This window comes from Mauremys mutica, chromosome 8 (genome assembly GCF_020497125.1).
Source record: "Mauremys mutica isolate MM-2020 ecotype Southern chromosome 8, ASM2049712v1, whole genome shotgun sequence".
Classification (NCBI taxonomy): Eukaryota; Metazoa; Chordata; order Testudines; family Geoemydidae; genus Mauremys; species Mauremys mutica.
This window is the reverse complement of record NC_059079.1, coordinates 68,132,650-68,373,693: the sequence shown is the minus strand read 5'-3', so window position 1 is coordinate 68,373,693 and position 241,044 is coordinate 68,132,650. Positions and strand designations below refer to the sequence as shown.

Below are 241,044 nucleotides of genomic sequence, written 5' to 3'. Positions count from 1 at the left end.
TGGGGCCGGTTAGAAACGCATGCAGTGCTGAGCCTAAAGTGATAATTGGGTGCATTTGCTATACTGTGACATACATACTAAAAGCCAAGCAGACAGTCTAGCAATCAAGTAAGGCACAAGTTTGCAGGCCCTGGAGGGATACTCAGTATTAGCCGAGGGCTGGAGGCAATGATGGATGGGGAAGCATTATAGTCATTGAATATGTGTAGCTCAGCTGAGCTACAGCTAAGGCGGCAACAATGCTAAGTAGGCACAGGCCTTCCCTGAGTGTGTGGGCTGCACGCCAGCATACCCAGGCTGCCCTATGCACAGGTGCAAGATGGAGCAGGACCACAGACCGATGGCACCCCGGGGTCACTTCCCTGTGCTCCAGGATTGGGTACTGGCTCCAGCCAATAACAGGTCTAAGAGGCAGAGCCCTGCTGATACACTGTGAAGACAGGAATTGTCCTTCCTGCCTAATAAATATCCCTAATAGAGCTGCTTGGAAGCCTTTGACTGAACCATTTTCCACTGGAGAATGTGGTTCTGTCGGAATGGAAATGCTTCGCGAAATTGTGTCAGTTTCCCTAAAATCTTGTTTTGGAGAAAAAATGGAAAAAAGTTCCCATTTTGACATTTTGGGAAGGAAACATTTTGATTTTTTATGTTGAAATGACTTTGCCCTATAGACTATTTTTATTTTGTGTAATATAATATAATCATAGAATCATAGAATCTCAGGGTTGGAAGGGACCTCAGGAGGTCATCTAGTCCAACCCCCTGCTCAAAGCAGGACCAAACCCAACTAAATCATCCCAGCCAGGGCTTTGTCAAGCCTGACCTTAAAAACCTCTAAGGAAGGAGATTCCACTACCTCCCTAGGTAACCCATTCCAGTTCTTCACCACCCTACTAGTGAAAAAGTTTTTCCTAATATCCAACCTAAACCTCCCCCTCTGCAACTTGAGACCATTACTCCTTGTTCTGTCATCTTCTACCACTGAGAACAGTCTAGATCCATCCCCTTTGGAACCCCCTTTCAGGTAGTTGAAAGCAGCTATCAAATCCCCCCTCATTCTTCTCTTCTGCAGACTAAATAATAATGTGATATAATTTACAAATTCAAAACTGAAATGGAACATTTTGATGTCATCAGAACAAACTGCTTTGAGCAACCCACAAATTTTTTTCAGAATTTTCTTCCACAGAGGATTTAGAAATTTTTGGGTTTCATTCTCATTCATAATGAAGTCAAATCTCTAAAACTCGAAATCCTTCACAAACCAGAAAGTCCATACTCTGCACAGATCTCATCCCTAGTATCCAGCCTTTGCCTCCAGCTTGTCCCACAAGCCTAGCAAGACGTAAGCAGGAATACACCACCCTATCTAGATTGGTGCTTTTGGATTTCAGACTCAACCTTGTTTGAACATCTCACTCAACAACAGAAATTCAAAATGCATCACAATCTCATTATTTCCAGTTACTCCCTTCCTTCCACATCAACCCAGACTGGGCAGGGTATCAGAGCCAACATCATGGGTTGGAAACAAAACACTGACTCAAAAAAGAAGACAGACCTAAAAGACAAACGGCTGCTCTTTATGTAGGTGTGAACAGCAATGCAAGGAAAGTCCCCACACATAAAAGACTATGATTCCTTGACAAAGTGTGAGTCACCACTGCTAATCTCATGGAGAGAATTCCAACACACAGTAATCTGAACACTTGGATGGGCACTTTTATATAGAAACCTACACAAACAATATGCCCAAGAAGTCATCAATACAATTAACCAGCCCCAGTCCTCTGCTGAAGATCATGTGGGCAAGAAAATCTAAGATAGTATGGGATTCAGGAATCAGAAACGTCAGTCACATCTACACAAATTCATACAGAAAGTCTCCCAACTTCATTTAGATTAAAATCCAGCCCATTGGAAGATATTTGTTTAGGATATTAACAATATCAGCAAGTATCAGAGAGGTAGCCGTGTTAGTCTGGTTCTGTAAAAGCAGCAAAGAATCCTGTGGCACCTTATAGACTAACAGACGTTTTGCAGCATGAGCTTTCGTGGGTGAATACCCACTTGGTCGGATGCAAGAGTGGAAATTTCCAGGGGCATGTAAATATAAGCAAGCAAGAAGCAAGCTAGAGATAACGAGGTTAGATCAATCAGGGAGGATGAGGCCCTGTTCTAGCAGCAAGGGATTTCATCATTGCTAGAGCTGAGTGAACTATTTACAGCACACAATAACTTTGGTTTGTGAATTATTCAGGAACAGGTCATGATGATTTTTAAGAATTAGTTTGTTTGTTTCAATTGTTCACCGTATGGTTGGAGGAAGACCTTTTAGCCATGTGATTAGTGAACTAAGTAACATGGTTTGGACTCATTTCCTTCTTTGTTCGATTTCAGCATTACAAACAGGAAGTGTCTCCCTTCCATTTTGCAAAATAATCTACGAACATTCATGATGTTATCTGACACTTGAAATATTTGGTGTTTTTCTTAAAGCCTCAGCTTCTGGAGTCATGTTACTGTATGAGAATATTAGCTTTCATTTTTTTAAAGTAAGTTTCTAGCCTTCATGGTTGCAGAGAAACTTGAAAATGTGACCTGAGTTGGACCCTAAAGGTTCAACCACCCAAAGGCAAATAAAAAGAACCTAAAATGTACAGGCAGACCTTGACATTATGACATTCGACTTACAATGAATGGCATTTATGACATTTCTGAATTGACACCCTGATTCGACTTACGACAATTGGTTTTCACTTTACGATGCTCGATCCTGCAATGGAGTGTATTGAGGTTCCGAGTTATGACGTTTCAACTTACAATGCAATTTAAGTCCAAGGACTGCCTCTATCATTTTAAAAAAAATCTCATGATTTTTAAGCCAGTCTCTTTTATTTTGGGGGTCTGACTCCAGATTTTTGAATGATTCCGGTTGACAGTACTGCAGTCATAATTTCCTGACAAATCTGCTATGTAAGTAATAAAAAGAGCATCTCAGAATGGCCACAAGAGATCATCTGGGACAAATATTTATTCACACGAGTAGTTATCAAACTTTTGCTTCCCATAAGAATTTTTGCAAATAAAACCCAGCTCACCTGACTGCTCCTAAATAATGAAATTAGAAGGTCAGAGGTAAAAAAAAATCAACAGTTTTGTACTGGGAACCATGAACCTGTGATTGGCTAACACAAGCCTTCTGGGAATGCTGTTGCAAGGGCTTATGTACAGAGGCAGTGTTGAGATTCCCTCAGAAGCCTTGGCACAGAACAGGTATTTCTGTGATACCTAAACCTCTGTAAATATGGGACTAGCCAAGTATAGAGTTCAATCAATATGTTAGATAATAAGTTTCTCTACTGCTAATAACTTATGCAAATAGCAGAACAATTACATTGGCACACTCAAGTGCATTCCACAACCTTCCTAATCAATAACGGTTTTAACTCAGCTCACCAAGTGTGTCTGAAAATTCAGTTCCCTAAGTACACATTGTGATAATGACAAAGGGATTCAATGCAATCAGCAAGGGAGCTGAGGTGTGGAGGGGAAAACAGCAATCCCAATCAGAGTATCCAGCCTCTTCACTGAGGGGCCAGAGGAGGGAATGGCACACCCTGCAGTGGAGAGTAGCCTGCTTGCTCAATGCCCATGGCCATTTGAGTAGAACAGAATCACACACTGCAGAGCCTCAGCCTGCTAATTATGCTGCGTGATTGTTAACTGTGTTCCCCAAGATGCCAAGTCAAAGGGCAAGGAAATGTGCAAGGTGATGTGTAAGTCAATGGTGTGTGTTCCAAGTCCCCCTCCGTGCTGATTCACAGAGACTATGACTTATTATAGCCCCTAGCTACAGAGCCTTTTCTTGTTCACTCCCGCTGAACCAGCTCATGCTTTTAGCTCGGGAGGTACCCGTGTGCAGGGGTGAAAGTAACTTAAAGGACTTACCGGTATGCTGGAGTCCTGTGTGGGGGCATGGCCTCAACCAGAAGAGGCGGGGCCTTTCAAGATTTAAAGGCCCGGGGGCTCCGGCTGTGGCTGGGAGCCCTACGGCCTTTAAATCACTGTGGAGCTACCAGCTGCAGAGGAGGCTGGGATCCCTGGGGCTCCGTCGGTGATTTAAAGGGCCTGGGGCTCCCTGCAGTGGCCGGAGCCCTGGGCCCTTTAAATTCCCACCTGAGCCTGGCTGCAGGAGCCCCGGGGCTCCAGCAGTGATTTAAAGAGCCAGAGGCTCCAGCCACTGCGGGGAACCCTGGGCCCTTTAAAGCGCTGCCTGATCTCTGGTAGTGGGGCTCGGGTGGCGCTTTAAAGACCCCGGGGCTCCCCACAAGGGCCAGCGCTCCGGGCCCTTTAAATCCCTGCCAGAGCCCCGCTGCCGGAGCTCCAGCGGTGATTTAAAGGGCCCCCGCAGCAGCTGGAGCCCTGGGCCCTTTAAATCACCACCAGAGAAGCCGGTCCAGTCTGGCATGGCATACAGGCTCTTGCCGGTACACCGTACCAGACCATACCAGTTTACTTTCACCTCTGCCTGTGTGTCAGTCAGGATGGCAGCCATCACAAATGTATGCTGGAAGGCATGACTTCAGATACCCCTACAGGCTCTGGATGAGCTGCAATCAAAGGCTGGCTCTACACACTGATTTCATACCAGTATAAATCTAACAGTAAGGATGTGATGCAATTAACACAAGCCCTGGTGTGACTGCAGTTATACCAGTATAAAGGTGCTTTATCCCAGGCTAGCTATACTGCCTGTATGGGAGTAGATACAAGGTACCTTTATTCCAATATAACATTGTGCACATCAGGGGAATTGAACTATATGTATCTGACTTTTGAATGTCACCTAATTCCACTGGCTGCCTTTGAAAATCTCACCCTCAGCGCTCGACCCTGCTCCCAGTGAGTAAACAACAAAAGTCACATTGACTTTGAGGGACACAGGAGCCTCAAGGAGCAAGGCTGGCATGGGGCAGACTTTTTAGAAAATGAATTAGTGCTAGTAAATTGTCAGTGGCCATCTCTGAGCTGCAGTTCAGTTTCTCTGTCGCATGGCCAAACAGTTAATTCAGGAGACTGGGAGACAGATCTAGAAATGGCTACAAAATCAAAACTTTCCTTGTGAAAAATGTCATGGGAAACATGCCCTTTTGAAATTTGTCTGCTGAAAAACTCGTTTCCTGTAAGAAATTCCTCAACAAATTGAAAGCAATGTTTTCATTTTATTTAGTCTTGAGTCACTTCAAAATGATGTTTTTTAGTTTTGACTTGAAATATTTCCTTTCAACATTTGAAAAATAAGCATTTCAATTTTTCATTTTCAGTTTTTGGATTTGTAGGGTTTTTTTTCATTTTCTCTCTCTTTTTTTCCCACTAGAAAAAAAGCGTAGGAAGGTAAAAAAGAGGGAGAAAAGTGAGGGGAAAACAATGTTTGCATTTTTTTACTGTTTTTGAAAAGCAAGGGAGAAAGAAGGAGGGTGAGGGGAAAGGTCCAATTCCTCCAAATAAATCTTTTCCTGGACATTCGAATGACTCAATGAGTCAGACGACACTGGGCAGGAGCAGAGAAGTGAATGGCTAGAAAGAGCAAGGCAGTGCTTTTATTGACTGATCTGATTTTCGAGGCAAGGCCCCAGGCTAGCAGGGTAACTGTTTACAGGTGCACAGGAAACGGGCTGGTGCAAGATTCAGGCCGATGTAACTGTGGTTGTCCCAGTGTTGGGTTCGTTCCTCCCCGGGGATGTGATGCAGAGCAGCAAGGAGGGGCGTTGTTTGAAGAGTGAGATGGCAGCGGCATGGGCCCCATGACGGGGCTTTGGATACAACAGGAGCTTTCTTTCTGCCCCTTGATGTTTGAGCTCAATCAGTGCTTCAGATAGCAGAGCTAGCTCCGGCAGTAGGATGGCATGTGGCAGGACACGTTGCTGACAGGAGTCAGGGCTGTCAGGCTGAAAGCTTCATTCTCTTCTATGGATTTCCAGCTCTGTTCAGAAGCCTGCTCCATTCTGCAGGGGCCTGCAGTTATTCCTAGCCCTTGGAGAACAAGCACATCCCCACTAGTACACACGGATCCATCCCATGTACTGAGCATCAGTCCCGCAGTCTCACCGGTGGGGCATTTCATGAAGTATCAGCCCTCTGAGAATGATGATTTCCCACGAGCAATAGAACACGCAGTGTGTGCGACCCAGGCACTGCTCTACCTCATTGTGACGGGGGGCCTGTGCTTGTAGCCACATGTGTCAGGTAAGGCTTGTTGTGTGGGGATTTGCAGCTTGCTATCAAGCAAATAATTGAGTGTGGGGGGTGATTAGAAAAATCCCTGCTAGGACAGCACAGCTGGCTCTGCAGCGGGGTCTCGCAGGAACCATGATGAGCAAACAGCAGGAAATGTATTCCTCTTCACCAACAGCCTTGGATTCAGCTATGCTCCAAGCCCCTCTGTGTTGTGTTCCAGGGAATATTTGGGTGCTGGCGGTTTGCTAATGGCTCTAATGCAAATCCTCCGCATAAGCCCATTTTAAATGTGAATACTTCAATATCCCCTGGAAGAGAATTCCAAATCCCATGTTAGTCACGTTAGAAATTCATGTTGTGTTGCTTAGTGACCTAAATCACTAGTCAGGAACAGAACCAACACAGTGGAGATTTTGAAGGTAGCATGTTAAATATTTGCAGTGTGGCTCAGTGGTTGGGGTCCTGTCTCATCTCCTGCTCTCCCCTCCCCAACAGCTCCTTCCTTGCAGACATCACTAACTACCTCAGCTCCTTGACACACATGCGCCAAAGGCAGGGACTTCAAACCCGGGGGAACTAGGCAGCTCTGAATTTGCTTTGCTGACTTTTGTTCTGTAGAGTGAGAGGAGACCCCTGGCCAGACTGGCTCCCTAGCTCCATTAGGGTGATAACCAGGGCCTGGCAGAAAGGAGCTGACACATGTAACATGCGTGGGCAGCTGGGCAGACAGATCTACTTTCCAGCTGTGAATGTCTTAATATTTTTGGATTAAACCCAAAATTTTACAGATGGCCCTTTTGTCTCCTTCCTCTTGGGATTTGTCTACTTCTCCCAGCCTGTCTTTCACCTCAGCCTCACAGATGGTATCTATCTAATCCAGCAGCTCTCAAACTGTGGGTTAGGACCCCAAAGTGAGTCGCGACCCCATTAAATTAGGGTTGCCAGGGCCAGCATTAGATTTGCTGGGACTCAGGGCTGAAGCTGAAGCCCGAGCTCCATCCCCACCCAATGCTAATCTTCTATGATTCTATGATTTGCAGGGGTTGTACAGCGGAAACAGCGTTGCTGTCTGTCAGAGTAAAGTGCCACCTTGAGACACTGGATGTTGTGTCCTCCCCAACATCTGTGCTGGGTTTAAAAACCATCAGTCAGTTCAAATTGTTTCCAAGTTGATGGAATGCAGAATAATGCCCCTGTAACACCCAGTGCTTCCAGTACCAACCCTGCTTCCCAGGGTGAGGAGAGACTGGTTTCCATACCCACTAGTTCTGAATGTGTACATTACTGCTACCAGCGGTGGGTCCCATTCTTCCATCTGTTAAAGACAGTCATAGTCTCAGTGTTTGCCTAAATCAATCCTTCTTTTGCCTCTCCTGCTGACTTAGCTTCTCATTGAGGTGGATTCATTATGTTGACGGGAGAACGCACTCCCCTTGACATAGTGCGTCTTCACCAGATGTGCTAAATCGACGTCGCTGCATTCCGATTTTGCGCGCTAGTGAAGACAAGGCCTAAGTGAGGAAGGGAAGCTGAGTGCCCAGGTATTTATTGTTTGTATCACTTTTTTAAGGTGATCCTTCCCTCCTGCCATGGTCATAGACTCCTAGACTTTACAGCCAAAATGGACCATCATGATCATCTAGTCTGACCTGCACATCGCAGGCCACAGAACCTCACCCACCCACTTCTGTAATAGATGCATAACCTCTGGCTGAGTTACTGAAGTCCTCAAATCATGATTTAAACAATTCAAGTTACAGAGAATCTACCATTTACTCTAGTTCAAGCCAGCAAGTCACCCATGCCCCATGCTGCAGAGGAAGGAGAAAACCCCCCAGGGTCTCTGCCAATCTGACCTGCATGGAAATTCCTTCATGACCCCGGAGATGGTTATCAGTGGGTGAGACCACCAGCCAGACACCTAGGAAAGAATTCTTGGTAGTAACTCAGAACCCTCTCCATCTAGTGTCCCAACACCGGCCATTGGAGATATCTGCTAATAGAAGTTGCAGATGGGACATATGCTATTGTCAACCTTCTCAAGCTTGGTCTTGAAACAAGTTAGATTTTTTTTGCCCCCAGTACTCCTTCTGAAAGGCTGTTCCAGAACTTCACTTCTCTGATGGTTAGAAACCTTCATCTAATTTCTAGCCTAAACTTGTTGATGGCCAGTTTATAGCCATTTGCTCTTATGCCAACATTGGCTCTTAACTAAAACAACTCCTCTTCCTCCCTGGTGTTTACCCCTCTGATGTATTTATAGAGAGCAATCCTAGCTCCCCTCAGCCTTCGCTTTGATAGGCTAAACAAACTAAGCTCCTTAAGTCTCCTTTCATAAGGTAAATTTTCCATTCTTTGGATCATCCTAGTAGCCTTTCTCTGCACCTGTTCCAGTTTGAATTAATCTTTCTTCAACAGGAAAGGCCAGAACTGCACATAGTATTCCAGATGAGGTCTCACCAATGCCTTGTATAATGATATTAACACTTCCCTGTCTCTGCTGGAAATACCTCGCCAGATGCATCCTATTATTGCATTAGCTTTTTCATGACCACATCACACTGGTGGCTTATAGTCATCCAAGTCTTTCTCCTCCTCTGTCACTTCCAACTGATAAATCCCCAGTTTATAGCTAAAATTCTTGTTGTTAGTCCCTAAGTGCATGACCTTGCACTTCGCACTATTAAATTTCATCTCATTTCTACTACTTTGGTTTTCAGGGTCATCCAGATCATCTGATATTCCAGTCCTCTTCCATATCGACAATACCTTCCAACTTTGTGTCATCTGCAAATTTTATTACCACACTCCCACTTTTTGTGCCTAGGTCATGAATGAAAATGTTAGATAAGGTTGGTCCCAAGACAAATCCCTGAGGAACTCCGCTAGTAACCTCCCTCCTGCCTGACAGTTCACCTTTCAATATGACCCGTTTTAGTCTTGCCTTTAACTAGTTCCTTACCCACCTTTCAATTCTCTTATTAATTCCCATCTTCTCCAGTTCAACTAAGCTGGAAATATGCTGTGAAGGAGGGGGCCCTCTGGCTCACTTGTCCCTGTCCCCTGCATCCAGGCCTGGGTGGGGAATGGATGGGGTAAGCCACCCCCACATCCCCAGCTGGGTTCTCGCAGGTAACCACTGTGCTGCACAGAGCAGCAATCCGGAGCAGGAAAGGGGCCGAACGTGCCAGGGAGCAGGTGCAGAAGGAGAAGGACAAAGACACTCTACCTCCCTTGGGGGGTGTGGGGGGGCACATGACCTCCCATGCCCCTCCCATGCATTGCCAATGCCTGTACAAATACTGAACCAAAAGACAGTCTATGGTGAATGTGGGAATTGTGGCAATATTTGTATGAGTCCTGTGTTCACCTCCATTTCTCTGTGAGCTTTGCATTGCTATTCACTCAGTGTGACGAGTAGGGATGAGGTGTTTGATATGGGTAGTGGCCTGGTTGGAATCCAGAGTCATTAACAAACTGACTAGAGTTTACATCTATGAATGGAGGACCAGGAAGAGACAATGGGAACCCCAGTGGCTGGGGCTTTCACACCTAGTGACCACCAGCCAGGCGGAAAGAGTTTCCCCCACCTTTCTGCAGGGAAGCTGGAGAACAAAATGGAAAGGTGTCAGGGCTAAGTGCTGAGCTCACAGGGTCTGTCTACACAGCTAATAAAAACCCAGACTTGGGCTCCTGGGGCTCGGGCTGCAGGGACATTTCATTGCTGTGTAGACTTCTGGGCTCAGGCCGAAGCCTAGGCTCTAGGACCCTGTGGGGTGTGTGACAATGTCCCTGCCCCAAAGCGCTTACAATCTGAGTGCCACACAAGAGACAAGAGATGGATCCAGACAAACAGAGAAGTACAATGAGACAATCTGGTTACCAGGACAGGCAGTGGTATCAGCACACCAGCAGCTTCACTATGTAACATTTTCCGTAGGCACCATGGCAGAGTATTTTTGAGAAGGGATTTGAAGGTGGGGAGGGTGACATATACAGGGAGCATCCAAAGCGCAGGGGGCATCCTGGGAGAAAGTATGAAGGGACTGGTCTGAAAACATAATACATGGGTGATGGGAATAGATCAAAGCCCACGAGGGACATATTAGTGTACAATAGCAGGGTCCAGATGGCCAGATAGTGCACAGCAGGCTAGAGTGCTGCAGATTTACACCCAAGCATGCATCCAATCAGTCTCTGTATGGACAAGCCCGAAGACTTTGATTCGTTGTGATTTGATTTATTACAGCTAGATATTTCTAACGCACAATGCTATCGTCATCCATTTAAGCTTTATAAATACCCTCCTATAAACTGTCGTTCCTTTGCTCTCTGTCATAGCATCATAGAATGATGGAATATCAGGGTTGGAAGAGACCTCAGGAGGTCATCTAGTCCAACCCCCTGCTCAAAGCAGGACCAATCCCCAAATAAATCATCCCAGCCAGGGCTTTGTCAAGCAGGGCCTTAAAAACCTCTAAGGAAGGAGATTCTACAACCTCCCTAGGTAAGCAATTCCAGTGCTTCACCACTCTCCTAGTGAATTTTTTTCCCTAACATCTAACCTACACCTCCCCCACTGCAATGTGAGACCATTGCTCCTTGTTCTGTTATCTGCTATCACTGAGAACAATCTAGATCCATCCTCTTTGGAACACCCTTTCAGGTAGTTGAAAGCAGCTATCAAATTCCCCCTCATTATTCTCTTCTGCAGACTAAATAATCCCATTTCTCTCAGCCTTTCCTCATAAATCATGTGCTTCAGCCCCTTAATCATTTTTGTTGCCCTCTGCTGGACTCTTTCCAATTTTTCCACATCCTTCTTGTAGTGTGGGACCCAAAACTGGACACAGTACTCCAGATGAGACCTCACCAATGCCAAATAGAGGCGAATGATCATGCCCCTTGATCTGCTGGCAGTGCTCCTACTAATGCAGCCCAATATGCTGTTAGCCTTCTTGGCACCAAGGGCACACTGCTGACTCATATCCAGCTTCTCGTCCACTGTAACCTCAGGTCCTTTTCTGCAGAACTGCTGCTTAGCCAGTCGGTCCCTAGTCTGTAGCAGTGCATGGGATTCTTCTGCCCTACGTGCAGGACTCTGCACTGTCCTTGCTGTCACTGCTTATCTATCTTTAAATTCTGCTTTGATGAATAAAACCTATATATTTATAGCTAGGCTTGGAAGGATTTGATTTTTATTGGTAAATGTCAGTAAATGTCCATTTACTGTACACACAGAACCCAACAAAAATATTTCCAGAGATGATAATTGAAATGTACAGCTAGGCTAAGTAAGAAAAATGCTGCTTCAGAACTTACTAAATTTTTATTTATTTACTTTCTATATTTTGACATGTGATGCTGACAATTTGTGTTTTAATGGCTATAAAGATTTAAGTTTTTGAATTTTAACATCCACTGTCATTAAATAATTATTGTCCAACTATCCCTACTACCTGACCCCCTTAATTTCCTACAACTGTGAATGTTTAAATAGATAAACATTAAAAAAATGCTTAAAACCCCTCATTTTGTGCGGGTGTCACAATTTTTATTGATCCAAATAGAAAAAAATCTTGAAAAGAACCATTGATATTATCAGTCCGAATGAATTCCCCCAAGCCTGTTTCTAAGCATCTGAAGCCTGTTTTTTAGAAAAGAACCTCAGAATTCAACCACAACCGAAATGGGCAAGTGGTGTATTAAACTCCTGCAGCCAGTGTGCCTGCTTTATACCATATTCATCCTCATGCTTTGCCACCGGGCTGACGCCATGTCTCAATTCCTCTGCTAAAACCTCTTCGCTCTCGGTACATGGCTCATTTGCTCTCCTGCAGCTGGGAGGACTGAAATAAGCTTTCTTCAGTACCCCATGGATGCTGCTGCTGGTTGGACAGGTGGCATCGCTGGGCTCACCCTTCCAGGTGCTCAAAGTATGCCCGCTGCATTTCCCCCATCCACGTGTCAGTCTTGGGGGGAAGGGCTCAGCGCAGCATGTGATATGGGGGTCCTGGTGTTATGCCCACTGGGGTCACAATTCACCTAGATGTGTCCAAAACCACTGCTCACTCTTTGACTGAGGCCTCCCAAGACTTGTGGTGTCCTCAGCTGTGGTTGAAACATGGGGCAAATAATCCACAAGGCTGCAAGTCTGTTTCAGGGATCTAGGGGATTGAGTGGGAGGGGAGGTTCATCTCATAGACAAGGAACAATCCTGCTTCACCTTCCCCTTGAACCAGGAGCTGGACTGGAGGGGATCCACATCCAGCTGGTGTGGGCCCAATCCCTAAATTATCACCCTTTCTCTGGCCGGACTCCCATTGAATCCTGGATGGAGTGTGGGCCCTGCCATTCCAGGAACTGCTATGTGACTGAGAAGCTGTGTCTGGCCAGGGACTGGAAATGCATCTCCCGCTTCTCAAAGACAAGTGCTGCCAGGAACCAACAAAAAGCGAAAGTTGGGAAGAGCAAAGGTATAGCAACAGCTGAGCTGACTGCAAAATAGAGTCTCATTAGTGGAAACAGATGGCTCCTGAACCCAGCTCTACCTGGCAAATTAGATTTAATTATTTCAGTGATTTCAATTCTGCTATTAAAAATGAGAGAAGCAAAACTCTACAGAACATATGTCACCTGGTTAGTAAGGATGCGTAAAGAGTCATTTTCCCTTTAATTGCCTTGATTTATTCCAGCTTTACTGGATGTAAATCTGAGTCCCCCTTCATTTAGTCTTTCATTAGTGAAACAAACTGATTCTTGTAGGCCTCACACAATCCTCTCTGCTGGGTTTGTCTTCAGATTGAGTTTCTGCCGCAGCACTATGCTCTGAGCAGCCGTTCAGTGCCCAGGCAGAAAGAAGTGGCAGCCTCTTCTAGGTGAAAGGTCGAACAACCCCTGGAGAGGCAGGTGGCCTGTGGTCCTACCATGAGACCATATTTTACCAGGGACACACGTTAGCTTTATAATAATTGTCAGTATTCTCTTTTCCTCCTTGGAAACTGGTGCCATATTTGCTTTCCTCCAATCTCTGGGGCTTCCTGGTTTCTCCAGAACTTTTCAAAAAGATTTGCTAGCAGTGTCTAGAATCCTAGGGCTAGAAGGGACTTCAAGGGTCATCTAGTCTAACCCCCTGCCAAGATGCAGGATTTGTTCTGTCTAAAAGGTTCATCATTAGTTGATTCCAGCTTCACTCTAGGATGCATGTCTTCTAGACCATTTGATTTGTCTGGGCATTGGCCAAAGCCAGAGAAATGAATGGCTAGATTGCCACTGAGTTAAATGGGATTTGGAAAGTACACATGCTTTCCAGATTCAAAAGCTCAGTATGTCAGCCATTTTTCAGTCAACCTTAATTTAGAATCATATAATATTAGGGTTGGAAGAGACCTCAGGAGGTCATCTAGTCCAATCCCCTGCTTAAAGCAGGACCAACACCAACTAAATTTACTGCTCTGAACCCCTCACTTTCTTTTTAGTGCATCTTTTCCTACTGATACATGTATTAAGGCCTTTCTCATTCTCCTAGCACTATATCTCATTATGCTGTTTTGCCCCTCCACACCTGAGCTGACTCGGTGTGTCCTTGTATGACTATCTCCTTGCTTTTCCATTACCATTTCAATGGTCTCTTACCCTCAGAGTCTTTGGTGGCCCTACATGAAGTCACGTTGGCTGCTCCTTGTTCCTGATGTTCTTTAGCAGAACCATAGCTTGTTTCAACATAATTACGACATCTGTGGGATAGCCCAGACTCCTTCCTGCCCTTGGACCTTGCTCACAAGACACCACACTCTGGCTGGCCTCTGCATTTGTGCATACTGGGGTGGAGTGCACAAGATGCTACCAGCCATCACTTGTGCCTCTCATGTCGCTGTTGGCCACAAGCACACTATGCACTCTCCCCTTGGTGCTAGACACCCAGGTAGAGGCAGGGCAGGGCATTTTAGGAGCAATGCATTGGCTGTTCTCCTGGGGTGGAATCCGGGCCCCACTGACATCAGTAGGAGTTTTGCCATTGATGTTGGTGGGGCCAGGATTTCACCGCTAAAGCTTGCTCCGCACCGCAGCAATCCAGGTCAGTGGATCTGCACAGGAGCCCATCCCTGGCCTTTGGTCATTCCTCGAGCAAACCCCAGTCAAAGGCAAGTCAATGCCTGGGCAGTGGAGATTCTCTATGGATTTTGTTCTGTTCACAGCTTTATTCCCCTTTCACCTAGCGCTAACATGGCCTTATGTGTTCCAGTGGGATCAGGTTTTATCCCAGCATTGGGGGAAGAAGAACCTGGAACAAATATCGAATGGCTTTGGAGTCCTGCCTTTCCCCCAGGAGATGAGCAGTAAGGCTAAGAGGACCTTGCATCCTGAGTCTGTGGGATCCTGCAGCAGATACGTCCTTACTCCTTGCGGCATTTTCTTTCTGTATGATGCCATCTCCAAGTGACAGCAAAGACCCTGCAGTAACAGGAAGGATGGTGTTGTGACTAGGGCATGGGCCGTGGGCCGCAGGGTGTCCAGGTTCATTTCTTGACTTTCTGTGACCTTGGGCATGCCACTTTCCCATCTGTGAAATAGGCATAATGGCACTTCCCTACCACACCAGCATGCTGTGATGAGAAATTCTCAGCTACTTACTGCATGGAGGACTGGGCAGAGCTGGTAGCAAGGATTTCCACATTTGTTTTCACTCTGAATCAGGGCAGAACATTGAATTATCAGCATTCATCACAGACCGAAGCAAGCTTCTGTTGGGAAATGTTTCTTTGTCAGGCAGCGTTGAACTGTGCCTGCCTGAGCTGCCATAGTCACTGCTGACCCTCACTCCCATCCCAAGGTATACACTGTGTTCTGGTCTGTATGACCCCTCCCCTTGGATGAGCAGGTAAGCTTTTGATTTTGGCCATACTCAGGCCCAACCTCCCAGGCTGCCATTAGGCTGAGCTGCCACAGTGCCTCATGGGAACTGTAATCCAGTGCCACATGCCCCATCCTCTCTTATAGGAAGGGCTACATCTTCCACAATACACCATGGTGGCTCAGCGGGACATTTCGATGGCAAATTGCTGAACAGCCCAAGTGACAGGCACTATACAAACGCCTAGACAGACATGTTACAACAACAACACAAAACAGTTGATGGGTTGTTCTTCCAGCTGCTCTTTCTGTTCTGAACATGATTTCTTTGAATGGTTTTAATGAGCTCTGCCCTGCACAGAAGCTCTCCTTCACTGTACATAAAGTTCTGCCTTCCCCACTGCCCGGTACTGATGGCTAATAGTGTCTTGCTGCTTTGCACAGAGATTAAGCAAAGCTACAGCTCAGCCTTCCAGGTGACAGTATTACTCACAATTCAGCTGATTGCATTTCTGGGGAACAATCTATTGATGATAAAGCCACCTACTCTCCGCAGAGGTCAGAGCTGAACAGTGGCGATAATTGCTTCTACTTCCTGTGACTGATTGAATAATTTGTAGTCCTTGATCACTACAGTCCCCTGAAAGAAAAAACATAAATCCTGCTCCCCCAACGCCCACACAATCACTCACTTTCACTTACCCACTCTAGACACCATCATTAAACACCTGCTTTCATGCTAGTCAGTTTAGAAATTCATTGCACAAAACTGAAAAGAGCCACAGATTTGGGGACTCTTTGAAATTTCCCATTCAGCTCCATATGGTTTCTTCCAGAATTCACCATGACCTTCCCCAAATCCTCATCCTTTGCATGAACCATGGATGCGACTTTCACGGGTTTGAAACTACAATTTGCACCTTACGCCTCCTGGTCCCATTTTCACCAGAGACCTTTGCATTACTTTTTCATGCTAGTGTAAATGGAAGTGATGCACAGCTGACACCAGAAGGCAATTATTGTTGATGAATAAAAAAACAACTTTTTGTCTCTTTTGTGAGGAAACAGTGAAAAATCAGAGGTGGAGTGGGTTGCTTTTCAAAACACTGCAGCAGCTTTGCTAACAGCAAGCATGTTTTTAACAACACTAATTATACATTCTCCCTGTTAACACTCTTCATTGATAAAACCAAATTTTAAGATGCTAGTACTATTAACATAAAATGGACACCCTGGATCAGAACAACAGTCCATCTGGCTCAGTATCCTGTCTTCCGACAGTGGACAGTGCCAAAAGCTTCAGAGGGAATGAAGAGAACAGGAAACTTTATTGAGTTATCCATTCCCTGTCATCCAGTCCCAACATCTGGCAGTTGGAGGTTTAGGGACACCTGGAGCATGGGGTTGCATCCCTGATTATCTTGGCTAATAGCCATTGATGGACCAATCCTCCAGGAACTTATCTAATTCTTTTTTTAACCAAGTTCTATTTTCAGCCTTCACAACATCCCCTGGCAATGAGTTCCACAGGTTGACTGTGCATTCTTTGAAGAAGTACTTCCTTTTGCTTATTTTAAACCTGCTGACTGTTAATTTCATCTGGTGACCCTTGATTCTTGTATTACATGGAGTGGTAAATAACACTTCCTTATTCACTTTCTCCACACCACTCATGGTTTTATAGACCTATATCATATCCCCCCTTAGTCGTCTCTTTTCCAAGCTGAACAGTCCCAGTATTTTTAATCTCTCCTCATATGGAAGCGGTTCCATACTGCTAATCATTACTGTTGCCCTTCTCTGTCCCTTTTCCATTTCTAACATAGCTTTTTTGAGATGGGGTGAGCAGATGTGCCTGGGGTATTCAAGGTGCGAGTGTACCGGGGATTTATATAGTAGCATTGTGATATTTTCTGTTTTATTATCTATCCCTTTCCTAGTGGTTCCCACTGCTTCCTAATGATTCCTAATGGTAATCTGCTGCCCCATACATTCATGGACTTGTGGTTGCCCATCAGCTATCGACATGGCATCAGGGAATAGATCTCATGACCTCTAGCTCCAAAAGCCACAGGCCATGACCTCTACATCAGATAAGTGAAAGGAAGTCCCTCATGCCTCTCTGAAGTAATGGTTTAGAGCAGGGGTGGGCAAACATTTTGGCCTGAGGGCCACATTGGGGTTGTATGGAGGGCTGGGTAGGAAAGGCTGTGTCTCCCCAAACAGTCTGGCCCCCGTCCCCATCCACCTCCTCCCACTTTCTGCCCCCTGACTGCCCCCCTCAGAATCACAGAATCATAGACTATCAGGGTTGGAAGGGACCTCAGGAGGTCATCTAGTCAAACCCCCTGCTCAAAGCAGGACCAATTCCCAACTAAATCATCCCAGCCAGGGCTTTGTCAAGCCTGACTGTAAAAACCTCTAAGGGAGGAGATTCCACCACCTCCCTAGGTAACCCATTCCAGTGCTTCACCACTCTTCTAGTGAAAAAGTTTTTCCTAATATCCAACCTAAACCTCCCCCACTGCTACTTGAGACCATTACTCCTTGTTCCGTCATCTGGTACCACTGAGAACAGTCAAGATCCATCCAACCCCCAACCCATCCAACCCCCCCTGCTCCTTGTCCCCTGACCGCCCCCTCCTGGGACCCCTGCCCCATCCAACCCACCTCCTCCCTGTCCCCTGAGTGCCCTCCCAACTCCTATCCACAACCCCGCCCCCTGACAGGCCCCCTGGGACACCCAATCCCAACCCTCCCTGTTCCCCATCCCCTGACCGCCCCCCAAGAACCTCAGTCCCATCCAACCGCCCCTCCTCCCTGACTGCCCCACAGAACCCGCTGCTCCCTTACCCAACCTCCCCGGCTCCCTGCCCTTTTACCAGCAGCAGGAGCTCGCAGCTGCGACACCCGGCCAGAGCCAGCTGCACTCCCCACGCTGCCCAGTTGGAGTCGCGGGCCAAAGCACGGCCCGCACGATGGTGTGGCTGCGGGGAAGGGGGGACAGCGGGGAAGGAGCTGGGGACCAGGCTCCCTGGCCGGGAGCTCAGGGGCTGGGCAGGACAGTCCCACGGGCTGGTTGTGGCCCGCAGGCCGTAGTTTGCCCACATCTGGTTTAGAGTCGCTTTGAAGGGTACAGCCACCACAAACTCACATAATTGAGCAGATCTGCACCTGAGAGAGGGTGATAGCTCTCCCCTCCCTCTCTCTCTCTCTCTCTCTCTCTCTGTCTGTCTCTCACACACACACACTATATTGAAGCTATGAACAAGGACACAACATCCTTGTCCACACCATGCCCTGCTGCCTTTCTATGCCCATGAATTGCCATGTTGTGGTTCCCCACAGAGCTGAACTGCATGCCCCATACCTGGCAATGGGCAGGTGTTGGTCTATGGCAAGATGGCAGAGCTGCTGTGGGTTGTTGGCGGCAGAGGAGGAGAGGCTCAAGAGAGTGAACAATGGGAGACAAGACAGAGAAGGGGAAGGGGCCAGAAGAGCAGGTGGCCAAGTGAGAGGAGGCATGGGGAGGGAGACCTCAGACTTGGAGAATGGGCAAGGGAAGGCTGGTTGGGGACAGGGAGCAAACCGGGGTGGTGTGCGCTTTCTGGGGAAGGAAGCAGTTGGCAGGATGCTGGGGTGGGGAAGCTGTGAGGGAAAGGCACTCTAGCACTACAGCTTGCCCTCCCGACACAGGGGCCCAACTCCTCGGTGCAGCAGCAAATCCATTTCCCCATTGCTCTGCTCACAGCAGGCTGGAAGATCCATCTGGGGCCAATGCTGCTGCTGTGTGTAGCTTGGAGCCCTGCTGGTTGGAAATGTAGCGGACATGCTTCTCCTTGGGGCTGCTGTGCAGCACCAAACACAGGTAGAGGCCAGAGCCCTTCTCCCCTTGCAGGTCAGGCTCGGCATGCTCACCACCAGTCAGCCCACAGATCCCAGCATGGTCTGGAAAGGAAGAAGCTGTGCTAATGGAGGGAGCATGGCTGCAGAGTGCCTGTTTACTCATACAGTGTCACTTCACCTTACTGCTGTGCCACGCAACCTCTCGGTGCCCAGAGAGGCGCACACACACAGTGCCCAGGGCAGGTGCCAGACTGAAGCTCCTGCTCAGCTCCTTCGCCCTGGAGATGCTGGGACCCACTGATTTATATGCTCAGTGCTTCCTTTCCAGGGCTCCCTTTCCAGCACCTTTTCTGCCATTGCATTGATGCAGGCTCCTGCAGACAGTGAAGCCGGGAGGTCAGTAAGGAACACACAATCTCCCCAGGTCCTGACCCTGGCCTTGCTGAGCTGCTCAGCGAATGGGGTAGGGGAGCTGTGATGTTATTGACATAATCTGTAACTGTATAGATCATTGTTGTGACCACTGCTATAAATTTGCAGCAAACATTGTATAAAGGTTGTCGTGGAAGGGGTCTATGGAGAGGTTATGGTTTGCTGGTTATGATTAATTCTGAACCACTTAAAGGAGGGGAAAGTGATCAGGAACAGTCAGCATGGATTCACCAAGGGTAAGGCTTCACAGCAGAGGCTACAGGGCTGCAGTGGCACCTGACAGGCCATTCCAGCCCAGTGATTTGGGACTCCTGGGGACAGATGTTGTCAGTGCAGTGAGTGAGCATATGGGGGCAGCAAGCAGGAGGGTGCAGTGCCCCAAAGGGGCAGGGCGGCAGTTGGGCCATGGCACTGCAAGGAGGAGTTGTCTGTACATTGTCCTCTCAGGGAAGTGTGGCATGTCCCTAGACCTCAGTCCATAGCTACTCAGTGAGCCCCTCCCCCCCTTCAAAGAAAGAGCGTCAAAGCCAGCTGCGGCTTTCATGAGAACTGAGGTACTGCTGCCCACCCTCTGCCTCCTGCTCTCCCTGGGAGATCTGCGCAGCACTCCAGAGAGCAGGCCATGTAGGAAGTCTAGGCATCTGCATCTGAAAATATTGCCCCGCCCGCTGAAAGCTGATGGATATCTGCACTGCAGTGGGATGGCCGCTGCCTTGGTTGACCCCTACAGTTGAACCCAGGTCATCCAGCACTAAAAAGCACATGCTGCTGCAGCACGCGCTGAACAGCCAACCTCTGAAGGGGGTGGTGTGAGGCAACAACAGACTCACAGCCTTTGAGGGTCAGGAACATAGGATGACACATACCCATCATGGTAACAGTGCGTTACAGTAGCACTATAGCCAGTAAGGATCAGTTATTGCCTGATGGCAAATTGGATTCCATGGGCATCTGATCAGGGTAAATAAGAATCTATGTCATGCCAGCAGTGCCCTGTCATTGCCTTGGATTGTGCATTGTGTATGTTCCCCTGAGAAAAGCAGAATGCGAGACTGGTTCACAGGGTTTTGACGTAGGGCTTCCTGGGTCAGGGAGGACAGCAGAGTCAGCAGCAATGTGGTCTGGGGTTGGGAGGGAAGTGAGTGGCATGACCATGCTATTTTGGGGGTTAGCAGTACCAGCATGGGTGTATTATGGTGGGTAGGGGCAGCAGGAGAGAAATCAGAACATTTGGCCTGTGGGACATTCTGAAATTCTGAAATTTGTTTTCATCCAGTATTGGGATGTAAAGTTGAAATTTTCACAGAATGGAAATTCTGGGGAAAAAAAAATCTCATTTCTGAAACATTGAAATAACCTTACTGAAACTTTTAATTTTAATATATTTAAAAACCATATAATATTAGAATTAATATTTTATAATGTAATGTAAAAATCAAACTGAAACAAGAAAATCAGAATGGAACAAAATGGGAATCGCAAAATGAAATGAGAAAGCACAATACTCCAGTTTGATTGCCAATCATTTTGAAATTTTTCTATAGAAAACGTCATCAAAATCAACACATTCCCATGAAACATTTTGCAATCGATGAAACATCATTTTCTGATGGAAAACTGTTCCATCAATTTTTTTTCAGCTAGCTCTAGGCAGCAGAACGAGCAAGCTATGGCACCTGGGGGAGGCCGTGCGATGCATCATGAGTATGCTCTCCGGGGAGAAGAGAGCACAGCCATGTGCTCTGGAATCAGGATGGAGTAGCAAGAGAAGATGCTGTGGAGCTTGGAATGCTGGTGGCAGGAACTGCTGTGGGTTCAGGAGATCCCAAATGAGATGGGACACCAACAGTGTTGCAGTACTACAAGCCCTCCACATGCCGCCAAACACAGACACAAAACTACAGATCAGTTTGTTCTCATTGGGTTTTTATTTTTATTATTCATTTGCCCCACAGCTGCTTGTATGAGCCATTTGCCATGCCCAAAGGGGAGGAGATCTGTCCATGGTGCTGGTTCCCAGCCCTCCCATGGTCATGCAGCTCAAGCAGCACTTCTTTCCGTTTTATGGAAATATTTTATTTTTAAAAATATAGTAGCTGTGGAAAGCAGCCCTCTTTATAAACACTGATGCTGGAGTGAAATGCATCATCATCATCGTCATTATTATTACTAGCTCTCCTCGGCATCTGCTTCCACTCATGTTGGCCCTGGTTGGATTCACCAGGGCAGCTGCACTGCACCATCTGTTGTAGTCAGGAGTGTTCGCACTGCCAGAGCGAGCGAGCGAGAGAGATCCTTCTAAAAATAGAAATATTGTGCTGAGTCATTTGAAGTGAACAAGATACATAAAACACCAGCATTAGATTAACATTAGCTTGTCAAATACTGCTCCCCGCTGAATTGGCTTAGTGCACTAGCAGAAATGGATATCCCTGCTTCCCAACCAGCAGCCTGAGCCAAGTAGCAAGAGAATGAGAGGAGAGACATAGCTGTTTATTGTATCGGGTGCTACTTTTTGTGTTGTTCCTGCTGGGACAAATAGCAAAGGGAGCTGTTCCAGTGGATTACAAACCAAAAGAAACCAGACCCAACAATGGGGATTCCCAGAAAAGATCAAAAAAGAGACAGTTATAAATAGGGAACAGTAAACACAACTATTTGAAATAATACACATCTATAATCACAGGATTAACTGGTGCAAATGCCCCTCCCGCCCATTCCCATACCAAAGGACTCTGGTAACAATATCTTCATTCCAGGACTTGGAGCAAAGGTGAGAGTCTTAAGGAACAAAGAGAGAAATCTCAGCATCAGGGAACTTGGTTGGGCACGGGAGGAGTGAGTGGAAGGAAAACAGAGGGCGTAGCTGGTTCTGGTCCTTTGCAAGTTCATTTGGTTATTCTGGAGAATTCCTAGGGCTATACCTGAGATGAAGAGGTCTAGGAAACACTCCATAGTTTGATTAAAACATGGTAAGTGTTTTGTGCCTGGGAGAGCTCTCCTTGTTGGGACTCGTCCATCACGCACACCCCATACAATGGGAGAGCAGCTTCTCACCTCCCTACACCCCCCAATGCAATGCAAGCCAATGCTGATGTCTGGAGGTGATCCGTCATGTATCCAGAATTTCCCTGGTGGGTGACTGCTCATGAGAAATTCCCTGTGTACTGTGGATAGTCTGATTATGAGAGATTGAGTTCTGCTGGAGCTCCAGGGCAATAGCATTCTGGGGGAATTCTTTCACCTGTTTCTTATACTCTAAGAAAGTGCATGCCTTGGTGGCTATGGCAATGATGTTCTTGCCAATAAAGATAGTGGAGACCCTGCTGTCCTGGAACAAGACCATGTTAATGGCCCGGATGAATATGGTGACAATGTTGATGGTGACCAGGCTCAGCACAGGGTAAAGCATCATTTTCTGCGGAGCAATGTGCTCCCCTTGCATGCTAATCTCACTAAGAGAGACACAAGGCAGGATCAAGAGCAGTATGTAACAATAGAAGAACATGAGCCCTTCTGCCCAGATGGGAAGCCCAGTCTTGTGTGGCTCCCATAGATTGGCCTGAATATCTAATATATCCAGCAGGTCCAGGGCCACCCAGAAGAGGCGTCCCCGCAGATCCTCCTTCTTCCTGAAGGTTCGTATGTACTCCATGCTGTCCAAGGCCACCAGCACCAGGTAGAGCCCTGGCACACAGATGGACAGAAGTAAGGTCAAGGCCTTCCTGGCCACTGTCTCCAGATTCTTCTTGTCTGCTTTGTAATTCTGAAATATAAAATACAGCTTAATCTCCAGCACAAAGATGTAGAGAAACCACAGGATCATGGCGTAGCCCCGCTTGGCTGTTTTCACCTCAGCCCCCACCCATACCGCCACATAGCGCAGCACGATGAGGAAGCAGATGTCTCCCACCAGGACAATGATGCAGACACCAATCTTCCGTGGCCCTTGGTTCTGCTCCACCAGGTAGGCATCCATGAAGGCCATGCTGGTCATGATGACAATGGTGGTCAGACACACGTGGCGCTTGTCAGGCGGCGGCAGCACCATGGTGAGGTGAGCTGCCCTCCCTCTCTCTCTCTCTCAAGCCTCCTTGTTTCACTTCAAGGGAAGAGGCCCATGGGCTGAGTGAAGAGGATCATCAGTTATAGACAAAGCACCAAGGCCACCAGGAACAACCCCCCATAAAAAGTCCCTGAAAGGACAAAGCAATAGACAATCCCGGCTCTCAAGGGTCTCACATCAGGGTGCTGCAGCAAAGCAATGCACCTGGAATTCCAAGTGCATTGCTTAACAACAGCTGATCCCCAAGGCTTTAATCCAGTAGTGCTGCTCTTTAGGCAGAAAAGCTGGTCCCTCACTGAGCCTTCAGATAGATCCTCCAAGACATCACCTAACACTCTCCAGTGCTGTTCCCAAGGGCTCCGCAGAGGTTAAACACATGGAGTCCTCATTAAGAAATCCTCTGCCCCTTTGTTGGGTTTTCCATTGTTGTCAGTAAGAGGGGAGAGAATGTCCCTGCATGGTCTGTGGGCAGCAAGTCAATGTCTCTAATGCGCTTCCTGGCACCAAGCCAGAAATTCTCCTCCAGATCCTTGGAAATCAGATTAATAATCAGGCAAGTGAGTCAGATCTGTACTGCCAGGAGCCAGTCGGGGTGTAAGAAAGGTGAAGCAGCTCAGGAAATGGTGCTTTCCTCCTGGTGAAGGGCTCAAGAGTCAGAGATTAGGGGCTTTTTACTACCTCAGCCGGGATTCCCCTTTCCCTGTCCTCCGGCAGAAATCTCATTTGTATTATCCATGGTGAAACCTTGTTCATTCTTCCTGGCACTGGGTTTAAATCCTTCACCTCTGGCCCACCATTCACTGCAATCTGTAAGAGACCAAGGAGAACACTGGTTAAGGGCTTGCCAGTCACAGATACCGGGAGGGGGCGGGGGGAAGGATGCATTTGTGGAAGTCCTTCAGCTCCAGAGGTGATGTATAGACTGTGAGCTGGACTCCCTGCTTGTAACTGAGACTCCCGCACACTCAGGCTGCCTTAAACCTATGTTCACCAATGCTACTGGAGTGTGGGGGAGGCTAATGTCCGTCTTCCCTTCAAACACAGCTTAAATAAGTACTAATATTAGAATGCCTGCCTGTGACTCTGGAAGTGCAGAATATCTTTCTATTCAGGGAAATGCACAGCAGGGTGGTGCAGTTACATGGATTTGCATAGGAAATATGCATCAAATGGCAGAGGTATAGAAGCCTCTTCCTAAGAACCCCAGCCCTCAGGTGCAAGAGAATCCCTGCTGGTCTCTATCAGACAGCAACACAGTGTGATGACTGGCCTATCAATTTATTCTCATTCTGAACTTAGCTGTGAGAAGGGAGGAGTGGAAGGTCCTAAGGTGTCACAATAACCTAGACAGCTAATGCTGATGGGTAAAGGTGCAAAGGGGAGACAGAGTGACTGAGTCCAAATGAAAAGCCCATAACTTAAAGACTGTGTTAAACTCATGTCTGGTAAATAGGAACAAGGTGAGACTGAAAGTCAATGAGCTGGTATTGGTATGTCTGATATTAGGCCCAAGTGGTAAACAAAATAATGAGGGGATGGGTTGTTCCACCCACCACTGCCTTCAGCGTTTTTTACAGAAAAAGACTTTGGGAGAAAAGCTGGCTACTGGAGTGGCCTTCACTATCATGGCTACCAACCTCACCATCTCCTGGGCCTGGTCCTTCTTTGTGCTAATCCTAAGAGGTGTCCTGACCCGACCAGGTCAGAGAGAGGGATCTCAATGACATCACCACCTACACCAGCTGTGGCTGAATCCCACCATGTGGGATGTGGGACTTTGCCAGCTTTGTGTGTTCTTTTCCTTCCCCACTTTATTTCTTCTCTTTCCTATTCCTCTGCTTGTCCCTTCTGTCTTAATAAGAATTTGCCTTAGCTAGCCAAGACCATCCATTTTACGGCACTGCTATGAGCCTGTGGCCAGACAGGCTTGAGCTTGGTCAACACACAGGGGATTGAACCAGGGACCACTGGAGGTAAGAACGTGAGTGGCTACAGCTAAAGAGCCAAGCAGCCGTGGGTGGGGCTATAACAAGCTCACGTTCTCTGTGGATCAAGTACAGTGGAGAACCTGTAGCACACACTCACCAGTGGGTTACAGAGTCCTGGCCAAACTCAAAGCAAACAGGAAGTTTAGCTTTTATGTCATTTTTGTCCCTACAGTCCTAGTGCTGGATGTTACAACCTGACCCAGTCTCCTTCTGTACAGGCACCAGTCTCCTTCAGGTGGACTAATTGCTGGGTTCCATGCGCTTCCAAGCCATTTGGGTCTGGGTAGAATCCAGTCACTGTGTCTAGCTCTGTGATCCTATGGCACACTCCTGGGCTCATGCCCTTCCTTGGGACGTGGGGCACAGCTGCTCTAGACCCCAAAATCAGTGTCAGAGATCTCCCAACCACCCCCTCCCCCAGTCACTTACACACTGCCCACCTAGGCACTCTGGCCTTCTAGTGTAACTGCTTTGCGTACAAGGTGCCAGGAAGGCAAGCCCCCCAGGCTTGGCAAAGGAATTTCTTAGCCACAGAGACATTTAAAGCTCTCAAGACGTACAGCTCTTTGAACCAATGTCCTGTGTCCAGGGCCAGCTCCAGGCACCAGCATCCCAAGCAGGTGCTTGGGGCAGTAATCTACAAGGGGCGGCAGTCCCTGTGTTTTTGCCCCCAAGCAGTGTGCCGAATTGATGGTGGGGGCAGTCCATGTGCCGTTAGGGCAGCACATGCGTTTCCGAGGCAGCGGCAATTCGGAGGCAGCTTCTATGTTTAGCTGTCCGTGGCGGTGCAGCTTTTGTCTTCCAGCTGAAGACAGAAGCTGCCGCCAAATTGCCACCGCTGCGGAAATGCGCATGCTGCCGTAACGGCACACGGACTGCCCCCGCCGTCTGCGGCGGCAATTCGGCGCGCTGCTTGGGGGCAAAAACAGTAGAGCCGGTCCTGGTGGCCAGCAGTGTAGGCTGCAGAGCCCCTAGCACAATACCCCTACCATAGCCAGTTGCAAGCATCCAGCCAAGTGGGGTCTGGGGCCAGGTTCAGAGCCGGCTCTTCCTGAGCCGTCCCCAGCGGGCCGAGCAGGGCCCATGGAGATAGGAGCGTGGACACTCCACATGCACCAGCGCTGGGCCGCAGCTCAGTCGGGAGAGTGCCAGGGTCCCGTGTAACTCAGGCAGCGCCTGTGGGCGGCCAGCTGGGGCCAACCTACAGCAGCCTCGCAGAGTAATGGGCCAGCCTAGCCCGGGCGCGGCTGGAAGGAGAGGCATCCCCTTGGGAGGCCTGGGCCTGACGGGGGGAGGGGAGGGGTGGGGGACATGTGTTATCCCCGTGTAGCTCCCCCCGGGGGCCGGGTACCACTCCCTGCCCCATTCCAGGCTGGCCCTTCCTGAAGCCGGAACGTTCCTCCCACGGCTGGCCGCGCCGGTCGGACGAGTTGCAACAGCACCGAGCGGGTGGGGTGGGGGGTTTCCAAGAGTTTGTCGCGGGGAGCTCGAGCTCAGTCCTGGCAGGTCAGTGGCGTGCGCTGGGATCCACATGTCGCCCCGCTAAGTGCCCTGGCAGGCCTGAGAGAGCGGGGGTGCACGGGTGGCAGGAGCAGGTCGGGGCTGAGGGGAAAGTAGAGTGGCGCGCATGTTGCCCTAATGGCACACAGACTGCCCCCGCCATCCGCGGCGGCAATTCGGCGTGCTGCTTGGGGCGGCAAAAACAGTAGAACCGGCCCTGCCTGTGTCTGATCTTGCCCTTCCTTTGTGTCAGAGGTTCGTCAGTGTTTCCAGCTGGGCAGAGTCCCTCCAACAAGCCCTGCTTACCTATAGCAATGCACAGAGCAGAATTCTGCTCTTAAATAGGGGACCTGTTTCCTGGCCCACCAGTCATGCTTGCCCACTGTTCAGGGCTGGGACAGTAACTGAGAGCCAATCAAAATCATTGACCCAGCCTGCAGGCTTGATGGCTCATTGTGTTAGCCTTCCGTGAGCTGTTTGACGCCATTTCCGGTAAGGGCAGCAGTGTGGAATGCTGTACAACGAGGTCTCTTTGGGCATGCCCAGGCTTATGCAGTCACATAGTGCAACAGCGAGTTCATCATTTGGTATCAGTGTATCTCACTGGCATGCACTGAAAACCCATGATGAAAACATCTCCAAGAGACCAACACCACTCATCCACCTGAAGTGAAACCCATGCTGGGTCTATCTCCTCTGACAACTGGGACTTCTGGGGTTCGTGCTGACGCCCTGAGCTCCAGTTGTGTAGTCCCCTCAGATAGTGGTAACACAAAACGAGCTCTGGCACCGCCCTGCCATGCTACTGGAATCCAGGAGATTCAGGAAAAGAATTGACCTTGCGCAGTGCTTTTGGGGAAAGACTATCCAGGATCTTCTCAGGGAAACCTGGGCCAATTTCAGCCTGGCAGCAGGCTGGGTTCTCTGCAGCTTGTGGGAGGATTGCTAATGAAATGGGAAGTAATGTGCTGAGTGGGAATTCACTTCTACAAAGAGGGAGGGAGGGCTGAATTCAGAGGTGATGGGTGAGATGCTGCCAATCAGCTCCCTTGAGGCTCGGCTAGACCTCCTTTGACCTCTTCTTAGCCACTGTACCAATGTGTCACCTGCCTGCCAAGAGCGCCAGTAAAAGGCATATGTTAAAGTAGTCCTGATATACACTTCACAGAGAGTGCCAGGTGTAGCTCAGGCAGTTGCTGGGTGTGCTCTCCTCTACTCACCTCTGATTGGCCAGAACCCAGTAGCTCCTTCCATGCTGGAGCACATGAATGCCTTGGCACAGGCCTCAAGATGCTTCACAGATATGATACTCAATTAAGCTTCAGAATACCTCTGTGGGATATACTGGAATGCAACCACCTCTGTAGTGAAGCACAGCCACTGTTTAACAGCTCACAGCAACACTGCTCACCAGTTTAAGAATTGGAATTGGAGACCAATACCATATCCACTTGAAGCTGCAGGGGGTACTTAATTACCCATGCTAGAATGAGGGTGGGTCCTGACAGCATCCCATCTTCAACCTCCTTTTCCCCCAAGCTAGACCTGTTCTTATGTAGGGTTATCCTCTTTTGCTCTCAGAATAATAAATAAGGATCTTTGTAAACAGAGCAAAATAGGATCCTTATTGATCACAAGCATTTGTGTCTGAGAAGATATGTCCCACCCATATCTCAGTGCCCCATCCTGAGTCATTGGTTCAGTATCTCCTGGGAAGGGAGAGTTCTACCTACCAACTCAGCCTCACCTCTTCATTCAGCAGCTAGTTGGAGGTCACCCATTCACCACAGCTCTACTTAGTTTAGAAGAACAGTTCTGAGCACAGCACATGCGGATCAGATTATCCGCCATCTCTGGCAAACAATAGTAGCAGAAAGTTATAAAGGAAAAAGCTTGAGGGCCAGGTGTGTGCACCCTGTGCAATGTGCCACGCAGCAGATTGTAGAATAAAACCTGCCCTGATCCTTCCTCCTCGTCTTCTTTTTGTTTTTGTTCTTTTTTGCAGAGGACTTGTGTTGTAGGTGAAGCATGAGACCAAGCTATCAGACAATGTGTCTTTAACAGAACAGCTATCCCTCTCTTGGGAAAAACTCTTGTTTCTAGAGCGGTCTTTTAACCTGTCCCTAATGCATGCTGCTGTGAACCAGATGTTTCCGACACTCCCCTGGAGGACCCATGCTCACTGCAAGTCAGAACACACGAACGTTGAGGATGATGCTACAGATGCTCTGGTGAGGAACTGTTTTTGATCAAATTTCTTGCATTTAGCCTCTGCTTGAGCTAACAGCTTCATCATGTCATTCCAGCTGGGTGGCAGGGGTGTGATAGCCGCTAAACACACTTGACTGATGGTTTCAGTTGAGCTGGGTTTGGGGGCTATAGAGAGGCCTGACCCGTGCCCACAAATACACGTGTAACTCAGCATTTGACTTGGACAATTCATTGAGTGTCTAAGTGAATCTTCATTTGGGCAGGAGTCACCCAGGCTCAGTTTACAATATCGTGGCACCCTGGGCACACCCATACATGGGCTCTGCACTGCAGCACAGCCCACCTGGCCCAGCTGCTATCCATACAGTCCTGCACACCCTATACTACAGCCCCACACAGCCTCTGAAAGGCTTCTCCCCTGTTTGGAGTGGTAGTGGCAGGAGCCATCTGCTGGGGGGCCTGGAGCTGTTCTTCTCTGGATAGCTGGGCCTTCCTTCTCCTGAAACCATAACTCCCTCTGTTCAGGCTGGATGGCGCTGCCAAAGCTGGCTGACTGTCTCCAGCTTGCAAGTTAAAGTTCTGATTCCTTATCACTTCCATGATGAACTTCACCATGGGCTTACAGGGAACAATATGAAACAATTTAGCAGGCAGTGTCATGTGCAGGTGACAGATCCAGCAGAACAGCGCCAACTTTCTTGCCCACATCAAAGGCATCTTCAATGTCTTGTGTTAGGCAAATAACGTGATCTTGGGTACAGCTTCCTCGTCTGCAGCCAGCTTGAACAAAGGGCAGTTGTGGTTCAATAACCTCATGGCTACATGTCAGAATCAGGCTCTCCATAAGCTTGTATATGGCACAAAGGAGAGCGATGGGTCAGTAGCTCTGGGGATCTTCCAGCAGTTTTCCTGATTTCGGAATGGCGACAGCCTTTGACCTGCACCAGATTTGTGGGATGCAGTTGACCTGGAAAAACTGGTTGTGACACTGGAGCAGGCAACTTTTGGCTTTGGGGCCTAGGCGAAGAGGATTACAGTGGCTGAGAAGCTGGATATGAGTCAGCAGAGTGCCCTTGTTGCCAAGAAGGCTAGCGGCATATTGGACTGCATTAGCAGCATTGCCAGCAGATCGAGGGAAGTGATTATTCCACTCTATTCAGCACTGGTGAGGCCACATTTGGAGTATTGCATCTAGTTTTGGGCCCCCCACTACAGAAAGGATGTGGACAAATTGGAGAGAGTCCAGCAGAGGGCAACGAAAATGATCAGGGAGCTGGGGCACTTGACTTACAAGGAGAGGCTGAGGGAACAGGGCTTGTTTAGTCTGCAGTAGAGAAGAATGAGGGGGGATTTGATAGCAGCCTTCAATTAACTGAAAGGGGGTTCCAAAGAGGATGGAGCTCAGCTGTTCTCAGTGGTGGCAGATGACAGAACAAGGAACAATGGTCTCAAGTTGCAATGCAGGAGGTCTAGGTTGGATATTAGGAAAACCTATTTCACTAGGAGGGTGGTGAAGCACTGGAATGGGTTACCTCGGGAGATGGTGGAATCTCCATCCTTAGAGGTTTTTAAGGCCCGGCTTGACAAAGTCCTGGATGGGATGATTTAGTTGGTGTCAGTCCTGCTTTGAGCAGGGGGTTGGAATAGAGGACCTTCTGAGGTCTCTTCCAACCCTAATCTTCTATGATTCTATGAAGGTGCTCCATGTGGCTGTAATCCAGGTCTGACATCTTTGCTCTTTTAATAAACTTTATGGGCTGGTCCAGCTCTTTGGCTGAAAAAGGTGCCATCAGGACTGATTGATGGAGAGCCTGCAACCTTTCTGTAACCTCAGCAACCTTTGCTGCACTGCTGCAAGACTTACCCAAGTTCTGTGTACTGCCATTATCCACTAGCTGGGATGTGACAGCATTTGTGACGACTAGAAACTTATTTTTGCCGAGGCTTGAATCGCCATAAAGTCTTTTGATGGTTTGCTAGGCTTTCTGCCTAGAGTGAGTAAAGTCCATCTTTGTAACTCTCTCTCTTCACTGATTGTGTCTGGGCTTGATCCAGTAGTTGAATGATTTCCTTGCTCTCATTAATGGTCTCCTGCTTGTTACCAGCAGATTTGAATTTCTGGTAGAGTTTAATTGCCTCTGATGACTACCCAGGGATATACTCTCGGCGATAGTCTCTAAGGAACCTATTTCTTAGCCATTACCTGAACTAATTTACAGAAAGTTTGGTAGGAGTTGTACTAGAAAGAAAGTCTGTGCTTCATTAACAATAAACCTGGCTGGGTGCCTTCGCTACTAATCAGGTCTTGTGGTCTTTGTGCGCAGTTCGATCGAGGTGCACTGTGTCGGCTCTCTGGCTGAGGCAGCACACAGAAAGGATACAGACACAGCTGACGACTGACAACAGAAGTCATTTATATTGGCTGGCCCTGGTGCTGGTATTTGCACCAGTGAAATACTGTGCAGCAGTTTGGGGAAGAAGTTGGCATATGCATCACATGATTCAGAGCTGAACACGGCCACCTGTACCATTAGCGGTTGCCTGAGCTGCACATGAACATCTAATTTCTGTGCTGGCTCAGACAGCACCCCAAAAATTTCAAGACAAGATGTTGTCACCCTTATAACTGCATGGAGAGCTGTGCCAGATGAAAACAAGCTGCTGCACATAAGTCTGACACAGTTCCAATAGGTGCAAATAAGCACCACACACTTCCCGCAAGAGCTGCCTGCCTCTGGAAGAAAACAGCTACACTGGCAATTCCTGCTAATTGCCATGACTGGCTTTGCAACCTCCGTTTATAGTGGACATTTGTGCACTCATGTCCAATGCTGCTGGTCCAATGCCACAGATGCTGGCTAGTGAACCTACTATAGACTTAGCTAGTAGAACTGATTCTTCTAGCTAAGGCAATAAAGGCTTATGGTCATCCAGAAGTCCCAGGTTCCATACCCCTTGTTAACAACCTATCCAGAGGTGTTACAGTAGTAGCCACCCACTTTATTTTCTCCCTCTCCCCCTCAAACAACAGGAAGGATCCACCCTCCCCACCTCTGCAGCAGCAGGAGGCATGGTCATTAGTGCTAGTGAGTAGGGGGCCAGGTGGCTGCCACCTTGGTACTATTGGTTGCTTCCCCTGCTGTAGGATGTCTGCATTCTCAGACAGGCCTTAGTGCCTTGGTTACAGAAGGGGCAGTCCCTCCTTTCTGACTGATCTTCCCAGACTTAGGCAGATATCACTGCATGGGTTACACATGGGGCTGTTCCCTCTCTTAAAGCAATTGTATCAGACTCTCTGAAGACTCAGGCAGACACCACTGCATCAGTTACACTTGGGTCATGTTCTTAACCTTTTTGTCACAACCAAAAGGGCTGGAAACACATTTGTTTTAAAGAAAATCAAGCTGAGATTCTGATGTCATCACATGGATGGGAGTCAGGGTTCTAGGCACCTGCGTATTGTGCCTGGGTCAAATTCCAGCCCTGAGGAAATCACACACCACCATTTGGATAGAGCTGAATAGACGGATACTGACTCTAAACTTTGAGGGCACCATGTACCATGTATGAGTTGACCTGTTTGCCAAATGAACCATTTTATCAACCATTCTTTCTTGACAAGTCCTTATAGAATAACGTGTCGAAACACATTATAGCCTCTGGATTATTGGTTAATTGTTGGATGATAATTTGATTTCTGTATAAAGTCACTCTGACTGGTGACTTAAGGTTTATAAATAGCATACATGCCTGAACAAATTATTGAGATCTGTCAGAGAATGGGAAGTGGGGGGGGCGAGAAGCAGGGGGGGGGAGAGGGGGTGGCAAGGGGCAGATACCAGGCCTAGGGAGTTTTAGGACACTGACAATATTTTCCTGTCCTCCTTTACACAGGAAAGTGCATTAAACTTGGCTATGGGTATGGAGCCCAGATTTAATAAAATTGGGCTTCTTTCTTGCTTGAGGGAATGAGAAAGAGAGAAGCTAGATTTATTTGCTGTCTAGTGGACTTGACACAGACTTTTCTCTGTTCCCATTAATTCCAGGTAATTGCACATGCATATGTCAGGGTTCCCTCCCCACTCTGAACTCTGGGGTATAGGTGTGGAAACCCGCATGAAAGACTCCCTAAGCTTATTTTCCTCCAGCTTAGGTTAAAAACTTCCCCAAGGCACAAATTCTGTTCCTTGTCCTTGGACGGTATTGCTGCCATCACCAAGTGATTTAAACAAACATTCAGGGAGGGGCCACTTGGAGCCCTATCCCCCCCAAATATCCCCCTCAAGCCCCTTCACCCCCTTTCCTGGGGAGGCTTGAGAATAATATACCATCCAAATAGGTTAACAAGGTGTGTACAGACCAGACCCTTTGGTTTTTAGGACACTAAAAACCAATCAGGTTCTTAAAAGCAGAACTTTATTATAAAAAAAAGTAAAAGAAGCACCTCTGTAAAATCAGGATGGAAGGTAATTTTACAGGGTAAAAAAAGACTTAAAACACAGAGGATTCCCCTCTAGGCTTACCTTTAACATTACAAAACAAGAATAAACCTCCCTCTTAGCATAGGGAAAATTCACAAGCTAAAACAAAGATAATCTAATGCATTTCCTTGCTATTACTTACAATTTCTGTAATTTTAGATGTATCATTTCAGTAGGAGCTGGATTACCTGCTTGGTCTCTCTCTTTGTCTCCAGAGGGAACACACAGAGAGCACAAACAAAGCCTCCCCCCCGATTTGAAAGTATCTTCTTTCCCCATTGGTCCTTCTGGTCAGGTGCCAACTAGGTTATTTGAGCTTCTTAACCCCTTACAGGTAAAGGAGGGATTTTATGCTACCCTTATCTGTATGTTTATGATAGCATATATGTAGTTATGCACCCAAGGAGCCAAAATAGCGTATAGAATGGGAAACTGGGTATCAGACAGCAAATGACTTTGTCAAGGTAAATAAGTATGTCACTGGCCAAGACAGAGCCTGAATTCTGGTCTTTTGAGTCCCTGGACAATGCCTTAACCACAAACCATTCCTCCTGAATCATGTGTTTATGGGTGGTTTCCCTGCACAGACCTCAGAGAAGTCACTTCCCCAGCATCACACAGCAAACAAGGGGTAGAGGAGACAAAATCCAGTTCTTCTGGGTCTCAGTTTATTTCCTTAGCTTTCTTTGCTGATGCTGCCTCTTCTTCATTCACTACACACTATCACTGCACTGAAACGCCATCCTGTGTGACTACTGGCCAGGCAATTCAGCTGTATGTCTCCCAGACAGCAATTCCACCTGCAAAGGTGGCAGACTTGTTCTCAGGGGCAGCGTGACTAGGCTAAACAAAACTTGGCTCTGTGATATTACTGCTGTGTGTTCTACCCCCGGCTTGGCAAGTGTGATCTAGGCAACCTCTATTACTTTGTCTGGTGAATGGGGGACACAGGCCTTGGTCAGAGGAAAGAATGCCCACAAGTGGTAATGGCAGAACTGGTTGAAAATGAGAATTTCTGTGCTGCAGGAAAGACTGATGTTTCAAAATTTGTTTAATCTTGATGTGGGACGAAAAGTCAAAATATCAACTTTTGTAACAGAACAGAAAGTTCAGAAAAATTTCAGTTTGCCATTGTGGAAACATATTTTGAGGTGGTTCAGCATTAAGTTGTGCCTCCATAAGCTGTCACAAGGGTTCATGGAACTTGTAGTTTGGGTTTCCCCATTCTCCTCTATGGGCCAGGCTCCCTGGCTGGATTACATCTCTCATGATGTAGCATGTTTATGCAACTGCCATGCTGTATAACTGTGCTTCAAGTAGAGGAGAGACTGCAATGTATTGTGGGAGATGATGTCCAGCCAGGGACCCCAGCCCATAGAAGAGAATTGGTCTATGAGATATCTGAACAACCCCTCTGAGGCAGCTCTGGTGCACACAGATGAATGGTGAAATGCCCTGAAATGAAACATTTTGATTCAGTTGGACACACTGAAATATTTTGATTTAGGATGACCTGGCCCAAAACAAAGCCTTTCATTTTGATTTTCCTGACAAAATGTCAACAAAATTGAAATTTTCCCACAGAAAATTTAAATCTTGCAGTGACTGCATTTTCCATCAAATAATCATTTCCATGTAAAATGGCCAATCAACAATTAGAAGGGGAGACGTCAACACATGGCCTCCAGATACTCAGCTGACTGTGTTCCTATTAGGCTGGAGGGTAGTTGTTCCAGAGGGTCTCTTACATGCCTCACAGGGGCACATGTCACACTGCAAACACTTCACAGGTTGTCTGAAAATGAATGAAAGGGTCCAGGAGTAACAGCAAATGAAACTCCCCATTGTGACTGGTAAAAGTTTGCAAGCACTGTTCAGAATAACTCACATGCCATGTGAGCTGCAGGAAGCACTTAGCATTGCTCTCATCAGCATGAGCATCCTCCTCCCACTACTTGACTGTTCCTTGCTGCCATCAACACCGTGATTAGTTCTCTCTTGAGGTTTCAGATAAAAATATATAGCCATTTCTGTAACTGCTTTTTAAACTCCTGCCAGGGTTTACTGGGGATTTACAGCCGTGGATGGATAATTTCCTCCTGAGGTCTCTCAGGAGGAAATGGTGGTTTCTGCCTTCAAGTATTTCTTCTTTCAAAAGACACTGATTATTTTAAAGGCTGTGTATGCGTCGTAGAGAAGCTCACACCACCGTTTTATTTAGAAACAATGCTGCTTGTACATCCTCGGCTTTGCATTTCCCTTCCTCCATTCTGTTTTGCCAGGTGCTATCCAGCCACAGCTGCCTCAGTCTGGGGAATGGACAGCTAGGGGAACAGCGGAGGTTTTGAAGAAGCACAAAGTCTCCAGGGAACATTTCATGTTTTAAGGAAAATCACCCTTGGGCGCAGAAACAATCAGAAATACCCAAATTATAATTCACTGCAAAACTGTTCCCAGTGGAAGGGTTCTCCCAGGAGGAGTCAGCAGTGATGGAGAAGGTATAAGTCCTAAACACAGCACCTGTTCACAGCAGCGGGACACCCTTCAGTTCTTGTGTGGTTCCCCTAGCGCCTTTGTGGGCACACATGTGCCAAAGGTGGTGGGAGCTCTGGGGCCGGTTAGAAACGCATGCAGTGCTGAGCCTAAAGTGATAATTGGGTGCATTTGCTATACTGTGACATACATACTAAAAGCCAAGCAGACAGTCTAGCAATCAAGTAAGGCACAAGTTTGCAGGCCCTGGAGGGATACTCAGTATTAGCCGAGGGCTGGAGGCAATGATGGATGGGGAAGCATTATAGTCATTGAATATGTGTAGCTCAGCTGAGCTACAGCTAAGGCGGCAACAATGCTAAGTAGGCACAGGCCTTCCCTGAGTGTGTGGGCTGCACGCCAGCATACCCAGGCTGCCCTATGCACAGGTGCAAGATGGAGCAGGACCACAGACCGATGGCACCCCGGGGTCACTTCCCTGTGCTCCAGGATTGGGTACTGGCTCCAGCCAATAACAGGTCTAAGAGGCAGAGCCCTGCTGATACACTGTGAAGACAGGAATTGTCCTTCCTGCCTAATAAATATCCCTAATAGAGCTGCTTGGAAGCCTTTGACTGAACCATTTTCCACTGGAGAATGTGGTTCTGTCGGAATGGAAATGCTTCGCGAAATTGTGTCAGTTTCCCTAAAATCTTGTTTTGGAGAAAAAATGGAAAAAAGTTCCCATTTTGACATTTTGGGAAGGAAACATTTTGATTTTTTATGTTGAAATGACTTTGCCCTATAGACTATTTTTATTTTGTGTAATATAATATAATCATAGAATCATAGAATCTCAGGGTTGGAAGGGACCTCAGGAGGTCATCTAGTCCAACCCCCTGCTCAAAGCAGGACCAAACCCAACTAAATCATCCCAGCCAGGGCTTTGTCAAGCCTGACCTTAAAAACCTCTAAGGAAGGAGATTCCACTACCTCCCTAGGTAACCCATTCCAGTTCTTCACCACCCTACTAGTGAAAAAGTTTTTCCTAATATCCAACCTAAACCTCCCCCTCTGCAACTTGAGACCATTACTCCTTGTTCTGTCATCTTCTACCACTGAGAACAGTCTAGATCCATCCCCTTTGGAACCCCCTTTCAGGTAGTTGAAAGCAGCTATCAAATCCCCCCTCATTCTTCTCTTCTGCAGACTAAATAATAATGTGATATAATTTACAAATTCAAAACTGAAATGGAACATTTTGATGTCATCAGAACAAACTGCTTTGAGCAACCCACAAATTTTTTTCAGAATTTTCTTCCACAGAGGATTTAGAAATTTTTGGGTTTCATTCTCATTCATAATGAAGTCAAATCTCTAAAACTCGAAATCCTTCACAAACCAGAAAGTCCATACTCTGCACAGATCTCATCCCTAGTATCCAGCCTTTGCCTCCAGCTTGTCCCACAAGCCTAGCAAGACGTAAGCAGGAATACACCACCCTATCTAGATTGGTGCTTTTGGATTTCAGACTCAACCTTGTTTGAACATCTCACTCAACAACAGAAATTCAAAATGCATCACAATCTCATTATTTCCAGTTACTCCCTTCCTTCCACATCAACCCAGACTGGGCAGGGTATCAGAGCCAACATCATGGGTTGGAAACAAAACACTGACTCAAAAAAGAAGACAGACCTAAAAGACAAACGGCTGCTCTTTATGTAGGTGTGAACAGCAATGCAAGGAAAGTCCCCACACATAAAAGACTATGATTCCTTGACAAAGTGTGAGTCACCACTGCTAATCTCATGGAGAGAATTCCAACACACAGTAATCTGAACACTTGGATGGGCACTTTTATATAGAAACCTACACAAACAATATGCCCAAGAAGTCATCAATACAATTAACCAGCCCCAGTCCTCTGCTGAAGATCATGTGGGCAAGAAAATCTAAGATAGTATGGGATTCAGGAATCAGAAACGTCAGTCACATCTACACAAATTCATACAGAAAGTCTCCCAACTTCATTTAGATTAAAATCCAGCCCATTGGAAGATATTTGTTTAGGATATTAACAATATCAGCAAGTATCAGAGAGGTAGCCGTGTTAGTCTGGTTCTGTAAAAGCAGCAAAGAATCCTGTGGCACCTTATAGACTAACAGACGTTTTGCAGCATGAGCTTTCGTGGGTGAATACCCACTTGGTCGGATGCAAGAGTGGAAATTTCCAGGGGCATGTAAATATAAGCAAGCAAGAAGCAAGCTAGAGATAACGAGGTTAGATCAATCAGGGAGGATGAGGCCCTGTTCTAGCAGCAAGGGATTTCATCATTGCTAGAGCTGAGTGAACTATTTACAGCACACAATAACTTTGGTTTGTGAATTATTCAGGAACAGGTCATGATGATTTTTAAGAATTAGTTTGTTTGTTTCAATTGTTCACCGTATGGTTGGAGGAAGACCTTTTAGCCATGTGATTAGTGAACTAAGTAACATGGTTTGGACTCATTTCCTTCTTTGTTCGATTTCAGCATTACAAACAGGAAGTGTCTCCCTTCCATTTTGCAAAATAATCTACGAACATTCATGATGTTATCTGACACTTGAAATATTTGGTGTTTTTCTTAAAGCCTCAGCTTCTGGAGTCATGTTACTGTATGAGAATATTAGCTTTCATTTTTTTAAAGTAAGTTTCTAGCCTTCATGGTTGCAGAGAAAAGCTTGAAAATGTGACCTGAGTTGGACCCTAAAGGTTCAACCACCCAAAGGCAAATAAAAAGAACCTAAAATGTACAGGCAGACCTTGACATTATGACATTCGACTTACAATGAATGGCATTTATGACATTTCTGAATTGACACCCTGATTCGACTTACGACAATTGGTTTTCACTTTACGATGCTCGATCCTGCAATGGAGTGTATTGAGGTTCCGAGTTATGACGTTTCAACTTACAATGCAATTTAAGTCCAAGGACTGCCTCTATCATTTTAAAAAAAATCTCATGATTTTTAAGCCAGTCTCTTTTATTTTGGGGGTCTGACTCCAGATTTTTGAATGATTCCGGTTGACAGTACTGCAGTCATAATTTCCTGACAAATCTGCTATGTAAGTAATAAAAAGAGCATCTCAGAATGGCCACAAGAGATCATCTGGGACAAATATTTATTCACACGAGTAGTTATCAAACTTTTGCTTCCCATAAGAATTTTTGCAAATAAAACCCAGCTCACCTGACTGCTCCTAAATAATGAAATTAGAAGGTCAGAGGTAAAAAAAAATCAACAGTTTTGTACTGGGAACCATGAACCTGTGATTGGCTAACACAAGCCTTCTGGGAATGCTGTTGCAAGGGCTTATGTACAGAGGCAGTGTTGAGATTCCCTCAGAAGCCTTGGCACAGAACAGGTATTTCTGTGATACCTAAACCTCTGTAAATATGGGACTAGCCAAGTATAGAGTTCAATCAATATGTTAGATAATAAGTTTCTCTACTGCTAATAACTTATGCAAATAGTAGAACAATTACATTGGCACACTCAAGTGCATTCCACAACCTTCCTAATCAATAACGGTTTTAACTCAGCTCACCAAGTGTGTCTGAAAATTCAGTTCCCTAAGTACACATTGTGATAATGACAAAGGGATTCAATGCAATCAGCAAGGGAGCTGAGGTGTGGAGGGGAAAACAGCAATCCCAATCAGAGTATCCAGCCTCTTCACTGAGGGGCCAGAGGAGGGAATGGCACACCCTGCAGTGGAGAGTAGCCTGCTTGCTCAATGCCCACGGCCATTTGAGTAGAACAGAATCACACACTGCAGAGCCTCAGCCTGCTAATTATGCTGCGTGATTGTTAACTGTGTTCCCCAAGATGCCAAGTCAAAGGGCAAGGAAATGTGCAAGGTGATGTGTAAGTCAATGGTGTGTGTTCCAAGTCCCCCTCCGTGCTGATTCACAGAGACTATGACTTATTATAGCCCCTAGCTACAGAGCCTTTTCTTGTTCACTCCCGCTGAACCAGCTCATGCTTTTAGCTCGGGAGGTACCCGTGTGCAGGGGTGAAAGTAACTTAAAGGACTTACCGGTATGCTGGAGTCCTGTGTGGGGGCATGGCCTCAACCAGAAGAGGCGGGGCCTTTCAAGATTTAAAGGCCCGGGGGCTCCGGCTGTGGCTGGGAGCCCTACGGCCTTTAAATCACTGTGGAGCTACCAGCTGCAGAGGAGGCTGGGATCCCTGGGGCTCCGTCGGTGATTTAAAGGGCCTGGGGCTCCCTGCAGTGGCCGGAGCCCTGGGCCCTTTAAATTCCCACCTGAGCCTGGCTGCAGGAGCCCCGGGGCTCCAGCAGTGATTTAAAGAGCCAGAGGCTCCAGCCACTGCGGGGAACCCTGGGCCCTTTAAAGCGCTGCCTGATCTCTGGTAGTGGGGCTCGGGTGGCGCTTTAAAGACCCCGGGGCTCCCCACAAGGGCCAGCGCTCCGGGCCCTTTAAATCCCTGCCAGAGCCCGGCTGCCGGAGCTCCAGCGGTGATTTAAAGGGCCCCCGCAGCAGCTGGAGCCCTGGGCCCTTTAAATCACCACCAGAGAAGCCGGTCCAGTCTGGCATGGCATACAGGCTCTTGCCGGTACACCGTACCAGACCATACCAGTTTACTTTCACCTCTGCCTGTGTGTCAGTCAGGATGGCAGCCATCACAAATGTATGCTGGAAGGCATGACTTCAGATACCCCTACAGGCTCTGGATGAGCTGCAATCAAAGGCTGGCTCTACACACTGATTTCATACCAGTATAAATCTAACAGTAAGGATGTGATGCAATTAACACAAGCCCTGGTGTGACTGCAGTTATACCAGTATAAAGGTGCTTTATCCCAGGCTAGCTATACTGCCTGTATGGGAGTAGATACAAGGTACCTTTATTCCAATATCACATTGTGCACATCAGGGGAATTGAACTATATGTATCTGACTTTTGAATGTCACCTAATTCCACTGGCTGCCTTTGAAAATCTCACCCTCAGCGCTCGACCCTGCTCCCAGTGAGTAAACAACAAAAGTCACATTGACTTTGAGGGACACAGGAGCCTCAAGGAGCAAGGCTGGCATGGGGCAGACTTTTTAGAAAATGAATTAGTGCTAGTAAATTGTCAGTGGCCATCTCTGAGCTGCAGTTCAGTTTCTCTGTCGCATGGCCAAACAGTTAATTCAGGAGACTGGGAGACAGATCTAGAAATGGCTACAAAATCAAAACTTTCCTTGTGAAAAATGTCATGGGAAACATGCCCTTTTGAAATTTGTCTGCTGAAAAACTCGTTTCCTGTAAGAAATTCCTCAACAAATTGAAAGCAATGTTTTCATTTTATTTAGTCTTGAGTCACTTCAAAATGATGTTTTTTAGTTTTGACTTGAAATATTTCCTTTCAACATTTGAAAAATAAGCATTTCAATTTTTCATTTTCAGTTTTTGGATTTGTAGGGTTTTTTTTCATTTTCTCTCTCTTTTTTTCCCACTAGAAAAAAAGCGTAGGAAGGTAAAAAAGAGGGAGAAAAGTGAGGGGAAAACAATGTTTGCATTTTTTTACTGTTTTTGAAAAGCAAGGGAGAAAGAAGGAGGGTGAGGGGAAAGGTCCAATTCCTCCAAATAAATCTTTTCCTGGACATTCGAATGACTCAATGAGTCAGACGACACTGGGCAGGAGCAGAGAAGTGAATGGCTAGAAAGAGCAAGGCAGTGCTTTTATTGACTGATCTGATTTTCGAGGCAAGGCCCCAGGCTAGCAGGGTAACTGTTTACAGGTGCACAGGAAACGGGCTGGTGCAAGATTCAGGCCGATGTAACTGTGGTTGTCCCAGTGTTGGGTTCGTTCCTCCCCGGGGATGTGATGCAGAGCAGCAAGGAGGGGCGTTGTTTGAAGAGTGAGATGGCAGCGGCATGGGCCCCATGACGGGGCTTTGGATACAACAGGAGCTTTCTTTCTGCCCCTTGATGTTTGAGCTCAATCAGTGCTTCAGATAGCAGAGCTAGCTCCGGCAGTAGGATGGCATGTGGCAGGACACGTTGCTGACAGGAGTCAGGGCTGTCAGGCTGAAAGCTTCATTCTCTTCTATGGATTTCCAGCTCTGTTCAGAAGCCTGCTCCATTCTGCAGGGGCCTGCAGTTATTCCTAGCCCTTGGAGAACAAGCACATCCCCACTAGTACACACGGATCCATCCCATGTACTGAGCATCAGTCCCGCAGTCTCACCGGTGGGGCATTTCATGAAGTATCAGCCCTCTGAGAATGATGATTTCCCACGAGCAATAGAACACGCAGTGTGTGCGACCCAGGCACTGCTCTACCTCATTGTGACGGGGGGCCTGTGCTTGTAGCCACATGTGTCAGGTAAGGCTTGTTGTGTGGGGATTTGCAGCTTGCTATCAAGCAAATAATTGAGTGTGGGGGGTGATTAGAAAAATCCCTGCTAGGACAGCACAGCTGGCTCTGCAGCGGGGTCTCGCAGGAACCATGATGAGCAAACAGCAGGAAATGTATTCCTCTTCACCAACAGCCTTGGATTCAGCTATGCTCCAAGCCCCTCTGTGTTGTGTTCCAGGGAATATTTGGGTGCTGGCGGTTTGCTAATGGCTCTAATGCAAATCCTCCGCATAAGCCCATTTTAAATGTGAATACTTCAATATCCCCTGGAAGAGAATTCCAAATCCCATGTTAGTCACGTTAGAAATTCATGTTGTGTTGCTTAGTGACCTAAATCACTAGTCAGGAACAGAACCAACACAGTGGAGATTTTGAAGGTAGCATGTTAAATATTTGCAGTGTGGCTCAGTGGTTGGGGTCCTGTCTCATCTCCTGCTCTCCCCTCCCCAACAGCTCCTTCCTTGCAGACATCACTAACTACCTCAGCTCCTTGACACACATGCGCCAAAGGCAGGGACTTCAAACCCGGGGGAACTAGGCAGCTCTGAATTTGCTTTGCTGACTTTTGTTCTGTAGAGTGAGAGGAGACCCCTGGCCAGACTGGTACCTAGCTCCATTAGGGTGATAACCAGGGCCTGGCAGAAAGGAGCTGACACATGTAACATGCGTGGGCAGCTGGGCAGACAGATCTACTTTCCAGCTGTGAATGTCTTAATATTTTTGGATTAAACCCAAAATTTTACAGATGGCCCTTTTGTCTCCTTCCTCTTGGGATTTGTCTACTTCTCCCAGCCTGTCTTTCACCTCAGCCTCACAGATGGTATCTATCTAATCCAGCAGCTCTCAAACTGTGGGTTAGGACCCCAAAGTGAGTCGCGACCCCATTAAATTAGGGTTGCCAGGGCCAGCATTAGATTTGCTGGGACTCAGGGCTGAAGCTGAAGCCCGAGCTCCATCCCCACCCAATGCTAATCTTCTATGATTCTATGATTTGCAGGGGTTGTACAGCGGAAACAGCGTTGCTGTCTGTCAGAGTAAAGTGCCACCTTGAGACACTGGATGTTGTGTCCTCCCCAACATCTGTGCTGGGTTTAAAAACCATCAGTCAGTTCAAATTGTTTCCAAGTTGATGGAATGCAGAATAATGCCCCTGTAACACCCAGTGCTTCCAGTACCAACCCTGCTTCCCAGGGTGAGGAGAGACTGGTTTCCATACCCACTAGTTCTGAATGTGTACATTACTGCTACCAGCGGTGGGTCCCATTCTTCCATCTGTTAAAGACAGTCATAGTCTCAGTGTTTGCCTAAATCAATCCTTCTTTTGCCTCTCCTGCTGACTTAGCTTCTCATTGAGGTGGATTCATTATGTTGACGGGAGAACGCACTCCCCTTGACATAGTGTGTCTTCACCAGATGTGCTAAATCGACGTCGCTGCATTCCGATTTTGCGCGCTAGTGAAGACAAGGCCTAAGTGAGGAAGGGAAGCTGAGTGCCCAGGTATTTATTGTTTGTATCACTTTTTTAAGGTGATCCTTCCCTCCTGCCATGGTCATAGACTCCTAGACTTTACAGCCAAAATGGACCATCATGATCATCTAGTCTGACCTGCACATCGCAGGCCACAGAACCTCACCCACCCACTTCTGTAATAGATGCATAACCTCTGGCTGAGTTACTGAAGTCCTCAAATCATGATTTAAACAATTCAAGTTACAGAGAATCTACCATTTACTCTAGTTCAAGCCAGCAAGTCACCCATGCCCCATGCTGCAGAGGAAGGAGAAAACCCCCCAGGGTCTCTGCCAATCTGACCTGCATGGAAATTCCTTCATGACCCCGGAGATGGTTATCAGTGGGTGAGACCATCAGCCAGACACCTAGGAAAGAATTCTTGGTAGTAACTCAGAACCCTCTCCATCTAGTGTCCCAACACCGGCCATTGGAGATATCTGCTAATAGAAGTTGCAGATGGGACATATGCTATTGTCAACCTTCTCAAGCTTGGTCTTGAAACAAGTTAGATTTTTTTTGCCCCCAGTACTCCTTCTGAAAGGCTGTTCCAGAACTTCACTTCTCTGATGGTTAGAAACCTTCATCTAATTTCTAGCCTAAACTTGTTGATGGCCAGTTTATAGCCATTTGCTCTTATGCCAACATTGGCTCTTAACTAAAACAACTCCTCTTCCTCCCTGGTGTTTACCCCTCTGATGTATTTATAGAGAGCAATCCTAGCTCCCCTCAGCCTTCGCTTTGATAGGCTAAACAAACTAAGCTCCTTAAGTCTCCTTTCATAAGGTAAATTTTCCATTCTTTGGATCATCCTAGTAGCCTTTCTCTGCACCTGTTCCAGTTTGAATTAATCTTTCTTCAACAGGAAAGGCCAGAACTGCACATAGTATTCCAGATGAGGTCTCACCAATGCCTTGTATAATGATATTAACACTTCCCTGTCTCTGCTGGAAATACCTCGCCAGATGCATCCTATTATTGCATTAGCTTTTTCATGACCACATCACACTGGTGGCTTATAGTCATCCAAGTCTTTCTCCTCCTCTGTCACTTCCAACTGATAAATCCCCAGTTTATAGCTAAAATTCTTGTTGTTAGTCCCTAAGTGCATGACCTTGCACTTCGCACTATTAAATTTCATCTCATTTCTACTACTTTGGTTTTCAGGGTCATCCAGATCATCTGATATTCCAGTCCTCTTCCATATCGACAATACCTTCCAACTTTGTGTCATCTGCAAATTTTATTACCACACTCCCACTTTTTGTGCCTAGGTCATGAATGAAAATGTTAGATAAGGTTGGTCCCAAGACAAATCCCTGAGGAACTCCGCTAGTAACCTCCCTCCTGCCTGACAGTTCACCTTTCAATATGACCCGTTTTAGTCTTGCCTTTAACTAGTTCCTTACCCACCTTTCAATTCTCTTATTAATTCCCATCTTCTCCAGTTCAACTAAGCTGGAAATATGCTGTGAAGGAGGGGGCCCTCTGGCTCACTTGTCCCTGTCCCCTGCATCCAGGCCTGGGTGGGGAATGGATGGGGTAAGCCACCCCCACATCCCCAGCTGGGTTCTCGCAGGTAACCACTGTGCTGCACAGAGCAGCAATCCGGAGCAGGAAAGGGGCCGAACGTGCCAGGGAGCAGGTGCAGAAGGAGAAGGACAAAGACACTCTACCTCCCTTGGGGGGTGTGGGGGGGCACATGACCTCCCATGCCTCTCCCATGCATTGCCAATGCCTGTACAAACACTGAACCAAAAGACAGTCTATGGTGAATGTGGGAATTGTGGCAATATTTGTATGAGTCCTGTGTTCACCTCCATTTCTCTGTGAGCTTTGCATTGCTATTCACTCAGTGTGACGAGTAGGGATGAGGTGTTTGATATGGGTAGTGGCCTGGTTGGAATCCAGAGTCATTAACAAACTGACTAGAGTTTACATCTATGAATGGAGGACCAGGAAGAGACAATGGGAACCCCAGTGGCTGGAGCTTTCACACCTAGTGACCACCAGCCAGGCGGAAAGAGTTTCCCCCACCTTTCTGCAGGGAAGCTGGAGAACAAAATGGAAAGGTGTCAGGGCTAAGTGCTGAGCTCACAGGGTCTGTCTACACAGCTAATAAAAACCCAGACTTGGGCTCCTGGGGCTCGGGCTGCAGGGACATTTCATTGCTGTGTAGACTTCTGGGCTCAGGCCGAAGCCTAGGCTCTAGGACCCTGTGGGGTGTGTGACAATGTCCCTGCCCCAAAGCGCTTACAATCTGAGTGCCACACAAGAGACAAGAGATGGATCCAGACAAACAGAGAAGTACAATGAGACAATCTGGTTACCAGGACAGGCAGTGGTATCAGCACACCAGCAGCTTCACTATGTAACATTTTCCGTAGGCACCATGGCAGAGTATTTTTGAGAAGGGATTTGAAGGTGGGGAGGGTGACATATACAGGGAGCATCCAAAGCGCAGGGGGCATCCTGGGAGAAAGTATGAAGGGACTGGTCTGAAAACATAATACATGGGTGATGGGAATAGATCAAAGCCCACGAGGGACATATTAGTGTACAATAGCAGGGTCCAGATGGCCAGATAGTGCACAGCAGGCTAGAGTGCTGCAGATTTACACCCAAGCATGCATCCAATCAGTCTCTGTATGGACAAGCCCGAAGACTTTGATTCGTTGTGATTTGATTTATTACAGCTAGATACTTCTAACGCACAATGCTATCGTCATCCATTTAAGCTTTATAAATACCCTCCTATAAACTGTCGTTCCTTTGCTCTCTGTCATAGCATCATAGAATGATGGAATATCAGGGTTGGAAGAGACCTCAGGAGGTCATCTAGTCCAACCCCCTGCTCAAAGCAGGACCAATCCCCAAATAAATCATCCCAGCCAGGGCTTTGTCAAGCAGGGCCTTAAAAACCTCTAAGGAAGGAGATTCTACAACCTCCCTAGGTAAGCAATTCCAGTGCTTCACCACTCTCCTAGTGAATTTTTTTCCCTAACATCTAACCTACACCTCCCCCACTGCAATGTGAGACCATTGCTCCTTGTTCTGTTATCTGCTATCACTGAGAACAATCTAGATCCATCCTCTTTGGAACACCCTTTCAGGTAGTTGAAAGCAGCTATCAAATTCCCCCTCATTATTCTCTTCTGCAGACTAAATAATCCCATTTCTCTCAGCCTTTCCTCATAAATCATGTGCTTCAGCCCCTTAATCATTTTTGTTGCCCTCTGCTGGACTCTTTCCAATTTTTCCACATCCTTCTTGTAGTGTGGGACCCAAAACTGGACACAGTACTCCAGATGAGACCTCACCAATGCCAAATAGAGGCGAATGATCATGCCCCTTGATCTGCTGGCAGTGCTCCTACTAATGCAGCCCAATATGCTGTTAGCCTTCTTGGCACCAAGGGCACACTGCTGACTCATATCCAGCTTCTCGTCCACTGTAACCTCAGGTCCTTTTCTGCAGAACTGCTGCTTAGCCAGTCGGTCCCTAGTCTGTAGCAGTGCATGGGATTCTTCTGCCCTACGTGCAGGACTCTGCACTGTCCTTGCTGTCACTGCTTATCTATCTTTAAATTCTGCTTTGATGAATAAAACCTATATATTTATAGCTAGGCTTGGAAGGATTTGATTTTTATTGGTAAATGTCAGTAAATGTCCATTTACTGTACACACAGAACCCAACAAAAATATTTCCAGAGATGATAATTGAAATGTACAGCTAGGCTAAGTAAGAAAAATGCTGCTTCAGAACTTACTAAATTTTTATTTATTTACTTTCTATATTTTGACATGTGATGCTGACAATTTGTGTTTTAATGGCTATAAAGATTTAAGTTTTTGAATTTTAACATCCACTGTCATTAAATAATTATTGTCCAACTATCCCTACTACCTGACCCCCTTAATTTCCTACAACTGTGAATGTTTAAATAGATAAACATTAAAAAAATGCTTAAAACCCCTCATTTTGTGCGGGTGTCACAATTTTTATTGATCCAAATAGAAAAAAATCTTGAAAAGAACCATTGATATTATCAGTCCGAATGAATTCCCCCAAGCCTGTTTCTAAGCATCTGAAGCCTGTTTTTTAGAAAAGAACCTCAGAATTCAACCACAACCGAAATGGGCAAGTGGTGTATTAAACTCCTGCAGCCAGTGTGCCTGCTTTATACCATATTCATCCTCATGCTTTGCCACCGGGCTGACGCCATGTCTCAATTCCTCTGCTAAAACCTCTTCGCTCTCGGTACATGGCTCATTTGCTCTCCTGCAGCTGGGAGGACTGAAATAAGCTTTCTTCAGTACCCCATGGATGCTGCTGCTGGTTGGACAGGTGGCATCGCTGGGCTCACCCTTCCAGGTGCTCAAAGTATGCCCGCTGCATTTCCCCCATCCACGTGTCAGTCTTGGGGGGAAGGGCTCAGCGCAGCATGTGATATGGGGGTCCTGGTGTTATGCCCACTGGGGTCACAATTCACCTAGATGTGTCCAAAACCACTGCTCACTCTTTGACTGAGGCCTCCCAAGACTTGTGGTGTCCTCAGCTGTGGTTGAAACATGGGGCAAATAATCCACAAGGCTGCAAGTCTGTTTCAGGGATCTAGGGGATTGAGTGGGAGGGGAGGTTCATCTCATAGACAAGGAACAATCCTGCTTCACCTTCCCCTTGAACCAGGAGCTGGACTGGAGGGGATCCACATCCAGCTGGTGTGGGCCCAATCCCTAAATTATCACCCTTTCTCTGGCCGGACTCCCATTGAATCCTGGATGGAGTGTGGGCCCTGCCATTCCAGGAACTGCTATGTGACTGAGAAGCTGTGTCTGGCCAGGGACTGGAAATGCATCTCCCGCTTCTCAAAGACAAGTGCTGCCAGGAACCAACAAAAAGCGAAAGTTGGGAAGAGCAAAGGTATAGCAACAGCTGAGCTGACTGCAAAATAGAGTCTCATTAGTGGAAACAGATGGCTCCTGAACCCAGCTCTACCTGGCAAATTAGATTTAATTATTTCAGTGATTTCAATTCTGCTATTAAAAATGAGAGAAGCAAAACTCTACAGAACATATGTCACCTGGTTAGTCAGGATGCGTAAAGAGTCATTTTCCCTTTAATTGCCTTGATTTATTCCAGCTTTACTGGATGTAAATCTGAGTCCCCCTTCATTTAGTCTTTCATTAGTGAAACAAACTGATTCTTGTAGGCCTCACACAATCCTCTCTGCTGGGTTTGTCTTCAGATTGAGTTTCTGCCGCAGCACTATGCTCTGAGCAGCCGTTCAGTGCCCAGGCAGAAAGAAGTGGCAGCCTCTTCTAGGTGAAAGGTCGAACAACCCCTGGAGAGGCAGGTGGCCTGTGGTCCTACCATGAGACCATATTTTACCAGGGACACACGTTAGCTTTATAATAATTGTCAGTATTCTCTTTTCCTCCTTGGAAACTGGTGCCATATTTGCTTTCCTCCAATCTCTGGGGCTTCCTGGTTTCTCCAGAACTTTTCAAAAAGATTTGCTAGCAGTGTCTAGAATCCTAGGGCTAGAAGGGACTTCAAGGGTCATCTAGTCTAACCCCCTGCCAAGATGCAGGATTTGTTCTGTCTAAAAGGTTCATCATTAGTTGATTCCAGCTTCACTCTAGGATGCATGTCTTCTAGACCATTTGATTTGTCTGGGCATTGGCCAAAGCCAGAGAAATGAATGGCTAGATTGCCACTGAGTTAAATGGGATTTGGAAAGTACACATGCTTTCCAGATTCAAAAGCTCAGTATGTCAGCCATTTTTCAGTCAACCTTAATTTAGAATCATATAATATTAGGGTTGGAAGAGACCTCAGGAGGTCATCTAGTCCAATCCCCTGCTTAAAGCAGGACCAACACCAACTAAATTTACTGCTCTGAACCCCTCACTTTCTTTTTAGTGCATCTTTTCCTACTGATACATGTATTAAGGCCTTTCTCATTCTCCTAGCACTATATCTCATTATGCTGTTTTGCCCCTCCACACCTGAGCTGACTCGGTGTGTCCTTGTATGACTATCTCCTTGCTTTTCCATTACCATTTCAATGGTCTCTTACCCTCAGAGTCTTTGGTGGCCCTACATGAAGTCACGTTGGCTGCTCCTTGTTCCTGATGTTCTTTAGCAGAACCATAGCTTGTTTCAACATAATTACGACATCTGTGGGATAGCCCAGACTCCTTCCTGCCCTTGGACCTTGCTCACAAGACACCACACTCTGGCTGGCCTCTGCATTTGTGTATACTGGGGTGGAGTGCACAAGATGCTACCAGCCATCACTTGTGCCTCTCATGTCGCTGTTGGCCACAAGCACACTATGCACTCTCCCCTTGGTGCTAGACACCCAGGTAGAGGCAGGGCAGGGCATTTTAGGAGCAATGCATTGGCTGTTCTCCTGGGGTGGAATCCGGGCCCCACTGACATCAGTAGGAGTTTTGCCATTGATGTTGGTGGGGCCAGGATTTCACCGCTAAAGCTTGCTCCGCACCGCAGCAATCCAGGTCAGTGGATCTGCACAGGAGCCCATCCCTGGCCTTTGGTCATTCCTCGAGCAAACCCCAGTCAAAGGCAAGTCAATGCCTGGGCAGTGGAGATTCTCTATGGATTTTGTTCTGTTCACAGCTTTATTCCCCTTTCACCTAGCGCTAACATGGCCTTATGTGTTCCAGTGGGATCAGGTTTTATCCCAGCATTGGGGGAAGAAGAACCTGGAACAAATATCGAATGGCTTTGGAGTCCTGCCTTTCCCCCAGGAGATGAGCAGTAAGGCTAAGAGGACCTTGCATCCTGAGTCTGTGGGATCCTGCAGCAGATACGTCCTTACTCCTTGCGGCATTTTCTTTCTGTATGATGCCATCTCCAAGTGACAGCAAAGACCCTGCAGTAACAGGAAGGATGGTGTTGTGACTAGGGCATGGGCCGTGGGCCGCAGGGTGTCCAGGTTCATTTCTTGACTTTCTGTGACCTTGGGCATGCCACTTTCCCATCTGTGAAATAGGCATAATGGCACTTCCCTACCACACCAGCATGCTGTGATGAGAAATTCTCAGCTACTTACTGCATGGAGGACTGGGCAGAGCTGGTAGCAAGGATTTCCACATTTGTTTTCACTCTGAATCAGGGCAGAACATTGAATTATCAGCATTCATCACAGACCGAAGCAAGCTTCTGTTGGGAAATGTTTCTTTGTCAGGCAGCGTTGAACTGTGCCTGCCTGAGCTGCCATAGTCACTGCTGACCCTCACTCCCATCCCAAGGTATACACTGTGTTCTGGTCTGTATGACCCCTCCCCTTGGATGAGCAGGTAAGCTTTTGATTTTGGCCATACTCAGGCCCAACCTCCCAGGCTGCCATTAGGCTGAGCTGCCACAGTGCCTCATGGGAACTGTAATCCAGTGCCACATGCCCCATCCTCTCTTATAGGAAGGGCTACATCTTCCACAATACACCATGGTGGCTCAGCGGGACATTTCGATGGCAAATTGCTGAACAGCCCAAGTGACAGGCACTATACAAACGCCTAGACAGACATGTTACAACAACAACAACACAAAACAGTTGATGGGTTGTTCTTCCAGCTGCTCTTTCTGTTCTGAACATGATTTCTTTGAATGGTTTTAATGAGCTCTGCCCTGCACAGAAGCTCTCCTTCACTGTACATAAAGTTCTGCCTTCCCCACTGCCCGGTACTGATGGCTAATAGTGTCTTGCTGCTTTGCACAGAGATTAAGCAAAGCTACAGCTCAGCCTTCCAGGTGACAGTATTACTCACAATTCAGCTGATTGCATTTCTGGGGAACAATCTATTGATGATAAAGCCACCTACTCTCCGCAGAGGTCAGAGCTGAACAGTGGCGATAATTGCTTCTACTTCCTGTGACTGATTGAATAATTTGTAGTCCTTGATCACTACAGTCCCCTGAAAGAAAAAACATAAATCCTGCTCCCCCAACGCCCACACAATCACTCACTTTCACTTACCCACTCTAGACACCATCATTAAACACCTGCTTTCATGCTAGTCAGTTTAGAAATTCATTGCACAAAACTGAAAAGAGCCACAGATTTGGGGACTCTTTGAAATTTCCCATTCAGCTCCATATGGTTTCTTCCAGAATTCACCATGACCTTCCCCAAATCCTCATCCTTTGCATGAACCATGGATGCGACTTTCACGGGTTTGAAACTACAATTTGCACCTTACGCCTCCTGGTCCCATTTTCACCAGAGACCTTTGCATTACTTTTTCATGCTAGTGTAAATGGAAGTGATGCACAGCTGACACCAGAAGGCAATTATTGTTGATGAATAAAAAAACAACTTTTTGTCTCTTTTGTGAGGAAACAGTGAAAAATCAGAGGTGGAGTGGGTTGCTTTTCAAAACACTGCAGCAGCTTTGCTAACAGCAAGCATGTTTTTAACAACACTAATTATACATTCTCCCTGTTAACACTCTTCATTGATAAAACCAAATTTTAAGATGCTAGTACTATTAACATAAAATGGACACCCTGGATCAGAACAACAGTCCATCTGGCTCAGTATCCTGTCTTCCGACAGTGGACAGTGCCAAAAGCTTCAGAGGGAATGAAGAGAACAGGAAACTTTATTGAGTTATCCATTCCCTGTCATCCAGTCCCAACATCTGGCAGTTGGAGGTTTAGGGACACCTGGAGCATGGGGTTGCATCCCTGATTATCTTGGCTAATAGCCATTGATGGACCAATCCTCCAGGAACTTATCTAATTCTTTTTTTAACCAAGTTCTATTTTCAGCCTTCACAACATCCCCTGGCAATGAGTTCCACAGGTTGACTGTGCATTCTTTGAAGAAGTACTTCCTTTTGCTTATTTTAAACCTGCTGACTGTTAATTTCATCTGGTGACCCTTGATTCTTGTATTACATGGAGTGGTAAATAACACTTCCTTATTCACTTTCTCCACACCACTCATGGTTTTATAGACCTATATCATATCCCCCCTTAGTCGTCTCTTTTCCAAGCTGAACAGTCCCAGTATTTTTAATCTCTCCTCATATGGAAGCGGTTCCATACTGCTAATCATTACTGTTGCCCTTCTCTGTCCCTTTTCCATTTCTAACATAGCTTTTTTGAGATGGGGTGAGCAGATGTGCCTGGGGTATTCAAGGTGCGAGTGTACCGGGGATTTATATAGTAGCATTGTGATATTTTCTGTTTTATTATCTATCCCTTTCCTAGTGGTTCCCACTGCTTCCTAATGATTCCTAATGGTAATCTGCTGCCCCATACATTCATGGACTTGTGGTTGCCCATCAGCTATCGACATGGCATCAGGGAATAGATCTCATGACCTCTAGCTCCAAAAGCCACAGGCCATGACCTCTACATCAGATAAGTGAAAGGAAGTCCCTCATGCCTCTCTGAAGTAATGGTTTAGAGCAGGGGTGGGCAAACATTTTGGCCTGAGGGCCACATTGGGGTTGTATGGAGGGCTGGGTAGGAAAGGCTGTGTCTCCCCAAACAGTCTGGCCCCCGTCCCCATCCACCTCCTCCCACTTTCTGCCCCCTGACTGCCCCCCTCAGAATCACAGAATCATAGACTATCAGGGTTGGAAGGGACCTCAGGAGGTCATCTAGTCAAACCCCCTGCTCAAAGCAGGACCAATTCCCAACTAAATCATCCCAGCCAGGGCTTTGTCAAGCCTGACTGTAAAAACCTCTAAGGGAGGAGATTCCACCACCTCCCTAGGTAACCCATTCCAGTGCTTCACCACTCTTCTAGTGAAAAAGTTTTTCCTAATATCCAACCTAAACCTCCCCCACTGCTACTTGAGACCATTACTCCTTGTTCCGTCATCTGGTACCACTGAGAACAGTCAAGATCCATCCAACCCCCAACCCATCCAACCCCCCCTGCTCCTTGTCCCCTGACCGCCCCCTCCTGGGACCCCTGCCCCATCCAACCCACCTCCTCCCTGTCCCCTGAGTGCCCTCCCAACTCCTATCCACAACCCCGCCCCCTGACAGGCCCCCTGGGACACCCAATCCCAACCCTCCCTGTTCCCCATCCCCTGACCGCCCCCCAAGAACCTCAGTCCCATCCAACCGCCCCTCCTCCCTGACTGCCCCACAGAACCCGCTGCTCCCTTACCCAACCTCCCCAGCTCCCTGCCCTTTTACCAGCAGCAGGAGCTCGCAGCTGCGACACCCGGCCAGAGCCAGCTGCACTCCCCACGCTGCCCAGTTGGAGTCGCGGGCCAAAGCACGGCCCGCACGATGGTGTGGCTGCGGGGAAGGGGGGACAGCGGGGAAGGAGCTGGGGACCAGGCTCCCTGGCCGGGAGCTCAGGGGCTGGGCAGGACAGTCCCACGGGCTGGTTGTGGCCCGCAGGCTGTAGTTTGCCCACATCTGGTTTAGAGTCGCTTTGAAGGGTACAGCCACCACAAACTCACATAATTGAGCAGATCTGCACCTGAGAGAGGGTGATAGCTCTCCCCTCCCTCTCTCTCTCTCTCTCTCTCTCTCTCTGTCTGTCTCTCACACACACACACTATATTGAAGCTATGAACAAGGACACAACATCCTTGTCCACACCATGCCCTGCTGCCTTTCTATGCCCATGAATTGCCATGTTGTGGTTCCCCACAGAGCTGAACTGCATGCCCCATACCTGGCAATGGGCAGGTGTTGGTCTATGGCAAGATGGCAGAGCTGCTGTGGGTTGTTGGCGGCAGAGGAGGAGAGGCTCAAGAGAGTGAACAATGGGAGACAAGACAGAGAAGGGGAAGGGGCCAGAAGAGCAGGTGGCCAAGTGAGAGGAGGCATGGGGAGGGAGACCTCAGACTTGGAGAATGGGCAAGGGAAGGCTGGTTGGGGACAGGGAGCAAACCGGGGTGGTGTGCGCTTTCTGGGGAAGGAAGCAGTTGGCAGGATGCTGGGGTGGGGAAGCTGTGAGGGAAAGGCACTCTAGCACTACAGCTTGCCCTCCCGACACAGGGGCCCAACTCCTCGGTGCAGCAGCAAATCCATTTCCCCATTGCTCTGCTCACAGCAGGCTGGAAGATCCATCTGGGGCCAATGCTGCTGCTGTGTGTAGCTTGGAGCCCTGCTGGTTGGAAATGTAGCGGACATGCTTCTCCTTGGGGCTGCTGTGCAGCACCAAACACAGGTAGAGGCCAGAGCCCTTCTCCCCTTGCAGGTCAGGCTCGGCATGCTCACCACCAGTCAGCCCACAGATCCCAGCATGGTCTGGAAAGGAAGAAGCTGTGCTAATGGAGGGAGCATGGCTGCAGAGTGCCTGTTTACTCATACAGTGTCACTTCACCTTACTGCTGTGCCACGCAACCTCTCGGTGCCCAGAGAGGCGCACACACACAGTGCCCAGGGCAGGTGCCAGACTGAAGCTCCTGCTCAGCTCCTTCGCCCTGGAGATGCTGGGACCCACTGATTTATATGCTCAGTGCTTCCTTTCCAGGGCTCCCTTTCCAGCACCTTTTCTGCCATTGCATTGATGCAGGCTCCTGCAGACAGTGAAGCCGGGAGGTCAGTAAGGAACACACAATCTCCCCAGGTCCTGACCCTGGCCTTGCTGAGCTGCTCAGCGAATGGGGTAGGGGAGCTGTGATGTTATTGACATAATCTGTAACTGTATAGATCATTGTTGCGACCACTGCTATAAATTTGCAGCAAACATTGTATAAAGGTTGTCGTGGAAGGGGTCTATGGAGAGGTTATGGTTTGCTGGTTATGATTAATTCTGAACCACTTAAAGGAGGGGAAAGTGATCAGGAACAGTCAGCATGGATTCACCAAGGGTAAGTCATGCCTGACTAACCTAATTGCCTTCTATGATGAGATAACCGGTTCTGTGGATGAGGGGAAAGCAGTGGATGTGCTATTTCTGGACTTTAGCAAAGCTTTTGATACAGTCTCCCACAGTATTCTTGCCAGCAAGTTAAAGAAGTATGGGCTGGATGAATGGACAGTAAGATGGATAGAAAACTGGCTAGATGGTCGGGCTCAACGGGTAGTGATCAATGGTTCCATGTCTAGTTGGCAGCCGGTATCAGGTGGAGTGCCCCAAGGGTCTGTGCTGGGGCCGGTTTTGTTCAATATCTTCATTAACGATCTGGAGGATGGTGTGGACTGCACCCTTAGCAAGTTTGCAGATGACACTAAACTGGGAGGAGTGGTTGATACGCTGGAGGGTACGGATAGGATACAGAGGGACCTAGACAAATTAGAGGATTGGGCCAAAAGAAATATGATGAGGTTCAACAAGGACAAGTGCAGAGTCCTACACTTAGGACGGAAGAATCCCATGCACTGCTACAGACTAGGGACCGAATGGCTGGGCAGCAGTTCTGCAGAAAAGGACCTAGGGGTTACGGTGGATGAAAAGCTGAATATGAGTCAACAGTGTGCCCTTGTTGCCAAGAAGGCTAATGGCATTTTGGGTTGTATAAGTAGGGGCATTTCCAGCAGATCGAGGGATGTGATCATTCCCCTCTATTCAGCACTGGTGAGGCCTCATTTGGAGTACTGTGTCCAGTTTTGGGCCCCACACTACAAGAAGGATGTGGATAAATTGGAGAGAGTCCAGCGGAGGGCAACAAAAATGATTAGGGGGCTGGAGCACATGACTTATGAGGAGAGGCTGAGGGAACTGGGATTGTTTAGCCTGTAGAAGAGAAGAATGAGGGGGGATTTGATAGCTGCTTTCAACTACCTGAAAGGGGGTTCCAAAGAGGATGGATCTAGACTGTTCTCAGTGGTAGAAGATGACAGAACAAGGAGTAATGGTCTCAAGTTGCAGAGGGGGAGGTTTAGGTTGGACATTAGGAAAAACTTTTTTACTAATAGGGTGGTGAAGAACTGGAATGGATTACCTAGCGAGGTGGTGGAATCTCCTTCCTTAGAGGTTTTTAAGGTCAGGCTTGACAAAGCCCTGGCTGGGATGATTTAGTTGGGTTTGATCCTGCTTTGAGCAGGGGGTTGGACTAGATGACCTCCTGAGGTCCCTTCCAACCCTGAGATTCTATGATTCTATGATTATGCTGTCTATATGTGTGTATCATTTTTGTAGCTGAAGTTATGAATATTGGCTCTATACTGTCTGTATTTCAAACTTATGCTATGCTTCTGGGTGACACCCCAGACAAGCTGGTGTCAGTTCTGCCTAGCCTGCTTGATGGCCCATTAAGGACCATCAGCCCATTGAGAGAAGGCAGATACACCTTGTGACTCAGCAAAGTATGCAGGGACTTGCCCATCTGACTCCAGACTCCATTTTGCTGTAATTTTCCATAGTAAGAACAAAGAAGTGTTCTTACACCTGGAAAAGACTATAAAAGGCTGATGCCTCATCTCCATGTTCTCTTCAATCCTGCTTCATACCTCTGGAGGGACTTTGCTGCAAACGGAAGCTCTACACAAAGGACTGACTGACCCATCCCAGCGGAGGATGTACTCCAGAGACTTGATTCGAACCTGCAGTTTATTCCATCACTGCTACAAGCCTGAACCAAGGACTTTGCCATTACTGTATGTAATTGATTCCATTTAACCAATTTCAGTTCTCATCTATATCTTTTTCTTTTATGAGTAAACCTTTAGATTTTAGATTCTAAAGAATTGTCAATAGCGTGATTTATGGGTAAGATCTGATTTGTATATTGACCTGGGTCTGGGGCTTGGTCCTTTGGGATCAAGAGAACCTTTTTTCTTTTACTGGGGCATTGGTTTTCATAACAATTTATCCCCATAACGAGTGGCACTGGTGATGATACTGGGAAATTGGAGTGTCTAAGGGAATTGCTTGTGTGACTTGTGGTTAGCCAGTGGGGTGAGACCAAAGTCCTCTCTGGCTGGCTGGTTTGGTTTGCCTTAGAGGTGGAGAAGCCCCAGCCTTGGGCTGTTACTGCATTGTTTTAAGCAATTTGTCCTGAATTGGCACTCTCAGTTGGGTCCCGCCAGAACCAGCATTGTTACAGGAGCTCCCTGCCTGTTGCACACCTTAACCTGCTACCACAGCTTCGGACCGGCTTCCTGCTCCCTCTCCCCTGGAAGGGGTTGCTGGAGTGACTGCACCACCTGGCCTGGAGGCAGTTCCCCATGACTCCACAGCTGAGTGGGCAAGGTGTTACAGGGGTGTGTATGTGGGGCGGGGAGAGGCTCAGCCTGCCCTGGCTGCTGTTTGAGGGGATGGGATGCTCCTGCCCAGTGGGCCCTTTTCCTGCAACCTGTGTCACAGCCCACATGATGGGCCCTGTCGCACATTCTGCATGGCTGTGCAGCCCCAGTGCTTCACTGCGGGACAGAGATTCCTTGCACTGGGAAAGCAAGCGTTGCTCCACTGGCATCAATGGCATCGCCCTGACGCGGCAGGGAGGACAGTCAGGCCTGAGTGGGTGAACGCAGCCCTCCAGTTGCAGGGCTAATCTGGCCTGGGGGCACCTGCCAGTGTTCAACCCCCTGACAGATTTTAAAAGACCCTTCACCATGTATCTCCGGCTCTGTGTGCTGCTCAGCCCACTCATGTTCCTAATGGGCCTGTCTCCTTTCTCATGTTTCCCTGTGCCCTCTTATTGGCCCAGCAGGCCTGGGAGCACCCACTCTGGGGAGGCACACATCAGGAGTCTCATTAGAATGCCCTGTTTCAGATACACGCTCCTTTCTGAAAAACCGGGCCCACCCCCTAGACAGACGAGACTCGTGCACAGGGTGAGCAGAATGTGTCCAGCCATTCTGGAGGAGGAGGAGGTTTATACAACCCACATTCTTCCCCTCTGAGGTGGGCTTCTGGCTCACACATCATACCCCACATCCTAGGCTTTAGGCCCTGGCCATGACGTGGATGGGACTGATGCCCTCTGGACCCAGCCTGCTCATTCTTTGCAGCAAGTCAGCAGAAGACCTGCAGAGCTACAGAGCTGGTCAGGACCAAAGGGTGTGGGATGGACTCTGACACAGAAGCCTCGCAAGCAGAGGGCAGGAAGCAAATGACAGGTGTAACTGGGTGAGAAGAAGCAGCTCAAAGTGATGGGAATAAGCCCTAAGGAAGAGAAGACTTTGGAAGACAGAGCCTCAGGTAAGAGGAACTGGACCCAGTGGGGATCAGGGTGGAAGAGCCTTTTTGTACTTGAACTTTGAATGGAACTTTAAAGAGAGGTCAGGCCCTTGGGGAGTTTGAGGCTGGGATGAAGAATCTGGAAGCTTGTTTGTCTTTTGGGGACAGGGGTGCTCCAGAAGGGATGATCTTTTTGTTAAACAACTTAGAAGGAGCAGCCAAACCATGCTGGGTTGTTTTTTTGAGAAGCCCTGAGAAGGGGAAACTGAGGCAGCAGAGCCGCCTCCGTTCACAAGAGGGCACTCAGGAGGCAGCAGACTGGCCACAGAAGAGTTTATTTGGGATGGGATCAGCTAAACAGAGAGCCAAAGGATCGAAGAGGGGCCATAGGAAGCAGAGGGTGATGGGGACAGGACAAGGGTGACCAGGTGTCCAGTTTTCAACTGGAACACCAGGTCAGAAAGGGATCCTGATGGCTCTGGTCAGCACTGCTGACTGGGCCGTTGACTGTCCGGTTAGTGGCGCCACATGGCGGGGCTGGCAGGCTCCCTGCTAGCCTCCACGCCGTGCGGCTCCCGGGAAGCAGCTGGTGCATCCTCCTCTGGCTCCACAGAGTCCCCATCACAAGTGTCACCCCCTCAGCTCCCATTGGCTGGGAATCAAGGCCAATGGGAGCTGTGGGGGCAGCGCTTGTGGATGGGGCAGCGTGTAGAGCCACCTGGCCGCACCTCTGCTTAGGAGCCAGAGAGGAGAATACCACTGCTATCGGGAGCTGCTTGAGGTAATTGATGCCCAGAGCCTGCACCCCTGACCCCCTACTGGACCCCAACTCGCTGCCCCAGCCCTGATCCCCCTCCCACCTGCTGAACCCCTTGATCCCAGCCTCTCCTTAGAGCCTGCACACCCAGACGGAGCCCTCACTCTCCCCCTTGTGCCCCAAACCCCTGCCCCAGCCCTGATCCCCCTCCCGCCCTCCAAACCCCTCAGTTCCAGCCTGGAGCACCCTCCTGCACTCCAAGCCCCTCATCCCCAGCCCCACCCCAGAGCCCGCACCTCCAGCCAGAGCCCTCACCCCACCCACATGCCCCAACTCCCTGCCCCAGCCCAGAGCCCCCTCTCACACTCTCAGCCCCTCATCCCCAGCTCAAAGCCCCCTCCTGCACACCAGGGCTGGGTACGGGGCAAGGGTTCAAGTAGAAAGTTGGTAACCCTAGACAGGATTCGGGGGAGGTGGAGGGAGGGGAGCATGTGAGGCAGGTGGAGTGGGGCTGAGGTGAGGGAGGGGCCTGGAGGGGATTGGAGCAAACCAGCTAACCAGCACAGTTAACCAGCACAGGGCAGAGAAAGTCCAGAGTCACAGGCATGCCTGGTACCCTCCCCTTTACTCAGGGTTCAACCTAACATTTACACTCGGTTTCAGGCACACACAGCTGGGACATTGGCTAACATCGAGAGATATCACCCTGACTGAAGTGCTGCACTTGCACTGCAGTGCATATTTGTGGGTAAAGCATTCCACAGACAAACTTTCCATGTTGTAGTAGAAAGAGAGAGCCTGAAGCATGGACCTGGTGCAAGGCCTGAGGCCTGAACCAAAGTCAGCATGTTATGAGCAATGATCAGGCCCTGTCAAAAGCAAATGCTTGCCAGCAAGTCAGTGTCCAGTACACAAACTCAGCACCGGTATTGCTAGCATGGCTAAAACACACTGAATATGTAACCACATTCCAGCAGGCCAGCACAAGACCTCCCCAAGCTAGCACACAATAAAATGGTTTGACAAAAGTGATGAATAGTGATATTTTGTCTGAAACATCAGAAGGAAAGTACAAGGGGAGATAACAAACATGTCATGATATAGGTAAGATGATACATAAGCTGATTATCCCAGCTTGTTTGTCTCAGTCTATAAATGTTGGGAAACCCTTCGGCTGGCCTAGGGGGCAGTGGAAAGTCCTGGCACTCACTGAGCTGGTCCATTGTCACAGCATACATGTCTTAGTATCCCCATAGAGTCTGCTGGGTGCTATTGCTGTGCTTTGTCAACAATAAACCCAGCAAGGCACCTTTGAGACTAATGGATCTGTGGTTATTGGGCAGTTCGATTGGAGCCTGCTGTATGGGCTATCTGGCCAGAGCCAGTGCAGCATGCAAAAAGAACACGCACACAACCCAACATCTGACAACAAATGTCTTCAGCTTTCAGCAGAGAAGTGGGTAGCTCTGTGCCCAGTGCTGCTCCAATGAAATCCCCTGTGATTTCAGTGGGGTTGGGATCAGGCCTGCCATGCTGCACACTCTGCAGGAGGGCCCTGCAGCAGGACCCCAGCCAATCACTTTGGGGCTTTTAAAACATTTTTTCTTTCTTGAAAAAGAGAAAATAATCCAGGAAGTTAAAATACAAGCACACACATCATTGAAAATGTGCGAATGCACCATGATAGCTGCTAAATTAAACAGTCAGAAGTCAGGAAATGTGAACATTTAGACTGAACATGAAACTATCTCTGCCTCTTAGTGCTCATGCATTAGGGTTGTCTTTAATCACTTGATTAAAAGCTGTACAATTTCCTCTTCAAAGTCCACGGAAGTACCTTGGATTTACACTGGGCTCAGTGAGACCCGAGTTTGCTCCACCACTTTAGCACCCCACAGCTATGTACAAATGCATTGGTATCTATGTACACCTTGGCAGACTCCCATCCAAGTACTCACCAAGCTGAACCCTGCTTAATATCTGACAGCTGGGCATATAATAGCCACAGGAGTGAATGTCTAGAGAGCTGCAGCTCAGTAAAAAATGCAACAAGTAGGCTCAGGACTTGAGAGTCTTATCTCCCAAATGTTATTGCTTCCACTTAGAATCATAGAATATCAGGGTTGGAAGAGACCTCAGGAGGTCATCTAGTCCAACCCCCTGCTCAAAGCAGGACCAACACCAACTAAATCATCCCAGCCAGGGCTTTGTCAAGCCAGGCCTTAAAAACCTCTCAGAATGGAGATTCCACCACCTCCTGAGGTAACCCATCCCAGTGCTTCATCACCCTCCTAGTGAAATAGTGAAATAGTTTAACTAATATCCAACCTAGTCCTTCCCCACTGCAACTTGAGACCATTGCTCCTTGTTCTGTCATCTGCCACCACTGAGAACAGCCTAGTTCTATCCTCTTTGGAACCCCCCCTTCAGGTAGTTGAAGGCTGCTATCAAATTCCCCCTCACTCTTCTCTTCTGCAGACTAAATAAGCCAAGTTCCCTCAGCCTCTCCTCATAAGTCACGTGCCCCAGCCCCCTAATCATTTTTGTTGCCCTCCACTGGACTCTCTCCAATTTGTCCACATCCTTTCTGTAGTGGAGGGACCAAAACCGGATGCAATACTCCAGATGTGGCCTCACCAGTGCCAATAGAGGGGAATAACCACAACAATCTGCCGGCAATGCTCCTACTAATGCAGCCCAATATGCCGTTAGCCTTCTTGGCAACAAGGGCACACTGCTGACTCATATCCAGCTTCTTGTGCACTGTAATCCCCAGGTCCTTTTCTGCAGAACTGCTGCTTAGCCAGTCGGTCCCCAGCCTGTAGCAATGCATGGGATTCTTCCGTCCTAAGTGCAGGACTCTGCACTTGTCCTTGTTGAACCTCATCAGATTTCTTTTGGCCCAATCCTCCAATTTGTCTAGGTCACTCTGGACACTATCTCTACCCTCCGTCATATCTACCTCTCCCACCAGCTGCCAACTAGACATTGAGCTGTTGATCACTACCCATTGAGCCCAATGATCTAGCCAGCTTTCTATCCACCTTATAGTCCATTCATCCAATCCATACTTCTTTAACTTGCTGGCAAGAACACTGTGGGAGATGGTTTCAAAAGCTTTGGTAAAGTCAAGATATATCATGTCCACTGCTATCTCATAGGCAATCAGGTTGGTCAGGCATGACTTGCCCTTGGTGAATCCATGCTGACTGTTCCTGATCACCTTCCTCTCTTCCAAGTGCTTCAAAATTGATTCCTTGAGGACCTGCTCGATGACTAATACAGAACTGTCCAAATACTAGTAAGCTCCTTGGAACATGACCAGGAATTGAACTCAGATTGTCTCAGTCCCAGCCTGTGTCAAAATCATAAGAGTTTCCAATACATAGCACAGGGTCAAGGCTGGCTGGCATATTTCTTATACTTAGATTGTAAACTCTTCCGAGCAGGGACCCTCTCCATGTGTTGTGTTTGTATGGAACCTAGCACAATGGGTCCTGGTCCATGGCTGGGGCTCCTAGGCACTACCAGAACACAAAGAAATAATAATGCTAATCATTAATAGTTTGTGGTGTGTTAATAAAAAGTTCCCTTCAGCCACCCAACAGGAAACATTTCAGTCAACTAGTTTTTGCCAAACTTGTAAGGGGGTGCAAATTGGGAATGCGAATGAAAGCGGCTACATTGGCAGAAAGATGGGCCAGAGTTATGAATGCAAATTATGACTCTTTGCATCTGACAGCTCCAGTGTTTCACATGCACCGAGAATGGCCAGGGAGGCAATGGGACTCACAGTGGAATGAACGATCAAGGCCACAGTCACTGAATCTCCAGACTTGGCTCCGATATGATCGAACCCCACAGGCTCACAGCTAGTGTCATTCTGACAGATGCTCAACATCTTTCCAGTGCAAATCTCCCTCTCCCTTTTTGCTGATCCCTTTCCTTGCTGAAGCTTCTGCCAGAACATAAATGAGGTCCCGTCTCACCCACCTTCTCTGACGCACTCTCCCTGAGTACACTGTGCCACTGCTAGAAACAATGGAAGATGAGGTGTCTGTAGGCCAGCGTGGAGAGCCGTTCCATGTCAGAGCCCAGCCCCCTGACACAGCTGTGCACAACACACACCTGCCAATGGACCAAGTTAGCATTCACCATGCCGCTCCTGGCAGGCGAGCTGGTTGTTCTGAGTGCGTGTGTGGGGGGGCTGCTTGCTCATTTACATTCCATGGCTTTCCCCGGTGAATCCCTCACCACGCTTTTTGTGGCACCTTTGCTCTTTCCTCTCTGTTGGTCTTCTCACAGTCACTCCTTGGTTCTCAGCTACTAGCCCCTTTGTCTGGGCTGTAGGCAGAGAGCAGCCAGAGCAAACACACAGGGAGCACTGATGATGTTACAGTTTAGCTTTGAATCAGTCAGCATGTTCTATGCTGACAGAGATGGCGACCTGCAGCCCAGAACTAAGCCTAGGGACAGAGAAGATTCCTGCCTGGGCCATCAACACTCTCTTGCCATTCATCTCTAAGGAGAAAGAATTTGTCCTTCTAGAAAGCTTCCCTCAAAGCACTTGGCAAATATGGATTAGCTGAGCCCTGCATCCCCCCTTTGAGGAAGGCCCAGTAAATGTCCCTCTTACAGCAGAACAGAGTTCCTCAGAGTCACACAGGAAGTGTGGCAGAACTAGGAAGAGAACTCAGGAAACAGAACACCCACACCAGAAGCAATGACATGGGGGGAGGGTAGGTGCTTTTTCTCTACACCTGGCTAGGGCTGGCTACTAGGGCTTGGTTGCGCCCGGTCAGTTAAACGGATCTGAAGAGTTTAGGAGAGGGTTTTGTCCACAGAGACACAGACAGTCAAAATATTTGCAACACATAGTAAATTTGCTGAGAAATGCATTTTTGGGGCACTGAAACTATTCACGAATTTGGGGCAAATTCAGCAAACTGTTTTGGTCCTGATTTTTTGGGGGGAGGGGCAGATGTTGAAAGATTTTGTTTTGAAACTTTCAAAATGAACCAATTCAACATATGGTTCTGAATCAACATTTCATTTCAAAATGTCCCTTTGATTGACATTTTGTTTCGAAATGATTGATTCAAAATGATTCGTTCAGCCCAAAGAAATGTTTGCTTGTTTAGTCGATAAATTGAAAAAAAGTCCATTTTAATTTAAAATTAACCAAATTTGAGATTTTTCAGTTTGGTCACCAACCCGGGACTCAGTGCTTTGCTCAGCTCTGTTGGTAACAGCTCTGGCTGGAACATTTGACCATCTATCTGTTTTAACTGGTGCTCTGAAAGTGGGGTTACTCCGGTGCAAATGTAGCAGCTACTTTTGTTCATCCTTGTTGTTCAAGGTAATAATAGCATCTGTGTGCAGCACATGAAGGACAATAAACTAGGAGAGATTATCCTGAGCCTCCGAACGAGGACATAACCCACTCCCTAATTATTTTATTACATGTGATTTAATGTGTAATCATATGCCAAAATCAAGAGAAGTTGCATAATTTGCCAAGAATCTGCCCAAATTCCAATCTGCCAAAACACAATCCAGCCAGGCCAAATGCACTGAGTGTCAAGCAGGTATAATTTGGCCTTAAATATGCTGATTAAATTTGCAATTGGCACTTTACAGTCACTGTGCTGTTATTCTGCTCACCTTAGATTTATACTCCCCAACAGATCATGCAGTTACCTGCATCTCAGTGTTGATAGTGTTGTACCACCTGCTAGTATTGTGTTCACACTGTATGCACTTGGAATGGCCTACTTAATGTAAGAGTAACTCTTGAAATTATTACCTAGTGTTTACACAGTGAGTGCTGTGGAATTGCTCTCTTACTGTGGAGTGTAAATCCCCAAATAACACTGATTGAACTCCCTCGCTTTCCATCTGAACATTTCATGATTTAAGCTGACAGCCTGCATCTGCTACTGAACAAGGTGAGCATTTGCAGTGCAGTGTGCCCATGCTATGCATGCTCGTCTGGGTGTGGGTTTGCCTCACTACTTCTGCACAAAACCATTGCAGTCACACCGCCCACTGGATAGCTAGTTCACAGGTCCCAGACAAACCCTCAAAGAAGTGGCTCATGGGATATTTGGAAAAGCCTTCTGGGAGCCCAAAGGGGACTGTGAGGGAAGGGGTCAAACTTCCATAATTCCCAGGGAAAACTTGTATTTCTGGATCCTTTTTCTCAAAATGGAGGCCAGGATGAAGAGTCAGATCTTGCTCGCTGCTCAGCAAGAAAAAGTGCTGCTGCAACAGCATCTGAAAAGGACCTGGAATAAGGAGTACGTTTTTAACAGTGAGTGTAACATACTATTGGAACAATGTACCAAGGGTCGTGGTGGAGTTTCCATCACTGTGTGTCATACAGGAGGTCAGACTAGATGATCAATGGTCCCTGTTGGCCTTGGAAACTACAGGAGGGAAAAAAAAAACAGTGTCCCTCTGCATGTCCCAAAGCAGAGCCTGCCTGCTCTTCCATTCCTCTCCCTCTTGGGTGCATGACTAATTTGGCTATTTGTGATCTCAGATGCATGCCCCCTTGGCTGATCTGTAGGGTCTGGTCACAACATGGCTTGCGAGGAAAGCTGGTGAGACATTTTCGCTGGAATAGTTTTGTATCAGAAAATTCAATTTTGCCAAAATCAAAGCGTTTTGTGGAAACATGTTGATTTCAATGACTTTTTTTGATGAAAAAGTGTTGAAATGAATTGTTTTAGTAATGCTGAAATGTTTTGGTTCAGTAAGGTAAAAATGTTTCTTTTGTGCATCATTTCATTTCATTGCCCAAGTAATTACTTACAAGTTAAAGAAGTATGGGCTGGATGAATAGACTATAAGGTGGATAGAAAGCTGGCTAGATCATCGGGCTTACTGGGTAGTGATCAATGGCTCCATATCTAGTTGGCAGCTGGTACCAAGCAGAATGACCCAAGGGTCAGTCCTGGGGCTGGTTTTGTTCAATATCTTCATTAATGATCTGGAGAATGGCGTGGATTGCACCCTCATCAACTTTGCTGATGACACTAAACTGGGAGGAGTGGTAGATATGCTGGAGGGTAGGGATAGGATACAGAGGGACCTAGACAAATTAGAGGATTGGGCCAAAAGAAATCTGATGAGGTTCAACAAGGACAAGTGCAGAGTCCTGTACTTAGGACAGAAGAATTCCATGCACTGCTACAGACTAGAGACCGAGTCGCTAGGCAGCAGTTCTTGAGAAAAGGACCTAGGGGTTACAGTGGATGAGAAGCTGGATATAAGTCAACAGTGTGCCCTTGTTGCCAAGAAGGCTAACGACACTTTGGGCTGTATAAGTAGGAGCATTGCCAGTAGATCAAGGGACGTGATCATTCCCCTCTATTCGACATTGGTGAAGCCTCATCTGGAGTACTGCATCCAGTTTTGGGCTTCACACTACAAGAAGGATGTGGAAAAATTGGAAAGAGTCCAGTAGAGGGCAACAAAAATGATTAGGGGGCTGGAACACATGACTAATGAGGAGAGGTTGAGGGAACTGGGCGTATTTAGTCTGCAGAAGAGAAGAATGAGGGGGGATTTGATAGCTGCTTTCAACTACCTGAAAGGGGGTTCCAAAGAGGATGGATCTAGACTGTTCTCAGTGTTACCTGATGACAGAACAAGGAGTAATGGTCTCAAGTTGCAGTGGAGGAGGTTTAGGTTGGATATTAGGAAAAACTTTTTCACTAGGAGGGTGGTGAAGCACTGGAATGGGTTACCTAGGGAGGTGGTGGAATCTCCTTCCTTAGAGGTTTTTAAGGTCAGGCTTGGGAAAGCCCTGAGTGGGATGATTTATTTGGGGATGGATCCTGCTTTGAGCAGGGGGTTGGACTAGATGACCTCCTGAGGTCCCTTCCAACCCAGATATTCTATGTTTCTATGATAAAGGTGATGAGGGCATCAAGGTAGCCTTCATTTACACATGTAGTAAGACCAGGGGAGAGAAGAGGAATACTGTAGGAATTGGAGTCATGGGGTGGCATTCAGTTCAAAGGGACTGAGATATTTGCTTATCACAGGCAAACAGAATCTTTGACTACATCTGTGTGCAGAGGGGTCCCAGCCAGGGAATAAGCAGGTCTGTCTGAGAGTGCTACTCACGCTGCCTTCCCTCTTCCTGTGCTCTCCCCGCCCCCTCCAGTGCAGCTCTGCTCCCTCCACTCCTCTGAAGCCACCATCACCAAGTTCACTAATGAGTTCCCCAGCTGCATCTGTTTCCCTTTCTTGCCTTGGCTGTCTGTCTCCTCTTGGTTTCTGGGACTGCATTGTCTACACTACAGGTGCTGCAGCTGCACCTCCCTGAGAGGCGGTACCTAGGGCGATAGAAGAATTCTTCCCTTGATCTTGCCGCATCTACACTGCACAAGGCGTGAAATATTTCACAGCCCTGAGCAATGGCGGCTGGGTCAATCTAATATTTAACTGTAGACCAGGCTTTAGTCTCATTGCAAAGTGATGCTGGCTTACCTACGTCAGCTAGGAGTGTGAACCAAATCCCCATCTACCCCTTGCCTCTCCCACTGTGCGCAGTCTGACTTCTCTGCCAACCCCTTCGGAGCTCCCTTTGCCAGCTCAAACTCTCATGCTACAGGGAGTGTATGTTCCTAAAGTGCATTTACAGAACAGAGCCAGAACATGGTCCGGGCAGAACATTTACACCTAGTGTGAGACGTCACATTCAACCTGACATTACAGCAAGTGCTAACAACACCTCCAGGGCAGAGAGGAGAACAAGCTGATGGTTCAGATCCCAGGAGTCCCTGTTCATCCCCATATGGATAAAGACAAGGATGAGAGAGCAACCTTTGTAGCAACTGAGCCAGGGGAGGGAAATGTACAAAGGGAACAGTGGTTAGGAGGGGCAGCAGAGGCTGCATGAGCATCAGCACAGGGTACATCTACACTGTGATAAAAGATGCACGGCAGAGCCCTGGCCAACTGACTCGGGATAGTGGGCTATCACATTGCAGCAGGGAGCTTCTGCAGCAGAAGCAGTTGAAGTGAAGGTCCTATTGTCCTGCAGGGCCCTGCAGGGAGAAGCAGGGATGTGGCATATACCTGAGCTCATCAAAATTACCATGGGCAGGGCCAAACAGGGACATTTGGGACAGAGATGCGCTGCCTCATGGAAATCTCAAAGGGAATTGCACAGTGGAGACAGTCACTCCACTAGCACCCCAGCAGATGGGGATGAGGGGGCACGTTTGTACCTGCTAAAGGCTACTCAGAGTGTGACCCTCCTGGGCAATGTGGGCTGGGCAATGTGTTTTTGCTGGGCAATGTGTTTTTGACAAAACTTTTCTGCATCAGAAACAGCCATTCTGTCAAATGTTTTGTGGAAATGCTCCGGGCTCAATTAACATGGCCTCAGGAACAGGCCAGGCAGCGATTCTGGGGGGCTCTCCCTGGCTATGTGCTATTCCAGAGTAATTGTCTGACTCTCTTGTGTTTTCAAAAATTTCAAAAGGTTTCCTTTCTGTTCCACAGCAGAACAAAAATAAATTGCAAAACCATGATTTTTTGGCCAGACAGAATTACTGTTTTCCAGGCTGGCCTGGCAGTGCACACTGCCACATGACCACGTGCTGTACAGACAAATTAAACAACACACAGCACCTCTCACACAGGGTAGAAGGGTCAAGTAGAGACCTGACGAGACAGGCTGACACAACACGGAGGTGGCTGGCTTCCATTCCTGGCTCTGCTGCTGACCTCGCATGTGACCTTTGGCCAGTCACAACCCTCCTGCCCCTTGTCTGGTTAGGCCATCAGCTCTTTGGTGCAGGGGCAGGCTCGCAGTCTGGGCTGGCGCCTCTAGGTGGCACAAATTAATACAAGGAGGCAGGTGGAAGGAGTGACGAGGGCTCCAGCTCTAGAATGAGCCTGGTGGCAGAGCAAACTGGGGCTGGATGACAGGGGACGGGTCACTCAATGATTACCTGTTCTGTTCATTCCCTCTGGGGCACCTGGCATTGGCTGCTGTCAGCAGACAGGATACTGGGCTAGATGGATCTTTGGTCTGACCCAGTGCAGCCATTCTTATATGGAATGTAGCTGTGTTTGTGGTGTCATATTAATGCACAATGGGTGTGTGAGTGTGAGCACAATAATCAGGAGACAAGCGCCCCCTTTTCTTGCTCTACCCCATTGCCTTTCCCTGGTGCTCACTCTGTGACAGCACTAGTGTCTGGGGTTTGCAGCCGTGGCAGGATCTTTTCACCCCACTGTGCCATAGAAGTGTCAGTAGAAACTCATTCTTATTCCGCAGCATTGGAGGGAGCGGAACTGGTGATGCAGCAGCATTAGTGCCCTTCCCTTTGCACAGCTCCTTTGGAGACCTGGGCCTGTTTGTTTTACTCTGTCACAATTGCCAGGGCACAAGCTTTTCGGCACATGCTGTGAATCTAAACGGGGTGCTGCCTCCAGCTCTGTTTGATGGACAACAGTTCTGCAGGAACATTCTTCCTGCCAGCCCCATAAAAGCTAACACCTGAGTTGTGCTGCACTGGTAATTACTTCCTCTGCAGTGGCAGACAGCAGCATCTCTCTCTCTCTCTCTCTCTGTTGTTATAGCTGGGTGATGGGCAGCTGCAGGCGCTGGGAGGGGAAGGGTGGCCTGACCACTTAACAAGGACTTTTGCCAACTTTGATTCTTTGTAGTCAAACACAATGGTTGAAATGGCAGCACAGGTGCTTTCTGAAGACATGATGCAGGGCTGAGGGATCATCTCCTGGGACTGGGTGTTGAGAGATGCAACTGGAGCAACTTCCCTGATTCTCCCTGCTCAAGAGAAGCAGCTGGAGCTACATATTTATAAAATCTCCTAAACACTGGCCACTAGGGCTTCCTGATAGCAGGGGGGAGGAGGTTCTAGGAGGTCCTGTACAGAAGTTAAGGCAAAGAGTTGGAGTCATGATACCTAGGTTCTATTCCTGGTTGGGCTGCTAATCTTCTGACAGCAGTCCCTGCCCCTTTTTATGCCTCAGTTTCCCCATATATAAAATGGGGGGTAGTGATCCTGACCCTACATGGCAAAAGCCTTGGAGATGTGCTGTATAACAGCTGGGTAGTATTATAATGTGGTGAGGCCCTGATCCTGATTGGGGCCAATAACCACTATCACAATGCTAATAATAGTGCACTCCCAGCATACTTTTGTACTAGCTCTATCTGTGTTTGGAAAACATTTTATACTCCGCCTGAGTTACTCAGAAATATTTGTCATGTGGACAATATGAATAAAGCTCATTTACAGGCAACTAGACTGAGAAAAATATAGCCTGCTTCAAGCTTCCAGAAATATTCTTCTGCCCAAGATCACACAATTGGTTTCGTTTTGGGCAGAGGCAGAGGCAATGCGTGCAGGAGGAGGGAGGGGAGAAGGAACATGCTGGGTCACATCCCCACTCCCCCGATTTACTGCTTGGCTTGTATTGAGCATGCTCACACTGTGGAAGCTAGATGCCGTCACTCTGCCCCTCCCCCCAATATCAGCAGGCACAGGTCGTCTCGGGGTAGGGGGAATGGGCTTGGTTTAACTTGGTCTTATAACAGACAGCTAGATTCAGCCTTAAGTCTAGAGAGAGGCCCCAGGATCCATAGCTGTGCTGTAGGGAACAGGCCTGCATTGGCTGGATAGAGGGAAGGAGTAGACTAGATGTGCCAGACAAGGTCTCCTCCACCTCTGTCGGCTGTCAGTCAGATTCTAATCTGTGTTTGATTCCAGTGACACATGTATATTGGTGGCATCCTGGTGAGCAAAGCTGCCTTCTAAGGCCTGGTCCACACTAGAAAATTCAGCTACATTGGCCAAAGAATTCTTCTATCAACCCGGCACCCGCCTCTTGGGGAGGTGGATTTCTTGCACCAATGGGAGAACCCTCTGGCTGGTGCAGGGAGTGTCTCCACTGCAGCACTCCAGCAGTGCTGCTGCAGTGGCCCTGCCATAGTGTTTAAGTGCAGATAAGCCCTATGCCATTCACCTGTGTGTGATTGCCAGCATGATAGAGGGCTTACTGAGGAAATATTGCCGGCTGGCTAGGTGGTACCCTGCCTCACGGGGGGTGGGAGGGTAAATACATTGAAGACTGAAAGTGCTCAGATACTATCACAATGGGGCCAGATAGTGCCTTGGATAGGTTGGTGTAAGTCCCTGATTCACTTCACTGGTCTTACACAAAACCCACAGGCCGGAACTCAGAGGAGAAATAGGCCCTTGGCAAACCCCAGGAGAGGCACCAGAGATGTTTAATCTAATGCAGGCCCTGCCCAACCACCAGAACCAAGGGGCCCATATGCTGCAGCACAGAGGGCTGCGTTTTTACTCACTGGAAGGCTGAGAGCTGCAGCTAATTTGCATAAATTATTAAATAAAAAATAAACATGTATGTTCCTAGCTGTGGTTTGTGTAGCTCAATCAAAACTGAATGATGGTTAGCTTCACTAGCAAGAGATACCTGCAGTTGGGACTATCCATCTAACCCCAACTCCAAGCCAGCCCAAATGGAGCAGTTCAGAACAGGATCCAAATTCAGGGGCATGAAGCTGTACTAGCAGTATCACTTGATTCATGGCAAGTCAGGGTCAGGAAAGGAAGGCATCTTACTGGACGCAATGGATATTCTCCCTTGGCAGCTGTATATCCCTGCAAATGGAGCACTGAAAAACTACCAGCTCTTGGAGAGGCTCATCCTGATGCTCATAAGAGTTAGCAGGAAATCATGGATGCTCCCAGCAACTCCAGCATCTGCACTTGGAAACTAACAGTTTTGTGTTGGCAACTTATGTTTAATTCCCCAGTCTCATGGAGGAGGCACAATGGGATCCAGTTGCTGGAAGTGGAAGCTGGACAAATTCAGACTGGAAATAAGAGTGAGGGTAATTTTAATTTAAGTTGATTTAAGTTTTAATATAAGTAATGTAAGTGAGGGTAATTAGCCATTGGAACACACTTACCAGGTGGTGGAGTCTCCATCACCAGCAATGTTTAAATCAAGATGGGATGTTTTTCTAACAGACCTGCTCTGGTTCACACAGGAAGTACTTTGGAAAAGGCCTGCGTTATACAGGAGCTCAGACTAGATCAGGGATCGGCAACCTTTGGCACGTGGCCCGTCAGGGAAATCCGCTGGTGGGCCGAGATGGTTTGTTTACCTGCAGCATTCGCAGGTTCGGCCGATTGCAGCTCCCACTGGCCGTGGTTCGCTGTTCCAGGCCAATGAGGGCTGCAGGAAGCGTCACTGGCCAAAGGATGTGCTGGCTGCTGCTTTCCACAGCCCCGCACGTAAACAAACTGTCCCGGTCTGCCAGCAGATGTTCCTGACGGGCCCCGTGATAAAGGTTGCGGATCCCTGGCCTTATCACCTAGGAGTCTATGAAATTTGACCACAAATATCACTTTTTTGTGGGCGTCCGCGGCAGTTTTACGTGGAGAAGCCGGGTTAAAAGTTGTCTGGAAAGCAACACCAGGTTGGAGGGGAAACTGTAAAATGCTTTACCTGTTATGGAGAGGGTGAAAATTTGATTCCTTCTCATCTCAGCCATTCAGTAGGCAGGAGGCTTACGAGCCTTGAAGCTGGTTAAAATGGCATGAAAAAATGTCAAGATAAATGGCAATTTACCGCATTGTGAGGAGCTGCTTAGAGGGTCACCATAGGGACGGCATTAGGACTTTTCTTATTTAAAATCTTTGTTAGCAATTAAGAAGGATGATGTGAACAATGAGGACATTAACGACATTTGCAGATGATTCTAACTTAGGAAGAATTGCAAATGTCAGAGAGGACCGAGAAATGGTACACTGGGATCTAGTGCCGGGGTTAGAAGAATGCTAAGCCCAAACATGGAAAATGTCAGTTCCAAATGAATTATTTTGAGCAGGTTGTGAGTAGATGTAAAAGAAGGATTAGAATTGATGTCAGAACTTTACCTGACTGATACTGGCACCATATTTTTCCAACAGTGAGGTTATTAACCATTGGAACCACTTACCAACTTACTAACAAATATGCCCGAGCTTGACCAGAAGTTATGGGCTCAAAGCAGGATCACTGTGTGAAATTCTCTGGCCTGTGTTATGCAGGAGGTCAGACTGGATGATCATACTGGTCCCTTCTGGCCTTAGAACCTATGAGTCCGTGTCTTTCATTCCTCTTGCAGAAGACCACTGAGGAATAGCCTCAGATCTGGGACCTTCTACTTTTGTGTCTTGTTACTTTTTCCACTACTAACTGCTTATGCTTGGTATTTTAGACAAAGATAAGAGCTCCAGAAGAACCAGAAGGGGCAAGGGGTAACCACTGAACAGATAAAATAAATTAATCTCAGTTAAGGCTGTGTGTATTCTTGGGGATGAAAGTTTGGCTCAGTTTTTATTATATCTAAATTGGTTCAACCATCATTAGTGAAAGATTCCATATAGCTCCTTGCTGGTTCATTCTAATGACTAGGAGAACCTTTGTGCATTACCAGATGTTGTGACTTAGGCCTGGTCTACACTACAAAGTTAGGTCAACAAAACTATATCACACAGGGCTGTGAAAAATTTCACACCCTGTGTAACATCGTTAAGCCAGCCTAAATGCCCGAGTGGACACTGTTAGATTGATGGTAAAATTATTCCATCAACCTAGCTACCTCTTTTCAGAGAGACGGATTGAGTACAGCAATGGAAGAACACCCTTTGGTCTACATTACAGTGCTACAGCTGCAACTGCACCACTGCAGCTGTGCTGCTGTAGCATTTCTTGTGTAGACATAGACTTAGCATGAAAGGGAATAAGCATGATTTACAAAAGCAAGGATGCTTCATCCCTCAGCATGCTTAGTTCATTTATTTTGGCAAGTGTAATTGAGTTCTAATTATTGGTGGTAATATTTCATTGCCTACCAGTAAATGTGCTGCAGTATATTTTATAAAAGTCATCTATTCTTAGTGTTACGAGATCGCTCAGCAGCTCTGCCTCTGTTAGATGGATATTAAACCTGTTGCTATTAAATCTTGGTTGGGTCCTGGGTTGGATTTGATGCGGAGTCTCAGATTTGCAGAGTGGAGGCAATGTATTCTGCTGTATTTATTTGCATTAGTAGCTTGGGAAGAAGCACGCAGGCCAGTGCAGCACCTGCACCTCACAGACCCTTAGAGGTGAGAAATTTTCTGAAAGCTGTGGCTGTTAAGACAGCTGGGGCTGGGGCGATGCTGGGTTTCAGTTACCAAAGAAAGCAGGCAACAGTGAACCAGGTATCCAAATGGAAACAGAGGTTCTTGCTGGTGCCTTTCTCAGGGTCTTCGCCATTCTTTGATAGGGAGTATTGTGGGCTTTGGCTGCTGAATGACCTGGGGAGCAGTAACTATTCCCTTTACACATTACTCCATCTTCACCTAGGACAAGAAAAATCCTCCCGGCCCATAGGTTAATGAGGAGTCACTTCTTGTCTTCTATTTTCCAGCTTTCTTTCTTACCAGCCATCTAATAAATCTAGTAAAATTTGTCTTGCTGGTGTCTAATTCAATTCAGCTTCCTGAGAGCAGAGTTCCTATATCACTCACAGGTCTAACCAGCTGCATCAGTGGCATATGAGCCAAGCCAGCAGGCTGCTACATGCTGCTCAAGGAAAGCAATTACTTGGGAGGGGAACTTGCTCACCTGATTGACTGTAGGTTTAGGGGCTTCTCTGCCATTAGGTCTAATTGAATTACCAGGAGCTTTGAGCTCCAGGATCACAAACAGCTGACTGCTTCTAGCCTTATGCTTGGACAGTAAACAAGTTGCCACATAATTTGTGTGGAGATGAACATCACATACCACACTCTGTCTCAGTACTTACAGTGTCTGAGCACCTCACAATCTTCAATGTATTTCCTCACAACCCCCTTGTCAAGTAGGGCAGGGCTGTTATCTATGGTACTGAGGCACAAAAAGATTAAGTGACCTTCTCAAGCTCACACAGGAAGTTTGTGATAGAGAAGGGAACTGAGTCCCACCCTTGTAAGTCCTAGCCTAGTGACCTAACCACTATCCCATCCTTCTTTGCTATCACTAGTTAGTAGCTCCCCAACATCCAAACAAACTCCTCCATTGGGGAACAAACAGTTGCAGCTGCCATTCCACTGCACAAGATCAACTCTGTTCCAAAGCACGGGGGACCTGGGCAGGCATCAGCTGTGCTCTCTAATGTAAGCTAATGAAACTGAGAGCCTCCTTTAGAGGCTCTCAGTTTCATTAGCTTCAAAGGCAAAAATACCCACAGCTGGCATACAGCATTAACAAGCCTCAGCGCTCAAAGAATCGGCGTGATTTGTACATCTCCAACAATGTCCATCCAAGGGTCTCAAAGTGTTTCACAAACAAGTCAATAATGATGCTTCATAAGAACTCGGCACAGTGGAGAAGGGACATAGAGTCATTTCCAGCTTCCCTGAAATTCACTGGCTTCTTGGGGACAGCATGGGAGCTCTTCTACAAGGTACAGCAACACTGCACGAGAGTGAAGAGGAATACCATGCCTCATGAAAATTGCAGGGGTGATTTAAGGTTAGCTGAACATAATTAACTGAGCTGTACACTGGGATGAATATTCCTGCTCTTAGGGGAAAAATGTGCCAGGTGATTTAGATGACCAGAAATGGCAAGGGTGTGGATTTTATGCCTCATGCAAAGCCATCACTACATCATCCTTAACATCTTGTCTGGGAACATGTTCAGTGCTAGATCAAAAGAAAGGATGTGTCACAGACCAGGATGCAGGCAGTCAGAGCAGTAGTGGTCATGCTTAACTCTCAGAGCAGGAGTCAGGAACCAGAGCCAAGGGTTAGAGCCAGAAACTGTCAGGAATCAAACCAAGGGTCAGAGCCGGAGTCAGTTGCCAGCAGTGGAGCATAGAAGCAGGGATCTGGAACAAAGCAGGAGGGCAGGAATCAGGAACAAGACAGGTATCAGGAGTCAGGCAAGAAGGCAAGATCCAAGATTCCAGCCAGGAATTCACCTAATTGCTCAGACAACTTCCTGTGCCTTCTTCTGGCTTAAATAGTGAGTCTGAGCCAGTTGGAGAGACCAGATATCTTCTCCCATCAGAAGCTTCATGGGCGGTGCCTCTGGTGAGCTGAGGTCCACCCACTGACACTCCCTACTGGCATCAGCAAGCTGCCAGATGGTGGCTGTGGTCCAAGGACTGCCTGGGACCCAAGACCCCACACAGGATGCCATTAACAGTATCTCCAGCTAGTTAGGGGAGCATGTCGTTGTAATTTGGGGGACTTCATTTTGATAGCAGCCTTCAACTACCTGAAGGGGGTTCCAAAGAGGATGGAGCTAGGCTGTTCTCATTGGTGATAGATGACAGAACAAGAAGCAATGGTCTCAAGTTGCAGTGGGGGAGGTCTAGGTTGGATATTAGGAAAAACATTTTCACTAGGAGGGTGGTGAAGCACTGGAATGGGTTACCTAAGGAGGTGGTGGAATCTCCATCCTTAGAGGTTTTGAAGGACCAGCTTCACAAAGCCCTGGCTGAGATGATTTAGTTGGGGGTTGGTCCTGCTTTGAGCAGGGGATTGGACTAGATGACCTCCCAAGGTCTTTTCCAATCCTAGTATTCTATGATTCTACCCTCACCAGGTCTGCCTCTGCTTAGCTTAGAGTAACTAACAGGATTGTAGCTCCAAAGTCTGATTGCAGGGACAATGGCAGCCACCTGTTAACTCTATTCCCCAAAAGTGCATGGAAGTGTATTTAATGCAAATTTGCCCTCCAGCCTCTGATGTTGTCTCTGCCACTGAGTGATCAGGAAACAACTCCTCCTTCCAGTCCTAGACACAGGGAGGGGCTGACTCCCAGACCAGCAGGGAATTCCTCAAAGAGTGTGCTGCTGGCCTCACATTTCCTCCCTTGTTAGTTCCGAGAAGACACCAAGGGAGGGGGGGTGGCACTTACAACTGCATAAATTCTCTAAAGCAGGCTCCAAATGGGCAATTGGAAAATGCCTGACAATCCCCTGAGCCTAAATCACTCACCCACTTCCAGAGTATTATTTCCAGACTAGCAGAGAAGGTGTCAGGCACTATGTTAATCAAATCAGGAACCATCAGTGTACAGAATGTACATTGTGTTATCAACTGGAATAATACTGCATGGGGACTAACGGACACCCACAGCAAGTCAGTCTTGCTAGCAATTGTCTGCTGTACAACAGGGTCAGTGGATTCTTGTGCCATCACCACATGTCTCAGGGCTCCGTGGATCATGAAACCAAAGCAGCCTAAATGTTTTTGATCTCCTGAGGAGTGGCGCCCCTGTGGATTATTTCAACAGGTGAGTTTGTAATGTGAAGTGACCTGGTGCCATTCATATCTGCTGTGTGTTTTAGCTCTTAGGTCTTTGGAACACTGGAGTCAAGTGTATGTTTTCTAAAGCTGGTTAAAAAAATGCCATTTATTTTCCACAGGAAATTTTGATTTTTTTTAAAAATTCATGTGATCATGTTTGAAAACTAAAAATGTGCACCAAAAGAAAAAAGTTTTTCATTGAAAACAAAATGTTTTGACAAACATAAAAAGTTTTCAAATGTTTAAAAATGGTTCAGTGACAAAATGTCTAGTAGTTCCAGTGCTTTGAAGGTGTTCTTCTCGGAATGATTGATCCACCACATGTATGGAGCACCAATCACTGCAATAGCTAGGCGAATCATGGTCAAAGAGGGCTGGCTCTGGAGTGAATGCACCCTAGGCAATAAACTGTTGTTATCAACTGCAGGGAAGTGATGGATTCTCCATCTTTTGCAATCTTCAGATCCAGACTGGCTGCCTTTTTGCAAGATGTGTTAGTCAAACACAGATTATTGGGCTCAATACAGGAGTGCCTAGGGGAAATTCTTTAGCCTGTGATATACAGGAGGTCTATCTAGATCATCTAATGGTCCCTTGTGGCCTTAACATCTATGAAACTATGAACTCAGGTCAAGACTGGAGGATGAGGCACAGAACTTGTGTGTTCTGAGCTCACTCAGACCACACAGGAGCTGCCAACTGGAATGTTACTGCTCATGGAAGTACCAGAAATGGTGCTTCCTAGAAAGCCATAATGACTATTTTATTTTACAGTATTCCAAGTGTGCTAGCTTTCTGACAGTGCCAGTAAAGAAACAGGACCCTGCTTTGAAGCACTTACCCTCTTCACAGATACAGACGCATAGACTGTAGCTGCTGTATTGATTCAGTGAGAGGCATCCCCACTGCCCACTCTGCGCATCTAGTCACAGTATGACTGAGCAATTGTAGAAAGGTGCATGGTGGACTGGAATGAAACACACACTAAGGTAAGTGGGCACTGCCTAATGGCAAACCTGGATGCATTTCCCAAACCAGTGGATGTGGCACAATGGAGATCTGATTCCTACCTGTCTGACCGATGTGATGGTCCTAGTCTCAGGCCAACCTGAGAAGCAGCAGGGATCATTGGGAAAGTCACCCTGGAACAGCCACAGCATACAATAATCCCAAGACTACATCCCCATGCAACACCAGAAAGCGTCAGAGTCCCCTTGCCCTGGAGAGTGTAACATGGTGTGAAAATTAGCTGTACCAGAGCTCATTGTCTGGGAGATCAAATATTTATGGCTGCGTTCTCCTGCTTCCAATTTTAAGCTGTGCTGCCTTATTTGTTACAAATTTACACAAATGTTTAAAGACACGTTTACATTCTTTCTAAGTACAAAAGGCTTATTTCTCCATGTAGCATTTTGCTAGTTAGATTCAACCTCAACATTTCATCTCCGCCTGCATTCATCCTTGTCTTCAGTGCACTTCTTTTCCTCTTAGTAATGATTATCATTATGCTGAGAAAAATGGGTCATTTAGAGCTGTTTCTTTACTGCCTGAATAAAAGGCAATGGGATACAGGATATCATTAAAATTCTAAACCTGACATCCAACCTCAAAAACAACCTTCTTGGTATTCATATGTCTTCTCTGAGGCAGGCAGGAGGGGAGGTGGGAAGGCAGAGAAATAACTTTTCACAGTTTTCCAGTGAGACATGCTCTGTCTGCAGTGAGATGCATTTGCATGCAAGATCCAGCATGCTCATTAAGTGACATGTGTCAGGAGAAGAAAAAGAGCAGAGCCATGGGCATAGTCACTGGCAAACTGAGAGCAGAGCCATGGGCATAGTCACAACCTGGCACAATTCCAATGACTTCAATAGTGCTATGTGGACTTATGCCAGCTCAGAATCTGGCCCCAGGATATTAAGTAAGACTGACTTTATGGCCCTAATAGTGCTATTTATTACTCTCTACACACAGTCTCTAATCTACTCTCCATTCAGTTTTCTTTTGGACAACATTCATACCAGGAGAAGTCCAATTAATTTTCATGGTAGGATTTTGTGGGATACAGTATCAACTGATTTACAAAACTCTGGATATATTACATCTCCAATCCCAGTTCCAGGATAAAAAATGATCTCAGTTTGGTGGATCTCATCCTAGTTCCTAGTACCATGACACCACTGTTCATGACTGACAAATACGGGCGTGTATCTCAGCCTGCTGCTGCCCATGGTGATTTCTGTATAAATGTTTGTGACTGAGAGCTTCCTAATAAGGGACTGTCTGGGATGGCCCAGGTAGGAAGGAGGAGATGGCTCAAGATAGACATCTAGCACCTTACGTTTAATGGTAGTTAAGGGACAATGACAGAATTATTAGCTCTGCTGTCTCTAGAATCCCCCAGGTAGGCTGCGGAACTGATTTGATGGGAGGGACAGCCAAAGCCTGCCTACACTTAGAGATGCCTCATGGAGAACAAAAAACCCAGCATGGCTTAAAAATACACTCATGCACAGGAACTGGAGTGAAATGGGACATGTCAAGGAAGCAATGCCTGCTAAGATCACCCTGCTGTGATGGCAGGACCTTAGCTAAAACAGATGTGCACTGGCTTTTTGTTTCAAAAACCCTAATGCTTTTTTCCGACTGCTAAATAAAGGCAATTTTGTTTTAAGGAAGCTGTCGGTCACCATCTCACTGGTCAAAATTCCCAGTGGGAGGAAAAGTGGGCCTGAAATCCAGTTCCCCTCTGGGCAGTGGGGTTAATGGCATTGCCCTACCTCACAGGGGTGTTGTGAGGATACATGCACATGGGTGGCAAGTTTGTAAAAATTTTGGTGGGGCCCAGAACCCGCCCCCAACTCCGCCCCCCCCAACTCCGCCCCCACCTGCCTAAGGCTCTGGGAGGGGGCTCGGCGGGGGAGGTCTGGGATGCAGATCCTGGGCTGGGGATTAGGGTGCAGGAAGGGTGCTGGGTGCAGGCTCTGGGCTGGGGCAGGGGGTGGGTGTGCAGGAGGAGGTGAAGGGTGCAGGCTTTGGGATGGAGTTTGGGGTTGGGAAGGGGGAGGGAGTTTGGGGATAGGAGGGAGTGCAGGGTGAGGACTGTGGGGCTGAGGATGAGGGGTACATGATGCAGGAGGGGGCTCAGGGCTAGGGAAGAGGGTTGGGCTGTGGGGTGAGGGCTGTGGATGAGGGGTTCATGATGCGAGGGGGCTCAGGGCTAGGGAAGAGGGTTGGGCTGTGGGTGAGGGCTGTGGATGAGGGGTTCATGATGCAGGAGGGGGCTCAGGGCTAGGGCAGAGGTTTGGAGTGTGGGGTGAGGGCTGTGGATGAGGGGTTCATGATGTGGGGGCGCTCAGGGCTGGGGCAGAGGATTAGGGTGCGGGGGGATGAGGGGTTCATGATGTGGGGGCGCTCAGGGCTGGGGCAGAGGATTAGGGTGCGGGGGATGAGGGCTCTGGCTGGGGCTGAGGATTAGGGTGCAGGGGGATGAGGGGTTCATGATGTGGGGGCACTCAGGGCTGGGGCAGAGGATTAGGGTGCGGGGGGATGAGGGGTTCATGATGTGGGGGCGCTCAGGGCTGGGGCAGAGGATTAGGGTGCGGGGGGATGAGGGCTCTGGCTGGGGCTGAGGATTAGGGTGCAGGGGGATGAGGGGTTCATGATGTGGGGGTGCTCAGGGCTGGGGCTGAGGATTAGGGTGCGGGGGGAATGAGGGCTCTGGCTGGGGCTGAGGGTTTGGGGTTGGAGAGGCTCAGGGTAAGGGCAGCCTGCCTTGCCAGTAATGGCGGAGGGCAGGCACTAGGACCCTGCGGCAGCAGACAGCAAATCTGCTGGGAGCCCTCCGGGCAGCAGGCAGGGGAGAGGCGCGCTGTGTTCTGTCAGGCAGAGACGCAACACAACGCGGCGGGGGGGGGGAACACGCGGAGGGGGGGTGGCAGGCGGGGGCTGGGACCTGCTCCAGGCAGGGTCGCGGCGGCGGGGGGAGACCTGCGGTGGCCGGGGCCGATCCAGGCAGGACGGGGGGGGGAGGGGGGGAAGAGACCCAGCTCCAACTATTGCTGGAGCAGGGCGCCCAGCCCTGAATATTGCTGGGGCCCGGGCCCCACACAAATATATAACCTGCCGCCCATGTACATGCAGTAAAGCCAAGGTAGCTTCTGGAGATGCAGTGAACCAGATTCTGAGCTCTCTAAACCACACCAGGGACTGAGCCAGCGTAGACCTGGCCTCTGGACTATGGAGCTGAGAACTGCACTCCCATTGCATATTGAGCACAGCTGGGAATCGAGGCCACTGCATCTCCAGCAGCTGCTTTGGATCGCTCAGTGAAACTAATCAGGAATGGTGGGTTTCCCCTGGGGTGGCTCACACTTCCCATAGAGAAGATCCACATCTCTTCACAGACAGCTGCCAGCACAAATGCATGTCAGCAGAGGAGCTGCTGGAGCAACAGCATCAGAGAGGGAAGTTGTTTATTCACAGAATAGCGACTAGTTTCCCCTGCATGCCATTTGCCAATGCATCTCAGCTGTGAGCAGTATGGACCATGAGGAGCTCACGTGCCATGGCACATTGAGTCCTTAATGCAAAGAAGGGGAAATGCTTCCTGTTTCTCGTCTACTCTGCTTGGTCAGTGAGCTGGAAGCTGGTGTATGATGCCTTCAGGATGGAGACAACGCTCTCACTTCTCCTCAGAAGGATCATGGGACAGATGACTAGGCTTGGAAGATGTCTCTGAGAGGGGCTGGTCAAAGGAGGATTAGTGGTATGGCAGAAAGGACTGTGTTAAGTGCCCACAGACCAACCTCCACTGGACAAAACATCTGGTGGCTCAGTCTCTTTAAAATAAAGGGCATACTTCCATGTCCAGCTTTGGTCTTACATTTGTCCCATCACATCGCCTTTGGCCTATCTGCTCCCTTCCTTTTCCCAGGCTTGCTCCCTGTTACCCACTGTCTGCTGAATACTCACAACTGCCTTGACACATCCTCACTGGGAATATGTCATAATCAGCCTCCCTCTGGGCCAGGGTATGGGATGCACCAGCTCCCCCAGGAGGTCTGTGTTCTCCATCAATCTCTTACTCTGTGATGCAGGAAGGGTGGTCCAGTGGGGAGGTTCTAGCTGGGGACCAGTTAGAGCTGAGTTCAATTCCCTGTTTGTCACAGACTTCCAGTGGCAAAGTCACTTGGGCTTAGTGTAACTTAGTTCCCCCTCTGTACAATGGGGCCAATAGCTCTTCCCTGATCATGTGGGTACTGTGAGGTTAAAGACTCTGAGATGCTCAGATACCATGGTAATGGGGCCATCTTGATACCGCGGATAGAGTCTGCTAAGTAAAGAATTGACAACGAGGTCTCCTTCCTCCAGGCAATACCGCTCTTCCTGGCTGCAGTAGACCTCAGGAGATTTTGGTGCACACAGTGTGACACCCTGATACCCCCTTATTCACCACTGTCATGTTTTGCACAAAGTATGCCTTGTGAGGTATCATTCTAAAAGTCTTGATCATTCTAAAAGTCTTGATCTGCTACACATTAATAACTTGTTGAATTGTATGTGCTATCATCAAATGAGAAGTTATGAAGTTTGGCTATGTATGTGTTACTGAAACATGTTGTGAGGTTGAAAACACCCACAAGCAGCCTTTCATGTACAACAGTAAAAAGGCTAAACAATGATAATGACTTATTGAGGAAATGCACACAAGTTCGCAGATTACCCCAGAAACTGCGTACAATAGAAACCTCTCAGAAATAGCACTATTCAGTGGGAACTATTTGACCCAGGTCATAGCAAAAGAGCTTTTCAGCAAGTGGGAAGAAGGTATAAAAGGGGGAAATGACATCATGATGGTACCTCACTCTCCCTACAACAACACACCTGGAAACACCAGAGGAACACAGACTGAACTGGGGGAAGTGATGGTCCCAGGCTAAAGGGATTTCTAGCCTGTGTATGAAAATCTAGGAAACCCAAGCTGCAAAGCAAAGGCAGCTTGTGCCTTAAGAATCTCCCAGACTGTTTATCACTCAGGGTGAGAATTTGTTTAAGCTGCTTTGAGCTGTTTCCAATCATTTATAATCATCTAAACTCTATCTTTTGGAGTTAATAAACTTGTTTTTGCTTTATCTAAACCAGTGAGTTGGAGTGAAGTGTATGGGAATCACAGCTCAATGGGCAAAGGCTGTTGCATATTCCTCTCCACATTGAGGGAGGGGGCGAACTTTATGAGCTTATGCTGTACAGTTCCCTGTGCAGTGCAAGACGGTATAATTGTGGGTTTATACTCCAGAGGGGTGAATGTTTGCATAGCTGGGAGTTGCCTTGGTTGTAGTCTTCCTATGCAAGGGCTGGTCAGTGAGCCTGTATATAACTGCAGCTGGGTGTGTCCCTGACTGTATATATGCTGGTGAAAGTGCAGGCTGGAGGGCTTTGCAGCTTGTCACAGCAGTACAGTGTGAGAGGGAGCTCAGGCTGGTGGGTGAGGGGGTTCAGTGGTACTCCAGTTCCAGGTGGCACCCTGGAGGGAACCCTGACTCACAGTGATCCTCTGCCCTACTACTAGTCTGAAACTCCTCCCTCAAAATCAGGGCATGGGATGAAGGAGAGGAAATGCACAAGTCTTTGTACAGTTATGGGGAGCTACCTGCCCCCAGCACAAGGAGAGGGAGAGCCCAGCAGATACAGCACAGCCATTCACTGAGATTTCTGAAATGTCCTCTGAGCTGCTTTGCTCCCTCCCTTCACACCCAGGGTTGTGATTCCCTGAGGCTTTCTCTCCTGTCCCCATCCAAATGAGAAAGGCTTCTCCTTCCACCCCCACCTCCAACAGCTGGGGAACCCCCTGGTTAAGGCTACCTGCACCTTTAGGAAAGCTGAAACCTCAAATTCCTGGCCTCCCTTAGGATTCTCACCACCATCTCCTGCTTCTGCTCATTCCTCACCTGAGCTCAGCCTCCTGTTGTGACATCACACCTGTCCCCACAACAACCAGTTCTCATGGCTAGAGATGGGCCAGGCTGCAAACTTCAGGCCCAGTTTTGGGTCCAGATTTCAAACCCCTCGAAGCACAAGACATCACAAAGCTGGGATCCAGGCTTGGACCAGTGGTTGGTTTGGTTCAAGTTTGGTATTCCAGTTTAGGCCCAAATTTTTTGTCATGTTATAGCTAGAGGAGTGTGGGAAATGAGCAGCATACAGTACCTCTGCCATGATCTTCCCTTCTAGGGATAAAGAGTCCTGTGGCACCTTATAGACTAACAGATGTCTATAGTCTATAAAGTGCCACAGGACTCTTTGTCACTTTTTACAGATCCAGACTAACATGGCTACCCCTCTGATACTTGCCTTCCAGGGATGCCACTCACATTAGCCCCAAAGTTACATAACATTTGCCATCCCTCCCTTCTACTGGTAAAAATTACTGATATCAACAATAAAGATATGCACCAGAGTTGATAGAAGAATGTACACAGAGGGCCAGACGCTGACTGATAACCTTACTTAGTCTGAGTAGCATTGTATGCTGGGCACAGTCCCATTGCTTTCAAAGGGCCAATTCAAGGGGCTGGGTGACATTTAGTGGGAGGAAGAACCTGATTACAAGGAATGATTTAGAACTAGAGCTGGTGGGGAATGTTGCAATGCAGTCGTTTTCCCATCAGAAAATGCTGATTTGTCTGCGGGAAAGTTAGTTCCAACAAATGTTTCAACTCAAAAAAATTTAAAAAAAGTTTTGACAGTGTTTTTTTGGCATTTTGAAATTGAAAAATTCTGGTTTTCCAGTTCAAAACAATTTTGTGTTTAGAAATTTTAGCTACTTACAGAAAAACATTTTTTGATGGTCAAAATTGAAACAAAATGTTTTGAAATGATCAAAACGGCTCCTTTTTTTTGACATGAACTGAAATTTCTTTTGTATTTTCAGTTCATTAAAAAAATTGAGATTTTGAGTTTTTATCAGAATTTGAGATCGGAAAAAATGTGCTATATCTTGACATTTTTCACAGGACATGAAAGCCACATCTTCCTCATCTTTATTTAGAACTACTTGAAAAATAGACAAAAAATGACCTTATTTCCCAAACTTTTGGAGTTCTTTCTGCAGGGTTCAAAACAGATTCATTTTTTAAATAAAAAATGTTGTGAATTTTAAATTTTTTTTATCAAAAGCATTCTTGAAATTAGTATAGGACATTTCCATTTTATCCTGTGTCAGGTTTTCAGTAAACAAAACAAAATGAAAATGTTGCCAAGTTGCAAACCATTTCAATATGAGCTTTTGGTAAAAATTTAGATGACAAATGTAATGAAAATTTGTGACTTGTCTCTCTCACCAACAGAAGTGGATCCAATAAAATAGATTATCTCATCCACCTTGTCCCTCAAATATCCTGGGACCAACATGACTACAACTACACTGCATACATCTCCTGATATTTGGTGTTTTTCTTAAAGCCTCAGCTCCTGTGGTCATGTAAATACAATGGAATCTCAGCTTTTGTGTAATTAATAAGTCAGTTCATGGTTGAACAGACCAGCTTAAAAACTTTGTACCTTGTATGTTGGGTGACCCAGGTACAGCTTAATAACTCAAACTCAAAAGGCAAATAAAAAGAACCCCAAATCTTTTATTTCTTTGGCCAATTTCATGAATTTGGGGGCCTAACTCAGGATGTCTAGCTGGCAGCCGGTATCAAGCGGAGTGCCCTAAGGGTCAGTCCTGGGGTTGGTTTTGTTCAGCATCTTCATTAATGATCTGGATGATAGGATGGATTGTACCCTCAGCAAGTTTGCGGATAACACTAAGCTGAGGGGAGAGGTAAATATGCTGGAGGGTAAGGATAGAGTCCAGAGTGACCTAGACAAATTGGAGGACTGGGCCAAAAGAAATCAGATAAGGTTCAGCATGGATTCACCAAGGCAAGTCATGACTGACTAACCTAATTGCCTTCTATGAGGAGATAACTGGGTCTGTGAATGTGTTATTCCTTGATTTTAGCAAAGCTTTTCATACTGTCTCCCACAGTATTCTTGCCGGCAAGTTAAAGAAGTATAGGCTGGATTAATGTACTATACGGTGGAGAGAAAGCTGGCTAGATCGTCGGGCTCAACGGGTAGTGATCAATGGCTCCATGTCTAGTTGGCAGCCGGTATCAAGCGGAATGCCCCAAGGGTCGATCCTGGGGCCGGTTTTGTTCAATATCTTCATTAATGATCTGGAGGATGGTGTGGACTGCACTCTCAGTGAGTTTGCAGATGACACCAAACTGGGAGGAATGGTTGATACGCTGGAGGATAGGGATAGGATACAGAGGGACCTAGACAAATTAGAGGATTGGGCCAAAAGAAACCTGATGAGGTTCAACAAGAACAAGTGCAGAGTCCTGCACTTAGGAAGGAAGAATTCCATGCACTGCTACAGGCTGGGGACCGACTGGTTAAGCGGCAGTTCTGCAGAAAAGGACCTGAGGATTACAGTGGATAAGAAGTTGCATATGAGTCAACAGTGTGCCCTTGTTGCCAAGAAGGCTAATGGCATATTGGGTGCCTTAGTAGGAGCATTGCCAGCAGATCTAGGAAAGTGATTATTCCCCTCTCTTTGACACTGGTGAGGCCACATCTAGAGTATTGCATCTGGTTTTGGGCCCCCCACTACAGAAAAGATGTGGACAAATTTGAGAGAGTCCAGTGGAGGGCAACGAAAAATATTAGGGTTCTGGGGCACATGATTTACGAGGAGAGACTGAGGGAACTGGGGTTATTTAGTCTGCAGAAGAGAAGAGTGAGGGGGGATTTGATAGCAGCCTTCAACTACCTGAAGGCAGTTTTCCAAAGAGGATGGAGCTAGGCTGTTCTCAGTGGCGGCAAATGACAGAACAAGGAGCAATGGTCTCAAGTTGCAGTGGGGGAGGTTTAGGTTGGATATTTGCAAACATTATTTCACTAGGAGGGTGGTGAAGCACTGGAACGGGTTACCTAGGGAGGTGCTGTAATCTCCATACTTTGAGGCTTTTAAGGCCCGGCTTGACAAAGCCCTGGCTGGGATGATTTAGTTGGGGTTGGCCCTGCTTTGAGCAGGGGGTTGGACTAAATGACCTCCTGAGGTCTCTTCCAACCCTAATCTTCTATGATTCTATAAGTGTGCAATACAATGCTGCACTGGATGGGGAGCACATATAACGGGTACCACTGGAATCTTGATGCCTCTTTTTGTCTGATACCAGTCCGAGTACTTATCCAGTTGTCAAGATTATTGCACCGTTTTTCTAGTTTACAATTCAGTACATGCTGTTCTCACTGTGTCTCTGTTAAACATCCACTACCGCTAGCTGGAGATCCTGACATGCCCATTGTAATGGAGTACTCTACTCCCAGCGGGCTCTGTGCCATCCTGGCTAGTGAGTAGCTCATCACTTCTGGAGAGTGGAGGCCAGGTTCTTTCAATGCATGCTAGAGATGACTCTAGTGCAAACAATGGAAAATCTGAGTCCAGGTTCTATTCCTGATTTAGATCACAAGTGAATATTATTGGGGCAAGTCTTCTCCTTTACTCCCTCATGGACTCTTGGTCTGTAGCCCCAAACTGACAGTAAATCCAGCTGAGTGGGGACAGTGGGCTGAGTTCGAGGGGCACTGGCAGAGCTGTAAGGGAACAGGGGGCTGGGAGAGCAGGGAAGTCAGAATTGAGAGGCATTGGCAGAGCTGGGGGTGAGGAGATCAGGCCTGGGATAGCAGAATCAGAAGAGGAGCAGAAGAGAGGGGCATCCACAGAGCTATGTGTGTGAGGAGCCTAAGACTGGACAAGCAGGGGGTGCTGGAGGTTAGAGGGATGGTGTCTTTATTGGCAGAGCTGGGTGAGGAGAGCAGAAGTGGAAAGTGTCCTGTACGTCAGGGTTGAGTGCTAGTGACAGAGCTGTGTTTGGAGCAGCCTTTCTGCAACCTTCTTCTGACGTTAGCAATTACTCTTGTATAGCACAAACCCTAAACTCACCCAACCAGTCCTTTTAAAAATCACCTAATTTCCTACTATCCTTGGACACTGTGAATCTACTGCTCTGCTCCTTTGTCTCTCCTGAGAGGAGGGCTGGAGGGCCCCACTCCAGAGGTCTGTTGCCAACTATTAACTAAAAATGTTTCTGCAAATTGCACTGATTAACTGTAGCAAGTAACCCCCGGCCCAGGTCAGGCCACATGACAGGCTCTCTGAGGGGAACGCCAGGCAGCCATGGGCAGGGGCTGCACAGAATGCCTCTCTCCTTGTGGCGCTGGAGGATCCAGGAAGCCAAAAGCATTATCCTCCAGTGTGCTTAATTCCTGGCCTTTCAGGGTGCTTGATTCATCACCAGAAGGAGAATGGGAATGACAAGAGGGGAGGAGTGTTGCATGCTGCAGTCCTGGCTTGTGGCAGAAGCTCCCAGGCTGGGCATCAAAGCCTGTGGGAGATAGTTTGTGGTGACACTGATCTGCCTGTCTCTATCCCCTCTCCACCCAAGCCACAGCTACTGGGGTGGCAGACACACAGTAATGGATAGGGGTCTCCAAGGCTGGGACAGCTGGGGTGTTCCATGAGGGCCCTGGTGGGAAACCAGTGAAAAAGTTAATGGGGCTGGATAAGCGCTCCAGACAGGGCCCACGTACACTAGTGAAAGGACAGTTTCAGGGGTTGTGGGAGAACATGGCTTACTCCTTTTACATAAACCCAGTCTGTTATAGCCATGTTGCCATGAGCCACATTACAGTGGACACAATCGCCTGGCATGGCAGAGACTACAGGGAAAGTGTCCGATCCCAAGGAGGGGATTGGCCCACAAGAGTTTGTTCCTATGATGTCTGGTTTTTGACTGGTGTTTCATTGGCTGAGTGCACTGTCAATGATATACTGTTGGGTGGAGTCTGTGGAAGCCCAGAAAAAGGGGTCTGAACACAGCTGATATTTTTCAAATTCCCTCTAGACTCTGACAATAATCACTAAGCCAACCGGCACAGAGAGATACAGCACACGGGGAAGGGGCTGTGGCTGGCACCAGCACTTGGCTCCCACAAGGCCCAGATCTCTCTTCTCAGAGGATTTTGTAGCCATCTAATTGGGGTGGGGATGGGAATTTCACCAAACAGCATTAGGTGCTGGGAGACCCAGCGGTTCTGTTCCTTATTAGCAGAGAGGGTGAGAAATGTCCTGACCATCTAGTATTCAACTTTGCAGCCATTAGAAAATGCAGAGCTAGAAATGTGCTCCCCCTGGGGCTGAGATTGTGTCTGGGACTCCACTGGGACAGTCTGGTTCTATCTTCAGCCACTAATTTGTCTGTCAAAAAAAGAGAAGCCAAACTTGCTCCACCCTATACAAAACCTGCCTTCATATTGCTCATGGGACCGTTCCCCTCCCAGAAACTGAATGTTTTTTTTCTTATTATCCTGAATATCTAATATTTTCCCTCAAAACTGTTTTTCAACAGATTTTTTTAACAAAATGAATTTTTTTGTTATGTGCATCTGCTTGCTGCAGAAAAATTCAACTTTTCATAAAAAAAAAACTACCACCACCCTGCTCCCCCACAAAACTGAAGAAATTCAATTAGGAAATTCTGCTGCAGTGCTTCTTAGGAATTGTAGTTCAGATGCCAACACTTATTTTCCTGTATGGGTCCAGTTATCCAACCAGACCATGTTTCCTGTAACGCACTCAGCAATGTGGTGCACCATGGGAGATGTAATCCAGCCCTGCAGCATAGCCCAAAGGGGAGAATGTGGTCATGAGGCACCCAAACCACAACTCTCACAAGGCCCCACAATGGCATTTCTGAATCAGTTTTCTCATTTGCAGCTGAAATGGTTGGGCTTTTGATTTTTGGCTGAAAAGTCATTTTTTCTGACCAGTCATATTTATTATGGGTTAATTATTTTACTAGGGATAAAATTTATGAAATGTTAACTGCCGGGATCATGCTTTTTTCCTTTCCTGAAGCTCAGTGCTACATTTGCTGTTCTCTACTCATCTGCTACTTCCTCCGGCATCCTCCAACTGTTTGCCCGATGCATCTTGTAGCTCCCTGCCTTGGTCGGTACTGCACTGGAAGCGGCAGCACAACTTTCTCACATGCCATTGCCCAGCAGTGGGCCTCCTGACCAGAGGGGGCACCCATAGAGAGAGGATCCCAGTTGCTATGTCCATTCAGTCCTTTGCTTCCCTGATGAGGCTGCCAACAAGAGCGATCTATTGGGAACAATGGAAAGTCGCATTCAAGCTATTGTCACCTATGTCATTCTATGACAAATTTGTGGCTCATTCACAGCACCCTTCGTGCATTTCTCTCTGTGTCTCACAACTGTTACCAAAGCACAGGCAGTGGATAAATGCTGCTGTATGGGTGGGGATGGAGGACAGATCTGGGAGAATTGAGACATCTGGAAATGTTGTGTTTTCGCAGCCTTTCCACTGCTCCTTCTTTAGCCAAGATTACTCTAGCTCTTTTCACTGTCAGCATGTCAAACCCACATCTTCCACCCTGCCCCTCATCACCCCCAAATACCTTCCACACAGTTCCAGCTGAGTAAGCCATTTCATATCCCATCTTCGGGTTCTACACAGGGACCATCACACAGATGTCTCTGATTAACATTCACAGGCATTCAGCTCTCCTAACAGGAGAGTAGAAGAGACCCTATAAGGTTGTAAATACACAATCCTGTATGCAAGGTCTGCTCTAACACCGCTTCCTTACCAAGCTACCTTCCTGTATTTAGCTTATTTACATGGTGCATACTGTATCGCTGTCTTGGTAGTTAATTAGTATGTAACTAGGCAGCTAACAGCTGTCATGTAAGTATCATGAAATTCATGCCTTGTAGCTTGATGAATTGTCAGAATGAATAAGCATGTACTAGCCTCTCAAAAAGGAGACATAAGTGCATTTCAGAGGGGATGAAAGGCACCAGAGTGACAGCACTTGGGAGCAAAGTCCCCTCTTTATACACAGAGCAGGCAGCAGCCGTACACGTGTTCTCCAGGCTGCCCTTTGGCCAACATGCCTCTGCTCTGACTTGCAGGGATATTCCCACAACCCCTTCAGTCCTTAGCCTGTGTGCTGAGGCTGCCAGGAAGAGACCACTTTGGCTTTTCTGGTGGGTTTGTGATATTGGGTGCCTGCCCCCTGAGAATTGCACTGAGATCCTCAACTTGCACAGGCAGCCAAAGAGCTATGATATAGCAATGACCTGGATTTCAATTGGGCTTCATAAGCAACTTCTAATGCCCTGGGCCGTAGCATCCCCTCTGCAGTGCCCTGTAACCTTGATATGACAATATCCTGGACAAACCTTATGGAACTAAGTGTTTTTGGGGGTCCATTATAATAAAAATGCAATTGTTTATGTGATACTATGGAATTCTATGTAACTTCTCTAGGCGATGTCATTAATGACATTTCTAGGAAGTATTAAGAACTTCAAAGCACTTTTGGGGACAATACATGTGACATGAATTTCCTAGGAAATACTTGAGGTGAGGGGAATGCAATTAACCCACCCAACTTTCTAAGCTTGACCTTGAGCATAAAAACATTGTCTGGCTGATTACCTGTTCACAGTCTCCTCAAAGGCTCACACTGGCTAAATGAATGACTCACAGAGTCGTGAGGATTCTTGTTCTGGGCAAAAGGGTGTTATGAACTTGAAACTACAGGAACCCCCTGTGTGGGGTTGTAGGACTGCTCACCGGCCAGAGCCCATGTTGGAGTTTGAGTTTTATTGTTTTTAATGTTTTCTCTGTAACACTTACCTTAAGAATAAACTTGCATCCGACAAAGTGGGTATTCACCCACGAAAGCTCATGCTCTAAAACGTCTGTTAGTCTATAAGGTGCCACAGGATTCTTTGCTGCTCTTAAGAATAAAGTGTGCTTGCTTAGAAAGAGCTGGATGGTAACATATACCTATGGCAATGACACTGTGTACCACCTCTGAGGAGAAGCCAAAAGAAGCCAGTTTTGGCAGCCTGTCTAGCTGAGGATTTCACAGTATAATCAGGGAACTGTGCAGCCTGGAAATACTGTAGTAAGAAGTCAGAGAGATGCATGTCTCCATCCAAGAAGGGGAGTGGCCTGGGGAGTCAGAAACCTGAGGGTGGGTGCCCTTGCTGACCACTGAGGGGAAATACAGGTGCAGTTGCCATGAACCGTGAAAGCTTCATAAGCAGTTTCTATACCCATGGGACACACTGTCCCCTGTTCAATGACACTCAGTCTTTCTGGTATTCGTGGGAGAGTGGCCAGCCAGAGCAATGGCCTTTCTAAGCATCAGAGGGGTAGCCGTGTTAGTCTGGATCTGTTAAAAGCGACAAAGTGGGTATTCACCCACAAAAGCTCATGCTCCAATATGTCTGTTAGTCTATAAGGTGCCACAGGACTCTTTGTCACTTTCTAAGCATGTCACTAATGAGAACTTGCCAGAGGACTTGCCAGTAGGCAACCAATTAAACCATGTGTCATAAACAGATAGTTAAGGGTTAATGTCTCTTTTACCTGTAAAGGGTTAAGAAGTTCAGTAAACCTGGCTGACACCTGACCAGAGGACCAATAAGGGGACAAGATACTTTCAAATCTTGGTGGAGGGAAGTCTTTTGTTTGTGCTCTTTGTTTTGGGGGTTGTTCGTTCTCGGGACTGAGAGGGACCAGACATCAATCCAGGCTCTCCAAATCTTTCTGAATCAGTCTCTCATGTTTCAAACTTGTAAGTAGCACAGGCAAGGCGTGTTAGTCTTATGTTTGTTTTCTCAACCTGTAAATGTTCCTTTTTTGCTGAGAGGATTTTACCTCTGTTTGCTGTAACTTTGAACCTAAGGCTAGAGGGGTTTTCTCTGGGCTATATAAATCTAAGTACCCTGTAAAGTATTTTCCATCCTGATTTTACAGAGATGATTTTTACCTTTCTTTTTCTTTAATTAAAAGTTTTCTTTTTAAGAACCTGATTGATTTTTATCTTTCTTGTTTTAAGATCCCAGGGAATTGGGTCTGGACTCACCAGGAGTTGGTGGGGGAAAGGAGGGGGGAATGGTTAATTTCTCCTTGTGTTAAGATCCAAGGGGTTGGATCGGTATCACCAGGGACTTGGTGGAAAAGCCTCCAGGCTATCCAGGGAGGGGAAAGTTTCGGGGGGACAGGGAGTGTGCCAGACACTGGAATTCTGGCTGGTGGCAGTGTTACCGGATCTAACCTTGTAATTAAGCTTAGAAGTGTCCATGTAGGTCCCCACATCTGTACCCTAAAGTTCAGAGTGGGGGAAAAACCTTGACATGCATGGCATTCAAATAACTGGAACAGGCTGTAATTCAGAGTCCTGTCTCCCAGAATAAACATGGCCTTTCACCTCCGGGGCTCCATTCCTGAGGCAGTGGTTGTGCCAAGACAAAGAAGCAGTACAGTCTGGAAGCCTTTCCTGTGAAGAGAGAAAACGCTACTTGCCCTTTCCGGGCTCCGAGCCCTTCTAAGACTCTAGGGCCAGATTTTAATTACACTGTTGCAGGCTTCAATTAATGGAGTTAGTCCAGATTCCACAGTGCTACTGTGATAAGAATCTGGGCCCAGGTTTGCCCCCTCCTACACCAGACAAAGAATGTGCAAGAATCTTAGAGCTTGTCTACATTTAAAGCGCTTCAGTGAAGACACAACCCATGCCAACAGGTGCGGTTCTCCCATCGGCATAGGTACTCCATCTCCCCAAGAGGAGGTAGTTAGATTGATAGAAGAATTCTCCCATCGATGAAGTACTGTATACACTGGGAGTTAGTTCGGTTTAACTGTGTTGCTCAAGGAGGTAGATTTTTCATATCTGAGCGGCGGAATTATATAGACAATTTCCTAGTAGACCAGACCTTAGACATGAAAGCAAAACCAATCTCTATACATTTAGCACTGGTGATGGGAACGCAGCATCGCTTCCTAATTCTGTGCTGGCCCTCAGCTGTTTGTGCCCCCACACCAATCAGAGGCTGCCACTCTTGTTTCCCTTTAGCCCAGCGGTAGGCAACCTATGGCACGCATGCCAAAGGCGGCACGTGAGCTGATTTTCAGTGGCTCTCACACTTCCCGGATCCTGGCCACCCGTCCAAGGGGCTCTGCATTTTAATTTAATTTTAAATGAAACTTCTTAAACATTTTTAAAACCTTATTTACTTTACATACAACAATAGTTTAGTTATATATTATAGACTTAGAGAAAGAGACCTTCTAAAAATGTTAAAATGTATTACTGGCATGTGAAAACTTAAATTTCAGTGAATAAATGAAAACTCGGCACACCACTTCTGAAAGGTTGCCAACCCCTGCTTTAGCCCAACACAGATGGCTGGAGCCTGATTGGGTACAGCATCTCTTTTCATAGAATCACAGAATCGTAGAATATTAGGGTTGTATAAGACCTCAGGAGGTCATCTAGTCCAATCCCCTGCTCAAAGCAGGACCAACACCAACTAAATCATCCCAGCCAGGGCTTTGTCAAGCCGGGCCTTAAAAACCTCTAAGAATGGAGATTACACCACCTCTCTAGGTAACCCATTCCAGTGCTTCACCACCCTCCTAGTGAAATGATTTTTCCTAATATCCAACCTAGATCTCCCCCACTGCAACTAGAGACCATTGTTTCTTGTTCTGTCATCTGCCACCACTGAGAACAGCCTAGCTCCATCCTCTTTGGAACCCCTGAAGGCTGCTATCAAATCCCCCCTCACTCTTCTCTTCTGCAGACCAAATAACCCCAGTTCCCTCAGTCTGTCCTCGTAAGTCATGTGTCCCAGTACCCTAATCTTTTTTGTTGCCCTCCGCTGGCCTCTCTCCAACTTATCCACATCCCCTCTGTAGTGGGGGGACCAAAACTGGCCACAGTACTCCAGGTGTGGCCTCACCAGTGTCGAATAGAGGGGAATAATCACTTCCCTCGATCTGCTGGCAATGCTCCTACTTATACAGCTCAATATATCATTGGCCTTCTTGGTAACAAGGGCACTGCTGACTCATATCCAGCTTCTCATCCACTGTAATCCCCAGGTCCTTTTCTGCAGAACTTCTGCTTAGCCAGTCTGTCCCCAGTCTGTAGCGGTGCATGGGATTCTTCCTTCCTAAGTGCAGGACTCTGCACTTGTCCTTGTTGAACCTCATCAGATTTCTTTTGGCCCAATCCTCAAATTTGTCTAGGTCACTCTGGACCCTACCTTCCAGCGTATCTACCTCTCCCCCCAGCTTAGTGTCATCTGTGAACTTGCTGAGGGTGCAATTCATCCCATCGTCCAGATCATTAATAAAGATGTTGAACAAAAATGGCCCCGGGACTGACCCCTGGGGCACTTCGCTTGATACCGGTTGCCAACTAGACATTGAGCTATTGATCACTATCAGTTCAGCCTGACAATCTAGCCAGCTTTCTATCCACTTTATAGTCCATTCATCCAACCCATACTTTCTTTAACTTGCTGGCAAGAATACTGTGGGAGATCATATCAAAAGATTTGCAAAAGTCAAGGTATATCACATCCACCACTTTCCCCTCATGCACGGAGCCAGTTATCTCATCATAGAAGGCAATCAAGTTGGTCAGGCATGACTTGCCCTTGGTGAATCCATGTTGACTGTTCCTGATTGCCTTCCTCTCCTACAAGTGCTTCAAAATGGATTCCTTGAGTACCTGCTTCATGATTTTGCCTGTAGTTCCCCGGTCTCTCTTTCATCCCTTTTTAAAATATGGGCACTATATTTGCCTTTTCCCAATTGTCTGGGACCTCCCCGAGCACTATGCATTTTCAAAGATAATGGCCAATGGTTCTGCAATCACATCAGCCAACTCCCTCAGCACCCTTGGATGCATTAGCTCTCCACACATTGACTTGTGCACATCCAGCTTTTCTAAATAGTCCTTAACCTGTTCTTTCACCACTGAGGGCTGCTCACCTCCTCCCCATACTGGGTTGCCCAGTGCAGCAGTCTGGGAGCTGACCTTGTCTATGAAGACCGAGGCAAAAAAAGCATTGAGTACTTCAGCTTTTTCCACATGATCCGTCACTATGTTGCCTCCTCCATTCAGTAAGGGTCCCACACATTCCCTGACCTTTTTCTTGTTGCTAACATACCTTTTCCTCTTGTTCAAAGCCCTCCAGAGCAGTAACTCCCCTTAGGAGAACCCCAACTAAGCTCTTCATTACTTAGCTCAGCATTGTGCTTACTAATCACTGTTTCCTGCCAAAGGAAATAATAGCCTATGGACTGCTCTTGGATCTTGCTATGACACTCATGCTTTACTCCCAAGGAGCACATGTATCTGTCTCACCCTTCAGGATATTCCCACTCTCTGCTTTCCCCCGCCTCTGCACACTCCTTAGCTAATGGCAGGCCGTGGAGTCTTTCTTCAGAACTGCTATGTAGTCAGCTAGAGGGGGCCCCTTAAGTTTTCTGAAGCAGTCTCCCTTCCCCTGACATCCCAGGCTTGTATGGCCAGGATTTTGTTTCTGTATGAGGGCCTGTATATCTATCTAGCCAAGGTATTTCTAGAGCATCTGAGCACCTCACAATCTCTACTGTATTTATCCTCACATCACCTCTGGGAGGCAGGGCAGGGCAGGGCTATTACCCCTTTGTACAGATGGGAACCAAGGCAGAGGGAGACTAAATAACTTTCCCAAAGTCTCACAGGATGGCTGTGGCAGAGCAGGGTGTGAACATCAGGCTCCAGAGTCCCATGCTAGTGCCCTCACCCCTTGGCCAACCTTCCTTTCGAGTTTTTCTCCATTTGCCATTGCTGTCCAGTTGGCAGTAGCCATAGCAGTAGTCCTTTGAGCTTGATGGGGAGCTGGGCCTATTTTGCTAGAGACCTTGATCTTAGTAATGAATCTGCCTTTGCTTCGACTCCTCTTCAAGCACTGAAACGGTAGGTGCTAGCTGGTGGTAAGTAAGACACATGCTTTTCATTTCTCACTAGCTGCTAATTCTTTCCTCCCCATGATTACCTGTGTATTAGCTCCCAGAGGAAGAACACCAGAATTATACCTAATACAAAGGTAATCGTGGTGAGGAAAGAATTAGCAGCTAGTGAGAAGTGTGTCTCTTACTTACCACCACTTAGCACAGATGATTTCAAAGTGCACGAAGAGGAGGTGAAGCAAGGAATCAAGATTTGACAGAGTGTCAGAAGGGCATATGCCCAAGATGTAGTTCTCATCTGTTAGAGGAGACTGACTCCAAAGTAAGGACTCTATACAGACCTTCTTTGTGCTGCTTACTGTTTTCCCAGTAGAAATTCCTATAGATTTTGTACTGGTGGCAGCACAGAGTGGGTTTCTCAATGGGTAGTGGGGCAGACTCCATAGCTGAGCTGGTAGAGCTGAATCATCTTGGTAGGGCTCTGGCCCACTCAGGGTGGGGACAAGCAGCTGTGCCTCAGGGTAAGAGACCAGAGCCAGCCCAGCTGTGGAGTGCCACGCCAGATGCCCTGAGCTACTGCTTGTAAGTGACTCAAGTGATGAGTGGGCTTTCACATGGTGGAGTTGTGGTTGTCAGCAGGACTTCCAGCTACTGGCACCTTATTAGGACTGGAGTGGGGTGAGGAGGTTGAATAACCACTGTGCTGATGGTGGTATCCTTGCTTTTACATCTATAATTACTGAGTGGTCTGGGGGTTGTGTTTCTGTCTATGTTCCATTTCCCTTTCAGAGAAGATTCCTTTGTTCAATACGCCAAGACCCATAGGTGCTTTTGAGTGGGAAAGAACTGCCTGCTAAGGGGGACCAGCAGAGTTTTCTTTTTTCCAGAGCTGAGATACAAGTAAGACTATGGGTGGGAGCTTGACATGTTTGATTTAGTTGTTTTCCAAAGGGCACCCCTAAATACTTGAATCTGGTCATTGTTGCTGCCATCAACACCTGGCAGAATAGTTCCATCTAGAGCCAAACTTGCACCAGTTTAACTTTAAATTGGTTTTAAAATCATTTTAGTTAAAGCACTGCAAACTGTTATGTTAACATTCTTAATCTGATTTATAGGGATTTAGCTTGTCAGCTCCTTACCAAATTAAAGTAAGTCAGTATTGCCCAGCTTTAAAATGAATTAATAGTGGCCACACTGGAGATTGCACCAGATTTACTAATTTGATTTTTTTAAAAAAACATCTTTATTTAAACCAGTGAATACAGACAATGCCATAGAGCCATGCTTTAGGGAGAAGCTATTCTCCTGTGGTTTCTCCTGGAATGAAAAGCATGTGTATTGCCATACAATCTGGCTAGGATATAAACAAACTGTGGGTTAAATTCTCCACTGGTGAAGTCATGGGAGCTGCATCCAATTTACACTAGCTGAGAATTTGGTCCCATATGCCTAGTGAACAGTCTTGCATAAGAAAACAATACAGCTAAGGTGGAGTAAATAACCAAACCTGTTAGGATACACGCATGGTGTAAATGCCTACATTTTCTTTGGCTGATAGACATGCTTTGTTAAATCCCATCACCTAACTTATCCCAAGTCTTGCTAGGCAGGATTGAACAGCATAGGGTGAGATACAGATGGCCTGTTAGAACTGAGAGTAGAAGCTCAAATACCATTACAGGCATCGTTTCTTCTAGCGACAACCGGGAAATTTATGTGCATAAGTTTCATTAGTGTTCATGAGTTACCTGTGATAACAGAGCTCCTTACAGTCAATTATACAGACTTCTGTGGGCAAAATTTAGTCCATAGTATCAATGAATGTTACAGGAGTCTATAGAGGAGGGGAATATATCGCCTCCACGTTTCAACACAATTGTTAATCAAGGGTGCTATTCCTGATGGTTTCCATGGACAGAAGTCAAAGCATTAACATTTTGAGCACCATGCACTTATTTGGTTTGGCAAGTGTCTAATTTTGGGTAAAAATGCAATAAACATCTTCAGGCAGGAACTGAACTTCACTGCATATTGTCAAACCATAGAACATGATGTGAAACTTTTTACTAGCACCCTGGCACCCCTTCCATATTATTACTCCAGCAGAGTAAGTGAAACAGCCATTCTCTCCTCTAGATAGATGCTATTTATTGTGTTATTTTATCTGGTGCCACATTTTCTGAAAAATAGAGAAGATTCTTGGATTCTAAATTGAGAACTTCTCTACTATTCCACATTTCACTTCCGTTATTTACCCTTTATCATTCAAGTGACCTGTTGGGCCAGTAGAAACCAGATATATAATCCTCATTTGCAAACTAATCATTTTAAAAATACAAAATAAAATGCAAGAACCCTAATTCATGAGTATATCTTTTTCTCCAATTAAATCAACTCTGGGGACCAGTCATGAGTAACCTTCAATAGCAAACTCACAGCAGTATGTGAACAGCCCACGGCTCATCATCAGTCCTACAGTATCATCTGCCCAGTTCTCGTGAGCCACATTCACAAGCAGCAAGCCAGCTTGTTAACAATGGGGGGAAATAAATTTCACTTTCAAGCTTGCAGAGGGGATTGCTATGAGTCATTTACAGTCAGCACACTTTTCATCAATAGCCTGCAACATGCACTTGCAAACCCAAGACCCATATCCCAAACAAAAACTAAGAACCTAGGGAAACTCATTGTAAAGTAGGCTTCATGGGGTTAATTGGGTTACCCAGAGTATTAGGGAATGTAATCATGCTCCACCCTTCCCTTACCTCTTGTTTGTCAGTGGAAGATACTTCGTGCTCAGTTTGTTGTGATGCAGTTTAATAAAGCAGAACATTTCCAGCCTGCAATCCTGTGAACAGAGTGTTATTTTTGTTGCATTGAGTGGTCCCTTTACAGAGCTCATAAGGTCCATTGTATAGGCATTTTTGACCAGAGAAAAAGCCATATCAACTCCTAGAGAGTCGCAATTCCATTTCTATCAAGTTACATACACCCAAAGGGAGGGAAGCTCAAAGCAAATGATGCATCAGAACAAGCTGAGCTTTGGGCAGTTCAGATCTGAATCCATACTGTGGCCTGGGCCAGTCTCTAACTTAATTTAGGAATCTGCTCAATTCACTTCAGAGAATGGGGCTGCCAAGGTCATGTTGCTGGCAGTGGCTACCTATGGCTCAGTATATCCCTGCATACTAATCCAGAGAAAAATGGGAGGAGGAATTTAATCTTATCCTTCTGGCAGCAAAGCATCAGATGAGCCTGCTCATCCTCTGCTCTAAATTTAACCCCAAGCAATATGAAGAGATTCTGGACTGACCCTACTCACAGACACAGCAAAATGTTGGAGTGGGAGTGGGGGCAGGATCTGGGGCGGAGGGGGAGTCGAGCACCCCTGGGTAGAGAGGAAGTCGGCGCCTATGCGCCAAATCCCATTGAAAGTCAGATTTCTGACAGTAGAGGGCTTTTTATCCTAGAAGACAAAATAAGTGCAACTACTGGAAATTGAAGCTAGATAAATTCAGCCACCATTCCTATTCCACCCCTTTCTCCAAGCCCCCACCCCACCTCTTCCCAGCCCTGCTCTGCCCCCACCTGTTCCCCATCTGTTTCCACATCCTTCCCCAAGTGCACCCCATCCCCACTCCTCCCCTTCCCTCCGAGTGCCCCTGCACACCGCACAACAGGTATTGCAGTGGGCAGGAAGAGCTGGGAGAGAGAGGGAGGAGATAATCATCGGGGCTATCAGTGGGCAAGAGGCACTGGAGAGTGGGAAGGAGACTGGCTGCCAGTGGGGTGCTAAGCACCCACTAATTTTTTTCTGTTGGTGCTCCAGCCATGGAGCACCCACAGAGTTGGTGCCTATGATTTGGAGCCTAGAAATTTTCCCCCTATTGTGGTCAAGTAAAACAAGATATTACAAGGCTAACTCAGTATGGTAAAAGGAGCTAGAGATGAAGTTCTGTTAAAGCACTCACTCTACCTGCAGGGGACAGTGACGCTTTGCACCCTAAGGTATAGTTCCTGTAGAAACCTGCATGGAACTTGGAGGGAGGAGCACAGGTTGCAGGAGGGGAGAATTTGGAGGAAATACCCAGCAGTTAGTCTGTGTGCACATGGCTGGAATGCTAGCTGCAGCTGTGGCATCTCTGTAAATAGTTATTTTAATAAAGAGTCAGTTTAGTTTTACAAGCCTGGAGATCTCTCGTGTTAATACACACCATATGGTATGTGAAACATTCCCTAGGACTTTGTCCAGTCTAGTTTTTAAAATGCCTCAAGCAAGCGACCACTATTTCCCTTGGGAGACTACTGCACAGTAACAAACCTCACTGTGAGGAGGTTTTAATCCGAGTAAATGTTCCTTTCCCATCAATACTAATTAAACCACAATGAATTACCAGGACCTTCATGGTAACATTCTCTGAAATGCTTCCAGTTCCATATGCAGGACCAGTTAGACAGGCAGATCTGCAGGGTCTAAATGCATGGATGAGATGATGGGGTTGGGAGGAGGTATTTAAGTTTATTATGAACTGGGGAACCTTTGGGAAAAGGTGGAACCTGTACAGGAAGGACGGGCTCCACCCAAACTAGAACAGAACTGCAGCAGATTAAATCAGAAAGGTTGTAGAGGAGTTTTTAAACTAAGGGCTGGGGGAAAGCTGACAGGTGCAGAAGAGCGCACAGTTCAGTTATCTCTTAAGGGAGAAGTTATTAAAGGGGATTCTTTATATCCTAGTCAAGAGAAGAGGGTAGAAGTTGATAAGGGACAAGTGGGAACTGAAGAGAAAGTCAAACAAAAATAAAAAAGAGTCCCATTCAGTTGCACCCCATGAAGGCAGAAAACTAAATATAGACAAATCCTGCAAGTGCTGCTTGTATACAAATGCTAGTAGTCTAAATACTAAGATGGGTGAACTTGAGTGCCTGATATTAAATGAGGACACTGATATAATAGATATCACAGAAACTTGGTGGAATGATGATAATTGATGGGACACAGTAATACCAGGATATAAAATATATCGGAATGACAGGGTAGGTCACATTGGTTGGGGAGTGGCAATAAGTAAAAGAAAGCATAGAGTCAAATATAGTAAAAATCTTAAGTGAATCAAACTGTATCAGAGAATGTCTATGGATAGAAATTCCATGCTTGATTAGTAAAAGTAGAGCAGTAGGAATATACTACTGACCACCTGACCAGGATGGTGATGGTGATTGTGAAATGCTTGGGGAGATTAGAGAGGCTTCAATAACAGAAAACCTCAAAATAATGGGAGATTTTGACTATCCCCATATTGACTGGGTATGTGTCACCTCAGGACAAGTTGCAGAGATCAAATTTTTGGACACCTTTTATGACTGGTTTTTGGAGCAGTTAGTCCTGGAATCCACAAGGGGAGAGGCAATTCTTGATTTAGTCCTAAGTGGAGTGCAGGATCTGGTCCCAGATCGCTTTCTGCAGTTCCTAGGCAGTCATTTCCCATTTCGTATGTGTGTAACTGATTGTTCCTTCCTATGTGGAGTACTTTGCATTTGTCCTTATTGAATTTCATCCTATTTACTTCAGACGATTTCTCCAGTTTGTTCAGATCATTTTGAATTTTAATCCTATCCTCCAAAGCACTTGCAATCCCTCTCAGTTTGGTACAGTATCTTCCGCAAACTTTATAAGTGTACTTCCTGTGCCATTACTAAATCATTTATGAAGATATTGAACACAACCAGACCTAGGACTGATCCTTGTGGAGCCCCATTTGATTTGCCCTTCCAGATTGACTGTGAACCACTGATAACTACTGTCTGGGAATTATTTTCCAACCACCTTATAGTAGCTCTATCTATCTGTCTTTCCCTAGTTTATTTATGAAAAGGTCATGTAAAACTGTATCAAAAGCCTTACTAAAGTCAAGATATACCACATCTACAGCTTCCTCCTGATCAACAAGGTGTGTTACCCTATCAAAGAAAGCTAATAGGTTGTTCTTGACAAATTCACGCTGACTGTTACTTATCACCTTCTTATCTTCTAGGTGTTTGCAAATTGATTGCTTAATTATTTGCTCCATTATCTTTCTGGGTACTGTAGCTAAACTAACTGGGCTGTAATTCCCTGGCTTGTCCTTATTTCACTTTTTATAGATTGTCACTATATTTGCCATTTTCCAGTTCTCTGGAATCTCTCAGATCTTCCATGACTTTTCAAAGATAATCACTAATGGCTCAGATATCTCTTCAGTCAGCTCCTTGAATATTCTAAGATATATTTCATCAGGCCCTGGCAACTTGAAGACATCTAATTTGTCTAAGTAATTTTTAACTTGCTCTTTCCCTATTTTAGCCTCAGATCATGCCTCATTTTCACTGGCATTAACTATATTAGATGTCCAACTGCTACTAACATTTTTGGTGAAAACAAACAAAAAATAGCACTTCCATTCCCACTTTTTCTGTTATTGTCTTCCCCTCTTGTTGAATAATGGGGTTACCTTGTCCTTGGTTTTCCTCTTGCTTCTAATGTATTTATAGAATGTTTTCTTGTTGTTCTTTATGTCTCTAGCTAGTTTAAACTCATTTTATGCCTTGGCCTTTTTAATTTTGTCCCAACATCCTTGTGGGTTTTTTTTAATTCATCCTTTGTAATTTGACCTAGTTTCCACTTTTAAATTAAATTAAACAGTAATAAGTCACCAGGACCAGATGGTATTCACCTAAAAGTTCTGAAGGAACTCAAATATACCATTGAAGAACTACTAACTGTGGTATGTAGCCTATCACTTAATCCAGCTTCTGTACCAGATGACTGGAGGGCAGCTAATATAATGGAGATTTTTTTAAAGGCTCTAGAGGTGATCCTGGCAATCATAGGCCTAATTATAATAATAATTTCAGTACCAGGCACATTGGTTGAAGCTATAGTAAAGAACTGAATTATCAGACATATAGAATAACACAGTGTGTTGGGGAAGAGTTGACACAGTTTTTATAAAGGGAAATCATGCTTCACCAATCTATTAGAATTCTTTGAGGGAGTCAACTAACATGTGGACATGGCTGATCCAGTTGAGACAGTGTACTTGGAATTTCAGAAAGCTTTTGACAAGGTGCCTCACCAAAGGCTCCTAAGCACAGCAGGCAGTCATGGGATAACAAGAAAGGTCCTCTCATGGATCAGTAGCTGGTTAAAATATAGGAAACAAAGGGTAGGAATAAATGGTGAGTTTTCACAGTGGAGAGAGATAAATAGCAGGGTTCCCCAAGGATCTATACTCAGACCAATGCTGTTCAACATATTCATAAATTGTCTGGAAAAAGGGAAAAGAGTGAGGTGGCAAACTTTGCAGATGATACAAAATTACTCAAAATAGTTAAGTCCAAAGCAAACTGCAAAGGGTTACAAAGGGAATCTCACAAAACTGGGTGACCGGGCAACAAAATGGCAGACGAAATTCAACATTGATAAATGAAAAGTAATGCACATTGGAAAAAATAATCCCAACCACACATAGAAAATGATGAGATCTATATTAGCTGTTACCACTCAAGAAAGATCTTGGAATCATCATGAATAGTTTTCTGAAAACATTCACTCAATGTGCAGCAGCAATCAAATAAGCTAACAGAATGTTAGGAACCATTAGGAAAGGGACAGATAAGACAAAAAATATCATAATGCCACTATATAAATCCATAGTACACCCAAATCTTGAATACTGTGTGTTGTTCTGGTCTCCCTAGCTCAAAAGAGTTATATTAAAATTAGACAAGGTACAGATAAAGGCAACAAAAATTATTAGGAATGTTGAACAGCTTCTATAAGAGGGGATATTAAGAAGACTGGGACTATTCAGCTTTGAAAAGAGACTACTCATTAGGGAATATGATAGAGGTCTAGAAAATTATGAATGTTGTGGAGAAAGTGGTTCTACACATAACACAAGAACCCAGGGTCACCCAATGAAGTTAATAGGCAGCAGGTTTAAAACAAGCAAAAGGACGCACAGTCATCCAGAAAACACCATCCTAGCCACCATGGATGTAGAGGCTCTCTACACAAACATCCCACACACTGATGGAATACAAGCTGTCAGGAACAGTATCCCTGACGATGCCACAGCACAACTGGTTGCTGAGCTCTGTGCCTTTATCCTCACACACAACTATTTCAAATTTGATGACAATATATATCTCCAGATCAGTGGCACCGCTATGGGCACCTGCATGGCCCCACAATATGCCAATATTTTTATGGCCGACCTGGAACAACGCTTCCTCAGCTCCCGTCCACTCATGCCCCTTCTCTACCTACACTACATTGATGACATCTTCATCATCTGGACCCATGGGAAGGAGACTCTGGAAAAATTCCACCACAATTTCAACAGCTTCCACCCCTCCATCAACCTCAGCCTGGACCAATCTACACGGGAGGTCCACTTCCTAGACACCACGGTGCTAATAAGTGATGGTCACATTAACACCACCCTATACCGAAAACCTACCGACCGCTATGCCTACCTTCATGCCTCCAGCTTCCATCCCGGACACACCACAAGATCCATTGTCTACAGCCAAGCACTGAGGTACAACCGTATCTGCTCTAACCCCGCAGACAGAGACCAACACCTAGAAAATCTCCACCAAGCATTCTCAAAACTACAGTACCCACACGAGGAAATAAGGAAACAGATCAACAGAGCCAGACGTGTACCCAGAAGCCTCCTACTGCAAGACAAACCCAAGAAAGAAACCAACAGGACTCCACTGGCCATCACATACAGTCCCCAGCTAAAGCCCCTCCAACGCATCATCAGGGATCTACAACCCATCCTGGACAATGATCCCACACTTTCACAGGCCTTGGGTGGCAGGCCAGTCCTCGCCCACAGACAACCTGCCAGCCTGAAGCATATTCTCACCAGTAACTGCACACCGCACCATAGTAACTCTAGCTCAGGAACCAATCCATGCAACAAACCTCGATGCCAACTCTGCCCACATATCTACACCATCAACACCATCACAGGACCTAACCAGATCAGCCACACCATCACCGGTTCATTCACCTGCACATCCACCAATGTAGTATATGCCATCATATGCCAGCAATGCCCTTCTGCTATGTACATCGGCCAAACTGGACAGTCTCTAAGGAAAAGGATAAATGGACACAAATCAGATATTAGGAATGGCAATATACAAAAACCTGTAGGAGAACACTTCAACCTCCCTGGCCACACAATAGCAGATCTTAAGGTGGCCATCCTCCAGCAAAAAAACTTTAGGACCAGACTTCTAAGAGAAACTGCTGAGCTTCAGTTCATTTGCAAATTTGACCCCATCAGTTTAGGATTAAACAAAGACTGTGAATGGCTTGCCAACTACAGAACCAGTTTCTCCTCCCTTGGTTTTCACACCTCAACTGTTAGAACAGGGCCTCATCCTCCCTGATTGATCTAACCTCGTTATCTCTAGCTTGCTTCTTGCTTGCTTATATTTACCTGCCCCTGGAAATTTCCACTCTTGCATCCGACGAAGTGGGCATTCACCCACGAAAGCTCATGCTGCAAAACGTCTGTTAGTCTATAAGGTGCCACAGGATTCTTTGTTGCTTTTACAGTCATCCTGTGGAACTCACTGCCAGGGGATGTTTTAAAGGCCAAAACTGAAACTGGGTTCAAAAATAAACTAGATAAATTGATGGAGGGTAGGTCCATCAATGGCTATTAGCCAGGATGGATAGGGACACAACCCCATTCTCTGGGTGTCCCTAAGAGTTTGATTGCCAGAAGCTGCGAGTGGACAACAGAGGATGGATCACTCAATAACTGCCCTGTTCTGTTCATTCCCTCTGAAGCACCTGGCATTGGCCACTGTTGGAAGACAGGATATTGGGCTAGATGGACCACTGGTCTGACCCAGTTTGGCCGTTCTTATGTACCCAAGGCATCAGAGATCCTATGAAAGCCAGTTATATCCTAAGGGCCGAATACACACAGTAAAGCAGTGGTCACCAACCTGTAGATTGTGATTGACTGATCAATCCTGGAGCCTCTGCCAGTTGATTGTGATCTCTGGCCACTAAAAGTCCGTCAGCGCAGTGGGGCTAAGGCAGGTTCCCTGCCTGCCCTGGCCATGCGCCACTCCCAGAAGTGGCCCGTACGCCTCTGAGGCCCCGGGATAGAAGGGGTGCAGGGGTCTCCGTGTGCTGCACCTGCCTGCAAGCACCACCCCCGTAGCTCCCATTGGCTGGGAATGGGGGACTGAGGCCAATGGGAGCTGCAGGGGCGATGCCTGCAAAGAGGGACAGCACGCGGACCCACATGCCCCCCAGGGGCTTCAGGGGTGTGATGGCCGCTTCCGGGAGCAACATGGGTCTGGGGCAGGCAAGGAGCTGCCTTAGCCCAGCTGCACTGCTGCCTGGGAGCTGCCCACGGTAAGTGCCATTTGGCAGGAGCCTGCACCCCTCCAGCACCCCAACCCCCAGCCCTGAACCTCCTCCCAGAGCCAGCACCCCATACCTCCTCCTGCACCCTAAACCCCCTCCTGCACCCCAATCCCCTGCCCCAGCCCTGAATCTCATCCCAGTGCCAGCATCCCATACCCCCTCCTGCACCCCAACACTCTGCCCCAGCCCAAAGCCCCCTCCTGCATCCAAACTCCCTCCCAGAGCTTGCACCCCTCACCCACTCCTGCACCCCAACCCCCTCCCCCAGCCCAGTGAAAGTGAGTGAGGATGGAGGGAGGGGGGATGGAGTGAGCAGGGCATGGCCTCGGGGAAGGGGCGGGGCCTCGGGGAAGGGGCAGGGTAAATCCTGTGTTGCACTTAAATTAAAAAAGTGATCTTGTGTGTAAAAGGGTTGGAGGCCATTGCACTAAAGCCACTTTCTGCTGTTTGGGCAGTGTAAAGGATCCTGAGTGGAAGTAAGGTCACCCCCCCCACACACTTTAAGGCCTCTCTATGCTGCTAGAGTGGTGCAATGTGGGGATCAGGCCTCAAGTGTGTCCTGTTTCACTTGGCCACTTAGCGTATGTCCAACAGTGCAGCTGGGAGTGAGGCTCAAGCCAGCACACTCAAAATAGCCATGTGGACACTGTGGCTCTGGCGGAGACTCAGGCTACCGCCAGGGTGTCAGATGGGCTTTACTTGGGCAATTATCCTGAGCCTTTGCCAGAGCTGCCATGAGCACACTGCTATTTTTAGCACGTTAGCTTGAGCTAAGCTAGTATGAGTCTCACACTGTCAGGTACAGTGTAGACATACCCATAAAGGCCTGATCTTTTAGCTCTAGAGCAGACCAGTCAAGGCCCCAAGAACAGCCCCAACTGGCTAGCCAGTTTCCTGTACGTTCTTTCCGCCTAGAGTTTACTGTTACTAAACTGTTCTCATTCTATCTGGGTCTGCCTTGATTTAGAACAGTCTTTGTTTTCCTCTTCCTTTTAGAATAACGAACAAATCTGTCACACTTTACAGGAAGGGTACGAATTACAAATAGCGCATCAAAGTTTCATAAAGGATTATTACATGTTTTAATGAATAGTTAATTAATTGTTACAAAGTCCAACAGGTCAGTAGGTTTCTTATAACCAGCTACAGCAATTTCCACTGATGTTCTTATAACCGTCTAAAACACAAACTGCTCAAGTCAGCAAAAGGCTTATAACATCAATTCATCATTTTTTACCTCTTTATACATTATTTATACATGCACCCTTAATTTAAACTGTGAGCAGTAAATCAAGAATTGCATCAATAAAAAAAGGTAACAGAAATTAGATCTCATCCTGGTCTTTGATAGAGACTGGTTTATGCTCTGAGGCAAGAGGTTCAATATCCCTTGGTGATGGGGTGTACTGGCCCTGCACTGGAGTGGAAGGGGTTAAAGCAGCGCTCTTAGCAGCAAAAGTCACTTCCTCCCAACCCTGCTGGGCATGCTCCAACTGCTGCTGAAGAATAAAAGGGAGCTCAGTCTGGGCTGGCCGCTGAAGAGGAAGGATGCACCTCTCCAGCTCCAGCCCAGGAGCAGCCAGGATCTCAGACCACGGGAGCAGGAGATGCCGAGGCCCAGGCAGGGGCCCTGGTACTTGTGGATGCCCCAGGGAGATTGCAGTCACCACCTGAGGAGCCCAGAGACTCTGAAGACACCCTGACTTCAACTGCAGGAGTCATAGTAGGAAGTAGCCCAAGGAGGGACTAGCCATGGTCCTGGCAGCAGTTGGCGTGTTGCGTGTAGATTCCCTGCCAACTTAGTGGTGAACTCATTTGCCACTACCAGGGCCCTGGGCTGGGACCCACTGGAGCAGGTCCCCCTACCCAGGCACTGGGGGTGGCCAACCGAACCCCCTCCCAGTGACTCTGGCTATTAAGTCATGCTTCCCGATAGCCAAGGGGAGCCCTATTCACTTTGGCCATTAGGCTGCGCATCCCTGCAGCCTAAGGGAGCCCTGCTGACTCTGGCCAGTGGATCATGCTTCCCTGTAGTACAGTTGAGGCCTATTGACTATAGTCAGTGGGCTGTACTTCCCTGCAGTCCAGGGGAGTCCCATTGACTCTGGCCATTAAGCCACACTTCCCCTCAGCCAAAGGGAGCCTTACTGACTTTGGCCATTAGGCCGTGCTTCCCTGCAATCCAGGAGAGTCCTATTAGCTTTAACCATGGGCCTACCCCACCCTTGCCCCACCCTCGGGGGGACAGGGTGTACTGGCCCCGCGACACTTGGTGGAGAATGTGGGCAAAGGTTGGGACCTGCTAACAGGATCCGAGCGAAGGGAGACCACCCAAAGCCAGCATAGATTCCCCAACTTGGTAACCGCTGCAAAGCAAGATGGAGACAGACAAACTATTGAAGTGGTTCTTAGAGAACCAATAACTACAGGAGACTCAGCAGCAGCAGCAGTGCCAAGCACAACTGATGCAGCAGATCACTGCTCAGCAGCAACAGCTGATGGGCAAGCTGGCCGACCAGCATCAAACTCAGCAGGAGTGGTTGGTGCAACAAATGGCACAATTGTTGTGGCCCAGAGGAGCCCCTCTCCCCGACCCAGTGGGTGCAGATGCAGGAACCCTACCTGCCAACCTCCCAGTCCAACTCACAAAGATGGGGCCTGGAGATGACCCGGAGGCCTTTCTACTGACTTTTGAGAGGGTATTCACGGCTGCTCAATGGCCACCCGAACACTGACAGGTCCAGTCCAGACCACATACCACAATCTGGACACACTGGACGCCTTCGACTACCAGAAGGTAAAGCTGCTATCTTAGACCAGGCAGGCATCAGTCCCGAGACCTACCACCCGCGTTTCCACTGAAGACAATACCCTCTTAGGGCCAGGCCAAGGATGGTGGCTCAGCACGTCCAGGCCTGTGCCTGGCAGTGACTAGAACCTGAGAATCAGTTAGGGGCCCAGGTGATCAAAAAGGTGATCCTCGAGCAATTGACCCAGATCCTTCACGGTTGGGGGAAGGAGTGGGTACAACAGCATCAGCCCGCAAGCCTCGCCAAAGCCGTCGAATTAATGGAGGACTATCTGGTGGCAGAAGTCCTGGAGACATGATCCCCCCAAGCCGGAAACCCCAAAGGGGAAGGAGGGGCTAGCCGGAGGAAGCCCCCCTCACAACAAACCATGGAGAGCACGGCACCTCCCCTGAACCTTGGCTATGGGCTTGGGACCTGAAGAAAGGCAGCCAGCTGGCTGAGGACCAAGGAGATGTAAGGAACTGGGGGGGGAGATAAGCATGGAGAAATACTCTCTCTCCCCACCCCTCAGTTCCTTACATCTCCTTGTCAATTGCTGGAAATGGGCCATTTCCATTACCACTAAAAACAATTCTTTTCTCTCCTGCTGATAATAGCTCACCTTAACTGATGACTCTCCTTATAGTGTGTATGGTAACATCCATTGTTTCATGTTCTCTGTGTATATATATATATCTTCCTACTGTATTTTCAACTACATGCATCCGATGAAGTGGGGCTGTAGCCCACGAAAGCTTATGGTCAAATAAATTTGTTAGTCTCTAAGGTGCCACAAGTACTCCTGTTCTTGTTACATCCTGGTAATCACAGACTATGCCACTCCCCTTTTATTAGTTTTCAATATCCCACCTTTTAATTTCATTGATGTCCCCTTATTCTTGTGTTATGAACTAGGAAGAACAGATGTTCCTGATCTCCCTTCTCTAGAGCTTTCATTATTCACTGGGACACACAATCCACATCAAGGACCTCCCCCAACTCACAGAGTTTAATTTTACAGCAGCGCTGTCCTATTCTTCCCCATGACAGAACTTGATTGAATGCACAGGAGAATTAAGAGTAGAAAATTTAATAAGAATGCCATTTAGTTTAAATAAAACGTATTTCATAATTCTTAGTAACCTAGATGCAAACAACCTTTCATAACAATCAGAGGTAATACAGTATATGAGGTTTGGCCTCTTCAACAAAAGTGCTTCATTTTCATTAAATGCTGAGGATTTGGGGATGATAAAAGTAATTAAGTGTTGAAAATGTAATGATCCATTTGACACTTAGAATGAAAAAGATGAAAAATTCCCCGTAAAAAATATTATGCAACCACAGAATTGGCATTAAATATCTTCAAAGTCTAAGGCAGAGAGATTTGCTTACAGCCGTGACGTTTCTAAGGCACTCAATTAGCCACAGGAGGGCTTTCCGAGTATTCCCTGAACTCACTAGTAGTGCAAGGGCAATTACATGGAAATTTTGACTTTTTATATTAAAGACAAAAGATGAGTGAATTCAAATAAAACCTATTCCCAGGTTCATACCAGGATCGACATGCAGGGGGGAAATTTCATGATCAAGTTTAACTTACTGTGCAATTTGCTCCTTTAATTACAATTAGAATTAGATCCATCCTGTATTTTGGCTGGCATTTTCTCCCTCGTTTGGGCACTTAATAATTTTCTGTGCATGATGCTAGAGAGCAAAAGAGTGTGGTCAAAACATGACATCCAGAGACAGGTTGTGCACTTAGGATCAGCATATTAAGGGAAGGGTTTGGATAAGTTACTGCCTCCATCCCTACAGTAATAGTGCTCTCTGAGCAGAACCCCTTCCTGCCATCAGGGCAGCTATGGAGGCCCAGCCTCCCATTCGCCCCTTGACCATAGATGCATCACAATTCAGTCTTTTCTGTGGGAGGGGAAAGGATGCGGAGTTGTCCTGGCCAGTCCCAGTCTCTCTCTGGTGGGAAGGGAGAGGTGAGGATCCAGTCAGTCCTGGTCTCTCTAGTGGGTGGGAGGAGAGAGGTCCCACTGTCACCTGGGGCCCATCTTTAGAGATGGAGGAGGAGCGGTGAAGCTGTCAGTGATGTGGTGCGGGGGTGTAGTACCTCCTGCTTGGGCTCCAGCCTCTTGAACTCGACTCCCCACTTCCCAGAACCCCAGATTGTCATCTCCTCATGCTGCCTCCTCCACCTCTTCTGCCTCTGGACCTTCTCCGGAAGGAGAGAGGGCGGCTCACTCGGCGAGGATGTACATGTGCTGTGTGGTAATGTGATGGGGGAAGCCCTGCAGACTCGCCCACACCTCTCAGAATGCAATACATGCATAAAGCCGGATCTGACAAGGAAATTTGCAGGTAACCTGGTTCCCCTCAGGAAAATTCTGGTTGCACCCCCTGCCTGTCACCTGCTTCCCAGCCTGGGACATAAGGAGTTAGATTGCCTCATAGGGCGCTGCAGGGTAACATGCCTGCAGATGAATTCCTACCATTTGGCAGCAAAAACAGAGGATAAGCAGGTGGGGGGCCAGAACAGTTCAGATACAGGGAGAGAAGGAGATCGAGTTCCAGAGAGAGAGCTATCTAGCTGCCATTGCTAGCCTGAACAGGGAGAGGCAGAGGGAGAATGGAGTGAGGTCCCAGTCCCTCCAGTGGGAGGATGCAGCCTTTGGGATGGGAGAGAGAAGTGAAGGGCCAGGGGGAAGAGAAGACAGAATCAAAGGGGGTGACCTACGGGGAGGAAGGGAGGAACACTGGAGGGAGCTCCCAGAAAAAGCGAAAGATAGAGGAGCGGGAAATAGATGGGGGAAGCCTAAATGCCAGGACTATGTAATAGGAATCTTGTCATAATTAAGGATTAATTTAACAAGCACTGTCATATAATGAGCATTCATTAATGCCACTAAATGGGGGGGAAATCCTAACAACAAGTAACAAATTTGTGCATTGGGGACCAAATGTCATGCTCTCTTTTCCAGCAAGTATGATGGAGCTGTGTTGTGGATGGTCCATCGCCAGGAGATACAGTATGGTGCAGCTGTCATAACTGAACTGCTTTGGACACTGTGGCCATGTGTACAGTGCAAACTTTGGTCAATCCAAGTTACGCTGGCCTAAAGCCACCCGATTTAGTAAATCGCTCATGTGCAGGCACATGTGGCTGCTTGTGTCAGCGGTGCACATACTCACTAGGAACATAGGTGCTGGAACTAGGAGTATGGGGGTGCTGCCTCAGGTCATCTACAAGGCTCTGATCCTGTCAGCAGTTAAGTCCCTCATACAGCCCTGTGATGCTTTCAGGGAATCAAGCTGACTCGTACACAGATTGTCTATGAAATGCCTGCTGTTCCCATTCCCCTTTGCACAGCCCAGACTGTGTGTTCCCTGAAGCAGGCAGGGTTTGCAGAGCACCTGGCACTTCTGGGCAGTCCTGTAAATTAATCATTATACACAGGATTTACGGTTTGGTTCAATGGGCTCTCAGCATCCATGCTATAAATATTGTTCCAGCACCCGCGACCAGGAATGCTTCTGTCAGCACAAAGTGCAGTGCACCACAGGTAGGTATCCCAGCATGACACTCACCATCTTCGCAGCAATGCCTTTTGCGGAATTTTTGCAATGCATTGTGGACAGAAACAGGTCATGCAGGGGGCTGAAAGTAAGGGGTCAAATTCCCATGATCCAATTTTCTCCATACCCCAATGCCACCTCAACCCCATAATTTTCACGCCTTGCTTTTAAAACCCACAAATCTGCACAGCATTTTTCGCTATCCATCACCTCTGACAGAATTGTAGATCCTGAACAGCTCTGCATGATTATCATGGGTATGTTTGGAATCAAACCTTTTCAGTTGGACCTTGCTTTGACAAACGTGGCACTTTTGGATGAACAGTCAACAAGAGAGTTGATAAAAAGGTTAACCATTTTCTGTCTGCAGGTTCCAAAAGAATTATGTCTTGTTTATTTGAAAATTTTCACCCCAACATTTTTTTTATTTTTTGTTTTTTTTTCTAAAATTTTAAGGAATATTTGGTTTTGATTTATTGTTTCCGCTTTTCTTTTATCCCCTCTTCCCCCCTTCATTTATTTTCTTTTATACAATCTGCTCCAGAAAAATGGGAGGGAGAAGGAACAGAAAGAAACTGAAATAAAAAACACACTCCCCCCATATTTTTTCTTGTGTTTGGATTTTATCAAGAAATCCGAACTTTGTCTCAAAATAATTGTTTTTGGGAAAAATCCCATTTTTCAGTTTAAAAATCTTTTGGATTGGAAAAATTGCGACCAGCTTTATTTCACCCCATTGCACACGGCATCCCAAGGTGGTTGCGCTTTGGGCTAACACTCAATTACTCAAGGAATGTCTGCACAGCAATAAAAGACCCACAGCACCGGGGCCGGCTCCAGCTTTTTTGCTGCCCCAAGCAGCAAAAAAAAAAAAAGAAAAACCCAATTGGGCTACCACCAAAGTGCAGCCAAAGAGGAAGAGAGGGACTGAAGGACCTACCACCGAATTGCCACTGCACACCCAGACATGCTGCCCCAATAATGTATGGAATGCTGCCCCTTTCTATTGGCCTCCCCGGGCACCTGCTTCCTTCGCTGGTGCCTGGAGCCAGCCCTGCACAGCACCGAGTCTCAGAGCCCAGGCCAGCTGACTCCATCTCACAAGGCTAAAAATAGCAGTGTGGACATTCAGGCTCAAGCTTGAGCCCAGGCTCTGAGACCCCGTGAGGGAGGAGGGTCTCAGATCCTGTGCTCCATCCTGAGCCTGGATGTCTACACTGTTATTTTTAGCCCTGCAGCCCAAGCCCATTGAGCCGAGCTCTGGGCCTTGCTGCTGCGGGTTTCTATTGCTGTAGACGCACTCTCAGATGCAGTTCTGCCCTACAAGCAAGACGACTCAAGACGTTTGTACTTTTGAAATAAACAGAATTCCTGGGCATGCACTAGACAGACAAGGAATGGGTGACACAGGCAGGAGATAGGGAGAGGATGGCCATTTTTTGTCCAGCCCCCAGAATTTAATTCTAGAATGCGGTATTTTGCACCATTTCAAAACCCATCATAAGAGAACCCTAACCCACTCCCCTTTAAATAAAAGGCCCTTTTAAAATGTGAGGACCACATTACTCATATTGTCCAGGACAAAACTCCCCTCTTTGAATCCCTTCACCAGCTCCCCTTCTGCTATTGCATCAAATTAAGAACGTAAGAATGGCCGTACTGGGTCAGAACAATGGCCCATCTAACCTAGTATCCTGTCTGCTGACCGTGGCCAATGCCAGGTGCCCCAGAGGGAATGAACAGAACAGGGCAATTATCGGGGGGGAGGAGGAGGGGAACTTCTTTTCCCCACCTGCAAAGCTCTACACAACTGCTCCTCCCTTGACAAGTTTGTATTGCCCTACCCCCTTCACTGCACCAATGCCCCCATGCTCATCCAGCCAAGGGTCAGATTTCTACACAGTCCCCCCTGTCTGCCTCTCTGCTGCTCCTTAAGCCTGGTACAACCTCCCTGAGGTCATCCACAAGGCTCTGATCCTGTCAGCAGTTAAGTCCATCATACAGTCCTGTTAGGCTTTCAGGGAATCACGCTGACTCGTACACAGATTGTCTATGCAATGCCTGCTGTTCCCATTCTCCTTTGCACAGCCCAGACTGTGGGTTCCCTGAAGCAGGCGGGATTTGGAGAGCACTTGGCACTTCTGGGCACTCCTGTAAATTAATCATAATAATAAAAACAGAACTGTTGATCCAATACCATATTAGGAGAGGGATGAGTTATTCACTGAATGTTACTCAGCAGCTAGTATTCAATTGGTTCAATAATGAAAAAAATAACCAGACAAATTCAGACTAGAAATAAAGTGAAAATATTTCATGGTGAGGGTAATTCACCTCTGGAGGAGATTAGCAAGGGACATTAGCAAGGGACAGATTAGCAAGGGATTCTTTGTTTCTTGAAGTCATTGCATTAAGACTGGGTGTCTCTTTCTGAAAGATGTCCTCTAAATCAACCAGAAGTTTTGGGCTAGCTACAGGAACCACTGGCTGAAATTCTATGCCTGTGTTATGCAGGAGATGAGGCCTAGTTATCAGTATGGTCCCTTCTGGACTTAAAATCGAGGGGTGAAATCCTTGCCTATTGACATCAGTAGGAGTTTGGCCATTGACTTCAGTGGAGACAGGATTTCACTCTATGAATCATTTGATCAGGGAGTTGTGCTGAACCCAAATCTGAAAACTGGTTTAGAGAGGTTTTTTGAGCGTGTGGAACTGAACCCGAACTGAAAACCTCTGATGCATTGAACCCAAACTGGAACCGATCCCCAAAACACCAAAAACTGGTTCAAAATAACAAGTTCAGTAATCAGGCACTGAGGGAAGGTCTTTTGGGGGTGCTGAGGAAGGGTCTCTCTCTGCTCCAAACCTAGAGAGTGAGAGGCAGAGACTACACTTCCATTAAGCCACTGGAGGAGATGAGAAGGGGGGAAGAGAGGGGTTCTGGGATTGGTAGTGCTCCTGTCTGTCATGCCCACATAAAGTACTGCCCATGGAAGAGAACTACAACTCCCAGAACATCTCCCTCCCCACTCTCTCTCCTTGTTCCTGCTATACAGGTCAACATAGAAAGAGCATTTTCTGGACTGAAATTCATTTTGTCACCACAGTGGTCAAATATGACTGACAGGGCTTTGTACTAGTGCATGCAAATAATTTATTTAAAAAATAAGTAATTTTTCTACAGTGAAAGAAATGTTTATCATCATATTCTTTTGCTAGGAGTTGCAATGAAAGCATAAGCGTGCATGACAATCTGCAGGAAATGTATCTGAACCGGGTCAAGCAGGTTCAAAGTGTCTAAACCAGTTACCAAACCATCATTCTAAGTCAGTGTCTGAACCAGAACCAAACGGGAGTGTTGGGAAACACTGATGAACCAGAGCCTGAACCAAACCAACATTAGTTCAACTTCCAGTATTTGACAAATAATGACATTATTCATTAAGGGCCCAATCCAAAGTCCATTACAATCCATGAGTCTCTTCATTGATTTCAGTGGGCTTTGCATCAGACCTCAAATGCATTAGCTGATTAATAGTATTTGACCAGCTCTGTCCAATATATGAAGGAAGTGGGGGGAGTGTCACTCTTCAGTTCCTAGTAAACAAATCACTGTTGTTTAGCTCAGCAGAGATGCCAAGGATGGTCCCTTATTATTATTTATATAAGCATAGAACCTAGGATCCCCTAGTCACAGACAGGACCCCATTGTGCCAGGTGCTGTATAAACAGCAAATACAAAGATGGCCCCAGCTCCAAAGTGCTTCCAGTTGAATTCCCCTCCTGCCTTGTAGGGGACTCTCCCAGAGCGCTGTAGCACCTGGGGTGGGAAAGGATTTGAAAAAGAAAATAATGCACAAGTCGCATCCTCCCAGAGAGGAGAATGAGTCTCTGCTCCCTACACTGCAGTCTGTGATCACTTGCTCCTGATTTATAGTATGAGAGTGTTTCAATGGATCAAGATGTCAGATCTGTAGAGCTGCCAAGAAATACCATTTTCTTTTAAGAAGCTGAGAGCAGCAGGTCATTAAGCTCCTGTAACAGCCTTGCTCCATTAGCAAGCATATGGGATCACAACTCTCCACTGTGGCTTCTCATTTCCCCCATCATTAAAAGGGATTTTTGCTTCCTTCTGTTCTGTCACTTTCATTCCAGTAAAATGCATTGCTTCCCATTTTTGTTTGCAATGGTGTAGCCATGTCGGTCCGAGGATATTAGAGAACACAATGTGGGTGAGGTAATCTCTTTTATGGGACCAGCTTCTGTTGGTGAAACAGACAAGCTCCTGAGCCACATAGAGCTAGGGTTGCTGGGTGTTTGGTTTTTGACCAGAACGCCTGGTCAAAAAGGGACCCTGGTCGCTCTAGTCAGCACCGCTGACCGGACTGTTAAAAGTCCAGTTGGCAGCACAGTGAGGCTAAGTCAGGGTCTCTGCCTGCCCTGGCTCCGTGCGGCTCCCGGAAGCAGAGGCATGACTTCCCTCCAGCTCCTATGTGTAGGGGCAGCCAGGGGTCTCCTCATGCTGCCCCTGCTCCAAGTGCCCGTTCTGCAGCTCTTGTTGGCCAGGAAGTGCGGCTAATGGAAGCTGCAGGGGTGGCGTCTGCAGATGGGGCAGTGCGCAGAGCCACCTGGCCGCATTTCCATGTAGGAACCAGAGGGGGGATATGCCACTGTGTCTGGGAGCTGCTTGAGGTAAGCGCCACCCAGAGCCTGCACCCCTGACTCCCTTCGGCAACCGCCTCCCATTCTCCAAACCCCTCATTCCCAGCCCCACCCCAGAGCCTACACCCCTAGCTGGAGCCCTCACCCCCTGCGCACTCCAACCCCCGGCCCCAGTCTTGACCCCCCTCCTGTGCACCAAATCCTTGATCCCCAGCCCCACACCAGAGCCCACACCCCCAGCCAGAGCCCACCCTCCTGAACCCCAATCTCCTGTCCCAGCCCTAATCGCCCTTCTGCCCTCCGAACACCTCAGTCTCAGCCCAGAGCATCCTCCTGCACCCCACACCCCTCCTCCAAAGTCCCACCCCAGAGTCAGCACTCCCAGCCGGAGCCCTTACACTCCCCAGAACCACAACCCGCAGCCCAGAGCCCCTTCCCACACTCCAAACCCCTCAGCCCCTGCTCAGAGCCCCCTCCTGCACCCCAAGTCCCTCAGCCCCAGCCCCACATCAGCTGGTGCTTGGGGCAGCCCATGGAAGGGGGCGGAACATCCAGGTCTTCAGCGGCAATTCGGCGGCGGGTCCCTCAGTCCTTCTCAGAGGGAAGGACCAGCCGCCAAATTGCTGCCAAAGAATGAAGCAGCACGATAGAGCAGCCGCTGAAGTGCCGCCAATTGCGGCTTTTTTTTCCCTCTTCACCACTTGGGGCAGCAAAATAGTTGGAGCCGGCCCTGCACATCAGAGCCCGCACCCCCAGCCAGAGCCATCACAACCCCTGCACCCCAACCTCCTGCCCCAGCCCAGAGCCCCCTCCTGCACGCTGAACCCCTCATTTCTGGCCCCACCCCAGAACCCACACCCCCAGCCCAGAGCCCTTACCCCCTACCACACCCCCACACCCTGCCTCAACCTGGAGCCCCCTCCCATACTCTGAATCCTTTGGCTCCACCCCCCCAGCCCAGAGCCCCCTCCTGAATCCAAAAGCCCTGATCCCTGGCCCCACCCCAGAACCTGCACCCCCAGCCAGAGTCCTCACCCCCTCTCACATCCTGACCCACTGCCTCAGCCTGGAGCCCTGTCCTGCACCATTTATGGCCCCACCTCAGAGCCTGCACCCACAGCCGGAGCCCTCACCCCATCCCACACCCCAACCCCCTGAGCCAGCCCAGTGAATATGAGTGAGTGTGGGTGGGGAGAGCAAGCAACAGAGGAGGGGGGATGGAGTGAATGAGGGTGGGGCCTTGGAGAAGGGGCAGGGTAGGAGGCAGGGCAAGGGTTTTTGGGTTTTGTGATTAGAAAGCAAGCATCCCTACAGGTCTGGAAAATCATACTCTGAGCATCACACACACACAAGGTAGAACAGATTGTTTAGCATAAGTAGTTAACACATATTGTAAGGGACCATTCAAGGTGTTGTGGCTTATTAATACCTCTGCATTAAAAAAAAGAGTGTGCCTGTGGGAGCGGGGTTAGTGGGTTATAGATTGTTGTAATAAGCCATATCTCCAGTGTTTTTATTAAAACCATGATTTTTTAGTGTCTAGCAAAGTTATGAATTTAAGCTCCCAGCTCAACTTTTGAAGGTGTTATGCAGTTTTCCTTTGAGATCGAGGACTGAGAGGTCACAGATGGAGTGATTGTTTTGTGAAAGTGTTTGCCTACAGCTGATAGGGTGTTCTTGTCTTTTATTATTTTTTCTGGGAATTCATTCAAGAGTGTAATGATTGTCCATTTTCACCCACTGGATGAGGTACATGATGTGTTGTGAATGACATGTAGGACACACACATCTTGAAAAGGTGTGTTGTGTGGGGTATTGATCATTGTGGCACTGGAGATAGGTCTGCAGGTTTTGTATCTGTTGCTATGGCAGCATGGGAGGTCAGTGACCTGGCCATTGGGGAAGGCTAGTCCCTGACCCCTACCCGTGTGCCTGAGGTCCCTCCCCTCCCCCTGCCCTTCTGCCCCCCTTCCTGCGCAGGAGCCCAGAGCACCCCAACCATGGCCCACGGCCCCAGTGCTGGGCGGCACTGGTGTAATGTCCCCAGGCCTGGAGGGCTGGGCAGCTGGGCAGTGTAGCCACAAAGCCCCCAGACCTTGTGCACTGGGCCGTGCGATCTGAGAACCGGGTGGGCAGCGCAGCCCCAGTGCCAGCCATCCCGAGTTCCCGTGGCAGGCTGGCCAGCCCCAGCCTCATCCAGTCTGGGCCAGAGCAGAGTGCAGGGAATGGCAGGAGGGGACCTGGAGGCGGAGCATGGGCAGGGCCACACCAGGGTGTTTGGGGAGACACTGTCTCCCCCCAGCCCATGATACCCGCTGCCTAGGGTCTGGTGTGCTTAGAGCTGGTGGGTCCTGGTCTGTGGGGAATTTGCTTCTGGTGAGAATGGCAACGTCAGGGGGGTGTCATCTAAAGGCCAGAAGAGGAGGTCTGGAAAAGATTTATTTCTGGACATGGTCTCCATCTTATAATCTGTTAACGACTTATGCTAAACAATCTGTTCCACCTTGTATATGGCAGGGACACTGAGTGCCTTTCCCAGACCGAAGAGCTCGATGTATCTCCAAAGCTTGTCTCTTTCACCCACAGAAATTGGTCCAATAAAAAATATTACCTCTCCCACCTTCTCACTCTTTTCCCTTTGTGAGAGTTGTGCCCCCTAAGAATGGCTTCTTCAGAGTCTTGTAAAGGGAGCTGTGTTAGTGTCATCACAAATATGAATGGGGACAGTAGGAAGGGGAAACTCTGAATAGGGAAGAGTACTGGGATGGCTGCCATGTTTGTTCCTGCCAGTCAACTCACCAGGCAGTTGTAGCATGGCAACTTGGGCAGTGATGTTACACAGCCAGCCTCCTTGTGTTTACAAAGTATGTTTATGCCTCTGTGCTGTGCTCATTAATCAATATTCCTGTCCAGGAGCTGAGTTCATACAAAAATAGGACTTAGATATCAGATGAACTTGCACCAGGAGTGCCAGAGCAGGGGGGCCATGGCCCTTCCCACTTTTTACTGGCTGTAAGGGCAAGAGATGGGGAGGGGGAGAGGAGCGAGAAGGGGTGGGGTCTTGGGGGTGAAGTTGTGGTGCAAGGGCGGGGACTCGGAGGGAATGGGCATCATGGGGTGTGGGTTTGGGGGAGCTGGGCCACAGTTCAGGCACTGGTGACCACCTCACTTTTAGGGAGCTTCCATTGCCCCTGACTTGCATCTCTAAGGCTCCAAAAGTGCTTCACCGAGGAATCAATGGACCCCCCCACAAATTCAACCAGTGCAGTAATGGCTTAAGTGTGCTTGGCAATGCATTTAGGACAGGAAGTGAAGGATCTCATTTCCTGTGCTATGCAGGAGGTCAGAGTAGACTATCATAGCAGTCTCTTTGACCCTTGAAACTTATGAGTTAGACACGGTGGGGAATTTCAGTCAACACAATGGAATTATCAGAGTTGCAATTTCCAGAATTTGGGGAATTTTTTTTCCCATTTCAACATGGAGCAAAACCAATTTTTTTGACATTTTCTATGAAATCAAGTTCTGAAAAATTGTTTCAGGTGACTCAGAATGTTTCATTTCTATAAAATCTAAACTTTCCCCCCAAAAGTGATATGATATAAAATGTTAAAAATTGAAGTGAATAGTTGTTTCTGAAACAGAAAATTTAAACATTCTGATTCTTTTTCACATAAAGTTACATTGAAGTCAGCATGCTTCTGCCAAATGTTTTGATTTTGATGAAACAACAAACGTTTTCCAATGGAAAATTTCTGATCAGCTCTAGTCCGGATCCCTCCTAGCACTGCTTAGCTGAGGAGATGTAATTAGCCAACGGCCCAAGCTGACAGGGAACCTTGTCTTGAACACTTCTATAGCCACCATGGAAAACTCCAGCCACAGGTCCTGAGGGATCACTTGGAAACTGACCATTCCCTGCCTCTTCCCTATCCCCACCCCCACTCACTCACCCACCCACCCCACCCATCACAACAGCAAATTTCTTCTTCTGCACTTCCAACAGATCTCCCATCTGAATTACTGAGGAGCAGTCAGCAGTGGGGGGTATCAGAGGCCCGTGCATCTGTTGGTGTCTCAGGATGGGACCTTTCTCGAGAGGTGTTGTAATAATAATAGGTGTTTCTCGAGAGGTCCTAAAGAGTACCAGGGTCCCAAGCAGCTCTGGAGTTTTAGCTGGCGGGGTAGCAGGGAGGAGTTTCAGGGAGCTCTGTGTGAGGCACCTTTCCAGGGCCAGCAACCGGTGGCATCAGCTGAGCACGTCTATGCTATTGTACAGAAATAGTCCAATGTGCTGCACTTGCAGTCAGGCTCCTCAAGTGCCTGGAGCCATTAGCATCACTGACTATCGGGTGTGGGAGAAACTTAGATTCCTTCTTTGCCAGGCATTTAACTTGTATGTAGTGTGGTGGGGAGCCACCCAGGAGATGTTAGAGATTAGTACATCAGCATGGCCAGATGGATGTAGAGATAGGCCGAGCTGCTGGGGTTCAACTCTGGAGGCCTCCACAATGAGAATTCAGGGCTCAGTCCAATCCAAGTTGTGATCCAGCATCTGAACCAAAATGGCAGCCATCATATTTTGGGGCTGCCTCTTCCTCACACTGGACTCTACTCACTTATGCTGAGGGTGAAGCCAGGCCTCTTTCCCCTTCTTGCTATTTCAGGAGGTGATGGCTGGCCAATGACCCACCCCTCCAAGTGGCCTCTCTCAGGCAGCTGCCAAGTTAGGACTCCCCTCTCTCCCCCGCAAAAAAACCCAACAGGGTTTTTGAGGGGGAACAGCCAGTCTGACAACATCTGCGCCTAGGTCGAAAGTCAGGTCAGTCAGGCGGGGTGACAGCAAGGGATGGAAGGTTATGTGGCAATGGGGAACTGTCCAGATCCCTTAACAGGATCACACTCAAGGTCCCAAGGCACTCATTGGTTTGGGTCCAGGGTTACCTAAGACATCGCCCAAAGCTCCAGGATGAGAACTGTGGACGTTAACACTGCTTCTCGGACACAACGGAACTGTACCCAGCAAGGGGGAAGCTCATCTATGCGGGGGCCAGAGCTTCCTCCAGCGCTGTGTAGTGAACATCTCCAGGAGGTCAGGTGTTTTTCTGAAAAATCATCTCTAGGAATTATTGTGGGCTCTATGACCTGTGTTATGGAGGAGGTCAGCTCACAATGGTCCCTCCTGGCCTTGGAATCTCTCAGGCAATCAATCTAGGAACCAAGAGACATCACCAAGATTGCCAGAGTTAAGCATTCAAAACTCATGAGGCAATACTCAAACAATCATAAGAGTGTTGTGATTTTTGAGGCAGTTTTAAAAAAATCAGAAATCTTTGTCGTTGCCTCTGGTTTCTGAGCCTTTAAGGTGCACCTGGACCATGTTTTAAAGCTTTCCTCTTCAACCATGAGGGCTAGAATCCTAGTAATGTTTTTAAAGGAAAACTGAGATTCTCGTGCAATCCCAGGACTCCAGGAGAAAAATTATGAAAAGACTCCCAATAAAATGATAGAGCTGTCAACACTGCATCACAGACTTCAACAACTTGATACATAATCTATAGAGCAGACTACAGACCTAAACATGTATCAACTTGGTCATCTGGCTGTCCATTAGTTGCCACCACTGGCTGTGGTCAGTTTGGAATCTTTGAGTCTGTTTTTGTTCTGCAGCAGCCATCTGTAGAGTGTGCTCTCTTGATCGTTCTTTCTGAGGAACAAACTGTAGATGTTGACGGTTTCTGTTCAATTCTCCACTATTGGTCTTGTTCACATATGATCTGGGTGATGAATTTTGTTATGACAGCTGGAGTTCTTGATCCTTTTTCTCCATCCACTGTGACACAAATACAGTCAGCAGGTTCTAGACCTGGATATTCTCTAACTGAGTGATGTCTGTTCTAAAAAAGTGTTCATAAGCTCTTTTTAACCTATTTGGCTACTCTCTGCATGTCTGGCCGCTTTGAAGACTGGAAAAGAACTTAAGTCAGAACAGTAGTTCTGAGTTGTCTTCCCATCAGGAGTTGTGCAGGACTATATCCAGTAGCCGCTCTTGATCTGCAACTCAGAAGAGTACAGAATGGATCTTTCTGCCGTTTGATTTTCTTGGCTATCTATACAGCTATCAGCCTCTTCATTACCTATGGGTAATGTGGGCTGCTAGTAATATGATCAAAATCATATTTTGTTTTGAATGCTTAAGTTCTGCTGTGGTGAATTGTGCTCTGTTGTCCATCAGTTATTCTGGAATAGCATTGTGACACGTTATGTCTTTCAAGTACATTATTTCTATATACTTACAAAAATTGTCCACTATGACCAGGTAATGTCCTCTGAATTCACATAAATCTGCAGATAGCCTCTTCCAAGATCTGTCTGGTAGAGGTATTATTCTATATGGTTCAGCACTGTCTCTTGTTTATTTGTATTGGACATCCTTTCAAAAGTCCAATATCATCAAACATTCCATTGCATTCTTCCACCTTTCTCATGGCCCATCATGGCTGCCACACTGCAGCTGAGAAGGCTGTTGGTCTTTGATCCTTTGATCACATGTACTCTGAATGCAAAGCCTTTGTAAATTGTTTCTGTGGTGGACTGGCCCATGCATCTCAGAATACCTCCAGGGCTTGTCAGGCCTGTGTCCGGTGATTTGAGTTCTGGGAGGAAAAGAAGATGATTACAAATCCCTTTTGAGAGGACTGTCATCTCTGCTCCTGGATCAATTTTAAAGTCAATAGACTTTCCTTGAATACTCAGTTTCACCCTGTAGGCAGGCTGAGTCATCACATGTATCGATCACAGAAACAATGGCTCTTGACTGGCTGTAATACAAATCAACTCCATGACTGGTGTGATGTGGCAAACAGTTGCACAATGTCCATATTTTGTGCATTTATTGCATCTTCTGCCCTTGGCTCGACATATATCTGGTGGGCTATGAATTTTGCCAATCTTGTGCATGTAGTCTGAAAGGTGTTGTAGTTAGCCTGGGAATTAGTCCCTCAGCCTCAGTGATCTTGTAATTACGGTTAGCACTTACATTGTATCTGTTTACAGCTTCTAAGCTAATGTCTTGTTTTTCAAGTTTGGCGAGTTGCTCTTGGTTTTGCTGTTTCACCAGCTCAGACTGCTTTGCTATTCAACTAGCTGTGTATAGGGCAAAGTCTGTTTTTAATTGTAACTGCTGTGAAAGATTTTTATCTGTTAACCCAATAACCAGCCTGGCTGATATTTTCATGTTTTGCAGTTCCACTCGTCCCCCCCAAAATCAGTTTTCTGCTAATGCATGTAAAGCTGTGATAAAAGATTCAGGTTCCCCTGGTTTTTGAATTCTCTGATGAAAACATGCCCTTTCATAAATCACATTTCTTGGAAGTATAAAGTATGCATCAGACATAGGCAGAACCTTTACATAGTCATCTTTGTGACTGTCTTCAGTAAAGGTAAAAGATTTAAAGATATGCTCTTTCTGCTTACTCATAGCATAAATTACAAAGCATATCTGGATGTCTCTAATTTCCTTGTGGAGTTCAGTTGCAATTCAAAGTCTTGCAAAATGCTGCTTCCAGTCATTTGGAGTTTTGTTGTAGCCATGTTGGTCCCAGGATATGCTTCCACTCTGCCCATTCTGAAGGTCTGTGCAAGCTGAAGTTCTGAGTGCATTGATAGAGTGATGCTGCAGCCTTTGCTGCTTTTTTTCTCCCTTCTCCTGCTTGCAATCTTTGTTGCCGCTTTCCTTCTGTTTCCCTCTGGCAGTTACGTGTCAGAAGTAAAGGCAACCTACCAGATATGGACTGATTACAGAGTTTTCATTTCACAGAGATACGTTCTCTTTAAGACACTTTAATGTACTCCCCGGTATAGTTGCTGACTGCTCAGGTAAGGTGCATTACATATGGCGCCACTTCATGGTGAAATATTTTACAGGCATTACAGGCACTTCCCTCCAGCTTGGACTTAAGTGCTGAACTGAGAGGCATGGGGCTTAGGACACACCTTCAGCTTGGCATTTCCTATTTGATATCTTAGGTGGGGAGCTGCCAAGCATGCTGGCTCTTGTGCATCCCGTTCAGAGGCACCCCTCCTCATTCGTTGTACAGGGAACCTATGCACCAAACTCCAGCTGTGAGAATCCCAGTGATTTTCTAGGTGCCTAATAGTGGGGGGTGGTAATGCTGAGAATCGCCAGGCCTGAGTTCCTGTGTGATTCTAGCCTGTAAATGCTAAATGCTTTAACTGCTGTCGGTATATAGTTTTAAGGAGGAGGAAATGCTCCTTCTGTCCCCACTCCTCCCTTCTCCTCAGTGGTTTCATACACAGTAGAGGGAGACAAGCTGGAAGCAAGTCTTTGGGAACAGAGAAGCTGCTTCCTTGAGCAAATGCCGATATCCAGATCTGAATGGGAAATACAACCTGCTAATAACCAGACTGGTGAACTGGGACCTCACTGCAGCCACTGTACAAATGAGGGAGCCTTGTTGAATGGTCTAGACAGAACCTATCTAGGTAGTGCAGAAGTGTTCCTTACATTATATTCCTCAGGGTACTGGCCTCTCTGGTCTTAGTTAAAATGACACAAGCAATGGGGATTTCATGACTTCACTGCAGAGTCTATTGCACAACCAAATAACTCACAAATAGGACATTCCCCTCCTCTCCTTTCCCCCCGCTTCGGATTCAGCCTCCATTTTCCTAATCCATCACATCTAGGAGACTCCCAGATGGGATAGAAATCTGCTATCCTATCACAAAGCACAGAGGGAGGGCAGCAGGGTTAAAGGGAGTTCTCCAGATGCAGGCAGATGGCTTTGGGGCCATGTATAGAGTGTGTAGATTTCTCTGTTCAATTTAATCAGCTGCACAACAACTCATAGCACAACTGGCATCTACAAACTGCCTCCTCCCCAAAGCCAGGCTTCCTCAAGTTAACTACATTTACTTGACAAAGGCATCTTCTCTCTGCAGCCTACTCTGTTTGCAAGGTCACCACTGAGCTTAAAAACTTCCTAGATCCCACTACCTGTTTTATGCATCATTCTTCTTCATCGCCGCCACCACCACCAGCCAGTCCCTGATTGAACCATTTTTAGTGCATAGCAATGGTTCTCAAAGGGAAATAGTGAGAGATCCTGCAGTCTGGGTATGACATTCCTGAGATGCTTTCAAATGACCATTAAAAGGAAGGAAAAGGCTTTGATTTTTTTTATATTAAAATAAAATTCACCCAGGAGGTTTAAAAAAATCAAGTTTCATGTGGGTCAGGAGCTGGGAAAAGTGCAATAAGCCAGGCACAACTGGGGTATTAGCCCTAGGGTCAGCCTGTCATCCTTTGGAATTCGTTCCCCTGCCTAATGCATATTCCCCAGTAGATGCACTAACAGCAGCTATTGCTTTACCTAGTTGCATATTGAGGAACCCCAGTGCTTCTTCATCAGGCACACTGCCCTGGGGAGAAGTCAGCTCATTTGCTTGTTAGGGAAAACAAATCTCATGCTTCAGGGGATTAGAAGATGGCTGCAGGAATCAGGAAGGGGTTGTCTTCACTTCCAGGTGCAATGCAAACTTGGCCAGGTGCATTGTGGGGTTTAATTACCTTACCAGCTACTGGCAGCTGCTGCCAGGAGTGAGATACCAAACATGGTGGACCAGTGCCCTGAGCCACTGTGGCAGGAGGCAGGATATCCAAGGGGCTGGACCAGTGGCTTGATTCAGACAACCCCATACAGAACATAGGCAGATGAGAGGAGTTAGCCTTCCCTGCTTCGAGGCTGACCATACCCCAGCACCCAGAGCTGGGACCAGTAAGGAAACAAGCCCAGCTACAAACAAAGGAGAGCAGAGTGCCCCCTTGTGTCTGGGCATAAAGTTGCCAGTATCTTCAGCGCCTTCTGCTGTCTGCCTGCCTCCGGCTCCAGGTCTTGTGTGACTCAGCCCTTTGGCCCAAGTACAAAGTTCAAAGCCCTTCCTGAGAATCACGAACAAGCCTACAAGGAAAGAAGAAATGGGACTGCTAAGCACTGAGGGTAGGATGGAGTTAAAGACAATCTAGGCATGGCCCAGCACTTACATGAACACTTGGCCTCAGTTTTCAATAAGGTGAATGAAGAGCTAAGGGGCAGTGGCAGGGTGTCTAGTGGAAATGGGGATATAGAAGTAGAAATGACATCCGAGGTGGAAGTCAAACCCAAACAGCTTAATGGGACTAAATTGGGGGCCCAGATAACCTCCATCCTAGAATATTAAAGGAACCAGCACATGAAATTTCAAGACCAATAGCAACGATTTTGAATGAATCTCTAAACATGGGGGTTGTACCATATGGCTGGAGAACTGATAACATAGTACCTATTTTTAAGAGAGGGGAAAAGTGATCTGGGAAAGTGATCTGTTAGTTTGACCTCAATTGAATGCAAGGTCTTTGAACAATTTTTGAAAGAAAAAGTAGTTAAGGACATTGGGGTAAATGGTAATTGGGATAATCTATAACATGGTTTTACAAAAGGTAGATCATGCCAGAGCAACCTCTTTGAGAAGAGAACTGATTTTTTAGACAAAGGAAATGCCATAGAGGTAATCTGCCTGGATTTCAGTATGGCATTTGACACAATTCCTCATGGGAAATTAGTTAAATTGAAGAAGATGAGGATTAATATGACAACTGAAAGGTAGATAAGGAACTGGTTAAAGGGAAAAAGCTACAGTGAGTTAGGCCTGGTCTTCACTAAGAACGGGGGTCGAACTAGGGTACGCAAATTCAGCTACGTGAATAGCGTAGCTGAATTCGAAGTACCCTAGTTAGAAGTACTCACCCGTCCAGACGCCGCGGAACCGAACTCCGCGGCTCCAAGGTCGACTCCGCCACCGCCGTTTGCAGTGGTGGAGTACCGGAGTTGAATGGAGCGCTTCCGGAGTTCGAACTATCGCGTCTATATTAGACACGATAGTTCGAACTCCGAAAAGTCGAACTCTCCGCGTCGAACTGGCAGGTAAGTGTAGACTAGCCCTTAGACTGAAAGATGAACTGTCAGACTGGAGGGAGGTTACTAGTAGAGTTCTTCAGGGATTGGTCTTGGAACCAATCTTATTTAATCTTTTCATTAAAGATCTTTGCACAAAAAGTGGGAGTGCGCTAATAAAATGTGTGGATGACACAAAGTTCGGAGGTATTGTCAATATGAAGGAGGACCAGAATATCATACACACAGATCTGGACAACCTTGTAAACTGGAGTAATAGAAATGGTATGAAATTTAACAGAGCAAAGTGCAAGGTCATGCACTTAGGGACTAACAACAAGAATTTTTAATATAAACTGGGGATGTATCAGTTGGAAGTGACAGAGGAGGAAGACCTGCATGTATTGGTAATTCACAGGATGACTATGAGCCACCAATGTGATGCAGCCATGAAAAAGGCTAATACAATCCTAGGATGCATTAGGCAAGGTATTTCCAGTAGAGACAGGAAACTGTTGGTACCAATATACAAGGCACTGCTGAGACCTCATCTGGAATACCGTGTGCAATTCTAGTCTCCCATGTTTAAAAAAGATGGATTCAAACTGGAACAGGTACAGAGAAGGGCTACTAGGATGCTCTGAAGAATGGAAAACCTGTCTTATGAAAGGAGACTCAAAGAGCTTGGCTTGTTTAGCCTAACTAAAAGAAGGCTGAGGGGAGATGTGATTGCTCTCTATAAATCCATCAGAGGAATAAATACCAGAGAGGAAGAGGAGTTATTTAAGTTAAATGCCAACAAGATCTCAAGAATAAATGGATATAAACTGGCTGTGAGGTTGGGCTCCATATTCTTTATGGAAATAAGCTTATGATATGAATATGACGTAACTGTTATATTGGGAGGAGGGATAGCTCAGTGGTTTGAGCATTGGCCTCTTAAACTCAGGATTGTGAGTTCAATCCTTGAGGAGGCCATTTAGGGACCTGGGGCAAAAATCTGTCTGGGGATTAGTCCTGCTTTGAGATGACCTCCTGAGGTCCCTTCCAACCATGACATTCTATGAACTGATATATATATATATAAAACTGGGTCTTGTAAGGTATCATTGGAAAGGTTATGATTTACTGAATGTGATTATTCAATGTGTATGCATGTATCATTTCTGTGTCTAAAGCCAAGAATATGGACTATGTCACTTACAAGTGGGTGTGTATTGGGAAGACACCCACCAGGACGATGGGCCATTTAGGAAGGAACAACAAGACCATGAAGATACTAATCTCTCTCCCTCCTGGGAGGCATCTGGGGACATAACTGACACTACTAGGTCAGGTGGTCTTGTCATCTGATACTAAACATTATCTGGGACTTCTTGTAACTTTCCACTGAAAGGGAAGGGGAGTCAAATTTGGGAAACAAAGGATTCCTGCCTTCTGTAAATCTTATTTAAGGGTGGGGAGGAAGGCAAATAGGACTCCTTCTCTCCATGGCCTGTCTGCCCAAGAAGAAAGACTGCAAAAGACACCTGAAGGCAAGGGGGGAGTCCAGACTGAGTCAGTGGTCCAGTCTGAAAAGGAATATAACAGGACCTCTAAACCACAGAAATTTTGCAACCTGCCTGAAATAACATTTAGGGTAAGAAATTACATTTTGTAACCTGTTTCTTAAGTGTATTGAGCTTAGCTTCTGTAGTTTGTTTTATTTGCTCAGTAGTCTGCATTGTTCTGCCTGTTATCTCTTATATTCACTTAAAATCCACATTTTGTAGTTAATAAACTTATTTCTTGTTTATAATATAACCCAATTTGTGCAATTTATAATTAGGGGGGATAAGAGACTGTGCATACCTTCCTTCACATTGAGGGAGGAGGCGGATTTCATAAAATACCTCTGGGTCTGCACTCCAATGCAGGTGGACACCTGAGTGCTGGGGCAAATCCCTTAAGATGAGCCTTCCAAGAACTGATCTCAGGGTCTGTTTCATTCTGTAGTTGGGTGTGTCCCAGCCTGTGTGTGTGCTGGAAGAGGCTTAATAGCTTGGCTCAGCAAGACAGGTAAAAAGGGTGTCCAGGCTGGCATAACAGGTGGGCTCGGTGGCATCTCAGCACATCAGGTGGCATCCTAAGGGGGGCAACCAGTCACACTGGCCATCAAAAGGTTAGGCTTGAAATTAGATGAAGGAATCAGAGGGGTGAAGTTCTGGAATTGCCTTCCAAGGGGAGCATTGGTGGCAAAAACCCTAACTGGCTTCAAGACTGAGCTTGATAAATTTATGGAGAGGATGGTATGATTGGCATGTAGCCAGTCTTAGACTGCTAGTAGCAAATATCCCCAACACTTAGTGATGGGACACTAGATGGGAAGGGCTCTGAGTTGCTACAGAGAATTCTTTCCCACATGGCTGGCTACAGGGCCTTGCTGAAATGCTCTGACCACCATATGGGGGGTCTAGAAGGAATTCTCCCTCAGGTAAAATTGGCAGATGCCCTGGGGTTTTTCACCATCCTCTGCAACATGAGGCATGGATCATTTGCAGATCTAAGCCAGTGTAAATGGTGTATTCTCTGTAACTCCACCCCCTCTGGCTAAGAATCAGGTAGCTACTTATCTTCTCAGGTGCAGAGCATAACTACTTGATTGCAGTCACTAGCCTTGCAGGGGATGGGAGTTAAGCCCCATCACAAGCCCTAATTGACTGTTATTCAATGTTACTGTGTTATGTGAAGCTGGTCAAAAATTTGAATTCGAAAATATTTTGTTGAAAAATGGATTTCCCCCCACCCCATATAAGATTTCTCAATGTTTGTATCTTTGAAATTATTAATTTTCTCCAATTAAAGAAAACACTGTGGGGACTTACGCGAGAGTGTTTTTTGCTCATACCCTCCCCCCCTTTTCAGTGGCAAAAATCAAGAAGGGAAAAATGAGGGGAGAAATGTAAAAGAGGTAGGGGAGGAAAAAATGAAAGAAATAAAAGAAAAACAACCCCCCTGAAAATAAAACATTTTCTATAAACATTTTTCACAAAAATATTCAAAGAAATTTTGTTTTCAAATTCTGGAAAATCAACATTTTGAAACTGTTTGCGTAACTGTCTATAAGACTCATGACGCACATTGGGAAGCTACTGGTAAAATGCTTTTGCACCACCATCCAAAAAACACTGCTAGGTGCTGAGCTGCTTTCTCCTCAGTCTACTCATTCACAGAAACTGACAGCTCAAAGTCTGTCAAGCACTCACAGATTCTAGTCTCATCCGCATGTTTTCTTCTAAAGAAAAAGTGCTTTTGCCATCATGAAGCTTCTGCCAACAATTGTAATACTCACTTATAGAAGTCATAGGATTTATTGGGACATTGCAGGTAGCAAGACTAAAACTTCCTACCAAGGTCCACCCCCAGATCAAGACAATGTAATCTCAAAACAAGACGAGATAAATAAAGACACAGCACCACCTCCTGATCATTACAATATTTCCATTTTGTGAACAGCTCTAGCATTCTGGTGTAGCTTCAGCTTTTGGCATGTGACGAGACCTGTTTACACCCTTACCACTAAAAATATATCTGCAAATATTTTGCAGGAGTTTTCAAGACTCCTGCCCAGTGAACAGGGGCGGCTCTATGTCTTTTGCCGCCCCAAGCATGGCAGGCAGGTGGCTTTCGGCGGCGCGCCTGCAGGCAGTCTGCTGGTCACACGGATTCAGCTGCACGCCTGCAGGCAGTCCACTGGTCATGTGGATTCGGCAGCGTGCCTGAGGGCAGTCCGCCGGTGCCACGCCATTGGTGTCCCTGCCACTGAATTGCCGCCGAAGCCGCGGGACTAGTGGATCTCCCGTAGGCGTACTGCGAAAAGCCGCCTGCCTGCCACCCTCACAGCGATCAGCAGGCTGCCCTCCCCCCGCGGCTTGCTGCCCAAGGCACGCGCTTGCTGCGCTGGTGCCTGGAGCCACCCCTGCCAGTGAACTCAGAATCAGATCTATTTGCTATCAGCTTTCCTTTAGAGCCTCCCAAGCAATGCACTGGAGATTTCTGGATTTAGATATACAAACCTACAGATTAGGTGACAAGCACAAAATAAATGCACAGCATGAAGATCTGGTGCTAACTCAAGCATGGTTTGCACGAATGAGTCCATAGGAGCAAATTCTATCAAGAACCATCAGTCTGTGAGCTAGACAATGATCCAATGGAATACTGACCTTGATTCTCAGGGAGAATATTGTCACTTGGCTGACCTTAGACAAGCTTTGCTTGTCAGATGGTCATATTTGCAGACTGTACTGAATTGGGAAGAGTTACAAATAGCACTTAATATACAGGAGCAATAGAAAAGGATGTTCATGGACAGAAAAACTACTTGAAGGTGATTTGGAGAGATGGAAGTTAAGATACTTGGGGAAAATTAATCTGTAATGCAAATATTGAAAAGCCAGGAGGCACTGGGAAGACAGTAATGCTAAAAGGCATTAAGGAGTGAGAGTGGGCAGTGAATTAGACAGGAGTTTGTAATCTGATGGAAAAAAAGCCAACACCTAGAACTGCTCATACAAAGTAGGGAGTTATTATAAAACACCCTCTCTTCAGGGATCCCTGAGACTCCACTCAGAATATTGCATTCTGTCTGGGCACCTCTTCAACTGAAACAGTTTCTGAATACATGTAGGATGTAAGCATCAAAGGAGAGGAAGAGTTTAGCAGTTTTGCAAGGAGGTATAGCTAGACCTAAGGAGTGGAAAAGGGAGGCTGAATACCACCACAAATGTTGACAGTGAGCAATATTAGGCTTTGGCATTATCTCCCCAGGGAAGCTGGAATAAAAACTGCAGCACAGGGAAGTAATTCCATTGGTTTTTTTTATTTCATTTACAGATTGTGCTCTGTTTCCTCTACTAAACCCTTTGCCACACTCTCTGATCTATTTATGTGCACCTGCTTCCCAGTCAAGCCAAACATCCGCAGCAGCTTTAGTTTCAGCTGACTGCACTGCAGATATCAGACCATTCCTCTACATTTTCCACAGCCTACTGAGAAGGGGCCAGTGTTGGTAAGCTGAGCACATACCAACTTCCTAGTGGCATTCCCCAAGTTCTTAAGCAGCTCCCAATCACATTATTGGGGCACTCCACCTGTTTAAGTCCACACTGCACAGCATCTGGATACTGCTGTTTCACTAAACTACAGTGTACCGAGTCATGCTTAACTAGCAGAGGCCAATTATGACAGAGGGGAAGTCGGGATTTATGATTAAGGCACTAAACTGGGAATCAAGAGCTCTGGCTCTGTCACAGACTGTGTAGCCTGGATCAACTCAGTAATGCTTCTGCCCCACCCCCCCCATCTGTAAAATGGAGATGATAATCTTTCCTTTCTCTAGCTGGCATTTTAGATTGTAAGCACTCTGGGGCAGGGGCCCTCTTTTGCTATGGTATCTCTACACTGCAATCAGGAGGTGTGACTACAGCACATGTAGGCATGCCTGAGCTAACTTGGATTAAGCCAGTGTGCTAAAAATAGCAGTGCAGCCAGTGGCACAGGCTGTGACATGAGCTTGTCACCCAAGTACATACCCAGGCTTTTGGGTGGGGCTGTATTTGAGCCACTAGCCTGTGCTGTCAGGACTACACTACTATTTATAACTTGGGTATTATGAGAAAGGAGCATCTGCTTTTCCTTCTCTGCACCATTTATTATTTTATACTTTACCATGTGTCTTCTCTTGAAATTAAGTAGTCCCACTCTGACTCTTATCTACCTATTTTTGTTGCCCTTCTCTGGGCCCTTTCTATTTCTGCTATACCTCTGCCAAACAGGGGTGACCAGAACTGAATGCAGCCTTCAAGGTGAGATTGTGCTATCGATTTATATAATGACTTTATAACGGTTGCAGTATCACTATCTATGACATTCTTTATACACAATATCGTGTTTATTTGTTGCTTGGACAGATGCTGCATATTGAGCACATGACTTCTGTGAGCTGTCTACAGAGATGCCCTGGTCTATTTCATGACTACTTCCAAGTAGCTTAGAATTCAGCAGTGTGTACGGGAAGTTCTAACTACTCCTCTCAGTGCACATGACATTACCTGTGTTAGCACTGAATTTTATCCATACCGTTGTGCTGTCCACAACCACCTAACAGAGTTAAGGTTGTACTTTGGGATTTCCAAACTACTCTTTGCCCAACTATGTAACCTTCACTTTGCATTAACATTGTTGGTTCTTCCAGGGCCAGCTCTGGCATTTTTGTGGCCCCAAGCAAAAAAAAAAAAAAGAAAACCCTGCAAGGCAGCCGGAGCCAGGGTGCAAACTTTCAGCTAGCGGGACTCTCTGTGCTGCAGACGTGCCCCGTGCAGTGGAGTGCATGCCCCGGCTAGCAGGGGGAGTGGGAGGGAGTCAGGGGGAGAGAGAGAAGGGGGGCGGCCAGGGCTTTCTTCAGCCAGGGCGCTCACCACTCGGCCCCTCCCGCCGCACCGCCTGCCGGGAGGGCTCCGCGCCGCTCCGGTTGGTGGGGAGGGAAGGATGCGGGCTGCCGGGCTTGCTGCAGACCTGGCACTGGCTGGGGCAGACGGAGCGTGCAGCTGGCTCCCAAGCAGGGCGCTCTCCTCCTCTGCACCACCGCCCCCTATAGGGCGGCCAGAGCGGCGAACAAAAAAAAAAAAGGAAAAAAAAGGGCTGCCGTACTGCCCTAGGATTGGATGGAATGCCACCCCTTAGAATCTGCCGCCCCAAGCACGAGCTTGCTTGGCTGGTGCCTGGAGCCGGCCCTGAGTTCTTCAGTCCATTCTGGAAATATGCCTACTTATCAGTCCCTATCTTGTGTTCTGCTTGCATTTCTATATTCCTAAACTAATGCACACACTCATCAGTAGTATATTCATATACAATTAATATAGAATTGACTATTCATTCAAAGGTTTCAACTCATTCACTTTTACTATGTTCTTTTTTATGACTATTCTAGCAATTGGCACCAATTCTCCTCACCTACACTGATGTAAATCAGGAATTACTCCACTGATTTCAGTGTAGTTGCACCAGGATAAAGCTGGTATAAGCAAGAAGAATATAAGACCCCATAGGTTTACTGGAAAGAACATTAGTTTAATCATACATTTTTAAGCGAATATTGCAGATAACTTATGTAAGTGAATTGTAAATATGTACTCCTGGGTATTTGCACTAAGACCCTGAGTCTAAGAATTATTCATCCAGTCAAAGAACAGAAACTTGTCATGTGACCCATGTATTTAATCAAAACATTTAATAATTTGAATATCAAACATTTGCAAAGAGCTTGCAAATGAGCTAAAACCAAGAATGTATTTATTGACTTTTGAAATGTTGATCATCAAATGTGTTTAAGAAAAAACATCATCTGTTTATAGTGGAAGTGGAAAAGAAGCAAAATCCACTGACTAAATGATTCATCAGTCAGAATTATTTGTCCAGACCAAATTGTAACTAAGAATGTAGCACAAAAAAAAATAGTATCAATATTATCAATGTTTCTTTCTTCAGAGAAGTCCATAGGACTCCATATCACCCATCTTTTTTGTCTATAAATAGGGCTTTTTTTAGGTTTATTAATTTCATTTTTGACAGTGTATTTTTAGCAATTTGAGTTTATGCAGAATCCAAAAATCAGGGGCAAGGGTTGGGCTTTTTCCTTGTATATACCGTAATAAGTAATATTATACAAATTACTCATTACAGTAGTATAAAAAAATCATGGTTAAGCTTTGTCAGGTTCCCTCATGTGCTTTAACGTAGTACTGTTTCAAATAACATTTAGTGCGCACCAATAGGATCTACATGGACCAATTAATGTGCAACATATTAGTTCACTTTGAAAAAATCACCCCCCTGTAGTTCGCGTTACTGTTCCATATAGAGAAGCCCTTAGATACAAGTAACCATTTCCAGTATTTATTGGATAAATGCTGATTTGATTCTTTCTCCTTTTAAAAAAAAATTCAGGGGTGTTTTGTCAGTATTTATGGGTTAAAACATAAAAATCAGAATCCCTATCTATAACCCTCCTCGGGTCACAAGTTCTGTGTTCTATTTATGTCCACCTGCCTTCCAGTTAATCTGCAGTGGCTTTACCTTCAGTCTATAAAACAGCAGATATTAACTCTTAAATACCAAGCCTTAGAAATAACTAACCTACAGTGAGCAGCTAGACTACAGAAATGGTGGAATCCCATCACTTGGGAAATTTAAAAACTAGACTCAAAATAGTCCAAAATATGCAATTAGAAGCATTGGTACACCAAATCAGGGATAGACTAAGGATGATCTACTATAGTCCTGGGGCATTAAAATTAGGTTTCATGTAAAATAACCACTTATTTTCTCTAGTTCAGCTGATCTGAAGGCTCACTTACCTCCATACATTTATTATTGTATAATTTGATTGGATAAATCTAAAGGCATATGCACAGTCGCCATTCACAATGTATGCACAGAATTATGACTTGGCTAGCAAACTGAATCCCCTTGCAATCTTTTTTCCATGGCAGAAAGCTTCATAAGCACATGACTCTTGCAGGAAAAGAGATTCAGTTTATTTGACCTAAGAGAAAGTCTGTGAACAAGAGTTTGCCAGGGCTAAGAGAAAACTATGCAACAAGCAACGGAGGGGAAAATGCACCTGATTTCACAAAACTTCTCTAGAAGAAGGAAAAACCCATCTCTTTACTGGTTGTCATAAACACACCGTTAAGGGTTAATTCCTCTTTGACTGGTAAAGGGTTAAGAAGCTCACATAACCTAGCTGACACCTGACCAGAAGGACCAATAAGGGGACAAGATACTTTAAAATTGGGAAGGGGAAAAAAGTATTTTGTCTGTGCAGGGTGTATGCTTTTTGCAGGACACAGAGAAAGAAGGAGCCATCCCACCCCTATAGGGTAGTGAGTATTTAGAGAAGGAATGTATTAGATTACTTTTATTTTCTGTTTGTGATTTCTTTTGCAAAATAGAGGGAGGGTAAAATTGGGTTCTTTGTGTAACTTTAAAGTTTTGCCCAGAGAGAAACCCTCTGTGTTTTGAATCTGTTTGTCTGTGAGATTATCTTGCATTCTAATCTCGCAGAGGTATTCCTTTCACCTTTTTCTTTAATTAAAATTTTTCTTTTAAGAACCTGATTGATTTTTCCTTGTTTTAAGATCCAAGGGTTTTGGATCTGTGTTCACCAGGACTAATTGGTGAGGGTATACTCTCAAGCCTACCCAGGAAAAGGGGTGTAAGGACTTGGGGGGGGGGAATAGTCTCAAATCTTCCCAGGAAAGGGGGGCTTAGGGACTTGGGAAATATTTGGGGAAAGGTAGAGTTCCAAGTGGCTCTCCCCTAAGATTTGGAACACGCTTGGTGGTGGCAGCTTACTGTTAACCTAAGCTGGTAAATAAGCTTAGGGGGTCTTTCATGCAGGTCCCCACATCTGTACCTTAAAGTTCAGAGTGGGGAGGGAACCTTGACACTGGCACTAACAGTAAGTGACTGGGATAGTAAACATTAGTGGAATGATTGTACTAAGCTAAAGGACAATGTATGTCTTGTCCTTCCCTCAGAGAAAGTTTCCTATGTATTTATTTATTTCATTTCTTTAAACCAAGTGCCTTTGGCGAAGGCACTTTACTGTTATCCAGAAATGGTAAATTAAACAGTTACACTGATGTATCTCATAGCTCCTTTCCTGCCACAACTGAAAAGAGGAACAACAAGATGGGTGCCACCAGAAATGATTATTTTAATTAGAGTTTTCATCTCCCAGCACACTACATAGGCCTCGCTCCCTCCCAGGCAAGAATTACTTCGCCCTCACTCCGCTGAGTTCAGTTCCATTGATGGGAAGAGCTCTCATACTGATGCAATCACTCTCCTTTCAGATTTTATACTCTTGAATTCAATTGCCTCCTTCTATTCTCTAGGATAAAGGGTTTACTACAAAGAAGGCTAGAGGACAGTGTCTGGACTTGTCCTCCAAGCTTATACTACAAAAAAATGGAGAGTGCAGCTGTAGAATTTGTATGACAGCCACCCTCTAAGCCAACACAGCAGGGATTGACCCAGGAACCTCTGGAGCTAAATGCATGAATCCCTACTGCTTGAGCCAGAGCATCAGGCTCTACAGGTGGTGGCTGTACACACACAGAAACACACTTGTACAAGCAGGCCCATTGACTTGAACAGAAGTCCTCTCAGGAGTTAGCACTTACAGTGGGAGTGTGGATTACGCAGACAGGCACACAGAGTGCAGTGGTGTTTGCCCTTTTTCCTTCCATTTTAGTTACGAGATATTTTTACGCTTAGAAATATGATGACTAGACCAGATTACTGTCACTGGGAATGCTAGGCTGTTATCGAGAGGGATGAGCCAAGCTGAGGTGGAGGTTCCTCTGAAGAGAAGCTGATGTTAGAATTCCCATCATGGGACATTTTGACCAGCTCAGCATCCCAGAGCTGGGCTGATTCTGCTGCCCTCTGGCTTTTCATCACTGTATACACACACCCCTCCAAGTGTGTTCTCTCCAGGGTCATCTCTGCCATTCCATTGGAACATCTGGATTGATCAATATTGTTATGGTCTCATGGGGAAATCCATCTCAGAAAGCCTTGAAAGCAGGTTGCCACACAATAGTTCACTGAAGGTCTTGGGGGAATGATCCTGTCGGTATTAGAGTAGATTGATTTCCATTTGAAATGTGTTCAGTAGACTTAGTGCCTATTGCATACATTATAGCAATAGCTATGTACCCTACAGAGCTTGACAGATTATTTCTATGTGCTTTTTGAAGAGGGCTGCACTATTGTTCTAAAGCCCCAGGGGAGTTTTTGAATTCCTGTTTATTTCATACAGGTTTTATTTTTTAAAATCAGATGTGGCATTTGTTTACAGCTGTGATTGTCAACCTTCATGCCAACTATGGCTATAAACATCATACTGATGCCTATAAATAAAATAAATATGCTACATGCTGGCCCCTTCATGGGTCACGCTCTTCCTGATTAACTTAAACATTAGATTTTTTTTTTACAGAATAGCCCAATTAAGTATGGCAGCTGGCTGACAATGAATTGCCCAGTGATGGTTTGCAGATAAATTATATTAAACAAGACAATATAATAGAGAAGGCCGGAAGCAGCTAGCATGTGGGATTTGGTGTTTGTGTTTGCTCTTCTGAAGATCACCTGAGCCACATCTTGTGCTTATAATCTTTAGAGTCCCAGCCAAAATTATGCTGTGTGGTTTGGGTTAAAAGTCACCTGTGGAGCAGAAATCCAACACATTTCTTATGCACCACCAAAAGCATTGGTGCACCAGCTGTGCCTGGACAGACATGTAAAGCCATGATTGTGGTTGGCTGAAAATGGACCAGGAAGACAACGGATCCACATTCACATTGCTACAGTGGCACAACACCCTGTGTGACTGATGCAGAGGGGTTGTTTTTCCATTCTATGAGCGAGTGGTTCCACAGCAGCCTCATTCTCTGACCTTGAGTGGTGGTGGAGAATAACAATCCCTCACCCTTCCACCTACACAGAGGTAAATTGCTCGAGCTATGTGTGGGATGAGCAGATTTCCACATCTGAGAGTGGGATCTGGCACCCAGAGGAACATATACAATCCACGATGACAGCACAATGAAATACCACAAGCTACATTCAGGCAACACACAAATTGCATAGTTAAGCGTTCACTAGTAAGGCTATGCCAGGGTGAAGATTTCAAAGGAGACCTTTAACTTCCCTCATTATGCAAATCCATTAAGGATTTAGTTGGATGGTCGCATACTATATACTATCTAAGAAATCATAACACTGCATGCTTGATTGCATGCATTCTGGGTACATTCCGATCAGAGCCATCTATTCTGCTTTGGATTCAATGTAATGTGGTCAGAAACCCAATGTTTTACAGAAGCTTTAAATATGGAATTGCTATTGTGGAACTGACAACACCTGGTCAGAAATTCCGTGGCATGAAAAGGTGGATTTCATGTGACAAGTCCCTGTTTCTATTAGGACATTATGAAATAGACTTAACTCTAAGTAACATAAACTCAAGTCAGCTACAATCAATAGTCTTTGCTTTCAGAAATCAGTCAGTTGATACACTTTGTCAAGGTCATTCTGAGGATGTCATGGTCTTTAGGTCATTGTGACTAATTCATTTTTGACACACTAAACATTGCAAACCTGCATCAGCAATGAGTGACCTACATTTATCACTGGTGTAACTATACTGACTTAAATGGAGTTCCACCAGGTATGAATTTTGCCCTTTTGCCATCATCCCCACCTACCAAAAGTTGTTGCTGGCTTCCCTTGTGCCTAATTCCAGACCCAGAGCCCCTTTATGAATGTGAAATGGCATTGCTGTCCTCATGTTGTCTGGAATCACCTTCTTAATCCTTCGTAATTACATCATCAACAATCATTAAATCATCATGAATAGACCAAAAATAACTATAGAAGGACCGCTTGCAAATAGTGACCATAATATAATAACATTTAACATCCCTGTGGTGGGAAGAACATCTCAACAGCCCAACACTGTGGCATTTAATTTCAAAAGGGGGAACTATACAAAAATGAGGGGGTTAGTTAAACAAAAGTTAAAAGATACAGTGACTAAAGTGAAATCCCTGCAAGCTGCATGGGCGCTTTTTAAAGACACCATAATAGAGGCCCAACTTCAATGTATACCCCAAATTAAGAAACACTGTAAAAGAACTAAAAAAGAGCCACTGTGGCTTAACAACCATGTAAAAGAAGCAGTGAGAGATAAAAAGACTTCCTTTAAAAAGTGGAAGTCAAATCCTAGTGAGGCAAATAGAAAGGAGCATAAACACTGCCAACTTAAGTGCAAGAGTGTAATAAGAAAAGCCAAAGAGGAGTTTGAAGAACGGCTAGCCAAAAACTCCAAAGGTAATAACAAAATGTTTTTTTAAGTACATCAGAAGCAGGAAGCCTGCTAAACACCCAGTGGGGCCCCTTGACGATCGAAATACAAAAGGAGCGCTTAAAGACGATAAAGTCTTCACGGCTGAGGATGTTAGGGAGATTCCCAAACCTGAGCTGGCTTTTGTAGGTGACAAATCTGAGGAACTGTCACAGATTGAAGTGTCACTAGAGGAAGTTTTGGAATTAATTGATAAACTCAACATTAACAAGTCACCGGGACCCGATGGCATTCACCCAAGAGTTCTGAAAGAACTTAAATGTGAAGTTGCAGAACTATTAACTAAAGTTTGTAACCTGTCCTTTAAATCGGCTTCTGTACCCAATGACTGGAAGTTAGCTAATGTAACGCCAATATTTAAAGAGAGCTCTAGAGGTGATCCCAGCAATTACAGACTGGTAAGTCTAACGTCAGTACCGGGCAAATTAGTCGAAACAATAGTTAAGAATAAATTGTCAGACACATAGAAAAACATAAACTGTTGAGCAATAGTCAACATGGTTTCTGTAAGGTGAAATCGTGTCTTACTAATCTATTAGAGTTCTTTGAAGGGGTCAACAAACATGTGGACAAGGGGGATCCAGTGGACATAGTGTACTTAGATTTCCAGAAAGCCTTTGACAAGGTCCCTCACCAAAGGCTCTTATGTAAATTAAGCTGTCATGGGATAAAAGGGAAGGTCCTTTCATGGATTGAGAACTGGTTAAAAGACAGGGAACAAAGGGTAAGAATTAATGGTAAATTCTCAGAATGGAGAGGGGTAACTAGTGGTGTTCCCCAAGGGTCAGTCCTAGGACCAATCCTATTCAATTTATTCATAAATGATCTGGAGAAAGGGGTAAACAGTGAGGTGGCAAAGTTTGCAGATGATACTAAACTACTCAAGATAGTTAAGACCAAAGCAGATTGTGAAGAACTTCAAAAAGATCTCACGAAACTAAGTGATTGGGCAACAAAATGGCAAGTGAAATTTAATGTGGATAAATGTAAAGTAATGCACATTGGAAAAAATAACCCCAACTATACATACAATATGATGGGGGCTAATTTAGCTACAACGAGTCAGGAAAAAGATCTTGGAGTCATCGTGGATAGTTCTCTGAAGATGTCCATGCAGTGTGCAGAGGCGGTCAAAAAAGCAAACAGGATGTTAGGAATCATTAAAAAGGGGATAGAGAATAAGACTCAGAATATATTATTGCCCTTATATAAATCCATGGAACGCCCACATCTTGAATACTGTGTACAGATGTGGTCTCCTCACCTCAAAAAAGATATTCTAGCACTAGAAAAGGTTCAGAGAAGGGCAACTAAAATGATTAGGGGTTTGGAGAGGGTCCCATATGAGGAAAGATTAAAGAGGCTAGGACTCTTCAGCTTGGAAAAGAGGAGACTAGGGGAGGATATTATAGAGGTATATAAAATCATGAGTGATGTTGAGAAAGTGGATAAGGAAAAGTTATTTACTTATTCCCATAATACAAGAACTAGGGGTCACCAAATGAAATTAATAGGCAGCAGGTTTAAAACAAATAAAAGGAAGTTCTTCTTCACGCAGCGCACAGTCAACTTGTGGATCTCCTTACCTGAGGAGGTTGTGAAGGCTAGGACTATAACAGTGTTTAAAAGAAAACTGGATAAATTCATGATGGTTAAGTCCATAAATGGCTATTAGCCAGGACGGGTAAAGAATGGTGTCCCTAGCCTCTGTTTGTCAGAGGATGGAGATGGATGGCAGGAGAGTGATCACTTGATCATTGCCTGTTAGGTTCACTCCCTCTCGGGCACCTGGCATTGGCCACTGTCGGTAGACAGATACTGGGCTAGATGGACCTTTGGTCTGACCCGGTACGGCCGTTCTTATGTTCTTATGTTCTTATGATGAACTAGGAAGGAGACCCCTCTCAGCTGTGGGCCATCACTCTGGTATTATTGTTTTGAACACTGGTAGCCTGACAACTACACATATTGTTACATTAACGCCTGTATGTTATGAGCTCATTAGGCAGATGCTCAGTAGGTGCAAATTGTCAGAACTCCATTGACATCAATAAACCTGCTCACTTAGGCTTCCATATTGTGTTCCAAACGACTCAGCTTCTGGCAGATTTACCTTCAACAATGCATCTACCGTAATTAGAGTCTTACCCAGCACATTTCTTAGGTTAAACTAGAGCAAGTTGAAAATATTTCCAGTGGAATAGTTTTCTGCTGAAAAATGCTGATTCTAGAAAATAATAAATTTATGGAAACATCTATTTTGTCTAAAGTTTTGACAAAATTATCAAAATGCTTCTTTTCAATAAGGTTGAAGGATTTCTTTTTGAATAATAAAATAGAAGTGATCAAGTAAAAAATCAAGTGCTTTGTCCTTACTGAAACAAGACATATCAATAAGGTCATTTCAATATTTCCAAAATAAAATTATTCAGCATTTTCATTTCACAGGAAATTGACTTTTTGTTTTGATTTCAAAATGTGAGAATTTTCCACAGAACTAAAGTTCTGCATTTTGACTAGGTCTAGATTAACCTGGCACCTTTGTAATCTGAACACTAACTTTTATATTATGGGGAGGTGATTCAGTTAAAGATTTTTAAAACTGATTTGCAGTGGCTTATGGTCACTATCACATGCTATTTACCAGAAACATCCTGGTGAAACCTACACACAAACACAATAGAATGCCCCTTGGGTTTATGCAGGTGGGGGAGCCAATCAGGAGCCATGAGACTGCTGCCTATCAGACCCCTTGAGGTGGGCCTTCCCATGGTCTGTGACCACAGCGGGTAGTCGGCAGTGAAATGCAAGCTGATTACAGCTGCTGCTGTAATCATAGATATCACAGACCTGCCAGCTACCTCAGAGCTCTGCTGCCCTGGATTCTAGACCCTTGGGGCCTTACAGTTTCCTGTGCTTCTCTACCCTATTAGTGTGGCTTGGGTCCTGTAGGCATTTATAATTTTTCTGTAGTAACTCTCTGCATGAAATGGTTACTTTGAATGCTGTGTTGGTCCCAGGATATTGGAGAGAAAAGGTGTGTGAGGTGATATCCTTTATCAGACCAACTTCTGTTGGTGAGAGAGACAAGCTTTTGAGCCACACAAAGCTCTTCTTCTGGACATTTGTTGCAGCAGGTTGGAATGATTCATGTCAGTTTCTAGCAGTGGCTGTGATTCCTGTTTATGTCCTGACATTTCATAGAATCAGAGAAGATTAGGGTTGGAAGAGACCTCAGGAGGTCATCTAGTCCAACCCCCTGCTCAAAGCAGGACCAACACCAACTAAATCATCCCAGCCAGGGATCTGTCAAGCTGGGCCTTAGAAACCTCTAAGGATGGAGATTCCACCACCTCCCAAGGTAACTCATTCCAGTGCTTCACCACCCGCCTAGTGAAATAGTGTTTCCTAATATCCAACCTAGACCTCCCGCACTGCAACTTGAGACCATTGCTTCTTGTTCTGTCATCTATCACCTCTGAGAACAGCCTAGCTCCATCCTCTTTGGAGCCCCCCTTCAAGCAGTTAAAGGCTGCTATCAAATCCCCCCTCACTCTTCTCTGCTGCAGACTAAATAAACCCAGGTCCCTCAGCCTCTCCTCATAAGTCATGTGCCCCAGCCCCCTAATCATTTTCATTGCCCTCTGCTGGACTCTCTCCAATTTGTCCACATCCTTTCTGTAGTTGGGGGCCCAAAACTGAATGTAATACTCCAGATGTGGCCTCACCAGTGACGAATAGAGGGGAATAATCACTTCCCTCCTTCGATCTGCTGGCAATGCTCTTACTAATGCAGCCCAATATGCCGTTAGCCTTCTTGGCAACAAGGGCACACTGCTGACTCATATCCAGCTTCTCGTCCACTGTAATCCCCAGTTCCTTTTCTGCCAAACTGCATTTTCATCATAGCCTTAGCATTATCCCTTTCCCTGCATTATCCCTTGATACATTCCCCATGTTAGATGTTTAATATTGCAATATGCAATTTTTCTTTATTAGATTTTAAACCCTCTTGCCAGACAGTTTTTTCCTTAATCTCTGCATATTTGCAGTTTCATTGAAATCCCCTCTCTAGGAGACACTATTCGTGAGAGCTGGTTGAAAAATGAAATAATTTTTCGAGTGAAATTTCATAGTTGCTTCCATTTCGCAGGCTCCAAATTGGGACCATTTTTCAATTAATTTTTTCATAACTTTTAAAATAAAATATTTATTAAAATTATCAATTTCTCATTTACAAAAATAGGATTTTCAGCAGCCAAACTCTTCTTTCTTTTTCCCTACGAAAACTGCCGGGTTTGACTCCAGCCCCATCAACTAACACTGCTGTCTTCACTGAGGTCAAGCACCCACTTTCCCACTTCTGCAGTGCTTAATTTGTAATTAAAGTGGTGTAGAGATAGGTTTATGAAAGATTGTGATTTGGAGATGCTCCCTCATTTGGGGACAGTGTTGTGAATATGGGAATTTGGAGATGTGACCTGGAGGCAAGGTTTCGTAACACTGCAGGGCTCACAACAGAAGCTGTCCAGTTTGTTGTATTAACATTTTATTCCTTTCTCGTTCACTGGTTTGTTATTTAATGTACCCCAAGATGATTACATGCTGTCAGAAGTGCTGAATGAGAAGGAAACTGCAGTCATTTTGAAATTAACTCCTCTGTTTGCAACTGAAAGCAGAAACAAAGAGAGGCACCCGGGAAGCATGTGGAGCCCGCTATAACATATTACCAAGGTTCAATACCGCTGTTTCGGTGGGCCAGCACTGGGGAAGCGCGGGGTGGGCAGTGCTGGGGGGGGGAGTATTTCAGGGGGGCTGGGCGGTGCTGGGATGTGTGTGTTGTGTTTTGGGGGGCTTGGAGGGGCTGGGGGAGGTTGGCGGGGCTGGGGGGGGGTCTGCCCTCAGCTGTTTTCTTTGGAGTAATATGGCCCTCGCCGCTTTACGAGTTGTGTAGGCCTGGTTTACAATAAGACCAGTTCCAAAGCTACTGCAGAGGGAGTCCAAGAGGGCAGCAGAGGACCATCATGCTACTGGTGTCCATTCAATCTAGACCTTAAGTGGGGCGTTAGCCTTTTGCAGTACCTCTGCACAGGGTGAATTTTGCCCTCAGGGCCATTGTAGCAGGGTGGACCCTGCTCCTGCTGTGAGGGGTTTAAAAGTGGCCTGGCAGGGCTTGAGAGCAGCTGCTCTCAAGGCTGGGCTGATTGAAGAAGTGGCTGCAGCTGGGGCCACGCCCCAAACTGAGCCACAGCTGGCCCCTATAAAAGGCTGGAAGCCAGAAGCCCAAACAGTCTCTCTCTGCCTTCAGAGAGAGAAAGGCCTGGCTGTAGGGAGCTTGAGACTGGATACCTGAGTGAAGCAGGGCTGGGGAAAGGCTGAGGAGCTGGGGAGCTCCAGCCTAGAAAGCCCCAGGCTGCAGCCTAGCAGTGGGCCAACAGGTACTGGGGGTTGCAGAGGGCAGCCCAGGGGTAGGCCAAGGCAGCAGGTCCAAACCCTTTTGCCTGTGATGAGTGGCTGGTACTGCAGTCTGCCCCAAAGTGTGGGGCTAGACAATGACTGGCAGTAGCCAATACTGAGGCAAGGTGGGGATAGAGGGTGGGGGTTCCCCAAGGAGGGGAGACCCAGAGAGAACGGGGTTACTGCCAGGGGCAGCACCCCATGTAAAAGGGCACCGGGTCCAGGGAGGGACACGGGGGCCTGAAGACAGGCGGATCACCGGCCTGCAGAGGGTGCTCTGGACTGGAACTGAGCTAATTCCCGGAGTCACCAGCAGGAGGCACCGCAGGGGTGAGTCTGACCCGTCTACAGCCATGTAGCCCAATGATCCATAAGCAGAACTTCCCACTTACGTCAATGGATAGTGCTGCTTGAAAGGTACAATATGGTCCTAAGACACATAGTTCACGATCCACCCATGGCTTTGTGCAGCAGTCACTGTGATGGGAGAGGGAATATTTCTCTTCTTTATTTGGGACAGGCTGCTTCTCTGGCCCTGATATCCACAGGATAGGGTGATCATATTTCCCACAGGGAAAACAGGACACCATGTGGGGCTATCCTGACACACCTGTCCCCAGCCCCCCATGCTGGGCTGGCCTAAGCCGCTTGCCTGAGCCCCCCTCCCCACATGGGGCTGGCCTGAGTCACTCACCCAAGCCCTGCCTGTCCCCGTGTGAGGCTGGGGCCGGTATTGCTGCTCACCCGAGCCCTGCCTTCCCCCTTGCACGGGGCTGGCAACACTGCTCGCCCCCCTGCACATTCCTCTGCACCTCAAGTTGGCAAGAGCAAATGGGACAAATGCCCACTTTTGCCAAACAAAGTCAGGATGGCCGGGACAGGGCTTAAAAAAGTGACTGTCCCTGCCAAAACAGAATGTATGGTCACACTACCACAGGGCCTGGGGATTTTGGAGTGCCCCAACCTTCGCACCCAGAGCAGGAACACTCAGCTACAGAAGGGGCTGGCCTCACAGTCAACAAATATCAACCAGGCTCCTGAGGCTTTCTGTGGGGAAGGGGACAAGCCTGACAGGCTTTTGTAGTGCAGGAGCCTACATTCGAATGGGGTTTGAGGATGTTCCTATGCCTTGCAAACATCAAAACCAGGCTTGCAAGAGGCTCAATAGGCGTATTTTGTACAGCTTCTCTGGGCACTCTGGTCGTCTGCAGAATAGGCACAGGCCGAGCCGCTGCTTTGCAGCCTGGATTTTATATCCCATGCTGCTTTTTCAGGGGTCTTTGTTTAGGTTCATCCGCCTCGCAGAGATAATTGGAACTGCAGCTGCCTTTCTAACACCAGAAGCTAACTTTCCCAAGAAGCAGTGGGATCTATTAAATAAAACATGGGATTAGGAGTCAAGAGATCTGTGGTCTAGTCCTCTCTCTGCCAGTAACTTGCTGGGGGATCTGGGGCAAATCAATCACTGTCTCTTTTCCACCCCCTGTTAAAATGGAGACACCTGGCCGGGGGACTGTGATGAGTAATTTTTTATTTCATGTTTATTAGCTGTTGTGAGGATTAAATAGTTATTTTCTGTTCTTGTGAGGATCAATGCTCTTGTGAACGCTTTAAACATGTCCTGCACTTGTAAGTACTGAGCACAATATGCTGGATCCTTTCATGGTCCTAAAGCCAGATTTTAAAGGATGAAGAAAAGAGGAACCCATAAGGATTGTGAGAAAATGTCATCCACGGAAGCATGAGTTGAATTTAAAGGCTGCCAAAAAGCTTTTAAGGCTCTGGCAATGGGTCTTATTAGCTCATCAGTGGGTTTATATGTAACCAATCTATTTAACCAGCTATGTATAGAATTCTACAGCTTATGGGAAACAAGATGCATACACTTAGCCAATAGGATTGTATTTAGAAGTGATAATGTACTCTACAGAGCCTGGAAGAAAGCACCAAGGGGTTCCCATGGGGATATTGGAACCTGTGCATAACCAGTTATGCCACATTTAATATAAGTGCATTACAGATTCCCTTAATTAGCAGATGACCTCAACAGATGAGGCAGTCAGACAGGAGGCTTGAGCCCTAATGGCAGAAATCATGATACAAGACTGGCAGATTGCAGCATAGAGAGTGATATTACGCCATGGCTGTTGGGGATGTGAATAAGAGTATCCTCTTCACCTCCACTGGACAGTTTGTGAAATGCTTGGTGCCTTCGTGCATCCAGCCTGTCTCTGCTTGGATACAGAGCCACATATCTGACCACGAGATGCTTGCAGTCTACCTTGCAGAGAGCACACCTGTGGTTTTCGAGTCTATTCAGCTAAGAGTCAGTGGAGTAACAGAGAGCCAGGCGTAGGTAATGGACATACCTGAAATAAAGAGATCAGCTACCAGCTTAGGCCACGTGGGCAGTCTGCAGTGTGTTACAGTAACAGCAACTGCAACTTGGCAAGTATTCTGTGATCTGTAATTGCACATGCATCACGTTTTGACACTCTCTTTGTGATGTCAGGTAGAACATACCTCTCCTTGCTCTTTGTTTTGCCTTAACTATACTAACATGTGCAATGTGGAGCAATACTAGGATCCACTTCGATACGGACTGCCATTTTAATGCAGCCTATTCTAGGAAAAATATCTTTCTATCCCTTGCAAATGTCATCTGCGCCATTGTCTTGAGCCTGCACAGTATGAGTTCTCTTAAGCATATGATACTGTGCACATGGGGTGAGTCCTAGCACCAAGGAAAGAACATTCTAGTCCAAAAACTCAGCCTTTATAAGTTCTATATCCTCTGTCTCTTGTGCTAACAAAAATTCACCTTCCAACCACTCTAAGCTACAATCCCTTCTTTCTTTCCCTGCATTGGCAGGCCAGTGACAGGTTAGTGCAATGTCCTTAGCAGGGATATTACTCTATGTGCCTGTATATAGTTTAAATGGCACATCTCCCGTGTCATTACTACAAGGAAAATGCCACAGCCCATGCTCTTTGACTCACACCTGTGTCAGAGCATCAGCGAAGCATTTTGCATCACTCTAAGGAATTTGAGCGCATTGCTTGCTCTTCCTTTCCCACATAGGCACATGCTCCCCTGTGAAGGCCTGTCCTGCTTTCCTCCCTGAATGTGGTACCTTTTTGCAAAAGGATTAGGTTTGAGACATGCTCTACCTCCACCTCCTTCACTTGCTTATGGACAGCCCCAATGTCTGCTGGCTTTTGGTTTTGAGTCATTAGTCCCACTTTATATTAAGGGTATATTTGTAAATAATTTATAAAGGGTTCATAAATGAGCCACAGATGTTATAACCATGTTACAGACATGAGTAGTATGTGTTGTAGATGGTTATAAGCACATAAGTAGAAGTTGTTACAGATGGTTAAAAGTGACCAGACTCTCTATATCTATCTACAATAATTAATTAGCCATCTATTGAAACATCTGATATTGGTTTCTTAATGCTTTATAAACTATTTATAAATGCACCCTTAATATAAAGTGGGACCAGTTAATTGACTTTTGAATGCTGCTTTTATTCTTAACTCCGCTGTCTGCTGAACAGCTGTCTCACTCATCTTCTCATTACTCACTTTTCCCAAATCAGATTTTTTTCTACTATAACTTTTGAGTCTTCATTTATTTTATGTTTTAACATAAACTCTGCACTTGCCATCCCCAGTTTCCAGAATGTTCCCTTTCAAACTAAGTGTATTTGATGATTTCAAGGTAATTCATATTACATTGTTGAAGCTGTTGAAGCAAAAAACACACACTTCTGTCCACCTCTAAGATTTACAGTCTGCTTGCACTTACTGATACGTTAAACTTTACTGTGTTTCTTTTGCTACTGTTCAGCTCCTTTCTTCTTGACTTCAATGACAGCTGAACCCTCTCAAAATCAAACTGATTAAATAGAAAATAAAAGAAAATATTGTAATGTCACTATATAAATCCATGGTGCGCCCACACCTTGAATACTGTGTCCAGTTCTGGTAGCCTCATTTCAAAAAGAGTATAGTGGAACTGGAAAAGGTTCTGAGAAGGGCAAGTAAGATGATCAAGGGTATGGAGAAACTAAAAGATTAGGGCTAGCTTAGCGAAAAGACGATTAAAGGGGATATGACAGGTCTCTAAAATCATGAATTATGTGGAAAAAATGAATACAGAAGTACTATTTACCCTTTTCCAGGGTAAAACCAGGGGTCACCAAATGAATTTAATAGGCAGCAGGTTAAATAAAAACATGAGGAAGTTCTTTTCACACAATGCACAATTAACCTGTGGAATTCTGCCATGGGATGTTGTGGAGGCCAAAAGTATTAAAAAATGAATTAGGTGAGTTCAAGGAGGATAGGTCCATGAATGGCTATTAGCCAAGATAGTCAGGGACACAAGCCTGTGCTCAGGGTGACACTAGACCTCTGACTGCTGGAAGCCGGGAAGGGAAAACAGGGATGGATCTCTTCAAAATTGCCCTGCTCTGTTCACTCCCCCTGAAGCTCTGGTACAGGCCACTGTTGGCGACTGGGTACTAGGCAAGATGGAGCACTGGTCTAATCCAGTAAGGCAGCTCTTAGGTTCTAACTTAGGTTCTAATATAGATTTAGGGTAACATTTTCAAAAGCACCAAAGTGATTTAGGAGCCTATGTTTCATTTTCAAAAGTGGTTTAGGCACTAAGGACTTATTTACACCTGTATAAGACAGAGTGTGAATTTAAAGCACTACAGGTATATAACTCCCTGTGTGGACACACTCATTCTGTTATAAGAGGGCCTTTTTCTGGTTTAGCTTATGTCACTTTGGCAGCAGTTTACGGTAAGCTTCAAAAAGCTGCTCTTATTCTGGAGCAAAAGTGTCCACATCGGGGAGTTACACTGGTATAAAGAAAGTGGTTTGAACATACTGGTAGAACTGATTTAATTGGAGTTAGGTAGCCAAGTATTTTTCACAATCCCACAAAGTGTCTGTCTGAGCACCTAAATACCTTTACAAATCTGGACCTTGGGCCATTTTGAAAATTTACCCATAGGCATTTAGGAACTTAAATTTCAATGACTCAATGAGACTTAGACTTCTAAGTCACTTAGGCACAGTTGAAAATTTTGCCCTAAGATGCCTAACTTGAAAATTTGGGTCAAAGTTACTACAAATGGCACATTTATTTCCTTAGATGTAATGCAAGGTTAATAGAAAACATGCTACGTTAGGTTAACAGAGGACTGCTGTATTTGCTCAGCTATTATTCTATGTTCAAATTTTAAAATAAATTCACTTCAATGGTGGTTACTCACCTTTCATATTTGCTTTCTGCAAATATGTTAGCACATGGCTTCACTGGCAGAAATGTTGCTAAAACTGTGAATTTTAAGTGACTATTACAGAATGTTCAATGAATGGTAATTTCATATTTGTGATCATGAGCATTCCCACAGGAAATCTGATCCTAAGAGTCATGCTCGGCCTGTTGGAGAACACAAACATGACAAGTGACATAAGTCGAATTAGCCTGAATTTCATTTTGCAAATGCCTTGTGTCTGATACAGTACTTTAAATGAACAGTTCATGAGCAATGCAAGGGCCAAAATAAAGTCACATAAAACTGTTGATGAATAATGTTATATGAACAAATGCTGAGGAAAGAAGCTACATCTGAGGCCTGTCAAGTCAGCTAGCTCTTATCAGAATACTCCCATCTGAGATCATGGAATCATAGAGTATCAGGGTTGGAAGGGACCTCAGGAGGTCATCTAGTCCAACCCCCTGCTCAAAGCAGGACCAATTCCCAACTAAATCATCCCAGCCAGGGCTTTGTCAAGCCTGACCTTAAAAACCTCTAAGGAAGGAGATTCCACCACATCCCTAGGTAACCCATTCCAGTGCTTCATCACCCTCCTAGTGAAAAAGTTTTCCCTAATATCCAACCTAAACCTCCCCCACTGCAACTTGAGACCATTGCTCCTTGTTCTATCATCTGTTACCACTGAGAACAGTGGTAGATCCATCCTCTTTGGAACCCCCGTTCAGGTAGTTGAAAGCAGCTATCAAATCCCCCCTCATTCTTCTCTTCTGCAGACTAAATAAGCCTAGTTCCTTCAACCTCTCCTCATTAGTCATGTGTTCCAGCCCCCTAATCATTTTTGTTGCCCTCTACTGGACTCTTTCCAATTTTTCCACATCCTTCTTGTAGTGTGGAGCCCAAAACTGGACACAGTACTCCAGATGAGGCCTCACCAATGTCGAATAGAGGGGAATGATCACATCCCTCAATCTGAAACTCTAAATCCCAATATGCACAGCAAGAATGAACTTGCCACACCACCACACACGTGGCTGGATTTTGCTCTGATTTCCTCTGGTGACAGGCACAGTTATTAAATGAAAGCTGATATGCAAACACAGTATCTTTGAGGGCTCGATTGGGATTTAAAGCAACAAACACATTCAGGCAAAACAAGAATTAAAAGCATAGAGTAACAAGCCAGCTGGCTGGCTTCTGAGCTGTATCCCTTTGATCATGGAAATGGTCAACTGATAGAGCAATTATTTCCTAACATTTAAGGCAAAAGAGATTTTGCTGCCTGGGAATGCTTCTCCAGCATTTGAAAGTAGGAGAATCAGCACCTAAACCAAGTCAAGCGCAAACACCATTCTTGCGCAGTCTTCTGGTGAGACGATCTCATGAGATCATTCTTCTGACAACGAGGCCGGAGGAATCACGTCCTCTCCATCATCTATGGAAGTGATTCTCAAACTTTTTTTTTCGTGGACCACTTGAAAATTGCTGAGGGTCTTGGTGGACCACTTAATGATCTTTCCAAATGTTGTTTGTACCATTATCTAACTATTGTAAAGTGCTTTGGATAAAAGCACTATATAAATTTTTTTAATAATAATTAACATTTTTTTGTTCTACAAATAAAAGCACACCACTCATTTTAATATCAGTAGTCTTACCTTTCTAATGCAATGGATGTGCCCTCTCTCCCCCACCATGGCAGCCCACGAGCTGGGGCTGGGAAGGAGGGTGGTCTCTCCCTCTCTCCTCCACCATGGCAGCCCCCAAGCTGGGACTGGAAAGGATGGAGGGTCTCCCCTGTCATGGCAGCCCCTGAGCTGGGGCTGGGAAGGAGCGGGGGGGGGGTCTCTCCCTCTCTCCCCCACCACAGCAGCCACAGCCCTGGAGCTGGGGAAAGTCGCCTCTTTCTCTGGCCACCACAGCCCTGCACATCTCAAATTCCCCCCACCCCATCTTCTCACCCCACTGCCCCCTCCCACCTATTCCCCCCCAAGGCCACCACTTCACCTTACATGTGCATCTTCTCCAGGGTCCAGGTACTTAATTAGTGGAGCCACACCTGCGTGGCTCCATTAATTAGGTGGGTGGCCCTTCATTCTCTCATGTGCAACTGCCCAGGCATGCACCTTAGAGGGAACTATCCACAGACCACCTGAATGGAACTCACAGACCACTGGTGCTCCGCAGACCACAGTTTGAGAACCTCTGATCTACAGCAATGGAATTGTCTCTGTCAATCACACAGCAGGGAAGCTGTAACCACACTCTTGCACACCTGTTCAGATCAGGGCCGCCCGGGGGGGGGGCAAGAGGGGCAATTTGCCCCAGGTCCCGGGCCCCACAAGGGCCCCCACGAGAGTTTTTTGGGGCCCCTGGAGCGGGGTCCTTCACTCGCTCCGGGGGGCCCGGAAAACTCTTGCGGGGCCGGGCCCAGGAGCTTCTTCCGCTCCCAGTCTTTGCCGGCAGAGGGTCCTTCCGCTCCGGGGCGGAAGGACCCCCCACTGGCGAATTACCGCTAAAGCGGCGGGGGGCCCTTCTGTTCCGGGACCTGCTGCCGAAGTGCCCCGAAGACCCGCGGTGGGGACCCCCGCCGCCGAATTACCGCTGAAGACCAGGCTGCACTTCGGCGGTGGGTCCCGCTTCAGCAGTAATTCGGCGGCAGGGGGGCCCCCGCTGCGGGTCTTCGGGGCACTTCGGCGGTGGGGGGACCCCCACCGCGGGTCTTTGGGGCACTTCGGTGGCGGGTCCCGGAACGGAAGGGTCCCCCGCTGCCGAAGACCCCAGGCCCCCGGAATCCTCTGGGCGGCCCTGGTTCAGATTTCATTCACACAAATAATTCCCTGCACAGTGACTATTTAGGGAGATGGGGGTGTCTCTGATTTGCATAAGCACTGCACAGATATTTGAAAATGTAAATCCCTGTACTCTGATTCATGCTTGTGCTCCTTTTTTCCCCTCTTTGCTAGTAAGCAAGATGTGGCCTCAATTTCTCACTCTCTGAAGCAGAACAACCCCAAACTGTATGCTGTGAAGGTTTTTTTGGTGGCAGTGGGAATGGGATAATAATTGCACACCTGCATAGTGTTGCCAAGGTCATAACAACAGGTTCACTGCCCCAAGTGTCTCCTGTGCCAGGGATCAACCTGGTTTGCTAGAAGTATGAGCTCTCGGAAGGAGAGGTGAGGGACTGATGCACTTCACGTGTGCATCTCCATTTAAACAGAAATGTTTTGCCATTCCCTAGCCATGGGAAGAGGCTGCAACCCAAGAATATGACACTGCTCTTGAAAATATACAGCTGGATTCTGCCTGGCCCTGATGTGGGTCCACAGTGTGTGAGGGGCACATGGGCTCTTCCTTGCACTGCCAGGCAGAGCTCCAGTCTCTGAATTCGCAGAAGAACAAAGACTCCTCTGTTCAGAGTACCCTAGGGGCACATGGCACAAAGGTGGGGAAAAGGCGAGGCCCCTCTATGCACCAGCCATCTGCATGGGGGTGGGGGAGCAAGGTGCACCTTATAAAGAGGGTGTAGCAGCATGCACTCAGCTTCAGTGCACCTGGCCACTCCCTGCTGAGCATCCTCTAATCCCTGCCTTGGGCTCAATGCTGGTCTGGAACAGGCGTAACAGGGGCTCTCATGGCTCAGAGCAGGGTGCAGAAGGATTGCTCAGTAAGCAAAACAGCAACCCCTAGATCAGAGATGGGCAATGCAGAAGCTCAGCCCAAATTTCTGGTCTGCCACCAGATGCTCACATGATCCCCAAAAGAGTTTAAATAGGCCCTAAAATTGCAGCAATGCCCATGATGATAATATGATGAGAGCAGATGGTACTGAAAATCCAAGTCTGAGCATTGCACTGTACAACCTGCCATACTTATTTAAATAATCATCTTCCAGATTGTAACCTCTCCTGGGCAGAGCTTACCTTGGTATGCATCTTTTACACATGGCAATAAATAACAGCAACCAAATCATCTTGCTAATTATTAAGGAGGAAACAGAGCCTGAACCTAGCACAGATCAAGGCTTCTGCAGGCATATCCTCCATCACTCATGACCACAACCCTCCTCAGCCTAAGCAAAGAGGAAAAATCAGCTTCCCAATAGGCAGAGCTCCTCTTAATTCCTTCTGTGGAAGGTGCTTTCTCTCTGAGCATGCTCCAACTTCCACTTCCCTAAGGGGAGAACCGCAGTCCTGCTATTGTCCCCATCACAGCATCACATCCACAATGCAGCCAAATGGGATTTTTCTTGCATAGCCTTCTCATCAGAGACTTCTGGCTCTTCGGCCCAGGTGGGTGAGTCTGACCTTCATGCTGTTGAATTTTCCTGGCAGACAGCTCACAGGAAGAGACTACCAGTGCTTCAGTAGTAGAGATCATTGCTTCATACAATTGCAGCTGGTGACTAGGTTAATGGGATGCTCATTTTAAAAAATTATTTGCCATGATGGCAGGTCATCCTTTCTGCAATTTTTGAAACCTGTGTGGAAATACAGCAATAATGATGCTTGTACGATAGCTCTGCCTCCTCCCTGGGGTCTGAACCTGCACTGAATAAATACATGGAATTTCAATCTTTTCCTCGTCCCTTACAGAAACGCAAAGCCCAACTTCTGCCCTAGGAGATGTAACCTTTCATAAAACAAAATCTCTTTCAAATCCAGGACTCAGCACAGATGCATCATTCCCAAGTGCTCTGTAAAATGGAACGATATCCCTTTTGAAATAACCCCCTGATTTGTGCCTTCTCAGCTTAAAACAAAAAATAACAGTTCCAGGTTAGAAATGGTTCAAGGAAATGGAAAACATAATGATCCTGGACAATGTACTGGAGTCTGAGGGACGCAGCTGGCAGCTGATACAAAGTGATGCTGCCGGATAGCATAAAGCACTTAGCGAATGTTCAGGTCACTGGGTAGCTGGACTGACTGCACAGTCACTACACGCAGAGGGTCCTTCATGCTGTAGAACCAACTGCTTGTTAAAAAATTTCAATTACTAAGTGGATTTTCCCTTTTCTCTCAGCCACAGTCCTTCAGCCAAATGTCCCCAGACCTGTAATCCTTCTCCACTCCACTCCATCATTCTTATAAATTTACCATTTCTTTCTTCCAACACATGTTCCTGGCTCGTCCTGTACAAAGCAATGCAATTTATTGCAGTGTCAGTGTGGCTGGCAAGAAGGTATTGGCTCTGAATTCAAGAGAACAAGTGCTCAGCACACAACTGGCATCAACTTTCCACTGCAAAGACAGATGAAAGGAAATTTTTGCTGAGATCACCCAATGGCATGTATATTTTTTGTAAGTAAGAGTGTGTGTGCATGTGCAATATACACATTTAGGCAATGTGCATGCTTTGTAGGCTAGGAAAACAATACTGTTTGTATCTTTTTACCATTATGCTGTGTAAGGCCAATATTTCCTCAAAGGTTTGGGTTTATGGTACTTTTCCATGGAGCCAGTCCTCTATTATGTTGATTATTATTTATTTGTATTGCAGTAGCCTCTAGGACACCCAGCCATGGACCAGGACCCATTGTGTTGGGTGCTGTGCAAACACAGAATACAAAGATGGTCCCTTCCCCAAGAAGTTGACCCTCTAAGTATAAGGCTCTATACAATCTAACCTGGTCCATCAACATACACTTGCATGTTTTTTAAGTACATCAGAAGCAGGAAGCCTGCTAAACAACCAGTGGGGCCCCTCGATGATAGAGATAGAAAAGGAGCGCTTAAATTCTTTGCTTCAGTCTTCACAGCTGAGGATGTTAGGGGGATTCCCAAACCTGAGCCAATTTTTGTAGGTGACAAATCTGAGGAACTGTCACAGATTGAAGTAACAAAGAATCCTGTGGCACCTTATAGACTAACAGACGTTTTGCAGCATGAGCTTTCGTGGGTGAATACCCACTTCTTCAGATGTCTTGCATCTGAAGAAGTGGGTATTCACCCACGAAAGCTCATGCTGCAAAACGTCTGTTAGTCTATAAGGTGCCACAGGATTCTTTGTTGCTTTTACAGATCCAGACTAACACGGCTACCCATCTGATACTTGACAGATTGAAGTGTCACTAGAGGAGGTTTTGAAATTAATTGATAAACTTAACAAACAAGTCACCGGGACCGGATGGCATTCACCCAAGAGTTCTGAAAGAACTCAAATGTGAAATTGCGGAACTATTAACTAGGGTTTGTAACCTGTCCTTTAAATCGGCTTCTGTACCCAACGACTGGAAGATACCTAATGTAACGTCAATATTTAAAAAGGGCTCTAGAGGTGATCCCGGCAATTACAGACCAGTAAGTCTAACGTCAGTACCGGGCAAATTAGTCGAAACAATAGTAAAGAATAAAATTGTCAGACACATAGAAGAATATAAATTGTTGGGCAAAAGTCAACATGGTTTCTCTAAAGGAAAATCGTGTCTTACTAATCTATTAGAGTTCTTTGAAGGGGTCAACGAACATGTGGACAAGGGGGATCCAGTGGACATAGTGTACTTAGATTTCCAGAAAGTCTTTGACAAGGTCCATCACCAAAGACTCTTACGTAAATTAAGTTGTCAAGGGAAGGTCCTTTCATGGATTGAGAACTGGTTAAAAGACAGGGAACAAAGGGTAAGAATTAATGGTAAATTCTCAGAATGGAGAGGGGTAACTAGTGGTGTTCCCCAAGGGTCAGTCCTAGGACCAATCCTATTCAACTTATTCATAAATGATCTGGAGAAAGGGGTAAAAAGTGAGGTGGCAAAGTTTGCAGATGATACTAAACTACTCAAGATAGTTAAGACCAAAGCAGATTGTGAAGAACTTCAAAAAGATCTCAGAAAACTAAGTGATTGGGTAACAAAATGGCAAATGAAATATAATGTGGATAAATGTAAAGTAATGCACATTGGAAAAAATAACCCCAACTATACATACAATATGATGGGAGCTAATTTAGCTACAACAAATCAGGAAAAAGATCTTGGAGTCATGGTGGATAGTTCTCTGAAGATGTCTACGCAGTGTGCAGAGGCGGCCAAAAAAGCAAACAGTATGTTAGGAATCATTAAAAAGGGGATAGAGAATAAGACGGAGAATATATTATTGCCCTTATATAAATCGATGGTACGCCCACATCTTGAATACTGCGTACAGATGTGGTCTCCTCATCTCAAAAAAGATATACTGGCACTAGAAAAGGTTCAGAGAAGGGCAACTAAAATGATTAGGGGTTTGGAAAGGGTCCCATATGAGGAAAGATTAAAGAGGCTAGGACTTTTCAGCTTGGAAAAGAGGAGACTAAGGGGGATATGATAGAGGGATAGAGTGATGTTGAGAAAGTGGATAAGGAAAAGGAAGTTCTTCTTCACACAGCGCACAGTCAACTTGTGGAACTCCTTACCTGAGGAGGTTGTGAAGGCTAGGACTATAACAGCGTTTAAAAGAGAACTGGATAAATTCATGGAGGTTAAGTCAGGGCCGGTGCAAGGATGTTTTGCGCCCTAGGCGAAACTTCCACCTTGCGCCCTCCCCCGTCCCAGAGCCCCCTCCTGAGGCACCCCGTGGCAGCTCCCCAGCCCCCCCCCGCCCTGAGACCCCCTCCTGCGCCCCAGCTCAGCCCTGCTCCGCCTCCATCCCAAGCACACCGTCGCCGCTTCACTTCTCCTGCCTAAACTGATTGGCGCCGCAAGCCTGGGAGGCGGGAGAAGTGAAGCAGCGATGGTGTGCTTGGGGAGAAGGCAGAGCAGAGGTGAGCTGCTTCACTTCTCCTGCCTCCCAGGCTTGCGGTGCCAATCAGCTTAGGCACTGCAAGCCTGGGAGGTGGGAGAAGTGAAGCAGCCACGGCATGCTCGGGGAGGAGGCGGAACATGGGTGAGCTGGGGTGGGGAGTTCCCCTGCATGCCACCCCATCCCCTTATTTGCTGCAGGCAGCCCTCCCCATGCCCCCCTGCCCCAGCTCCCTCCACCTAAATGCCGGCGGCGACTGGGGCAGCTGAAGATCTGGCCGCCGCGGTTGCTGCCAAAGAAAATGTGGCCCCCCAAATCCTAGTGCCCTAGGTGACCGCCTAGGTCGCCTAATAGGTTGCACCCGCCCTGGGTTAAGTCCATTAATGGCTATTAGCCAGGATGGGTAAGGAATGGTGTCCCTAGACTCTGTTTGTCAGAGGGTGGAGATGGATGGCAGGAGAGAGATCACTTGATCATTACCTGTTAGGTTCACTCCCTCTGGGGCACCTGGCATTGGCCACTGTCGGTAGACGGGATACTGGGCTAGATGTATACTGGGCTTGGTATGTCCCAGTATGGCCGTTCTTATGTTCTTATGTGGAGGAGGTGATTACGATACTGGGCTGGGACCCAAGACATCTAACTCTGCCACAGTGTGACCTTGCACAAGCCAGATTATGTCCCAGCCTTCTGAAGACATAAAGGGGCATTAGTGGGGGTAAAAGAGCTACCGCTCCCCAGAATGCTGCCACAGGTGATGGTGGGGGCCATATGTTTCATCCCTTCTTTCCCCCATGGGCAGAAGGTGGGTGTAGAGCCCTACCAACCCTCCGGTCATCACAGTGGTCAGGGCCAAGAGCAGAGTTCTGCCACCCTGGAGCAGCCAGTGAGGAATGGCAACTCTCAGAGAGGATTTGGAAGAGGTATCCATGCATGTGTAATACTTGTACTATGATGCTTTAGACAGTTTCATCAAGATACTTGTAGTAGGAAGAGAGCTTGAGACATGAGGCCTGGGCTAAAGTAGTAGTCAAAGCTTTACTAATATAAAGCAAAAACAAGCTGTGATCAAGAGGCAGGACCTGCTCACAAAAATCTGGCAAGAAGAATGATATTGCAGAAATACACATCCCTAAGAAGTGTAAGGCACAGAGTGCTCACACAAACACATCCCGATATCAAGGGTGGTACAAAAACATTCCCCAAGGATAACATGAACACACTGACCCGTCCTAAAAGATACTGTCAGGATAACAGTATGTAAAAGAGATGTTTTGATTGAACCAACATGTACAAGGTAATGGGTGATAACTAGCCACATCAGGGGGCAGTAACTAACCATGTCATAGGGACAGTACGTAACTTATTTGTATTAGAGTATAAAAATGTATCTCAGAGGGAATGTCTTTGTCTAGCCTAGGGAGGAACGAAAAATCCCGCCGTTCACTAAGCTGGTCCATTGTTACGGGCATACATGTATTAGTGGTCCAATAGAGTCTGCGGGATACTAGTACTATGCTTTGTCGACAATAAACCTGGCTGGGTGCTTTTGTACCTTAACAGATCTTGTGGTTATTGGGCAGTTCACTCAAGGTTTGCCGTGCCAGCTGTCTGCACAGGGCTGGGGCAGCTCGCAGAGGGAACACACACACACAGCCAAACATCTTAACTGCAGCCTTCAGCCTGCTAACATGGTACTCTAGGCACTAAGTGTTGTTTAAAAAGGTGTTCGTTTCCTCTGATTCAAACACTGACTATTTTCCCAGTGTAGGTGAAGACCCAGAGCACCGCCGGGTGAGTAAAATAGAAGCGCCGCGGCAGGTGGCACCTTTTTTTTATCGCTCCCCAGGTGAGTAAAAAGGCACCAAGAAATTGACAAGGTGCCACTTGTGCTCAGTGGGGGAGCAGCCGCTGCCCAGCTCCCGCCCTAGCTACACTACTGATTCTGATGCCCACCATTCAAAAAGGAGCTTGATATATTGGAGAGTTCAGAGAAGAGCCATGAAAATGATTAAAGGATTAGAAAACCTGCTTGATAATGACAGACTCAAGCAGCTTAATCTACTTATAAATGTATTAACAAATAGAAGGGTAAAGGATAACTTGTTCACTGTCTGTAAGTATCAACATGGGGAACAAATATATAACAAATATATACAAACATATAATATGATCTAATGGCTGGAAGTTGAAGCTAGACTATATCAAACTAGAAATAGGCTGTACATTTTTTAATAGTGAGAATAATTAACCATTGGAACACTTTATCAAGGGTCGTGGTGGATTCTCTACCACTGGCCATTTTTAAATTAAGATTGGATGTTTTTCTACAGATCTGCTCTAGGAATTATTGTGGGACAGTTCTCTGGCCTGTGTTATACAGAAAGTCAGTTTAGATGATCACAATGTTCCCTTCTGCTCTTGGAATCTATGAACCAAACTCAGACGTGCTGAACAAATCATACTGAATTGCAGTCTGCAGCCTAAGGCCCAAGTCTAGAAGAGGAAAGTTGCAGGGCTCTGCCCTGAGAAAGGTGATGACTAGAAGCTTGAGGCCAAATTGGGGTGCACTCGAGGAGGCCATAAAGGTGTCAGAGGTGCATTTCCCAAGAGAACTCTAAAAGTTCTCATTTGGTGACTCCTTAAAGACCATTGTGAAAGGAACTGGTAGAACTATCTCACTCTCATTCCCACTGGAACATCACCAGAGCTGAGCTGTGGGGAATTCTGACATTTCAAAGGAATTCACAAATTGGTGCAAAAAATTGAATTACTGACATTTTTGGTGGAACAAAAAATTCCAAAAATAGGATAATTTGGAATTGTCTAAATGCAGTATTGCCAAAAAGCACAAATCAGACCCCTCCCCCACCATTAACGAACATTTTTAAAATAGATTATATTGTATTTTTGTTTGTTGTTTAAATTTTTTAACTCCCCCTGCTGTACCCACTCCCCATGTGTGTTTGGGTAACAATTAATGCCTGCCTGAGCTGCCACAGTGCATCATGGGAGTTGTGGTTCTCCTCTATGGGTGGGCCCTTGGGCTGGCATATATCTCCCTTCTAGCCCATTGAAGCACCCAAACCACAACTCCCATGAGGCACTGCTTCACCACAGGTAGATGCAGCTTATGTTGAAGTGACTGTAAATGAAATTGTTATATCCTTGGGGACAACAGTTTTAGGAAGAAATCACTGGAGACACAGAGCTGTAAACCTTGAAGCAGCCATTTATTGCCACACCAAAATTAACCAACAGCCAGCCAAAACTGGCTGGGCTATCCCCTAATAATCTAACTCAGTTGCCATAGCAACACAAGATTTTATTACCACGACAACCAAATACACAACAGAAATGTTTTGGCTCAATTCAACAAACTGAAACACTTCAATTCGGGCTAGAATATTTCATTTCCACTGTCCCGAGGGAAAATTTAAAAATTCCAGCAAACTTGAAAATCTTGATTCTGCAGACTGCATTTTCCCACCAGCAATTGTTTTGACAGAAAATTCCCACTCAGCTCTCTTCACACCCTCTGCACATGTCCCTCCCCACAGAACGGTGCGTGACACGCACACACATCATAGGTTGTTTCTGTGATGGTGGAGGTTCCCTCACCTACACATTAAGGGGTCAGAATTCTTTGAATGAAAGCGTGCGTGGCACTAGTGAGCAGGGTGTGAAGATGCCGTGGACCTTGCATGGCAGCCCTCTACCAGAGCTTCCAGCAGGAGCAACATGTTTCCCTGGAAGGCCATGCAGAGCACAGTCCTTGGGGGTGGAGGGACTTAGGGAGAGGGAATCTGCTTCTTGATTCTCACTTATGCCCCTGCACCATCATTTAAAGCCTGTTCATAACTGCAAACACAAGTTACAACACAGCTGTCTTTATTGCTATGTGCAGTGTAGGCAGGGCCTTAACAGTGTCCTGTAACCAAGCAAGGCTTAATTATAACGAAGGCTTGGTGAAAGCACACAGTTAATGTCTAAACTGCCAGTGGTAGCCAAAATGTAAGTGGACCCTCATCTCAGCAGTAGCTGTCATGTGTTTGCAGCCTACATATTATTATATTAATAACAAGGAATCTCCCAATCCTCCCAATTCCTTGTAAAGGCAGCTGAGATTTCCAAGGCTGGTTTCAGTAGTTAGATTCCCTGCTAACAGCCTTTTCCTTCATTTATGGCTTTGTCTAGATGGAAAGTGAGGAGCTGCTATAAACATTTAATGTAACATCCCTGCCTACCTCCTAGTTTCAGCATTTCACGTTCCAGTGGTGCACGCTCACACAAGCATCCGCCAGCCTACACAAAGTCACACACACACACAAATCCCCCTGCTCTCACTCACAATCACTCCCTCACAGGTACTATTCACAGCCCTTGCTCATTTGACAGCTGCACACAAAGACATACACAGATATAGACTGAAAGACACACATAGTAACACCCACAGGCACATCCTATCAAACATGCTCTTGTACGTCGATCTTCCGCACCCGCATCTCATTCCCTGCTCGTCTGGCAGTCATGCACATTGACAATCAGTCACACATACACAGACATACTCAGAAACGCACAATGCACCTGTGTTCCCTCATCCACCTCATCAGCCTCATTTTCAGAAGTTTCAGTCAGCCAATCAGGAAGCAGCAGCAATCCCATGTGACGTAGTCGGTTTACCACACAGAAGGAATAATGAATAGGGAAGGGGTTCTCAAACTTCATTGCATCGCGACCCCCTTCTGACAACAAAAATTACTTTATGACCCCAGGACAGGGGACCGAAGTCTGAGCCTGCCTGAGCCCTGCTGCCTTGGGGTGGGGGGCAAAGCCAAAGCCAAAGCTTGAGCCCCACCATCCTGGACAGAGGGCCAAAGCCAAAGCCCCAGGGCTTCAGTCCCAGGCAGGGGGCCTGTAACCTGAGCCCTGCCACCTAGTGCTGAAGCCCTCAGGCTTTGGCTTTGGCCTCAGGTAGTGGGGATCGGGCTTCAGCCCTGGTCACCCCAATAAAATGGGTTCATGACCCACTTTGAGGTCCCAAGCCAGTTTGAGAACCACTGGAATAGTGAATGGTCTAAGTGAACAGTTCACACAATATCCACTAGCAGAAAATTGTTCAAATAAATTAATCCATTTGAAGACAATGAGCGCTGCTGAATACATTGGGTGGGAACCAGGATCAGTTCAGGAAGGGTTCACTAGCTGTAGAAGGGGCAACATTTGTAACAAACATTTTTAATTTGACCAGCGCTGCTCCTGACTGTGCTCACTAGCACTGCAGAGCCCCAAAACTGCAGCACACTGGCCCTGCGGCAACTCCTAACTGAAGTCCACTGGCCCTGCAGCTCCTAGCTGGACAGGTTGTTCAGGTCCAGGCCCTCTCTTCCGAGAACCAACAGAACCAGGTGGAAGGAGAAGAGACCTGCCTTTCCTGCAAAACTGGCTACTGAGACAAAGTACAATATTTAATGCTTTTTTGCAAAGTAATTATTGATTAAAACAGGCAAAATTAACATAATGGGATCAAGTCCTGTCTGGGTCTCGTAAACGTGTTTAGTAACCCTGAAATACTGGATTTAATGTGCTGACAGCTCCAGTGATTCCACTCCAGCAGCACATTACCCAGGGTGAGCCTCCATGTCTGGGTGTGCTGTAAAGAATGTGAGTGAAATCCTGGCCCCGTGGAAGTCAAGCTTAGGGACAGAACCAAGGGGGTTAATTACAGCAGTACCCAGAGCTGCCTCGTGCTGCAGTGATGTGTGGAGAGACTTGGGTCCACCCCTCTGGCCAGCAGGACAGCCAGGCTGGAGAGGGAGGAGCTAGAGAGGTTCCTGGGGGAGACTCAGACAAACACCCCCCAACATAAAAACAACATTGACCATGCCAGCCTCACACTCAGGGTACGTCTACACTACGAGATTATTCTGAATTTACATAAACCGGTTTAGCAAAACAGATTGTATAAAATCGAGTGTGCGTGGCCACACTAAACACATTAAATCGGTGGTGTGCGTCCACGGTCCGAGGCTAGCATCGATTTCTGGAGCGTTGCACTGTGGGTAGCTATTCCGTAGCTATCCAATAGTTCCCGCAGCCTCCCCTGCCCCTTGGAATTTCTGGGTTGAGATCCCAGTGCCTGATGGGGCAAAAATTATTGTCGCGGGTGGTTCTGGGTAAATGTCATCAGTCACTCCTTCCTCTGGGAAAGCAACGGCAGACAAGCATTTCGCGCCTTTTTTCCCTGGATTGCCCTGGCAGACGCCATAGCATGGCAATCATGGAGCCTGTTTTGCCTTTTGTGACTGTCACCGTATGTGTACTAGATGCCGCTGACAGAGGCGATTCAGCAGCGCTACACTGCAGCATGCATTTGCTTTTGCATGACAGCAGAGATGGTTATCAGCCATACTGTACCATCTACCATGTCATAAATTGGCAATAAGATGATCATGGTTACCAGTCCTTTTGCACTGCACCATCTGCTGCTGTCATAAGTGCCCCTGGCTGAGATCAGCTGGGGGTGCAAAAGCCAAACTTGGGAATGACTCCCTGAGTCAATCCCTCCTTTTTGGTATCTAAAAATAGAATCAGTCCTCCTAGAATATGGGGCAAGTGTACTAGAGAACCAGTGTATCATAGAACCAGAGAGCACAGCTGATCTGTGTCAGATCCTGCAGAAATTATGAGCTGTATGCTATTCACAGGGGGTCCTCCTGCAACAACCCCACCTGTTGATTCTGTTCTCCCCCAGCCTTCCTGGGCTACCGTAGCAGTGTCCCCCCACTTGTGTGATGAAGTAATAAAGAATGCAGGAATAAGACACAGTTACTTGTTAGTGAGAAATGAGTGGAAGGCAGCCTCTAGCTGCTATGATACTCCAGACAGGACATTAAGCAGTGTGAGGGAGAGGAGCCCAGCATCCCGCTGCTAGTCCAGGGACAATTGAATCTTTTCTTTACACATGAAGGGTGGGGGCTGATGGAGCTCAGCCCCCTGTTGCTATGATGAAGACGGTTACCAGCCATACTGCACCATCTACCAGAAAAAATTAGGAGTTTTTTACACAGGCGCCCATGATTGACCTCACTGGATGCTAGTCGGCATGGTTACCAGTCCTTTTGCACTGCCCCATCTGCCAAAAAGCCATTGTCATCATCAGCCATCAGCCATATTGTACCATCAGCCACCCATGGCGGGGGGGGAGTGAGGATATTGGTGTTGACTGCTGCAGCATCGCGTCTATCTGCAGCATTCAGTAAAGATAGGGTGACATGTAAAAGAGTCAAGAGAGGATTGTTTTCCCTTTCACTTCTGGCGGTGGGTGGGGGGTGGCATAAATTGCCGAGCTATGCCCTGAACCACCGCGGACAATGTGCTTGACCCTAGAAGCATTTGGAGCTCAGCCAGGAATGCAAATGCTTTTAGGAGACTGCAGGAACTGTGGGATTGCTTGAGTCCTCCAGTCCCCACTCCCTCCCTCCATGAGCGTCCATTTGATTCTTTGGCTTTCCGTTACGCTTGTCACACAGCAGTGCGCTGAGTCCCTGCTATGGCGTCTGTGTGGAGAATTTTTAAAAATGATTTTGAATTTCGTCTTCTGTAACGGAGCGCTGATAGAACACATTTGCCTGCCCTTACAGCGATCACATCCTCATGGTCCATGCTGGAGCTCTTTTTTTATTTTGATTTTTAACTGCATCGCCACACGTGCTGATCGGAGCTCCACGCTGTGCAAACAGGAAATATTCAAAAGTTCGCGAGGCTTTTCCTGTCTACCTGGCCACTGCATCTGAGTTCAGATTGCTGTCCAGAGCGGTCAGTGGTGCACTGTGGGATACCACCCAGAGGCCAATACCCTCGATCTGCGGCCACACTAACCCTAATCCGATATGGTAATTCCGATACTAGTGCTACTCCTCTCGTTAGGGAGGAGTACAGAAATCGATTTAAAGAGCCCTTTATATCGATATAAAGGGCCTCTTAGTGTGGACGGGTGCGGCGTTAAATCGGTTTTATGCTCCTTAAACCGGTTTAAACGCGTAGTGTAGACCAGGCCTCAGCTTCTTAGCACCAGAGTGAGAGTGGCTGGCTGCTGATTAGCTGGCTGCTGATTAGCTGCCCTGCTTCATGGAGCTTTATGAGTGATCCCATGAGGCAAGGCACTAGAGCAGGCTGAACAATGCTATGGGCCACACACAGTCAACTAAACCGTCCAATTCACTGCCTTTGGCCAAGCAGTGCCCCTTCAGTAGTCAAATCCCTATGGTTTGCTGACACAGAGGGTCAGTTCTTGAACAGCTTATTCCTCTGGTTGTTCTTAATGGGAGTTTGGCCTGAGAAAGGGCTAAGTATGTCAAGTTTTGGCCTAATCAGCACATTTCAGGGCTATGTGCACAGGTAACGGTGGTAAGCAAGCATTAAGTGTGACACTTGCTGTGCATTCATCCAATCCAGGTACAGAACAATGCCATGTGACTTATCTGGTCAATCATCACGGAGCAACACACCTCAGGTTTGGAATACCCATGATAAATTCACAGAGTAAAAGATTCTGAACAATATTCATTGAATGATTTCAAATGATGAATACATTCAAAAAATGGTGATGTGTTTATGGTTATTCTGCCACCGGAAAAGAGGCTAATTTCATTAGATAAATTTAGCCATTGCAAATTATCCTCCAGCTCTGCTGTGTATACGTAGACTGAATAGCACTTTGGATCCTTCAAGATGAAAGGTACTATTATGGAGCTGTGGTGACTTGCTTCCCATTATAGGACTGATTTTGACACTCCCCCATCTCCCTGTCTAACTTTCTCTACAAAGCTCCTTTCTATTGTTTCATCTTTCAACTATGGTCTCTAGCTGGAGAAGAGGTTTTTTTTAATTTCGTTTTAGAATGCTTGAGATTAATCAGACAAGGCAGTCTGGGGATCTGAGACTCTCACTAAGGTGTTGCTCACAAAGAAATCTGCATTTTTTATTTAGTTAGTTTTGTAAACTCCTACCTCAAAATGGCTTGGACTGAAACAATCCCCTTTATTTTATACATTAGTCCTTGATGAGAACTGCTGCATGTTTTTATTAAGATCAGGTGGGAATTTTCAGCCATTTGATGTGCCGATATGAATTTCCGAGAGCTCTCTGCAAGGCAGCTTCCCATTAATCCTGTGGAGTTTATCACCTCCTCGGTGTTGCCTGCAGCGTTTGTAAACTCTGTTGGCTTAGCAGCTGTGGCTCTGGCAGCATACGGGCCCTCCTCTGTGTCTCTGCAGGAAATGACGTGCTCAGCCTGCAGACTGCTGCAGCTTGCCAGCCCTTGACAGCAGTAGCTCCATTGCACAAAAAATTAGAAGCTCTGCAGAAGAACGAGGTGCCTGAAGAACACTGAAATCCCCAGTGGGGGCTCCCTGCAAGTTACAGTCTCAGCGGGATGATGGAAAGGATCTAATGCAAGGTAAGAGAACCCAGAGGAAGCAGCTGCGGCCTAAGGCAGGGAACCTGCCCTAGCCACTGGCCCTAGCCGCAGAAGAGCTCCCCATAGGGTGACCAGACAGCAAGTGTGAAAAATTGGGACAGGGAGTTGGGGGTAATAGGAGCCAATAAGAAAAAGACCCCAAAATCGGGACTGTCCCTATAAAATCGGGACATCTGGTCACCCTAGCTCCCCAAAGCACCCTTAGGCAAAGGGGAAGCCTGGTTCTCACTGTAGGCCTCTTCAATAACTCTGTGCCCTTCCTCCTGGACCCTCCCCTCTCCATAAGAACTTAGAAGGTGACACTTTGGCTCATACCAATTATGAATTCTAGAAAACCCTTTCACTCCCATTGCAGTCATGGACACTGGGCCCTCTCTAATCCAGTCATTGGCACACTCCCCCACCCCACCCCCCAACTCTGCCCACTCCAGTCACAGTCACTGAGAGCTAATGGGGGCCAATCACATACTCTTGAAATCTATGGAGCAGAGAAAGGATAGCTGCAGGTCACCGACCTGCCCATCTCAGAGCCAAATAAGGGAGAAATCTATTTATCTCCAATGGAGAGAGTCCAGTGGAGGGCAATGAAAATGATTAGGGGGCTGGGGCACATGACTTATGAGAAGAGGCTGAGAGAACTGGGTTTATTTAGTCTGCAGAAGAAAAGAGAGAGAGGGGATTTTATACCGGCCTTCAACTACTTGAAGGGGGGTTCCAAAGAGGATGGAGCCTAGGCTGTTCTCAGTGATAGCAGATAACAGAACAAGCAGCAATGGTCTCAAGTTGCAGTGGGGGAGGTCTAGGTTAGATATTAGGAAATACTATTTCACTAGGAGGGTGGTGAAGCACTGGAATGGGTTACCTAGGGAGGTGGTAGAATCTCCTTCCTTATAGGTTTTTAAGGTCAGGCTTGACAAAGCCCTGGCTGGGATGATTTAGTTGGGGATTGGTCCTGCTTTGAGCAGGGGGTTGGACTAGATAACCTCCTGAGGTCCCTTCCAACCCTAATCTTCTATGATTCTATTATTCTAAGGCGAACACAAAATATTGAACAGTGGCTCATACAGTGAGCACTCTCCGTCCTGTGCTCTGAACAAGGCAGGGTCCTGTGGAAAAAATAGTATTTGATCATGTAATTTAATATGGTATCCTAATGCATACACACATAGGAGAGGGAGGCAAATTAAGGAAGCACAGGCAACCTTAATTTTGGTATTTCCTAACTTTTGCAGGCTTGACTTTGCAACTTTAATGTTCTTTTAAGAGAGTTTTGTATGAGAGAGAGGGAGCGAGAGAGAGAGACTAGGTTTTTAAAGCAAATTGAAAAATGAGGAACTCCATCATATTGACACCCAAAGCGTTCATCAGCAGGGGTGGAACCTTTAGACCACTGGACAGACCTCTGCCACTTGAGCTAATAGAGGAACTGATAGCACCAATAATTATTTTTTTAACAAGGGCAAAACAACATATTTCCCTCAATCTTGTTCTTGAAAATGGTTGAACCATTCAGGCTTAAACGTTCACACACACAAAAAGTCAGCCTGAGGTAGACACCTGGCGTGGAAAATTTCAGCTGAAGCAGTTAAAGACTGGCCAGGTTATAAGCAACTGAAAACAGGGTCTTATAATGGGAAATCTCCGGCAATCTTAAGTATAGGTGGTGCTACTATATGATAATTTGTTGAGCTCCAACAGTATACAACAGTGTTTAATTTAGACAGTTGGTGTGAATGGCTCACGGTGTTTAGGATGGAAGTATATGTAAAGCTAGGTGGTGGATGCTGCAGTCTTTAGCAGTAGTGGGAGGAGGCCTGGTGGAGGCTTGAGCCCCATATACACAGGATGTTTAGCAGTTCATAGGCTAGTTTGTATAATGGGTAGGTGGGTCATGGTTAGGAAGATGAATGTCTGGGTTCTTCATGGGAAGGGAGGGTTTGCTAGATATGGGGCATATTGCATAAGGTATTTGTAGTGTATATGAGTTTTTTTCTGTCCCTCCCTCCCACAGTCTCTCTCCTCAGTGGAACAGGGGTCCAAGGACACTTACACCTGATAGGTTGGGTTGGATTTGAAATTCAGGGAAAAGAGAAAGCCCAGCCCTACTTCAGACCCATAGAGTGCCTCATTCCTGCCCTGCCCACAGAGCCCTCCACTTGCTTCCCTCCGACTCCCTCAGCAGCCAGCCATAGGCTCAGCTCACTCCTTCCTTCTGCACTGCATAAGGCACAGCACACAGGGGAACTGGAAGATGTGCTACATTAACTCACAGCCCCCCACCCTCCTGCGCCCCACTGTGGTTTCCCCAGAGTCACTCCCGGTGTAAGCTGACATGGATGAGTGGCCTCCACTAGTAGTTGTACCTGTCTACACCAAGGCTGACTGTGGTCCTCTCTTTCTTGCATCACAGATGCACCAGTCTCTAGCTGTTACAACCTGGGCGACACCAGACAGATACAGGTGCCTTATGCTGCACATGAGTCTTCATGGGCAGTGTTGAGGAGGCTGTCAGTGACTTGCTTCTCTCCCGCCCCCACACAAAGATGTTGTATCTGACTGCCCCCAGCCAGCTGCTCCAGCCCCTGAGGGAGGCAGAGCAGCTTTCAACAGCCAAGGGGCTGGATACCAGAGTGTTTGATGTGACTGGAATGTGGAGACAGCTCTCCAGCAGTTTACACCCATTCAGGTTTCTGTAGGGACTACTCTTATCCAGCGGCACTGAGAGAGAAGAACCAGCATGGCACATAAACCAGCCCCACCACATAAATATCACTCCCCAAACCCATGCACCGGCTCTGTGGCTGTCCACAGCTGGTATCCTGATGGATTCCTCTTCCCTCCACCTCAGCCTGATCTACTGCTGCCCACCTGAATTAACCTGCCTCTGCCATGGGGGAGCAGAGCTCTGTAGCCAGCTCCTCTCATTGCACTGATACCCTTTCCAGGGCTAGCATCAATGAAAGGTCTGGTGTGGGAGGGAACTCTCCACTTGGCACAGGCAGATTTTGGGGGTGCTCGGTGGCAGTTTCCAGTCCCAGCTTGATGGCATGTGGCTCCTCCGACTGTGTGGGCACGTGGAGCGCTGCAATGGCAGCTATGCAGGTGCTGGAAACAGGGGGAAAAAAGGACTACAATCTTCCTTTTACAGAGAGCCCTTCTGACATGGTACTCGGACACGGCGCTCAGTCTATTTTTCACACCAGGAAATGAAACTTTTCTGAGGGGGAGGGGTTGAGAGAGAATCCTGCACAAAAAGCATTTCCCACAGCTTGCCCTATGCTGGATCCCCCAGATCTCCAGCTTCAACTAGCAGCTTCCTTTCCCAAACACCCAGGATTCATTTCTCCCCAAAGCCTGCAGTGAACTCAGACTCGGGCAACGTGCCATCAAACAATGCTGCTGGGGAAGGGATTGTTCTGCCCTAAAACTCTTGCTTCAGGGTCAGGTAGGAGGAGAAAATTGGCTTCTTGGGAAACACAAATATCTTGGATAATTAGACAAGATGGCAGGGAAAATGAGGAGGAACAGATAAACCCAACTAGACTTGTCTTGGTTCCATAAATCTGAACACTTCCGCTCTTCCATTGTTTTTTATTGTTTTCTGCAACTGAAAACCACTCACAATAGTTTTGCTCTAGGGCGATTAAATTGCCAAATGTGCCTCCTAGCAGCTCTCTGGAGAGATCCATATTTACATACAAGGCGTACTATCAAAGCAACAGCAGCTAATTGAGGAGAAGGCACAGCAAGTAAACACAGATGGCTCCCATTCAGCTGGACCTCTCCGTGCCATTGCAATCAAGCGCAAAGCCAGTGCCCCTCATTCCTGGCACTTATGAAGCAGAGAGACTTAGAACCTTAATATGGGACTGCCTGAGATGTTTGTGTGCCTCTCTGGGGAGAAGGGGTGAGGGCCTGGATTCCGGCATCACAGTGTGTGTGGAGAATACAAAGGAACCCTTTGAATGAGAAGGAAAGCTGGAGAATTGAAGAGAGAACTGATTGTTCATAAAGGCAGCCTACAAAAAGTGCTGAGATCAGGGCCGGTGCAAGGAAGTTTCGCGCCCTAGGCGAAACTTCCACCTTGCACACACACCCCCGCTAACCCCGCCCCCCACAGCAGCTAACCGAGCCCCCCACCCGGGGAGCCCGCCACCCTGCCGCCTGGGGAGCTCCCCCCACAGCAGTTACCCCACCCGGGGAGACCCCCCCGCCGCAGCAGCTAACCCCGCCTGGGGAGACCCCCCTGCTGCAGCAGCTAACCCCACCTGGGGAGACCCCACCGTGGCAGCTAACACTACTCGGGGAGACCCCCCTTCTGCAGCAGCTAACCCTGCCTGGGGAGACACCCCCCCCCCCCCCCGTGGCAGCTAACCCCGCCTGGGGAGACCCCCCCGCGGCAGCTAACCCCACCTGGGGAGCCTGCCCCAGCTCACCTCGGCTCCACCTCCTCTGCTGAGCATGCCGGCATCGCTCTAATTCTCCTCCCCTCCCAGGCTTGCGGCACCAATTGGAGGAGACTTAGAGCAGGGGCTGTGTGCTCAGTGGAGGAGGCAGAGTGGAGGTGATCTGGGGTGGGGAGCGGTTCCCCTGTGTGCCTCCCCTCTGTTACTGTGGGCGGCCCTCCCCACCCCCCCCCCGCCCCAGCTCACCTCCACTCCACCTCCTCACCTGAGCGGGCTTTTAGGTGCCCCCAACCACTAGGCGCCCTAGGCAGCCGCCTAGTTTGCCTAAATGGTTGCACCGGCCCTGGCTGAGATATGCCCCTACACACACAGACACACACACAGCTTCCTGAAGAGATAAGGCTAGAGAAGTCAAGGCTGCCCGGGAAGTGGAAGTGAAGGCAAAGAATGGGGTGCTCAAGGAAGCTCAGGTACATGACCATGGAGCAGATGGGTTATATGTTTCAGCTTCTTTTCCTGCTAGGGGTTTAAGTTCAAAACCCAGACAAAGGTCAAAAATAAGATTTCTTCCCCCAGTCACTGGGAGTCAGTGTTTACATGATGCTTACTATGCTTGTCTCTCAGCCAGCAGGAGCTGCAAGACTAGAATGATCAGATGGATCAGGATGGAGTTGCATTGGCTGAACTTTGTCATGGAGGCATTAGGTCAAATACGGGAGGGCACTGATGGATTGCACAGTCCAGAGGCAATGTCTGAGGCCCACCGTGTTCTAGTGTGTCACAGCCTGGAGACCCCTGCAGTCAGGGCCGGTGCAAGGAAGTTTTGCGTCCTAGGCGAAACTTCCACATTGTGCCCCCGCCCCAGCCCTGCGGCAGCTCCGCCCTGAGGCGCCCCCGTGGCAGCTCCCCCGCCCGGGAGCCGTGCGGCACCTCCCCACCCCAGCTCACCTCTGCTCCAGAAGCCCTGCTCTCGCACCCATCGCCAGGCTCGTGCCACATGCGCTAAGCAGAGCTGCGGAGCTCTGCCCAGCCACCGGCGCCACCACCAGCAATGAGAAGAATCGCATGGGATGGAGCGGCCGCTGCGCTGGGAGAGAGAGGGAATCTGAGCCGCCGGCAGGAAGCCCAGGGGTTCCCCTGAGTCAGCGCGCCGCCGGCAGTCTGAACCCCTGGGCTGGCTGCCGGCGGCAGCGCACTGACCCAGGGGAATCCCTGGGCTGGCTGCCGGGGCGGCACACTGACCCAGGGGAACCCCTGGGCTGGATGCTGGTGCGGCGCACTGACCCAGGGGAACCCCTGGGCTGGCTGCCGGCGGCGGCGCACTGACCCAGGGGAACCCCCTGGGCTGGCTGCCGGTGGCGGCGCACTGACCCAGGGGAACCTCTGGGCTGGCTTCCGATGGCGGCGCGCTGACCCAGGGGAACCTCTGGGCTGGCTTCCGACGGCGGCGCGCTGACCCAGGGAAACCCCTCTCCCTCCCAGCACAGCAGCCGCTGAAACGCTTTAACAAAAATTGGGGACGCCGCTTTTTGGCACCCCCAAATCTTGGCGCCCTGGGCAACCGCCTAGTTGGCCTAAATGGTAGCACCGGCCCTGCCTGCAGTGCAGGAGGTGCAGTACATACACTTTCGGACTTCATCCTGCTCTCCTTTCCACCAGCATACAGTGGGAGTGGTCCCAGTGATATGAATGGAATCGCACCAGTGTCAGAGGAAAATCAAGCCCAGACTATTTCCCATCTGGAAATGTTATCTTTGCACAATTATCATGTAAACCAGAGCTGAGAAAGCAACAAGCAGGGCAGGACTGTACTTGGGACTGCTTAGCCCAGTCTATCTAAGAAGGATTTCAAGCTGTGGGATTTCTACCACTTCGCTTGGGAAGCTGTACCACAGTGTAAACAACCTCAACATTAGAGACCTTTTCCTGGTTCTCAGCCCCACTAGTTTTCTGCTTGATTATATCCCATTATTCCTCTTTATATCCCATCTTACTCCATTAAGTCATTCCGATTACTAGAAGCCACTGGACAACCAGGAATCAGTGGACTTAGGGTCTATCCCGTAGTACCTGCTCTAGAACCTTGGATGAGTCACTTCATTTCTCTGAGCCTCTGTTTCTTCTCCTACCCTGTCAGTCTGGTCTGTTTAGACAGTAAACTCTTCATGACAGGACCTGCCTTTCAGTAGGGATGTGTACAGCACCTAGCACAACAGAACCTGGATCTGAATTGGAGCCTTTAGGCTATAATTATAATATAATATAAATATTACTGCTATTATATAAATAACAAAGAGGAAGCTAGCAGGAATATTAACACAGCTGCATTTCACTCTTGTACAATTTCTGGTGCACATTGCACAGTCACAATAATAATATATCAACCTACATATTTAACTAGGAGACCAGGAATAGAAAATATTACATCTCCATAGCTAGGTGCTAGTACAGCACCCTCCAACATAGCATCTGGGCATCTCCCAGGGCTGCAGGGATTTATTCCCAAAGAACTCCTGGGAGGGAGAAAAGTTCCACCTCTTTGTTACATCCAGGGATCAAAGGCCCAGCTCCTCAAAGGTGTTTAGGATCCTAAATTCCATCAACTTCACACAGCTGGTCTAAAGCAGAGCTGGGAACTGGTCACAGGTCTCCTGCATCCCAGCTTAGAGCTCCAACACAATCATTGCTGTTGAGTAAGGGATGTCTCTCATGGCTTTTCGAGATGAGGTGAATGAGGCAGGGTTTGAGTTCCCATTTCTACTGTGGCTATTGTTTGGCTGGAAGCAGTTTTCTGTAAAACTGGGTTAAGCAGGCAGCTGAACATTTGTTTCCACTGTGACGGCTGCATCCTTGCAATGGGAAAAAGAAAGAAACCAATTTTCTATTCAATTCAAACTATCATAAGATGCAGCAAAAATCATGGCCAGACCCTAAAATCACAGGATCCATGTTGATTTTAATTTTTGTAGACCCTGATTTTTCTCTGGCCCTGGAGGCTCTGGCGGGGGGATTTTTTGGAGGATTTTGCTGTTTCTGTTTCTCTGAGATACTTACATTCTCCCTCATGCACATTACCCCGCAGCAGCTCTGCATCTGACAGCCAGAGCAGGGAGAATGTGCATGGTGATGTCACAAAGGGGGTGGGCACTCACAAGCCTGTGCTAAAATCATAGACAGTAGGTGCTGTGGGTGAAAGCTTGTGCTCAACATTTTGAAGATCAGCCATATCTGAGCCTAGGGCAGACCTTGTGGATGCGACAATTGCACAGATAGATGGAGTCCAGACATACTGAGCAGGGCTGGAGGGTCCTGCCAAAAGAGTGAGAGCTGGTTCTCCCTTCTCCATGTTATAGAAGAGGAAAGTAGAAGGACCCTCAACCTCCATGCCTGTCTCCTACAATGGGAGGGTAGATGAGATCCCTCCCCTGATGGATCCAATAGGGATGGACAAAAGAGACCCCTCCCTGTCTCTTTTGATGTGGGAAAAGACTAACCAGCTTCTTGACCCCCAGTCTCTGGGGAGTTTATGGGGAGGCAACAAGGGCCCCATAGGATCGTGCCTGTGGGAGGTCTACCCGAGCCGCGGGACGAGCGCTCCCTCCGCAGTCATGCCTGCGGGAGGTCCGCTGCTCCCGGGGCTCCGGTGGACCTCCCGCAGGCATGACTGCGGACGGTTCGCTGGTCGCACGGCTCAGCTGGACCGCCCGCAGGCACGCCTGCGGGAGGTCCACCGGCTCCGGTTGAGCTGCCGCAGGCATGCCTGCGGGCGGTCCAGCTGAGCCGCGCGACCAGCGAACCGTCCGCAGTCATTCCTGCGGCAGCTCAACCGGAGCCGGTGGACCTCCCGCAGGCACGCCTGCGGGAGGTCTACCCGAGCCGCGGGACGAGCGCTCCTTCTGCAGGCATGACCGGTCCCTGGTCCTGAAAAGGTTGGGGACCCCTGTTCTAGAGCATTATTCTGGGCAGGTCTCTAGCCTGCGTTATGCAGGAGGTCAGACTAGATGATCACAGTGGTCCCTTCTGGCCTTGGAATCAATAATATTTTAATTGAACCCCTTCCAGTTCTGGGAAAGTCTGGATCTGGATCCATAGATAAATGCTGCAGTTTGGGCTCATCTTTCTAATGGGCACTGACAGAAATCCTGAATCCACATGCTTCCCTCAGCTGGATTCACATCTCAGCTTCCCAGCTCAATCCATCTCTGTGGATGGTGACACTCTGTCCCTATGGCAGGAAAAATAGACTGCAAGTGGGAATATGTCATTATGCTCCAGTTATGGAAAGATCCCTGCCTATTCCCAGAAGTTACGATCTTCCCCTTTTCTTGCCGTAGAAAATGCATAGCATCGTCTTCTGGGGCAGTCTCTGCTTTAGACACCACTGCACAACAACAGTAACAATAATCACCTAGCTCTTACACTTGTCATCAGTAAGGGCCTTCAGCCTGACCAAAGGAAATGCCTTCTGGGAGTAGAGAGTCAGATTATTTTTATTTATTATTTGCATGGCAGTAGCACCTAGCAGCCCCACTGACCTGGTCTCCCCTGGGCTAGGTGCTGTACAAATACAGAACAAGAAGTCTCTGCCCCAAAGAGCTTATCCTGTGAGTGTTAACCTCAGCTTCTGCATCTCTCCTGGGTAGCACTGCATGACACTAGCCTCTGATATCTACTTCCATTGGCCCTAGCTTGGCTTTGGGAATGGCCCTCTCTGTGTTGTGTTGCTGCTGCAAATTCATTTGCCATGGAAAAGGGAGCTGTGGGGTTTGCTTAATTACTATAATGGGATTATGATAATTAAGCAAATGGGTTTAGTGTCTGACTCCCCTGCAATGATAACCATATAAACCTGAGAGCACAGGGTGAGCTGCACCTCTCTCTTGTACCATACAGCTGAGTGGCTGTGTAGGAAACCAACACTTCCATCAGACATTGCCTTTTTTCTTTTCCATCACTGCCCAGTGACATCACAAACAAGTGCCAGTGGCATCAGACTCTGTTGCCATGACAAAGACCATGATGCAGTGTTGACTTCCCCTGTATTTTAGCAGCAAGAGCACATGGAATGTTACTAATCAAGCACTGAGAATTGCACATCAGCGGGGTTCACCCTAGAAGACACCTGTCTGGGAAAGTGAAGATCTGACTCCAAATGGCCTGGCTGAAATACTGCATGTCAATCACACCCAGGAGAATCCTCAAACCAGGCACAAGGGATGAAGCTGGGGTCCAGAGAACACCTGAGAAATCCAGCCATTCCCTTTACCTTCACAGAGCACTGCAGAAACACAAGTGTCCTGAATGGGCAGCTCGCTGCACAGTTATGATTAACGAGCTGCCAGAAATATCTCAGCCATGTATGTGTGCAAGGGAAACATTCCCATCCACAGTCCTGGGCAGAGCAGCTGGGAGCCCTTTGCCTGCTGCCATCGCCTATCCACTCACAAGATGTGGGTACTAAATGTGGGCACTCAGGTTAGAGAGCTGCCTTCTTATCTGCAACATCCCCCTCTCCTCCTCAGGCAATTTACACTTCAGCCCCCAGCCTCCATGCTGAGAGACAGCTCAGCCAGCAGCAATCCTGGACTGCAGGAGCCTGTTGCCAGCACGGGCCTATACGGTGGGCTTCCCAGACAGAGTAATGTTCACTGTTCAAGGCAGGAGACAGAAGGGGACAAGATTTTGCCTTCTTGTTTCCCTATAATATTTAGCACCTGCCTCGGTCCTCTAACAATCTGCCCCTCTCAGGCAGGAGACAGCTACAGGGGAACATTACATGGGGGCTTAAGTCCCCAAGGCGAAAGGGAGCAAGTGATGGCCAGTTCCTTGCTTATCCCTCCTCTCCCTTTTCACTGGTATGGCCTCTGGGGCACCTGTGCCAGCATGAAGAGCCATCCTGATACACACAACAAGCCTCACAGAGCCAGAGCCCTTCCAGAGCACAGCTCCACCCCAGGGAGCTGGGGAAGAACCCAGCTTCCTCCCGAGGCAGAAAGGGAAGAGACCCTGGAGTTCTACCCACTGAAGGGGGGTGGGGGGAGTGGCCTTAACTTTACTGCCTGCTTGCAGGGATGCAGCTGTCTGTAACAAGTAGCTGGGGGAGGTGGAGAGGGTCAGTGGTGTCAGATGTGCAGGAAACTGAAGCTTTGGCACTGGCCCATGCACGCTGGTGGGGTTTTATAGCCAGTTGCCTCCTCACTCCTGCAATAATTGTGCCCATGGTTATGATTGATGCCAGCCCTTCCCTGCCCATGGGGTGGTGAGGGAGATCCAGGGAGTCTGGCTTTCCCCCCCTCCCCCATGGGAATGGCCTCTCCTAACACAGAGCTTGTCTGGGGGGAGCTATAGCTTCCCCTTCCATGCACAGTTCAGGGAAAGCCTGGCTCCCTCCCGCAGCTGTCCACGAGTCACTCAGGCCGGGCACAGGACGGGTGCAGCCCTCGGACTGGCATGCCTGCCACCCGCGGGGAGCCCCTGCCTTCGCTAGCTGAGCGAACGTCTGGGGCAGAGGGGGCTTTCCTGTGGGAGGTGGCAGCCCCAGCCACACTTCAGCTAGTGCTCGCTGTCCGAGCATCTCCGCGAGAGGCGGCGGGGGGGCCCTATTGACACCCCCATCCTCCCTTCGGCCGGGTCTGAGTCCCTCCCCCCGCCGGGAAAAGGCTCCGGCCAGCCATGCCTCTGCGCCGGAGCAGGGCTCGGAGCCCGGCTCTGCTCCACGCCAGGGAGTCAGGCAGAGCCGGGCGGGAGGGCGGCCAGCCCCCGGCGCCCCCGAACCAGCGCAGCGCTTGCCCCCTCTCCTACCTGGGAGCTGTCCAGAGGCTGGAATCCAGCGGCGGCTGCCGGGCTCTGCTCATCTCCCTCCGTGCAGTAAATCCTGGCGGGGCTGGCGCGGTGGGAAGCCCCGAGCTGGCTCCTCCCGGGGCCGGAGCAAAACCTCGGCGCGCTGGGGCCCCGGCGCTGTCCCCAGGCGCAGAGCGCGCGGCGCAATCCCCGCCGCTCAGAGCCCGCCGCTCGCCGCTGCCCGGCCGGCGCCTGCAGCCTCCGGAGCGCTCCCTGCGCTCCGTTTCGCTCGCCGCCGATTGGCCGCTGGCTCCTGTGCGGGGCCGGCCGGCATCGCCCGCGCCTCCAGCCTGCGCCCCCGCCACCGCTAGCCCTGGGCAGGGCGCACACCGGGGAGCGCGGAGCTGCTGCTGCCGAGGCTGGGGTGGGCGGCAGGCAGTGGGGGGGGGGGCACGGGGGATCTCCGCGGCTGCTCCTCGCACAGATCGGTGAAGCCAGGAGGAGGCAGCGGAGCAGCCGGTCTGGCCGCCAGCTGGGCTTCGTGCCGGGGAAAACCCCCCAGATCGGGGGCGCAACGGGCGTGGGCCCCGAACCCTCCTCGGGTCTGGCCGCAGGGGCAGCACAGAGCGAGGCACCGGCCTGACCTCTGTCTTTCCGCCCGCCTCAAGTTTTCTTCGCTCGCCGGTCCTGAAGTGCCCAGTGGCCCCGATCGAGTCCCTCCCGCACAGGGGTCCAGACGGGCTCAGCCCGCTCCCTGGGGAACGTCCCGCTTTCAGAACTGAGTTTGGCACTTTGGAAACTGGCGGCGGGGTGGGGGGGGGGGTGTCACGCTGACTTTCCAGCCGGGACAAAGCTCAGGGGGACCCAAACTCAGCCCGGGGGAACCCAAGAGATGGGGCCAATTCAGGTCAGGGGGTCGGTGGGCGTGTGTCCCAATCAAACCGATCTCCAGCTGCTTTCAGCGGCGCCCCTTAGTCCCTGCTGCACGGGGTGGGCCTGTGGAGCCGAGACAAGGGCAGGCTGTGTCACTGAGCCATTTGTCCGGGCTGAAATGTGGAGAAGGCACCACCACCCTTCCCCCGCCATCTGCACCACTCCCCTGGAGAGGGGACTGACCCCTGAGTGCCCAGAGCACCTACTCGCATGGCCCACACAAGAGGGCCTGCAATGCCCTGTGCTTTTCAGTGGGTGCAGTGACACCCTCCCCAGGCACCACTGCCAGATCCAAGGGTTATCCACCCCCTCCCCCATTGCTTGCCTTTCACGCCTCCCTTAATACCAGCAGTCACAGAGCTCCTTTGCCTAGGGCTTCCCCGTGGCAACCTGAACTCTGACCCAGGGACGCCCTGATGTACTTCCAGGCACGCTGGGAGGATCCCCTTTTTCAGACTGTTGCAGTAGGTGTCATTTCTTCCAAGGGAAGGGTGAGATCACACAGGTCCTGGGCTGGACTCTGCTAAAATGTACCTGCCTGCTGGAGGCTCTGTTTAAAGAAGCCAAACGTTAATGCTCAGCATAGGGTCCCATGGGGCTGGTGCATAGCCAGTGCTGCAGGGGAGCGCTGCACTGACAGATCTCCTCTCCTGCAGGCTGAGGGGTGGTGATGGTGTTAAAGGGAAACAAGGGAGACATACTGGAGATTTGATGGTGGAGGGAAGTGGGGAAGCTTGTGCCCATATGAAAAAGTTTAAAGTGCTGATTCAGAACCCACCAGTAACAGGGCGAACAATGGGCGTTGGAGCAGGCCTAGCTGCTCACAGCTTTCTATCTAGACACCTTTAAACATTTTAGAATTGCTAAAAGACTCCACCTTTCCCCTCCTACACTCTGTGCCAGCACTGGTCCTTTTCACTCCCACTGCATCTCCTACACACATGCCCTCTCATCTTCCCTGCCATACCTTGCCATCCCATAGCTTGTTATGGCCAGAAGGGACCACTGTGATCATTGCTCTGACCTCCTGCATCACACAGGCCATGGGACTTCCCTGAATTAATTGCTGCTTCAAGTCCAATACATGTCGTTGAACTAGAGCAGAGCTTTTAGAAAAATATCCAGTCTTGATTTAAACATTGCCAGTGATGGGGAATCCACCACATGCCTCGGTCAGTTGTTCCAATGGTTAATAACCCTCATTGTTAAAAAATGATGTCTTATTTCCAGTCTGAATTTTGTCTAGCTTCAGCCTCCAGCCCCTCGTTCTTGTTATATCTTGTCTACTCAATTGAAGAGCCTATTATCAAATTTCTGTTTGCACGTAGGTACTTATACACTGTGATCAGATCACAACTTAACTTTCTCTTTGATAAGTGGCATACATTGAGCTCCTTAAGTCTTTCACTATAAGGCAGGTTTTCCAATCCTCTAATTGTTCTCATGGCTCTTCTCTGAACCCTCTCCTATGTTTCAACATCCTTCTTGAATTGTGGGCACCAGCCCTGGACACACTATTCCTGTAGTGGTTGCACTCGTGCCAATGCAGAGGTAATAGAACTTACTCAAGATTCCCCCATTTCTACAGCCAGGGAGTGCATTAGCCCTTTTGGGAGCTCACATTCAGCTGACTATCCTGGGAAGCAGTGACTCTCAAAAGGACTTGGGTCATAGTGGTTAGAGTACTCCATCTTATAAATATGGCCGATGTGCTTTGTTCCTACATGTATAACTTTACATTTAGACGTATTAAAACACACATTGTTTGCTTGCGCCTAGCATTATCAAGCAGTCTAGATCGGTCTGTGTCAGTAGCCTGTCCTTTTCATTATTTATCACTCCTCCAAAAGCCCAGGGTTGTGAGTTCAATCCTTGAGGGGGCCATTTAGGGATCTGAGGCAAAAATCTGTCTGGGGATTGGTCCTGCTTTGAGCAGGGGTTTGGACTAGATGACCTCCTGAGGTCCCTTCCAACCCTGACATTCTATGATTTGACATTGTCAGGAATGATTTTATGTTTTCTTCCATGTATTGAAAAAAGTATAGGGCCAAGAACTTGTCCTCACACCTTCTCAGTAATAATTCCCCACTTAGCATAACATTTTAGGTCCTTCAGTTAGCCAGTTTTAATTCATTTAACGAGTTTCATGTTGAATTTGTATAGTTCTAGTTTTTTAATCAAAATACCCTGTGGTATGAACTCAAATGCCCTACATAAGTCTAAATATATTCATCAACACTATTACCTTTATCAACCAAAATTGTAATCTCATAAAAATCAAGTTAGCTTGACATGAGCTATTTTGCCATAAACCCATGCTAATTTGCATTGATGATATTACCATTTTTTAATTCCGTATTAAGTCCCATATCAGCTATTCCACTATTTTGCCCAGAATCCGTGTCAGGTTGACAGGCCTATAATTATCCAGGTCATCCCCATTTACCTTTTCTTAAATATTGGCATAACATTAGCTTTCTTCCAGTGTTCTGGAATTTGCCCAATTTTCCAAGACTTATTGAAAATCAACATAAATAGTCTAGAGAGCTCCTTAGCCAGCTGTTTTAAAACTCTTGGATGCAAGTTATCTGGACCTGATGATTTAAAAAGTCTGACTTTAGTAGCTGTTTTTAAACATCCTTCTAAGTTACTGTTGGTAATGGAAAGCATTTCATCATTGTCTGATATTTATCATCATCTGTCTTTTCCCAAATACAGAACAAAAATATTTATTGAGCACTCTGCATTTTCTGCATTATTGTTGACAATTCTGTTATTTCCATCTAGTAATGGACCAATACCATTGTTATGGATCCTTTTGTTCCTAGTATACTTAACAATAAACTCTTCTGGTCATAGCGCTTATCTTATGTCCTTTTGCTTCCCTTACCAATTTTCTACAATTTCTAACTTCTCATTTATATTCATAGTTATCAACTTTCATTTTATCCTATTTTTATTTAGCTATATATTTATTTATTTATTATTGATGCTTTCACTTCCCCTTTAAGCCATGCTGATTTTTGAACCAATGTAGCCTTCTTTCCCTATTGTGGGATAATGGCTTTTGGGCATTAGTCAAATGTTCATAAAGTTCCCGATTATTATTCACATTTCCATTTACATTCTTCATCCAGGCTGATTTGGCTAATAGTTGTTTTCAACTTTGTCAAACCGGACTTTTCAAAGCACCAAGTATTATATTACTGCCCCCATCTCCCTGTCCCTTCTCTCCTTCCCCTCTATGTCTCTCTGTTGCCTATTCCTTTCCATGCTCCTCTCCCCTGCCCTCCTGTGATGTATGGTAACAGACACACATACCTCTTTGAATCTGTGATACTGTGCCACACCCTAGCACAACAGAGCCCCAGTCCTGACTGGGACCTTTAGTGCTAGCCCTATTCAAATGCTGGTAATAGTTTCACAGGGGCCTCTATTGGTTCAGAGAAGCAGCCATCCTTCTGAATTCCCCTAACCATTTGCTTTTCTCCTATGGCTAGCGTAAAGGTGTATATAATCCATGATGAGATTAACATGAGGTACAAGATACAAGTCCTGGATCACAAACATTCTCATGATATATACCCAAAAAGCGCACAGAACAGGAGGTACACACAACATTCTGCAGCTCCAGAGCCCTGGCTCACTTGGAGATGAGTCCCTGGAAAATGTTAAGCTGCTGACAACTTTGGTGATTCAATTTTCCTGACAGGCAGTGCCACAGCTTTTGGATGCAAAAGTCCCCAGTTTGATATCTTGCTGGAATGGATTCTTCATGCATAGGGGTAATCCTTCACTGGCTCGTCCCATGTTTGGCACCACTGGATCAACTGTGCCAGGCCTCGTGGGTTTTATTTCCCTGTATTTCATCTGGATGCATCTATTCTTCTCTCTGACATCAAGAGGCATTTCTGGTTTAATCTCCTTTTTTCAGGGGTTTCCAGTCACTTTGTGAAACAGCTTGTTTCCCAGGGAGAGTTTGGTTTTTGAAGTTTGAAGATGATGCGCTCAGCTGGGTTTGCAGTTGCATTTTTTTGAAACACCCTTATTGAAATATATAATAATTTCACTGCACTGTGCTGTCAGCTTGTGTTGCCCCAGGGAGTGCTGTCGCAGAGATCCCCTTCTGAGGCACAGTCCCCTCTCTGCTTCCCCCTTGGGGTAGCAATTTGCTGCTGGCATAAACCAGGAGCAAAGGATGAGCCCCCTGCCCCCAATGCTGGTTCGGTTATGCAGGCCAACACACATGGAGCATGAATCCTAGGCTCCGCCCATTTTCCCCATAGCCAGGGGCATGTGCAGGAATTTAAATTTGACCCCTTTTGAAGGGGCATGCTCTGTGCCACCACTGTGGCCTGGGGACTGGAAGAGATCTGTGACCCTACCATGGATCCAGGGGCCAGAGGAGCTTGCTTTCCTTGCCACAGCCACAGAGAAGCTCTGTGTCCCCATTGATTTCTGGGGGCCCATGCCCCTGCTTTACCCCCCTTGTGCATGCCCCTGCCTGCACTCCTGCTCACCTGCTCTGGTGAAGGAGGTTGCAGGCATGGAGAGTGCAAGGAGAGCCTTCACTGGCCTGGGCAGGCACAATGTAGCTCTGGGTGATTGCAAACAAACTGATGGCATCACATTTCAAAGCCTGCCCTGTTGCAGCATTAAAGGAACACGGCACAAGACTCCCATGTAAAGACATAGCCACCTCCCTGGAGGCCTTGGCATCACACCATTTGTACAGTGCTGTGAGATCAGAGCCTGAAGCCAAAAGCCTGTGGGTGCCAGCCGTGTCATGCTTGCTCTAGTGACAGGTAACACTATGCGGCATGAGAAAGAAGAAAGGGGAGATCTTCCGCTCTTGCTGTGTCTGGACTTTGGACTCAATAGCAAGGTGTGTCACTGCCTCAGCTCCTACCCTTGCGTGATGTTATCACATTCATGGCAAGGATGATGACTGTACACAGGTGCCGTGCTCCAGAATCATGCGTGCATCCCATTTCCCAGCTATTCTGGGATGGGTGAGAGAGTGTTGTGTCCACACACGCACACGCACACGCACACACACACACACACACACACATACACCATGCACAGCCTTCCTGCAGCCTTGCCCAGAGCTGGAGTGGGGCTGAGAGTCCCTTCCACCTTTCTGCAGGGTAGGTAGAGGTCCTGTGAATTGGGGGAAAGTGGGATTCCCACTCCCTCCGTGGGGCTGTGGGAGACACTGGGAAGCAGGCAGGACTACCTAGTGTCCAGCCCCTCATGTGACAGTGCATTGTGGCATTCCCACAGCCCAGCTGGGATGCCCCTCCCTACCCATCAGGGGCTGCTGTGGTGACTGACCTCTCTGCGGCTCCCCCTGCCACAGTCCCTGGGGACTTGGTGGAGCTGGTAGGGAAGGAGGGGAAGGACTGCAGACTCACGAGTGGGGAAAGGTCTGAAAAGGGATGGGCCAGAATGAGGAAGGAGAGATTATTTGCAAATATACAAATTAGTTCATTCCATAATTTGCATTAAATGTCCCCTGCGGAGTTACCGGGGCTTGAAGACAAGAGTATGTAGCCATCCCTCAACTTCTTGGGCCTGGAAAAAAACACAGGCAAAGGGCAATGGGGGGTTAGATGTCCCCGGCCTGCCCAGTGGTGCAGGGGCACTGGTATGTGGCCTAGGGACGAGTGCAATGTGTTTGTGGACACCCAGCCAGCCAGTAGCTATAAAATCCCTCTTAGTAGCTGTTCTCTAATTGCTCTACCTGTAAAGGGTTAAAAAGTCTCACTGCTATGCATAGATAAAAGGAAGTGAGTGGGCACCTGGCCAAAAGAGCCATTGGGAAGGCTAGAACTTTTTAAAATTGAAAAGACTCCCTGTCTGTTGCTGTTCTCCCGTGGAAAGACGGATGGATCTACAGCTACGCTGTAAGAAGAGCCAGGTATGAAAAAATCATCAGCATCATACATAAAAACTAATTTAAAACCCCAGATATGTAAGTAGATCAGGAAAGGTCTAGGAAGATGCAAGGGGAAGTTCTAGGCCTGGGGGAACTTTGTTTTAGTTTTAGTCCCCTATACTGAGACAGGACCAAGTAAACCTAGACGATTTCTGAGAGGAGTTTGTCCAACCTCTTCTTAAAACCCTCCCATGCCAGGGATTTCACCACCTCCCTAGGCAACCTGTTCCAGAGCTTAACTACCCTAATAGTTACAAAGCTTTTTCTAATATCTAAACTGAATCTTCCTTGCTGCAAACTAAGCTGATTGCTTCTTGTCCTAGCCCAAGTATCCTATCATCAAAGGGGTGTAGGCTTCTTGCAGACTGCGTGCCACTGGCTTGATCTCTAGCAAGGTCCTTAAGGCAGTCTGGCTGGAGATTCAGTCTATGTCCATCACTGATGATCTTATTGCACCACCAAACATTTGGTACCCGTGGGATCACCATAATTCATTGGTCTTCCATCCTAATAGTATGTCCATGCCAAGAAAGCCACCAAAATGGAACCAGCACTGATGGAGGCAGTTGCTGGGCTCAGCTACAAATATCCTAATTGCTGAGCTTATCCTGACGTTTAATATGAAGCCACTGATGAAGATGATGAGAATCAAAAACTTCTATCTGCTGCTCTTCAGCCATCCTCAGTGTCCATGTTGTGGTGAATATTACTTGACCATCTGTCAGGTTGGTCAGAAATTGCAAATAATTGTTTAGCCGAGATCTGTCAGTTTCCAATGCGACTCACATGGCTGTGTTGCTTTGGTGACCTCGGCAGATTTCCCTCTAGTCATTTTTAGGAAGTGATCACTAGTGCTCCTTGAAAAACTCTTTTGAAGATTCAGGGTCAAATCTTCACTTGGTGTAAATTGCTGCAGCTCCACTGGAATCAGTGGGCCAGATTCTCAGCTGGGGTAAACAGGCATAGCAACATGGACTGCCATGGAACAATGCTAGTTTATGCTGACTGAGGATTTGGTCCTCTGAGGGTGCTCATGGACCCCAGCAGTGAGGATACAGCTACAGCCTTCAGAAAGAGAGCAGCATGTTAGCCAGGGTCCCCTTTATATGCCTTCTGCTGGGGCTGGGGCTGGGGTTGGATGCTGAGGGCCAGTTTCCTATTTCCAATCCTGCTGTTCTGTGCTGCTCAGGGATTTTGCACCTAACTTGCCCAATGAGAATTCATAGACTCATAGGAGTACTTGTAGCACCTTGGAGACTAACAAATTTATTTAAGCATAAGCTTTTGTGGGCTAAAACCCACTTCATTGGATGCATGCATGGGTTTTAGCCCACAAAAGCTTATGCTTAAATAAATTTGTTGGTCTCTACAGTGCTCCTCATTCTCTTTGCTGATACAGACTAACACTGCTACCACTCTGAAACAGAATCATAGAAGATTAGGGTTAGAAGAGACCTGAGGAGGTCATCTAGTCCAACCCCCTGCTCAAAGCAGGACGAACACCAACTAAATCATCTCAGCCAGGGCTTTGTCAAGCCCGGCTTTTGCTGATTGGTGGGGGAAATATGAGTAATTTCATCATACATCAGCTGTTTACCCCAGCTGAGAAATGCAGGCCTGGGAGGGACTTTGTTTTAGTTTTAGTCCCCCATACTGAATTCCACCAGCAGGGGGAGCTCTCAGCAGGCATACCATCACCCTCTCACCAGCACAGGAGGCACATGGGGGGAGAGGAGGCATGTCAGAAATGGGGTTGGGCTCCAACCCACCCACCAATTCTCAGCTCGTGTATGGACTCTTAAGGACCATATGCCATGGACACAAACTAGAGCAGTCTGGAGGCTGCTCTAACTCAGGCTGAGGCCAAGTACCCACTCGCCCACAGAGTCAGGAAGTCAAAACAGGCTCCACAAGGCTCTCCCCTGCCCCCACAAGTCCCCTTCCTACAGCAAGCGGATCTCAAACACCAGGGAGCCTTGAATTATTCAGCTTTGTGAGTCTGACAAAAGCAGGGGAAACCCAGAGCTTCTGCACAGAACAGAAGACAAGGAGCAAAGGAGCAGAACCCAGGGCAGGAAAGGATCCTCTCCATGTGTGTGTAGCATTGGGTCAGATGGCTGAGGTCAGCAGCAGCCAGATCAGATGCCTCCCTGTTTCTTCTGGAGGCCAAATCCATGCTACAGAGGTTGCTCGCAGTGAGATGGCATGTGACTGGTGACTGGCAGGACTGTGTGGCCAAATGTCCCCAGAGTAGGTAATAATAATAATAATAATTATTGGAGATATACCAATCTCCTAGAACTGGAAGGGACCTTGAAAGGTCATTGAGTCCAGCCCCCTGTCTTCACTAGCAGGGCCAGCTACTGATTTATGCCCCAGATGGCCCTCTCAAGGATTGAGCTCACAACCCTGGGTTTAGCATGCCAATGCTCAAACCACTGAGTTATCCCTCCCCCCAATGGTGGAATTCTACCATCCACACTACATTTTTCCAGTGCAGCTCGTGGCCCCTGGGGGATGGGCTGCAATAAGCTAGCCCAGCGGAAGCTCAGTGTTGTTGGTAAAAGCTGCAAGCTCCCCAGAGTGCTTGAGAGCCTGCTGTCTGGTGCAGCTACCCCAGCAAAGTGCTCCTAATGTAGACATGGCAATAATGAGACCCCCACAGAATGACCCCTCCCCAGTTCCAATTGTTAGCCCCATTCCCCTAGAAGGAAAAGCCACTTTCCCAGGCACTCTAGGAGCTAGCGACAGCACTCCCAGCCTGATGCACTATGACTGCTCCCTCGTAATGGGAACCTGCCAGCCATGGGGGCACTGAGGGTCCCTCTCTGCTTTGCAGGGAACCAGGAAATGGAGCCCAGGACACAAACTCTCCCAGGCCTGGGTTAACATAACTTGGAAACAGAGCGGTGGGATCACAGCAGTGAATTGGCCTGCTCCGGTTTCCCATCCCATGCCCCAGGCTCAGAGTGGGTGAGTGCACAGTGTGAGGGGGCGGGGGGTAGTTCCCATGCTGCTCCCCCAGCTTCCTTCCTTCCTGTTCCTTCATCCCAGCAGCTCCTCCTTTGGGGACAATGCGGCTGCTGCTGGGCTCTGATTCCCTACTTGTTTCTTCCCCAGGGAGGTGAGGGGGACCCAAGGAGCAGGAAGGGCTGGGAAGCTGCCTCTTCTCTATGTGGCTGTCACACTGCCCTTGCTTTCAGACAGAGAGCTTTTTGTTGCCTTCTTTCTGCACTGGGAATCAAGGGAGCTCAGTGTTTTGGGGAACCCATTAGCATCCAGCCGAGCAGGAGAGGCAGGAAAGGCACTGCTCTGCCCATGGAATGCATGATGTGCATCCTCAGACAAAGGAAACTGCTTCTCCCTGCCCGCTCCCCTTTCCTATGTCTCTGGGCTCCTGAATCCTCAACGTGGATCCTGGGCTAGGAGCTGGCACTCCTGGCACCTAGCCCTTCTGGACAATCTGAATTAGTCCCATCACTCCAATGGCTCCTGCTAATCCGCAGCCCCATTCAAATGCATGGTGCTGGCATCAAACCCCTGTGTGCTGGGGAGCACTCCCTTCCTGCCCCCCTGGGGTGCACGTTGCCCATTCCCCAGTCAGCCCATGTAACAGTGCCAGCATGCACTGGTATTGGGTGGAGGCAGAGATTTACATAATTACTAAGTGGTTCTGACTCTCACCAAAGGTTTATCTGTGTTATGATTTGAGTCCTCTGTTGATCACCCAGTGGCATTGACTCATATGCCATGACTGCAGTGTGGTCCTAGTGTAGGAAAGACATTTTGGCTGTTGTACAAAAGGGGGAAAAGCACTTGTGCATAGTTAAGGTTGACAGACCAAGCAATCAAGGCCAAGATATGCAGCTGAGCTAAAGCTGTGCACCCAGCCTTAAATGTGCACAATGCTGACATTCAAGTGCTTAGAATCGCATTCATGCTGGCATCTTTGGCCCAGAGTGCAGTAAAGTCATTCTGCTTGAGATCTACCCTGCAACGGTAGGGCTGCAATTGAGGGTCTGAAGCAGCCAGGTGCTTATTTGGGAAAAGAGGTTCAGGCAAGGGGCCCCTGAGACATGCAGAGACAATGAGTGTTGCTGTGTTTGTGCTTGGTTCCCAGTCACTCCTAACAAACCTTTGTCACATTAACACAAGGATTCAGCGTGAGAATGGGTCGAAACACAGTGTCAATCCCATGGAGAGCTGTTCCAGGCTGGACTCTTTAAACCCCTGTTGTCCTCTGCAGGAAGAGCAGATTTGCTCTGTCAGTGAGCTCATAGCATGCTGAAAACAAGAAAGATGATCTCCTTCAATCAAAGCAATGACTGGATTGATGGTTCCTGGGAGGATGTTTAATACTGTATGTGAGGGTCTCCAAGCACTGCTTAGAGCCTCACATGGCAGCTGCTGGGCAAGCTTCCCTCACTCAGCTCTGCCAGTGCCCTTCAGCCCTGACCCACAACCCCGTTATCCCAGCCCTGGGTTCCACCCCAGCACTACCAGTGCCTCTCAATCCTGACCTGCAGCCCCCCTGCTTCCAGTCCTGGCCTATCCCAAATCTGTCACTGTCCCTCAGACCCAGCTACCACTGCAGAGCACCTCCCCTGTTGCCATTCCCAGGCCTCTCCTGAGCAGAGGTTGCCACTTGTGCCAAACTATTGCCCTGCTAAATGGCTTCTGATGAGCACAGATGGTACCTAGGATGAGACCCTCTCGCCTCCTTCTCCAAAGCTGCAGAGTGCAGACTAAGGTGTAAACACTCAGAGGGTGTGGGTCTGGCTCTGATGTGTCACTAGAGCTGTCAGGGTCACATGTCATGGGGTCCAGAGCCCCAGACAGTAAGGAGCCCTGCTGACTGGGACAGAGTTTGTCCCTCTCCTGCTGTTATTCCACAAGGAAGGGCTGGTGGGCTGAAGCACGGGCAAAGCTCTCTGGTGAGAAGGGATCCCTGAGCTCTCTGGCAGCTGCTGAATGTAGGGGTGAAGAGATAGGGGAGGGTGCCCCTGGTCTCTCAACTCCTCTCCCCCACTAGCCTAAGCCCAGAGCGTCACTAGCCCTAAAGCAGCCATAGTGCAATAGGGTGAGAGGGATCCGACCCTGTGGGCCCACCCTCAGCTTGGTTCTGAGCCCTGGCCCTGTGCCCTCAGTGCCCCGCGCTTCTCTCATGAGCAAGGAGGGCATGGAGAGTAGGCAGCACCCTGGCTGCACACAGGGAGGGAAGTAAGCTGCACCCTCTTCTGGCTTCAGTAATATACACCTCCCTTCCTCCATCCCTCCCTCACCAGCCCTCGAGGGGTGGGATGCCCTGAGAGGAGCTGGGCCTCCCCCAGAGAGTTTCTTTCATCAGCAGAGCCTGCCAGGAATACTGGGGAGTGTATTGTCTTTCCAAAAAGCTCAAACATGCCCACCAAGGGGCCATGTCAGTGTTTCCCTATGGAAATATTGCAGAATTTCAGTTCCATGAACACTTGGCATTTTTGGCTTTTCAGCCCATTTTGGGATGAATCAAATTCCCAAAACTCAACATTTTTCTTGGAACACCAATTTTGTTCCTTGGCCAGCTCTAATTATAAGCCCAACCTGAGCTCACAAACTTCCTTTCCCACTAGAGCTTGTGTGATTTATTCTGGGATAGCTGGAAATAGGAGAGATTGGGAAAAGAGGGATTCCCCTTTCAGAAGAGTCTAACATCTTGACCTGCCAAAATAGCCTACGGCTTCAGATTGTTAGCAGCCCAAAGGGCTGTAGAGCCATAGCCAAATCCTAGAAGGGCAGCTGGTTAATTCTGAAATGATTTCTTAGGAAGATGTGAATCTCAGAGCTCTAAACTCTAAGAAGTCGCTAAGATTCTTGCATATGGTGTAGAATTTATCTCCATAGATGTGACATATGGAGCCTGGACATCCTCACCAAAGAGCTTGGGCTCAGACAGATGACATATTCTGCAGGTGTAACCCGAGGAGTTTACATGCCATAATGCAGACAGTCTGGTGTAAGAACGAGATGCTTCTTAGGAACATCAATGGAGGTTACTAGCATGAGGAGCTGAAAAAGTCATTGCATTCAAGTGGGCAGCTTTAAACTTCTACTATGCAGAGCATCGAGCTGGTGCCTTGTGTAAGGGCACATGATCCCAGCTGCCCCTAGAGTTCTGCTGAGCACCAGGCTTGTGCTGGGGATGGATTCTGGCTCCTTGTCAAACAGTGGAGGCTGAATTCCACCAAGAAGTTGCTACTGTTTTTAGCTTTGCTCAGACTTATCTACACTATAAAGTGTTGCTGGCAGAGCTATGCCAGCAAAAGTCCTAGTGTAGAGCCTATTATACTGGCTGGAGTCCTTTTACCAGTATAGCTCATGTTGTCCAGGATGTGGTTTAACTATGCTGACAATAAGCTGCCTCTGCTATACTGGCACAGCTACACCCACAAAGCATTTGTAGTGTGGACAAGCCCTCAGGAGTCTGCAGGAGAAGCAGCTTTACTGTTCCCAGTTCAGTTTCTTATTAAAGGTAAACATTTAAGCAGGGCTGCTTCACACACGCACTAGTAACAAGCTACAGTAGTGTGCCTGTGTGACACATGCAGAGGTGAAAGTAAGCCAGTCCGGCCAGAGCCCCTGGCCCTTTACATAGCCACCTGAGCCTGGCTGCCGGTAGCAGCAGCTAGAGCCCCAGGCCCTTTAAATCGCCTCTGCAGCTGGTAGCTCGGGGGGTGATTTAAAGGCCCCGGGGCTCCCAGCCACAGCCGGAGCCATGGGGCCTTTAAATCTTGATTTAAAGGCCCCGCATCTTCTGGTTGAGGCCATGCCCTTCTCAGGACTCCGGCGTACCAGTAAATCCTTTAACTTACTTTCACCCCTGGACACATTCATGCTGTATTCAAAGGAAGAGCAATTAGAGCTGGCTGGGAACATTTGGGTGAAAACTTTTTTGCTGGAAAATGCTGATTTGTTCAATCTGAAACTTTTTGCGGACGTGTATCCTCTCCCAGGTCCAGGGAGGACTCCCTGGCTAAAACTAGAGAATTACCCACCCTAGGCTAGTGTGACAAACTGGGAATGTTCTTAATGTTTTCTCTGAATACTTTGTTGGTGCCTCAGTGTCCCCTATGCAGTTCTTAAGTATCTAGGTGGTGGAATAAGGGTGTGTGACTGCTTCAGAGCAAGGGGCCTGTGCATCTAAATGCCTGACACTGTCTCCTAGCAACTGATGGCCTGGGCCCCTCCTCTGCAAAGGTGCCAACTGAAGGTGTTGGAGACAAAGAGGTCAGGTGACCTCCTGGCCCGGGAAAGGAACTGAGCAGAGGAGGAGGGGCTGGAGGGAGTTTCAGACTGGAGCTGGCTGGGGATGAGGAGTGAAGTGCAGACATAGGGGTCTGGCTCACTGCCCCCCAGAATGGACCCGGTCGAGGGGTCCCGTTTGCTGTACCTACAAGCTCTGTTTTAGACCGTGTTCCTGTCATTGAATAAACCTCTGTTTTACTGGCTGGCTGAGAGTCACATCTGACTGCAAAGTCAGGCTGCAGGACCCTGTGGCTTCCCCAGGACCCCGCTGGGGCGGGCTCGCTGTGGGAAGTGCACGGAGGGGCAGAGGATGCTGAATGCTCCAAGGAGAGACCCAGGAGGTGAAGTCGTGTGAGCTTCTTGCCCTGAAAAAGTCTGCTTCAAGGGAGAGGAGGCTCCCCAAAGTCCTGACTGGCTTTGTCGGGAGCAGTTCCAGAGCATCGCCCAGGGACTCCGTGACAGCTAGCCAGTCACCCAGGGACTAGGACTCTCAGCTGGGATGTGGGCAATCCATAGCCAAGTCCCCGCTCTGACCCAGGCAGAGGACAGACTTGAATGTGGAGTGCTCTCATCCCACATGAGTGCCCTACGCCCCCACCCAGCCTGTTCTGGGGTTCTCTCTCTGGTTGCTTCATAGACAATGTCCAAGGATCTAGGTTTGGTTCCATTATGGAAGGAAAAAAATGCTGAAATCTCAACATTGTTTCACAAAACTGATTTGTGTTTTCCCATCCAGCCCTACTGTCAATATCTTGTGGGAACAGGTGAAATTTGCAGCCTCAGGACTGAGAGTTCGGACTGTAATACATGAATTAATGTGAACCCTTATCCCTTTTCAGTGCTAATTCGGGGGCCAGGAGCCTCTTTCCCACCCATATCAATTCAGTTCACAACTGCAAGCTGAATATGCAGATTGGCTTAGTGCAGGGCAGTGAATGGGTTACACACATATATACCAGCAGTTTGCCTGGATTTCTTTGACTACATATTTCTTCTTGGTGGTTGGCCATTTTAGCCTATCTGTGGATCCAGTTGTTACAGGAGTCCGGCTGGCACAATAATCTACTTGTGGTGTACCTCTTGTGCCTCTTTCTAGTTGGTCTTTAAGTATCAACGCCAAATATTTAGTATTCAGTACATACAACGTATGGATTTGTCACACCCTACATAGTATGCAGTGTTGCTGTAGCTGTGTCAGTCGCAGGATATTAGAGAAACAAGGTGGGTGAGGAAACATCTGTTATTGAACTAACTTCTACTGGTGAGAGAGACAAGCTTTCGAGTCCACAGAGCTCTTCTTCAGGTTTGGGAAATTCACTCAGCCTGTCACAGCTAAATATAAGGTGGAACAGATTGCGTAGCATTGAAATATGCGCTAACTGCTTATGCTAAACAATCTGTTCTTCCTTGTATTTAGCTGTGACACTCGGAAAACCTTTCCCAGACCTGAAGAAGAGGTCTGTGTAGTTTGAAAGCTTATCTCTCACCAACAGAAGTTGGTTCAACAAAAGATGTTACCTCGCCTACTTTGTCTGCCTCAGGCCTTGTGCAAAACATTTCAAAGAGAAAACTACATTATGTAAGTTCACATCCCTATTTTTGTTTTGTTCCTGGCTCTCTTGGTATCACCCATAGATTACCTGGAAGCTCCAAAGAGTCGTTTGTCTTTGCTCTAGCAACCACCCACCACACCTCTGGGCACAGGATGTACCATGCTGCAATGAGGCCCCAGGCTAGGCTGAGAAGCAGAGGGAGCCCATGGAAGTATCTGAAGGACAAAGCCAATGTTTGAAGCCCCAGCCTGACTGAAGCAGTTTTAGCAAACTCCTAAAAATTTCAAGAGGCCACTTTATAAGTGTCCAGAGAAGGCAAGGGAACATAGGCATTGCCAGGTCTGGATCAATGTCCATCAGTGGCCAGCACCAGTTGTTTCAGAGGCAGGGGTAGCTGCAGCTGGTGTAGGTGGGGCAATTCACCCCTCACATAGGTCCCTTCCTGATCTCCAGCATCTGCCAAAACACAGCCTAAGCCTCTGCTTCATCTTGCCAGCCACCCTGCAACAATTCCATGAGACTCTGCTCTGATTCTCAATACACTCCCTAACTGCTATACACCTGCTCCAGAACTACCACCAGCACTCAGCTGGGACCAGTTATCCCATCGTGCACAAACTTTCAAGACATCAAACAATTCCCCATCCCAAATTGGGATGCACAGTGGTGTGGTTGGATCTTATTTTATTTACACGGGTTCAGACACACCTAATCCAGTCTGGTCGAATGGGAGCATGAGTGTGTCCCAGAGGAGACCCTGCCTAGCTAACTGTGGGGATTTGGGGTGTCTTTGGAGAGATACCTTGGCTCTTGGGATGGGGCACTGTGGTGTGCCTACAGCAGCAGACAGAGGGGGTTGAACGTAGCAAAGAACTAGTATTCCCAGGTGGTAACGAGGTTTGAATGTTCTGATTCTACTGATCCCCACATCACAATGAACCGTGTGCCAAGTGCAATGGGAGACATTTCATGGGCGGCCCTCCGAGTCTTCAGCGGCACTTCGGATTGCCGCGCTCCGGCCAGGGTAGCGGGGCCGCGGGACTTCCCGCGCTCCGGTCAGGGGAACGGGGCTGCGGGGTTGTGGGGCTCCGGCCGGGGGAGCGGGGCCTAGGGACTTGCCGTGCTCCGGCTGGGGGAGCGGGGCCTCAGGGTTGCGGGGCTCCGGCCGGGGGATCGGTGTCGCGGGGATGCGGTGATCAGGCCTGGGAAGCGGGGCCGTGGGACTTGCCGCGCTCCGGCCCGGGGGAGCTGGGCCGCGGGGTTGCAGGGATCCGGCCGGGGGAGCGGGACTGCGGGACTTGCCGCGATCCCGCCGGGGGAGCGGGGTTGCTGGAGAGTGGGGCCGCGGGACTTGCCGCGCTCCGGCCGGGGAGTGGGACCGCGGGGTTGTGGTGCTCTGGCCGGGGGAGCAGGACTGCGGGACTTGCTGCGCTCCGGCCGTGGGAGCGGGGCCGCGGGGTTGCGATGCTGTGGCCGGGGGATCGGGGCCGCGGGGTTGCGGGGCTCCGGCCGGGGGAGCAGGGCCGCGGGACTTGCAGCGCTCCGGCCGAGGGACCACGGCCGCGGGACTTACCGCGCTCTGGCCGGGGGAGCGGGGCCACGGGGTTGCGATGCTCTGGCCGGGGGATCGGGGCCGCGGGGTTGCGGGGCTCCGGCCGAGGGACCAGGGCTGCGGGACTTACCGCGCTCTGGCCGGGGGAGTGGGGCCGCGGGACTTACCGCCCTCCGGTCGGGGGAGCGGGGCCGCGGGGTTGCGGGGCTCCGGCTGGGGGACCGGGCAGGGGCGGCTCTAGACCCCAGCGCGCCAAGCAGGCGCGTGGGGCGGCCCTTTCCCGGGGGGGCGGCATTTGGCTCCGGTGGACCTGCCGCAGGCATGACTGTGGCGGGTCCCCTCTTCCCGTGGCTCCGGTTGAGCTCCCGCAGGCATGCCTGCGGCAGGTCCGCTCGTCCTGGGCTCCCGTCGACCTGCCGCAGGCATGCCTGCGGGAGCTCAACCGGAGCCGCGGGACCGGGGAAGGGCGGCGCAGCGCACCGCGCTGCTTGGGGCAGCCTGATTTCTAGAGCCGCCCCTGGGACCGGGACCACGGGACTTGCCGCGATCCCGCCGGGGGAGCGGGGTTCCAGGAGAGTGGGGCCGCGGGACTTGCCGCGCTCCGGCCAGGGAGCGGGACCGCGGGGTTGCGGTGCTCCGATCGGGCTATCGGGGTCACGGGACTTACCGCGCTCAGGGCCGGGGAGCGGCCCCCGGGGTTACGGGGCTCCGGCCGGGGGAGCGGGGCTGCGGGGTTGCGGGGCTCCGGCCGGGGGGAACGGGGCCACGGGGTTGCGGGACTCCGTCCGGGAGAGCGGGACTGCGGGACTTGCATAGGTCCTACATAGATACCAAGGGTCATTGTTACAGCCGTTGAATCAAAGGGAATAATGGTGAGTAGCTGGCTTCAAATGCTTGAAAACAGAAACAGTTTTCTAACCCTGATACTAAATGAAAGGTGCAGCTGACATGGAATCTGCCAGCCAACTCCCACCCTACAGGCAGGAACCAGGGCCGCCCAGAGGGGGTGGGCAAAGGGGGCAATTTGCCCCGGGCCCCGGGCTCCGCAGGGGCCCCCAAGAGAAGAGCGGAGGCTCCCGCCTCCGCCCCTCTCCTGGAGCCTCAGCGCATCAAGCGCCGAGTCTCCGGCCGAGCCCCTGAGCCCCGCCCCGATCCGAGTCGCGTGGTGAGGGGGCGGGGCTGGGAGCTCCAACGGGGCCTGAGCCCCGCCCCGCTCAGAGCGGCGTGGGGAGGGGGCGAGGCAGCTGCCTCCGCTCGGCGTGGAGCTCCCAGCCCCGCCCCCTCACCACGCGGCTCTGAGGGGGACGGAGCTCAGGCCCCGCCGGAGACGCACTCGGGTAAGAGGCTGGGGCCGGGGGTGGGGAAGGAAGCAAGCGGGACCCGCCGCCGCCGCCAAAGCGCAGCCCGGTCTTCGGCGGCGGGGGGCCCCTTCCGTTCCGGGACCCGCCGCCGAAGTGCCCCGAAGGCCCGTGGCGGGGACCCCCCCGCCGCCGAATTACCGCCAAAGACCGGGCTGCGCTTCGGCGGCGGGTCCCGCTTTGGCGGTAATTCGGCGGCGGGGGGCTCCCGCCGCGGGTCTTCGGGGCACTTTGGCGGCGGGTCCCGGAATGGAACGGCCCCCCGCCGCCGAAGACCCCGGGCCCCCGGAATCCTCTGGCGGCCCTGGCAGGAACACATCCAGGTCATAGTGTTGTGCTGTACGGAAGACTGTTGGAATCGCAAGATACCACTTTAAGAAAGAGAGAGAGTGAGTGTGTGTGTGAGAGAAGGGGAATCCCAGTCACAGTCCTGCTTACAGGCTAGGGGGCTCTGTAGCAAAGTATGTGAATGGTGCAATCCGTGTCATTCTGGAAAAAGCCAGTTGTTTAAAGCAAGGTAGGATGAGCTGTTGCCTTGCTGTGTTAGGGAGCAGCCTGTTTTCTCTCTCTCTCTGGTTTTGGGTCTTGTCGGTTTTTCATTCTGAATTCTAAGAAATAAATTCGTGTTATGTTGCAGCCTTTCAGAAAGAGTATTTATGTGTGTGTGCTGTGAACATAACAGGTATATTCCCAGATAGCCCTAGTTCTTCTGAGCTAGAGTGCCAGTTTGTGAGACTAGGGAACAGTGTGTAGCATGGGAGGTTTGGTGTGGTTTCATGCTAGCTCTCTCTGAGTGAGGCACTCTGCCATTTAGGTGTTGCCCAAATTTATGAGCACAGACATTTTTATAATGTCACAAAATGGAGTTTGGTGGCAAATTTAATGGGATTATTTAAAAGGGGAAAGAAAATTTGAATTTGCTGAAATGCTTGGTGGAGTTCCAAACTCTTATTTATTCTCCCTGTTGTGTAGCTGGGGCTGGCTCTGAGGAGCTCAGCAACATCAGGAGACATGCTGGCCACTGGCCAAGAAGCAGCTGAGATGAAGAAGAAATATCTTCCCATCAATTCAGCAAAGGAAAGAGGCTATAAAGTAAGTCACTCGACAGCCAGAGATCATAACAGGCTTTGTGGGATGTGTCCTTTGGGTAAAATGGTTCTGACTCCTGAGCTGTGCATTTGGTGGGGGTGATGGGAATGGACCAGTTGACCTACATGGCCATTTCCACCTGTTTCTATTGTTCTCTGTAGGCCTTAGCTCTGCAAGATGAATGCAGATGCTGCAGCCAGACTTCCTTCCCTCTCAGCTAATAGATCTAGCCACGAACAGCAACATCTGTCATTACAGCAGGGCAGGACCAGTTGGGAACAGATCTCACATGGCTCCTCGACCCTGCCCTTCAGTGTCATGGAGGAGCTTTCCCAGCACACTGGGTACAAGACTCGCTGGCAGCACTCTTCAGCAGTATCCAGGTGTTGTAGCACTGTGCCATTGGTGCACATTATTCTCCCTTGATCCCAGCATGGAGAGGTGCCTTTCCATGGGGAGAAGGGATGCTGCCTCTGGTCGGTGCAGACCCCCTTCTCTCCCCTCCTCGAGGAGGTGATCTAGGGGAGAGTCCCCCCCCCCCCAGGGTGTGTTTTCATTGAGGAGCAAGAGCTAGGAGGCCGCACAGAGCAGGGCAGAGGCAAAGACATGGATCATTGGTGCCAGGCAGCTTCGCAGTCTCTGAGGAACATGGACATAGGTTTCCCCACACTGGGGGAGTGGATGGAATCAGGTCTAGGGGAGTTTGGTTTAACCAGAAGTGAAAGTAAGCTGGTATGGTCCAGTACGGTGTACCGAGCCAGCTTCCCCAGGCTGGCGATTTAAAGGGCCTGGGCCTCCCTGAAGTGGCCGGAGCCCAGGGCCCTTTAAATCCCCTCCCGAGCTCTGCTGCTGGAGCCCTGGGGTAGCAGCGGCTGGGCTCCAGTGGTGATTTAAAAGGCCCAGGGCTTCAGCGGGGAGCCCCAGGCCCTTTAAATCACCACTGGAGCCCTGCCACCACTACCCCAGGGCTCTGGCAGTATCACTCCTCTCTCTAGCCCTCTAGGAAGCCAGTCTTCTCCCTAGAGCTCCCTGCAGCAGACTAACTTGCTCTTCCTTTTATATGGGCTGGATGGGTCCTGATTGGCTGGTCCAGCCACTGCCCTAATTGTCTGCAGCCACAGCCCTGTCACTGTTTCCCCTGCAGCCACTCCTTTCACTGCCTGCCAAGGCTGGTTTTAACCCTCTAAGGGCCAGTGAGGAGCAGGCACCCCATCACTGGTGGTATCCAGGTGTCATGGCAGCAGACTCCACCTTTCACTTACATGAACCATACAAGAGTTTTTTATGTTCTTGCTAAGAACAGCCATTTTCCAGCACTGATCTTTGCTGTATTAGTCAATGGTACAACAGCACAAGGGAGGGCTGCCTGGGCAGGGCAGGCTGAGGTGGTGTGTAATGAGCCTGAGACCAAAAATGCCTTGGTGATTTTTGATAGAGACAGTAAATCATAGAATATCAGGCTTGGATGGGACCTCATCTAGTCCAACCCCTTACTCAAAGTAGGGCCAATCCCCAGACAGATTTTTTGCCCTAGTTCCCTAAATGGCCTTCTCAAGGATTGACCTTACAACGCTGAGTTTAGCAGGCCAATGCTCAAACCACTGAGGTATTCCTTCCCCCCAAAGTGCTGGTCTCTCATCTGAGCTATTAAACCCTAGAATGAAATAGAAAACCCCACACTCAAATCACTTTAAAAGGGTCTGCATTTAATTCTCAGCATTCACAAATGTGAATTATCCCACAGCAGGGAGCTCCAAGGCTCATACTATGTTCCTAGGAGATTGAAGCCAATGGAAAAATTCCCCATGCCCTGTCCCATGTGACTTCCCTTTACAGCTTACTGCTCCAACTCCTGCTTATATTAACTTCCATGCAAAATCATTTTTCCTATACAGTGTCTGGATTTTCCAGGTTTCTCTCTAGAAAGAGCAGGCTAGTTTAAGGGGGAGGAATAGCTCAGTGGTTTGAGTATGATCCTCTTAAACCCCAGGCTGAGAGTTCTATCACTAAGGGGGCCATTTAGGGTTCTGTGGCAAAAAAACTGGGAGAGACAGTACTTGGTTCTGCTAGTGAAGGCAGAGTACTGGACTCAATGACTTTCCAAGGTCATTGAGTCCAGCTGTATGAAATAGATATTTCTCCACATATTCATATTTTTTATTTATTTATCTACTCTCTCTATAGTCTTATGCTGACACACATCACTGTAGTTTCTGAGAATGGCCCAGCTCACACAGGCTTCTGTGCAATCCTATTGGGATCACAGCACCAGAGCACCTCTGTCAGTTTTGAATCAGCTTTACTATTGAGCTACATCCTAGGTTATGTAGTATGTAAATCCTAGGTCAATGTCAAAGACAAACTTCATTTCCAGCCTGTGAGCAAGAGACATGTTTTCTCTTCTGGTGTTCAACGTATTTGTTTTTTTTAAATCATGACAGAAAAATAAGTTGAGCTCTAGAATGTTACATTTACAGTAGAACCTCAGAGCTATGAACACTTCAGGAATGGAGGTTGTTCATAACTCTGAACAAAATGTTCTGGGTGTTCTTTCAAAAGTTTACAACTGAACATTGAGTTAATACAGCTTTGAAACTTTACTAAGCAGAAAAAAATGCTGCTTTAAACCATCTTAATTTAATGAAACACAGAAACAGTTTCTTAGCTTGTCAAATCTTTTTTTAAACTTTCCATTTTTTTTAGTAGTTTACGTTTAACATGGTACTGTGCTGGATTTGCTTTTTGTTGTTGTTGTTGTCTTTGCTGCTGCCTGATTGAGTACTTCTGGTGCAAATGAGGTGTGTGGTTCACCAGTCAGTTCATAACTCTGATGTTCATAACTCTGCAGTTCTACTGTACATGTATTAACATTCAATGAAATATGCTTTAGGGAGTATAGCAAATGCCCGATTTCCATTGCACTGTTGGGAGCTTCCACTCTGCTCGGAGGTGGGTAATGCTCTGTGACTGTGAACACCACCGATCATTTTTGGGGAGGTATGGAAATGTCCTCTTCATGTTCGAGGGATAAGGACTGCCCTTTCCTTTCTCTAGGGAACCTCAATTTTAACTACAGACTGACCTAGCAGAAGGCAGAGTGTGTGTATGTATATAATGGATGATGCACAAGTTTAATTTGAGCACAGAAATATGGTGCTTTCTATTACTGGAGGGAGATAAGGTGCTGTAAGATGAGTGAGAGACAAATTGGTGTCTCATTTCCTATGGGGGAGTGCATCTATGCTGCCTGGGATTTGGATGCTCAGCACCCAGTTATGTGTGTGGGAGTTAGATGTGCAAATCCCTTATGCAACTTTGAAAATCCTAGCCAATAATTTTAATTATGGAAGTTTTGTTACATTAAAATGACAACTGCAACTAATGTAGCGTATTTGTGTGTGACTACGGAAAGGCTCATAATCATACGACATTCACTTCTGTTGGTCTCATTCAGAGCCCATTGGCCTTCCACTGACTGCACTCAGCTTTGCATCAGGTCCCATGTCACTATCCGTGGTGCCTCACTGACATATCTTATTGCAAATATACTACTATTGTTTGATACATTGTGAAATGCTCAGTAACTGGAAACATGCACACACATTTGTGTCAAATCATGTTGTTCTAGTGAATGATCTATGACGTAATAAAACTGTCTATATAAGCTAATACTAAGCTGTAAAGAGCTGGCTGGTTCTCTTCGGATACGAGCTGTTCTTTTACTGACACGTGCACTTGTCAATAAAGAACTTTTGATCGGACCTTGCTGGTGTTGCCTGTCTCTCTGCGGTCAGACAACGAACTTCGCTGTTGGGGTTCGAGTCCCCGACATCTTTGGCGACTCCGCCGGGACTTTGTCTGACTCTCCGGTGGGGGATCAGACTCTGAGGCAACGCAGCGCGCATCCTCTGATTTAGAGGAGCCTTGCCTGGTAATCTGATCTCTGCGTCGGCGATAAGGCGAGTTCTGTGAACCAGCTGAAGCTCGTAGAAATCCAGCAACATCCACCTACCCGTTGAGTAGGGTTAAGGTTGCCTGGGTTAGAGTCCCAGTGCAGATTGTCAGGGTTCGAGTCCCTGACAACTTAGGTCTGGGTTAGAGTCCCAGTCCAGGTTTGCACAGGTTCCAAGTAGTCTGGGTTAGAGTCCCAGCCTGGGTTTGAGTCCCAGTCCAGGTGTTCGAGTCCCCTGGAGAGGTAAGTGAGCGCTCGACGCGGGAGGTGGGAGTTAGAGTCCCTTTACCTCGACGCGGGGAAGAGGGGTTAGAGTCCCCTTACAAAATGGAACAAGTTGGCAGTAAGTGTCTGGGGGACGCCCCATTGTCTCTAATACTTAAAGATTGAAAGAAGATTTCTGGAACCGGGTAGCTTTTGGAGCTGTATGTTTAAAGCTGTATGGAGAGCTCTTGTAAAAATCCCCAGCATATGCCCCAGAGCCACACTGGGAGGAAGACTGTCCGTGGGGACGTCTGTCTCTCTTGGGCTCACGCCATCTGAATTTTATTGACTGTGCAGCAAGATAAGATGCATCGCGGTAATAGGAAATAATGGCCTCGGTGTGTGTGTGTGTGTGTGTGTGTGTGTGTGTAAAATGGGGAAGGGACAGTCTAAATATTCCACCTCACCCCCTAAGGGTACCCCAGCATGTTACATGTACGTACATTATGGTCCTAAAACCTGCAGGTATTTAGAGAATTGGAATCTTTACACGCGTGAAAATCTATCTAAACAATGCCCATTAGAAGGTACCTTCAATCTAGATAAGATCATATATCTCAAAGAAGCTTTTAATTACCAAAGAAAAGCCTCTGACACAGTGTGAGCAATTTGTCTAGGAACGGGTTAATTTGAAATTCAGCTTGACTTGGTGAAACTGGAGAAGCCACAGGCTGGAATCTGAACTGGAATCTCTGAAAGAGACACTGCAGGAGATTCCAGGGTGTAAAGAACAGCTCTCCCAAGAGCGGAAGCATGTTGGAAATTCTGGACAAGCTGTATACAGGATAATCTCCCGTCTGCCTATTCCCCTTCTCTGAACGTTATACAGACGTGGCCAGTTTGGACATGTGTGAGTATTAAAGTGGCTTAAGGGTTGAAGTATTCATGTTCTTCCTGAGTAATGTGGGAGCGTTCCCAACACTCTTCATTGTTGTTTTATTATTTTTAATTAAGCTTTAAAATTTGATTATATGGTGTGTTCCCCCAACGTCCTGCAGTAGATAAATTGGTAACAAATTTGTCACAGTTTGGTGAGCAATTAAGAATAGGGGAGCCCTATAGAATTTACACCATCTATCTGTTTTACCTTTGTTATTTTGTGTTTCTTTTGTTTGGTACTGTTGGTGTTATATGTTGAGGATTGCATGATTAAAGGTGAGCCTACTCTCAGCTGCAGTAAGTCTGAGAACTGGAGAGGGGTTTAGCATTTTTCTCTCCACCCTGGTTGACCGGAAGGGTGGCAGGTGGATCTGACCCCAGTCGTAGCAGGACTGGGCAATAGAGTAGTTGGAGAAAAGGGACGTGATGTGTACTTGATAACTAGAATTGAGCAATTAAGAGCATAGATCATGAACCAGACGGCAACTCAAACCTGCGCCAGGGCAAGTTACAGGCCTTGAGACAGGATTTCCAGTTAGAAAAGGAAGCCCTGGCTAAGCAAGTACCAGTCCTTCAGGGACTTGTTAAAATTTAACCATTTGTGCTCAGCATATGTCGTAACAGCAGTGTGTTTGCTACAAGAGGAAATTGAATAGTTCAACGCCAGTGGGCCATGTGTTTTGCCCAGGTGGCAAGCCTCACAGGGGAGGACTCGAGTAGTTTTGTGAGTAGAAATGTTTTAGGGAAAGGACCAGAAGGGTGGGGGCTACTTAAAAAGCCCACCCTCCTAGCTAACTGGTAGTGGAATACGTTGGTACCCATGGAAAGCACGGTTCAGCAAGAAAGGCAGGATCGGGCCCAGGCGGACAGGTAACAGACGGAGAGATTGGGAAGCAGGTTGAAAACTTTTTGGGTGTAGTGAAAGAACAGAGTAAGTAAGTATACGCATAGGGGTTCAAATACTCAGAAGAATATTTGGAATGGTGATCTGAGTTGGTAAGTGGCTGTTGAACGGACAGGCAAGTGATTTAAGGCACAGTGAAAAGTTAACTCTATAGTTGCTGGAAGGAACAGCAGTTGAACTTTGTAAACGTACTAAAGTAAAAAGTTCTTGGTGTCTTTGAAATGTTTGTAAATAAATTCAGGCAAAGAAATTATTAGATTGCAATCATTTGGCTATGAACAGTTTTGTTAAATTAGCTGAAGAATGTATACCGTGCTATGTAATTAAAATTGTATTAGGCTCTAAGAGCACTGTGAGTGATGATGTTTTCTTTCAGTGTTTACAAGCAGGAGTTACAAGTAAAAAGTGAGCCAGCAAGCATCTGTATTAATGCAAATTATCTAACTAATAAGATAGGAGCCACTAACACAGGGGCTGCCTATAAAACACATACAAGACAATATGGGGTAATTCCCTTGTTTTGCCTAAAATCAACAAGAGTATTTGTATATTTTTAGTAATGATTGACTGCCCAGAAGGGGTAGACTTCTGTTTTTGTCTTTCAGATAATCAGAGAAAACTGATGCCGGCTGAACAGCATTCAACGTACCATGATTTGCTGGCACAGTAAAAATTGTGTTTTGTGTTCTATGTTCTGTCTTGTGGTGTTTGTCTTGTGGCCAGAATTGATGTGTTTAATACTTTTATGGGATGGTCTGATTTGAAATCGAGCAGCAGTGTTGGATTGAAATGCAGATATTTGTTTTGTTCAACTTAGAATACAAAGTGTTTGGATACATCAGCAAAATGTGATATACTAAAGTCTTATACATTTTCTTAAGTAAGAAAAAGAAACTACATTGGCCAAAACTTTTAATTGACAATTGTTATTGAAATTTGCATACTAACAGTCTTTGAAAGCAAGGACATGGAAAGTTAACCCATTCCCCATATTGTACATGGGATCCTTCTGGCTACCTCAGACTTCTAGCCAGAGGGCTGGGGATGGTGGAAAGCTATTGGACTAGAGTTTGTATTAAATGAACTCATCGAAGTGGGTGTGCTTGTCTTGGTTTGTTGTTCTCAAGCTCTGTAATAACATTATTTTAGTAAAATGGTATATGTGGCATATATTAGATAAGACTAATGTACTGTATAACAGCAATGTGTATGTGTTCATTGTTAACACGAGGTGTATAAGTAAAACGTGAAAGTTTTTTTGTAGGTTAAAAAAAAAAAAAAAAAAAAAAGCCGAGAAGGGAAGCGGAAAAAAAACAAAAAAAAACAAGTTGACTGAAAGCTAAGACTTGGCTAACCCCCAAAAGGAACAAGGGGGGGACTTAAATTTGCCCATGCAGCTATAAAATTTGTAAAATCTGCAAAGACACTAATGCAATGTGTTAGGTTTCTTTTCTCACAGGTAAAGAAGAAACAACCCAAAGATCCTAGCAGCCCTCCCACTCCTTGGAACCAGGAGACTGGGTCTACATAAAGATCCATCAACGAAAGACTGCCTTGGCTCCACGCTGGAAAGGCCCTTTCCAAGTCCTGTTAACCACCAACACCGCTGTGAAGTGCCAAAGACTGACTGCCTGGACCCAGGATTCTCACTGCACAACGACCCCTCCACCTCAGAAGAATTCTCCTACTGATGATTAGCCTATTCTTTTTTCTAGTTCTATTGTGCTTCTGAACAGCAGGGAAAAAGGACAAGGTGATGTGCTGGTTGAACCTCTCCCTTGTCCACGGACAAATCTATTGTGCCTTTGAATTTTTCTAAAAGAAGCAAAACCATTACAGGGTGATGTACTGATAATCTCTTCCCTGTAGAATGCTAAACTACATCTGTTTTGGGAAAGAAGAAGAAACACTCACTCCACTGACATTGCCAAAGTCCAGGAATTCCTGACTAAAAAGAACATTAAGAACTGACCCTGGTGAAGAAACAAACAATTACACACTGGCAGGAAGAAATTTGTGGGACTTATATTTGGAACTGTGGTATTAATTGGATTTTGGGGTTTATTCTACAGGCTGCGCCCTGTGTTTTGGATAAATCCTTCAGCATGTATTGCCCTCCCTCATTGCATTTTAAATAACATTGTCCTTATCCAGTTTTCAGATTGCTTTTACATACCCAGATTGCTCACAAGGGGCTGTCATTAGATTAGTATAACAGAGAGCCTGGGCTATTTCCTCTGGAAAAAAGAGGGACCTGAAAGCCAAGAAAATGATGAGAAATTGGGCCGACTAGAAAAGGCCACTAGACTTATTTTTGAAGCTCAGCTATCTTAAGTACAGGCTGGAGTTGGTGAGTTACATGTCATTTCCACCTTTAGTTCTGTGACCCAGAAGTTACTGACGGAGATGGTACTGAATATCACTGAGGCTGGGAAGGCATTGCAGTGGGATCTACTATGTTTAAATTGATCCTGAGCACTGGACTAGGCCCACTGCCCTTACAGACGCTTCAGGAGCACCATCTGATCTGTGGTCATGAAGACATACTTGGACACTTTCTGGATGAAAGTGTGGATATTCATAGTGCTCCTTCCAAGCATTTGGACCGGTTAGGGTGGGTGTGGGCTCCCACATACCAGATCCTGCCGGGTCCATGGGGAGGAGGCGTGTGGGACTGAATTATTTACCGAGACATCTGGGACATTAGACCACTTGGTATACCTAACTGATTTATAGTCGGTGCCCCAGACCAATGAACTGTTACCCCTCACGGCGATTTAAAGCTTCGTCTGCAACTGAGGAAACCGTAACCCGGTTGTGCCCTGCCAAGCAGTAATTTGTTGTCCCAAGAGTCCCGTTGGTCCTCTAGGGACAAAGGGGGGATTGTTAGGCCTGAATAAAGATGTAGCACAAAACCAGTTGTGCCAACCTGACTAAAGTCAAGCATCTAGAGGTTTCTGGGTAATCCCAGAGTGGAAAATACTGAGAAGCAGCATTGTCTCACAAAGCCCTGGGAAACAGTGAGATTAGTGAAGGGGCTGGGACCAGCTGTGTTATATTGAGAAACAAACTGTCTGAGGAACTGATAAGAAACACAAGCATCTCACAGTTCTGACTCTAACTCCTTGGTTTAGTGTCCGGTGTGTTTTAACTCCCTCGCATTCCTAACCTTTGGCGCTTGTTGAGATATTAACAATTCAATATTGTAGAGACTAGGCATGCGTATATATTAAAAGGTGTCTAATTTCTAGTTGTTAGACAAAAGGGGTGGATTGTTCTAGTGAATGATCTATGACGTAATAAAACTGTCTATATAAGCTAATACTAAGCTGTAAAGAGCTGGCTGGTTCTCTTCGGATACGAGCTGTTCTTTTACTGACACGTGCACTTGTCAATAAAGAACTTTTGATCGGACCTTGCTGGTGTTGCCTGTCTCTCTGCGGTCAGACAACGAACTTCGCTGTTGGGGTTCGAGTCCCCGACAATGTCAATGGTCAATTTTCAACGTATGTGCCATTGTGAGGTTAGAATATTACTAACTGCCAGAGCAGTAGCCTAGAAGAATACAGTCTGTTGGCAAAAAACTCTTATATGATCTCCAGGTCACATTGGGCACACCACACCAATCTGTGCCACTCTGTGCAGAATTTGTGCCAAAGAGACAAAGTCTGTCTACATGAACCCAACGTTGTGAGCAACAAATGATGAAGCAAGAGGCATCTGATTAAATGGAAGAATTTCTTCCACATGCAGTAAAAATGTCAGTAGGAAGCAGGAAGGCCTGTGAGATTTGGCTCAGGGTCTTGCCTCCAAAGGATTCCATCAAGAGCTGGGCTCTGTGTCCCTTGGACTATAAAAGTCCCTTAATTGGTGGGTCTCCAGACCATGCTGCTCTCTGGATGCTTGTGGAGGCCAGGTCCCTTTGCACAGAGGCTCATTGTCTATGCAGAGCTCCTTGGACGTTGTCCCTCATGGCGTTTCACCCAGTAGAGGAGAGAATGGGGAGCAAGCTCCATCCCAACCCACCTGATCTGGGTGCTCTCCACTCTTAGAAGAAGGAATTATAAAGTTTAATTTTAGATAGCTGGACCCAGTGTGGTGTTTATTCTAGAGATATCCGAACTCCTCTCCCTGCAGCACTGGCTGGTGTGCTGCTGAGAGCTGACTGCCTGGCTGATCACGTGGTGCTGGCTCTTCCATCTTTTCTCCAGCTGCTAAATTTCATTAGAAGACAATGACAAATACAGACATGAAACTCCTTCCTAATATTCCTTTCCGTGCAGGCAGTCGCTGCACTGCCAGGATCTCGTGAGATGGGAAATGGATAGGGAGGGGGCCACAAGATGAGCTCTGCATTGAAATGTGACCTGCACTAGGTAAGTTTGGGAACTCCTGGTTTAGCAGATGAGTGGGCCATATTCTCATGTTGCTTCCAGCAGGGCAAATCTGGAGTTGACTCCAATGAAGTCAATAGAATTGCACTGGTGTGAAAGCAGAATAAGAGAACCAAAAGGCACGTGGAGTCCATCGTCTTTTCCCACAGCGTTTCACTCCATTTAAGTACGCTCTCTAAATTCCTTTCACTTTTAAAGGATAGATGTGTAAAAGGCCATTTCATGGAGGGTTTATATTGGATTTACAGTAGGAACTGCAGGCTCTGCTGCTATGTATTGTAGCTGCACTAGGGGCCCTAGCCCGGCTTCACTTTTCAGAAACCCAGGCTCTGTGTGACACCACTCAGACCCCCTATTAAACAGAGGAATACAAATCCACAGTGCTCTTGCTGGGGGCAGAGACACAAAAGAGAAACCCAAAATAATTGAGCGTAGGCAGGGGAAACACACTCAGTGATTATCAGTGATGGGAAACAAAAATATATTGTACCCAGCATTCCTTGGGTGTTTCAAATAGAGCATGGCAAACAGAACATGCAGGTTGCAAAGCCACTAGAAGTGAAATTCATCCCCATGCAGGGCGTATGCACCACTCGCATCCCAATTAATTTCATATCATGGGGCATTAAGGGGATGTAAATTATACCTAATCTTTGGCTGGCCCTCTTTTTATAGGGCTGAACTGCACCTTCTTTGAATTCATCTGGGTAACCAACGTCTGCCTATTTCATAGCAGTAAATGTACACACCCACTATGCTATTTTCCTTCAGTCACAGCTGGAACAGGTTGAATAATAGCCACAAATAATCCATTAGTTATTTTTTCCCTATCAGTTATTGAAAAATTGTCCAGAGAATCAGTTTTTGTTGTCACTATTCAGCCACATTTATCAAATATAAATCTTGTATTATTCTTTCTCACCGATACGTACATTGTTTGTTTGGCAAAATCATTATTAGAGTAGGGCTAATTACAATAGCTTTTATTTTTGCTCACTCAGGATAAGTTGTCTCCATTATTATCCAACTGCAAAAGAAGCCGAGATTTGTACATTTTAAGGCCGGAAAGGACCACTGCGATTATCTAGTCTGACTTCCTGCGTAGCACAGGTCAGAGAATTCTACACAGAGATTCATGTAGTGAAGGAGATAAGGTGGCACATATGGAACTGGGCACTATTTGGACCAATAAATGCAATGAATTGCAGCATACTAGGAGAGCAAGGGTGGCCCAGAGATTCAGGCACTAATCTGAGATTTGGGTTTAAGTCTCTGCTCCATCACAGACAGTGTGGAGCCTTGGGCCTCAGTTCCCATCTGTAAAATGGGGCTGCCGTAATAGCACTTCCCTATCTCACAGGGCTGCTGTGTGGATAAATGCACTGAAGACTGTGAGGTGCTCACATACTACAATGATGGGCACTATATAGATACCTACCAGAGACATCATATTTCCCAGAGCAGCTGTAGCCTTCCTCATCCCTCGCACACCTCACCTTTGGCCTGAGAATAAGCAGGAAAAAATCAGCCAGTAGAGCAGTTTTGGGGGCTAACTATAAGTTCCAGAGAACTGGGGGGTAGAATAGAGGTGCCTCCTTGTGCATAAGCCAAGCCTCGCTGCTCAAAGGCTCCCTTATTTGGGGTCTGTCCCTGGGAAATAGCCAGCAGTTGTCCTCACTGTCTTGTTCTGGTGCACTAGACAGATGGCATGTTCTCTGCTTATGTTCTTCCTCTGCTTTGCTTTTCCTGGCAGTCAAATCAGAGCTCTTTCTTGAAAAGCCCTGGGCATGTGAGCATCTTCTGGCTGCTATTGGGTTTTGCTGTTGGAGATCAGCTGCCTCTCTCCTGGTCCTGGTTCTGGTTATTTTACTCATACACCTTCACTGTGTGGGGTAGAAATCTTGCCTTAGGCTTAGGGCATGCTGGAGGAGCAGCAGACATCCAAGGTCCAGCCAAGGGGCGAGGTAGCAGGACTGAAAGCTCTATGTTTTTGCCAGAGCCTGGCAAAAAGACCGTTTTCATAATGTCCTCAAGTCTGCTCCTGCTCCCACTGATGTCACTGGCAAAACTCCCAGTGAGTGACATGGGAACAGGATCAGGTCCATTGATTGCAATGATCCTTTTCGAGGCTGTTCCCAGCCTACCTGATGAGACACCCTCATGCTAAAATGTAAGATGATCCCCGTTGTTTAGTACTCCCTGTAACCTGGAAATGTGCATACAAGCAGTGCCCTTGGGGCCTAGCCCAAGCCCCATTGAAGACAAGGGGAGACTTTCCATTGACTTCCTGGGCTTTCGATCAGACCCTGAAAGCAGTTTGTGTGTTCGGCCAAGAGGGCAGCTGTCAGACATGCAAAACCCTTATAGCTCTGTATTGACACTATAGATGGAGCTCGGCTTTGGGGGTGTTCAGATATTGGCACTTTGCGCTGGATCTGAATTCTGCAGGCACTGCCTCCCCTTTTGTTATAACAGGAGGAACACAACACCAGTCTGACTTTGGAAGGTTTTGTGATCTAAAACCATTCAGCCTTAATTCAGGCATTTCTTAACTTTGAGGGCTTGACTTTGCAACCTTAATGTTATTTTATTGCAGGGTTTTTTAAAAATGTAATTTCCTAAGAAAACAAACAAAAACAGCAACTCCATCATGTGGTACCATATTGTCTCCTTCCATGTTCTGTGCAGAGGTGTTTGTACATCAGTATTGCGGGGACTCCAGGGGTTGTAATATGGGGAAGGGACCATCTTTGCATGCTATTTGTACACAGCCTAGCACAATGGGGTCCTGGGCCATGAGAGCTACAGTAATACAAATGATAATAATTAATAAAGCAGAAGCACACCACAGTTGTCTCAGGGGAATTCAAAGGACAAACTCCAATCCCAGTGGATCGTTTGTGCAGCTGGTTGAAGAAAGGTACTCACATTCTGAGGAATGAAATGCACTGTTTTTGTTTTGTTTGAGTTGTTCCTTGACTTTTTTTGACATTAAAAAATCCCAAAACTTTTCCCCCTTAAAAAAGGAGGAAGAAGAAAGTAAAGAACTCAGTGAAAGTATTTCCTTCATCACATCTGAACAAAGGGGAAAAATAACATTTAGTTTCCAAAATTTTCAAATTATTTTTGCCAAAAAAGAAAAAACAGCAAAGAGATTGACATGCTTTTGCCAAACATTTTGATTTCTTCATATAAAAACATCAACCAGTATCCTTCTTACTGTGTACAGGGAGTTTTAAAGTCTAAGCCTCTATTCACAATTATCTGAAAATCCTGCACACTTGCTCTCTTGCTAATACTCATATTGTCAGAAAACCACTTCATCTTTGATTGTCACTGGCAAGGAGATATTAGGATTAGTCAGAGATAGAGTCTGGAAGCCAGAAGAAAACTCATTCCAAATGGAGAGGGGAAACTAGCAGTTAAAAATAAGCTCCCAAACGATCCCCTTTTCTATTAGTATCAATGAGGAGGCGCTAATGGCTGAGGGAGTTAGTGAAATTGACAATAACTGGAAATGGACAGTGAAAGACTCATTATGCTAAAAACTGAGAGAAATGAGAATGAACAGAAGCAATGAAGTGCCCAGTGAAGTATGTGGAGCTTCCTAGGAGTACTGCTGGGGCTGCCTTCCTCTCTCTTGAGCAGATGGCACCAGCAGCTTTCTCACTAGGAAAAGTAGCAGGAAATTTGGCTGCTATCTTGCCACTGTTTCCCACAATACTGGCTACCATAGGCGTTGACTCCATGGGTGCTCTAGGGGTGGAGCACCAATGGAAAAAAAATAGTGGGTGCTCAGCACCCACCAGTCACCTGCTGATCAGCTTTTGGGCAGTGGGAAGGAGGCTCTGGGGGAGGGAATGGAGAGGGGGCGGGAAGAGTCGGAGTGGGGGCAAGGCCTCGGGGTGGAGCCGGAGTGGACTACCCACCCATAAAGAAGAAAGTTGGCGCCCGTGTTGGCTACCCCCACCCAAGTGCAGAATGCCACGGCACCCTCTAGTAATGTGTTAAGGTACTGACTCAATATGAAGCGCACCCCTCCTGGCCCACTGACCCCACCTCCTAGACCAAAGCACTGCCTAGCAACAGGCCGAGGCATGAGAGAAAAGCACACCTGGCTGAATCCCCAGCACAGCTCCCTGACCCCCCTGGGCCATCCCTGAAAGTCTCCCAGTCACTTGTTGACCCCGCCCAGCTTGCAAACTGAGCCAAGAGCCCAGTCTGCAGTGGAATGGCTGCACAACTCTCTTGCTGGTGCTGTGTGGCAAGTTCTGTCCCTATGCAGAAGTCCAGCAATTAGACAGACAAGACAGGGGAGGTAATATCTTTTATTGGATCAACATCTCCTGGGGAAAGAGAGAAGCTTTCAAGGCACACAGAGCTCTTCTCAGAAGGTGGGTTATTCCATTCACATGGAGAGCCAACATTTTACCCCTTGAGTGCACAGAAAAGAGGTGTCCCTCCAGGCAGGGCCGGCTTTAGGCCTATTCCACCAATTCCCCCGAATCGGGCCCCACGCCTAAGAGGGCCCCGCGCCCAGTGAGAATCCTTTCCCTGGCTAGAGGCGCCTTTTTAATTTTTACTCACCTGGTGGCGCTTTGGGTCTTCAGCGGCACTTCAGCGGTGGGTCCTTAACTCGCTCCGGGTCTTCTCCGGCACTTCGGCTGCGGGTCCTTCGCTTACTCTGGGTCTTCGGCGACACTTCGGCGGTGGGTCCTTCAGTGCCGCTGAAGACCTAGAGCGAGCGAAGGACCCACCGCCGAAGTGCCGCCAAAGACTCAGAGCACCACCTGGTGAATACAAGCCCCACGTGTTTTTTTTTACATGTGTTGACTTAAAAAAAAAACATCTCTGCCAGGGCCCTGTCGAAACTGTTTGAATTGGGCCCCGCACTTCCTAAAGCTGGCCCTGCCACCAGGTGAGAGGAGGGCAATCCTGGTTGAACTGATTCAGCACCTACTTGCCCTGACCTTCTCTGCCCCATAGCCAAAGCCGGGGAGTCCAGTTCAAAGCCTGGCTAAAGCCAAATGGTGCTGTTGGCCCCGTAACTAATCATAGGGTGAGGTGCAGAGCTGTAGTGGTGCACTGCAATACCAAAACTTTTGCAGGGAGCGTTCCTCCAGCCCTCTCTGCATCAGTGATGTCAGGCCTAATGTAGACACAAACTTAGACTGGTTTTCAGGAGTCCCAGGTTCTGTTCCTGGGCCTGCTGCTGGGTGACCTTGGGTAAATCACTTTCCCGTTCTGTGTCTCAGTTTCTCCATGTGTAAAATGGGAATAATGATCCTGACCTGAACTAGGTATTGATTATTATTACATCGTCAGCTTCCTTCTGCTGCACTCACCTAAGGGGAGGGAGTTGGCTTCTAAACTGCTGTAACATAGGGAGGAACATGCTTCTGGGATGAAGGTAAAGTGTCATGTCCAGCTTGCCTGTAGTTTGAGACTACCCATCTCCCCACCACTTGGCACAGAGATGGAGCTTTTATAAACTCCTCCTGCCCTTATAGCATGTCCCTTAGATATGGGTAGGAGTATTCAGGGCTTTGTTCCACTCCAGCTGCTCTGATTTACAGGGGCTAATGCTGCTGAACAGGGCAAAGCTGGTAAACAACAGCCACAGCACATCCCTGAGCGGTGATGCAGTACACATTACACAGGATGGCACACGGGGAACCCTCCAGAGCCCCCAAGGAGATTTCAGACTTCAAAGGAAGGAGTTGTTGGGAGGATGAGAACAGGGACACATATAAAACCCAATGTTTAACTCTGGAGGTACTGGGCCATGTCCCTAGTTTATGCAAATCAGCATATCCCCACTGACATCATCAAACTACCCTGATATATAGCAGCTGGACTCTGCCCATTGCTGTCCTCATGTCCGACAGGCTAGTGGCAACTGTTTAGAGTCTATGTGATCAAAGCATTCTAATTGGCTGAGCGATTGAGATTGCTCTGAGCATCAGCCAATCAGAAACCAGGATCTTCATAACATTCCATCCAGCTATTCATCTGGGGAGGGGTGTGTGTGTTAGTTTTCCAGTAGTTGAACTGCTGGACGCTGATTTAACTGTTTGCGGTGTTGTTGTAGGTCCCAGGATATGAGAGAGACAAGGTAGATGAGGTCATATCTTCAGAGCCTTGTGTAGACTGAAAGCTTGTCCCTTCCACCAACAGAAGTTGGTCCAATAATAGCTGTTACCTTCCCCAGCTTGTATTACTGATTTGATTTGTTAGAATAAAAGTCTCTGCAGAATCCCTTGGTGAATCTCTTGATGACCATGAAACCAATTTAATGGGCACTGGGGACTTGACTAAAAAGCATTCAATCCAGAGGCCTGAGTTTTCATGAAGGACTAAAGCTGGTGTTTCCATTAAAAATTAAAATAAAAAAACCCTGAAAATCTTGACCAAAATGAAAAACTTTAATCGAAACTTGGGTTTGTTGGGGTTTTTTTATAAACCAAATATGGCTCTTTGATGAAAAGAAATTTTTGATTTGGGTAAAAAGCTGTTTTGGATTAAAAAATGTTTTAGCAATAATATTTCTACAGCTTCATCATGGACACCTCTGGAATCCTTTCATTCTGTCTCTCAGCTCTCAGGCCCCTCCTATGCTGTGGAATTCATTTTGAGAAAGAACCTGAACATAAAACGGTCAGATCCTCAACTTCATTGACTCCAGCCAATTTACACCTGCTGAGGAGCTGCATCAGCAGCTTCATAACTTGTTATATGAAAACAGATCAAATGTAACACAAAGAGAGAGAGAGAGAGAGAGAGAAGGCGGGTGAGGCAATGGCCTTTATTGGACCAACTTCTGGTGGCGAGAGAGACAGTTTTTGAGCTACGCGGGGCTCAGGACAGGTCTGGGAAAGGTACTCAGAATGTCACACATAAATACAAGATGGAACAGATTGCTTAGCATAAATACTTATCACATATTCTAAGGCAGTGGCTCTCAACCTTTCCAGACTACTGTACCCCCTTCAGGAGTGTGATTTGTCTTGCTTACCCCCAAGTTTCACCTCACTTAAAAACTACTTGCTTACAAAATCAGACACAAAAATACAAACGTGTCACAACACACTATTACTGATAAATTGCTTACTGTCTCATTTTGCTATATAATTATAAAATAACTCAATTGGAATATAAATATTGTGCTTACATTTCAGTGTATAGTATATAGAGCAGTAGAAACAAGTCATTGTCTGTACACAATTTTAGTTTGTACTGACTTTGCTAGTGCTTTTGATGTAGTCTGTTGTAAAATGAGGCAAATATCTAGATGTGTTGATGTACCCCCCGGGAAGAGCTCTGCGTATCCCTAGGGGTACCCATATCCCTGATTGAAAACCACTGTTCTAAGGGACCATTCAAGGTGGAGTGGCTCCTTATGTCCTGCAGTCATAGGACCAAAAAAAAAAAAAAAGGAAGAAGAAGAAGAGGGGGGCTAGTGGGTAGCAGATTGTTGTAATAAGCCATAAATCCAGTGTCTCTGCTCAGTCCACAATTTTTAGTGTCTATGGATTTAAGCTCCCAGGCTCATTCTTTAAAAGTGTTGTGCAGGTTTCCTTTGAGGATGAGGACTGAGAGGTCAGATATAGACTGATCACTTTGTAAGGCATGTTCACCCACAGGTGATGAGGTGTCTTTGTCTTTTATAATTTTCCTCTGTGAGTTCATTCGAGAGCGCAGTGACTTCCTGGTTTCACACACATAGCTGCGGTGTGCAGATCGGTGTTAGGGGCACTGTGCTGCAGGAAGAGCTGCTGGTGAGTCACTAGGGGATGTTTTATCCCTGCCAGACAGCCCGGTGATTGTTCCTCCCCCACACATGACTCCAGCACTGCTTTGTGAAAGCTCATCCCCTCAAGTCATCTGTCATTCAACAGCATTGTCTGTTGTTCGCAAACCACAGCATGGACTGGCTGGTGTGCAGCAGCTCCTTTAATCTATCTCTGTGACCTTTTCCCTCCCTCTCTTTCTGCCATGGAAACCTGTGCTGCTTCAAACTGAGAGCAGATCTGAAATTATTACTGCTGGTTCTCCATGGCTGCTTTCATTAGCCCACAGGATTTCCCCAGAGTAATCAAACCAAATCAGAAATCACATTAAACCATCAGTACAAACTCCAGTGTTAGCAACACAAAGTTCTTCCATCATCATTAAGATCAATTAAGTTGGGCATATTCCCCTTCCTTTTTGCTATGACTTATCCAATGCACCATCATCTATCCAAACAGAAGGGCAGAAAAATGAACAAGGGCAACAGAAAACTTGCAGAGGAAAAACATTATTGCATCCTTTAAGTTGTGTCTGTTTGATGTAGACAATTCTCTTCCCAAACCTCACTGCAAAGATAAATAAATCCTTATAGCCTGGGTGTCTGTAGTTTCTTCTCTTATCCCTTCTCCTTACCCCAGTGGAATTCTGATAGTACTTTAGACTTACATAGCATCTTCCATCCAATGTGCTCAGAACACTTACAGCAATTAACAAATGATCACATCATAGGTATTATTGTCCCCATACTACTACTGAGACAGAGAACCTGTGCAATGTCACACTGCAAGTCCAGAGCAGAACCAGACATTCTGGCTCCCCGTCGTATATGTTCACTACTCCACATGGGGCTTGGTTAATGGCTGTGATTAGGCTCCAGGATGTATTTTTCTTATATATTGTTAATGTTTCTTTTCTATTTATTTATGATGATAGGTTCACCTGATGGGGCCACAGCCTTAGCTGGTGCAAAATGGTGCAGTTCATTTGAAGTCAGAGGGCCAGATCCTCCACTGGTGCAAATCAGCCTGGCTCAGCTGAAGTCACTAGAGCAACATGCCGATTGACACCAGCTGAAGATCTCGGTTGCCGTTCATAGTCTCTGCCTGTATGAAATCCAATACAACTATAATTAAAAGACAGCCAAAAAATGAAAAGAGAAAACACACAATTGTCTCCCTGTCTGACCCTTGCCCTCCAAAATCCCTCACCAGTGGAGCAAAGGGGCGGTGGAGTAAAGGTACATAAGGACGAGTGGAAATGCCCCACCACTCGTGGTTGTGAGCACTTACTTTAATTACTAGTGACACTGTATCTGAGTGGAGGATGCGTGTAGTGGAGCTCCCAGCTATCTGCTCTGATCACATCCTAGAATTGCACAGACATTGTTCCTGCACAGACATAATCTGCCATCACACACAAACAATCACTTCAGGAAGTGTTGATGCTACTGGCATGGAGCAAGCTTAGCATTCTAGCAAAGCCCATCTACCTCCCTTTGTGCCCATAAAAATGATGAATAAATTCCCCATCCTGACATCATTGGTCGATGGCTCCTGGTTGGAGGCCCAAATGTGCCTGCTTTAATTACAAACTTCATTAATTTTGCAGCCTCTTTCCTCTGTTTGCCTGCTGTGCAGCAAGGCGCTTTCCTCCTGCACTACAACATCTGGGCATCATGCAGAGAAGAACAGTGTGGCGCTCCCTAAGGCCACTAGGACAAGAATAAGCATAATTAAACTCTTAAGGCTCTGATTACAGACATTGCACAATCAAATTAGCTACCCAATCTAAAGTTATGAATTTCCCAGGGAATGGACAATCCAAATTACATACTGTGACAGGGTCTGGCCAGATGGCTACAGGAGAGTGATCCTGTTGGTATCCAGGAAGTGGGCGGGCGAAGCCCACTACTAAAGGACCTAGCCTAAGGGGAGGATCCACAGGTCTGTGATACCAAATAAATATGGGGGACAACTAATGAAAAAAACAGGCTCGGGAGTGAGGTCATAGGGCTAAACGAAGGGAACCTGATGGGGACACCGAGCAGAGAACCCCAGACAACGCCCACTGCTCCTCGACGGCGTCAAGGGAGCCAGTGGATACAGGAGAGTGATAGAAGGCAGATATATTAGCCCCAGGTTAGCCCTGGGCAAGGTAACAGGGAAGGTTCCAGAACAACCAGAAACTGGAAACAATTAAGGCAGACAGGCTGATTAGAACACCTGCGTCCAATCAAGGCAGGCTAATCAGGGCACCTGGGTTTAAAAGGGAGCTCACTTCAGTTTGTGGTGTGTGTGTGAGGAGCTGGGAGCAAGAGGCACAAGGAGCTGAGAGTGAGGGTGTGCTGCTGGAGGACTGAGGAGTACAAGCGTTATCAGACACCAGGAGGAAGGTCCTGTGGTGAGGATAAAGAAGGTGTTTGGAGGAGGCCATGGGGAAGTAGCCCAGGGAGTTGTAGCTGTCATGCAGCTGTTACAGGAGGCACTATAGACAGCTGCGATCCACAGCGCCCTGGGCTGGAACCTGGAGTAGAGGGCGGGTCCGGGATCCCCCCAAACCTCCCAACTCCTGATCAGACACAGGAGGAGTTGACCCGGACTGTGGGTTCCACCAGAGGGGAAGATCTCTGAAGCGAGCAAATCTGCCAATAAGCGCAGGACCCACCAAGGTAGAGGAGGATCTTAGTCACAATACAAGCAGACTTCTGGGAATGCCCCTGCATCACCAGCTCATGCCTCCAGAGGTTTCTCATCAAAATTAAAGCATCATGAGTTGCCACAAACTCATCCTGAACCTTCAGAAACCGCACAGAGCATCCAGAAATCAGTACAAATTCCCAAATTCTCCTGTTTCTAAGGAATTATCTACACACCAACTGGATCACTACATTGGTTGTTATTAGGGTGACCAGATGTCCCGATTTTATATTTTTGGGTCTTTTTCTTATATAGATCCTATTACCCCCCACCCCCGTCCCGATTTTTCACATTTGTTGTCTGGTCACCGTAGTTGTTATTCATGCTTTTTGAACAGAATCATGTGTAGACACTCATTTTAAGAGGTGTCACAAATTCTTCCCAGTCCAGCAATGACAGTGAAAAACAGGAAATGCTCCAAAAATGTCCCAGTTATTTTCATCATATTGGAACATTTACAGAAATGCTGGTGACCAATAGAGTAAGTCTGCAAATCTGGAGAAGGCTGAGGAATGTATAGTGTTTGCCAGAAGTACATTTGCCAAGAATGTCTGATTTTGCTTTAACTTAAATAGGTGTGTTCTTCTTGTTGTTGCCAATTTCAGTTCAGTTGAAATAGGACCCTTTTATTCCCAAATAAGAATGTTCCCACAGAATTGTACCCAAACAACTAAAGCAGCAACTCACAACCCAACTAGTTATTGTAGGTGCAGCTTGCGTGTAGATCAGGCTTAACCCTACTCAGGAGCTTGGTATGTTGGTGAGATTATGCTTAGCCTGTCTGCAGCATAGTGGAAGGGGCTGTTAATTAGAGAGGAATTTTTCAGCAAACTGTTTTTTCACCAAAAAATGCTGATTAATCAGCATCAAAACTGTTCCCAAAACAGGGTTAGTTTTGTCTAATCTTCGGTTTCATAAAAATGTGCGGAAAAAAGTTTTTGGTCTTTTTCAAAGTAACTTTTTGACAGTTTTGAATCAGAACATTTCATATTTTTTTACCTGAAAATGTCTCATTTCAAATTTTTTGCAAATTTAGACTAAAAAAAGTTAATAAAAAGAAGAAAAATCAAAACTGAAACAAAATATTTTAAATTACCAAAATTGACCAGAGCTGAAATGGAGAACTGGGGGGCCAGACATCAAAGCAGAGAAATGACAAACTGTTTTAACCTAGTCTTTTGGATTTACAAAGAGTTGAGCACTAACACAGCTAAAGAAAGAAGGAAATGGGAGCAGCAAAGCCTTTTCTGTGGTTAAAAAGTGATCAAATGGTGGGATTGGGTGACAGTTCTCCTGGCAAAAGGTCCCTGGGTTAATCACTGATTTGAATAGCTTTTGGGGGGAAAATTCCAAAAAGAGGGATCTGAGTCCATATACATAGTTACTGGGCACACTACAGGAATAACTGGATGAGATTATCTGGTCTGTGCTGTATAGCAGGTCAGACTAGATGGTTCCAATCGGCTGGACTAGCCGTCATTTAAAATATCCTCTACATTTTGTTTTCCTGGTAAATCAAGTCTCCTGTGTGTCTTCCTGTAGTAGCCAGTGTGGAGTGGGGCTAGGGGTGAGAGTGAGGGAACAGAAAATGATCTTAAAAGAACAGGCAAATCAGAGTTAATAATTCCCTTAAAATGAGGCGTACATGCTCAATAATGAGTAATTCACCTGGAGCAGTTAGTTTCCAGAAACTGGATATTAACCTTTAAACAATATGAACTTCAAGCAATCAGTTTTAGAAATCAGTAGCAATGATTGCCCTTGTTCCAGTGCTGGATCAGTGAAACTCTACTAGACGTGACAACAGTAAATGAATCATTCTGCCAAGGCAATTGGATTCACATGGGACAAGAAACTAAAGTTCATGGAGATGCCAGTCTCTTTGTTTATTTCACACAGCTAGTGCCAGTGTAACTTGGATGGATGTAACACAACTGAACACTGACAGTTCAATTACCATGCTGTGGCTTGGGTTACTATTTGAGATTAACAACACTGTCAAATATTGATTAATAAAGCAGCATCAGGTGCAGTGCAAAACATCCTTCTGATTGTTAATTAGAGCTGATAGGCAAATGTTTTCTTTTTTGTCCTGGGAAAAATTTTGAGATTCCAAACATTTTTCCCATCCAAATCAAGACAAAAAGTCAAAAATTTTCATTGATTAAAAATCTGCGGGGAAAAAATTCATTTAGGGTCAATCAAAACATTTTATTTTGATAATTTCGAACAGTTTCATTTTGATTTTTAATGTGACATTTTGACAGTTTCAAAACTTTGTCTTTCAATTCTTTTTTCGAAGCAGAAAATGAATCAAAACCAGTCCACTCCAATTAAAACTTTCAGTGTTGATGAATTGGCATTTTTCTATGAAAAAAACATCTTGTTGAAAAATTCTAGACCCGGTTGGATCTGAAGGAGAAAGCAGCCCAATGTTTGTGAAGTTCTGGAGCTCGTATCCAGCAAACTCTAATGCTAGTCAGTGAATGACTCAGGTAATTGGTAATGGGATACAGAACCTCCCGCCCCCAAATCAAAGGCTCTGGTTCAATTCTGGGCCAGTTCTGTGGTGATAGAATGGATGGCTCTTTGGTGGATGGTGGGAACTCAGGTTGGTGGTTTCAGTCCCTTTCCTATGGCCACAGCACCAAACCCCACCATTGCAGTTGCCGCTAACTTACCACTTCATAGGCACTCTCAGCAGAGAGCCTGAGGCTGAGTGGGCCAAGGGGATGAGCCCAGTTTTCACCCTTAGAGATAGCTCCAGCAGATCAAAATCAGGGCATCCTGGCATGGGGTATTGCTGGGGAAGCTTGTGCTGCTGCTGCCCATGCTCCTCTTGCTTTGGGGATAAAGAAGGGACCCCAGTTCATGGGGTTTTCAGCAGCCACCCAGCAGCTGGAGCCCTACTAGGAGATATGGACTGATCCCTGCAGACTCGGAATGGCAGATGCACCTGGTTAGGTGCGCTGGGATATTGGGCAGAGAAATTGAGGGTTTAGGGTCGAGTGTTTTGGCCACAGGAACCACAGGAACAGTCCATGGGAGAAGGCTTGGGATGAGATTTACATTATTGTTGCTGACCTCATTAGTAAAGCTGAAGCCTGGGAAGGGGATGGGTATGGGCTATAAACAGAGAGTGAGATCCTCACCCCTTTCTGGCCAGATAAAAGGGCCAAAGAACATGAAGGAGCCCTAAAAGCCCTTGATCCATCTGGGGCAGGATTACCCTGAGGTGGCGACTTCAGATACAGCTGTACAGCTGCCTTCGGAGGCCCGTCACACAAGCCCTATTTGGGGTAGGGCTACAGGCACACAGTGCTTCAGAGATCCCAGCAGTGCCATAGCCCAGAGCAGCCCTAGGAGGGTGCTGTAACTGAGACAGGCCTCTCAGAGCCGTGTAAGTTACAATGTGGGCCTCTCGAACTCCCAGCGCAGCCCAGAACCCGAGGGTGCAAAGCTGCCTTAGCCCACCTCCAGGCTGGACTTCCCCTCCTGGAGGCACAGGCCAGACCCGCACCCTGGGTGCATTTGCTGTTTTGGAGCAGGGCAGTACCAGTCAACAAGCACTTTCCATCAGCTCTGAATTAAAACCCAGGCAGATGTTCAGGCTTGATGACGGTGCTTCTGGAGGTGTCGTGTCCCAGGATGACAACAGTCTGCGTTTGGTGAGTGTCTCAGCAGAACACTAATTCTGGCTGCAAAAGATTTCAAAATGAAGACGTGAACAGTTATCAGCACACACCTGCCATCCAGCAGATGTATTTAATGACTATAATACACAGCAGCACCCTGTGATTAAAAGAAATGGAGCTTCTAAAATGAAGAGAAAGGTTAAATACATTGTGATTTCTTTTTAGCTGCTTGTGCTTTATGGGCCAGAGCATCAGCTGATGTAAATCAGCGTAGCTCTGGCAACATGAGTGAGGATGTGCTGATTTACACCAGCTGAGAATCCAGCTCTTTGTCTGGTAAGCTAAAATGGTTTGATTTTACTTTTTGTTATGATTGAGACTACACCAAGCACTGAACCCAGTGAGATTGTTTCCAGCACATCCTTCTCTCCTCCCTCAATGCTCTTTCACCATTGCAGCTAGAAGTGCTAGGCCTCTCCTAGATACTCTCCCATCCTGCTTTGTAACCCCAGCGCACAAGGTGTCTGATTTTGAGGGGCCCCATTGCCATGGCAACCTTCTCTCCAGCTTTTTGGATTTGCTGCTTCGGAAGGATGACTCACCTCAGCCAGCTGGAAATAGCCAGAACGAGTCTTCTTCTCTGAGATGTGCTCCATTCTGCATGCTTTAGGGCCAAATCTGTGGGGCTCGCAGAGGTGCAGCCCAAACTGGCAGCTCCACTAGTAACGATGGGGAGTACAACAGCAGCAGAACACAGGCAATACAATGGGAGTTTGGGGAACTTTGGATAACCAGATTGTTACAGAAGCTTATCAGGGCCCAACTCAGACAAAACTCATGGTGTATTATTAATGGTGTACTGCCTGACTCCTGCACAGATCATCCAATATGATACAGTTCCTACCTCAGCAAGCTCATGATGGCTGTACACAAAAACACCAGGCAGCCAGGGGCGGCTCCAGGCCCCAGCACGCCAAGTGCGTGCTTGGGGCAGCATGCCGAGGGGGTGTTCTGACGGTCGCCGGGAGGGCGGCAGGTGGCTCCGGTGGACCTCCTGCAGGCGTGCCTGCAGAGGGTCCGCTGGTCCCGCGGCTTCGGTGGAGCATCCGGAGGTCCACCGGAGCTGCGGGACCGGTGACCGGCAGAGCGCCTCCCGCGGCATGCCGCCGTGCTTGGGGCGGCGAAATGTCTAGAGCCGCCCCTGCAGGCAGCCATGGGGTAGATAAACATAGCAGGCCTGTATTTAATTTCAGATACTATGCTTTACATTTAATAAACTGTAGGACATCAGATTGAGAGTGAACATTAATCTAGTTTACATGCTTCTAAGACACCTATCATTATCGTATCTGAGTGCTGATGGGCCTCTCAAAAGAAGTTTCAGCAGGGCTGATTTGCAAGGACTTTCTACACTGGGATGGGAGGGTGTTCCAGGTAGAGGGGACTGCAAGAAAAAAGTCACAGAGCTCAGAGTGGGAGAAGGGTATGTTATACTGGCTATAGCTACTGCAGCTATAGGCACATCAGAAATGCAGACAGGCAGAGAGGTGGACAGCTGGCAACTAGGCCCAGGAAGGCTGAATAGTGCAGAAATCATTTTAAAGACAGTTGAACTTCTTTCAGGGGATTTTAGAAGGAGATAACTGATTCAGCCCCTGAACTTTGGAGGGTGTGGATAATGGGAAGCTGTTTCTGATTAATTAGAGCTGTCAGGTGGGCTTTATCAATCAGAACATCAGGGTGAATGTGCCGAGTCTGCTAAGAAACACACAGTCGGTCTTGCTCTTTACACTGCAAGACTGGCTAAACCATGTAACAGCAGCAGAGAATCTTGTGGGTTTACTAGACAGAAATTAAGCTGCCGCTCACTTTCCTAAATCATCAGGTCTCATTCTATCCATTGCATGAAGAAAGCCAGTGGCCAAAGCATCGCCAAGACATTCCATGATCCCAGCAAGCTATGATCAGGGCAGTGCCCAGGAGGCGTAAAGAATGGACTGGTAGCACCATAGGTAAAGAGTTCAGCTTGGTCTCCCCGCCTACTCTGACAGGAGCCCTTCCCCATGATTTTGTGAGTAGGATCCAGTTTCTCGTGAGATGGATAGCCCTGGTCCATGGACACTTTTGCACAGTAATCCAGATGCCCTTCACCTTGGCTTTGTGTCTTAACTAATTGTTCTGTCTCTCCATATAGCACTTATCAAACCCGCCGATGATAAACTTTCCAGCTTTTAGCTCCTGGAGTGTCAATATTTCTGCTCATATCACTTTGAGACTAAGGGACAGGGGCCAAACACATGCCAATTAATCAGAGACCTCAAACTGGCAAGGGCACTTGGAGGCAGCTGCATTGGCTTAGCAAACTGTGGAAAGGACAGACACTCCAGCTGAGATTTTCCAGAACATCTGAGATATTTGAACACCCAGATTTCATACATTTTAATGGGAATTAGGTGTCCACTTCTCTCAGACAGTTTTGAAAACCTCAACCTAAAAGTTTAATATCATGGAGAAGCTGAGAGCTTGGATGATACACAGACTTCTGCTATTCCTGGGCATGCTCTCAAACAGGAGAGCTGAGCTTTTAGGACATGATGTAAGGTCCATCTCATTGCTCAGGTCTTCTCCTGTTCACAGAGCATCAAACATGACAGAAAAAGTCTTCATGGAAGTATTGAACCCACTCAGGATAGCAGATCAATAAAAGCAGGGACGTTCTGTTTTATGGGGCTGAATGAATGTGATTTGTGTATGAAACCTAAAGAATATGACCAGGCCTTGAGAATGACTGGCACATGCCCACACACCATACTGGCACATCTCAGAAGTTACTGCCTTGGTCCAGGATATTAGAGGGCTTATTCTTTCACCCTCCCACTTCCCTGGCCCTTCTCGCGTGAGCAGAGAGCAACAATATCCAAAGTCTGAAGATGCAAACAATTCAGTGTTTATTGGGGTGAACTTCCAGCAAGCTTAAATCCAAATTCCTTTTTCCTTATTTTTGAATCTCAGCTTACTTCCTGTTTGCCCCTAATTTATATAGTAATGTTCTCAGCTATACCTTAACCAATCATTTTACTGACCTTTACCTAACCAATCCTAACATATTGTAACATGATTAGCTAACCAATTATATCCCACCACCTTAATTAATTTACACCCAGCAAAATTAATTATACAGCAGACAGAAACAATTAGAGAACCAGACAGATTAACAATAGAAAAGTGGGGGCCATAAAGATAAAACATTCAAAAATGAGGGTTTCACAACCACAACTATTGAGAAGTGAGTTCTTGCCAGGCAGGATGCTATCAACCTAAGTTTTCTTTTACATCTTCTAGGCTCTTCCCTTTCTCTGGAGGTGATAGATCGGATCACCTTTCTAACAGCCCCATATTGTCTTATTTCAATATGACTGGTTTGAAATGTGTGAGGATGTGACCATGTGCTTTCCAGCTTATGTCTGCTTCCCACTGCTTAGCCAAAGGCCTTAGCTTAAGAACAGGGCCTCAGACTGTCACTATGAGAGAAGGCCTTACACAGTCAGACAGTGATTTTGATTCTTTCTTTTATACCTCTATAACTAGCTTAATGATAAACATATACCTAAATTCTTAAAGTATAGGCCTTTACAGACAGGCCTGAATATCTATATCCTAACACAGAATCTCAGCCATCATTAAAGAAAAAAATTGGTCTTTCTCTGTTATAATTATGGAGAAATCCTCAAAAATGTGAACTGAGTATAATGGATGCAGAGATGAGTCTGCAGAGAGCTTGGAACTATAGCTTGGAGACATGTGAATTGACCCATTCATCTCAGTGAGGGGTTAAATCAGATACTCAAGGAGCATCTTATAATTTAGATGTCAACATTATTAACTATGGCATGTATTGTGTGAGACAGGGGGAGGGCGGGTCACAGACCTGCACCTTTCACCATAAGTGACATCTCATTTTGGGGCCATAAGTAGGTGGCATATGGGTGAGCTGCATCACATCTGTTTTCCCCAATCAGGCAGGAGCTAAGCCCAAGGAGCCCTACAGAGGGCAGACAGCTGCAGAGTCACATTTTGACGTCTCTTTAGTCTACGAGGAGTGACATTTCATTTGACATCTCACATGGGTGGAGCTTGGAGGAGAACCACCACCTCTCCCTCCCCCTGCTCCCTCCTGCCCAGTTTGACACTTACCTATGGCTGAGATTTTACAAGCTTTTACAATTAGTGTAATGACCCAACCATTCCCAGTCTCTGTTTAAACCTAAGTTAATTGTATCTAATTTGCATATTAATTTGAGTTCAGCAGTCTCTCTTTGGAGTCTGTTTTTGAAGTTTTTTTGTTACAAAATTGCCACCTTCAAGTCTGTCACTGACTGGTTAGAGAAGTTGAAGTGTTCTCCCACTGTTTTTTGAATGTTATGATTCCTGATGTCAGATTTGTGTCCATTTATTCTTTTGCGTACAGACTGTCCGATTTGGCCAATGTACATGGCAGATGGGCATTGCTGGCACATGATGGCATATATCACGTTGGTAGATGTATGTATGTCATTACACTAATTGAATCTATTTCCCTATGTTAAGTTCTCCTCACACCTTCTATGGGTCATCTATTATCACTTCAAAGATTTTTTGTTTTTTTCTCCTGCTGATGATAGCTCATCTCAATTGATTGGACTTTTCCAGTTGGTATGTGTTCTTCCACCTTTTCATGTTCTCTGTATGTATAAATATCTCCTGTCTGTGTGTTCCATTCTATGCATCTGAAGAAGTGAGCTGTAGCCCACGAAAGCTTATGCTGAAATAAATTTGTTAGTCTCTAAGGTGCCACAAGCACTCCTGTTCTTTTTTGCGGATACAGACTAACACGGCTGCTACTCTGAAACCTACAGAAAGCTCGTAACTTGTCAAGGCTCACAATCATTGTGAGATGTGGGTAAGGTAACATTTAAGGAATAATGTAACTATATTGATGATTTGCTTTATGGCCTCGGAGTAAAAGTTAATCCCCAGGGGGATAATGTGCCATTCCTGCAGGAGGAAGCTGTCACCTCTCCCTGGTTACCATAGAATCATAGAATCATAGAATCTCAGGGTTGGAAGGGACCTCAGGAGGTCATCTAGTCCAACCCCCTGCTCAAAGCAGGACCAAACCCAACTAAATCATCCCAGCCAGGGCTTTGTCAAGCCTGACCTTAAAAGCCTCTAAGGAAGGAGATTCCACTACCTCCCTAGGTAACCCATTCCAGTTCTTCACCACCCTACTAGTGAAAAAGTTTTTCCTAATATCCAACCTAAACCTCCCCCTCTGCAACTTGAGACCATTACTCCTTGTTCTGTCATCTTCTACCACTGAGAACAGTCTAGATCCATCCTCTTTGGAACCCCCTTTCAGGTAGTTGAAAGCAGCTATCAAATCCCCCCTCATTCTTCTCTTCTGCAGACTAAACAATCCCAGTTCCCTCAGCCTCTCCTCATAAGTCATGTGCTCCAGCCCCCTAATCATTTTTGTTGCCCTCCGCTGGACTCTCTCCAATTTATCCACATCCTTCTTGTAGTGTGGGGCCCAAAACTGGACACAGTACTCCAAATGAGGCCTCACCAGTGCTGAGTAGAGGGGGATGATCACATCCCTTGATCTGCTGGAAATGCCCCTACTTATACAACCCAAAATGCCATTAGCCTTCTTGGCAACAAGGGCACACTGTTGACTCATATTCAGCTTTTCGTCCACCGTAACCCCTAGGTCCTTTTCTGCAGAACTGCTACCCAGCCATTCGGTCCCTAGTCTGTAGCAGTGCATGGGATTCTTCCGTCCTAAGTGCAGGACTCTGCACTTGTCCTTGTTGAACCTCATCAGATTTCTTTTGGCCCAATCCTCTAATTTGTCTAGGTCCCTCTGTATCCTATCCCTACCCTCCAGCGTATCAACCACTCCTCCCAGTTTAGTGTCATCTGCAAACTTGCTAAGGGTGCAGTCCACACCATCCTCCAGATCGTTAATGAAGATATTGAACAAAACCGGCCCCAGCACCGACCCTTGGGGCACTCCACTTGATACCGGCTGCCATCTAGACATGGAACCATTGATCACTACCCGTTGAGCCCGACCATCTAGCCAGTTTTCTATCCACCTTACCGTCCATTCATCCAGCCCAGACTTCTTTAACTTGCTGGCAAGAATACTGTGGGAGACTGTATCAAAAGCTTTGCTAAAATCCAGAAATAGTACATCCACTGCTTTCCCCTCATCCACAGAGCCGGTTATCTCGTCATAGAAGGCAATTAGGTTAGTCAGGCATGACTTGCCCTTGGTGAATCCATGCTGACTGTTCCTGATCACTTTCCCCTCCTTTAAGTGGTTCAGGATTGATTCCTTGAGGACCTGTTCCATGATTTTTCCAGGGACTGAGGTGAGACTGACTGGCCTGTAGTTCCCTGGATCTTCCTTCTTCCCTTTTTTAAAGATGGGCACTACATTAGCTTTTTTCCAGTCATCCGGGACCTCCCCCGATCGCCATGATTTTTCAAAGATAATGGCCAATGGCTCTGCAATCTCATCGGCCAACTCCTTTAGCACCCTCGGATGCAGCGCATCCGGCCCCATGGACTTGTGCTCGTCCAGCTTTCCTAAATAGCCCCGAACTACTTCTTTCTCCACAGAGAGCTGGTCACCTCCTCCCCATACCGTGCTGCAGAGTGCAGCTGTCTGGGAGCTGACCTTGTCTGTGAAGACAGAGGCAAAAAAAGCATTGAGTACACTAGCTTTCTCCACATCCTCTGTCACTAGGTTCCCTCCCTCATTCAGCAAGGGGCCCACACTTTCCTTGACTTTCTTCCTGTTGCTAACATACCTAAAGAAACCCTTCTTGTTACTCCTAACATCTCCGGCTAGCTGCAACTCCAAGTGTGATTTGGCCTTCCTGATTTCATACCTGCCATTACCCATGTGATGTAATGCAAGGTTCAGTTGTCTAATCTTGCTCCATCGCAAGACTTTCAGTGGCAAACCCTCAGAGACAACTGCAAACAATCAAAACCACTTGGCAGTAAAAAACAAACATTACATGAGACAGGGGATCGCCCTGCCTGGGAATAGAGACAAAAGACTTTCAGTGTAACAGTGAAGGGGAGAGACCCCCTGGATCCCTTCACCTCTTGCTGAGTGGGGGTGTTTCATGAAAGTTTGGATCCTGGTTCCTGTGACACTAGCCAGTTCTGCAACATCCTGAACTTTGGGGCCAGGGCCTACTTTGTTAGATAGGAAAGGGAACTATTGATAAGTGTGGCCCTAGTTTGCATTGTATGATTTTGTTTGGTATTATAATCATTGGTTTCCACCACTCTCTCTTGTTTCTAGTGGAATCTGTACTCTCTCTCAAATAAACCTTCTTTGTTTTTTTACAAGTGCTGTGTAATATATAGGCATGGTGATTTAAGGTAAATCTGGTAAACTGGGGTACACTTCTCTGTTGGGGTGATGATCTGTGAGTAGCCAGCATCAGGGGCTGGATATCACAGGAGAACAATTCAAAGGGATTATTGGACTGGAGTGTACCTATTGTTAACCTGCAGGGCTGGCCTAGCCCAGAGAAGAGGGTTTGATTGGCTGAAAGTCTGGTGGTGTTAGGGAGCTGACACCAGCCACCCTGGGCAAGGCTACCTCTCACTAGAGGCCAGGGATAACAGGGTGACTCACAGACCTGGGTACCCCAAGAACCATCAACCCCCACCACTCAAATAAGTTTCAGTGGTGACTTGGAATAATGGATGACTTTATAGATAGCATGGGTAATTCATTCTCTGTGGCCCACTCAGTGCTTGGCTTTTTGCTGACAACAGTTGGCAAGACTTAACCAATCTTGAATGGGGCTTTTGAGCATTACTATACTATAAATAAGTAGTATGTTAAGTAGCAGGACAAAACCAGCAATCAGGATATTTGTAGCTGAACCCAACAGCTGCTTCCAAAAGCACCGGTTCTGTTTGGCGACTTTATTAGTACAGACAGATTATTAGGGATGGAAGACCAACAAATTATGAAGCGTGTTTACCAAGAGCTGCTGCTACACAGCTGGTGATCATATAGTTGCCCAAAGCTTTGGTGGTGCAATAAGATTGCCAATGATGGACGTAAACTGAAACTTCAGCCAGATCACCATGAGGCTTTAGCTAGAGATCAGTCCCAGGGGCATGCGATCTGCAAGGAGGCTACATCTCTTTGGGATTTGCCATGATGATGATGTGGAAGAAACAAACTCCACTCTCAGGTTGGAAGCAACAAAATCAGAGACAGCTTTATTCAGGACATGCAACTGCAAGAGAAGAACATAGCTGACAGAGAGCATCTCTGCCTCAGTTTCTCCAAAGTACAAGCAAAATCACACAAGCATTTATACCGCTTCGTAACGTGCATTAATTAAAAACATCTGCATTTTATTTAGACTATTTGCTATCTATTCCAGTATTTTCTCACTTTCTCTTCTCAAACATCGTTATCTCAAGGCTAGGTCACACTGACTATTCTGCTGTTTTCCACTCGCTTCTGATGTGAGCCCTGCTTCTACAGGTCTCGCGATATTAGGCTAAGACTTGACAGAACAGTTGCTCTGTCTCTGACACTTAAATGGCTGCACTTAAACCCTCTCTTTCTTTCCCTGCTTCCACAATGATAATACAAATAAATTATAATAATTAATAATAATATCTATAGGAGATCTGGGTAGCAACCCCTCTATTCAGGTTGCCTCACACTTTCCATTATAAGGAATTCTTGTGTCTTTTTTATAGATGCTCTCCCCCTCCCATTGTTAACAACAAGCCCTTGATATGCGGCAGGGAGAATGCCCTTGGGCCTTTTCTTTGTCCCATGAAATCTCATTTCGCTTGTGGTAAGATATAAATTGTTAAAAATCACCCTTCCCTTCCTCTCATTTTTGTTCCTCAGGGAAATTTCAGCAGCCTGCCAAAATGAAAACTAAACCCAGGAACATCCTCAGGTCGGATTCATGCCACCACCAAAGCAGAAGCAGTCAGCATATTGTGGATGCCTGGGGGCTGCCACAGCAGCTGTAATGAAGGGAGGAAGAGAGGCAGACTAGGCTCCCCCTACAGACCTGGCACATAACCCCATTGGCTCATGCCCCTCTATGGATCTACCATGTGGGTCAGCAACAGGACCAAGCTCCTTTCCTCCATAACATCCCCCCAGGTTCAGCGCCACATGGTACTAGAGCTGCCCCATGAAAAAGAGAGAAAGACAGCCAACTCAGGCTCCCCTCAATTACCCCTGGCTGCAGTGGCCCATCAGCTCCGAGGTGGGGGGGGGGAAGAAAGATAAAGCTGGATCAGGCTCGGCTTCCCCCCACTGATACCATGCAGCACTGAACAGCCAGCCCCATTGGGTCCATCCACCTGCTGGGATAACAGCCTTCTCCTGTGGCCAGCCAGTGAAATGAGTCCTATGGCTCAGCAGGAGCAGTCTGTGCTGCAGTGCTGAAAGTTCAGAAATTAACCCCCAACAGTGATGATATGTGCTTGGGGAAGCGGGGGGCGAGGGCGGAGTGTTAGAGTTGCATATAAAAAAATGTGGTTTTAGCATTTTCTTTGCAGGTAGGGGCTGGGGAGAAAGCCTAGGAAATTACAAACAAAAACTAGGTTAAAAGAATAGTAAGGTTGCAAAGGTTGGAAATGCCAGATTTATGTTTGTCTGTGTGACCTCAATTTTGCCTCTTTGCACATTATGATCTAGTATTTAGTTAAATAATCATGTGCTATTTTTTTCCACAGGACCCAATCTCATTCAGTGGACAGGATGGATGACCCTTAGCAAGTTTGCAGATGACACTAAACTGGGAGGAGTGGTTGATACGCTGGAGGGTAGGGATAGGATACAGAGGGACCTAGACAAATTAGAGGATTGGGCCAAAAGAAATCTGATGAGGTTCAACAAGGACAAATGCAGAGTCCTGCACTTAGGACGGAAGAATCCCATGCACTGCTACAGACTAGGGACCGAATGGCTGGGCAGCAGTTCTGCAGAAAAAGACCTAGGGGTTACGGTGGACGAAAAGCTGAATATGAGTCAACAGTGTGCCCTTGTTGCCAAGAAGGCTAATGGCATTTTGGGTTGTATAAGTAGGGGCATTTCCAGCAGATCGAGGGATGTGATCATTCCTCTCTATTCAGCACTGGTGAGGCCTCATCTGGAGTACTGTGTCCAGTTTTGGGCCCCACACTACAAGAAGGATGTGGATAAATTGGAGAGAGTCCAGCGGAGGGCAACAAAAATGATTAGGGGGCTGAAGCACATGACTTATGAGGAGAGGCTGAGGGAACTGGGATTGTTTAGTCTGCAGAAGAGAAGAATGAGGGGGGATTTGATAGCTGCTTTCAACTACCTGAAAGGGGGTTCCAAAGAGGATGGATCTAGACTGTTCTCAGTGGTAGAAGATGACAGAACAAAGAGTAATGGTCTCAAGTTGCAGAGGGGGAGGTTTAGGCTGGATATTAGGAAAAACTTTTTCACTAGTAGGGTGGTGAAGAACTGGAATGGGTTACCTAGGGAGGTGGTGGAATCTCCTTCCTTAGAGGTTTTTACGGTCAGGCTTGACAAAGCCCTGGCTGGGATGATTTAGTTGGGTTTGGTCCTGCTTTGAGCAGGGGGTTGGACTAGATGACCTCCTGAGGTCCCTTCCGACCCTGAGATTCTATGGGGTAGACTTAAGGTTGCTTGGGGAAACTATAGATTGGGTATTTCCTTATTTCCAAGTGCTTAACTTTGTAGCCAAAACAATCCTCTTTTAACATTTTTCCTGCATGTAATATATGATATAATTTGACATCAGTTCCATTATTACAGAGTTCAGTGGATAATTCGGTTTCATTTATTACAGTACAGTATATAATACAGGCACTTTGTCTCCCCTAGTACAGGGCTGTGTGTGTCACAGGGGACACATTGCCTGTTAAATGTGAATGGCTGATTCTTAGTGGTGAAAGCCCAGGAGGCTTCCCTGGTTTGCATGTTTCTGACCAGGTTTCTGTAGTTTATTAAAAAACTATTTAAAGTTCCCCAGCAAAGTGTCTGAATTTAAAAAGTTAGATTGCATTTATTCTTGGCCTGAATGTCCCAGGGATAAACAAGTCCAGAATGGGGCTGTTTCCATACACTGCTCCTTGCTAGTGTACAGTAATTTTCCCAAGGAGCTGAAGACATCTCTGTTAAGCTGCACTTTTACCAATAGGTTATTGGAGCCATGAGTGTCTGTTTGTGTGAGCTTTGTGCTGAGGAAATGAGTTTGCTTTATGTGGGAAGAGGATGGTGAATTTGCATCTCAATGAAGATTTTCCTTGGAGGAACTTTCCATTGTATGATTAATAAATTATTCTCTTCGGTCCACTGCATCAGCAGACCCACGGGCCACATTCCATATCCTCTGTCTCCAAAGTCTGCTGTTTATGTTCTTAGCAGATGATGGCAGGGGGTCCGTCCCTTAAGTTAAGGTGCAGCATGAAAGTGTGGTTGTGTGTGCGTTGGAGGGGAGGGTGACATTTAAAGATCACAGATAGTTATTGAGATACCTTTCTTCTCAAGAAGCATTCAAGGAATGTGGAGAGTCTTGGAACTGCAAGGGCCAGTGTGAGATGATACTTTTGCTCCAACAGAGGAGGCTGGGGGCATCTGGAAATGTGTAGGTTAAATTGACTAGCAAAGGTGTCAAGGAAACAATTTACTGCAGTAGGTAAAGAGCATTGGTGTATTGGATTCAGAGCAGGATGGGAAGAACATGCCTGTCTGGTGTGAGATGCTGCTGCTACACCTCAATGATTATCTCCAAACAGCAAGTCACTTGGAGGGCTGCATTTTCAAGCAGATACAGCTGAGTTACACAATGCACCTCTATATGTGACTCAAGCACATTGCTTGGAAATGTCAGGGGCCTTCTTGAGAGACGAGACTGTCTCTTGGGGTCTTAGTGAACTCCCCAAGACAGGCTGACCTCCCAAAACACTGAAGATGCTTTGGCTTCATTTTGGCTGGATGATGCTTTGTCTCTTGGTCTGAAAATTTTTCAACACGTCAACATTTTCTGCTGAAAATGCATCATATTGCAACCAGCATTAGTAGCATAAGAGAAAAGGGCACTTGCCTACCCCCTTGCCTCTAAAAGGAAATATCCACACCTACATTGTGCCATCTTATGGAACTATACTCGGAAGTCAGACATTCTCACAGAGACAAAGTAGTTCTGGAATCTGCCCAGATTTTTTATCAGAAAAATTCCCTTTAAAGATGCTTTTCAGAAGCATCAGAAATTCTCTTTAAAAATGCTTTTCAGTGGGAAGTGTCGTCTGTGCTAGTGAATTGCTGGAGCCTGACAGTGAAATGTGGGTTTGTTCTTCTTCATTGCTCCAGAAGTGGCAGGAAGCAGTTGATAAGGGTTTAGTTATTTAGTCCACCAGCCCCTCCTTGGCCAGAAGATTTGGAGGGAATGAGGTTTTTTTTAGCATCAAGGGGACAAAAAGAAAGAGGAAAGACAGGCCCTCCAGATAAACACAGGCCTGTCATGTTTGTCCCTGACTGCTTTCCCTGAATCTATTTGCTCTGGTAATGGCCCAGCAGCTCAGCAGTGACGCATCTCCTCCTATTCCTGGGAAAGCTCCATCAATCATGAGATTTCATCAGAGAGAGGAACCTGGCGGGAAGATTGCAATGTGCAGGAGATAGCGCAATGTACAACAGTGAATACAATGTGTGTGTGGAGGTAGCACAGAAATCAATATAATAGAGAAAGAGCAGCTGCTCACCTGGGGAGCAGCCCCAGAAGCCATTGCAATGTCAGATAGAGAGCCCACCACTGAAGACAGGCTGGAGATGTTTACTTTGGACAATCCTCCTGATATATACCTGACAAACAAACTACCATATTGTCATGCTCAAGGGAGAAAGATGGTTAGGACAGGAACTCTGTATGTGTGTGCATGTGTGCATTAGCTTCCTTGAATGGGGTCTTGAAACTTTAGCTGAGAGCTTCCTGACTTTTGCTATGTTTAAATTTCCAAACTTCCTTGACATTACCAATCCCTGTGGGATTAGGCCTTTTACCCAATGCTTGGATAAAGAGCATTATTTAAAGAAACACATGAAGATTTTCTTTGCCAACAGAGGCTACTGGTCCAGTGACCCATCAGCCTGAGAGCATCTCAGGGCTAGCAGTGGTGAAAAGTAGTTGCTAGGCTGTGCAGAGTTGCCTGACTCAGAGAGATTCTTATATTCCTCCCTAGTTCCTCTAACAGCTGGAGATAGGAGAGGGAGGGGGCGTGAGCTGTGAATGCATGTGAAGACAGTGTTATGGGAAGGAGCAGATAATCACACTGGTGATGAACTGCATGAATCATTTAGAGGGATATAATTTTTGGCCATATGTTGTGTGTGTCACTAAGTGGAGAATGTGTTGCATCCATTAGGGTAATAATGGCACGGTTCAGCTCTTTTTTCTTCCTCTTTAAATACTCTTTTCTAGAATCAGTAGCATTTGAATGACAGGGAAATGATGCTTCTGATGCCTTTATTCCTCCTGGGAGGTAATCAGGTGTGGAGGGCAGGGAAAAGGTGAACAGAACCATGTGAGGCTGTGTCAGGGGAAGAGGCAAAGGAATAACTGGTTGGGAGGAGAGGGGGTGGAGAACTGATTGATTTTACAGCAGACACAAGAGGCAGCAGCATGGACTAAATAAAAGATGGGCTGTTCATTGGCTCCTGGAAAGTGTAGAAAGCAGGAGAAATATGCAAATTGCCCACCTGAGCTGCTGCTGGGCCGAGGACAGGTGCCAACCATTGTACTGAGCTGGATCAGTGCCAGCACTGTTCTCACAGCCCTGCTTCCTCCGGGAGCTTCGGTCCCAGCTTTGCCAGCTGCAACAGGGTTTGCGACATTAAGAGTTTGCTTCTGGATGGGTAAGCTCACAGGAAACCCCTCTGCCTTCTTTGCAGCTCACTTTTATCTCCCACCACCCCTGAGCTCAGGATCAACATAGGCAAACACAAGGGGAGCTCTCACAAAAGGAATGACATCAGTGCATGTTCAGGAGCTGTTGCTACTGCCACCTGGGCTTTCTGTTGCAAATGGGCTATGG

The 241,044-nt window shown here is 47.2% G+C and overlaps 1 protein-coding gene and 1 long non-coding RNA gene across 4 annotated transcripts; one reads left to right on the top strand and one right to left on the bottom strand.

Moving 5' to 3' along the window:
* Positions 1-22,114: 22,114 nt before the first annotated feature.
* Positions 22,115-182,820, bottom strand: LOC123376395 (transmembrane protein 121). Of its 3 annotated transcripts, none has more exons than XM_045028345.1 (2): positions 182,702-182,820; positions 22,115-24,244 (listed from the first exon to the last, which is right to left on the bottom strand). In XM_045028345.1, the coding sequence occupies exon 2, from the start codon at positions 23,420-23,422 to the stop codon at positions 22,484-22,486; it is 939 nt and encodes a 312-aa protein (XP_044884280.1). In that variant the 5' UTR covers positions 23,423-24,244; positions 182,702-182,820; the 3' UTR covers positions 22,115-22,483. The 3 variants fall into 3 exon arrangements, with proteins under 3 accessions (XP_044884280.1, XP_044884282.1, XP_044884281.1); XM_045028347.1 differs by lacking the exon at positions 182,702-182,820 and adding an exon at positions 85,127-85,147; XM_045028346.1 differs by lacking the exon at positions 182,702-182,820 and adding an exon at positions 85,071-85,126.
* Positions 182,821-200,696: 17,876 nt separating this feature from the next.
* Positions 200,697-209,906, top strand: LOC123375420. The gene is made up of 3 exons (XR_006581440.1): positions 200,697-200,812; positions 202,271-202,390; positions 209,846-209,906. It is a non-coding gene; the product is annotated as an uncharacterized LOC123375420 (long non-coding RNA).
* Positions 209,907-241,044: the final 31,138 nt, after the last annotated feature.

Excerpts from the sequence above, each read along its gene's own strand:
- LOC123376395 (XM_045028345.1), bottom strand. The coding sequence starts at position 23,422 with ATGGTGCTGCCGCCGCCTGACAAGCGCCACGTGTGTCTGACCACCATT.